The 288,358-nt window shown below is 41.7% G+C and overlaps 1 protein-coding gene across 3 annotated transcripts; it reads left to right on the top strand.

Moving 5' to 3' along the window:
• Positions 1-50,762: 50,762 nt before the first annotated feature.
• On the top strand, positions 50,763-265,089 carry LOC145343086 (casein kinase I). 3 transcript variants are annotated; one of them, XM_080188947.1, is made up of 14 exons: positions 50,763-50,944; positions 56,580-56,989; positions 116,180-116,220; positions 119,229-119,298; positions 186,956-187,104; positions 200,943-201,177; positions 216,314-216,403; positions 216,505-216,585; positions 221,512-221,660; positions 224,585-224,680; positions 238,079-238,174; positions 243,162-243,268; positions 247,999-248,022; positions 262,892-265,089. In XM_080188947.1, exons 2-14 carry the CDS (start codon positions 56,833-56,835, stop codon positions 262,944-262,946), a joined length of 1,350 nt encoding a protein of 449 aa, XP_080045073.1. In that variant the 5' UTR covers positions 50,763-50,944; positions 56,580-56,832; the 3' UTR covers positions 262,947-265,089. The 3 variants fall into 3 exon arrangements, with proteins under 3 accessions (XP_080045073.1, XP_080045075.1, XP_080045074.1); XM_080188949.1 differs by lacking the exon at positions 238,079-238,174; XM_080188948.1 differs by lacking the exon at positions 247,999-248,022.
• The last annotated feature ends 23,269 nt before the right edge of the window (positions 265,090-288,358 follow it).

The raw sequence follows: 288,358 nt of genomic DNA, 5'->3' as shown, positions 1-288,358 counted from the left end.
TTATTGTCACATATATTAGCATACAGTGAAAAATATTGTTTCTTGTGTCCTATACAAAGCATACTGTTCATAGAGAAGGAAACGAGAGAGTGCAGAATGCAGTGTTACAGTCATAGCTAGGGCGTCGAGAATGATCAACTCAGTGCAAGGTCGGTCCATTCAAAAGTCTGACGGCAGCAGGAAAGAAGCTGTTCTTGAGTCGGTTGGTATGTGACCTTGGACTTTTGTATCTTTCTCCCAATGGAAGACAGTGGAAGAGACAACGCCCAGGGTGCGCCGAGCCCTAAATTACTTTGGCTCCTTTTCCGAGGCAGTGGGAAGTGTAGACAGAGTCAATGGATGGGAGGCTGGTTTATGTGATGGATTGGGCTACATTCACAACGTTTTATAGTTTTTTGCAGTCTTGGGCAGAGCAGGAGCCATATCAACCTGTGATACAACCAGAAAGAATGCTTTCTATGGTGCATCTGTAAAAGTTGGTGAGAGTTGTAACTGTCATGCCAAATTTCCTTAGTCTTTGAGAAAGTGGAGGCATTGGTGGGCTTTCTTAACTATAGTGTCAGCATGGAGGGACCAGGACAGGTTGTTGATTTCATTTCACCCAAAATATGACTCAAAAAAGGCACCCATGCTAAAAAAAACTTAAATAGATTGCTTTGGCAATCCACAAACCACGAAACACATGGATCCAAAATGTCCAGAAGCCTGTATGTGTGTGCCCCTTTAAATCGTTCTCCCATTCAGGGCAGTCAGTTTCTGAGGAATATCTCATAAGCATGCTTGTCACTGACGTCAAGTTTCTAACCACATCATGGGATCCCTATCTGTCATCAGTATGTGTCTGGTGGGTGTTTTTCACACATGAATCAGTTTCAGTTAAAATTGTGATAATTGATTTTGTGGTGGGAATGGGAAGTAAGTAAATTATTACAAGAGCAGCCATTCATCTGACAGTTAACAGTGAACAATCCTGAAGAGATTCCAACTGCAGCCAAGTCTAAATTACAAACTGAGCTATCAAGGACTGGGTCTGCACATTTCAATCCTGTGTCAGCTTTTAATATCAAGGATTAAAGCAAAGTACTGCAGATGCTGGAATCTTAATCACAAATAGAAAATGCTGGAAAATCTCAGCAGGTCTGACAACATCTGTGGATAGAAATAGAACCAATGTTTCAAGTCTGGCGTTGAATGTATTCTCTTTTCACAGATGCTGTCAAACATAGAAACATAGAAAAACTACAGCACAATACAAAGTTGTGCCGAACATGTCCCTACCTTCGAGATTACCAGGCTTACCTATAACACTGTATCTTATGAAGTTCCATGTACTTATCTAAAATTCTCTTAAAAGATCCTATCGAATCCGCCTCCACCACCATTTCCGGCAACATTTCACACACCCACCGCCCTCTGAGTGAAAAATCTACCCCTGACATCTCCTCTGTGCCTACTCCCCAGCACCTTAAACCTGTGTGCTCTTGTGGCAACCATTTCAGCTCTGGGAAAAAGCCTCTGAGAATCCACTCGATCAATACCACTCAACATCTTATACACCTCTATCAGGTCACCCCTCATCCTTCATCTCTCCAAGGAGAAAAGGCCGAGCTCCCTCAACGTATCCTCATAAGGCATGCTCCCCAATCCAGGCAACATCCTTACAAATCTCCTCTGCACCCTTTCTATGGCTTCCACACCCTTCCTGTAATGAGGCGACCAGAACTGAGCACAGTACTCCGACTGGGGTCTGACCAGGGTCCTATATAGCTACAACATTATCTCTCAACTCCTAAACTCAATTTCTCGATTGGTGAAGGCCAGTACACCATATGCCTTCTTAACCACAGCTTCAACCTGCGCAGCTGCTTTGAGCATCCTATGAACTCCGACCCCAAGATCATTCTGATCTTCCGCACTGCCAAGAGTCCTACCATCAATATTCTATTCTACCATCCTATTTGACCTGCCAAAATGAACCACTTCACACTTATCTGGGTTGAACTCTGTCTGCCACTTCTCTGCCCAGTCTTGCATCCTATCAATGTCTCACTGCAACTTCTGACGTCCTTCCACACTACCCATAACACCTTCAACCTTTGTGTCATCAGCAAACTTACCAACCCATCCTTTCACTTCCTCATCCACGTCATTTATAAAAATCACAAAGTGTAAGTGTCCTAGAACAGATCCCAGGGGCACTCCACTGCTGACCAACCTCCATGCAGAATATGACCCATTTCTTCCCATTTTTTGCCTTCTGTGGGCAAGCCAGTTCTGGATCCACAAAGCAATGTCCCCTTGGATCTCATGTCCCCTCACTTTCTCAATAAGCCTTGCATGGGGCACCTTATCAAATGCCTTGCTGAAGTCCATAAAAATTACATCAACTGCCCTTCCTTCATCAATGTGTTTAGTCACATCTTCAAAAAACCTGCTGAGATTTTCCAGCCTTTTCTAGTATTGATTAAAATCAAGGATATGCTCTGTAGTCATGGTGTATGGTATTATGAGTAAACCAAAGATAATGTCGGAAATGAGTTACGATGTAGTATTATTTCTATCACAGCCATCCATTGCAACCCCAAATAGTGATTCAGATCTGAAAAAAAAATTGTCAATGTTCAACCCAGTCAATGTTTTAAGATTATTGCAGCTTACTTTGTCATCTACTGTTGCCCCAGTAGATGTTGTAGCAAGATGCAGAAGAAAGCCGGCAACCAAAGAAAGAAGAGTTGCGTGATTACTAGGTGGAAAATTTTGCTTAGCAACAAATATCTGTTAACAAGGTTCATCAAGCATGCTCTTGTTTATTCAAACTACTTACCTGATTAAGTAAAAACATGGAGAACAATAGCTCCCTGATGCATTCGCCTTGTCAATGTCTCAGCCAATCAGAGCTGACTTGCCAACCAATCTCTACCCCTTTCCTCATGCAATATAAATTGTTCTTACCTTTGAAATTTTTGAATTGATTTGATTTATTACTGTCATATGTGTTAGCATACAGTAAAAGTTTTTTCTTGCACACTGTACAGACAAAGCATACCGTTCATTGAGAAGGAAATGAAAGAGTACAGAGGGTAGTGTTACAGTCATAGCTATGATGTAGAGAAAGATCAACTTAATGCGAGAAGGTCCATTCAAAAATCTGATTGCAGCAGGGTAGAAGCTGTTCTTGAGTCGTTTGATACTTTTCCTCAGACTTTTGTCTCCTTTTCCCGATGGAAGAAAGTAGAAGAGCATATGTCCAAGGTGCGTGGGGTCCTTGATCATGCTGGCTGCTTTTCTGAGGCAGCGGAAGTGTAGACAGTGTCAATGGGTGGGAGCCTGGTTTGGGTGATGGACTGGGCTTCGTTTATGACTCTTTGTAGTTTTTGCAGCCTTTGGCACTCTTGCATTTGTCCTGATGAGGACAATATGAAAAGCTTTAACACTCTCTTTTTTTTCAACAATATTCATGCTTTGTACCTATAAACAATATTTGTCTTCCCATAGAACATAGGAAATGGGGTCTGGAATAGGAAATTTAACCCATTCTGCCATTCAATAAATTGTGGTTGAATTCTACTTGAACTCCACTTTCCTGCACTCTCCCCACATCTCTTAATTCTTTAAGTACCCAAAAATCTATTGACTTCTGTCTTGAATGTACGCTGCACAACAACTAAGCACCTACAGGTCTCTGACGTATGGAATTCCAAAGATAGACAATCCCTGAAGTGGAGAAATTTCTTCTCATTTCAGCCATAAATGGCTGGACACTTATTCTGAGACTATGACCCCATGATATAAATTCCCATCTTATTTTCATTGTCATTACCTTGATTGTGTCCATTTTTAGCTCAGGACCTATGAGTTCCACTATTTCTTCTCGACAACCATAATATGCTTCAAATCAAAAGAGCACCAGGGCACATTTCAGTGTCCATCAATCCAACTTTTATTAATTTCTGTCCTACAAGGTTTGAGTGCTTTTTAATGCTTTTCACCCAATTGTTTCCTCCCAGGAAATATCCAGAACATGAGTTTTCTACTCCTTAAATGTTTGCTCAAGAAAATAAGGGGATTGTTGCTTTGTGTCAATGCTAATCTCGAGGGATGGATGCGACCCACTACCATCTTGATAATTATCATAAAACTACAGACAACACAGATATTTGTGTGATGTGTTGGACAGATTAGTCATCATATGAGAGGGCTGAGATGAGAACTTATTTTCCCTAATTGCATCACGAGTCTTTGGAACTTTCTTCCACAGGGAGTAGTGTAGAGGTGGGGTCATTGAATATTTTTAAGGCAGAGGTAGATAGATTCTTTATTAACAGGGAATTAAATATTATTGGAGGTAGGTCGGAATGTGGAGTTGAGGCCATAATCAGACCAGCCATGATCTTATTTAACAGTGGATGGATCAGGCTCGAGTAGTCTACACCTACTCCGAATTTCTTTGGTTGTATGTACCTGAAAGTTACTGTGTCATTTGCTTCAGTGCTTATTCCACCACCTGCATCAGCTCTTGCTGTTTCTCCTGGTGAACTCTCAGCATGACCAGAGATCTGTGTGCAAACAAAGTACTTGATATTGAAGTTCAGCATAATGGTTGTCTCAATCTGATTCCCCAGCATCAAGAATTCAGGCGCAGTAGATTATGGCTTGGAACGCATGGTTTTGAGGGGGCCCTTGCATAACATTTATGTTGACAGCTATCCTGAGCTTATGACTTAAGCTAATGAGACAGATGAAGATGGGGGCTAATTTTCAGCAGTAGATGCCAGGATCAGAGGGCATAATCTCAGAGTAAGGGGTCACCCAATTAAAACAGAGAGGAGGAGAAATTCCTTCTTTCAGAAGAAATTAATCTGTGGAATTTTTTAGCACAGAGGGTTGTATAGGTTGAGTTGTTGGGTATGCTCAAGATGGAGATAGATTTTTAACTAGGAAGAATCAAGCGATAAGGTGGGAAAGTGGGATTAAGGATTATCCCATCGGATCAGTCATGATCTCATTATTGAATGGCAGACTTGATGGGCTGAATGGCCTCCTTCTGGTCCTACATATTATGGTCTAAGACAGGAAATAGGAACCAGATCTGTTTTTGTATCAGAAATCCACCTCTAGTGGAAACTGCCAACAGTTTAGATTTTCATGGGGGTGAATCCTTAATTTGATACGGAGACTAGTTTCCTCTTCTGTTAAAGCTAGTAGGAGCAGGAATGGATATGAGCCAGAGGAAGTGGAAATTCAGTCAAAGACACCCATGGCAGCAATCACTGACAGTATATTTGCCAATAATTTTAAGAAGACAATTAATCTACATATATCATGCATATATTTAAATGCAAATATATTATGCTCCACTTGTCTGCTTGCACAGCTGATGACTTTGTTTAAAAATCAGCTGACACTTTGTGAATGAAGTGAAAGGCATATGTTCAAAATATAATCACTTCTAACATATCCACTGTGAACTGATCATGGGATGGTTATTGAGATACGCCAGCTCTCTGCAAAAACAATTTAGTTTGTTCCACTCCCATGCCTTTTCCCCATAGCTCTGCAAGCTTTTTTCCCTTCAGGTGCTTATCCATCTCTCTTTTGAAAGCCACGATGCAATTTGCCTTCACCACACTCTCAGGCATTTCATTCCAGATCTGAAGCACTTCCTGTGTAGAAAAGGTTTTTCCTCATCTCACATTTAATTCTTTTGCAGACCAGCTCAAATATGTGGCCTCTGGTTCATGGCCCTTCCAGCAATACTCTCTGTCTACACTGTCTAGGCCTGTTGTGATTTTGAAGCTTTATCAAGTTACCTTGAAACCTTTTCTTTGCTAAGTAGAAGACCCCATCATCTCTCATCTATCCACCTAACTGAAGTCCCTCAGCAATGGTACTGTTGTCATAACATAAATTTTATGAGATGAGGGTGAGGTGGACATGTTGATCACCGCTACCACTACTGCAAACACTGGCCACCCCTATCCCCCTACCTCCCTCCCCACAAAACACAATACGAACTAACCTTTTGAAAAACCTGCTCCACAGCAATAACATGTTGGGGCAGCAGTGGAAATTGCTGGGGTTACAAACCTTTACGAAGAAGAGCAATGTTGACCAGAATGTGGTAAGTCCAAGGTTTTAGGATGGGAAAGGATCGAGCATCCAAGACAGCCACGGGAAGAGGGAGGGGCGTAGCGGTGTGGTGTTTGATAGGTTTTGGAAGTCAGGTAGTGTGGTGACATCTTTGCTGTGTGCCCAATGGACACATGGCACCCACCAAGTGATGTGCCACTCCCCCTCTGCGTATTTTCAAAGAACTGTTTTAAAACCTTTTATTACCTTTGCACTTAAGCCTGCCTGCATCATTTTATAGCAGTGGAGGTGGATTGAGGCACACAATTGCCATTTAATTGGTTAGGTAAGGGTCTCAATAGGTCTCAGGGCAGGTTGTCCAGTAGAGGCTTTTAACAACCCCCTGTATTCTGGGGAATGAATTGGAGGTGGGCGGGAATGGTGGGAGGTGGGCTGACCAACCAACGTATTTTGTGTGCCCTATTCCCAGTGAAAACACATTCGATGGGGAGCTGTAAAATTCAGTCCAGAAATCTTTTCTGCACCCTCTCTAATTCCTTCCAATCTGCAGTGTCCAAAAGTGGGCCAAATTCTCTAGCTCCACCAAGCTGCCATTTTCTAAAGATTCATGTCGCATTCTTGCTCTTGTATTTCACAAGCAGAATTTTAAGGCTGTGTTCACCCCAAGACCGGAAGATCCAACATGAGCGAGAAATCAGTGTCATGCCCCAATTTCTCAGCTCTCATGATCTTACTGGCACCAGATTTCCAGTCATTTCTGGCGAGAGGCTAAACAATTTATTCAAATTTATGTTTAACATGATTAACATCTATTTAGCAAGCCCAACGCTCAATTGTCTGGGCTTACTTGCCTGTATGGCCTTGCTGGGAAAGGTTCTCTCCAGCAGGGAAAATACCTGCTCTCCATGAATGAGGAACAGTTGTGTTCCCCTCACCAGTAGAACTAGAGGCCATTGAGGCCCTACAGGGAGGCTGAGGGTAAGGGGAGGGTCCACCTTGGGTACTGCCAGCCTGGTATCTTGGCAATGCCCACCAGGCAATGCCAGAGGGCAGAGCCTGAAGAGGGCACGGCCTACATGGATGGAGGCTGAAGGGGGCAGGAAGCAATGAAGCGCGGGTAAACGGCGGGAGTATCTATGACTAATTGTTTTGAGGTGAGATCTCTCACTGAGAGCGATTGGTGATATTTGCCATTGTGATCGTTTTGGCGTACTTTTGGCGATCAGAGCGTCGGGTCTGCCTCCTCGGGGCCCCGCCAGTAACCTCGGTACTGTAGGACCGAGGGCCAAATGACCACTTTGAGAAAAACTACGTGCGGTTGTGATCTGGCTAGATCAGTGAAAAGAATGAGTGTGTTGTCTAGAAGGCATGTGATCGGATGGGTTGCGAACTGGACAAACAACAACCCCGCAGACGAGTCCGTAACCGCTCTCTGTGAAAAGTTAAAAATGCTAGGTTACACAGTAACTAACTGAAAAGAGTTAGTAACAAGATCAGTCACTGTAGCACAGGCAGATGCTGAAGTACATCCGGATCCCGAGCAAGAACAGGAACCGGAAGAGGCAGATGTCGTGAATCAAGCCCCACACGTAAGTATCGCTGGTAAACCTCCGGCCCGAGTCCCTAGGCACAGGGACGTAGATGAAAACCTAATCCAGGTGGAGGAACTCCTGAGGGCGAGGAGCAATTCCGACAATCATGCCCTAGCAGTGGGTATAGTCGAGAGCATCACTGACCTTCTAATGGGCGGTCAGACTAACAGGCACAGTAAGAACGGTCCGACGGCTAAGGTACCGGAAAAAGACAGCCAGAAAGTAAGGCACCAGGTCAACTGCAGAGCCAGGAAGAGATGGGCTAAACAAAAATCCGTTTTTAGAGCAAGACAACTGCTCTATAAGAATAACAGGCGCCAGCTGGCCCGACAGATCATGGGCGCGCCTTCACAAATAACCTGTCCGTTATCCATTACCGAACTGGAGGCAAGCTTTCGGCAGAAGCTCTCCAGCCAGAACAACAAGGCAAACATAAGCAAATTCACAGCATACAGTGGGAGAACGGATAACGGTGAATTGATGAAGCCAATCACCACGGAGGAGGTTACCCAAGCCATCATGGGTATTAAGGAGGCAAGTGCACCTGGGCCGGATGGTCAGAGGCTGGAAGACATCCGGGATATACACGAGAAATATGAGACCCGCATACCTAACCTCTTCACTCTGTGGTTGGCCTCGAGAACAATCCCGAACTGTATGAAACAGAGCCGGACAGTCCTGATTCCTAAGTGCGAGGATAAGCTACGCCTGAAAAACATTGACAACTGGCGTCCAATTACGATCGGTCCTATGCAGCTTCGCCTCTTTACAAAGATCATGGCGAAAAGACTGAGCGAGACAGTCGAAATAAACCCACGGCAGAAAGGGTTTTTAGCAGCTACTCCCGGATGCAACGAGAACATCGCAGTGTTGCAAAACATCATGAAGGGAGCTAAGAGAAATCACAAGGACCTGGCCGTTGTTTTTGTGGACCTGGCGAAAACGTTCGACTCGGTGGGGCACAAGCTACTTATAAAGTCACTGCAAAGAACCAAACTGCCAAAGGCCTTTGTAGAGCTCATTCAGAACCTCTACACTGGCAACACAACGGTGGTCGAGGGCAACAAGTCCAAGACCGCACCAATAAACATTGAGAGTGGTGTCAAGCAGGGAGACCCGCTCTCTCCAATACTGTTTAACATCGCAATGGATCCCTTGATTTGTAGTCTCGAGGAGGCGAGATCTGGTGTCAGCATGACGCTAGATGGAGCAAGAGTCAACTGCTCAGCCCTCGCTTTTGCTGACGACATCGCCCTTCTGAGCGACTCATACGTCGGGATGACTCGTAACCTGAAGATTCTCCAGTCATTTTGCGACTCCGCAGATCTGGCTGTCAACACCAGCAAGACCAAAGGCTTCCACTTTACCAGTAAGAGGAAGACCTTCATATCCAATCAGTGCAAAAACTGGCAGATTCGGAAGGAAGACATTGCATACATCCCCCCAGGAGAGGCCGAAAAATACCTGGGAGCCCGAATCGATCCATGGGCTGGCGTAGAAGAAGGTGCATGGGAAGAGTGACTGAAGGCCTGGATTTCCAACTTACAGGTGGCAGCTCTTCGGCCGAGACAACGAGTAGAGCTGCTTACAGTCCACGTCGTTCCGAGGCTATACTTTCATTTGATCCTATCGGAAGCGTCACAAAACACGCTTATCAAACTTGACCAACTGATCCGTAATGCAGTCAAGCAGTTCCTACACCTTCCACCCCATACAACAGATGGAATTCTCTACTCACGGGTTCGGCATGGAGGTTTGGGGATTCCCAAGCTGGAGAACCAAATACCATCTGCGGTGATCCAGAAATGGGAGTCGCTGTCTACCTCCAAAGACCAAGTCATTCGCGCCTCTTTTCAGTTCTGCGAAAAGAACATTGGCGAAAACATCAAGGAACTGCGGTCTCTCAAGGCCCTGAGAGAGATCGAGGAGTTCATGCCAACAAATGAAGAGGGCAGCAATGACGAAACAGAGTTGAACATGGTCAGAGCCGCAGTACCCATGCTCGATGCGGAGGAGGCAGGCCCCAAGAAACCAGTGAACAAGTATGCCGGGTGGAGGGAGTGGGAGTTCTGCAAGTGGAGGCAGCTACCCTCCCGAGGTATCGGTGCACACTACTACAGTAATGATAAAATCTCAAACAGTTGGATTAAAGCTGCATATCAGCTTAAATCACATCGCCTCATAAATAACATACTACTCAGATGCAATCTATATCCGACAAGGGTGACCCTGTCAAGAGGGAATCCCTTCGCAACTAAATCCTGCCGAAGGTGTGAAACAGGTTCAGAAACTTTGAGCCACATTTCTGGTCAGTGCCCGTTTGTAAAGAACCGCCAAATTAAGCGCCATAATAAGATCCTAGAACAGCTGCGCAACTATGTCGGAAAATACGGCTGGACATCCTACCTGGAACCACAGCTTATCGCAAAAGACGGTACCCTCTGGAAACCTGACATCGTCTTTAAGAGGGAGAAAGACCAAAAGGTGGCAGTGGTAGATGTAACGGTTCGGTTTGAAGACAATTGCGGCAGTCTGGAGAAGGCGTGGCAGGAAAAGTGCCTAAAATACCAACACCTCGGACTGGAGGTTGAGAAACTAACTGGATGCCTGAATCCCCAATTCTTTGGATTTGTTGTTGGCGCCAGGGGGAAGTGGCTGGAAAAGAACAATAGCCTCATGTCCTTCCTGGGAATAAAGAGATTCCAATCATTCGCCCAACAAATTTCAAGGCTCACCTTGTCGCTAACGTTGGAGCTACTGGGGATCTTCAACGACAGGTGAGAGGCGACTGAGACCATTGGACAAGCTGGCCACTTGTCAGACCACTGGGCTTTTAGCCCGCACGGAGGCCATATGAACTTATATGGTGGACTCTGATTCAGTGTTTGTACTGTCTGTGTATTGTCTATTTGTATTTCATTGATGATACCTAATTCCATCTACAGGTGCTACAGTCCACCTTGTTGACCAACAAGGGGTGTGCACTCGGCAGGTCGTACTTGGATGGTTCTTGGGTGTTGATTCGAGAGGCGCCCGGTGCGTCACGACCGTTAGTGGATGCTAATTCTGGACTGGTCAATGTGCAACACGTCAGCTCAGTAGTTAGCACTGTGTGCTGGGCAGCAGTGTCTATGGGAGTTTGCACATTCTCCCCGTGTTTGCGTGGGTTTTCCCCGGGCATTCCGGTTTCCTCCCACATCCCAAAAACGTGCTTGTTAGGCTGATTGGCGACAAGAAATTGTCCTGTAGTTGGATCCCACTTAATTCGGCTTAATTATAACCCTCTAAATTTCCACCCTCGCCATTATGAGGGTTCCTGTGGACTCGGTACCAACAAACTGGCTCATCAGTAGGCCCCTATAAGATCTGGGATGTTCATAGATAGCTAGAAATACCAGCTCAAGCATAAATAGCTAGTTATACCATCTCTAGCTTAGACAACAGCTCACGTTCCTCAATTAAGATCAGTGGGCCCTTGACTAGGGTTCCGCTAGAGGTCGTCCAAACTGTCGACGAGCGACGTAAAGACTCGAACAAGGCACTCATTGAGTGTATTAAAATAGCCAAATGCCTCGTCATCTAATTAGTGATGCGCTTCCGGCCAGAAGCGGATAGGAACATATGGGACAGGGCCTGTGGTAATGGGCCCTGTGGGGCCAGGCCGAGGTGACCTGACTGGGGAGAAAGAGGCTGCTGTGTATTCTGCTGGAGATCATGGGTGGTGATGAAGAGAGAGCCTGCAGCCACTCTGCATGCAATTGTGGGGGTGGGAGGGGGGCCAACTGCCACTCTGCCTGAGATCGATGGTGGGTGGAGGTATGATTGAGCTGGAGGGCAGGGGGATTGGTGCAGGCTACATTTTTAGATGAGTGTCAGCCTCACGATCGACTGCGGGCCCCACAATTATGCGGGGTGGGGGAAGCAGAATTGAGACTGGCTGCTCTCTCTCTCTCTCTCTGTCAGCCCTCTGCTGTTGCAATTCAGCGTGTGCAGCCACAGAAGTCTGCATGTGCACAATAGTTCCCTTGCTGCCTGATCAGGCTGGGTGGTGAGTTTAACCCCACCCACTGCCTCTCGTAGTTTGAAACAGTCTAGCCCATTTTTTCATGCACTAAATGCATGAGATTGGGGTTAAAAACTTCCCCCAAAAAACGGATCAGCAATTCTCCCATTTTCATGCTAGCTGGACACTTAGAATTTTTCTTGTAAAATTATGCTCTGTTTATATCATTTCCCATATGCCCTTTTGATCACTTTCTTAACCTGCCTTGCCACCTTCAAAACTTTTGCTTACATACCTCCAGGTCTCTCTGTTCCTGCAACCCTTTTAAAATTGTACCCTTTATTTTGTATTGCTTTCTTTTGTTCTTCCTCCCAAAATGAGTCACTTCACACTTCTATGCATTAAGTTTTGTCTGCCATGTGTCCACTCATTACATCAACTTGTTTCTGTCCTCTTGAAGTCCATCACAATCCTCCTCACGATTATCAATACTTTCAGGTTTTGTGTTATCAAAAATTTTGAAATCCTGTCCTGTAGAGACAAGTCCTTTTCACTAAGAAATATGAAGAAAAGCAACGGTTCAAGTGTTGAGCCCTGGAGAACACAAGTAAATATACCTTCCTCCACAGCCTTATGCTGCTGTCTCTGTTTCCTGTCACTCGGTCAACTTCGCATCCAACTGCCACTGACTCTTTGAGTCCATGAACAGCAATTTTGGTGGCACTTTATCAACCATCTTTTGGAAGTTCAGATACACCGCATTCGCTACCTAATCAATTCTTTCTATTACTGCAAAAAACAGCTCAATCCAGTTCGTCACATATTATTTACTTTTAATCAGTCCATGCTGGCTTTGCTCAATTAATCTACATATATCAAAATGTTAATTTTTGTCCATGATTGTTGTTTCTCAAAGCTTTCCCATCACCAGGATTAAACAGACTTGCCTGTAGTTGCTGGTTTATCCTTACATTCTTACTTGAATGAGAGTGTAACATTTGCGATTGACGAGTCCTCTGCAGCACCCTGGTTCTAAAGAGGATTGGAAAATTATGGCCAGCGCTCATGCAATTTCCACCCTTACTTCTTTCAGTATTCTTGGATGTTTCCTATCTGAACCTGGTTACTTACCTCTTAAGTACAGCCAGCTTTTGTGATGTATCCTCTTTGTCAACCTTTAGCCCATGCAGTCTCGCAACTACCTCCTTATTTACTATGATTCAGGCAGCATCCACTTCCTTTGTAAAGGTAGATGTAAAATTTTCATTCAGCACCCTGCCTACATGTGTAGATCCACCGTTTTGTCTTTAATTGGCCTCAACTCCTCCTCTTATTAGCCTTTTATTATTTATATGCCTATCAAAGACTTTTGGATTCCCTCTTATGTTTGCAGCCAGTCCCTTCTCATATTCTCTCTATACCTCTCATTTTCTATTATACTTCCTCCCTGAATTTTCTAAATTTAGACGGGTTCTCACTTGTATAACCATTTGCCATACACACCCTTTTTCTGTCTTTTCCTACTGTTCCATCATCCAGGGAGCTCTGGGTTTGCTTGTCCTGTCTGTCCTCCTCATGGGAATGTACCTTGACTGTACCTGAACCATCTCCTCTTTAAAGGCAGCTTTTTGTTCCATTCCACTTGTGCCAGCCAATTTAATTCCAAGTTACTTAGCACAGCTCCATTCTCAACTCACTGAAATTGATCCTCCTTCTATTAACTATTTTCACTGAAGAGTGCACATTGTCCTTTTCCATAACTATTTTAAATCTTCAGATACTATGATTCCTGTTTGCTAAATGTTCCCCTACTTGATCCACTCAACTTGCCTCATTTCTTTGCACCAGGTCCAACAATGCCTCCTTGGTCTTTTGGTCAGAAATTATTTTCCTTCTTTCCCTTTAAATTATTATTATCCTGCGCTACAGTAGGATATTTGAAGACCCCCCCCCCCCCATTATCACTATTTTATATTTCCTGCAGCTCTGTAATTTCTTTGCAAATTTTCTCCAATATTTATTTTCCACTGGTTAGTAGTCTATGGAGTACACCTCGTATTGTAATGGCACCTCTGTAGTTCCCAAATTCTAATATAGATTCTGTCCTTGACACCTTCAGGCCATCCTTTCTCTCCAACACTGTAATATTCTCCTTAATTGATAGCACCGGTCTTCTTCCCTTCTTTCTTTCCCTTATGTGACAGCATCCACATTACCAGGATTTATTCCTGCTCTGAGAATATCAATAAAATGCTAGATCAGCAATAACAAATAGGATTAGCACATTTCTGCCAATTTCTAATTTAATTTTCTGATCTCAGAGTGTATAATAAATGCAATTCCCCCAATCATCTTTTTTACTTTTTATTCTTTCACGAGATAAAGGTGTTGCTGGCTTGGCCAGCATTTATTGCCCATCCCTACTTGCCCTTGAGAAAGTAGTGGAGAGTCACCATTGTGCACTGCCGCAGTCCTTCCGGTGCAGGTAGTAATGGAGTTCCATCATTTTGGCCTAGTGGCAGTGATGATTGCAGGCGGGATCTATTTTGCTTTAGTAATATGACATATGTGTAATTTCTGAAATTAATAAGTGCTGTAATTTGCTGTCATAACTGGGAATAATCTACTGTTGTGCACTTATTATATGCCTGTCTTTTCACAGCAAACTCCATAACAACCTCAGCCACAATGACCCACAACTACCTGGATCACACAGAAGGTGGTCACAAAGATATTAGCTCACTCTTTGTCTCCTCAAATAATATTTGGAACAATTCTTAAAATTTGCTATCACTGTTCAACTTAAAAAATATGTACTAACCCTACACTTGTTATCTGAAAAATGATAATATTCCTTATTTCAAGACACAAATGAGGCATGCGAGTCGGCTGAGTAAGAATCACACATACTAACCCCATTTTAATTCCCAGCCTTTATTTAAATGTTCAAACACTGACTCTCACCTGAAACTGGTTGGAATGATAAAGGTGTTATTTGAAACAGGTGGCTGCCTCCAGAGAATGAGGCAATGGTTTTCAACTCAAAGACAAATATTAAAAGAGGGTCCCAGGGCCATTGTGGTCAGGGAGCCATAACAGGATCGGCTCAAGGTTTCATTATGAGTCAAGGAGGAGCATCAGCTTAGCCATGCCCCTTCTGATCATGATCCTGCCTGGTGCTAAAATTCATTGATGGCACCGTGGTGCCACACCTGGGTTGCAGCAGCCATCCTTTCCAATATCTATTGTGCCACCAATGAGAACATCCTGTTGTTGGGATGCAACTCCTCATGTAATCCATGGATGTGAATGCTCATACTCAGAATGGGCTGTTCCAAACTACTGAGTAAGCCTCATTCCCATTACACGATTTCAGTTCCCTTACATCCACTGGGAGTAATGCTGCATGAGATTCCACGAGATTGGCAGTCTTCCATTGTTTAAGCTCATGCAGTTGAGCCCCCAAGACATGATGATGGACTCCTTCACTTGCAGTGCATGAGTTTGCATTGCCTCGGGAACCCCACCAAGTCTCCACACATCTGCTGCTGCTGACCCGAGCAGTGTGCCCCGTAAAGTAACTTATGGGAATCCACTACAATGTGAGCAGGAGTATCATCATCACTGCCCTCCCCATCTGATGGAGACTGTGCCACTTGATAGATCTGTTGATGATCCCTTTAATCACTTTGCTGATGATCAAGGGTAGACTGATGGGGCAGTCATTGACCAGGTTGGATTTATCCTGTTTTTGTGCATAGGACATACTTGGGCAATTTTCCACATTGTCAGATGGTTGCTGATGTTGTAATTGTACTGGGACAGCTTGGGTAGGTGTGCGGCAAGGTCTGGAATACAAGTCTTTAGTACTATTACTGGAATATTGTCAGGGCCCTTTGATGTACCCAGTGTCTGCAGCTGATTCTTGGTATCACATGGAGTGAGTCAAATTGGCTGAAGACTGACACCTGTGATGCTGAGGATGTCCGGAGAAAATCAAGATGGACTATTGACTCGGCACTTCTGGCTGACAATGGTTGTGCATGCTTATCTTTTGCACTGATTATGCTGGACTTCTCCATCACTGAGCTGGATATAGTTGTGGAGTCTCCTCCTCCAGTGAGTTGGTTAATTGCCCACCACCATTCACAACTGGCTGTGACAGGACTGCAGAGTTTAGATCCATCATTTATTACTCACCTCCGAACTGTATTCTATTTCAGAGGGTGTTTGAGAGTCAGCCACATTGTTGTGGATCCGGAGTCATATGTAAGCCAAACCAGGTAAGGACAGCAGATTTCCATCCCTGAAGGTCATTAGTGAAGCAGATGGGTTTTTATGACAATCAACAATGGTTTCATGGTGATCATAGACTTTTTTATCAGATTCAAATTTCACCATCTAACATGATGGGATTCGAACCCAGTCTTACCCTGGATCTCTGGGTTACTGACATTCAGCCTGCTGTGTCCATGCTGGCTCTCTGAAGGAGTAATTTAGCAAGTCCCACTTACTTGTCTTTTCTAAAGCCCTGAAATTATTTTCCCTTCAGATGATCATCCAATTCCCCCTTGAAACTCACAATTGAGTCTGCTTTAATTATGGCCTCAGGCAGCAGATCCACACCACTTGTAGCTTAAAACATATTTCCTCATATAACCTTTGGTTCTTTTGCCGATCATTTTAACCCTATGTCCTCTAGCTCTCAACGCTTCCTCCAATGGGAGCCATTTCTCTCTATCTACATTGTCGAGATTCCATATAATTGTGAGAACCTCTATCAAATCTCCCTTCAGCCTTCTCTAAGGAGAACAATTCCAGCTTCTCCAATCTATCCACATAACAGAAGCCCTCATTCTTGGAATCAGGTCATTAACAGAGATTAGTAAAAGCAGTGGTCTTCGTACTGACCTTACAGAACCCAACTGTATACCTTCCTTCAATCCATTACTGTTTCCTATCACTTAGCCAACTTCATATCCATGATACCACTGTCTATTTTATTCCAAGGGCTTTGACTTTACTGACAATCCTTTAGGTGGCACTTTATTAAACAACTTTTGGCTGTTCAAAGATACCATATGAACCACGATACCATTCTCAAACCTTATCAAAAAATTCAATCAAGTTAGTTAAACCTTTAACAAATCCCCCATTCTGACTTTCTCAAATTAAGCAACAACTTGTCTAAGTGACTCAATTATGTGCCAGATTATTGCTTCCCACCACCAAACTTAAAATGACTTGGCTGTAGTCATTGGGTTTTTCCTTTTATGAATAAGGAAGTAACATTTTCAATTCTCCTGATCTCTGGAATTTCCCCTACATCTAAAGAGACTTGGAAATTTGTGACCTCTGCAACTTCCACCATTACTCCCTTCAGCATGCTCAAACACATCCCACTCAACCTCGATGACATCAATTTTAAGTGCAGCCGATCTACTGCATACCTCTTTGTTATCAATTTGCAGCCCATTTAGTATCACAATCTCCACTTTAACAATGACTTTGGCGGCATCATGTCCTCAATAAAGACTGAAGCAAAGCAATCATATTGCAAAGCCTCAAGCGTGCCCTCCGCTTCCATTTGAAGGCTTTCATTTGGTCCCTAATTGTACCCTCCCCTGTACCCCTTCATCTCTCACTCCCACCCACCTCATTTTGTGCATTTTATTAATTGTACATATCTCGAGGTCCAATGGATTTCCTTTTATATCAGCTGCCAATGGCTTCTCAGACTCTTTCTTTGACCTAGTTGTTTCCTTTTTCACTTCCTCTTTGAATTTCCTGTGTTTAGTTTGGTTCTCATTCATATTAACAACCTGACATCAATCACATTACCCCCTTGTCCACTTCATTCACATTCTATCTCTTTCATCCAGGAAGCTCTGGCTTTGGTTTCCTTGTCTTTCCCCTTGATCCAGGAAATTTACCTCAACTGTACCTGTACCATATTTCCCTGAAATGCCCATTATTCAATTTATCATTTTACTTGTCAATCTTAGATTCCAATTTACCCAGAACTGAAGTATTTTCAACCCATTGAAATTGGTACCCCTCCAATTAAGTACGTTTACTCAAAGTTCTTTAAAATTTATTCATGGGTTGTGGGCATCACTGGCTAAGCCAGAATTTATTGCCCATCCCTGATCTGAATAGCTTGCGAGGCCATTTCAGAGATCAGTTCAGAGTCAACCATATTGCAGTGGAGTTACACATAGGCCAGAGCAGGTAAGGATGGCTGATTCCTTCCCTGAAGAACATGAGTGAAAAAGATGTTTTTTTGACAATGAACTTTGGTTTCATGGTCATTAGACTTGCAATTCCAGATTATTATTGAACTCAAATTTCAACATGCATGTACTGAAGACTGGAATTAATTACGTAATAATACGTATTGTATTACTTCGAAAACTGACCCCATGCAACACCTCATTATTTCTTACTCTTGTGCTATCTGTCTCTCCCAATCATTTATGCACCGTGGTTTCTTTTTCTAATGTTACACCTGGGTTCGAAAAAACACTGCCAAATTAGTTTAAATCCCCCCTCCATAACACCAGCAAACCACCCTGCAAGGAATTGGTCTCACTGAGTTGCAACCTGTGCAGCCTGTACAGATTCCCATCTCCCCAGAACTAGGCTAATCTCCCAAGAATCTAAGGCCCTGGCCCTCCCTTCTGCACCGCCTCTCCTACAAGATTTAAAAAAATTGATTCAAGGGAGCTGGACTTCACTAGCTAGGCCACAATTTATTGCCCATTCCTAATTGCCCCTGAGAAGGTGGCGATCAGCTGCTTTCTCGAATTGTTGCAATTCATAAGGCTGTAAGAAATAGGAACAAGAGTTGACCATTCAGCCTCTCAAGCCTGCTCCATCATTCATTTGGGTCGTGGCTTATCCAATATTCCTCTCATCCACTTTCCTTCCCTTTCCACGTGACCCATGATTCTCTTACTTATCAAGAATCCATCCATCTCAGCCTTAAATATACGCAAGAACTCTGCCCCCACGTGTCAGTGGCACAGTGGTTAACACTGCTGCCTCACAGGGACATGGGTTCGATTTCTGGCTTGGATCACTGTCTGTGCAGAGTCTGCACGTTCTCCCCATGTCTGCAGTGGTTTCATCCGGGTGCTCCGGTTTCCTCCCAGAGTCCGTGCTGGTCAGGTGCATTCGCCATATTGAATTCTCTGTCAGTGTACCTGAACAGGCGCCTGAGTGTGTTGACTCAGGGATTTTCACAGTAACTTCATTGCAGTGTTAATGTTAGCTTACTTACAATAATAAATAAACTTGAACTTAAAACTTAAACTTAAACCACACTCTCCATGGCAAGGAATTCCAAAGAATCACACCCCTCTGAAAAAATAAATTCTTCCTCTGGTCCTAGACTCTTCCATGAGGGGAAACAGCCTCTTAGCATTTACCCGCTCAAGCGCCTGAAGAATCCCATATGTTTCAACAAGATCATTTCTAATGAATAGACTCCCAACCTGTTTCACCTTCCCTCATAAGACAGTCCCTCCATACCAGAGATCACCCACATGAACCTCCTCTGAACTGCTTCCAATGAAATAATATATTTCCTTAAATATGGGTCTGTACCTGCTCACCAGTTAAAATAAGGACTAACATTCCATTAGCGATACTGATTACCTGCTGCACCTGTGTGCTAGCTTTCTATGTTTTGTGCACAAGTACCTCCAGGTGCCCTTGTATTGCAGCTTTCTGCAGTTTTTCTCCATTTAAATAATACTCTTGTTCTTTTGTTCTCCCTTCCAAAATGAACAACTCCACATTTTCCCACAGTATGCTCCCTTTGCCAATTTTTTGCTGACTTATTTAACCTATCAATATCAATGTGGTGTACGTACATCCACAGTGCTGCTAACGAGTCCCAGGATTTTGACTGAGCATCAGTGAATTGACAGCAATATATTTAAAAGTCAGGATGGTGAGTGGTTTGGAGGAGAACTTCCAAGTAATGGTAGTCACATGTATCTGCTGATAAACCTAATCAGTCCTCCCATTTCAATATTCACTGTTCATGTGGCATCCAGAGTAATCTGGTGATTATTGTCCTTTATGATTCCGTTTATTAATCTTATTAAAATGTATCCATCGCTCAGAATGATATGTCTGGATCCTTGTCATCCCCACAACCAATGCCTGCTCTGGTGCCATAAGTACAGCCAGCCCAACAATTGTTGAATTGCTCTTATTCCCAAGATGCAAAATGGTACTGACCACATTTGCTTCAAAAGCTGATGACCAATCCATGGCCTTGGACCTTCCTTCCATGCTGCAGCTACTGAGGGAGCATGCCACTTATGGCAGCTTTTAGGGTGATAATTACATGGTGACAATTAATGTTTATTATTTGAACAACAATGTAAAATTAGTAAGTCTTTTGAAATCCACAGTTTGCTACACCCGATACTTTGGTGTGCTCAACAAACTTTGATACTAATCCTTTTCTACTCTTCCAAATCAATCTTGATCTGCAGACTAAATATAGAAAATAGGAGTAGAAATAGGCCATTCGGTCTTTTGTGCCTGCTCCGCCATTCAATATGATCATGACTGATTGTCTGTCTCAACACTATACTCCTGTGCTCTTCCCATACCTTGTGACACTTTTAGAGTCCAGAAATCTATCTGTTTCCTTCTGAACTACATTCAGAGACTTGGCCTCAACAGCTTGGGTCAAGCCTTGCTCTTTGTAAATCCAGGTTCACTGTTTCAGTTTTGTCCATGCTTGTTCTACGCGTTCATCAATTTATTTATTGTCATGCTATCTGTTTCCTTATTATTAAGATAAGGTAAATCGGTCAATAATTACTTTCCTTAGTCCTCTAACCTCTTTTAAAATCAGAGCCAACATTTAGTACTCTTCAGTGCTTTTTCTTAATCTTTTCATGGGATGGCAGCAAGGCCAGTGTTTGTTACCCATCTCTAATTGCCCTTGAAAAAGTGATGGTGGGCTATCTTCTTGGACCAGTGTGGTCCATGTAGCATCAGTGTACAACACAGAAGGGAGTTCCAGGATGGTGACCCAGTGACAATGAAGGAACATTGATTTTTCAGAGTAATTTCTGAGTCAGAAAGGTGTGGTTTGGACGGGAACTTGTATGTGACAGTGTTCCCACGCACCTGCTGCCCTTGTCTTCTAGGTGGCAAAAGTCGTGGTTTTAGAAAGTACTGTCGAAAGAGCCTTGGTGAGTTGCTCCAGTGCATCTTGTAAATGGCACATAATGCTTCCACTGTGTAAATACTTAAGGTGGTGGTGGATTGAGTGCCAATCAAGTGGGGGTTTGTCCTGATTGTTAGGTTTCTTGACTGTTGTTGGAGCTGCATTATCCTGCATCCAGACTAAATCTTCTGCAAAAAAAACTTTGATTCAAACCAGAGAGTAAGATACTTTCCTGCTTCTCAATGTAGCCAGAGTGCTATTCAACAAAGTCAGGTAGCAGCATGTCTCCCCCTCACAATTTGTTAAAAGCACTGCTGTCTCACAACATCAAGGAATTGAATTCAATTCTGGCCTTGGGTGACTGACTGTGTGGACTTTGTACATCCTGCCTGTGCCTGCGTGAGTTTCCTTCAGGTGCTCCAGTTTCACAGAAACTAGAATCAGGAGTAGACCATTCTGCCCTTTGAGCCTGCTCCACCATTCATCTTGATCATGGCTGATCATCAAATTCAATATCCTGTTCCCCCCTTCCTCCCATATCCCTTGACCCTGTTAGCCCCAAGAGCTATATATAATTTCTTCTTGAAATCAGACAACATCTTGGCCTCAACTACATTCTGTGGTAGTGAATCCCACACGTTCCCCACCCTCTGGGTTAAGAAATTTTTCCTCACCTCAGTTCTAAAAGGATTACCCCTTATACTCAAACTATGACCCGTAATTCTGGATCCTCCACCATTGGGAACAGTCTTTTTGAATTTACCCTGTTTAACCCTTTTAGAATTTTATTAGTTTCTATGAGATCCCCTCTCACTTTTCTAAATGCCAGTGAATATAATCCTAGCTGACTTGATCTCTCCTCATATGACAGACCTGCCAGCCCAGGAATCAGACTGGTAAACCTTCGCTGTATTCCCTCTACAGCAAGGACATCCTTCCTCAGATAGGCCACCAAAACTGCACACAATGCTCCTCACCAACACCCTATACAATTATAGCAAAACATCCCTACCCTCCACTTAAATCCCCTCACTATGAATGCCAACATACCATTTGCCTCCTTTACTGCCTGCTGTACCTGCGCACTTACTTTCAGCAGCTAATACACAAGGACTCCAAAGTCTTGTTGAGTATCCGCCTCTCTCAATTTACACACATTCACATAATCTGTCTTCCTATTATTGCTACCAAAGTGAATAACCTCACATTTATCCACATTATACTGTATCTGCAATGCACATGCCCACACATTCAGCCTGTCCAAATCATGCTGAAGCATCTCTTCATCCTCTTCACAGCTTACCCTCCCACCCAACTTTGTATCATCTGCAAATTTGGAAATGATACATTCAGTTTCCTTTTCCAAATTATTAATATGTAATGTGAACAGTTGGGGTCCTAGCACAGATCCCTGTGGAATCCTACTAGTCACTGACACATTTATACCAACTCTTTGCTTGCTATCTGCTAACCAACTTTCTATCCACCTCAAGCCATTACCTGCAACCCCACGTGTTTTAACTTTCCATAGTCTGTTATGTGAGACTTTGTCGAAAGCTTTCTGAAAATCTAAATAAACCAAATTCACTAGTTCTCCTTGGTCAACTCAACTCGTTACATCATAATTCCAATAATTTCCCTTTTGTAAATCCATGCTGACTTTGTCTGATTATACCACTGGCTTCCAAATGTTGAGTTATGAAATCCTTGACAATAGACTAACGACTTCCCTGGTACCGATGTTAGGCTCACTGGTTATAATTCCTGTTTTCTCTCCACCTCCCTTTTTGACTAGCATGCTTACATTAGCTACCCTCCAATCTGCAGGAACTTTTCCAGAGTCCAAAGAATTTTGGAAAATATTCACCAGTAGATCTATTATTTCCAGGGCCACTTCCTTAAGTTCTCTGGGATGAAGATTATCAGGACCTTGAGATTTATCCTCCCACATGCGTGAGTTAGGTAGATTGGTCATGCTAAATTGCCCCTTAGTGTCAGGGTAAATACGTGGGGTTATATGGATAGGGCCTGGGTGGAATTGTTGTCAGTGCTTGATGGGCCAAATGGGCTCCTTCTACATTGTAGGGAATCTGTGATACAATGGTTTACTGTGAGGAAAAGGTTAATATTTTTATTGCATGAATATCATTTTCTAGTTTTGTAGTTTTCACTGAGCTTTTGTTGGAAGAATAAAAATATAAAAGAATAAAAATACAAAGCAAGCTTGTTTTATTTTCAGCTTTGAGAGAAAACCTAATTAGAAGCAGAGACAGGGAGCTTCAATCGACAAGTTGTACAGTGGTCAGAAATGCTCCCTTTCTGAGGATGTCCTGAAGAAGCTTTTGATAAGTTAGGGAGAGTGAATCAAATTTGTGTGTAGGATATATGCTTGTAAGGACAGAAAAATCAGTATCAATATATAAGTGTGATTTTCCAGCCTTGCCATGCCTAGTACAGATCGCACCGGTCCTGAAAAATTGAGTGCAGACCTGAAAATTGGCTTTGCACCAGGCGAGACAATGATTTGCAATTGCCCTGGTCTCTTTCTACTGACACAACCCAGAAAGTATGTGAGGCTGATTAGCATATTTAAAGCAGCATTTAAAATGCTTAGCCCGTTCAACTATGGATTCTCCCAGCAACTGGAATCTTTTGACCCTTGTGAATGGCCCAAGCCTCGTGAGAATCAGTACTGGTCTCCATTAGTGGAGATAAGCCATACTGGCCGTGCTGTGGGGCCTCAGTGGCCGTTGAAGCCCCCGCATGGTTGGGGACATGGCTGGGCAGAACCCATTTGGCGGTGCCCATCTTGGCAGTGCCAGTTGGGCCTTGTCAGTGACAGTGCCAAGGAAATGTGACCTGATTGATGGTGGGAATAATGACAGGGTGGACATGACAGTGGGGGTCAAGAAGGGGGGTCTTGAAGAGGTGAAGCATGAAGGAATGGAGCATTTTAGGGGGACATCAAGGAGGACCATGTTAGGGGTCATGAAGAGGCCCATTGGAAGGGCGCTGATGCCAGAGATCTGAGGAGGAGAGGGGTAGGGAAACATGCCACTGATGAGGGGGAGGGTGGGTGCCTCCCAGTGCACTGTGAAATCAGGATGCCCTTTCAAAATGGCAGCTGATTGCTTTGTAGCCGGGCTCCCCGGCATGTTAAGGCCCACCCCTTCCAGAATTGATGTAAAACAAACCATATTCCCAAAAAATGACTATGTGTGGGGCAATTGCGGTCCAGGCAGACTGGCATGGATTGCTCCAGTTTTCTCACAAGTACAACACTTTATCATTTTCTGGGAAAATTGTTGCCCTGAATTGTCATGCGCAATTTGTGAAAATGGGTAGAAAAGTCAAATACTTTGGAGTGTGAAGGTCTGGCTCATCAAGTACACCAAGCTAGGAACTGTGACATGCTTTCAATTTCTCACAAAACTTTCAAGTTCTGGTCATAAGTGTGACATGTTATATTTAACTATTGTCAATAAGAATTCTATCCTTAATATATTTTGAATAACTGACATAAATGCAAGAGACCTATTACTTTTTGGATTAACTTATCATAACCAAAACATTGTCTGATTTCAAGAAGAAATTAGATATAGCTCTTAGAGCTAAAGGGTTCGAGGGATGTGGGAGGAAGGCAGGATCAGGATATTGAATTTGATGTTCAGAAATGATCAAAATGAATAGCAGAGCAAGTTCAAAGGGCCGAACAGCCACCTCCTGCTTCTAGTTTCTATGTTTCTATGTCCATCTTCTGATACTTACCATCAATATCTATAAAGTAGCAAAGTACTTTAAGCACCCTGAAGCTCTTCACCTGCCTGTCTTCCTTCAGTCATACTCTCACAAGTTTTCAAACCACAGAAAGGCATCATTCAATGAGGTCATAATATAAAATAGATAACTTCCTGTTGCATACATATGTCACCACACCCATTATGGCCACATGCAAGGAATTGCATATTGATGCATGTCATGTCAATTAAAAGTAATTTGGCCCTTTCTGCTTTCTTTTTCAGGGGGGAAGACCAGAAAGAGGTGATGATGGTAAACTTCTGCCCTCTCACCCTCTGTAAGAAGGAAGCATGGAAGAAAGGTCAAAGAAGATGTCAGAAATGATGGAGTAGGAGGGTATGTGGCAGCTGTGGGATTGTGATGGCATTCTATTTCTTTTTATCCTTCTTTCTACTGTCCTCCCATGTTAACTGTCACTGAACAAAAGCTGCTCCTGAAGACTCTATCCTGCTCCCTCCTGTATCTCATCTACCTGCTGCCCTTTGATGATATTGCTTGAAATGCATAACAGTGAAAATACGCTGATGACACCCACTTCTACCCCTCAACACCACTTCTATCGATTAATCCTTTCACCATCTGATTTGTCATGTTATTTGTCAGAAACCCAATCTTGGATAAATAAACATTTTGTGTGATTAAACATTAGGGAGACAGATGCCATTATCTTTGCCCTTTGCCAAAGATACCATTCTTCAGTCATGACTTTCATCACTTTTCTTGGCTACTGTCTTAGGTTGAACTCTAGTGTAACACAGGTGCCTTATTTGACCCTGAGTTGCATTTGCACCTCATATCCTGCCCATCATCAAAACTCTTAACTTTCACATTTGTGATCCTTCTGCTGCTAAAAATATTGTCCATTCCATTGTTAGCTCTGGATTTGACTGTTCTAATGTTTTCTTGGCCAGCTTCTCACCTTCTATTTTTCCTGAACTTGAGTTCATCTAAAGCTTTTTTGCCCATATCCTAATGCATGCAATTATTCACCATCTCATGCTTGCCAACGTACCTTAGTTCACTAAAATTCTCATTCTTTCATTTAAATTATGATGTGGCCTAATTACTTTTTATCCCTGCAATTTCCTCTAGCCCTACAAGGTTCAGGGAACCCTGCATTCCCCAATTCTGGCCCCTTGTACATCCCTAATTTCCGTCACCTCGCCTTCTGGTCCAGATAAAACCAAACACCAATACATTGCACAGTCAAGTTTAGCCGAGGATTCATTTAACTGTTTATGCCCTGGTTCACAAACTTACTCCAATAAGCTCTCAGTCTCTCCTTTTTAAACAGGATATTTAGTCCTAAAATGATAGTTCAGTTCTAAAATGGCTTGATGTTGGATTTTGTCTGATAATTCTATTGTGTGAAGGTGCTGTATAAATGCAAGTTGTCATGGAAAGTGGTACGTGAGCTCTGCTCCACAGGAAAGAACTCTAGGTGGCATGGTGGCACAATGGTTAGCACTGTTGCCTCACAGGGACCCAGGCTTGATGCCTGGTTTGGCTCACTGTCTGTGCAGTAATTTCATTACACTGTTGATGTAAATCTACTTGTGACATTAATAAACTTAAATTAACTCTTCCATCTACAGATGTGCTGTAGAAAGAGGACACTGTTTTCTCTGTATCCAAACCTACCACCACCAACAACAACTTCCATCACTTAATCTCTAAATTCGAAACACTCATGGACATGAATTAGGGATTAAATTGGAAGGGAGTGTCTTGAGTGAAACACAGAGCATGAATGAGCAGAAACAACTGACGTGGCCTTTTAGGAGCTTTGATAGTTAAGGAATCAGGATAGGTCAACCCTCAGCAAAAGACTTGAGGATCTACAGCTTGTGGATCCTAATTTTAAAGGAATTATGCTGGAAGGACATCTTGTTGGGGCTGTATCTGGCAGTGCACTGCAGGTAGGACCGAGGAATCCACCAACATTATTATCAGTACATTAGAGAACGATCTCACAAAGCTGCAGAGTAAGAAGTCTCACAATACCAGATTAAAGTCCAACAGATTTATTTGGAATCACGAGCTTTCTGAGCATTGGTCCTTCATCAGGTGAGTGGAGAACTGGGTTCACAAACAGCGCATGTATAGACCTAAACTTAATTACACGATAATGGTTGGAATGCAAGTCTTAAAAGGTAATTAAGTCTTTATAGGTACAGACAATGTGAGTGTAGAGAGGTTAAACACAGGTTAAGGAAGTGTGAATTGTCTCAAGCCAGGACAGTTATTAAAACTTTGCAATCCAAGGCAAGTCATGGGGGTGAAAGGTAGTGTGATATGAATCCAAAATCCCAGTTGAGGCCATCCTTGCGTGTGCGGAACTTGGCTATCAGTTTCTGCTCCGCGATTCTGCATTGTCGTGTTTCTTGAAGACCGCCTTGGAGGATGCTTACCCGAAGATCGGAAGCTGAATGCCCTTGACTGCTGAAATGTTCCCCCACAGGAAGGAAACACTCCTGCCTGGCCATTGTCGAGCAGTGTCCATCCATCAACTTACATCAAAACTGCAGTGTAGGGGCCTTTAACATGTCATCAATGAAGACGAACATTTTGCCAAGGCCATCCCCACACACACACACACTACTTGCCTTCAAATAATCACGCAACCTCAAACAGATCATTGTCTGCAGCAAACTATCCAGCTTCAGGAGAACAACAGCCACATCACCACACAGCCCTGCCAGTGCAATCTCTGCAAGATGTGCAGGATCATCGACACGGATGCCATTGTCTCACACGAGAATACCATCCACCAGGTACACTGTGCATACTCATGCAACTCGGCCAATGTTGTCTACCTGATACGCTGCACGAAAGGATGTCCCGAGGCATGGTACATCGGTGAGACCATGCAGATGCTACGACAATGGATAAATGGACACCGCTCAACAATCATCAGGCAGGAGCGTTCCCTTCCTGTCGGGAAACGCTCCCTGTAACCCTCACGACTTGCCAGGGCTTGTAACTTCTTACTAACTGTTCTGGTTTGAGACAATTCACACCTCTTTAACCTGTTCTTAACCCTCTCTCCACTCGCATTGTCTGTACCTGTAAAGATTTGATTACCTCTAAAGACTCCCATTCCAACCATTATCTTGTAATTGAATCTGTATCTATGTATGCCCTGTTTGTGAACCCAATTCTCCACTCACCTGATGAAGGAGCTGTGCTACCAAATAAACCTGTTGGACTTTAACCTGGCATTATGAGACTTCTTACTGTGCCCATCCCAGTCCAACACTGGCATCTCCACATCAGAGCTGCAGAGCATAAGGGAATTTGTGGGAGCTCCAGGAATATTTGCAGAGAAGGCTCCTGTAACAAAGTCACTCAGGCTAGTCCATGCTTCCAGGAAAACTTAGAACTTTGCCATACGGGTTTCGTTTTTTGGATTGGAGAGGCTATCTCATTAATCTTGACAACCAGTTACAACTATGCAATAGGGCTTAATGAATCTCATCACTACCATGCTGCACCTCAATGATCACAATAAACCAGAGTCCAAACTTAGTATTGTGACATGAATCAGATTGGAGAAATATCACATATCTCTGGATCACAGTACATCCAGGCCCTCACACCTAGCTTCTCAGATGACTGCGATTGAAAAGATGTAAGCCCACATAGAATAATAAGATCTAGAATAGACCTAATTCAGAACTTGGCTGTTGAGAGGCAATGACCATCGTCATCTACAGAAACTTATATTGGATCCCTTCCTGCTATTTTGGCCAATCAAATAGAACCAAAGAGAAGCTCAAGATTAAAGAGTGCACACATCACATGGTTGAACGCATACACAATGAGATTCCAATAATATAAATGATTGCAATTCATGTTATTGCTGTATGCAGACAGATTTGAAAGTTTATTTCATTAAGTTTTAAGAATGAGTGCTTTGTAAGTTTCAGTGTCAGAGGAACTTTCCTTTGATGATGACACTCTTGAAGAGTGGAGGGGAAGATGTGAAGCGCATGGCAATTGCATTAGCATTATGAAATTTTCATGAATGCATCTTGTAGTCAGCTAAGGGAGTCCTCGACATCACATTCAGGGTACTGATCTCTTCTTGATCCTCACAGTGCTTGTTGGGTTTTTCTACTCAAGGACTTCATTCTGAGGTGTCAGTAATGCTTGAAGCCAGATTCAATTTCAACCACCCCTCCCCCCACATTATGCAGTTGCCTCCCCAGCGGGGTCTGCACGAGCCAGGCTTTGGTATGGGTCCTCACAAGTGTGGACCTGGCATGTTGGACTCCAATGGTCCAGGGACCACCACTAACCCTTCAGCAATGAGAGGCATCCTTCCCCCAAATCCCACCCCACAGATGCAGGCATGAGGTTGACATGACTTGACGTTCCTCTCATCCCCACCGCTCGACCCCCTCAGATACCCCATTCAGGCCACGTGCCTTGGCGGTGCCAATGGTGCACTGTCCCTGGAACTGACACTGTAGCCTGACAACTTGGGTCTATAGAGGTTCAAGGAGGTAGATCCAGTGGCCTGTCACTTCCAGGTTGTGCAGCAAGTGTCCTTCAAGGGTCCTGGGGGCTGGGTGGGTGATTGGAGAGGGTTTCTCACCAGCAGGGCAACAGAGGTCAGTACTTGGTTGGAAGAGATCCATTTGCCCTTACGTTGACCTACTTTCTTGTTTCACTGGATCCTGCCCTGTTTGCTCATGTTTCAGATTTCGTACTAAAACCTAGTTCCCATTGTCTATTGATTTCCTCCATTGCGTTTATTTTACCTTGTTTTATGACATGCATCTATGTCATATAATCTCAGTCATCTAATCATCTGTTTCTCTTTCGAGTTCATTATTCCATATTTTCACTCTCACACAAGTGGGCAGGGCCTCAACATACTGGCAAAACCAGGCTGCACAGAGATCAGAGTATGCCCCAGTTATAATCTGATAAACCTCCCCCCCAGCCCAATGGAGGTCTCAGGGACTCCCTTCCCCACCCCTGATCAAAGTCAGCACTTCTCTACAAACCCCTTAGCCCCCCACGGTCTGAGCTGGGTCCCAGTTACATCATAAACTTCCCCAGTGGCCATCACTGGCATCCCTAGCTCTTCCATCTGCTCCCAAATGGCCATAACCATATCTAAATGAGACCACCACCACCCTCCACCTTGAGTGTCCCGCTGGGGCTTTCCCCTTAACACATCCTAGTTGGCATGGTGCCAAGCTGGCAGTGCCAACCTGTGCCAAGGGGCAATACCAAGGCCATGTTCCTCTCCCCAGAGGCTGTACTTACTTTTGCGCCCCCGAGGGGACCCCCATGACAGGTTTACATTGAGTTGAATCTGGTTAAACCATGCCAATGTGTCGTCACGCCAGCGTGGTGTCAATATATGCCAAGGTTCGATATCAGGCGAGGGGACATGTTAATTGTAGTGAAATCTATTCAAAGGCATGTAAAGCAGGTTCACATGTATAATGAGTGTGACTTTGATTATGTCACTGGAGAGAGGTGAGGAAAACTCATGATCATGAACTAACTTGTAAGAACTGCAACTTCTGGATTGCGAGCTCCCACCAGCATTCGCACAGACAGCAAACATGGGCTTAAGATCAGCCCCCCAATGCTTTTCTTTTTCCTTCTTTGCTCTGATCCTCTTTAAATGTTGTTCATTGTTCAGTTTGTTGACTCTGATGAACAGTTACACTGAAACATTAACTTTTCTTAACTTCCCAGCTGCAGACTGACCTGCTGAATGTTACCAATATTTTCTGCTTTTGTTTAAGATTGATTTTGTACTCAAATTAGAACCTGCAATTTCAATTTAAAGCTGACACGATTATACTTTAGGTTTTAGCATGTTATGTATTAGCTCCTTGAGCAATCTGAGTGATTGAGTGGATTGCTTGAAAGTGTTCATTCAAAAGGGAGATCAGTAGTAACCGAATGTCATTGTAATTGTTGGTACAATTACCTGAGATAATATAATATGTTAATATTGGCAGAAAATAACAATAATAAGCGGTGACCTTCAGTGTGTTTTGAATGCTAGGATCCTGACATTATTTAAGATAACATCAATTATTACAATTAATGCAACTCAATTATATTTCTCTACATTGAATTCTTATATGTATGGTCCACGTAACTCCAGAGGCAGAGAACAGTTAATGAGAGTAAAATGTCAAAAGATACAAAGCGTTTCTTGTTTTATTTCTAATGCCAGAGGCACTTGTGATGATGTGTCAACACAACACCCGAGGTCAGTGGAGGAAGGCATTTGCAGGGGCATTTTGGATAGGTGCGGGAAGAATAGGGTGGTTGTAGTGGGTGATTTCAATCTTCCTGGAGTGAATTGGAGAGGGCCTAGAGCTGGGGGTACGGAGGGAGAGGAGTTTGTGAAATGTGTTTTGGAAGGGTCTCTAGAGCAGTATGTAACTAGCCCGACTATGGGAAGGGGCTACACTGGATTTAGTGTTGGGTAATGAGCCAGGGGAGGTGGTCGAGGTAGAGGTAGGTGAACATGTGGCTAACAGTGACCACAAGTCCGTCTACTTTAGGATAAAAATGGATAGGGATGAGTGTCGGCCGAATGGGAGTGTGCTGAACTGGGGAAAGGCCAGCTATAGCCGGATTAGGAGGGAGCTGCAGGACACTGACTGGGAGGGACTGTTAGCTGGCAAGTCCACGGTTGGCAAGTGGGAGGCTTTTAAGGGCAAAATGAAAATATTGCAGGAGAGGTATGTTCCGGTTAAGCGGAGGATGGGAAAGGTAGGATTAGGGAGCCGTGGATTACAGGGGGTATTGAAGACTTGTTCAGGAAGAAGAGGGAGGCGTATGTTAGGACGAAACAACTGGGTACGGAGAGTGCGCTGGAGGAATATAGAGAGAGTAGGAGGGAGCTAAAAAGGGGAATTAGAAGGGCGAAGAGAGGGCATGAAATGGCTTTGGCTGGTAGGATTAAGGAAAATCCAAAGGCAGTTTATTCCTATATTAGGAGCAAGAGAGTAGTTAGAGGGAAAATTGGTCCTCTTAGGGACAAAAGTGGGGAGTTATGTATTGAGTCGGAGGGAATGGGGGAGCTCCTGAATGAATACTTTGCGTCGGTATTCACGAAGGAGAGGGGGTCGGTAGCATGCGGTCTCTTGGAGGGAGTTAAGGATCAGTTGCAGGAAATATCTATTACGAGGGAGGAAGTGCTAGGGCTTTTAGGTAGCGTAAGGATGGATAAAGCTCCGGGGCCTGATGGTATTTATCCCAGGCTGCTTAGGGAGGTGAAAGATGAAATTGCTGGGCCTCTGGCGCAAATCTTTGTCTCTTCTTTGGACACAAGTGAGGTCCCAGAAGACTGGAGGGTAGCAAATGTGGTACCGCTGTTTAAAAAAGGTAGTAGGGATAACCCTGGAAATTATAGACTGGTGAGTTTGACATCGGTGGTAGGGAAATTAATGGAAAAAGTACTTAGGGGTAGGATGTATAAGCATTTGGAGTGTTGCGATCTGATTAGGGATACGCAACATGGCTTTGTTAGAGGGAGGTCTTGCCTTACGAATCTGGTAGAATTCTTTGAGGAGGTGACAAAAACGGTTGACGATGGGAGAGCCGTTGATGTCATCTATATGGATTTCAGTAAGGCGTTTGACAAAGTTCCTCATGGTATGCTGGTAGAAAAGGTTAAGGCGCATGGGATACGAGGTCAGGTAGCTAGGTGGATTGAGAACTGGCTGGGCAATAGGAGGCAGAGGGTAGTTGTGGAGGGGACCTTTTCGGGCTGGAGGCCAGTGACCAGTGGTGTGCCGCAGGGCTCAGTACTGGGACCTCTCCTCTTTGTAGTATACATAAACGACTTGGAAGAGAGCGTAAGTGGTGTGATCAGCAAGTTTGCGGATGACACCAAGATGGCGGGGTTGGTGGATACTGAAGTGGAATGTCAGGTGATACAACAGGATATAGATAGATTGGTGCATTGGGCAGATAGGTGGCAGATGGAATTTAATCCTGACAAATGCGAGGTGATGCATTTTGGAAGGAATAATGCAGAGAGGAGCTACGTGATAAAAGGTAGACCGATTAGAAGTATAGAAATACAGAGGGACCTGGGACTGCAGGTTCACAAGTCTATGAAGGTTGCGACACAAGTGGAGAAGGTTGTTAGGAAGGCTTATGGAATGCTAGCCTTTATAGGAAGGGGTATAGAGTATAAAAGCTGCAGTCTAATGCTTCAGTTGTACAGAACATTGGTTAGACCGCATTTGGAGTACTGCGTCCAGTCCTGGTCACCTTACTACCAGAAGGACGTGGAGTCTCTGGAGAGGGTGCAGAGGAGGTTTACCAGGATGTTGCCTGGCATGGAGGGACTGGGTTACGAGGAAAGGTTGGAGAAACTGGGACTTTTCTCCTTGGAAAGACAGAGATTGAGGGGGGACATGATAGAGGTATATAAGATACTGAAGGGAATAGATAGAGTCAACAGTGAGAGACTGCTCCCTAGACTGGGTACAAATACGAGAGGTCATGATTTAAGGGTGAGGGGGGAGAGGTATAATTTGGATGTGAGAGGAAGGTTCTTTACGCAGAGGGTCGTGGGGGTATGGAACGCGCTACCGAGTAGGGTGGTGGAGGCGGGAACGTTGGACTCGTTTAAGGTTCAGTTAGACAGACACATGAGCGAAACGAGGATGGAGGGTTATAGTAGGGGCTATTAAATAAGGTCAGATCCTCGGGAGACACCGGAAATGCAGACTTGTAAGTTAACGTTTTTTGTCTTTTTATTCCGCAGGTGGAGGTCCACCTCGTTGTCAAACAAGGGGCATGCACACGGCGGGTCATGCGTGGGCTGCTCTTGGAGGTTCCGGGAGTGGCCTAGTACTTCGTGTCGGTGTGTGTGCTTGATCCTGGACCGGCAGATGGGCGCCGCAACAGCTCGGTGACTAGCGCTGCTAGCTGTGCAGATACATGGATTTGGGCCTGTGTCTGTGGGAGTTTGCGCATTCTCCCTGTGGTTGCGTGGGTTTCCTCCGGGCGCTCCGGTTTCCTCCCACACCCCAAAGATGTGCTCTTAGGCTGATTGGTTTACCAAATTGACACTATTCTCCCCTGAATCTGGCTAAGTTAGGGGTTCCATTTGTAGACATGCAGGGTAGAATAGGTGTAGGGTGATGCGGTGGCGCGGGCTCGTTGGGCCGAAGGGCCTGTTTCCCGTGCTGGGTTGTTCTTTGTTCTTTGTTCTAACACAAGAAAATTCAGTTATATACAGTGCAAATCCTAAACACTGCAAAATCACATCCATTTATTTGTTTATTCCAATTATATTTCATGGGGGAAGTTTTTCCATCTCATCCGCCATGGGAATCATAGCAGGCAGGGGCAGACCGTGCAAAGGTCTGTTGACTTCGGGCGGGATTTTCCGATCTTATGGCCAGCGTGGCCGGGAATTCTCGCCTATCATATGTAGAAAACAAGAGCTGCTTGAACACTTTTACTGGATATTATGTGAGTCATTTTAGTTGACTTTCCTGCTCTTATTATTATTCTTCAGGGTAAGTGCAAATTTGATCAGAATACGTTGTTAATTCTTATTCAATTCTGATCAATAGCTAGAATCAGCAACTTTCTGCAAATGGTCAATTGCATTTGCAAATAGTTTATAACAATTAAAATTAGCATTATACTTTGCAACTCCTTACTCAGGGAAGTATTTATTTTTAAGTGGAGCAACACAAAGCATATATATAAGAATTTAATGTCGAGCAATATAATTGAGTTGCATTAATTCTAAATAATTTATATTATCTTAAATAATTTAGTAAAGTAAACAATGTCGCATGCTATAATGCTTCCATTATGCTGAAGTTAATTGTTCTCCATAATAGTTGTGTCTGTTGATGTCTATGTTTGTCTCTATATGTTGGTAGAACACAAGCAATTTTTAATTGGACAATATTTTCTTGTTTTATAATGAATCAGAGGCAGGAATTAAAACTATCCATACTTTCCTCATTCTTTAATTAATTCAAAGTTCTTAACAATATGCAATACTTCAGTAATTTGTGATGGAACTGTTTATAGTTTGTATGCTCTGGACTTATTAGCATTATACACCTTACAAAAGCAAACAAATATTTAACAGTAATCTAAATTCTTATAGCCAAGTATCAAGAGCAAGAAAATTGCATTCTATTCCTACTTACCATTTGAGATGTGGAGGGACAACTTAAATCAGTGATATATAATTTGCAGCCAGAATGATGTTATTATCTTTATGTACTGATGTAAATCTGACAAAAGATATCTACCCTAAACATCAGTCAGTGTTCTTTTTTTCAGATTCTGACAAACCTGCTGAACATTTCCAGCATTCCTGTTTGATTTCAGATTTTGAGCATTAACTTTTAAAAATTTACTTTTATTTTGCTTTGATTATAAATTATCTTTCAAATATTCTAACCTGCAAGTATTCTTGTTCATTCTTCAGTGTGATATGTTTTATTTGTCCCTTCCATACTTAATGGATTCTGGATCATCATTTGTAGAACACTGAGGGAATTTAAAAGACAAGTTTTTCACTCAGATGTGGTACATCTGTATGGTACCACAGGGAGTTTTTGAATGAGTACTGGGAAATGAAGAATATAAATGTTCCTGGAAAGTAGCAAGGAAATAAGAACTGGAACTATTCATGCCTCCCTTGTCCTTTAACTCAAAGTTGTCAACAACGTGCAATCCTTTTAATCATTTGTGATTGAGCAGTTTGCAGTTTAAGATTATGCCCAATAGTGGAGCTCTGTTTAGGTGCGATTAACTAAATAACAAGAAGAACTTGCATCCATATAGAGTTTTCCATAACATTAGAAAATTCCAAAGTGTTTTACAGCCATTGAGGTAACTTGGAAGTGCAGTCACTGTTGTAATGCAGAGAAACATGGCAACCAGCTTTCACAAAACAAGATTCCACGATTCACATTGAAATAAATAATGGAGTTGTCAGTTTTCGTCATCTTGGACGCAGGAAGGTAATGATCAGGATTTTAGGAGAACCCTATGTCTTCAAATAGTCTCCGGGGATCTTTTCCTATCACTTGAGATAGCTCTTGGGGCCTTGGTTTAATGTCATGATGCTACATCTGACAGTGCAGCATTCCCTCACTCATGGCTCCCTTCAATGCTGTACTTTCTACAATGGGTGTGCCCCAATAATCTATCAAATGTTCCTTCTAAGCTGGTCAAATGGATATCAATTGTGCAGGTATCATGCTGGCCACTCATCAGATACAATGTTGCTGTCCAAAATATGTAAAGATACCAAACATTGAACTATACAAGAAATGCATACAATCCATCTGAGCTCCCATTTTCTTCTTTGTCTTCAATTCATCCCTTGATGATCTTATTCATAGACACTGGTTTAAATTCCCTCATATTTTGAACATTAACAGTGACAACATTTCAAAAGTGCTCAGTTAACTGTAAAAGTGCTTTGGGACATCCTGAGGTCATGAAAGATGCAATATGAATCCAAGTCTTTTGTTTTTTTTTCTCTTCTTAACTTACACATATAGTTTGTTGACAATTCAGTACTGTTTCTTTGCCATCTCTTCTTGATCATCATTGAACTGTCCAAATGCAGTATCAAGCTGTGAACGAACAAGAACCTCACATCAGCAAGACCAAAGCCATCTAGTTCAGCTTCCACAAAAAACTCACAACTTGACACTCGTTCTCTGACAGGTCTCAGACTAAGCCTGATGGTGAGTAATATCAGCATCGTATTTGACAAACCTTGTTATGCTTAAAGAATAATGCCTCATCAGGGCAAAATCACATATTTTCACTTTACAATCTTGTTTGCATCCATCTTGCTCACTACAACAAGGCTGTAATGTTTATCCATACCTTTGTCACCTCCCAACTTGAGTAATATAACATTCTCTTTGGCAACCTCCCCAAGTGCTGTCCTTAACAAATTGCAACCCATCCAGAATTCTGCCTTGCATATCCTACTCCACCTTAATCTAGTTTCCCAATTACCCAAGTGCTAGTCAAATTGTTTTGGGTCCCTATATCTCTGAAGGCATTTTGAAATTCTTGTCTTCATCAACTGATCTGACCATTCCCTCACTCTCTCCTCCCTCTGCAGATTTAACCATTCTTTCACTCTTTATCTCGCCCTTAGTTTCAATTTATTCCCTCAGCTCTTCTCACTCACCTCCTTTGTTTTGCCTCTTCATTTCGCCTTCAACTGCAGAACGTTCAACTTTTTTTTAGATTTATTTATTAGTGTCACAAAGTAGGCTTATGTGGGCGGCACAGTGGCTAAGTGGTTAGCACTGCTGCCTCGCAGTGCTAGAGACCCGGGTTCAACTCTGGCCTCAGGTGACTGTCTGTAGAATTTGCATAGTTCCCCCATGTCTGCATGGGTTTCTTCCAGATGCTCCGGTTTCCTCCTACAGTCCAAAGATGTACAGGTTGGGTTAATTGGCCATGCTAAATTGCCCCTTAGTATCGGGGGATTAGGAGGCTAAATATATGGGGCTACAGGGATTGTTGCTGTGCAGCCTCGATGGGCCAAATGGCCTCCTTCTGCACTGTAGATTCTATGATAAACACTGCAATGAAGTTACTGTGGACATCCCCTGGTTACCACTTTCTAGCATCTGTTTGGGTACACTGAGGGAGAATTTAGCATGGCCAAGCACCTAACCAGCACATCTTCTGGACTGTGGGAGGAAACTGGAGCACCCAGAGGAAATGCACGCAGACATAGAGCGAATGTGCAGACTCTGCACAGACAGTGACCCAAGCGGGGAATTGAACCCAGGTCCCTGGAACTGAGACAGCAATGCTGACTACTGTGCCACCATGCCGCCCCACAGTGAAGGAATGGTTAAATCTACAGAGGGAGGAAAGAGTGAAGGAATGGTTAAATCTACAGAGGGAGGAAAGAGTGAAGGAATGGAATGTTTCCAACCAAGTTGGCAATTTTATTTTTGACACACGTTGATGGAATGCTCTCTTTAAGCCCTTCTACCTTCCTTTCTTGACACCCCCTTCATTATTATCCTTCGCAAAACTTACACCTCTGCTTTTCTCTTTAGTTATCTTAATCAATCCTTCTTCCATTGCTGTTTAATTTCTAGTTATTTTGTACTCTGAGATATTGTATTAATGTCAATGCACTGAGGAGCAAATTGTTTGAAGCTGTTGATTCTATGATTTTTATGCTCTTGAGCACTGTAGTATCCCTTACCCTTTTTGTATGTGACTGTATTTGCCAAAAAAAAATTTCCACCATTTGTTTCTACTCCTCTCAAGGACCAGTTAAAAGCAGGTCATTCTCTGTGTCTAATGTACTCTCCAGTCTCTGCAATGCCCGTCGGTTGCAAAAAGCCTCCAATAGCATCTGCTCCAAGGAAGCATTTGCATCCAGTTCAGATTCATGCCCTGTAAATTCCAAAATAATTTGCAAACTCCTCTCAGTGGAGCCATTACATTGCCACCATTTGGCAAGTGTGTGTCTGATTGCAGTGCATCAGTTTTACTCATAAAATCATGAGAAAATGAGTGGGCGTAGGCCTTCTTGATTGTCGAGCCTGCTCCACTATTCAGTAAGATCATGGCTAATCTGATTGTGGCTCCACTTTTCTGCCCATTCCCCATAACCCTTGACTCCATTGTCAATCAAAATATGTCTAATACAGGGTTGAATATTTCAATGACCCAGCCTCCATGGTTCATTGGGGAATAGAATTCCAAACACTAACAACCCTCTAAGGGAAGAAATTCCTCCTGATCTCCATGTTAAATGTCAGACCCTTTATTTTTAAATTGTGCCCCCAGGTTCTAGAGTCCCCCATAAGAGGAAACATCCTCGAACATCTTGTCAATGCCCTTGTAATCTTATGGGGATGATTTTCAGACCTTGCCACGCCTGGTGAAGATCATGACAATCCCAGAAAATAGTTTGTGGACCTAAAAGTCGATTTTGTGCCCAGTGTCAAATGGTTAGCAATCGTTCAGGTCCCTTTTTAATGTCACAAACTGGATCATGCCCAGAAAGGGCACAAGACTGATTACCATTTTTAAAGTAGCATTCAAACATGCATAGCCTAGTCAACACCAGATTCTTCCAACTCCCAGGATCTTTCTATCTTTAGACACATGTGACATCTGTGAGATATACTACTGGCCTTCATTAGCAGACACGAGGTGCGATGGCCATGTCAGAGGGCTTGGAGGCCATTGAAACCCTCAAGTGGTTCAATCAATCATAGAATCAATCATAGAACCCTACAGTGCAGAAAGAGGCCCTTCGGCCCATCAAGTCTGCACTGACCACAATCCCACCAGGCCCTACCCCATATCCCTATATATTTTACCCGCTAATACCTCTAATCTACACATCTCAGGACACTAAGGGGCAATTTTAGCATGGCCAATCAACCTAACTCGCACATCTTTGGACTGTGGGAGGAAACCGGAGCACCCGGAGGAAACCCACGCAGACACGAGGAGAATATGCAAACTCCACACAGACAGTGAGCCGAGCCAGGAAAGGAACCCAGGTCCCTGGAGCTGTGAAGCAGCAGTGCTAACCACCATGCTACCGTGCCGCCACATGGTTGGGGGACGTGGCTGGGCAGTGCCCACCTGACACCCCAGAGTGGTGGGGATAGGGGATGGGGCCTGTGGAGGTGAGGATGGGAGGGCTATGATGTTGGGGTCTATGGAGGGGGCTGTGCAAGGTTGGAGCATTTGGGGGAGGGGTATGTTGTTAGAGTGTAACCGGTGACAACTTTGTATTGGTTGTAATGTGACCTATGGGAACAAGATGTAAGGGTCAACTGGTGCAGTAAACCATGGAACCAATTACAGAGAGATGTAATAGTCAGCTGACCAGCTGATTCACCATAAATAAGAAATCACATAGAATTGTATAGAGCTTGGAGTGGCCCAGGGCGAGGCCCCAAGTTTGGAGTAATGATGATTCTTTATTAAACCCTTCCTTTGATTCATAAGTTGGAGTAAGTTTTGTTGTATTTTCATATCTGCATTTTTGAAAAGTTCCTTCTGAGGAAACATATGTCAGGGGTTATGAAGGTCCCACTGAGAGGGCTCTTATGCTCCTGATGTCAGTGATCTGTGTTGGGGAGTGGATGGGGAAATATGTTGCCAAATTGGCAGGGGGGGTGGGTCCCAATGTCCAGGTGCCAGATAGGCATTGCCTATCTATGTCCCTGATGATCCGATGTCTTCAAATGCCTCTGAGCCCCCTGGCAAGGCCATTATGCCTGGTCTATGCGAGTGGAGACCAGGAATGATTCTCACCAGTCTTGCATCGTGAGTTTAGTCATTCTTCTAAACTCCAGTGAGTGTAGGTCAAACTTGCTCAACCTTTTCTCATTAGACAAGCCCTTCATCCCAGGAATCAGCCAAGAAAACTTTCTTTGAACTGCTTTGAAGTAAGTATATCCTTCTTTAAATAAGGAGACCAAAAATGTACACTGTATTCAGTGTGGTCTCACACTGCCTTGTACAGCTGTTTCAAGGTTTCCCTACTTTTTTATTCCATCTACCTTGCATTTCCCTTCCTAATTACTTGTTGTATCTGCAAGCTGACACTTTGCGATTCATGTACAAGGACGCCCAATCCCCTCTGTATTGCAGTATTCTGCACTCTTACTCAATTTAAATAATAGTCTACTTTTCTATTTTTCCTGCCAAAGTGGACAACCTCATAATTTCCCAAATTATACTCCATCTGCCAATTTTTTGTCTATTCACTTAACTATCTATATTGCTTTGTATCCTCCTCACAACTTGCTGTCCAGTCCAACTTTTTATCATCAACAAACTTGGTTGCATTATAGTCAATCTTTTCATTGAAGTCAGGAATAGAAATAGTTGAGGCCCAATGATTCTATATGGGATTATGGTTTCATATGGGATTAGGTGAGAATTCAGGTGCTTCTAATGTGTCAGTGCAGACTCAATGGGCCAATGGGTCTCTTCTATGTTATATGTATGATTCTATGGTTCAAGCACCGATCCCTGAACTAATTCCTTAGTTATGGTTTGCCAACCTGAAAACAACACATTTATCCTCAGTTCTTTATTTTTTGTTAGTTAGAAAATCCTCCATCCTTTTAATGTATCACTCCCAACACCAGGGGCTCTTATCTTCTGCAGAACCCTTTATTTGGCACCTTATCGAATGCCTTTTTGGAAATCCAAATACACTACATCTACTGGTTCTCCTTATCCACCCTGTTCACTATTATCAAAGAACGCTAATAAATTCAACTCTGCCGCTTAAGTTATGATTTTCTAAAATATTCTGCTGTTATCTCTTAAATAATTGATTCTAGCTTTTTCCCAATGGCAGATGTTAGATTAACTGGCTCAAAGTTTCTTGCTCTCTGTCTCCCTCCTTTCTAGTGGTGGACTTTTCAGTTGGCTGGAACCTTTACAGAATCGAGGGAATTTTGGGAGATTACAACCAATGCAACTATTATCTTTGTAGCCACTTCCATTAAGATCCTAGGATGCAGGCCATCACGTCCATAGACTTGCCAGCCTTTAGTCCACATAGCTTTCCTGGTACTGAGTGATCATGATTAGTTTAAGTTTTCCCTCCATTTTGCCTCTTGATTGTCTACTATTCTTGAAATATTATCTACGGTCTTCTGTTATGAAGAAAGATACAAAATACTTGTTCAGTCTGTGCCATTTCCTCGTTTCCAATTATTAATACCCAAGCTCATCTTCTAAGAGACCAACACTCACTGTCACTATTCTCTTCCTTCTTCGATAACTGTTGAAGCTTTTCCCATCTGTTTTATATTTCTTGCTAGTTTTCTCTCATACTCCAATTTATTTCTTTTTTCAGTCATCCTTTGCTGATTTAGCACATTTTCCCAGTCTTCTGGGCTACCACTAACCTTTGCAGCATTGTACATCATTTCTTTCAATTTGATGCTAGCCTTAACTTCCTTAATTAGCCACAGGTGGTGCATCCTTTTCATCCTTTGTTCCTTGATGGAATATACCTTTGCTGAGAGTGGTGAAATATCTCAAATGTCTGCCACTGCTTTTCTACCAGTTTATTTTTTAACCTATTTTCTTATTCCATGTTCGTCAACTCTGTCTTCATACTCTTAAATTTTCTTTATTAAAATTAAAGATACTAATTTCAAACTCACATTTCTCACCCTCAGACTGAATGTGAAATTCTATCACATTATAATCATTGCTACAGCAATGATCCTTTACCATAAGGCATTGATTATTTGTCTCATAACACACCACCAGGTGTAAAATTGTCTGTTCCCTGGTTGGTTCCAGAACTTATTGTTTGAACAAATGCCCTGACTACACTCGAAGAATTCATCCTCCAGGCTACTTTTGCCAATTTGAATTGCCTAATCTCGCATGATTGTTGCAGTACATTCTTGCAAGCCCCCATTATTTCCTATGTATACTTTGTCCGATGGTGTAACTATTGTCAGGGAGCCCCATAAACCATTCCCCTTCGTGTCTTCTTTCCTTTGCTATTTTCTACATACATCCAAACTGATTCTACGTTTCAATCCTTCAAATAAACATAATTTCTTACCATTATGTTGATCTCATCCTTGATTAACAGAGCAACCCCATCTCCTTTTCCATTCTTCCATCTTTGCAAAATGTCACATACTCTTGATTATTCAGTTCCCAGGTGTAATAACTATCATACTTATTTATTCTTATTTGTGCTATCAATTCGTTCAACTTGTTACCAGTGCTGCAATTCCTTTTACCACTTCCTCCTGCCATGACCTCATTAGCTGCTGTACACTTAGCTCGGACTCTTCCTGTTACACCCTTGTTATCATTACCTGGACCATCACCCTGCAAGATCGCTTTGTCTTTTCTCTTTAACATTCCAAATCTGCCCTCACATGAAGCCTCTTCCCCACCCTAACTGTTTAGTTTAAAGCCCTCACTGCAGAGTCAGTTATACGATTCATCAGTACACTAGTCACAGCATATTTCAGGTAAAGGTTGTCTCAATGGTATAATCCCCACTTTCCCCAGTACAGGTATCCGTGTCCCACGAATCAAATCCCCTTTCTCCCCCACCAACCTTGAAGCCATGCACTCAACTTTCTAATTTTATTTACCCCGTGCCAATTTTTTTGTGGCTCAGGTAGTTTTTGATTTTAATTTCATGCCCAGCTGCTCATACTCCCTCAGCAGGACCGCTTTCTTAGTCCTAGCTATGTCATTAGTACCCATGAGTACTATGACAACATAATCCTTCCCCCCGACCTCAGGAGATGTCCTTAACTCTGGCGCAGACAGGTAACACAGCCTTTAGAACTCATGCTCTCGGATGTAGAGAACACCATCACCTTCTCAAGGACAACTAGGAATGGGCAATAAATGTTGGTCTAGTCAGTGACGCCTACGTCCCATAAATGAATTTTTTTTGAATGTCTGGCCCCTTGATTATACTGTTTCCTGAGTAACCTACGTTCCTTGTTACTATTTAGCTTGAATGGTTCCCAGCACTACAATGCATAGTTATTCCTGGTATCCTGGCCAATATTTATCCCTCAATCAACATGAGGAAAACAGAATATCTGGCCATTATTACATTGCTGTTTGTGGGACCTTGCTGTGTCTAAATTGGCTACACTTCAAAAGTAGTTCAATGGCTATGGAATGCTTTGGTGGCTGCAAAACGCTATATAAATGCAAGTCTTTTTTTTCTATGATATATGACTTGAAAATGGGCACTGAACTAGATCTGCACCTTGGCCTAAATATGCCTTGGCTTGTAACCTCACACTACTTGAACCCTACTCTTGGTTTTGACTCCTCAATTACAGTTTGTCAGGCATTTGACTAATACTAACAAAAAGAGCTTTTACAATGACATCTAGCAGCTTTCTTTGGAAGTTAGGACAGGAATTTTTGAATCATTATTGAATTGTACATTGCTTTAGGCAACTGATAAGTCGGGGCACCCTCAGGGCAACAACTATTCCTTAAGGAAGGTACCAGGAATAAAATAACTGATAGCGGGCCCAAACTGACCCAGAATCAGTGACTGGAACATTTCAAATCTGTATCTGTAATATATCCATGCCAGTGGACACATTTTGTCAACATTTATATCTATGTGCCACAGTCCAATTAACCATCTGCCTCTAACCCCATTTCAATAGAAGACTGCACTTGACATATGAAATTGGCTAGTTATTAAATAGGTTTTGTAGGAATGGTGGCAACATCAATGAATGATGATCCAGAATTACAGGACAGAGGACCACAGTGGAATTTCGTTTAAGAATTCTTAAGTTGTGATGTTTTCAATTTTTAAACCTAATTTCGTATATACATGCCATAATACAGGATTTTCTAGTATTGCGATTGAGAACGTTCATGACTTTGATAATTATTTAATGTACTTTTTTTCCCAAAGAAAAGTTTCTTGTGATTATTTTATACTCACTAAAGTGAAGGAAGTTAGTCCCATTAAATAAAGTTTTGGAGCCAACATCAAGCACTGCCACGTCAGTTACATCCATGGTTGGACCCAGAACAAAATCATACCACTTTGCCGCAGCTATGCATTTTACCTCTAACCTCAAATGGGCAGCAGCAGCAATGTCACAGTTTTCATTTCACATCCTATAAGTCTTCCGAGTTGCCAATGTATTATCAAGTGGGGCCAAATTAGATGTTGTTTTTAACCATATTTATGTATCAATTTTCTACTTATCAAGCTGTGGAATGTTTTTCACCTGTTGCCAATTGGAGCACAAGTTGATGCAGAATAAAGTTGCTACTTTTATGACAACAATATGCTGCAGCTTCAATTTCGAAAAGCATCCCCTTTTGACATTTGGTCTGACATTTCTTTAATTTGACACATGGACTATTCTGAGCGACATTAACAGTTTAGTGCCAGTTAGATATAGTTGTGTGGTGTAACCCCAATACTATGGGAACTTGATTGAGACAAATTAAATGTGTTTCATATTCGTCCTTTATACTGCTCATGAGGGCTTGATTTATGGTCAGAATCTTCGTTTTCTGTTGACTGGTGAGGAGTACATGGACAGGGAAGTGGTATTGAACATGTGTGCGATGTTGGTTGGAATGCACTTGCAGTTTTGTATGGGTGGGCTGTGAAGATAAGAAAGGGGGTGCATTCCCTGCAATATTAAGGACTTTTCAGGTGTTGGGAGAACTGTGAGAGGCTGTCTTTTTTTTTGTTGGAGCCTGGATGTTTAGAAATGAGAAAGTAATCAAGTGGAGGTCTTCAAAGCAGTGAAGGAGTGAATTGTTTCCATAGATTGGTGTGACAGTGGTAAGAGTGCACAGATTTAAGATAGTCATGATGGGAGTTCAGAGACAGACTGGATAAATAATTTCTCTGGACAATGTTTTTAATGGGAAGTTAATGGAGGCTGCCTCAGACGAGAGAATGTTGCAAGGTGCGGGGAGTAAACAGGGCAGGAATATTGGACTGAATGTAGAGAAAAATACCTGCACAAATTTGTTAGCCCAAATAGTTTGCTTTGGTATTGTAATGTTCTGTGGTTCCATGAGAAATATCTGTAATAAACTACCTACTACCTCGTAAGTAATATTTTGGTCTACATTGCACATTATACTAGATACGATAAAATTGCCGTAGTCCCAGATGACCATCGGCTGCTCTCCTCTTTGAAGGGGAAGAGATTACTGGTGGTGATTTAACCTGAGGATCACCACACCTCAGGTGACAGGTAACGTTGATATGGTGGAGCCTCCATGAATAACCTCAGCCGGTGCTTAAATTGAACCCATGCTGTTGGTGTCACTCTGCGTCACAAGCCAGCCATCTAGCCAACTGAGCTAACCAACCCCCCAACATTATACTATGTCCTTGAGCCAACAGTACATTATCAAAATTTTATTTCTTATATTCTGTATAATGTTGGCCGTCATTGAGATTGGCTAAAATGCACTTTTATACAAATAAAGTATCTTGCATATTCCCTTATGATGGTAAACGACCAGCATTAATACAGTCAACTCAATATGCAGGAAGACTTTTAGATCCAAAACTACTTCATGGCTTCCCTAGAGTCACTCAGAATTGAATTTTAAGGGTTCAATTTGTTGACTGTCACAATATGAATGTATCTATTTGTTCTAGTTGTGACTATGTAAAAGGATTAAAAGTTAATTTCACCAAGGAATACTGCAAGCCCTGTAATAGAACCATAGCAAAGTTGCAGCCACAGAAGGAGGCCATTCAGACCATCTTGTCTATACTAGTCCAAGGACACCCAGGTGCCCTCTTTAATCCCACCTTCTTGCGCCAGACCTATAGCCCGGTAGCTTACAGCACTGAAGGTACAGATCCAAGTGCTTTTATAAAGAGTTTAGGATCTCTGCCTTTACCACTGACTTGGGCAGAGAATTCCAGATACACACTATTGTCTGCATAAAAAAAGTTCTTCCTCATATGCCCTCTACACCTTCTGCTGCTTATCTCGAATCCGTGTCCCTGGTTCTAGTATTGTCTGCCAAGGTAAACAATTTTATTCTGTCCACTCTAACTCTTCCCCTTATAATTTTGTACACCTCAATCAAGTCACCCCTGAGCCTTCTTTGTTCCAAGGAAAATAACCCACAATCGATCCAATCCTCCCTTGTAATTGTACTTTTCTAGCCCTGGCAACATTCTTGTAAACTCCTTTGCACTCACTCCAGAGCAATTACATCTTTCCTGTAAGTTGGTAACCAGACCTGCACACAATACTTCAGTTTTCCACTATCTGCTTCTCAGCCAATCTTTGTGTCATCTGCAAATTTCTCAATCATGTCCCCCCATGTTCATGTCCAAATGGGCGGCACAGTGGCACAGTGGTTAGCACTGATACCTCACAACACCAGAGTCCTGGGTTTAATTCCAGACTTAGGTGACTGTCTGTGCAGAAACTGCATGATTTCCTGTGTCTGCAGGTTTCCTCCGGGTGCTCTGGTTTCCTCCCATAGTTGAAAGATGTGGGGTTAGGTTGACTGGCCATGCTAAATTACCCCTTACTGTCAGGGGGAGTAGCAGGGTAAATATGTGAAGTTACAGAGTAGGGCCTGAGTGGGATTGTTATTGGTGCAGGCTTGATGGGCCAAATGGCCTCCTTCTGTACTGTAGGGATTCTATGATTCTAAAGCAGTATAAGAAAACACAGACATTAAGGTTCCCAACACCAAGCTCTGTGGAACGCTACTTGAAACAACTTTCCATTTGCAAGGGCACCCATTGACCCTTTTGTTCCCTGTTACTAAGCTAATGTTTGATCCAGTTTGCCACTTTACCCTGTGTCCCATGGTCTTTTACCTTTTTGACCAATCTGTCATGTAGGATCTTGTCAAACACCTTGCTAAAATCCATGTACACAACATCCACTGCACAACTCCATCAACCTTTCTTATCAGTTCCTTAAAGAATTCAATCAAATTTGTGAGGTAAGACCTTCCTTTAACAAATTGATGCTGACCATCCCTGGCGAGTCCATGCCTTTGTACTTGATAGTTAATCTCAGGATTGATTCTACTAATTTGCCCATCACCAATGTAAAACTAACTGGCCTATAATTGTTTGGCACTTACTTTGATTTCTTTTTAAATAATGGAACTATATTGGCTCTTCTCTAGATCTAAGAATGTTCCCCTTTGGAAAATCTTCCTCATAATATTTGCTATCTCCTTCCTGACCTCCTTTTGCAGCCTCAGAAACAATCCATCTGGCCCTGGCGACTTACCAACTTTCAAGGATTTCAACTCTTCGAGTATTTCCTCTCTCTTTATGATTATCATGTCCAATATCTCACAATGCTCCTCCTGGACTATGAAATCTATATCATCCCTTTCCTGTTAAAACACAGTTACAAAATATTCATTTAAAACCTTCCCCACATTTATACACAAGTTCCCATCTTCATCTCTGACTGGTCCCACTTTTTCCTTAACTAACCTTTTACCATTAATGTATTGGTAAAACATCTTTGGGTTTCCTTTAACTGTACTTGCTAATCTTTTTTCATCCCTTTCATTTTCTTATTTTCTTTTTTATTTTGTCCCTGCACTTCCTATATTCATCTAGGCTATCTACAGTGCTTAATTCTTTGTGCCAATCGTGCACTTTGTTTTTTCTGTTTGATCTTCTCCTGCATTTCTCTAAACAAACAAGGTGCGTGGAGGGGGTCAAGATTTGGAAGTACCGCTCTTATTTTTGAAGAGGACATGTCTACTTCGTCTACGTTGGATTTTCGATTTTCAATGCTTCCCACTGGTTTTCCACTGCTTTATCCTCTAGTAGTGCTGTTCAGTCCACCTCAAGTCCCTGCTCATTTCTGCAAAATTTGCCTCCTTACAGTTTGAAACTTTACTCTTGCTTTATCTGTGTCCTTTTTCATGGTAATATTAAATTTAACTGAATTGTGATCACTTTCCCTGATGTAGATGCTTCACCCTTGTTCTTCATTCCCCAAGACTAGGTCGAGAAATGCATCTTCTCTCATTGGGTGTGTCACTAATTGGTTGAAAAATTTTTCTGGATAGACTGCATGAATTTTTTGCCTTCACTGCACCTTATATTGTTTGAGTGCCAGTTGATATTGGGATAAAGTCTCCTACTATTATTGTTCTTTTATTCCTGCAAGCAGAAATTGCCTACATGTTTGTTCTTTTAAGACTATAAGATCATAAGACTTGGGGCAGAATTAGGCCACTCAACCCATCGAGTCTGCTCCGCCATTCAATCATGGCTGATATTTTTCTCATTCTCATTTTCCTGGCTTTTCCCTATAACCCCTGATCCCCTTATTAATCAAGAATATATCTATCTCTGTCTTAAAGACACTCAATGACCTGGCCTCCACCGTCTTCTGCTGCAAAGCGTTCCACAGATTTACCTCTCTCTGGATGAAGAAATTCCTCCTCATCTCTGTTTGAAAGAATTGTCCCTTCAGTCTGAGGTTGCGGCCTCTGATTCTAGTTTTTCCTAGTAGTAGAAATATCCTCTCCACGTCCACTCTATCCAGGCCTTGCAGTATCCTATAAGTTTCAATAAGATCACCCCCTCATCCTTCTAAACTCCAACGAGTACAGACCCAGAGTCCTCAACCATTCATCATATGACAAGCTCTTCACTCAGGGATCATTCTTGTGAACAACCCCTGTACCCTTTCCAAGGCCAGTACATATGGGGCCCAAAACTGTTCACAATACTCCATATATGTCTGACCAGAGCCTTACACAGCCTCAGGAGTACATCCCTGTTCTTGTATTCTAGCCCTCTTGACATGAATGCCAACACTGCATTTGCCTTCCAACTGTCAACTGAGCCAACACATTAACCTTAAGAGAACAAGGACTTCCAAGTCCCTTTGTGTTTCTGATTTCCTAAGCATTTCCCTGTTTAGAAAATAGTCTATGCCTCCATTCCTCCTTCCAAAGTGCATAACTCACACTTTTCCACATTGTATTCCATCTGCCACTTCTTTGCCCACTCTCTTAAGCTGGCCAAGTCCTTCTGCACCTCCTCTGCTTCCTTAATACTACCTGCCCTCTACATATCTTTGTATCATCTGCAACCTTAGCAACAATGCTTTCAGTTCCTTCTTCCAAATCGTTAACGTATATTGTGAAAAATTGTGGTCCCAGCACTGACCCCTGAGGCACACCACTAGTCACCAGCTGCCATCTTGAAAAAGACCCCTTTGTCCCCACTCTCTGCTTTCTGCCAGTCAGTTCTGCCAGTTTTTATCTCTTTTTGGCTATTTGAGAGTCTGTAGTATACTCCCTGCAGTGCGACCGCCCCTTTTTTTATTTCGAAGGTCAACCCATTAAGCCTTCCTTTTTGATCCATTTAGTATACCGTCCCTTCTTGCAACTGGAATTGATTCTTTAACTGTTATGCTATCCCCTACCCTTTATTTTAATCTCCTGCTCTATCATGTCTGATGACTCTATAACCAGGGATATTGAGCTGCCAATTTTGGTCCTCCTTTAGCCAGGTTTCCATTATAGCAGAGGCATCCTGCTGCCACGTGTCCACCTGCGCCCTTAATTCACGTATCTTGTTTGTAATACTTCTTGCATTGAAGTATAGTTTAACTCTGTCAACTTCTCTTGCTGGACACTTTTTAAACCTTGCTTCTTCTGTAATTCCAAGCCTCATCATCAAGCCTCATACTGCATCATCTACGCCACTAACTGATGTTCCACCTCCATTTTTCTGATGTGAATCTGACTTTATGTGATTCTGCTCTTGGGATCCCATCCCCCTGCCACACTAGTTTAAATACTCCACAACAGAACTAGCAGAACCTGTTAAGTTCATCAGTATGTAAGAGGGAGAAGGTAATACTTTTTGCTTTCTTGACGGATAGAAAACAATGAAGCCAAATAGAAAGAGAAAAAACAGTCCAAGACGTTCAAATTGCAGTGAGGAAATCAGTAAGACTGAAACTAGCAGTTCCACATTAAGGGATAGAAGACCAATTCCAACAAGTTTTCCTGAAACTCTTCATTTCCAGGTTTTACTGGCTGTTAATCAGAGTAGTATTGGTTTATATGTTGGATTAACTCATTGGGAATATTTGGAGTTATCAGGGTAGCTCTGGGCTGCCTGCCTCAGGACCGAGCTGTGTGCTTCGCTTGCTGGACGCTGATTGGTCTGAACGCTGTCACTCGGAGGCTGTACCGAACGCTGATTGGCTATTCCGTTGTCACTCAGGGGCTGTCCCTGGCGTTGATTGGCTGTGTCACGGTCACTGAGGGGGCTGCTCCTGGCGCTGATTGGCTATTTCGCTGTCACTCAGGGGCTATTCCGGATGTTGATTGGCTATTCCTCTGTCACTCAGGGGCTATGCCTAGCGCTGATTGGCTGTGCTGCTGTCACTCAGGGGCTGTACCTGGCGCTGATTGGTTATGCCTTTGTCACTCAGGGGCCTGGACGGGCGCTGATTGGCTATCTTCCTGTCACTCAGGGGCTGTGCCGGGCATTTCCGCTGGCGCTCGGTGACTCGGAACATTTTGTAACAAAAAGCGGAGGAGCTGAGAGTGGAGGAGCCGGGGCTGCGGGGCCTCTGCTCAAAGCGTTGTGAAGACCTGCTGCTGCTGTGTCTGCCTCTGCCAGTCAAAAACTACCCTCCCCGGGCACCGATAGCAGGGCTATCGCTCCAAACCGACGCACTTTATATTCAGATAACCGCAAAGCAAACAATCCCCGGGCAGGTCTGTGTCGGTTTGTCTCCATTCTGTCTATCAACTTGGATGTGCGTCTGTGTAAAGCTGGCTGTGCGCAGACTACCTGGGGCTGCATTTCTCTGTGTGTGTGTGTGTGTGTGTGTTCCCTCTGCCTCCTGCAGCAGTGGGAAGCTGCTCCTTCCTTCCTCCTTCTCTGTCTGCCTCCCATTTGAATCCCAGCTTCTTTCCTGCTGGGTGGGGGAGCTGTTGTCAGGGTTGATTATGGAATTGGATCATGGTAAGGCACAGGCAAGAGTTGGAATCTGGATTGATCTGTAGTTGGTGATGCTGTGTGTAACTTTTAACAAGCCCTGAGGTTGCAGGTTAGTGTGGGAAGGAAGCCCCCCCCCCCCCCCCCCACCATCCCCTTCCCCTTACTCACTGGGAGATGCTGTATCAGTGTTGCTTTGTGTAGTTACCCCAGTTCCTTTTTTTCAATATATCTGGAAGTAAATAAAATTCAGACAGTACAGGAGTGGGTTGGGAAGGAGTTGTGCCTCTGATTCCTTTGTGCAGCCAGTCCCCCTCTCTTGTCGGGTGTCTGCAGGGTGTCACTGCTCTGTGGGTGCTGCTGTGCACATGTCCAGCACTGCCTCCCTCTGTTAGTGCAGGGAGGATGAGGGGGAAGCTCTGTGTGTGTGCAGCAGCACTCTTTTTGTTCCCACTGAGGGACAGCAGCCTTTGGTGATGATCGTCAGGGAAGCTGCAGTTTCCCCCAACACAACCTGTGATTTGGTAGTGTTTGTAAATACAGACCTAGGGAGGGAGAGAAAGCAGCAAGAGATTGTGTTTGGTGTGTGCACACAGGGTGTTAGCAGCTCAGCTTTTATCTGATGCTGGGGTTTAGAGGGTGGTTTGCAGCACTGAGGCCTGCAAGGTCTCACCAGCACTTTCCTAGCCTTTCTGGCTGCTTGCATACTCACGAATGGGGGGTTGGCACTAGGGCTGCTGGAATTTTTGTGTTACATATTGTATTTTCCGTGCGTCTGCCTTCCCCAGAGCTGGCTGGCCAATGCAAGCCCTTCCGAGTTGTAAAAGCGAAGAACGTTTAGAAGGATGTCTGGCCAACTGTGAAATGTAATTTATTCTGTTCAACAAGTGAGCTAGCTGCTGGTGACTTGAGGCCTGCTTCTCACATTGGATACAAAACCTGTTTTGTAACTAGCTATGGCCTGTTCTTTTCAGACCACACATGTTAAATGGTGAATAATAAGTAGTTTAGTTATGAGACTGTGTTATCTCACTGAAGGGCTTGTATTGTAGGCTGTGAGAAATAATTAATACCTTGTAATGACTCATGTAACAAGTTTTTTTTGTAACATATGCTCTGCAATTCATGAAGGCTGTTCTGCAGACCCAACTTGCTGATGGTTTATCTGACCTCCAAAAGAACTGTTAAGATATTCAATGAGTTTTTTGCAATGATTCCTTCTTCCTCTTTTCAAATCAATTGACTGTGATTCAGGGGCATTTGGTGAGGTCAGTGTCTTGGTGTTATTAAGTTGTGGAACAAAGAGCAACAAATTCAATGTTTCCACCCTGATGTTACAGTAAGAATATTTTTAAAGAAGCAAATATTGTATGAAGGATTGATTTGATTTTAAATTGGTCGAAGGAAGGATGGCTTGAAAGGCAGCCATCAGGAAGCACACACTGTGGTATGTTGTATGATGACCTGTCGATTGGTGGCCCAGGCAACTGATAATCCAGAATGAATAACTAATATAGAGTCAGCAAAATAATGAGCTGTGTAAGGTGATCAAAATGTAAGTGAATTCTGCATTTTTAAGTTGAGCTTTTATATTTTAATTTTTTGAATTTATGAAAATGTTACTCATGGCACATTGGCATAGTGGTTAGCACAGATGCCTCGCAGTGCCAGGTGCCTGGGTTCAATTCTGTCCTTGAGTGACTGTCTGCGTGGGTTTTCTCTTGGTGTTCGAGCTTCCTAGAATCCCTACGGTGCAGAAGGAAGCCATTTGGGCCATTGAATCTGCACTGACCACAATCCCACCCAAGCCCTATTCCCATCACCCCACATGCTTATCTTCCCACAATCTAAAGTTGTGCTGGTTAGATAGATTGGCCGTATTTTAAAAAAAAGCCCCTCTGTGTCAGGGGCATCAGCAGGGTAAATATGTGGGTTATGGGCATTGGACCGAGGTTGGATTGTTGTCAGTGCAGACGCCAAGGGCCAAATGAATTTGTGAAAGTTTCTGAAGTATTTATTGAAGTTGAAAATTTTGTTGAGGAACAAAGGTTTGAATTGTTTGTTATAAAAATCGTTGTTTTGACAGAATTGTTGATGTGTTCTTTTTCATTTTTGTTCGTGTTGTCCTGTGACTATTTATGAAGTAGAACATGATCAGGTGTTTGTTTATTGGATGAATGTTTGTTAACACAACAGTTAAGTGTTAACATAGAAGCAAATTACTGTGGATGCTGGAATCTGAAACAAAAACAGAAAATGCTGGAAAATCTCAGCATGTCTGACAGCATCTGTGGAGAGAATAGAGCCGACCTTTTAAGTCTGGATGAGACATGAGCACGATTCACTGTCCACAGATGCTATGAGATTTTCCAGCATCTTTTGTTTTAATTTAAGTGTTAACATTCATTGAAAATAGTGTGCAGAGGCGCATGAGCCTATTGGCATATTAAAATTGTTGCTTTATGTTACCATTTGAAAAGGGAATATTTTGTCCAAGATAATACAGACAGGAATTGTACCACATGCCACAGCATGCTGGACAATGCTTTATTTTGGTTAACCAAATAAATATGTAATTGAACTGACCACTGAATTAGCTTGTTACTGTCTTTAATAAGTATTATGGATTCTTAACCTTGTAGCAGAAGAAGATATTAGCTTTAAATCATTTCATATTCCAGCATTTCCCAGTGTATTTAGCACAAAATCAAATGTGGTGCTATTAATGTGAAAAGGAGTGAACACGCATTTTATATTCAGTTAAGTAAATCTGCTGTACGAAAATAATAGGTTGAGCTATATGCTAAATGGATACTTCAGAAGTTTTTCTTTGGGCGGTGTGTAGATTCCCAGCTTTCACTTTTTCTCCTTGCTTACTTGATTGCAGTTCGTGGACAAAGGCTGTTGGGCCCTTTTCAAGCAGCATTTGATATCCAGTTTTCTCTCCTCCTCCTCTTCAAGAAGTTGAATCATATGAAAAAATAATTCAGTGGATGCTGAGATGACCTCAATGGCAATTATGGATAGGCAGTAAATGCTGGCCCAGCCAGCAATGCCCACATCCTGTAAACGAACAAAACAATATTGAAGTGGTTATTCTTTATCAGGAGCTTGGGACAGTCACTGTTGGTAAAAGATGAAATCATGAGAGACATCACAGTTGAGCATGTCTTCTTTGTGTTGACGTGTACTTTTCCAGTCCCCAAGTAGTGTTGCTACTCCTGCCCCAGGTGCACTGAAGTAAGTTGGAACATTGCCAACCTGGCTCAATATCATAAGAAGGTGCATTGACGTTCTGAGCCACCAGGGGCTTTTCTTTGTAAACAGGCTATTGTGAATGAGAGAGTGACTTGATTCTTCTGTGTTTCTTCTACAACATTCATCAATGGTGTATAGTTTTATCGACCTAAATCTCTCAACCACATGTTGCTACTTCATAATGGGGCTCTTATTAATTAAACCTAATTTGATGAGCAATTAAAACCTTGGATGCTACACTTGCCTTTCATTATTCTATTTTCTCTGGTTACTTTCAAGGTGATGTTAAAACGTCACAGGGTAAGAAAATTGGACAGGTCAAATTGTAGGATACAAAAATATTTAAAAACTTCCGGCTGCAACAAAACTAAATAAATCTGATGTTTTTGTGGATTCCAAGCAGTTTCCTTCCAAATAGCTGTAACCGTGGCAGAGGAGAAGGTGTCACAGGAGCTTCTGCACTTGAGCTGATGCATTTGTTACTGTGCTGGTGGGTTGTGTGTGTGTGAGAGAGCACAGGAGTTTGTTTTTGGGGAGGTAACATATCACTAAAAACTCTTTTTGGCAGGTAACCTAACACTGACAACGAGGAAATAAGTATGGAGCCACGGTTACACATGCAATTCAAGATCAAATGAAGAAGTAAAGAGCATCTTCAGGAACTGGCCTTCATAGACTGGCAGCAGTCCCTGCTTCCTTTCTGCCCCCTCCCCCTGCATTTGTTCCCTTTTTTTAGTGTGGAAACTATTTGGTATTTCTACCAATTTTAACCACTGATGTATATGCCAAACTGAAAAAAAAATGGTGAATTCCAACAAGAATGTTGAGCTTCCAAACTCGTCACATGGTTATGATGTATGATTTTCAACTTTGTGCAGAACTTACAAATGCTATCCATTGAAGTTTGAAAATGACAAGTGACAAAATCCTTCTATAGAATTTGAGCTGCTCAACATGTTTGTTTTCCATATATAGAAATAGTTGAGTGAATTTGTTTCATATTGAATTCATTGGTGGCAATGACCTTGGGGCTAAGGTGCAAGAGGTAGAAAAGTTCCAATTTTAAACTGTAAAGATTTGGAATTGATTCATCCAAGTGGAGAACACTGGAAGATAGTGGAACAGGGAATCTTACAAATTCAACTTCATTTTTATCAAAAAGTTCTTGATCTGAATGACACCCAAATTGTTGATTCCTAACATACGCACCCTATTTGAAATAATTGGAATTTCAGCAAGAAATTTGACAGCCTGCAAAGTTGATTTTAATTCAGAATTCTTTCTTGCTCAATGGCTTGCACTCAAATATTATCCAACTATGAATTTTCAAGTTCCTTTTAATCCCAACCGAAATAATGCTTTTGAAATTGATGAGTTGTAGGAATTTACTCACGCTTGGAAGCACTAGTTAGTATATGCCACAACAGAAGTTGATTTGTCAACAAACTGCTGCAAGCTCTTAAGGAGTTAGAACTCTTCTGAAAGTGCCACTGCCTCCTCAATGAGCGAGGACACTCAGCAAGCTTGTTTAGTTGGCTTGTTTGGCTGACATGTTGACAGGTTTTAGATGTCTGTACACATTTCAAGTAGAGCAACATCCTGCAGCTCTGCTTAACACGTGCAGAGGATATTTAGAAAGGATTTCCAGTAAAAGATTCTTTTTTGAACATTTTAACTGCTGAACAAAATTGGGTGGCTGTTGGAGCTGTTAAAATTAAGTGCAGAGGTGCACTTGTTTCTGGAGTAGGAAATATTTAGTCAGTCGCTACAAGGGATTCATTATGTATTTATTTGCAGACTGCAAGCGCTAGTAAAATGCAGTGCATTAAAATGTCTTGTGTGCATGGACAATATTTTGCTTGTTTTAACAAGAACATTAGATACCCAAGTTAAATAACTTGGCGTTTCACTGAAGGCAAGGTATATTGAATGCTTTTGTTCTCAGAGGACATCTCTACTGTATTGATTTTCATCTTGGATGGTTTGTGGGTCTCTTTATATTCTTGAGAAAAGTATATGCTGCTCTGCTTATTAAGTCATTGACAATGTAGATGTTCATGGCTGGCGTGCACCATTAAGTCTGTTTGCTTTCCACCTTTTGATATCAAAGTCATGATGCTGATTTAATAACTCATTTTTATTTTATTTTTTCAGGTCGCTAGTGTGCCGCTAGTTGGAACGAATATCTTGTCCAAATGGTGGAATTTGTTGATGGTTGTTTTTGTTACCAAGGAAGCTTTTGCGAATGGGATGAAAATAATGATTTCTGAATACTCTGCCTGTGATTAAACGCCGGGGCTGCTACACACTGATTTTTATTCCAAATGATGCTTCCGCTGTGGAACTATACAGTCTGAAAGTGCATAACCGAGTACATACAGAAAATTGCCACAAGCAGGAACTCGTTATGGAGAAAACTAAGGATAAAGATAAAATGGAAGAAAGATCTAGAGTGGGCAGGAGTGGTGGACGAAGTGCCCACAGTTCTGGTGTCTTAATGGTTGGACCCAACTTCAGGGTTGGAAAAAAGATAGGATGTGGCAATTTTGGAGAACTTAGATTAGGTAAGAGTCTTAAAGTACACAATTATATTGATGTGCGTTTTTAAGACTTGAATTTCTAGAAATGACTGAAATGTTGCAATTACTTGGACTTCCAATTTCCAGATGACTTTTCGAACTTGAAAACTGGGATATTAACATTCTTCGCGGAGACAGTGGCCCTGCCACCCCTTCTTTTAAAAAGTCAGTAGTGAGTTTGCCTCTGTCCTGCTGGGAAACCACAACCAGGGTGTATGGTGGTTGGGCTATTAACTGTCTGTGTTTGTGGATTCTGCCCCCTAGGAACTGTGCAACCTCCCAGAGCTGCTGGCCAAGCAGTTGGCTGGCTGTTCTCCAGTCTCAGCAGCTCCAACAGGAATGTTGGCCATGACTGGGACTCCAGCAGTTCCCCACAGTGAATAACATTGGGAGGCTGGGCCCCCGAGTACTTGGGGGTGGCTTTACCAGACCCAGTCAGACCTGGCCTGTCATCAGCAGATGTGTGGGTTGACAAGTAGGGAGAGCAATTATCATTTTTTTTGGGGGAGAGGAGGAAGCATCTGTTTGGTGCAAGGTTTCCCTGGTGACCTTGTTGACAATCACCCACCCCTTAATTGGCCACTTAGGAACCTCAAGGACGTGGGCTGCCCAAGACATCTATTGTTGGATTGAAAATATACCAGTTCCTGTCTTTCTGGCAAAATTATATTTTCATTTTGTTTTTTTCTGATTTTGTTATAACTAAAGATTAAGTTTGTTAAAGGATACTTATAGGCCTTCAACTGCATCAGTGACAAAATATGTTTTCTGCATTGGCTCAAGATGAGCTCTTTCTTTGCAATTAAGAGATCCAATGGGGTAGATCGAAATCTGAAGCATGGAAAACAATTAGAGGAGAATTAGTCAATGAAAAATTGAATGCACATGAGTTAGTAAATTCATCCATGCAAACTGGATTAGTAAAATGTTGCTTTCTGGTTTAAGGGCTTGAAACAAGTCAAATCTGAGCAGTCTTCATCCAGCTCAGCAAACATGAAACTATCCCATATTGTCTATTGTTCGTGCTGAAATAAAGTGGGGGGAGTGTTTGAAAGGAAGTAAGATTTATCAAGCAGCTGCAGCCACTGTGTACACAGCAAAATCCTAGAAACAGCAGCTGTTGGCTCAGGGATATATCATGGCCCAGGATAAGGTGGGAAAACATCCCGTTTCTTCTTTGAAACGGGACCAATGAATCTTTTCTGTCTACTTGAAGCAACTGGCGCCTCGGTTGATGTCCTTCAAGGAAGAAAATCTGCTACCATTAAGGTCTGGTTGACTTATGACTTTGGAGTCAACTACATTACTGTGGATCCGAACTGCCCTTTGAAATGGCTGAGCAAACTGCTCATTTAAGGGAAGTTGGGGATTGGTAAAATAAGACTGGCCTATCCTGCGTCACCAACTTCACATGAAAAATAAATCAAAAAGAGCATCTTCAATAGTACAGCATTCACTCAGTATTGCATTGGCATGTCAGCCTAGCCTTTGTATTCAGGCCTCTTCTGTGGGTTTGAACCACAACTTGCATGTGTGTGCTACCACTGAGCCAAGACTGATCCCCTGCCCCACTATGCTGTACATGGCCTAGCAGCTTTGTCAATCAGGTCATCAAGTTCAAGCATGTCGTTCTTTTTCTATTTCTTCCTTTATTAGCTTAATTCATCGTGTTTAAATTCAGTGGCTTTGGAGTTGGGATGAAGCTGTTTCCAGTGCTGCTGCTTTATTGGTGGATAAATCCCAAATCAGAATATCAAGATCTGTTGATGTTCAATCTAAACAGACTAAGACCTATTTGAAGCATTGGCTGGCTGGCTCGCTGTCTTCAGTTTAAAATCAATCATGTTCCAGGTTATGCATTTAAGTGAACAGCTACAGGTTAAAGCCTTGTCCAGCTCCCATGTACCTTGCAATGACGTTTGAGAGGAAACTGACCTTCAGGGAACACCTAAAAACAATTGCAGCCAGGGTCAAATCTAGAAACAAGATAATTGTCAAACTAGCCAGTCCAACTAAGGTAATCCGAACCTCAGCAGTCACACCCATTCCCAGTAGCAGAATACTGCACCCCCCCCCTTGGTTAAGATCTACAAACATATGTAGGCACGTACACAAACTCCTGATTTAAGGAAATATTGACGTTAATGGACCTTTTGCCTGTTGCAGCAATGTGACTGCAAATTGAGGCCAGAGACATGTTTTTTGAAAGCAAAGGGGGAGATACGATCCTGGAAATAGATGTGATGCCATTGATGTCCTCCTTCCCTATTCTGAGAGGTGATTGTTTGGGGTGGGAGTTCAAGGGAGCTGACGTATATCGGGTAGTTCAGGGTTTTTTGACCTGCCAGAGCCAAAGTTGTTTTAAAATCTAGCCAACACTGTTCTATTAACAGCAGACTGATCAATATGCAGTTAATGTTGGTGGAGTCAACCTAGTTACTTGTGGTTCTGGGCTCATAGCCCTAATTAAGGGTCACAATGACAACTGGTGTAGAATTTTTTTTACATTTTGGGGTGGCACAGTAGTTTGCACTACTGCCTCACAGCACCAGGGATGTTGGTTTGATTCCTGGCTTGGGTCACTGTCTGTGTGGAGTTTGTATGTTCTCCCCGCGTCTGTGTGGGTTTTCTCCAAGTGCTCTGGTTTCCTTCCACAGTCTGAAAGGCATGCTGGTTAGGCACCTTGACCCGAATAGGGGCTGGAGTGTGGCAACTAGTGGAATTTCGCAGTAACTTCATTGCAGTGTTAATGTGAGCCTTACTTGTGACTAATAAACTTTAAAAAAACTTGAAGGAAAACTGAGAATATCGGTTCACAAGTTTAACATTTGCTTTTCTTTTTAAAGTGGAATTTATTGCTTAATGGTAGTTTAGATTCCATCCAGTTTCTTTCTTGTCTCTGCTGAGTCGGTTTCTGACTAAGTATGGCTGAGTATGTTGGATTTGTTTTTGGTTATTTCAACCATGGATTACATCTTTGCAAAGATGTAGCAGAGAGTTCTGATAATGGTCTCTGATTAGAAAATCTAATTTTAGTCAGTATAAATATGTTTATTTATGTAAAGATTTGAATAAATGCAATGATCTATTATCTACTTTTTGTGATTGTGAAATTCCTAGCCTTAAAATTAATGCCAAAATTTAAAACTTGCCTTGAGGTCAAATTAATTTAAAACATGTCCCTTTTTCTCCATACGTTATTTCATACTTTTTAATGTGTTATCATTTCCCAAATCCATGCCCAATTTCTCTACAACTCCTCAAGATTGAATCCCTACAACATTATCGTGTTGAAATGGCTCTATGTTAAAGGCATTCTTTGTGATGGTGACCACTATAAATTATCCCTCCTCATCCTCTTTGCAAGTGCAAGATGTTCACGCTCGTCAACAGTGGCAAATGTTGGCCATGGATAGATTGTTTAGTTTCAAGTCCAAGGAAGGAATCAGTGTTGAGTTTTATAAATGTCTATTTTAAACTGTTCATTTATTTTCAAGATTGCATGAAGTTGTGTCTAAAGGATAGTTAATCAGTGTTTCTGCTTGGATACAAAACCCATGTGATTCAGGTTGCCATGGAGATGGCCTTGAGGGGAAGAAGAGTGCAAAAAAGGCATTAGGAGTTGGATAGCAATGTTCCCTAAAAGATGTTCTTGGATTTCATAAGTCATTCTGCTGGGACAGTTAAAAAGAGAGCAGTTCATGGCAGTAGGTCTTAATGGCCCATCACTCAGGAATGTGGGTAGGAGCTTGCACTCTGATTGAAGAGGCCACATAAAATGAGGCTGTAGGATTTGCTTATCTTGAGCTGGAGGGTAAATCTTTGGAAAGCTGGGAAAGAAAAATAATGTAAGTAAACCCTCTGGTGCTGAGAGTTATTTGGGACTGGTTCTAGTAGAATGGAGTGTCTACAGTATGATCGATACGGGGAATGTTGTTTCCTGTAGTTGAGAATGCAAGGTGCATGTGAAATAACATTGTTTCTTGTTAAAATAAGGTTTGTTAAAATAAAAGTCTTAAAATGGGTAATCATGTAGGAAATTTGGATTTCTCCTTAGAAGTTAATGGTCTCTTTGGAGGAGAATTGTTACTATCCCCAAAGCCTCTCCAGCATTATTTGACTGGGTGTGACTGCAACAATTGAAACATAGCCAGCCAATTATCTGCAATGGCTTCTTTTCTCACTCGAACATAATTTCCTCTGGGTTTATCTTTACCTGGCTTTAACTTTTGCCCCCTCCTTTTTCTGTTACACATGTCACCACTCGGCGATAACAACTCAAAGCAGTGTTCGCTTTCACATGTATGCTGAAGAAACCCAACTCTACCTCACCACCATTTTAGGACTGTAGGCTTTAAATTATCAGACTGCTTATCTAGAATCTAGTGCTGCATCAGCAGAAATTTCCTTCATCTAAATGCTAGGAAGACTGAAGCTATTGACTTTGATCATTTGTCACAAGCTGTTTGGTAACCATCAACTCCATCCTCTTTCTTTCTCTGTCCTTCTCGCGCTCTCATACTGAATCAGGCTGTTTGCAAACTTGGTGCTGATTTGACCTTGAGATGGGCTTCCAACCACAAATCCGTGTTATCACTAAAATTGCCTGTTTCCTGCCATATTATTGTCTGACTCTGCCCCTACACCAATTCCTCTACTGCTGAAACTCTCATTGAAGCCTTTATTATTTTTGCATTTATTAACCTCAGCCAACTTGAAATTAGTCAAAACTGCATTTGTCATGCTCGCTGACTTACAAAGGTTAAGCAGCACCTTTGTTCTTTTCTTAAAGTCCCTGTTTTCAATCCTTTCCTACCCTTATTCCCCTCCTTATCACTAATTTTTTTTAGTCCTACAATTCTCATACCTGAGTTCCATCAGTTCTGGCTATTTGTGCTTCTTTGGTCTTAATTGCTCCACCAATGGTGGCTGTACCTTCCATTCCAAGGCCATAAGCCTAGGAATTTCCTTTCAGCCTTCTTTCCTCCTTTAAGACTATCCTGATGACCTATCACTTTGATCAAACTCTTGGTATCCTTGATACTGCCTTCTGTGGCTTAGTGACACATTTTGTTTTGATAATGTTCCTGTGAAGCAATTGAGGACACTTTATTACATAAAACTTCTAAATAAATATGTTAGTGTATATGTGCTGTATAGAATAGTGCTGCTCACATCAAGTTTCAGCAGGTATGTAAAATGGCACAGAGCTCTTTAGTGCTATATTAGGAAAGATGCTAGTTAGAGCAGAAGTGCTTGATGGTATCTGAAAGCTCTGCTATGAAGCAATATCCTTCAAGTGTTCTTGAAACCTCCAGAGAAGATTAAACATTTGACTTAGCTTCGTCAGTAAAACGGATCTTTGCTCAGGCATCTCCTGAAGTGGAGTGAAGTTTATTTTCCTGTTAAGCCTATTATAACACATCCTATTGCTGTTGTCACATGCAAAATTTGCATTTATTTTGCAAACTTAAAATACAAAAGTTGTTTTGAGGTGCTTCACATGTGTAGTGTGGAAGATCAAGAGGAAATAACAGAAGCTCATTCAGGGCGACAAGATGTCTGTGTTGCAAATAATCTGGTTTAGTCTGAGGAAGAGGATGGAATTGAGGCCAATGGCACAGAGTCTGTGGCTGATGTTCACAGTGGTGGCCAGTCTCTCCCCAATGTTTAACCAGAATAAACTGGGGAAAAAAAACTGCCGATTAACCAGCACTGGATGTTGGATGACTAGTCTGACAACAGGCAGGGTGTAATTGAAGGATGGAGAGAGATGGTGATGAATTTGCAAAATGTGGAAGCTGGCCTTAGAATTGAAGGTGATGTCAAGAGGCATTTATGTAGATGAAGATCGCTGGACTGAAAACAGATGATTGTGGGACACTGCATGTAAATGTTTGGTGATATGAGAAGCCACTGCTAAAAATGCTCTGCTTGCAATCAAATAGCTAACAATGAAACTAATTGAGGGCTGTCCTACTGGTTTCACACGAGAAGAGGCATGTCCAAGGCTGAAGTATGGTCAACTGTGTCAAAAGGCTGGAGAAGCCCAGAAACTGCGTTGTAATCATGTTTGGATTGTGTAATTTGAGATTTGATTTGGGTTTGGCCGATGTGAAAATGTTTTGATTGTGACAGAATATGTGAAGACATTGGAGAAGGAAGTGAGATTGCAGATGGAACAGTAGTTTGGAAGACAAGCCAACAAGTTTGGAGATTGAGATCCATCATCATCTCCATGTTTGAGGGACAGTATCAGAGCTTGCACGGAACAGGAGGAATAGTTGGATGATGACTGGCAATGGTATCAAAAGAGTAGACAGCAGTTTCATAGCTGAGACAAGCTCTTGAGGAGAGGTTGAGATCTGGATTTTGGGCTAAGGCAGGAGAGAGTTTAGCTTGGTCAGTGAGGCTAAAGCTGGGAGAAAGCAGTTGACTGGCTGCAACCTTAACAACAAAGTCATGAGTTTATTGTTTTTAAGGGTATGAGGAGAAAGATTTACTGATGCTTCGTAATGGAGGAAAGAAACCATGGGTTATGAGTGGAGAGGGGACTAAGTTTCAATGTAGTCTTAAAGGTCTGGTGATGGACGACTGAACCAGCTATGTGCCACAAACACTTGAGCATCAGGAACAATAAAAGATAAAAAGTTAGAAGCAGTGTGTTTGAAATTGTAGTTAATAGCTTGACAGAGTATTTCCAAGATGTTGAAGGGGAATGTGGGTGATGAGAGGTACAAGTATGTGATTAAAGATGACTTGTCTGTGGTAGGGTTGTCGTGAGAAGTGGCTATAAGGCTGTCAATATGGATCTGAGTGTGTGGAGATGGAGAGGGTGTACTGAGGGCCAGGAGGAGAAGTAAAATTGGAGAAGAGTATGAGTTGAGCTCAGAATTATAACTGAGCATCAAGAGTTGCTCAGCACAGTGAGGGAGGATATTTTCTAAGAAACATGGGATGGAGCTTTGTTTGAGGACAATGAAAATTTTAAAGCAAAAGTGAGAGTTGGGAAAAGAAGGGTAATGTGCGGGGAGAGGGTGAGCTGTGATCAATTAAGATGGATCATAACACCACTGTGCTGGTTGGGAGGGGGAATGTGAGGAAAGAAATCCAGTTGTGGTGACTTCAGTAAGGGGCTCAACCTTGCCATTCAGTAACCAAGATTCAGTCAGCAATCAGTACGAATGGCATTGAAACTTAATAGTGATTGATGCATCTCACTTGTATGATTTTTCTGCCTCTCGACATTTTATTTTCAGCCTTGAGGCTCCGGCCTCTGTCGGCACTCTGACTAACACTCAGCCTCCGTGTTTGGTCTCCCCGGTTGTAGCTTTGTGAGGAGCACTGGTTGTAAATGAGCAGCAGGCTTAAAATAGGGTTGGTGGTATTTTACATTTGGAAAGGTTTCATTGTGTGCTAGAAGGAAGAATTTCCTGCTCCTCTTCTCCATGGCAGTGCTTGTTTGGCCACCTACCAACCTCACAGCTTCGGGTTTGGGTGGGATTTGGGCCTTGTCTATTTAAATAAGACTCTGAAATTAAAATGGCCTCGGCCACACGTTGGCAACTTGATGCTTGCTGCCGCAGCCTTACACTTGCGCATCCAAGTTAAAATCCCTCCATGGCCTTTCTCTTTCATACTTCTGTTGGCACATCTTGTCATGTAAACCCACCCAGACATTTTTCCCTCACTTCAACATCATGTACATCTCCTATCCCTTTTTAATGTCATTTATAGTTGTGCTTTCAGCTAGCTGCTGTCATAAAATCCTTACAGAACAGAAACAGGTCGATCAACGCATCGAGGCCCTATCCCCAAATCTCTGCTAATCCCCCAGGCACTAGGGGGCAATTTTGGCATAGCCAGTCAACTGAACCTGCACATCTTTGCACTGTGGGAGAAAACTGGAGCAATCGGAGGAAAGCCACACAAACTGGGAGAACGTGCAAACTTCAGTGATTCGAGGCCAGAATTCAGTTGGGTTCCCTGGAGCATTGAGGCAGCAATGCTAACCATTGTCACTGTGCTGCCAAAGCCCCATAGCCCCCTCCTTCTCCGCTTGTCCTCCTTTAAGATTTGCCTCATTTGAGAACAGTAAAAGGCATGAACAATTTCATCCTCTTTGACTTGCTGTCTGTTTTTCCCTCTACACAAGGCTAGCCTTCGTTAACTTTTTTTTATAAACTGAAATCCTTGTTAAAAAAATTTGTCTGAAATAACATCTGTTGGGAGTTGCAAGATAGAAATTCATCATTTGTAAACCAAATTCACAAGTGTCTCTGGTAAACTGTGTTTTATTAATAAAAGAGCTGTATTGAATTTACATATCTGTAGAAAAAGAATCAAAATTGAAATAAACCTAACTCTGAATTAATGTTTCTTTTAACTTTAAGTGAAGTTAACTTTAACTTCAGTAAATCCGCCTTTAAAACAAGTTTAAGTTCCATAGATTTAACACAGTTTCATCAGCTATTGGTTTTGGTGAATTTTTTTGTTTAAAAAGAAAACTTTCTGATTGCACATTTAGAATAATTTCTCATGTGACTCATAGAAATGTAATACTATAAAATGTGTTCCTCAAACCAAGGAAATAATTTCCAATCATGGTGTAGCTATACCACTCGAATAGGTTTATGTTTAGCACAATGATATTTCTTGTTTTAAATAATTTAAATTGTCAAGTGCAGTGTCATGATTAGCCTGTTAGTCCTACATTAAACACATGTATCGATGTGTTCCAACCAGGAAAAAAAAGAGATGTTGGAGGTGCAGGTTGCAGAATCTTGGGCTAGGCAGCTGAAGACACAACCTCTGAGGTGCAAAATTGAGGCAGCACTGAGATCTGAGGTTTCTAGGAGTGAAGGAGGTTAGCACTATGGAGTAAATTGAAGAAGAGGATAAGAATTTAATATTTGTGTCACTGGACTGGGATCTTTTGTCTGTCAGCAAGCAGAGTGGTGGGTGAAAGCGCCTTAATCTGAGAGATATCAGCAGCTTAGTTTTGGATGTGTTACAGTTTATGAAGGATGAAAGGAGGAGCTCATCCAGGAGAGCATTGGAATAATTGACTCTGAAGGTGATTAAAATCCTGAATGAGGGCATGAGCGGCAGATAAGCAGGCAGGTGCAGAAACTGGAGGAGGAGATAACTGGCAATGAGCCTGCTTTGGCACATCTGGTTCTGTGCATTAGCGCATGTTATTTTTCATGCGGTGAGAGCTGATATTAGTCAAGATGTTCAAAAACCTTAACTTGAGCTGTAGCCACTCAATACTGTGTAGAAAAGGAATGGATATTCTAACTACAGAATGTCCCCATTTTCTATGAACCAATTTGAGTATTTGAGACATGAACAGTTTGGAATGTGTATTTGTTTGGACACACTCCCTTATTGTATCACCAGAGAGAAAGCTGACATTATAGCCAACCTTGAATCAATAAACCAGTCAGTGAATATTGGTGCACGTTTTCCAATTCGTTGTCTCATGGTAAAGAGTGAGAGTTAGGCGAGAGAGCTTGGTCCTCAATACTGTGTTTGCATTCATTGATTTTAATTGTGGATATCACCTGATGGGTTGGCCTGGTATTCAGAGGAGAATCATGTAGCCAAGTGGTGAAGTTGTTGCTTCCAAGATGTTTATTTAATTCAATTTTTGCTTAAGTCCCATGAATTTCACCCAATCCCCACTGCGTTTAATTGCATAGTTTATACCTGAACTTGTGCAATTAATTGTTTTCCGTATGTGTGCAGATGAGTGAGTGGCAGGTCGGTCAGCAGTGTATGGCATCAAGTTGAGCTTGATGTACCCTGTAGCTAGTCTACAAATAAATATTGGCAGGATTTTGATTTTTCTCTGACAAAGTTCTCTGCCCTAGATTGTGCAGATCAATTATAGCACTGTGAAGTTCAGTTAGCATTGATCAAGTATACATCAGTTCCACAGTGGCAGCACATTTATCAACAAAAGCATATAGGAACTTTGTATAAATGTATGTGGTTTTGCCTTGAGAATGCTTCTCATAAAAACACTTCATACTCCCTCATTTTGGCTCATTGTAGGTGGGGCCTGTGATATCAAGTTGTGTGTCATACACGTTGGTGTTAATCTGGTATTCCCACCATCCTAATTTGTGTAATTTCAATTTGAATAAATTATTTCTTTGAAACAAGAAGCAAATAGCATTGAAATACGAGGGTGGAATTTTATAACCCCAGTGGCACTGAAGCCTAGCTCACTGAATCCAGCATGGGAGAATTCCCCGTGGCAAGGCTGGAAATTCCTGGCCATAGGTCTGGATTTTCAAGACGATCCTTGGAAGAGTAAAAATGGTCGCTGGAACCTAATTCTGAGAAGTATTCTCAAGGGGGAAAAAAAACCACACACTTGTTGAAAATTCCTCTTTGGTTTTGTTGATTTAAATGTGCTATCACTGTGGAACTGAGTAATACATGATTCAATTCTTGGGATTTCTGATTTTCAGCAGTGCTGTTTAAAGGTATGAGTTGAGTTGTAAACCCACATTCGGAACTCCCTATTTGGTTCACTCCGTTGCGTGGATGTGCATTCCCTAATGGCTGACAGTTTTCATGCATTGGGCCAGTTTTTCAAACAGCCACGGTTCATGGTATTTGGGAACTGTAGTGTGGATGAGGAAATCTTTTTGAAAAGCAAGTTAGAAAGGTCTCAATGATGTCAAACTGTGCTCCTCGACCAACCCCCCCTCCCCCCGTGCTGAGCTAAGCTCTTTCATCCAGCTTTCCCCACCCCTTTTTCCTACAACCATGTCCTCCAATATGAGCTATGGCAATTCATGCCCGTTCATCCTCTGTAAAATCTGCCTAGTAAAAAGTCTGACAACACCAGGTTTTAGTCCAACCTATTTATTTGATAATATTCTCACAAGCTTTCGAGGGGACAGCCTCTTCGTCAGGTGAATGGAGAGTTCTGGCCTCAGACAGAGCATATAAAGCACAGACAGTTTAGAGATTACTGATTAGAATGCGAATCCTTACACCTAACCTGCTGTTCAAGACCTGAAGTGGCTGACAGTGTGAGTGGTAGGAGCACTGATCACAGTTTAAAGAGATGTGTATTGCCTCCAGACAGTACAGTAAGTGAGGTTTTGCAAACCCAGGCAGGACGGTCTCAACAGGGATCTTGGGTTCATGTCGCACTATCTGTAACCCCCGTGACTTGCCTGGGTTTGCAAAACCTCACTTACTGTACTGTCTGGAGACAATACACATCTCTTTAAACTGTGATCAGTGCTCCTACCACTCACATTATCAGCCACTTCAGGTCTTGAACAGCAGGTTAGGTGTAAGGATTCGCATTTTAATCAGTAATCTCTAAACTGTCTGTGCTTTATATGCTCTGTCTGAGGCCAGAACTCTCCATTCACCTGACGAAGAGGCTGTCCCCTCGAAAGCTTGTGAGAATATTATCAAATAAATAGGTTGGACTAAAACATAAGAAATAGGAGCAGGAGTAGGCCATCTGGCCCTTCGAGCCTGCCCCGCCATTCAATAAGATCATGGCTGATCTGTCGTGGCTCAGTTCCACTGGTGTTGTCAGACTTTTTACTGTGTTTACGCCAGTCCAACGCCGGCATACCCACATCATGAAATCTGCCTAGACCAGTGAAGCCTGTAGATGTGTGTAATGATGCTTAGCTGAGATTCTGGACATCCATTAGCATGCTAAAACAGCTGTGCCCCAGAGGAAATATTGCTTTAATGATTCTTGTGATCTCTTCTGTCAATTTCACAATGTTTATTTATCCCAGATAGAGATTTCACATACTTGCCACTTCTGCCATTGATAATTTAAAGAATGTAGGTGAGGGCTAAAGGGCATGTTTTTATTCTAACCTGACTGAAGCACCAGTGCTTTTTTTTTTGTGTGGGTGCTTTTTTCCTCAAGGCAGGTACACAGTTGACCAAGTAAGTTTTCCAACTTCCTATACCAGCCTCAAGGATGCAAATCCAGACCACAATATTTGTTTTGGAATGTTTGGATGAAAGTGGGGGCTACAAGGTGAATAAGTTGACTGACCATCGCACTGTGGTACAGGAAGTTGGTGAAGTTGGAGGAGTACGTGGTAAAAGAGAACAGTAGAGTGAGGAGGATTGACACTGTCCTGAAGGATCAGTCACAAGAGGACATAGGTTCAACTAAGGAGAACAGCTGCTCCTTATCCACTATGTCCATGTCCCTCAATCTTGTATATCTCGATCAAGTTGTCCCTCAGTCTCTGATACTCCAATGAAAACCCAAGCCTATCCAACCTCTTTATAACTTAAATGTTTAAGATGACTTAGATTCTTGACTGGCAAGGGGGTGAAAAGTTATGCTTGATGTTTGTCATATCAGCCATGATCTTACTGAATGGTGGTGCAGACTTGAGGTTGAGTGGCCTACTGCTAATTAGTATGTGTTTGTAGGACGTGGAATTTTGAAACATATACCAAAGTAGGATATTGCTGAAATGTCTCCTGAATTTACCTTCTGCTTTCTCAGTGTTTCAGCCATGTAACACGTTTATATTGCACTGTATCTTTGGAGCACATAGCTAGTCATGCATTACCTCAGTCTCTGAAAGGATGACAGAACTTGCAACCTATTACATCAGCTGCTTTCTGAGCAAACTCCTGACCATCCAGCTTCCTTGGATCTTCCTCCTTGTTGATGGTATTCACCTCTTGCTCAGCTTTAGAACACTGTTCCACTGATAAGTGACAAAATAAAGCCCTGTTTTTTCACTCTGTTTGAACTACTGCTCTGTCCATCCTCTGTTTTCCATATTACCTGAATACATCTTGTCACTCGGCATTTCTTGCAGCATTCCTTTTTTAAATCCTTCAAACAAGTTTCCAGTCTGTGCCACAGATTATTGTGGTTACCTCTGCTTTTGCGTCACATCAGTTGTTGGGAACATGCTTGAATCTGTTAATAAGGAATTTCTAATGATTCATTGCAAGGACAGTATGGTTAGAACATGTTAACGTGGCTTTATGAAAGGGAAATCCTGTTTGACAAACTCATGAGAGTCTTTTGAGATAGGGTAGATGAAGAGGCAGCAGGATATGTACTACACTAGATATCCAAAAGACATCCAGTAAGGTGGCACCCAAGCTTAATAGGCAAGTTAAGGCTGATAGAAATGGCATTATATAGTATCCATAGAGGATTGGTTAACAGAAGGCAGAGTGAGCAAAAATAGGACTGTTTCAAGTTGGCAGGCAGTAACTGGTGGTTTGCCGCAAGGATCAGCATTGGGGTTTCAGCAATTTGTAATTCTACTGATAACTTGGATGCACAGAGTAATGTATTAAAGTTATCTTATGATACCAAGCTTGGTGGGAAGGTAGGCTACGGGAAGGATATGGACCATAAGACGTAGGAGCAGAATTAGGCTGCTCAATCTATTGAGTCTGTTCCACCATTTCAATCATGCTGATATTTTTCTCATTCCCATTCTCCTGCCTTTTCTCCATAACCCCGATCCCCTTATTAATCAAGAACCTATGTCTCTGTCTTAAAGACACCCAATGACCTGGTTCCCATAACCTTCTGTGGCAAAGAGTTCCACAGATTCAGCACTCTTTGGCTGAAGAAATTCCTCCTCATCTCAGTTTGAAAGGAGCATCCCTTTATTCTGAACTTGTGCCTCTGGCTCTACTTTGTCCTACTAGTAGAAACGTCCTCTCCACAGCAACTCCACAGTCTCGCAGCATCCTGTAAGTTTCAATAATATCAATTCCCCCCCCCCCCCCCCACTTCATTGTTCTAAACTCCCATGAGTTTAGACCCAGAGTCCTCAAAGTGTTCCTCATGACAAGCTCTTCATTCCAGGGATCATTCTTGTGAACTTTCTCTGCACCCTTTCCAAGGCCAGCACATCCTTCTATATAGGGCCCAAAACTGCTCACGATACCCCAAATGGGGTCTGACCAGAGCCTTATACGGTCTCAGAAGTACATCCCTGCACTTGTATTCTAGCCTCTCGACATAAAAGCCAACATTACATTGGCCTTTCTGTTGACGGAACCTGCGTGTTAACCTTAGTCTTAAACAAGGACTCTCTTTTGTGCTTCTGATTTCCTAAGCATTTCCCCATTTAGCAAATAGTCTGTCTCCATTCCTCCTCCTAAAATGCGTAACCTCACACTTTGCCTCATTGTATTCCATCTGCCACTACTTTGCCCACTCTCCTAACCTGTCCAAGTCCTTCTGCAACCCCCCCCGCCCCCCCCCGCCCGCTTCCTCTATACTACCTGTCCCTCTACATGTCTTTGTATCATCTCCAATCTTAGAACAGTGCCTTCAGTTCTGTCTTCCAAATCATTAATGTACATTGTGAAAAGCTGTGGTCCCAGCACTGACCACCAGTCACTGGCTGCCATCCTGAGAAAGATGTCTTTATCCCCACTCTCTGCCTTCTGCCAGTCAGCCAATCCTCTATCCATTGCCAGGATCTTACCCTTAACACTATGGGATTTTAACTTATTTAACAGTCTCCTATGCGGCACCTTTTCAAAGGCCTTCTGGAAATCTAAATAAATGTCCACTGATCCTCCTTTATCTAACTTCCTTGTTACTTTCTCAAAGAACTCTTAATGGATTTGTCAGACATGAGCTCCCCTTGACAAAGCCATACTGACTCAATTCTACTTTATCATGCATTTCCAAGTACTCTGCGATCTCATCTTTAATAATGGACTCTCAGATCTTGCCAATGACTGAAGTCAGGCTAATCGGCCTATAATTTTCCATCTGCTGCCGCCGCCTCCTCCTCCTCTTAAACAGCAGTGTTACATTAGCCACTTTCCAGTTCTCTGGTACCCTCCCTGCCTTCAGTGATTCCTGAAAGATCACCACCAGTGCCTGCACCATTTCCTCAGCTATCTCTTTTTTAGAACCCTGGGGTGTAGTCCATTCAGTCCAGGTGATATAGCCACCTTCAGACCTTCCAGTTTCCCCAAAATCATCTCCTGAGCGATGGCCACTATGCTCACCTGTTCCCCCTGATTCTTCTGGAGCTCTGGCACCCCACTAGTGTCTTCCACCATGAAGACTAATGCAAAGTAACTGTTCAGTCCCTCCGCCATTTCTTTGTTTACTATAATTACTTCTCCAGCCTCATTTTCCAGTGGTTCAATGGCTATTTTTGCCTCTTTTATACATTGAAAAACTCTTCCTGTCTTTTATGTTTCCTGCTAGCTTATGCTCATAATTCATCTTCTACCCCTTTTTTAAATTGTCCTCTGCTCACTTTTAAGGGATTTGGACAAGTTAAGTGAGCGGGCAACAAGATGACATGGAGTATGATTTAGGGAGGAGTGAGGTTATTCACTTTGGTAACAAGAATAGAAAAGCAAAATATTTTTACAAGATGTGAAACCTCTAACTGTGCTTGAAGAAGGACCACAAGTTAGCATGCAGGGGAAGTGAATGGCATGTTGACCTTTATTGCAAGGGGATTGAGTCTAAGAACAAAACAGCTGTACAGAGTTTTTTGGTGAGACTACATTGAGAATACTGTGTGTGGTTTTAGTCTTCATATTTAGGAGAGACTAGACTGTTCCAAATATGATGCAAGTAAAGGTTCATGAGGTTGGTCCCTGGGATGAGAGGGTTGTCCTCTGATGAAGGGCAACGTAATTTGGAGCTATACTGAGAGGTGATCTCATGGAAACCTGTAAGATTTTGAGAGGTTTGTTGGGATAAACACTGAGGAGCTGTTTTCTGTTTTTGGGGAAATTTAAAATATGAGGGAGAGCAATCATCAAGGACTCAGAAGAACCGAAAGCGTTATGAATCTTTGGAATCCCTACACTAGAGGTTTGTGTATGCTCCATTCTGAATACATTTCAAGTTGAGATAGACTGACTTTCCAATTTTTGGAATTGAGGGATTTGGGAAGCAGGTGGGGAAATTGCATTGAAGTCCAAGGTCAGCTGTGATCCTATTGAATGGCAGAGCAGGCTTGATGGGCCATGTTCTTGATTCTGACTGTGGTTTGTTGTTGACCTTGCTTTCTATCCCTTTTTCCCCACTCTTGACAGTTGTTCTCCTTTTTATTGCCTTTTCTTCCATGCTCCACATGCATGAGGTGGCACTGTTCTACTTCTGGTTCTATCCGACCATATAACAGTCGCTATATTTCCTTAAATTGTTTCCTCTGGACTTCATCCTTGTCCTTTTGAGTAACTTATCATCCATGTGCTACCTCTCCAAAGCTTCATCCTGATTAAAATCAGGAGTATTTAATTGTTTATGAAGTGCTTGGAAGTCATACAATGTGCTGTATAAACTCTGTCTCAAAATCGGTTTTCCTGATTAAATTTCTTGCCTCAAATGCCTCACCACTGTGTATATTGGTCCACATTGCCAGTTATTTTAACATGCTTGTCAACATACTGCCCCTTGTTTCTAAATGCCTTCCTGGACTCATCATTCCATAATCTCTATAATTTTCTCCGATGCTGAGTTGTCTGCACTCCTCCAGTTCTATCCCCTTGTGCATCCCCAGTTTTAATTGCTCTTGCAGCTGTGCCTCAATGGCCATTATCCCCAGCTCTCATTAAATCTCATTGTTGCTACTTCCTTGTTTTAAGATGCTGTTTAAAACCTACCACAAGCTTAGCCGTCAACCCTAATAATGTTTTTTGTCCCTGTCAGAGTTTGTTGATAACCCACCTGTGAAGTGCCTTAGTGTGCCTCATATTAAAGGTGCAATATAAATACAATTTGAGCACTATAATGCATCTCTTTTATGTGAGCTTATGAGACAGCTTTGGAAATTTGTTTTCTGGCTGTGGGTATCCGTGGAAAGGCCGATGTTTTTTGCTCATCCCCAATTGCCTTCATGGTAATGAAAGTCCACCTTCAACCTCTGCAGTCTGTCATGAAGCTGTATGTGCTGTTGGGTGAAGACTTTCAGGTTTTTGATCCAGCAACAGTGAAGGGATGACAATGTTTCAAAGTCAGGATTGTCTATAGCTTGGGGACCTTGCAGGTTCAGGAATATAGGAGCAGGCGGAGACTTTTTAATGCGCCAAACTTGCTGCACCGTTCATATTGCCGGACATCCATGTCATTGCCTTTTCGTACACTATCTCCATGTCACCTCTGTCATTGGTATTTAAAAATCTGTCACTCTGTTTTAAGCAGACTAAATGACTGAGCTTGCACAGCCTTCTGGGGTAGAGAATTATGAAGATTTTCAACCCTATATTTTAAAAAACTATCCTAAGTGGTGTCTCCCTTAATTTGCAATGGTGTCCCCTGGTTTGAGACTTTCCACAGTGAGAAGTCTCTCAACACCAGGTTAAAGTCCAACAGGTTTATTTGTAGCAGATGCCACTAGCTTTTGGAACTCGAGTGGCATCTGCTACAAATAAACCTGTTGCACTTTAACCTGGTGTTGTGAGACTTCTTAGTGTTTATTCAAGTCCAACACTGGCATCTCCACCATTGAGACTTTCCAACTGGGGGAATATCTCATCTCCATCTGTACTGTCAATCCCTTTTAATTATTTTGTAGGTTTCAATGAGATCACCTCTCCTCCTTGGAAATTCTGTCCCAGTTTCCCCAGTCTCTCTCAATAGGGACAGTCCTGCCTTTCTGTTCTCAGGAAGGCAGGACTGAATGCTCCCTATATGGCAATAATATCCTGCTTAAGGGGACCAAAACTAGACACTATTCCAGGTGTGGCCTCCTCGAGGGTTCTATACAGTTGAAGCAACATCTCATTACTCCTCTACTTAAACCCTTGAAATGAAGGTTACTTTTAGCATTCCTAATCATTTGCTGCATCTGCATGTTCGGCTTCATTAATTTATTGATCAGGGCACCCAGGTCCTTTCTGTATATCTGCACTTTCTAATCTCTCTCCATTTAAGAAATACCCTAGCATCTCATCCTCCTTCCAAAGTGGATAACCTCTCATTTTTCCACTTTTATATTCCTTCTGCTCTGTTCTTGCCCACTCCAAGTCTGTCCTTATTCTCTCGATGCTACTTTGCATCTTCCTCCCAATGCATATTTCCACCTGGCTTTAAGTCATCCACAAACTTAGAAATGCTACATCAGTCCCCACATCCAATCATTTTGATAGATATTGTGAACAGCTGGGCCTCTGAGTGCTGAACACTGCAGTACTGCTCTGCCAATGGGGGAATAACCTATTTGTTCCGACTCTGTTTTCTACCAGTGTTCCATTTATTGCATCCTTTTATTATAGATTGTATTCTGGTGCATTTGTCCTTCTAGGTGATAAACGTTGGAGTTTGGAAGTCTTGAATAGTTCTTGTAGTTCATCTTGTGGAAGATACACACTGTAGCCGCTGTGCACTGATGGAAGTGAACATTCAAGGTGCTGAATGGGGTGTCAATCAAGTGGGTGTTTTTTACCTCCAAGTAAGTTGGGCTTTGTGTTTGGAGAGTATTCCAGCACACTACTGACTTGTGCTTTGGGGAATCATGTGAGTTATTCTCTGCAGAATTCTGCGTCTCAGACATGCAGTTGTACTATTGATATGGCTGGTCCAGATAAATGTCTGGTTTGTGGGAACCACCAGGATATAGATGAGGTGTTCAGCTGTGGTAGTCACTTTAAATGTCAGTAATCGTTGGGCTCTGGTTGGAGATTGTCACTGCTTGGTGCACGTGTGGCACAAATGTCATTTGCCATTTATTAGCCCAAGTCTGAACATTCTTCAGGCCCTGCTGCTTACAGAAATGGGATTGCTTCAGTATATGTAGAGCTGCAAGACTTGGCAGTCATGAGTGAATATCTTGTCTTTTGACCCAGTAATGGGAAGACGGTCATTTAAAGCAGCTGAAGTTGGCTGGATCGCAGGTCCTACCTTGAGGAATTCCTGCAGTCATGTCTCAGGACTCAGATGATTGACCTCCAATAACCAAAACCATCTTCGTTTGTGCGAGGTATGACTTCAACCAGTGGAGAGTTTTTTTCTCCTCGATTCCTGTTGACTCCAATTTTACTGGTCTCCTTGATATCACACTTGATCAAGCTCTGCCTTGTTGTCATGGGTAGTTATTCTAATCTCACCAAATGAAGTTGTAGAAAATTACTTGTGAATTAAAAGAAAAGACAATTGCGTTTATAGAGCACCTTTTTCATGAGCTCCAGATTTCCCCAGTGCTTTTAAGCCAATTGAGCATTTCAAAATTAGCACTGTGGGTAAATGTTGCGAATAAATCTCTTCCTTCTCCTGTTTCTTGTCTGAACTTGCTTTCTCCTGCTGCTGCCCCAGGCTGGCATTCCTCTTTGGTAAGTTCATAGCTTACAGTCTGTGCTGCTTTTGACATTGTCAAAGGTCCAATTGAGGAACCTCTGGTTGGGACCTCATGAGCAGAACCCCCAATTGCTCTAGTTTTACCTCTCGCCCTTTTTCTGCCAGCATGCCCACTGGAGAATAATTCACCAACCCATGTCCCATTCTGCTTCCTTGGACTGTGCCAGTAGATCAACAGTCACTGTCTATTTCGGTGTTCCATCCAAGACTGTTCACTTGTGAATAGAGTCCTTACAATCCAAATTTTAAATTGTAGATAAGTGTATTGATGTCTTCCCTTGACAGACACTTTGCTTTCTGGTGGCAGCACCTTGCTTCTTCATGCAACTTTACTACTCAAATCATAACGATTGGGTCTAATCACCAAATCATACGTCTTTGTTTCCTTTTCCTATTTTCTTGGTACCACTTTCCCTTTCGAGTACTTCATGTTGTTCGTAAAATCATAAAATGCTCTCAGCAAAGTAGAAGGTTTCTCATCTTGTCTGTGTGGTTCTCTGCTTCCTTTCTCCTGTAGCCCAGCAAATCTTTATTTTCTTCACATAATTGTCCAATTTTGAAAACTGCAATGAATCTGCCTTCACAGCACTATGTATTTCACATCCTAACCACTTGCTGCTGTTTTGAAAAAAAGCTTTTCCTTTAGGGGCCATTGCTACTTTGGCCAATCACCATATATTGGTGTCCATTAGTTCTCAATCCTTCAATAGTTTATCCTTATTGACTTTGTCCAAGCCTTTGAATTTGAATACCTCCATCAAATCAACTCTTAATCTTCGCTTCAAGGAGAACAGCCCCTGTGTCTACAATCTACCCATGTTACTTGAGTCCCTCTTCCCTGGGTTGATCCCCCTATTGCCTGTCCTTTCCTAAAATTCTCAGTTTCTACTGACTCCAGGTGCTACTCTGGGGTTCTCACCAATTGATATATCCTGTTCTTTTCCTTCCTGACCCTGCATTACAATGAAGTCAACCTCCTTTTGACTTCAGTCTCTCTCTCTCAATAGACCTGAGAATGAGTTAATTGCACACCTGTCCTCCCTGAATATCTCTCTCCACATAAACTATTGTCTATATTCACAACCACCCATCTATCTTGCCATCTTGTATAACCTTCATAACGTTTTCCTTAAGAAAACCAATATCTTCAACCATCTTTTATCCTTCCATTTCCTTCATCCATCCAGTCCCACTTCCTTAATCTCAAAGATTTTTCCTGTAAGCTCCTCGCAAATGCAGCTTTGCACTGCTTGGTCTTTGGCCTTGCATTTACCATTGTAGCTCTGCAGCTGTTAATCTGCTGACTTGATTCCATCTTTGCTGCTCCTGTCCTCCTGAAACTTTTTATCTCCACTCCTGGTGATTTTGTCCTGGTACAATCCTCATTTAACAGATTGATCCTTCGATGTATCTGCTCTCTCCGTGCATCACCAAATGTGGCAAGACCATCTAGTGCCACCAAGCCCTGCTCCTTCTGTCAAAATTGTTCAATATTCTCGGGTCTACCTGGAGAGCAAACGTGATTCCAAGCTTTTTCTTCTTACTTTGCTCAAACCAGCTGACTTTGTGGCATTGACCATCCCTTTTAATGTTGTGTAAAATGGAAGTTTGAATCTTCCCCAGAATTCTGAAACAGCCCTTGTTAAAATGATAAATGACTGGCATTGACTGATTATGGTATAGAATCCTGCCTTGACCCCTGCAGCTTTTGATATGATAGCCTACTCCAGTGCTTCTCATTGATTGTCCAGTGGGATTGGCTCCCAGTCTTTCTTTGTGGTTCCAGTTTAAAATTCTCATGTCTAGAACCTCCACCTGCGTTCTTCTGACTCTGGTGTCTTCTGCCTCTTTTTCTTTGCTTCCACCATTGGCAGGCATGCCTTCAACATCCATTTCTCTGCTCTGAATTTCCTGTTTTATGCTGCTCTATCATTCTCTCCTCCTTTTACAATTGCCTCTTTGACACATCCCTTTTTTTTGTCTCATTTATGTCTGCTTGGAACTTTGTCTTTAAAAGCCACTAGATGCATGTAATTGTTGATTTGCCTGGCATAGTGATGTGCTCTTGGGTGTCTGGACATCTATGTTGCATTAGTTAGCTTGTTTTCTGACTCCATTCTTCTCTCAGAATGCACTTCACTGGGTGTCAGAGTGACAGCTCTTTGTGGTTTCCCCAGAGGATATGTGAGAACAGATTGGTGGATATCATCTCATTGTGTATGGTTCCTTTCTCTTTTGGGGAGGTGCTTTGCATTAATCCAACACCGCCTGCAGCAGGGATTACATGGTCGGAGATGGCACTTGCATCCAAATATGATTTTTTTTCCATCAGAAAGATATAACGTGTATTAGAATATTATGGGAGCAGTTGGTGATCTGTTGCATGATAAAGTCAGCTCTGATTTCAGTTTTATTCTGTGATATAATTTCAGATGCCACCACTGTACCTTGTGTGATACACATTTATCCATTCCCATATTCCACGACACCTCTGGTACATTTGCTCTTGTTTTCATGGAGTAGCAGCCTCTGCTCTTTTGTTTTTGCTCCTTAGCCTCTGGTGATGGAAAAAGATGTGTTTGCATTCTCAAAGCTCATCTTCTAGGAAGAATTACAAAATGTTTACAATATTTTGAGTGTAGGTGTCAGAATTTTTTTAATTAACTGCAGAGGCATCAACAGAACTTCTGTTTTGGAGATTTGGGGGATAATGTGCAATAATTGGAGTTCTTTATCCTTGATCTGCAGTTATAGTATGCAAAACCGACAAGGTCCTTTTCTGTAACTGGAGCACCTTCAAGGTTTGCAGTTTCAGCACATGTTCAGCTTTGTTCCAGAGCTGTACACACAACACACTTGCAGGTCAAGGCATCTGTTCTGTTCCCATTAGTAAAAGGTTCCAAAATGCTCAGTGCTTCATTCAAGTTGTGGTCTAGTCAACATTTCTTAAGGAAGTGTGGTCACTTGGAGCATCAATCCCATCTGTAACCTGATTGAGAGGGTGCCAGGATGCAACACCTTCTGTTCCTTATAAAATGCTGATGGGACAACTGAAAATCTTGGATTATATTCTGAAGAATTGTTTAGATAGAAAGTTGAAATATATTTTATGGGGGCTCGAACATCAACAACTGTCATGGTTACTTCACAGGGAACCAGAATACAGATTTTATCCTGACATAGTTGGCTTAATTCATGCTATAATATGTAATCTGTTTAATTGCAAACCTTAATGAATTGTTGATTAAACTGTACTAAATAGGTGAGAAATGTTTGATAACTTGTATTGCGCAAATAGCATGTGTGTATATCAGGTCTCAGCTGGTCAGCCAGAAGTGCATATTGAAAGGTGAGGATTGGTGGCTGGAGCACCTCTGGCTGGACTTGCTTTCAGGATATGGACTTGGAGAAGGGAAAAGCTAGAAAATAGGTCTGAAAGAAAATATTTCTGAGCTGGATGGATAGCATGACTTTCTCTTCCTTGTCTGTGCCTTTTTAAATTATTTATTTAGATTCTCATTCAATGTAGTTTAGTTGAGTGCATTTAAAAAGAGAAATGGTGACTGCTGGAAATGCAAATCAAAACAGGAAGTGCTCCAAATGCAGAACACTGATAGCTGAGCATCTGAAAAGAATGACAAGTTGGTTCATGCTTCTCATTCCCCCCAGTTGGGTTGAAGGATTACCCCAAAATGGACAAAACATTCTCTTTTTAAATGTGTGTATGAGACAATGTGTGCCTCTTTAATGAATCAAGTGGTTGCTCTTTATTTGGAACATGCTTTATCTCTAGTACTCTACATTACTGGGCAGCATGGTGACAATGGTTAGCAATGCTGCCTCACAGCACCAGGGACCTGGGTTTAATTCCTGGCTTGGATCACTGTGCACAGTCTGCATTGGTTTCCTCTGGGTGTTCCGGTTTCATCCCACAATCTGAAAGATGAGCTGGTAAGGCACATTGGCCATGCTAAATTTTCCCTCAGTGTCTCTGAACAGGTGCTGGAGTGTGGTGATGAGGGGATTTTCACAAACTTCATTGCACTGTTAACGTAAGCCTATTTGTGACACTGATAAAGAAACTTTAACATTTGAGTGTGTGCTTAAGGGTTGGTTAACCAGATGGAATGCAAATTTTCATGCAGTAATCACTTCTCTGTCTCCAGTTCTAGCTTTCATTTTGATAGGAAAATGTGAGAAATATTTTGCTGCCTAAAAGTTATTAGCCCTTAACATGTTAACTATGACAGTAAAACAATACATTAAAACAGTGACAGCTTTTCACAAGTACTCCATTTGGATGTTCAGTGATCATGAAAAGCACTAATGTAAATAGAATTCTTATTTTAATACACCAAGATTGGAAGAATTCATGTTATCTAACAAACGATGATCTCAGGTGAAGCCATTAATGCTTCGTCAATTAATGCTGAGAAAAGCTAGCCCAGTAGTTGAGGAGATTGAGGATTATGAGGATAACTACTTGGGATGATTTTAATGTTCTGTGTAACTCTTATTGGCCAGTTGCTGCAACTATGAAAATATGTCGTAAAAGGCATCTTAGTAACTGTGGTTTGATTAAAGCTGTGAGTTGGTATATTTCTTGTGTTACTTTGAGAAATTTCACCGGATATTTCCTTTTGCAAATTGTATGGATTAGTTAGAATCTGTGATGGAACAAATTGATCATATTCTGATATAATGTGCCTCATTTCATTTGTGAACATTATTGTGATCTTTTAGCCACTTTTAGAACTTCATTATTGGGGTATATTATATTGTGACTTGGAAACCATTCCACAACCATGTTATTTCCCAATAGTGAGTTTCAGCTGCACTGAGTCTGAAGCTTAAGCCTTGCCCCAACTTCTATCACTGAACTGTAATGCACGTGCAACTTTGGAAAATTACATTCCTAACAACATCACATGCACTATCTTACACTGCACAGAAATAGTTTGAATTGCCATGGAGGTTAGCAGCTGATTTTAAAAACCAAGAATATGATAAATATCATTACTGCTTAAAGTAGTACGGTATGTTGAATCTGTTGAAGTAAAAGACGATTGCATTCCATTTGTCGCACGTTAAGATGTTGGAACTGTTGAATATGAAAGTAGAAAATGGAGCAGATGTTTTCTGCTGGAGCTGAATGCTTAAAAGCCACTGCCGAAGTGGAATGGTAAAGTTTCATACAGGATTAAGTCGAAGATAATTCACCTTTAGTAAATACAATACCCTCTGCTCCCCATTCAGAAAAACCCTAAAGCATTGAAAGTGCACTGGAACAGGAGCTGGCCATTCAGCTCCTTCTCCCTCTTCTGCCATTCACTTTTTGGTGATGTCTGATCTGTAACTTAATTCTATTTATTCTCTTAAGGTTTTTGACTGATACTGGGATTGGTGGGACTGTCCTATGAGGAGAGATTGGTTTGAGTGGGCCTGTGTTCATGAGTTTTTAGAAGGATGAGGGGAGATCTAATTGAAAAACACACAGCTCCAACAGTGCTTGATAGACTAGATGCAAGGTGACTCTAGAATTTGGGGACACAGTTTCTTGATTATAGGGTAAACCATTTAGGACTGAGATGAGGACAAATTTCTTCACTCCAAGGTCAGACTTCTGGAATTCTCTACCACAAAGCTGTGGGAGCCAAATCACTGCATATATTTGAGCGAGAGAGAGGTAAGTTTGTTAATGTTAATGGTATCAAGGCAGATGGAGAGAAAGCACGAGGTATGGCATTGAGATCAGATATCAGTCATGATCATACTGAATGGTGAAGCAGTCTTGAAAGGCCAAAAGGCCTACTCCTGCTCCTAATTTGTATGTAACTTTTATATCCTTGCCAAATATTTAAAAAAAAAGGCCAAAAGCAAAATGTTGTGTTGATTTGAAATCAAAACTAAAAATGCTCCAAATAGTGAGCAGGTGTGGCAGCATCCGCTGAGAGAAAAAAACCGACTTATCTTCAGCACCTTAGCTAAATGTCCCTTAAACTTCTACATGTAAGGGAATACAAACCTCAAGCAAATGCATCTTGCCTTCCTAATTTACTTCTCAACTCTGGGGAACTTAACTGTGCATGTGCAGGCTACTAGAATCTTTTTGAGCAGAAGTGCATGGAGTTATGTATGGTAATCACTAGCACTTGTTGGAGTCAATTGAGCTAACATATTTCACCATTGCTTTCTCAACCCATCGAGAGAATGGCCAACATTCCATTGCAATTTCCAAACTTGAGCCTTTAAATAGCTCTGCCCACTTGTTCATTATTTAGAAAATACGCCAATCTATCTTTCTTGCCTTCGTTGTTGATGAAGTAAAATTTCCCTCGCATTGAACTCCTCCTGCCAACTCATTTGGTCCATTGGTAACCATTTGCAACTTTCTGCTTGCCAGCTACAATATTTACTGTACCACTACTTTCCTCACATCCTGTGAAAGATTAACAATGCTGGCAAGGCCGTATTTGTTGCCTGTTCTTAACTGCCTTTGAAGGTTGTGTTGAGCTACCTTCTTCAACCACTGCAATTCATGTGGGGGTAGCTACATCCACAGCGTGATTAACTTTCAGGTTTTTCACCCAGCAACAGTGAAGAAATGGTGATATGGTTCCAAGTGCAGATGGTGTGTGGCTTGAGGGGAACTTGCAGGTTGTGGTATTTGAAGTACATGCTGCATTTATTCTTCTCGATGGTGGAGATCACAGGTTTGGAAAGAGCTGTTGAAGGAGGCTTCGTGAGTTAAAGTGCATCTTGTATGTGGTCACTACTGCTACAGTGTAGTGGTGGTGGAGCAAGATATGAATGTTTAAAGTGATGCATTGGGTACTGATATGCTTTGACCTTCAGTGTCAAGTTTCTTGGGTGTGATTCAAGTTTCATTTATCTAAAATGGAGAGTAATCCTTTACTCTTGATGTGCAGTGTAGATGGCGGACAGACTTTGGGAAGTCAGGAGGTGTTGCTGTCTGTAGAATTGCCAGCCTCTGACCCGCTCTTGGAGCCGCAGTACATGGCTGATCCAGTTTGGTCTCTGGTGAGTGGGATCATTCAGGATGCTGAGGTTTGCAAGGTTGTCTATATATACTTTAATCAAAGTAATTTGTAGATACTGTAAAAAGCTGAGTCTCACTCCAGATCCCAGAGAGACATGTTTGGTCATCTTCTGTGAAGTGGAGTGCATATCCCTAATCTGTCTCCTAACCAATTGCCCACCCGTGCCAATAGGTTGCCTCCAATTCCGTATCTTCTCATTTTTGTTAACTGTCCCTTGTGTGGAATTTTATTGAATGCCTTCTGCAAGTCAGTATGGAGTGTCCACAGATGTTAAAAGTAATTGACTATATTAGTTATTGCTTCAGAAATCCAACTAGCTTTGAAACTGTCCTCCCTTTTGATAAATTTTATGCTGGTTCTCTGATATGATTGATTACATGGTTCCAAGATGTTTATTCTTTTTGTGGCAGTCAGGTCACCCCAGCCAGTTTACTTACCACTTCCTCTAACTTGTATTCTACAGTTTAGGCTCAACACTCAATTGGCTTCAATTGCATACTGTTTTTTGTGACCCAGAGCCACATGCTTTCCTTAATGACCCTTCCTAACAGCTCATGGACGACAGTGGTTCAACCAGGTAGCTCACTGCCATCATCTGAATTTGGGATGGGCAACAAATGCTGGCCTAGCCAGTGGTAGACGCCCACATCCTGTGAAAGAGAGAAACAGCAACGAATGCCTAATTGACGTGAAATTTCTGCTTATACTTTGTGGCCTTAAAGGGACTGACTAGATTAAATCTATGTAGCTAAAATATATTTTTGTTTCGTTTTTTGGTTGGCAAGGAGCCAAATGGCTAATAGTCCCCAGTGGCTGGAAATTGGGGCAGATAAACTCGAAGCATTGTTAACCCATCTGAGCGTTATGAGCCATGTAGATGCCTGGCCACTCGCCTATCATTTGTCCGAAGCTGATATTCTTCTTGCGTCACTGTCCGAGGCTGTCAGTTTCTCAAATAAATAGTTTGTATGAGTGCTTCCCACAACGGCAGTGTGATTTTTTTTTTGTTTGCAATTATATTTCCGCATCAGCTATGTTTCCAGAAGTTGGAGTCTGTTATAGTGTCTCATACTTGTTGACAATCAGATGGATGTAACATTGTGTGAAAGGTAAAATTCATTCAAGATTTCCAGTTGAAAGTGGCATTTTGTTTTGTTTCCTTAACAGGAGGGTTAAGCAGCAATGTCATGCAGTTGGTTCCTGATCCACCCCCAAAAGGAATCCAGCCACAGAGAATTTGTCAGTGTAGCTGTTGAGGAATTTTAAATGCTGTGCAGCAGAGTGATCATTGGTCTTTGTGGATTTTAAATAACTGCTTTTGAAAGAAGAGGGAGGAGGTGGAAATTCTCTCCAAATGCATTGAGCAATTTCAAGTCAATTTTCATGTTGTTATTGAGTGGGTCGACCCATTCCATTATAAAAATGTTTGAAAAGTCACCGTGCCACATGATCCCAGAGGGGAAAACATATTCAAATATCAACATTTTATTTGCAGTACCTGTTTCACCTGGTTCTGTGATGCATTGATTGTAAAGCACCTGCCACGTAACATGGTGACTATCTGAATTTCATGGCTCAAATTTGCCAGCCTGATGTAGATGTAGCTTGAAGTCCTTCCATCTTACCTATGGTTTTTGTCCCCTCCAAACTTCTCTGTTCAATGCTCTGTAAACTTCAGCTCAACCAAAACTCCGCTAACATTATCTTATCCTGCGTGAAGCCCCTTCATCCATTCCCTCCTCTCCTTGGCACACAGTCCCCCTCATTGTTCCCAATTTAAATTTTTCATCCTTGTGTTTTGAATGCTTTCATAGCCTTGACCTTTTCCGATTATCACCTTTGTCAACTCCAGCTTGACAACTGTCAGACTGCAAGAATTCTCACCATTGGTGACTGTCTCAGGCTGTCCACATTGGCAATTCCCTCCTTAAACTCCATTACAGCTTTAAGATTAGAGTGGCTCGAAAGGACGTGTGCAGAGTTTGGTTAACTGTGACAACTTCTTTCTGCTTGGGCAGAGTGTATAATGCTGATGTCAACTTTTTGCGCTGCATAGTTTATAACAGATTGCAAATTTTCTCTATCTCCATGAAGTCTTGCTAATTCCACAGTATTAATAAAGGAAAGAATTTGCATTAACACGGGGGTTTTTGTGATCTCGAGATGCCTTACAATGCTTTATGACTAATGCAGATGAGGCAGCTGGTCTTGTATATGGGCGCAGGGAGGTAAGGAGTTATCAAGAAGCCTGACAACAGAACGAGAATAGACTCTTCATCCAGCTGGCTGATTCATGACAGTCCGTGGAACAGTTTTTTTTTGTTCACGTCTCAATGTTTTAAAGTGATTGAACAGAAATTTTCAAGAAAAGGTCAGAAAACATTTTAATGCCCAATAATATTTCTTCACATTTGCTTGTGATTGTATCCTGGAGATTAACTTCCTGGAGACTCCAGTCCAATCCTGAAGAGTTGACAATTTGATTTTTTTCCCTCCTCCTCTCTCGCTCAATCATGCTTTTTTCCCCTCTCCCTTCTCTCACTGGCTATCTTTCCTGCTTTGTTTCTTTCTCTTGCCACCTCTTGGCTGCGGTCTCATCCTACTTATCATCAACACCACACTTGATTCCCCTTTTGCAGTTTTATGGGAGGTCGATTCACACCTCAAATTACTGTTGTCTGAAACAATTTGTTTCAATTTGACAGAAATTAATTCCAAGTAGGCTTCTTGGTGAAATGCATCTTTCCCCGAAGAACTTGTTAACCTTTAAGGAATACTGGGCTGTTGTAAAGAAAGCTGCAATTGTGGGCATGTACAGGCTTGCATCTTGTACTCGTCAGTACATGCACTGGTGATTCTGAATTGTTTGAGCTATCCGAGCATCTAATATCTCGCTGTTACAAGTTAAAACCAGCTGCTGATGTGAAGGACTGAGGTCACCCCAGGAGGTGTAAAGTGTTTGATTTGCAGAGAGTAATGAAAAGATGGAAAAAGGGGCTCAATAAATTAGTCTTACAGATCTACGAGTCAAATGTCTTCTCAGCTGTGCCAAACTTAGTCTTGGTTGGTATAGACATGATGTTTTTCTTATTATGCATCATTATTGATTATAGATGTTGGTTTTGAGCTGACTGTTACTCCATTTTGATTCACTATCTTAATTAGGAGTTGGGAGCCAACACAGTGTAGAATACTTTGAGTTTGGTTACTGTGCCACGATTTGTGTGTCCCATTTTTCATCAATATAGGTGCAAATGTGGAATGTAAATTCTTGAGCAATTAAGTCATTCAAGGATGGGTATTGGATCTGGGACAGTTCACAGGAACATCTCAAATTGTTTTCAGGATCATGATGTTTGGCAAGTCTGTTGGAACTTGGTAACCATTTTGAAATTTTTTGAAACTTAGCAAGACAAATTTCAAATTGCATGTGTCAAATTGCCACAAAATTGGGTTAACTCCAGATGATATAACAGAAATGAGGCCATTTGGCTGGTTGTGGTTGTCCTTTTTTTTTGTGCCAGTGAAATCCAGAACAATGATCTTGTTTCCTTATCCTCTTCATAGACCTGCATCTTTTGCTTCAAGTAGTTGATTATCTTATGTTTTAAAAGATGCAGTCTGTTTTTTGCCTCAGCCGTGCCTTGTGGCAAATGATTCTGTGCTCCAAAACCTTTGACATAAAGAAATTTATCCTAACTTCAAGATATTAAATTGACGCCCCTTGTCATTTGCTCAACAGATGCAATTTTTGTTCCCTACACTGCCTGTCAAACTCCTCATTATTTTAAAATTCTCCATTGTCTCCCTGAAGACTTGCTGCTCAGCTGCAGTGAATATAATCTCAGTATCTCAAGTTAAGATGGAGAGCCATTTGACTTATCCTCTAATAATTGTTCTATTATTGTTTATTCATGAGCTTCTAGTTGTCTTAGAAATACAGGAGTTTCAACCATCCATTCCCAGCAACTTTACCTTCCTAGTTTTTCTTAAGGAGTTTCGAACTCGTGAACCAATCTTCAGTTTGTCTGCGGTCCTTACCCTCCACATTTCCTGTTATTTTTCTCTCTCTTTAATCTGTGAATGCGAAGTGGGGCATTGCGAACACTCCTTTCAAGGATTTTGAATGTGTAAAATGAACTCAACTTTTTGAATTAATCTGAAGTCACATTTGTTGTGGTTAATAAAATTGGATCACTCAAAGAAAATGAGGGGTTGGCGAAAAAAAATGCCACCGCTTATACCTGTAAAACAAGCTTAAATTGTTTTGTTTATGGACAGTGCTGTTTGACTTGTTCCCTTACTGTCCATAATAATTAACTGTTGAGCTTAGTGCCATGTGCTACAAAATCATCATCTTCTCGTATTTACATACAACCTAGAATACAAAGATTGGGGAGGAGATAAACTGATGTGTAATGCAGCACGACGAAGTTCAATATGAAAAACATGCAAGACGTGTTGTTGGATGACTTGGAGTCCGACAGATAATTTTAGATGCCTCATCCATAGTGATGTTTAAAATATTGAGGGAAACGCCATTTTAAGAACAATTGAATGGTAAACACAAAACAATGCTTTTAAACACACCATAACAGCTAAACAAATAGTCAGAGGTACCAATATGTTGCAAGGGAAAATTTAGGAAAGAAAGTAAGGATAATCCAACGTTGAAATTGCTGGGAATAGATGATAAACTCCTGTACTTATCTAGCACAGCTAGAACCTCGTGAATAAACAAGAAGATTATTATTCTTCGAAAATAAATGGCTCTCTGCCTTAACATGAGATGCTGAGATTATTTTCACTGCAGCTGAGCAGATAATTCTTAAGGGAATCGGCTGAGGATTTTAAAATAATTGATGGGCCAATTATCCTCCCTGGACAGAGCTAGCTTCTTTGTGTCTTGCCAGTTGGATGTTAATAAGCAAACTGCATGTGCATTTCAGAAAGGAAATAGTGTTCAGAAGGCCATCGTTTTGGGTCATGATCTTCCTTTCCACAAAGGCTTCAACATGGATGTGTTCAGCATTTGGAGTACCTGGATTTTCAGGACTGATGTCTTGGCTGTTGTGGATTGAAGGGGGTGCCATTTATGTTGAGGTTTTGATGTTTGGGAAGCCATTGTCTTAGTCGATTCACTGACTCTGCCAACGAGATTGACTTAACAAATGCAAGTGGTCTTCCAGTAGCTCCCTTGGCAGTGAGTCTGAAGGGTTATCCAGTGTTGGCTCTATTCTCTCCCTGTGGATGTTGTCAGACCTGCTGAGATTGTCCACTATTTTCTGTTTTTGTTCCAGGTAGTCTGATAGTAACTCCTTGGGCATAATGAGGGTGACATCTTTGAAACTGAGAGAAGAATTGCCTTATTCAGGAGACTGCTGGGGATAACTCTGTTATAGGTTCAACCATCTTAATTGTCTTCGTTTAGACCAAAATAAGAAACAGCAATTCGAATCCAGATTTTGGATATTTAGTGTTGGGTTTGTGTTCTGTGTGGGTAGAACTCCACGTAATCGTCTTATCAAATTCTTTCTGCTTTTATTTTCTTTTCATGTATGAATTCCGCTTTGGCCTTTGGACTTCACTGGTAAAGGAACATGCTGCATCCCTCCCCCGCCATGCTTTATTGGAGTGTCAGTGCAAGCTCAATGAGGCCTCCTTCTGCACTGTTAGCATCCTATGATAGTGCTTACCTTTGGCTGTTTAACTCATTATTCTAGTAGAACTTTTATGCCACGATTAACACCTAACCTGGCCTTTAACACAATCCTTTCCATTCCCTTTGTATTGTGTCCTTGACATCTTTGTCAAATCTCTCCTGAGCTACTCCTTCCTGACCCTATTTTGATTTACCTGCTCCACCCCTTCTCTTCAATCGTATAAGGCTTCACATTTCTCCCTCAACTCTGACGCTTGAAGCATTAAATCCTGTTCTTCTCTCTCCATAGTTGTTGTTACACCTGCTGAGCTTTTCCAGCTTTTTCTGTTTTTTGATTTCCAGCATTTGCAGGATTTTGTTTCTATTCACGTGCAATATTTTGCTTTCATTACACGCTGCATATAGTTATTTTTATCCAAGGCTGTTTGGAAGTTGAGTTAGGCTGGGGCTGATTTTTGTGTCTTAATTTCCATCAATTCTTAAACACAAGTTAGAATGCTATGCGTTTGCATTAAACTGTTAAGAGTTTATCTGTTTGCACTATTATTTGTAGATCTCAGTGCCAGTTCATACAGGTGAATATGTAGAGGAATACTTCAGTTTTAATGCAGAGAGGAATACTTTTTAAGTCAGTTCATTCCTGGAAACGACAACTTAAATCAAATGACTTGTATTGAAGTAGTTTTTCCCCATTTGAATTCGTGTAATATTGGGAGATGCGTCCCCAAACCCTAATACAGGGTGGCACGGTAGCACAATGGTTAGCACTGCTGCCTCCAAATACCAGGGATTTGGGATTGATTCCTAGTTTGGGTCACTGTCTATGCAGAGTCTACACGTACTTCGAGTCTGTGTGGGTTTCCTCCCACAGTCCGAAAGAGGTGCTGGTTAGCTGCATTGGCCATGCTAAATTTTCCCTCAGGATACCTGAACAAGCTCCATAGTGTGAAAATAGGGGATTTTCACAAACTTCATTGCAATGCAAATGTAAGCCCACTTGTGGCATTAATAAACTAAAAAGAAATGCATGTTGTTTGCTAAAAATGAACAGAACACAATTCACACAATGCTTTGTTTACAACATGAACCAAGTGGCATTTCTGCTGCTCGTTTTTCGATCCCTGTTTGTCTTGAGCAGTTTGGTGAATTGCAGATTTGAAGAATACTTGAATAGATTTATGCTTTTTGCTTTTATGGCACAACTCCCTGTAATAACTAACCGTAAAAATTCCTCTGACCATCAAACGTCATTCCAAAGAAGGGTCACTGTCATTGAAAATTTTCAGTGCTTCCTCAATGAGCTTGAAAGGCTCTAATGTGTTTGTCTTTGTTGCTTGCTTTGTGCTGTTTCGGGGTTTAAAAAAAGGTAGCTGACGGTGACAAACAAAAGAATCTAGAGATTGTCTAAGAATAAAAGACAAGGCCTATAAAGTTGGTAGAAATAGGAGTGAACTTGGAGATTTTGGAATACAGCAAAGGAAGACCAATAAACTGATAAAGGACAATGCGATATGAATGTGAGCTAGCAAAAAACATACAAAATAGACTGAAAATCTCTGTAGGTACATAAAAATGTGGGTCCATTGCAGGCAGATTGCAGAGAATTTATAATGTGGAACAGAGAAATGACAGAAGCTAAATGATCACTGTGTCCATCTTCACTGAGGAAGATGTAAGAGAGATCCTAGAATTACAGATCCAAAAGATTAGGGAAAATAGGAATTAATGGAAATTAATGTGACTGAAGGTTGGTAAGTCTCCTTGACCTGATATTCTACATCCCAGAGTGTTGAAAGAGGTTGTTACGGAGATAATGGATGTATTGATCTTCCAAAATTCTATGCATTCTGGAATGGTTCCTGCAAATACAAAGGTACCAAATGTCACTCCAAATTTTGAGAGAGAGGGGAAAAAACAAGGAACTTCACATCTGTTAACATGATGTCAGGGTAGGAAAATACTGGAATCTGTCATGAAGATGAGACAAATTGACCACTCAGATCATTATTATCCAAGTGTCCAAGTCTACATGGATTAATGAATATGAAACTATGTTTGACAAACCTGTTGGAGTTTGAGGGTGTTGTGAACAAAATTGGTAAGATGAGTTGATGAACGTAGTATACTTGGATTTGCAAAAGGCTTTTGATAAAGTCGGACATGGGAAATTGGTTAACGAAAGAAAAGCATGTGGCATAGCTGGTAATATACTGGCGTGGATTCAAAACTGGTTAATGGTCAGAAATCCAGGAGGCGCAGTAAATGGGTCTCCAGATGACAAATCCAGTGACAATACCGTTAACCCACTGCATCCCCTGTGGAATTATGGCTGATCATCCTCTGTAATGTGTTTTATCCACACTATCACATTCCTTCCTTCTGACAGGAAGTTTGCGGATGAAAAAGCTTGGTGGGTATTTGAGTTGTAAGGAACATGCAGAATGACTTCCAAGAGTTTTGGATAGACTTAATGAGTGGACAAAGACATTGCAGATGGGATATGATGTGGATAAATGTGAGGTTATCCACTTTGGAAGGAAGGACAGCTGTGCAGAGTGTTTCTTAAATGGTGCAGGATTAAAAAGGATCTGGCTGTTCTTATCCATAATTCACAAAACTGAAGTGCAGTGCTGGTTTACCAGACCTGTTTCTGTGCTCTGAAGTGAGACTGGACAAACTGGATCTGTATTCTCAGGAGTTTGAAAAAATGAGTGATCTCATTGAAGCCTCCAAAATACTTGGAGATATTCTGGATCGATGCAGGTAATATGTATCCCCTTGTTGTGGCATCTAGAAGCAGGGGGCACCATTTCAAAATAAGGGGAAAGCCACTTACAGCTGAAGTGAGGTGACATATTTGTCCTCGAGTTGTGAATCTTTCGAATTCTCTACACCAGAGCCATGGAAGCTCGGTCATTGTGCGTAAACCAAAGATTAATAGATTTATACATCGCAAAGGAATATGATAGTGTGGATAAAATACTTTGTAGAGGATGATCAGCCAGGGGATGCATGTAGGGGATGCAGTGGGTTAGTGGTATTGTCACTGAATTTGTCATCTAGACACCAGAGCTAAGGCTGTGGAAACAAGGATTCAAACGCCATCATGGAGCTGGAGGAATTTGCATTCAATTAATCTGGAATTTCAAGCTAGTTTTGATAATGGTGATCATGAAACTATCATTAGTTGTCCAGTGCCTCATCAAAGGTTATTGTGGAAAATAAAAGGTTATGGTTTAGGGCATAATGTATTGTTATGGACAGAAGATTGGCTGGCTGGAAACAGAAGGGCAGCCATAAATGGGTCATTTTCTGGTTGGTGTGCCACAAGGATCAGTTCTGAATTCTCAGCGTTTTACAGTTAATTTTGTTAGGAAATATTGTTTCATTTAAGTTGTGTTTTTGTCAGTTTAAGTTTTAGTTTCACTTTTAAAAGTTGCCTGAAAGCATGTGGCTTTGTTTAGATGCCTGCATTTAATGAGGTTTTTTACAACCTGAAGGCAAATATGGTATTTTTTCAAAAATTGGCTGTTGAACATAGAACACTACAGCACAAACAGGCCCTTCGGCCCACGAGTTGCGCCGATCACATCAACACCTACCAATCTATAGACCTATCTATAACCCCCAATCCCATAAAACCCCATATACTCATCCAGAAGTCTTTTAAAAGACCCCAGCGAGTTCGCCTCCATCACCACTGACGGCAGCCGATTCCATTCACTCACCACCCTCTGAGTGAAAAACTTACCCCTAACATCACTTCTGTACTTGCCTCCCCGCACCTTAAATCTGTGTCTTCTCGTAGCGACCAATTCAACCCGGGGAAATAGCCTCTGAGAATCCACCCTATCTATTCCTCTCAACATTTTATAAACTTCTATCAGGTCGCCTCTCAACCTTCATCTCTCCAGGAAAAAGAGACCCAGCTCCCTCAATCTAACTTCATAAGGCATGCCTCCCAGTCCAGGCAACATCCTTGTAAATCTCCTCTGTACCCTTTCAATAGCTTCTACGTCTTTCCTATAGTGAGGCGACCAGAACTGCGCACAGTACTCCAAATGAGGCCTGACAAGGGTCTTATAAAGGCCTAGCAACCAGGGCCCCCACAAAAAACAGAAGCAGTGAGTCAGTTGGAACAATGTAGCTTCAACCCAAGAAGCATTCCACAGCAAGGACTGGAACAAAGACAAAGATATAAACTGCAGAGATCAGAACGAAACAACAAAGTCCCAGGAATTCAAACAAAAAAATGTTCCAGTAAAGCATGAAAGTCGAGAAACAAAGAACAGCAATCTGGAAATAAAGTTGTGTTCAGGAAAGGATTGTGGAACACAGGGACTCCCACTTAGGGCTGCAAAGTGTGGATCTGGGGATGTTGGCTTGCAAGAAGCCAGAAATCCAAAGTGATACAAAGGTTGCTGAACCCTTAATACAGCCTGTGAAGTTCTGTTGATGGCTGGGTATCTGAGTGTGTGGAAGACAAAACATGAATACACGTGGCGCTCCAGTGCAGAGGAATTCTGAAAGGAAAGGTTGAAACTGCTGGTGTATCTTTGAAGACATCAGAGAGGCAACATCATTTGGGAGAAAATTCCAAGTATGCACTTCAAGAGTGGAGATTGGAACCATTGTGTGGAAGACAGTTAGTTAGACCAGTTGGCTCAGTGTGATGAGCGTCTAGGGGGAATGATAAGAAATCTGCAGAAGTTTTTGGCATCTACCCACTTGGTTTCAGTGTCTGACCACAATTTGCATATGAGTGATAGAGGATGGATTTTGCAACTGGCATTATCCTTATGAATCTGTATATATCTGTAAAGGTATAGTTGGGGTGAAGGAGTAGTGTACAATAGTTAGTCTTGTTCAAGAAATGTTTTATTGTTTTAAGTTCATCAGCTGACTCTTGTGACTGTTTAGTAGCTGTCTTCCAAATATCTAAACAAAATTATCAAGCTGGGGTCCCCCTGGGATCTGACCTTGCCCAGTAGTAACATAGCTAGGATTGTATTAATATAAATGACTCCGATATGGGGAAAGGTAGTATAGTTACTCAATTTCCTGACAAGACAAAGATGGATAGGAAAGTGAGTTGTGAAGGGAGAGTGGGGAAAGATCTGGAAAATAGTGTAATGCGGGCAAATGTGAAATAGTCTTATTTTGTTCAGAAGAACAAACTGTTCCATCAAAATGATTGCAGATTTCTGAAATTCGGAGGAATCTGGATGTCCAAGCTGATTCCAGGGATGGCAGAAGTGATGAATGAGGAGAGATGGACAAGGTTTGGATTGTTTTCACTGCAGCTCGGATGAATGAGGGGGGATCTCACAGAGACTAACAGGAATAGACAATGTAAATGCAGGGAAGGTATTCCTTGATAGTGGGGGAAGTACAGAACCAGGGTTTACAGTCTGAGGATTCAGGGTAGACCATTTAGCACAGGTGAAGAGACATTTCCTCACCTCAAGAGTGGTGAGCCTGTGGGATTCATTAGCACAGGAAATTGATGCCAAACTATTGAATGTAGTCAAGAGGCGGCTAGATATAGCACTTGGAACGAATGGGATCAAGGTTATGGGGAAAAAGCAGGATTAGGCTATGGAGTTGGGCGATCAGCCATGATCAGGCTTAAAGGGCCAAACGACTGTCTCCTACTCCTATCTTGTATGTTTGCTAAAGGATGAATCACAAGCTGGTATGTAGGTACAGCAAGTAATTAAGAAAGCTAATACAATGTTACTGTTTATTGAGGGGAATTTCATAGAAAGGTAGGGAGGTTAAACTTCAGCTATGCACAGGTGAAATCACATCTGGAATACTGTGAATTGGTCTCCTGAGGAAGGATGCAAATACATGAGAGGCATTTCAGAGAAAGTTAACAATGCTTGGAATGAGTGTTATTTTATGAGGAAAGTAATAAATGGTTGTGGAGAGGATTTTGCTTCTTGGAGAATCTAGAATGAATTATCAATGTTTAACACCAGCTTGCAGGTGCAGCAGGTGGTCAGGAAGGCGAATGGGATGCTGGCCTTCATAGCGAGGGGGATTGAATATAAAAGTAGGGAGGTCTTGCTGCAGCTGTATAGGGCATTGGTGAGGCCGCAGCTGGAGTACTGTGTGCAGTTTTGGGCGCCGCACCTGCGCAAGGATATTTTGGCCCTGGAGGGAGTGCAGAGGAGGTTTACTAGGCTGATACCGGAGTTGAGGGGATTGAGCTATGAGGAGAGGCTGAATAAACTAGGCTTGTACTCGTTAGAGTTTAGAAGAATGAGGGGAGATCTCATTGAGACGTATAAGATGATGAATGGGATGGATAGGATAGAGGTGGAGAGACTCTTCCCGCTCAAAAAAGACAGTAGGACTAGGGGGCACAGCCTCAAGATAAAGGGGAGGCGGTTTAGAATGGAGTTGAGGAGGAACTTCTTCACTCAAAGGGTGGTGAATCTCTGGAATTCTCTGCCCGTTGAAGTGGTGGAGGCTGCCTCGCTAAATATTTTTAAGAAGCGGGTTGATGGGTTCTTGATAAGAGAGGGGATTAAGGGTTATGGGGAGAGGGCGGGAAAGTGGAACTGAGCCACAACAGATCAGCCATGATCTTATTGAATGGCGGGGCAGGCTCGAAGGGCTAGATGGCCTACTCCTGCTCCTATTTCTTATGTTCTTATGTTATGTTCTAACATAAGGGATTGCCTATTTCAGACATGAGAATTTTTTTCTGTTTGAGGGATACAAGTCTTTGGAACTCTTCTTCAGAAGGCAGTAGAAGCAGAGCTTTGGAAGATGTTGAAAGCAGAGCAAGATAGGTTCTTGATTAACAATAGGGTGTCAAGTATCTGGGGTAGGCAGTAATATGGAGTGGTGGTTCCAATCTGATCAGCCATGATCTCACTGAATGCGGACCAGCTTTGAGGGGCTGTGTGACTTGCCCCTTGCTCCTAATTTTTATGTTCATATGTATGTAAAAATCCATCTGGTTCAGTCCTTCAGGGAAGAGAATCTGCTGTCTGTGATCTGGCCTAGATTTCATAGAATCATTGAATCCTTACAGTGCAGAAAGAGGCCATTTGGCCCATTTTGAACCTGCACCAACAACCATCCCACCCAGGCTCTATTCCCCCCAACTCCACATACATTTACCCTATGAATCCCCCAATAGTAGGGGGCAATTGAGCATGGCCAATCACCCTAGCCTGAATATCTTTTGGATTTTGATTCCAGATCCACAACAGTGTGGTTGAATCTTAACTGTCCTCTTGATGGCTTCGCAAACCACTCAATTCAGGAGCAATTGGGGATGGGCAACAAATGCTGCCTGAGCAGCGATGTCCACATCCCATGAAAGAAATGTTAAAACAGGCTCGATGGGCTGAATGGCCAACTATTGCTCCTACGTTCCTCTCTGCAAAACTGGCCAGCTAAATAATCCAAGTTTTTCTGTTTTATCTTCAGAATTCTGGCATTGACCAGCTTTTTGCTTTTACATAAGTATTTATTATTTTAGTGCTTTTTCATTCTTTGTCTTGCTGAAAGTGCACAGGTCTGGTGTTTGCAGCCTTTATTCCTGCTCCACTCAAACATGAGCTTTGTCAACAGGGAAAAATATCATGTCCAGTCAGTGTGTGACACCAATCATCTGATCAAAAATCAATACTTAGCCAGGCAGTTATCATTTTCTTCCCATTTTCAATCCAGTAACTAATTAGCCGGAAACCAACTGCTCCCATTGGTGAAAGGATCAAGAACCAGAGATCATAAGATTTCAGATAATTAGCAAAAGAAGCACTGGCAACAAGAATTCTTCTGATGTTGCGTGGTCAGGATCTCGAATGCACTGCTTGTGTGTTGAAGACAGGGTTAATACATGATTTCAAAGGGGAATGGGAATCTGAAAAGGGAAAGTTCTATTTTTACTTCAAAAAGGCAGGGGAGTGGCACTCGGTGAACTGTTTGAGTGCCAGCATACACACAGATGGCCACCTCTTGTGCTGTCACCTCACTTCTCTCATCATCTCCTGACAGAACTAGTTCCTGCTGAAACTGCATTAGCTCCTCGGTCAGTGCTTCACCAATGGAATTCCTAGCATTGTCTTATTGTCATCTTGGTCCACTTCAGAAAATCAATAGTTAATCTGTCTTGGTGATTAGGTTCAATTAATTAAGTTGTGAACAGCTTCAGGGAAGATCTTGTTGCACACATGTCATGGTTGACTGTTTTACCTCTATTCCAAGCATTTGCATTGTTGCTAATTGCCTGAAGAATGTTGTCTCTTTGCCAGAGCTTGCATTTCATCAGTTTTCCTTCACTGTCAGTATCTTTTGATTTGTGCGAAGCCCCAAGTGGGTAGTGAGCTTTAAACCTTGATCCATGGGCTGGATGAACAAAGTGGTGCTTTTACGGAAGGATCCCACACAGATTTTGATTTTGGTGAAAAAGATTCGATGGATGTGCTGGGGCTTTGTCCAAAAGTGACAAAGCCTGATGAGAGATGTTTTCCTGAGCATGATATTCCTTGACATCTGGGCAAAAATGCACTGAAGGCCACCTGGAGAAAAAAAACAAGATGTTAATTGTCGTTGAAGTTGTAGTATTTGACCCCCCCCCCCCCCCCCCCCCCCCCACCTCTGCAATTACAGGAAGATGTTGCTTGCTTCATTGCTGATATATTTATTTTCATGATGCACAAGCGAAGGCTTAATCTTAGTTACTGTCTGCATTTGTATCCAGCAACAAAGCCAACGCATAATTTTTCTTTATTCCGTTCATAGGAATGGGTAGAAAATTCTGGCTTAGTCAGTGACACCCACATCTTAATTGTCCATGGAAGGATGATGAGCTGCTTTCTTGAACTGCTGCCCATGTTGTGTTGCTATGCCCACAGTGCTGTCAGGAAGGGAGTTCTTGGATTTTGACCCAGCAACGTGAAGGAACAATGATGTAGTTCCAACTAGTTAGTATGGTGCTTGGAAGGGAACCTCTGGGTATTCCCCTGTATCTGCTGCCCTTGTCCTAGAAGTCGCAAGTTTTGAAGATGCTACTGATTTGAAGCTTGGAGAGTTGGTGGAGTGGATCTTATAGATGGTACGCTCTGCTTTGACTGTATCAGTGATGGAGGGAATGAATGTTTATGGTGGTAGCTTAGTTTAAGCTCAAGTAAACCAGCTTGAATCCTGGTGAAATTTTCTCTTTAGTTGAAATAAATGTCCTGCTAGGTATTCTGGTTCAAAAAGACCAACCTCATTCACATTGAAGATTTGGGGCAGTGTGCAGCCTCCCTCATGAATGATAGTCTTCAACTTGTCAGATAATTACTGGCTGCTACTTTTGTTTGCAGCTCTTCATTCATCTTGATGTTATACAGGTTATGGCATCTCTTGAATATATCAAACTAACTACAACTTGCAATAAAATTTCAATGATAGACCTCTCACGTTTTTGCTTTTCCAAATCATCATTAAATAAGCCCTTAACCTTTTCTTGGGTCATCACTGTGTTACTGGGTATTTCCCTTTTTGGACCTTGTTCCTGATCTGCACACTACGTAATTGCTCCATGTTTTCTAAAGCACTTTATCTTCGATGGGTGATTTTTTTTTTTCCTTTCTTTGGCATTGAGAGGAGTAGCACTTTGCCCAACAAACTCTGTTTGCTTTGTTCTTTTGATCGTGTGCATGGTCTTTAGTAGGACTAACTCTGGCTGCTGCCATCTTACAAACATCATTACATTTCTAATTTCTGTCCAAAGTAATGGTTGGATCTCCTCTTGGCTGCAGTGGAATCCTTGTCATTTAATGCACAGTTGCTAGCCATCTTGCAGATTTTATTGGCATATCATAAGGTAATGTTGAGAAGCAAAGTAAAACAATGCCAGTTAATGTACCTAGGACAATTTTGCTAGTTGCACCCTGTGCATGTGTTCTGGCTGCTACAGTGTTGAACAGTGTATCAAGGGCTCTTTGAATTATCCATACACGTGCAGAAATGTGATAATTCTGTGCCTCCTGGAGAAGGCATCACAACCTATTAATAGCCTTTAGAAAACTTGAATGGGAAAGAGTGAAAAAATAAAAAAATTAAGCGGACAGAAACCTGAGATTTCTCAGATAATAGTCCTATCTGACCCTTTTGGCTTCTGCTGAAGGGAGTTAGCCATTCTGCTGATCCACCTCAATGTTAATACTGTTGAATGTCCAGAAGAAGAACTGGCTATATCAGCTTTGTGGTATATGTCAACAGCACAATATGGTCAATGAGGCTAATAATTATCCAGATTTGCCACCTCCCATGCAGCACCATGTAAAGAACGATGTTCCACTGATGGAGATGTCTCTGAAAATCACTTGCGTCAGGTAGGGCTTTCACATACATGTGCCATCCACATATCAATGGGGGAAAAAAAAAGATGGTGCCAGAGCGAGGTGACTTCTAGCGTGTTGACCCAGCATGCTCTCTAATTCCGTCTTTTACTCTTGTGCAATGCTCTTTTAAAATTTAACTTGAACTCCTTTCAAGTTTCTCATTTTCAGACTTTTGAAAAGATCTACCCTGTACTAAGCTGATCTTTCTCCTTGTAACTACAACACAAGCTTCTGCACCCTCTCCTTTCCTTCTCCCCAATGTACTGTATGAACAGTGTGTTTTGTCAATAGAGCGTACAAGAAGCAATACTTTTCCACTGTATGTGACAAACCAAATCCAAGTTTTCCTGTTCCAATTGATTTTGGGAATTAGCAGTCCAAAACGTGCTAACTTTTTGTTCATTTGTGGGACATGGGCATAGCTGGCGATGGGCAATAATTGCTCTTGAGAAGGTGATGGTGGACTGCCTTCTTGAATCGCTACGGTCCATGTTTTGTGGGTTGATCCACAAGGCTGTTAGAGAGGAAATTCCACGATTTTGACCCAGTGACGATGAAGGAACAGCGATTTATATTACCACGTCAGGATGGTGAACGGCTTGGAGAGGAACTTACAGGTGGTGGTGTTTCCATGTATTTGCTGCCCTTGTCCTTCCAGGTGGAAGGTGCTGTCTAAGGGTCTTTGGTGAATTGCTGCAGTGCATTTTAGAACATAGAACAATACAGCACAGTACAAGCCCTTTGGCCCTCAATGTTGTGCTGTGCTATCACAAGATCAAGCTATTCTCTCCATGCGCCTATCCAATAACCACTTGAAAGTTCCTAAAGTGTCCTACTCCACTATCACAGCAGGCAGTCTATTCCATACCCCAACCACTGAGTAAAGAATTTCCTACATCCTGCCAACATTCTGTGATGCTCTTATTCGTCCATGAACAGAACTCCTATAAACTTGCATTTCCTACTGGAAAGTTGTGGACCTACAACAACTTGTATTTGTAATAGCACCTTTTAGTGCAGTGAAGTGCTCAGTGCTTCACAGGAGTGTCAGTAAACCAGATTTGACATGGATCCCCAAAAGGAGATGTCTGGGTGACTAAATGTTTGGCTGGGGTTGTTGGTTTTAAAAAGCATCCGAACGGGCTGAAGAGTTGTAAAGGAATAAGGAGGAAATCTTAAAGCTTGAGAGCCTTGGCAGCTGAAGCACAGGTGCCAATAGAGGAGCAATTGAAATTGGGCATGTTGGCAAAGTGCAAATGCCTCAGATTATATAACTGGAGGCGATTACAGAAATAGACGGAGGGGGGTAAGACCATGGAAGGATTTGAACACCCAGGATGAGTATTTTAAAACTGGGAACCAGCATAGGTCAATGAGCATAGGGCTGATGTGTGAGTGGGACTTGGGCTGACATAGTTCACATAGGGCTGATGGAGGATAGAAGGTGGTGGCTGGCTAGAAGTGTTTGGGACAGTCAAGTCTAGAGTTAATACAAGCAGAAATGAGGATCTCAGTGGAAGATGAGCTCAGGCAAGGATGGAGGTGGGATCATTGCTGTGGCTTTATGAGCAGAAGGCTATTTCTGGATCAAATTTCACACTTCAGTTGTGAACAGTCTGGTTCAGCTTCAAGCAGTTGCTGACGGAGGATTGGAGTCGAAGACCAAAAATAATTGCTTTTGGCTTCCCAATATTTTTAATTAAAGGAAATTCTGTCACGGCCATGATGTCAGTACAATCATTCTCAATGAATTCATGGATGATGAGTGCCTTGTTCACAGGCAAATGGATATTTTAGAGCAAGGTGTGGAGAGCAACAGTAAAAACTGATCAACTGGCGAGTCTGCAGGGAAGAATGCATTGAAGAGGAAATTGTTAAAATGAGCACTCAACAGATATGCAACGTAATGGTCAGTGTGAAAGAAGGATGATGGAAGTTAGGATTGCTGTTGGTGAAAAAGGGGCAATAAGTGCCTCATTGGGCCTTGAGATGTGATGAAAGGGGCAGAGGGAAGCTGAGGGGTTGAGCCTGATAGGGTGGCAAGAGAGCAGGAAAGTCATGCAGCACTGAAGGGCTAGTGTAGGGATTTAAAGTTTATTTATTAGTCGCACATAGGCTTACATTAACACTGCAATGAAATTAGTATAAACACCCCATAGTCGCCACACTCTAGCACCTGTTTGGGTACACTGAGGGAGAATTTAGCATGGCCACTTCACCTAATCAGCAGGTCTTTCAGACTGTGGGAGGAAACCAGAGCACCTGGAGGAAACTCACATGGACGCAGGGAGAACGTGCAAGCCCCACACCAGAGAGTGACCCAAGCCAGGAATTGAACCCAGGTCCCTCGTGCTGTGAGGCAGCAATGCTGACCACTGTCACTTAGGAGGACAGAGCAGTCGAGACAAGAGAAATGAAAGGAGGTGAAATGACAGAAAAGAGAAAATGAAAAGACAATTATGGGGTGGAGGAGAGTCAGAATAGAAGTGTCAGGTGGGGTTTCAAACTACTTGGACCTGGTTTGTGGGGATATGTTGCAGACCACTGAGTCAGTTACTATGGCAGTGTGCATTTTTACATGCATGTTTTAGCTGTGTCTATGAATAGTGATGGGGACTGGCTCTAACCTTTCAATGATGTGGGTATGCCGGCGTTGGACTGGCGTAAACACAGTAAAAAGTCTGACAACACCAGGTTTTAGTCCAACCTATTTATTTGATAATATTCTCACAAGCTTTCGAGGGGACAGCCTCTTCGTCAGGTGAATGGAGAGTTCTGGCCTCAGACAGAGCATATAAAGCACAGACAGTTTAGAGATTACTGATTAAAATGCGAATCCTTACACCTAACCTGCTGTTCAAGACCTGAAGTGGCTGATAATGTGAGTGGTAGGAGCACTGATCACAGTTTAAAGAGATGTGTATTGTCTCCAGACAGTACAGTAAGTGAGGTTTTGCAAACCCAGGCAAGTCACGGGGGTTACAGATAGTGCGACATGAACCCAAGATCCCTGTTGAGACCGTCCTCATGTGTGCGGAACTTGGCTATCAGTCTCTGCTCAGCGACTCTGCGCTGTCGTGTGTCGTGAAGGCCGCCTTGGAGAATGCTTACCCGAAGGTCAGAGGCTGAATGCCCGTGACCACTGAAGTGTTCGCCAACAGGAAGGGAACAGTCTTGCCTGGTGACTGTCGAGCGATGTTCATTCATCCGTTGTCGTAGCGTCTGCATGGTCTCCCCAATGTACCATGCTTCGGGACATCCTTTCTTGCAACGTATCAGGTAGACAATGTTGGCCGAGTTGCAAGAGTATTTACCATGTACCTGGTGGAAGTGACCAGGAATCATCTCTGTTCTTGCCGTCTGCCTTTGGTTTGTGTTGGAAAGATTCATTGGTTGATAACCACCCTGTTTAGCCATGCTAGGAACACGTTATCCATGGTCATCAAGCCCTGGAATGGGACTTGAACCAAGAGCTTCTGACTTGGATGTAGGGACACTGTCTGCTGTGCCACAAGTGCTCCTATTGACCTGATCATGTAGAAATTGTTAGGATGCATGTATTCCTGGTGATCAACTGGGATAAATAGGAAGGAGTCCAGAATAAAAGTCAGAAGTCCTGTGATACTATAAAATTATGTCGAAGGAGTGGAACCAGCACGCAGCATTGGCCAACTGTTCTCCAAGTTTGGAAACAAGCAGGGAGAGTACAGCAGAAGCTGTTCGAAGTGTAGAATATTCTACACTGACCAGAGGCATTTCTGTGGGAATCAAGATCCATGAGGTGTACAAGATGAACATAAAATAACAGCTGGGGGTCACCATAAGATCCAGAAGTGACAGGGAAATGCACTTGGAATCCAGCAAAGAAGCCTGATCAGACAAAGCAGCAGGATAGTTACGAGAACAAATATCAAGCAATTCATTGTTGACAATTGATTCAAATTCTGCTGATAAATCCTTTGGTTTCCTCTTTGCTTAGACTAAGGCTGGAAACCAAGGCCTGCGTAGCTAAGTTATTGAGACCAGGTTGGAGCAGAGGAGGTGCTACAGTGTCTTAATGGAAAGTAAGAAAGAAGGCTTTCCCATTCTGTGGCGTCGGTGTTCTCAAGGAGATCCTCAGCTGGCATCAAAGTCTGCATCAGGCAAATTGACTCTGGATTTAGACCACCAGAGGCCAATTAAAAATGAAAGCAGCAAAATGTTGATTCATGCCAAGGAGTAATTCTGTAAGAAGTACACAGCTGTAATGGTACTTATCTTGTAAATGTACTGACAAACTGATTATTATCAGAGTGTTTCAAATTATTTAATTGAAATACTGATAGTGACTCGGGATTTAAAGATCTTTAAAATCATGTAAAAGCTACTAGTGATGTCAAGATTTTTTATGCTCTTAATGTAGCAAAGAATAGATCACAACAATAACAAAATGCTGGAACATCTCAGCAGGCCTGACAGTATCTGTGGGGAGAGAATAGAGCCAGCGTTTCGAGTCTAGGTGACCCTTAAGAGCATCATATGATGCTTTTACTAACATGTAGGAGTGGGCATGTGGAGTTTTTACACAACACTGCATATCTGAACAGAGCGGAAGTGGGAGACACACAACATTCCAGGTACAGATTGAGAAATTGTGGCTTTCCAAATGTGGAGAGAGCATTTTGAACAACGCAACATGAGTAAAATGTCAGAAATGAAAAGATGGTTGACGGAGGTGGAAGTAGGTGGCAGTAATTTAAGATGATGAATTAAAAGCATTGCACGAGGAATATATTAAACAACATGGAAAAAGCATATTGGTTTCAGTATGAGTGATTTTGTTGTTTATGTTGTATATTTATACTGATGCTAAATTCTCATCTGTCAGCTCAATAGTGACAGTGGGACTGAATATAGATTAATACTTCTAGTAAAATAAGCAGAATGTCAACACGATATAAATGCTTTTTATTGGATGCATTCCACAGTTAGTGATCCCTTTACTTTCTAATTCATTTCAGTGGGATGAATTGTGACTGCTTAATACAGGAGGTGGTATGAAAGGAGCTGTTTTAAAACTCAAAATTGTTTCAAATTTGAGCTGATGATTTTTTTAAAATAGCTTAAATCTTGCATTTAATTTTCTGAAAAGGAACCTTCTCAATTCTCTAAAGAAGTTAGCTCTTGTTTTCTGGTCTTGCATTTAACCTTGATCCCTCAACTGTTGTGTATGATCTGCTTGGAAGCCAAAATCTTACAGCACTGAAGGAGGCCATTTGGCCCACCATGCCTGTGCTAGTAGTTTCAACCCTTCATAATATTAAACCTTTTGCTTGCATTGCCCCAAAATCTGTGTTCTTACATTACTTTCCACCCGCCCCCCGCAATGTGAGAGACCCTAATTTTTCACTTTTGTGCAAGTATTTCTTTGCACCTGACAGCATTTTGAAATCCTGAAATCTGCATGGTACCCTTTCTAAAACCTCTTTTTTTTCCCCGAATATATAGAGCGCAGTCTTATGCACAGAAGTCTAACTGGGGCCTTGTTAAGCCTTTTAAATTGTCTCATGTTTACGTCTTTTATATTAAATTTGTTACGATAAAATGTCAAGTTCAGAAACAAAACCTGAATTTTTACCTTCAATGTTGTATGAACCTGAATCTCAATCTGTTTGCTATTTCAGAGCAAGTGTGTTAGCATATAAAGTGTACTTTTTTAAACCAGAATGTATTACCTGATATCCTTTTTCAACTTAACCGGGGAAATGAGCGGCAAAGGCTGATCAGTCTTTCTTTGCAGTTTTATTTGATCTGAAGGTTTAGCAATACCTACAATTCAATTGTCTGTGAATATTGACATCATCCCCTCTAGTCAGTGATCAGTGATTTGAATATGTGCAATGAAGTATAATGCCTCCAGATGTGAATTTTATGGGACGCTACCACCAAATTTCAGCTACTCTCAAAGTCCTAATTGTTGTCGTCATCTCCCATAAAGCAAAAATTTAATGCACTTCTCCCCTTAATTCTGCACCACTTCCTGAACTTTCCATGTGTGACCTTGTCTAAGACTGTCCTAAAGTCTATGGATATTGCATCAACTGTATTTTCCTGATCGATGTTCGTGCCAAAATGTACGTTTGTCACAGAGGTTGGTGAATGCCTGGAACATGCTGCTAGAGGTGGTGGAGGAAGCAGATTGTATCATGTTCAAGAGGCATCTGGGTAGGTAGATGAATAGGTAGGGAATAGAGGGATATGGACCACATAGAGGCAAGAAAATATTAGATTAGAGAGGCATCTGTGTCAGCACAGACTTGGGGGTGGGGTGGTCATTGGGGTTTATAGCATGGAAACAGGCCCTTTGGCCCAACTTGTCCATGCCACCCTTTTTTTTAAAAACCCTAATCTAATTCCAATTGACCGCATTTGGCCCATATCCCTCTATACCCATTGTACTCATGTGACTATCTAAATGCCTTTTAAAAGAAAAAATTGTACCTGCCTCTACGACTACCTCTGGCAGCTTGTTCCAGACACTCACCACCCTCTGTATGAAAAAATTGCCCCTCTGGACACTTTTGTATCTCTCCCCTCTCACCTTAAACCTATGCCCTCTAGTTTTAGACTCCTCTACCTTTGGGAAAAGTTATTGACTATCCACCTTGTCTATGCTCCTCATTACCTTATAGACCTCTATAAGGTCACCCCCTCAGCCTCCTACGCTCCAGAGGAAAAGAGTCTGTCTATTCAGCCTCTCCTTATAACTCAATCCATCAAGTTCCGGTAGCATTCTAGTAAATATTTTCTGCACTCTTTCTAGTTTTATGATATCCTTTCTATAATAGGGTGACGTATTGCACACAGTATTCCAACTGTGGCCTTATCAATGTCTTCTACAACTTCAACAAGACGTCTTAGCTCCTGTTTTCAATAGGATACAAAGGGCCTGTTTCTGTGCTGCACTGTTCTTTGTTCGAAATGTGACTGTTGTTTTGAAATTTATGCTGTTTATGTCAACCTAATTGATATAAACATCTGTCCAGATGTTAATCTCATCCTGAATTAAAGATAGTAAAGTACCCCTTAAGACATATTCAGCTAATTGGCCTCTAATTACTCAGATTAGAGTGGTCTTCATTTGTAAAAGTGCTTGCAATGTGACCCTGTGGCACATAACCCATAGTAAGAAGTCTCAACACCAGGTTAAAATCCAACAGGTTTTCATGACCCATAATCCATAGTCATTAAAACGACAAAAACTTGCATAGCATTTTTAATGAGCTAAATATCCCAAGTCAGAATTTCTTGGGCCTCAGCAATTTCTTTCCTTATCAACCACCGGATCTGAAGACCTAATTGGGTACTTAGTCTTTGACCTAATGAAATGGTCGAATGTTTTCCTTCAGTTTGCCATTAACATTGTTCACCTCGATCTGAGCTACTTTTGGGTTCATCACCTCTTTGATAGTCTTCTCTTCAGTAAAGACTCACATGAAGTAGTTATTTAATTGCCATCACGATATGGCAAATTGAACCATTTTTCTCATAAGCCCCAGTTTACTTCAAACAATTTTCTTACTGACATTTCTGTAAAATATTTTGCTGTGTCTTTTAGTGTTTTTGAAGTTTCTTCCTTCATACGTGGCCAATCCAGCTTTCCATCCTTTATTTTCATACTTGTTCATTATTATTCAATTTTTACTTAAGTGCTTTCGTTATCAAAACATCTCACCCTGAAATTCAGCATTTTTGAAATATATTTATTCTGCATATTTGCAACCACTTCTACTTTAGAAAAAAGTGCCATTTGCTGTTTGACAGTACTTTTTTGAAAAAAAGGCTTTTAAAGGTTTGTTTATCAGTGTCATAAGTAGGTTTACGTTACGTTACATTGCATATTAGAGGCCAGGCTCCAAGCCATCACCAATATCTTCAGAGTGTATGGGCCTTACAATAAACATTCACATGACAAGGTTCTCCCCCTATACACCGCCACCACCACCACCACCGTCTTTCGAACAATGGGAGGACACCAGAGAATCCAAAGGGAACCCACGCAGACCCTGGGAGAACGTGCTGAAGTGTTGTGAGGCACCACTGTCACCGTGCATCCAGTTTACCAATTGCTCCTTTTACGTTGACTTGTCCAGTTCATTTCCTCATCATTCTTAGATCTCCCTGAATCCAGTCTAGTGTTCTTGTTTTTGTACTGACTGTTTTCCTTTCTCGTTGAACCTTAAAACTTCCATTGTGGCCACTACTGCCAAGATACTTCGCAACGTTGAATGTGTCTATCTATTCATAATCAAAGCCAACAATATCTTGATGATGTTGTATGATTTGCTGCTGCTGCTGAGGCAGTTCCATTGGGATGACTTTCTTCATGCTAAAAATGAATTTGGAGGTGACAGGAACCCAATGTGTGACCTACAAGTCGTCACAGGTGGGGCAGATAGTGGTTGGAGGAGTGAGTAGGTGGGGTGCCTGGCCTGTCTTGTGCTCCTTTTGCTGTTGACCCTTGGCTTCAGCTTGCTCCTGGTGGGGAAACCCAAGGTGATCTTGCACCAGGGTTCCCAGGTGTTGGTAGGGATGTTACTGTTTTTCGAGGAGACATTGAGGGTGGCCTTGAAGCTTTCTTCTGCCTGCCTGCTGCTCGCTTGCAATGTCAAAGCTTTGAATGGCGAAAGAGATTGTATCAGGTGTGAAGATGATGTGGCCTGCCCAGCAGAGCTGACGTGTGGTTAATTCTTTGATGTTGGCCTCAGCGAGAACACTGACGTTGGGTCACCTATCCTGCCAATGGAGTTGCAGGATCTGGCAGAGGCAGTATTTGCGACACTTGAGTTTAGAGGTGCCTCGTATACCATGTCTGAGCCACATTACAGAGCGGATATCACTATTATTCCAGACCATGAGCTTGGTACCTGCTCATAGGTCCTGATTCTCAAACAGACTCTTCCTTAGGCAAGCAAAAGCTGCACTGGCACACTGAAGGCAATGTTGAACTTTTTTTATCAATGTCTGTCTTTGATAGTCAACTCCCAAGATAATAGAAGTGCTCCACATTATCCAAAGTCTCATCATAGATTTTGATTGGGGGCATGGGCAGTAGTGTGCAGTGCTGTGTTGTGTTATGAGGGCACAGGGGGAGGAGGATCTTTGTCATATGAATGTAAGGCCCATACACTCTGAAGATATTGGTGATGGCTTGGAGCCTGCCCTCTAAGTGTGCAAGTATCATCTGCATGCTGTAGTTTATGACCTGAGGATGGGAAGACCTTGGATCTGGTTTGCAGTTGGCAGAGGTTGAACAGATTCTAGTTTTTTTTGCTGTTGGTTAGCTCCATTCTAAGAGGGGGCTCGCTGAGGGCGAGAAGGAGCATTGCAGCATGAAAGTTGAGAGTATTGTCAGTGTGATGACACAACCTTGCTTTGACACCAGTCTGAATGTGAATTAGGTCTGTGGTGGATTCATTGAGGGGTGGGGGGGAGGAAAGCTTGCATATGGAGCAGGCAGAGAGTGGTGACAAATTTTTGGGGGCAGCTATAACAGATGCTTCATAATCCCTCACTGTTGAAGGCCTTTTTGAGATCAAAGGTGACTTTATACTAAGGTTGATGCTGTTCCCTGCATTTCTGTTATACTTGCCACACAATGAAGATTGTCTGTTAGGACACTTAGTGGATGGAATTCATGTTGTGACTGAAGCAGTCCTTCAGCCACAGGGAGAAGGTGATTGAGGAGGACTCTTGCAATAACCTGTGGCCAATATCTGGGAAATTCCTCTGTTTTAACTGCAGTTAGACTTATCACATTCCTTGAAGATGGTCACAATTTGGGCATCCCTGAAATCTCCTGGCATGCTCTCCTCCCAAATAAGGGACATGTATTTGCACCAATAATGCTTCACTGCCGTATTTTAGTGCTGCAGTGTGGATTCCATGTGTTCCTGATGCTGCCTTGTTCTTGAGCTGTCGGATGACTTTTCTACTTTGTGCTGGTTTGGGGTTGTGCTGAGATGCTTTCAGGTGCCTGTGGACAGGGTCAAGGACACATGTGAAATACAGTCCCTTTTGTTAAGGAGATCTTCAAAACGTCCCTTCCAGTGAGTGCTCACTCCCTCTCTACTGTTGGCCAGCAGTGCGGTGGTCCTTTCAGTGCTTGGGTTGTAGGTGGTCTTGACTGTACTACAAGTGCATCATGGTTGTCAGCTAACTGCTGGACCTCCTTGCGCTTTCTCCACCCACCATCTGTTCATTGGGTTGTAGGTTTTTTACTGGATCTCTGTCTTCAGTCATCTGTCGAGTTGCTTGCTTATTCTTGAGTTGAGACAATCCTTGGCTTGTGGCTTATCAGCTCTGTACTTGGTTTTGAGGGGTGGAAGATGCCTATGCTTTTAATGTGGGTTTGCCTTCTTTCTTAGCTGCCATGTGGGCTTGAAGGACTAAAGCCTTGATCCAGTGGCATGGGGATCCAAGATGATTGGAGACCAGCCTCCATTGTATGGGCCTAAGACGTTAAAGTACACATGCTCCTGTTTTTCGTTCTCCTTCCCGCAGGACTACTGTCTCACTGCGAGGGGGCCCTGTTCCATCCCTCCCACTTAGATTGGCTTGTACCTTTACTTGTTAACGGAAGTGCTCTCTGCAGCAAAATTGACGCTACCTTTCACACCTTTTTATATTTCTTATTGGCATAGATTATATTTATTTTTCCACGGTTGTCCAGTTTAGTTTATTACTGTTAATTTCAGATTCTCCTGTAAAAAGAGTGCTTTCCCACAATTTATTTTGCACAAATAATGCATTGTAATAGGAACACTTTAGTTATTTTATTTCTCTCATCCTTATTATACTTTGTCGAGCCAATTTTATTCTGTTATACGGAGGAGGGTGGAATTTTACAAAGCCTGCGAGAGAGGTAAATGAGGCAAATGGGGTGACTTAAATGGATGGGATGTGACAGTTGTTTGAGATGCAAAGATAAGGTCAGTGGTGTGTCTGTAGTGTATCAAGCCTTATGCTGGCTTGTGGTGGTTTCATCCTTGTAACACATTGGCATGTCTCGAATACTCAATAGCTTAAAACGTTTTGTAATGGCATTCTACCTTCAGGGTAAAGCCAGGGTTACCTTGTCCACATTCGTTTGGTGACGTACAGTAGGCAGCTTTGTGCAATTGTGAGGTCAGTGGTCTTTCTCATTGAACACAAAGGAGAATGACAACTTGCATGGAGGCTGAGAACCTGCCAGGGAGTTGGGAATTGGGGGTGGTAAGTGGTTTGTGAGATGCAGCCAAGGGCATGGAGCAGTGAAGTGGGAAGGGTGTTCTGGGTGGGATGGGAGGAGGAGTAGTGGGGACGGTCAGTCCAGGTCAGAAAATGAACGGCATAAAGGGAAGGGTCAGTCATGTTTGAATGTGGGTGCATTTCAGGGTGTTGGCAGAATCCTTAGAGGGCTTTGAGTCAAACTACAAGATTTAAATTATCCCGACCAAAGGTGCTTTTGGAAAATATGCTTTAAAATGTGTGGAAGGGTTGAGCTAGCAAGTTCAGCATTGGCGACTGAGATGAACATTCAATGAAGACTGAGTGAGAAAAACAATGTTTCTCCCACAATAAAGGGAAATGTCTCCAACTTTCCTGTAACCATCAATGCATGTCAACTGCATAGCACATGTGAATAAAATGAAATCGATGTCTGTGAAATATTTACAAGTTAAAGTTAATTTTGAACAGTACCTGTACTTGGTTTGTGTTCCTAAGTCTTTGGTTAATGACAATGGAGTTGGACAGAAGTTTTGGCTGTGATGCTGAGTCTACATGTTTGATGTGGAGGCTCTTTATAGCTCGCCCATAGCTGCAGCATTGCCAGCTGAAAAGCACTCCATGTCAAGTGTAACCTCCTGCATGTTGTCAGGACTTCTAATTTTAATATTGTGGGAGATGAGGTCAAAAACAGAATGCTGGAAAATCTCAGCAGGTATGACAACATACCTAAAAAGAATTACATCTTCAAGGAAAGAGCAGCACAGTGACACCAGTGGTTAGCACTGCTGCCTCGCAACGTCAGGAACCCACTGATTCCTGGCTTGGGTCACTGTCTGTGTGGAGTTTGCACATTCTCCTTGTGTCTGTATGGGTTTCCTCAGGGTGCTCCAGTTTCGACCCACAGTTGGAACAAGGAATGTTCCACATACCCCATAAAAAGACAAGTGTAGCTATGATCCATGCGGATATCCATTGCTGTTCCTTTGATTTTGGAGAAAGTGGGATGAGTTAAAGGAGAAGGAGAGAGAGGGAGAGAATGAGTTCAGCCAGGTGGAAGTTGAGTGGTAGTGGATGGGAATTGTTTAGGCCTCTTTTTTTTTCAAGAAAGCAAAGGATCCTCAGGCTGTCCTGGTGTGGGATGGAAGTGTAGAGAGATTGCGCATTGATTGTGACTAGGAAGTTGTCAATATGACGCAGGGCATCAGAGGAATTCTGGATGTAGGTGGGGAGGGAATGGAGAACGGGAGTGAGAATGGAGTCAGATAAAAGAAAATAAGTTCTGTGGGGCAGAAGTACACTGACACAATGGGCCTATCAAGATAGTCCTTTTTGTGGATTTTGGGAAGTTGGTAGAAACAAGCTCTCTGGGGTTGGGAGACTGAGGTTGGAAGCTGTTGTGGCGTGTGGGGGACAGCGGGGGGGTGCGTGAGGAGGAAGGCATCTGAGAAAATTAGGCCAGTGATGTTAGAGATAAGGCTTGATGTTCAGTCATGGTCCGGGGGAGGTGGGAGGAAGTATCTGAATTGGCGCTCAGCCTCTGCAAGCTAGTGGTCAGTATGCCAGATGACAACAGCAATCCCTTTGTCAGCAGGTTTGATGAAAAATGTCAGGGTTGGACCTGAGGGAGCAAAGGATGGAAAGCTCAAGGAGGGTGGATTCCATGGGTCCTGGCTACAATTGTCTTTTTATGGAGTATGTGGAACATTCCTTGTTCCAGGGCTACCCAGGTTCCCTCCCACAACCTGGTTTACTGGTACATCAATGACTATTTTGGTGCCACTTCATGCTCTCGTCCAGACCTCCCAAAATTCATCAACTTGGCTTCTGGTTTCCACCCCTCCATTGTCTTCACATGGTTTATTTCAGATACTTCCCTTCCCTTCTTTTGACCTTTTTCTGTCTCCATTTCAAGTTGAAGTCTCACAACACCAGGTTAAAGTCCAATCAGTTTATTTGATAGTAAACCCACAAGCTTTCAGAAATGCTGTTCCTTCGTCAGGTGTGTGCAAAGTTCTCCTGACGAAGGAACAGTGTTTCTGAAAGTTTGTGGGTTTACGATCAAACTGTTTGGACTTTAACCTGGTATTGTGAGACTTCTTACTGTGTTTACCCAAGTCCAACACTAGCATCTCCACTCAGGCAACAAACTATCTACCAATATCCATGACAAGCCCACTGACACTCACAGCTATCTGGACAACAGCTCATGGCACCCTACATCTTGCATGGACCTTTCTCTCATCTCCTTCCCCTCTGCATTTGTTCTGATGATGCCATTTTCCAAAGTGGTGTTTCTAATAGGTGTTCCTTTTTCCTCAACCATGGATTCCCATTTACAGTTGTTGATGGGGCCCTCAATGGCGTGCAGTTGATCTCCTGTGCCATGACCCTTATCCCCTCTCCTCCCTCACAGTACAAGGATGGAGCCTCCCCCCGTCCCCCCACCGTGTTCTCACCCTCCTCACTCACTTCCCCCTCCTCGCTCACCTCACCCCCCCCGCCCCCTCCTCGCTCACCTCACCCCCCCGCCCCCTCCTCGCTCACCTCACCCCCCCGCCCCCTCCTCGCTCACCTCACCCCCCCGCCCCCTCCTCGCTCACCTCACCCCCCCCGCCCCCTCCTCGCTCACCTCACCCCCCCCGCCCCCTCCTCGCTCACCTCACCCCCCCCGCCCCCTCCTCGCTCACCTCACCCCCCCCGCCCCCTCCTCGCTCACCTCACCCCCCCCGCCCCCTCCTCGCTCACCTCACCCCCCCCGCCCCCTCCTCGCTCACCTCACCCCCCCCCCGCCCCCTCCTCGCTCACCTCACCCCCCCCCCGCCCCCTCCTCGCTCACCTCACCGAAGTTCCAAAGCATTCATTCCAGGTTAAGCAGTGTTTCACTTGCACCTCTTTCAATTTGATGTATTGCATTCGCTGCTCCCACTGTGGTCACCTCTCAGAGAATCCAAGCCTGGACTAGGTGATGGCTTTGCTGAGCGCCTTCGGTCTGTGCGCAGTCAGGACTCTGACTTTCCGATTGCTTGGCATTTTAACACACAATCCTGCTCCCATGCCCACATGTCTGTCCTTGGCTTGCTGCAATGTTCCAGTGAAGCTCAGTGCAAACCTGGAGGAACGGCATCTCATCTGGCTAGACAGCCTTCTGCTCTAAACATCAAATTCATCAAGTTCAGATGATTTGCTCCACGTCATCTCGACCCTTTGTTTTCATTCTAGTTTATTTAATTTTTTTACTATTCTCTACCTTTTTTATTTCTTGTCTCTCGATTTTTCTTTCCCCCTACTTTATACCCCTTCCCTTTTTCTGTTCCTTTGGCACACCGCTCTTTCTCCTTCTTCTCCTTCTTCTCCTTCTTCTCCTTCTTCTCCTCCTCCTCCTCCTCCTCCTCCTCCTCCTCCTCCTCCTCCTCCTCCTCCTCCTCCTCCTCCCCCCCCCCCCCCTCGCACACGCTCTCTCTCTCTCCACCATTGTTCCTTGTGGTTGCAGATGCCAGCATTCACAGTAATTTGCTTTTGTCCTAAATTGCCCCTTAGTGTCAGGGGGTTGATAGGGTTATGGGGATAGGGCCTGGGTGGGATTGTGGTCACTGCAGACTGGGTGGGCCACATAACCACCTTTTGCATTGTGGGGATTCCATGATAATAGACGTTTAGCGAAGAAGTTCCAGAACTTCGGACCTTGGCCACTGAAGTCATAGCCCCTTGCAGCATTACAAATAGATGACTCCTTGTCATATCCTGATTCAAACCTCAGTCAACCCCAACACTGTCCCCTTTGCATGCAAACACAGGAGAGCTAAGGCTGAAACACTCACTCTTGATGGAGCAGCTGATTTAGGTGATGTCCTAATCTTGGCTACTGCATTCCCCCCCCCCCCCCCCCCCCCAAAAGCTCCTGATGGCCTGTCATTTTAATTCTCCATCTTGTTGTCACACTGACCATCTCTGTCCTTGGCTGACTATTCTGTTCAAGGGAAGTTGAAGAAACAGCACTTCAGCCTTTGGTTAAGCACTTTAAAGAAAAGGCATCCAGAAGACTAATGTTTTACATCAGTACACCAGTTCTAGGCATGTCATTTTGTTGTTTCTTTTCTTGCCCCATTGCCATTCTGTTTGTCCATGTAAGACTAATTACTTCTGTCATTCACTCTCCTGTCTTTCACCATTCCTTATGTCCTTGTTCCACTCAACCCCTTGCTGAAAACCTATTATGTCTCCTCCTGTTCTGATTCCAGGTCATGGGACTGACATGTTAACTGTTTCTCTCTGCAGTTGCTGCCTGACCTGCTGAGTATTTGCAATGTATTCTGTTTTTGAGGTTTCCATTAACCATTTGATTAGGAAAAAAGTTTGAATATTGAGGCATTGCTTTACAAAGAGCTAATGTATGTCATTGAGCATGGGTCATAGGGAGATGGGACTTGGTGACTCACAGGTTGGTAGAAGAAATGACTGTCAGAGTCTCTGATGTGCCCTCTCCCTGGTGTGTCCGTTCTGTGTCCCACTCTTTTGCCCCCCACCCCACTCATTTGCATATCTCGCCTCCTTTTGCTCCACTATCAGTTGCCCTGAGTGCAGTTCTGTTGAGCCTGTGTCATCATGCATCCCTTCCACCCCCCAATGCCATCCCAACAAGACCTGCCCTCCATCTGTTTCTTTTAAGCAAGTTGTTGCAACTTTTTTCACCCAAGATTTTGGTCTCTTCCTTTGGCATATTTCCCCCTCCCTATCCATGAAATGCTTGGTTTTACATTAAGGATATCACTTAAATGAAAATTACTGTCTTTGGATGGGGGGGCGTGGGGTCTTGCTCTTCCTTGTGCACAATCTCTCTTGGATTTGCTCACTGACAGAGTGATGAGAGGTAATAGCATAGAAGGAAGCTATTTGTCTCGTCTCCGGGAGTAATTCAGCTAGTCCCACTTCCCTACCCTTTCTTCATAGCTTTGCAGGTTTTTCTTTCCAGACACTAAAATTTACTCATTTCAGAGAGCTGGTGCAGACACAATGGGCCTAATGGCTGCCCTTTGCTGTAACAATTGTTAGTATTTATTTCCCATCTGTCATTGTCTGTTTTCTTTGCCCCAGTTTTGCTCCTTGTTAACTGGGGAGCCTGTTTTCTTTTTGTTTTTTGATCACACTTAAAAGGGAAATTATGCTGGAAATGTTTATGATGCAGTATCTTTCTCTTGTGCTGATGGAAGGGAGGTTAAAGTTTCGTTTTACGTCTGGCTTTGCTCTGGAATCACCCCTCCATGTTTTCTGTGCAACTTTACTGACGAAATAATTGCAGAACCCGTTCCCACAACTTGTCGGATTTTATAACAAATTACACAATGTTTCATGCTCCAATTTGGAATTATCTTTTTGGTATCCTTTTAAAATGGTTGTTTTTTCATAGCGTCATTAATGTATGTAATTGTTTCGATTGGCAAAATAACTACTCAAATTACTGCACTGTCGACAAAGCAGCAAAATCTTAAAGGAGTCTAATTGTTTTCTTTTTTCTTCTTCAAGGTAAAAACTTGTACACAAATGAGTATGTGGCAATTAAACTGGTAAGTCAGTAACTATTATTACTGTCTATAACTGCTGTTGTGACTGGATCCTTAGTAATTCCGAATTGACGATTGGATTTCTTTTTAGTCATGTGCAAGTTGCACATGCAGTTGTGTTGGTTATGTTTAAAAGGCAAATAATTAACATTTTAGTTTACAGCATTCAAAAGATGTCTTGATAAGGATGCAGTGAAACCCTCAGGAATTTTGCTTTAAAAGTTTTTTTCCTGAATTATTTTAAGGGAAGCATTTATGTGGTGTGGCAGTCGCTTCAAGATTAAGTAGTTTCTTTTTGCCCCCATACTCAAAGCTTGATTTCCTGACAGTGTCCCTGTGCAAAATAGAATTGCATCTCTAAACTGTTGGCAGCCACTGTGGTGATATTTTATAAATGCGTCAAGGGCAGAGGGTATTTAAGGACAGAGTGGGATCCATTAGTGACCAAAAAGGTAATTTGAATGTGGTGAAGGAAGATGTGGCTTAAGAACATTGTAGCATTAATTTCAAGAAAAAAGGGCCATGGATGGCTGAAGTAATTTCAGGCCTGTCAGCCTAACCTCACTAGTCAGCAAATTATTGGGAAAATTCTGCAAGACAGTGTAAACTGACTTCTGGAGAGGTATGGATTATCAGGGACAGTCAGCATGGATTTGTTAAAGGAAATGTAGTGTCTGACTACTGTGATTTAGTTGTTGGAGGAGATAGTGAGGAAGGTTTGGCTAACATGTTGGTTGTGGTCTGCATGGATTTTAGGCTATTTGTCAAGGCCCCACATGGCAGATAGGTCAGAAAATTAAAAGCTCATGAGATCTAAGGAAGTGGCAAGTTGGATCCAAAATTGGCTCAGTGGCAGTAAGTAACAGGTAATGGTCCACAGGTATTTGTGATTTTGAGGGTTGATTTATTGTGCGGCTTCAAGAGAGCTTGAAACACAATTTTCATGGTATACATAAATGATTTAGACTTAAAACGCAGGGGTCTTTAAGTTTTTATATTTTATGAAAACTGGCAGTGATTGACAACGCGGAAGAACATTGTAGACTGCTGTAAGACCCAGTCAACAGGTCAGGTGGCAGCAAAATGATAACTGAATTCAATTCTGAGACATTTGAAGTAATGCAGTTTGGAAGGGTAAATACAGTAATGGGATTGTGAAAAATGTAGAGGAGAGGAGGGACCGAGAAACGTATGTCCGCAGATTCCCAAAAAGTATTAGGACGGGTACATCAGGTGGTCAGGTTTCTTTCCTTTACTGGCTGAGGCCTAGAGTATAAGAGCAGAGGTTATGCGTGTACTGTGTATGAGTTGTAACACAACCATTTTGCGTTTAGTCCTGATCACTGCATTATAGGAAGGATGTGATCATGTTAGAAAGGCCATAAAAGAAAGTTGAAGATGTTGCCAGGAATAGAGGATTTTGGTTTTGAGGACAGGTTTGATCGGCTTTGTATGTTTTCTTTGGAACAATGGAAGAAGCAAGATGTGTGGTCCTCACTTAAAACGAAGGTGCCTCGCTAGAGTGGATAAGAAAGTCAAGTGTCTGTTTGCAGGAGGCAGCATAGCTTTATGGTAAATTCGTAGAAGGACTAGAGAGGCTGAAAAGAGTAACATTTTAAACAAGGGTGGTGGGGGACTGGAAGTCACTGTCTGAAAGAGTGATAACTGCAGTTGTCCTTGTGCATTTAAAAAAACTAATATGTACATGGGATGCTGTGACCTGTGGAAGGTGGGATTGGATTGGACAACTGTTTTTCTTAGCCAGTGCAGACATGGTAGGTCGTAATTCCACTGGAGCCGTAAATCTTTTCAAGTATCGTTGTCAGTGATGAAGTCAAGGAGTTTCACTGGGATTAATGCATTTTGGCTTCGATTGAGATGCTTGATATCAATGTGGAAAGATCAGGCTCGTAGATTTAGTACAATGGCCAAACCATTTTCTGCCCAATTGGCCTGATTTGAGTAACTATGTAAGTCTCGGTATTAGTATGCTGCGTGGGCCAATAGTTGATGCATGGATGCGGTATCTTCATTGGAATTGGTATTTCCTGCAGCACAGAAGGTATAATTTTGATTTGCTTTTTGCAGAATCACTCACTGAAGTGTTAAATTACAAAATTTCCCTTAACTTGTATTAAAGTCCTTGTACATTGATAGTAATTTTTCTTGGACTGTTTATCGCCTGTTAGAATTAATGATTTACATTTAGCATTGGGTACAATAGATAGATACACAGAAATTGGTAAACTGACACTGCATGGTTGATTTACATCTCTCTTGACTAGTTGCAACAAATTTTAAAGGATTTGTTTCATTTAGTTAAAAGATCAAATGCATTTGATCACTTGTTTTGCTTGTTTGAGACTGAGGACTTGATTTTGAGTTGTTACAATTGGTTTAGTTGTTCACTGCCAGACCTGGCTGGAACACACACAGAACAGGTCCTGCTCACTCAGTACTCAGCATCAACCTGGAATGTAAAGATAACCCATGGCTTTTCTACTTGACTGCAAACTGTCTTCCGAAAGCCCTCTTCAATGTCTGCACGCTTTCTCTCTCTCTCTTTCTCTCCCCCCCCCACCCCCGTTTCCACGCACAAGTACAATAAATATTAGTTAACTGTTGTGCTTGAGATGCCTCATGCTTATCTGCATGTTTGCAACAGTATGTTAACTTGAATTTTGTAGTTTCTTTCCTGCTATCTGCAAATGGGAACTGTATATTTGGCGGTGGGGTGGTGGGGGAACTCCCCTGCTTTCCATGATGGTGAGGCTGGTTTTGAATTGAATAGCTGGCAAGCTTAAACAATGTTTATTTTGTTGAACAGCAGGTATTGAAACAACAACATCTTTCGTTTTTATAATGCCTTGACCTTAAGAGTGCACTGGGACGTTTTACTAAGTCACTACATTTCATTTTGAAATTATCTGAAATTAATTGAGGTAACAAAGTGCAAAGTAAATTAGGGATTACTTTCCTGGTTGTTGAAACAGTTTTTTTTTCATATTTAGGAACCTATGAAGTCCAGAGCACCACAACTTCACTTGGAATATAGGTTCTACAAACAGCTGGGATCTGGAGGTAAATGTCAACATCTAGTCATAACACAATACTTCTAAATTGTTGATGAATGGATATTAAGAGCTTCTGACATTTTATTTTTTGATGACAATGTGATTTGATGAGCAGCAATTAAGTTTGTTTGATTCTGAATTATGATTCAAGAGCAATAATTTAGTTGAGCTAGAGTTGCAATTCATTTTGTTTTTACAAAGACCAGTGATGAACATGTTAAGTTGTTTTGGAGAAGTGTAATATTTTGTTTGATTTTAGTGAATTGTTGCAGATATGATTAGTCATGTTGAGAAAATATAAACTAACAGTTTGGTCAAGGTAGGTGTGCAGGTACAAATTTAATTTGTCCACTGCACATGGAACAATTTACATGGTCAAAGTCTGACACAAATTAAACCTTGAATTGGGCTAAACAGACCCTCTATACTATTTGTCACTTGGAATGAAGAATATATAATCTGATTGTAATCGTTTGTTTTATTTGCAATGATTAACTTCGTTCCCAATGATTGTCTGTATAAGAACAATAGAGACAGGAGGAGTAGCAGCAGGGGAACTTGAACTCTACTGAAGCATAGTGTGAATAGCAGACAACAAACTTGTATCATAATTAAAGAACTGTATTATTAAAAAAAAGTTCATGCAACAGCTGCACAGCTTGTATATACAGCTTAACTAACTGCAAACTAGTTATTGGAGATCCCCTCGTTCTGAAATATTTGGTGCGCTTAAAATCTGTAAGGATTGATTTAGTCAATGACAGTGATGGTCATGGAAATTGGTTAGCACTACTTTCCTGATGTGAAATGTGGGTGGTTTAAATAGGAGGGCCTGTATGTGTAATATATAGTTTAGTATGCAGTGGTGTGGGCTCCTTTAGAATTTAACTCTTTTTTTTAAAACAAAGTTGCAACTTCAGTTTATCAGTAAGGGAAGTTCAGTTTGCAAGCAGCTGAAATGTCAGCTTTCACTTGTTCATTGCAAGTGGTAAGATTACAGGGATTCAGTCTCACTTCTGATTTCCCAAGAGCACCGTGAAATGTTGGGTGGGATTTTTCTGTTCGCAGGGAGCTGGGTCAGGACAAGGTTGCTGGTTGATTTGTTAATTGGTTTAAGTCTTGCCATGCAGCTGTTGGTGTGCACACGAGTTTATGTTCCTGTATCCGAGGATGGTTTTCAAAAACTATTTCAAAATTTTTCCACTTGCTCATGGTTCTTTTTGGAATGAATTGATGTGAGTGAACCTTTTCGGAAAGATCTTTAGAAATGGATCAAATTCGGATTGTGTTTTTGGGCTTAATGTCTTGCGTCAGCCAATGAAAGGGCGCTCTGTCTCCTTCTGAGTTTTCATTGGTTGGATAGGGTGAATTAAATATGAGCACCCTTAACGTAATTTATTGGAGTCGGAACCAGTTTCTGGTTGAGAACTGATACGATGCAAAGGTCTATACATTTCATAGAACATAGAACATAGAACATAGAACATTACAGCGCAGAACAGGCCCTTCGGCCCACGATGTTGCGCCGACCAGTTACAAAAACAATGACCCACTAGCCTATACCAATCCCTTTTCGTCCATAAACCTATCCAGAGATCTCTTAAACGCCCCCAAACTAGACGCATTTACAACTGCAGCAGGCAGGGCATTCCAATCCCTCACCACCCGCTGGGTAAAGAACCTACCCCTGACATCCGTCCTGTAGCTACCCCCCCTTAATTTAAAGCCATGCCCCCTCGTGCTAGCTTTCTCCAGTTTAATAATCACCTTAATTTAGAAATGCATTGCACCAGTACCTATAGTGGTTGGTTTGTGTGTGGCAACAGCCAGTAGCAAATGAAACCTGCTTTCCAGTACTAACAATCAGCCTTTCCAAACAGGTTGCAGAGAGTTGCCTGTGAGACCCCAAAGTTAGTATTAGCTTCTTGATATTATGCTCAGTCCTCAAATTGTTTCTTTGAAAAGGGTGGTATACTGAGAGGATGAGGCTGGTCATGGACAGCTGGAGCCAAGCTTTCTGTCTGTGCTCAAGCCCTAAAGAAACTTCAGGGAATTGACTTAATTTTTCCCACAAATTTGCACATTCCTCCATGCCCTTTTCTCAACATCAAACTGATTTCTACCTTTCACTTTGCTACAATGGCCCCTCATTTAGCCAGTACCATCCTGCCTGTCTATTCAGTTCTTGGCATCTCCCCTGCTTAGACAGAACTCCTTAAAGTATCTCTATTGTGTCTTTAATTTCCCAACTGCTGCTTGTTTTTAAACTTCTCCCTCCTGCTGAGCTGTCGCTGTTTTGCACTTGTCAATGTAAAGCAATTTGAAATGTGCCCCTGCATAAGGGGTGCTATAAATTGCAAGTAGTTGTCCAGTGATATTAAAAACTGCAACTGTTTTGTTGACCATTTATCCATGACCATGTCCATTTCTTAGATTATGTATTTCAAGATGCTGGAAATGAATAATGATTAAAAGCGCAAATGAAAATAACTTTTTTCTTGGACTATATATTGATTGAGAAGGCATTTTCATGTGTGGGGCAGGGTGGATGAGCCAGGAGCCCTTTTATGCCTTTGTTTTGTTCATGTATTTGTATTAGCTTAACAGCCAGTATCATGTTTTGAAGAAGTGCAACTTGGAGGTGATAATAGTTACTCAGCTGTATTTTTGATCTATTAATGCCTTAAGCTGGAACACATGGATCAGATTTAATCTGAGAAGGATATAGCTGTTTAGTCAGTGGTGACTGGTGAGAGCAGATCCTTCATTGCGTGGACATAGCCAGTCGGAATTTTCTGTGAAACCTTTTTGGATGCAGTTTTTGTGGAGAGCTGATAGTTTATAAATTTAACCAAATTGCCTGTAAATGCTGATTTATATTTGAAGAAATAGCATCTCATGTTTTTTTAATATCAAACCTTGATTTTTAAGAGTTTGTCTCATGACCTTTGAGCTGGGTTTGGCATTACTAATTTAGATACCAACACACAACAAAGAGGTGAAGTATCGAAACTTGCAGTAAGAATGGAGAAAAGTTGAGAACACAGATGACAGTGTGTGGAAACAAACCAAAGACAACAAAAGAGTCAAATGAAGATATGGAGAGTACAACATAATGAGGACTGGAAGAGAAGAGGGTAGAATTCCAGGAAGAGAGAAATGTTTTCTGTGCATTTCCAATGCCATGGTAATTAACACGATGATAGTGTTTTAAACATTGTTCTTGCCTGATCCATACGTAACTATCAATTACTGCAAATACAGTCTGAAAATAGGAAGTAACTAATAACAGTTTTAGAAACTTTGGGGGTCAGCACAGCCGCAATACACCTCTGCTTTGTAAAACTTCGAATTTTACCATTGTTTTTAGACCAGGCTCAACACGTTTATTATCCAGGCATAAAACTGTTCTGAACAAGAGTCTTATCAGACTCAAAGTTAACGCAGTTTCTACTCCATATATACTGCCAGGCCTGCTGAATTTTTTTGGAACTTTTGTTTGCACTTCAGATCTCCAGGTTTGGCAGTATTTTGCTATTATTTAAAACAGATTCAGTTTGGTTCAAAGATTTGGCAGATTTTTCATGGGCATGAACTGAAAGTGGAGGGGAGCAGCACTGCGAACTATGTGAATAGAAATGGAAGAATGTTTTTTAAAGTGAATTTCACCGATGAATCTTGGCTTAATTCTGATGGATTGGCTTCTGCTTCCTATTACTTTTTTTTCAGATGCTCGCAAAGTGCAAGCTGCTAATTTTGGAGAACCAGAGCTGTAATAGAAATTGGATTCCGAGCTCTTGAAGTCATGAGCCAATTAGGGTGGGAAAAAAACTGAAGGGGAACTGTAAACATAAGACTTGTACCTGATTCACTGAATAAAATTTTTGTGGGTCAGAGAAAGATTTTCAAAAAAATACTTCAGTAAAATTCCATAAGGACTGTTTTTATTGGAATTTTCAAGTTTCCCCAAACACTTCAGAATCAAATGACAAGCATTAAGCCTCCCCCTCGCAATTTTAGTCTGGCAGGCACAATTCTTGGGTGTCCAAACCCCACACAAGACACCCCCAGCCTCTGGTGCAACTAATTGGTCTCTTTGGAAACACTTTGGGCTACTGAGTGATTAACAGGTTCATCCAATTGCACGTGAGATGAGATGAAATGAATGAATGAATTTCAGATGATTTGACATTGCTGTTCTCCTGGTTAATTACGTACTTATTCAGTCAGTGTTAGGTTTTCTGTGCTTGATGCAAGTGCAAATTATTTGTTTAAAAATATGTGCATCAGAAAAGACTCTCTTCAAGATTATGCGAGTAGCTGAAGTGCTGAGGCATCCTTCTGTGAGACAAATGTTTTGAAAAATTGTATTTTGTTTTCCAGGTTTTAAATTATGATTTGACACTGAGGGTTAATTATTTCTAAAAGATTACTGTTCACAATGATGTATTGCAGTGTGATCATCATGTTAAATGGCAGATCTAGCAATCAAAACCGAGGAATTGTTAGGCTCTTGTTATGACTGGGATGGGAGGAGCGTGCAGCTTATCTAACCCCACTACACCACAGATTGCACCATTGGTTTAAAAGTTTAATTCATTCAAGAAAATGCCAATTATTTACCTTCAGTACCATTTGACCCAGAATAAAATAGACTTTAACCAGGTTTTTTTCAATGAACTCAATGATTTATTATAAAATGCAACTTTTTGAAACAAATTTTAAGAACTGGTGCACACACACTTATAGTCAGCGTATAATTATTTATCCATTTTTGTAAAAATTCCACAGCACTTCTGCAAGTAGGGATTCAATGTGTGTGCATGTGATAAGCAGAGATGGGTTTTGGAGAATAACTTTGACATAAACGGATAAAGTTGATAGGGTTTTGATGCTGTTGACCTGGAGCCCCCTCATGTGAAGACAGACTACTGAACCTGCTAGATAACTGGAGGCTCTCAGTGGAGCTTCGGCATGGAGGAGAATGTAGACTTGGATCAATTCTTATTTCAAGTTTTCAAATGCAGAGAAGTTATTCTTTCTCTGCAGGTTGATAATCTTGCATGTAATTTCAGACAAGATCGAGGTGAGTTAGGGGACGTCCTTCTCGACATAGTCCCCAAAACACGCTGATTTCAGAAGTCACACATCAAACATTCTGTCATATGATTTCCACTAAATCACTAGCCTTTGCCAGGTTTCTTCCCCCCGCCCCCAAAAATCAATTAAAATGATTGCAGTTCAAACTAAACTGCTCTATTTCCCCCTCAAGTACCATGTTGGTCTTGTGATTTCTTCGAAAAAGGCAGCATTGCTCCCAGTCCAATGGTTAAAAAAAGTCAGCATTCAAGTGTTTTGATATCCATATCTTTGAAAACCATATTTCCCTTTCAAAATATTATGCTAACACTCTGAAAGTCAGCAACACTACAATTAGTAATCTTTCAGTTCTCTCACTATGATCCTAAGCCACCTTGGAGACCAATCTGTTCTACAAGAGTGTGTAGAATGTTGTCTAGAGGAGTCTGAAGCATACCTTAGAAAAAACATTGATCTGTTGAAGCCCGTGTTTTACAAGCTGAATTTCCAGTGGCATAGGTTATCCACATCCCATCTACAACCATGGTGGAGCTGTTGAGTAAAGGAGCAGAGGTTCAAGCATTTGGAGGTATCTTCAACTTAAAAGTGCTGAATATGCAATCCTTCTCTCTCATTCTGATATTCACATTTATAAATGCCAACACATTTTTATTTATATACTGTCTTTAATATAATAAAACACTCCAAAGCATTTCCAAAGAGTTGAAACAGCTGCATCATGATAGGTTGAAAAGACGTGTGGGTTCGGTGGATTGGCGTGCTTAAAAAATTGCTCCTTAGTGTAAAGGGGTACTAGGTTGGATAAATACATGGGGTTATGGGGATACGACCTGAGTGGGATTGTGGTCAGTGCAGACTTGATCTGCCGAGTGGCCTCTTTCTGTACTGCAGCATTCATGATGACCAAAATCTTGGACAAAGAAGAAGATTTTGAGGTGCATCTTAAAGGTGGACAGTGAGATCCAAGAGATACGGAGGCTGTTCCAGAACTTGGGACCTCAGCAACTGAAAGCATGGCCAGCAATTGTGTAGCAATTAAAATTGTGGATGCCCAAGAGGCCTGAATTAGATGAGCGCCAGTATCTCTTGAGTGCTGTGTGACTGAGGGTAGAGCTCAGATATGGGGAGGAATGAGGCCATGTGAAAACAAGGATGAATTTTGAAATAGTGTTATTGTTTAACTAGATGCCATTATAGGTCAGCAAACGCAGGAGCGATAGGGGAATGGAAGTTGCTGCAAGTTGGAAAGCTGGTAATAGCACTCCAGACGAAGTTTATGGAGAGTGGAATGTAGGAGGGCAGTCTGGAGTACATTGGAATTATCACGTCCGAAGCTGAGGAAGGCAGGAATGAGAATTTATTCAGAATGAACCAAAACAAGGGTGAAGTTAGTTGAGTTATGGAGTTGGAGTTAAACAGTCGTAGTCATGGTTGGAAGCTCCTTGGTGGGTTCAGATGTGACATCAGGATTGCAAGCATAAGAAATAGGAGCAGGAGTAGGCCATCTAGCCCTTCGAGCCTGCCCTGCCATTCAATAAGATCTTGGCTGATCTGAAGTGGATCAGTTCCACTTTCCCGCTTTCCCCATAACCCTTAGTTCCCTTGTCTATCAGAAACCTATCTACCCGTGACTTAAATATATTTAGCGAGGTAGCCTCCACCACTGCAATGGGCAGAGAATTCCAGAGATTCACCACCCTTTGAGTGAAGAAGTTCCTCCGCAACTTCGATCTAAACTGCCCCCCCCCCCCCACTTTTTATCTTGAGGCTGTGCCCTCTAGTCCTGCTATCCTTTGAGTGGGAAGAATCTCTACCTCTACCCTATCCATCCCCTTCATTATCTTGTACGTCTCTATAAGATCCCCCCTCATCCTTCTAAACTCCAAGTGCAGACCCAGTCTATTTAGTCTCTCTCCATAGGCCAACCCCCTCATCTCTGGTATCAGCCTAGTGAACCTCCTCTGCACTCCCTCCAAGGCCAATATATCCTTCTGTAAGTGTGGCGACCAAAACTGCACACAGTACTCCAGCTGCAGCCTCACCGGTACCCTGTACAGTCGCAGCAAGACCTCCCTACTTTTGTATTCTAAGCAGACTGGCTTAATCTTCAGTTGCCAAGGAGATTGGCAGAGTTTGTAGCTTGGAGAACAGAGTTGGAACTAGGTATAACCCAATGTTGCTTCATGATGATTTCACCATTTAGTTCTGCAGTCTCTCCATTTAAATAATATGCAGCTTTTCTAGTCTTTCTGCATTTTTGCATTTGCACTTTTCCATATTTTAGCACCTCTGCCAATTTTCCATCCACTCAGTTAGCTTATCAAAATCCCTTTGCAGACTTACTGTCCTCTTGGCAACCTACTTTCCTACCTATCTTTGTGTCATTGGAAAATTGAGTTACCACATGTTCAGTACCTTCAAGCAAGTTGATGAGAGAGATTGTACATATTTTAGGTCCTAGCATTGAACCCTGTGGCATTCCACGAGTAACAGCTAGCCAACCCAAAAATGTCAACTGTTTCTGTTGACTAACCAATGCCTTTTACATCATGTTACCCCCTAAGCAATGTTTTGTAAGGTAATGTTTGATGGAACACCTTAGAAATATATTTTGGAATTCAATTGTACCATTGATTAAAGATTCCTCTAATTTGAGGTCAGTCATTAATCCTTTTCAATTGCACGTTGCCTGGTTGAAAATAGCCTGCTTCTTGGTTAATACATGTCTAAACTATTAGCCCAAAATGCACTCTAAGCTCCACTTTGAGGCTATCTTTACTATTCTGATTGGTCCCATTTATGTGAAGGTTAAAATCACTGATGGTTATTGTAGTATTTTTCTTACAAGCCTCCACTTCTTCTTTGTTATATGCTATCTGACAAGCTATTTTGACAAGGTTGAGAAATTACTCCCAGAAGTGACTTGTATTTGAGCTATTTATTACCTCTACCCAAACTTATTCAACATCCAAATCTCCTGGATGAAGCTTATCTCTTAATACTGTATTAATGTTATTCTTAATTGACAGTGGCCCACAACCTTTTCCTCGTTTCCTGTCATTGCAAAACGTCAGATATCTTCCATTCTTCCCTATTAATTAGAGGGACAGACATTACTAGCCTTAACAGTAAGGCAGCATTCAACTGAAGATTGAGAAGGATCTCTAACAGTTATCACTGGGGAAAAGGAAACCCCCCAATTCCTGATATAATCCTGATGCAATACAAGATCGTGGTTGTTCAAATGCACTTTACTGCAGCCTCATGACCTCATGGGAGGAGTTCCTTAGGGAAGCCTTCTCGGCCCAGCTATCTTTTACAGCTTATTAGTTTTGCCTTTCCAATGTCAGGAATGGGTCTTTTGGCTGATGTATACATTTCTAATTCACTTAGAGCTCTACTGGTAATTATGCAGCCAATGCAAGCCTATGGCAGGACTTGAATAACATTGTGGTTTGGATGACAAATAACAGTGTGCTAAGTGAAGACATTTCAAACAAGAAAAAACATTTGTTCCCCTGACCTTCGGAGGCCATTCCAAACACTCATATCTTGAAGATCAGCATTTACAAGGCTATTAACAGTAGCCATATCAATACCATGAATGCAAAGTCAGGCAAGGCACATGGACTCTGTGGTGCTTGGCTCATCTCTAGTCAGCTCATGGTTTCTCATTGAGCAAGTTAAATGAGGGAATGTAGGAGGGCATTCTTAATTGAGGTGCTAACCTGGTGAAGCTGCAATACAGAACAACTTGCATAGAAACAGCATGCAATCGAGCTATGTGATCCCACAGCTAGTGGATCAGATCTGAACTCTGCATTCTTGCCATATCCAGTCATGAATGGTGGTAGACAAACAATTAACAGGAGGAAGAGGCTCCACAAATAGCCCCATCCTCAATGATGGGGGAGCCCAGCACTTGAGTTCAAAACATAAGGCTGAAGCATTTGTATTGATGTACATTCAGAACGGTTAAGTGGTTGATCTATCTTGACTCCTCCTAAGGACCTGAGTATGAAATGTCAGCCTTCATCCAGTTTTCATTCCCACTTGATATCAAGAAATGGCTGAAGCCCCTAGATATTGCAGAGGCAATGGGCCATGGCAGCTTTGCAGCAATTACACTGAAGATCTGTGCTCCAGAGCTAACCTGCCCCATTGTCAAGCCAGTAAAGTTAAGACACCGGCATGCACCCGACCAGTGTGGAAGATTGCTCAGATATGTCCTGTCTACAAAAAGCCAGACAAATCCAATCTGGTCAATGCTTGCCTCACTCTACGTTTGTTGAACAAATTGATGGAAAGTGTCATGCGACAATGTTATCAAGTGGCACTTGCACAGTTAAACAACCTGCTCATTGATGCTCCGTTTGGATTTCACTCAGACTATCTGGATCAAACCTCAGTGTAGCCTTGACCTAAATATGGACAAAAGAACTGAACCTGATGAGTGACTTCCCTTGGCCCCAAGGGAAAGTTTGATTTAGATGTGGCATCAAAGAACACTAAAATTGATATCAGTGGGAATCAGGGAGAAGTCTCCACTGTTAAAGTCATGACTGGCACAAAGGAAGTTGGTTGCTGGAGGTCAGTCATCTCAGACCCAGTGCAAGGCCACAAGAGTTCCTTAGGGTATTATCCTAGGCCCAATCATCTTCAGCTGCTTCCTCAGGACAGAAATGGCAGTGATCACTGAGGAATGCACCAAGTTGAGTGCATCTCCAAGGCAATAGTCAGGAGTGTAATGGAATACTTTCCACTTTCCTGGAAGAGTGCAGTTTCAACAATACTCAAGAAGCTTGACACTAAGTAGCAGGCTTGATTAGCGTTCCATCTTAAAAATTCAACCCCTTCATCACTGATGCACAGTGGCAGTGGTCTACAAGACACTGCAGCAACTCCTCAAGGTGCCTTCAACAGCAACTTCCATGACCATACCACTACCTGAGGGCAAGGGCTGTAGCCACATGGGAATACCACCAGTAGCAAGTTCCCCTGCAGCCCCTCACCATCTGGACTGGGAAATGTGTTGCCAATCCGACACTCCAGAGTTAAACTCCTGGAACGCTCTCCCTAACAGCACTGGGTGCACCTACACACCTGGACTGCAGCGGATCAAGAAGGATGTGCACCACCATGAAGGGCAATTGGGGATGAGTAATAAATGCTGGCCTGGCCAGCAATGCCCACATGTCACGAAACAATAAAAAGCATTGCAAGTCAGGAGTATAAAGTCGTGCACTCCGCTTGTCTGGTTGGATACAGTTTGATGCCATACAAGATTGAAACTTTGACTTGTCCAACACTGGCGTTACTGGAGTCAATATTTGCTCTCCATTTCTAACAGCATTGTGGGTGTACCTACACCACATGGACTGCAGTGGTTAAAGAAGGCAGCTCACCACCACCACCTTGAGTATTTGGGGCTAAACGATGAATGCTGGCTATGTCAGCAACGTGAATCCGATGAACAAATGAAAAGATTATTCATTCTGGCCAGCATGAGCACCTCATGCTTGCAATATGTATGATACAGTTTCAACCAGTTTACCTTGACAGCATTTCATACTTGTGTGGTTGCTCCTCTGCACATTGGAGTCTCAAACTCTAAAAAAAAATTATACACCTGGGCAGGATCTTCCCATAATTTGTTAGTGTCAGACTCTGACCGAAAAACAGCGTCTGCCTGTCGAGATGCACAGCCAAGTTTTCAGATCAGAACTTCAGCCACTCTGACACCCAAAAAAATCTGGGAGTGTGGTTAACACTGTCAGTCCTGCAGGGTGGGACCTGGCAGAGCTGGTTCCACAGTTATCAGGGCACCATAATGAAAGCACTGAAGTTAAACTCTCTCTCTGCCCCCTCCCTTCCCAGATGAACTCTGTCAGTGCTGTTACTGGGCTACCACGAAATGAAGTAACATAGCTAACCTTGATTCCAGCACTTTGCCAACTATTCCACCAAAAGCAAAATAAAAACATCATTTACAAAGAGCAAGTTACCTATAGAAGTTGTATGCAGGTGACCCTGATTAGAAGTGTGTTCTGATGAGTCATTTTTTTTGTTTTAGCATGGTTGGTTGTTAAGGAAGTTATGTAGTGCTGCCATATTTGCTCGAGTGGTTACTGAGATTTTAAAGAAACAAACTGCTGCTCACCACCTCCTTTTAGTGCCCCCCCCCGACTCTGCCACTCCCAAACTGCCATCTTTCCCACTTGCTGTCTCCCTACCTGAACTTCCTGCTGCCCCCATTGATGACTGTCCTGCTGGGTCCCTCTTGCCAACACTTTCCCAAGTCCATGCTCACTGCCAGAATTTAAGGTAGCGACAATTGGCGAGCCAGAGCATGGTTGAAGGAACAAGTTTCTAGGAGAATTTTTTATCAGTTAAGCCGATAGGTCTTTTATGTGAGAATTACAGGTCAGTAATGTCAGTCACCCTTATTCGATGTTTTCTTATGGGAAAGTGATTTTTGTTTCGTAACACATTTTCTAGTAACACGTTAGGAGTGCTAAATGAGGGATGGTTGTACGTTTTGAAATAGTCTTCAATGTTTTATGAATTGTTTAAAATCATCCAAAACCTGTGGACATAACACACACTAGCTGAATTAAAAGCAAAAGACTATGGATTTCTTTTTCTGTCCACAGATGCTGTCAGACTTGCAGAATTTTTTTGTTTTTATAGCAGAGTAACTTGTTTGACTGGGTTCTAAATTCCAGTGTTGTTCGAAGGTAGTTGTCAAATATTTCTGCATTGCTGTACATATTGGCAATGTAACTAAAGCTTTATGAAAGACTTGTTAACCTCTTTGTGAAACATGCTTATGTGGTTTCTATTAGTGTGCTGTTGGCAAACAAGGTCCAACATGCACATCAAAAGAGCTGCTTTTAGCAGCAAACTCTTAAAATTTTGCAGGCTATCGATGGACTAAGGCCAAGGAATGAGTACTGAGTAGATGAAAGAGAGTTTCCTTTTGACTTGGGTCTGAACTTATTGCTTTACTCTTCAAACAAAATTGTTTGCATTGAAGTGAATTGCTGTCTTTAATATTTGTAGAGTTATGTTCTCAGCTTGTGCCCCTGCTGTTCATTGTTGAACTTTGCTCATGCATTTTTAATCACATCTAGAAACAGGAGTTAAGTATGTTGCCTGGGAAAAATGAATTGTAGCATTATCTGATTTGCCCAAGGTATGATGATCAGAAATGAAGTTCAAGTGCAGTTTACAAATAACTTGGATTTTGTACGTGGATCCATTTAGAACTAGGTTTAGCTATTTGTCATATCAGTTTTCATACCTGGTCATTGAACATCAACTGGGCAAAGAACAGGGAGGAAAATTGTATCAAAGGATTGGAGATGGAGCCTGCTCAATTTTTGTTCCAGTATTAGGCTTGCAATACATTTTCCTGTTTTATTTTGCTCTCCGCTCAGTTACAGCAATGTTCAATATCTAAACAGTAAGGATGAAAATCCTTCCTGTGTGTGCATGAAGTTGAGGAGGATTGTCCAAATTGATTTTTTTTTCTGTTTCACTGAGGAGTTTGGGCCAATGACTGCTGAAGAAATTTGGCGTCTCCTTAAGTGACTAGGTGTATCAAAGCCTTACCTGAATACGTTTGTGTGACTGCAATCGTATATGATGCCGATAACTTCAAGCCTTGTTTAATTTAAGAATTCTAAGACTTGTTTATTGCCTCTCCACGATGCTGAATGTGATTAAAAATATACAATGAACATTCTAGTTTGCTAGTGCGAATGTGGCACAATGTCAAGTACAAAACCAAAAAAGCTGCTATTAAGTTCCTGAATAATCATGATCATTTGTTCATTTAGTTTATGATGAGTTAAATTCTTAAATATTTGCATCTGATCATTTAGGGCAAGAGTTAGGACAGTGGGTCAGTTGTGCATATTATGTTTAAGTGCATGTTTTGTAGTAAGTGGTATATCCTTTAACGATGAAAATGCTAAATTTTGGTTCAGTTGCAGAGTTGCCTTAATTTTAGGCACTAAATTGCTCATAAATAATATGTTGCTAAATATGCTCGAGCTGTTTTGAATCTTTGGAAGAGAAAGCAAAGAAGATAATGAGACCAATTATTTTGAAACATGTTCAAATTAATGCTTGTAATTAGGGGTGCTGAGTACTTGAGATAGACACTGGGATCATGGAGCGTTTGTTTATTTTCAAGTTGACTCATGCATGGGTTTTCTGATTTTGTGGGGATTATTTTTTTCAGCATTTTAGATCAAAAAAAACTGAAGTGAAATGAGTTGTGAGCAATATGCACCAGATTAAGGATAAGAGATTGCGCATGCACACAGCATTTTTGGGCTTACTTAGCGAAAATGCATCGGGAAGGCCAGGTGAATGGTACTGGATGTCGCTTTTATATAAATGCTTCCTCCACTTTCAGTAACCTAAATCCCATTTTCGCAGTCAATTTTTTTTCCTCACAATCTGAGACTGGAAAATCCCCACTCCCCCCTGGTGAGGTTAACAACCCTTCCTGTTGTCCACACCTCACCTGCTCTGATTCCTGTCGTTGGTGGGATGGTAGAATTCCGGCCCGTGTATCTGTTAAATTTTTAAATCAGAAACTGGAAAGCGTACATGCTGAATTGTCTGCTTGCTACAAGGTGACAAACTAGCTACTAAATGCTCAAGCTCAATGCTGAAACAGCTGGTAGATATTGAGCAGTTTGACAGTTGTGTAGGACTTACTTCTGTATGCCTGTTGCTCCTTCTGACGTTCCTTAATGCCACTTCCCATATGCTGATTTTTCTTTTTTCTCTACATCCTGAAACATTATGCTATAACTCCATTCTACCTCACAACTGCCACCTCTTGCCCTCATTCCCTTCAACATTCCTTATTTTCAAACATCTACCTAATTTGTTTCACAAGGCATTGGAAACATTGTTTTATTCGTCTTTCATTCAGTGTTGAAACAAGGAAGGGGACAACATTGTGAGTAACAGAGCGTTGTAGAGCAGTAGAGAAGTATTGTACGTGAATGGCACTGCAGAAGGCCAGCTTGTCAAGAAGGAAGCGCATCCTCAGATCAAAAATGTCTTCTGGCAAAATGTATTTATATCTTTGCTCCGACATTACTCATAATGATTATGTTCAAGGTGTTGTAGAAATATCATAGATCGTGCACCAAGTAACCAGAGTACAATGGCATACTCGATGGGGTTGAGATTTATTCCACCCCTCACATGATGGACAGGAGGGAGTTTGGTGTTAAAAATGAAAACGTGAAATGCAATCCCAACCTCTACGTGCCTGTGCGATGATTGTGCCAGTAGGTTGCATGTTGTGCCTGTGTACTGCTCAGTGTGGGACAGTTCATGATGATGATTGAATTGGGCTCTTACAGTGCAGTTGGGAGCTGAATTTCAATTTTCTACTGGCTGGCATCAGCAACCAAGCAGAGACGGCTGTAGCAAGGTTGAGCAGGTATGTGCTTTTTGTTGCACTGCTCGTCAACCAGGAGTGCTGTGTCCTGGCCCTTCAAGCAAGCCGTTGTTAATTGTTGCTTCTGCTCATGGCCATGTTTCATAAAATTCCCGCCAGCACCAGTGCTTCCCTATTCCTCTTCGCCTCGCTAAATATCATAGCTAGTGTCGGGCATGCTTCCTGTTGTTGTAGACAGTATTTTATAATTGTTATAACCTAGGTCATCATCTCACTGACTGCTATATTGGAGAAAATAATGCCTCAAATGTCAAGCAGGCATAACAATTAGCCTGTATTCGTAAGAACACTCAGCAATTTGGATGCTCGTCTTTGATGTTTTATCCCTGAGGACATACCACAATCGTTTTTTTTCACAATTTTCCATTGTTATCTTTATTTTGTTTTAACTCTCATTTGTGTGTGGATATAAACTAATTTTAATGTGAACTTTGGTGTTCTCAAGCTTTTGAAAGAAGATCTTGCTATTTTGAATCCCAGGGTGAATTGCTACTTTTTTTTAATATAGATGCTTTAGGATTAATGCTTTGCATTGTGGTAACATGATGGTATTTTCATTGCGTAATCCATTGACCCAGGGTCGTGCTCTGGGGAGACAGATTCAAATCTGATGACAGCAGATGGTAAAATCTGAATACAGTGTAAAAAAACAAAACTAAAAACTAGAATGAAAAATGACTATGAAATCGTTGTCGATTGTCATAAAAACCCATCTGATTCACAAATGTCCTTCGCTGGTCTGGTCTGCGTGTAACGCCACATCCACAGCAATGTGGTTGACTTTTAAAATGCCTTCAGAAATGGCCGAGCAAACACTCATTTGAATCGGACAGCTCAAAAGTCTTCCAAGAATTCGATTAGATAGACCACCTGGCAATGACAACAATGAACCTAGCCCTGTCAACGCTACAAAGTCCTCCTCAGGAACATGTGGGGGCTCGTGCTGTCTCTCAATCAACAGCTTGACATTTGTCTTGTCTCTTGGGCAGGATAGATCCAGCAGAGGTGAGGAGGTGGCATAGTGGTATACAGTTGGGTGGGAGTTGTCCTGTGAGTCCTCAGTATGATTCTGGACCCCATGACATTCCCCCTGCCACCGCCACCATGACTACGACCACCACCATGAGTGGCTCGGTAGCACTACAGCTGGCTGAGGACTAAACAATCTAACTGCAAGACTGGTCCACTGTAAATGTGAGGGAATCAACAAAAGGGAAAAGCAAAGTTGATCTCATCCTCACCACCTTGCCTGCTGCAGATGCATCTGCCCATGACCATTATTGGTAGCAGTTGAAGAAGGCTGCTAATCACCATCTTCACGAGGGCAATTGGAGATGGGCCAGTATTGCTGGCCTAGCCAGTGATGCCCATGTCCCGTGAATGAACAGGTTTTTTCTAGTGCTGCACTTGCTGATTGCAGTTTCATGATTTTTTTTAAAAACATTTTCTTGTCTACATACATGCGCAGACTGTAAGTAAAGATCAAAACTATGACTTGCTTTTTAAATGGTATGTTTCAACTTCTAGTAATGTAATATTACGGGTGTGTAGGTGCATGCATATCAGTATTGTATCCATGCATGCTAAAAGATGTTTTGATAGATTATAACAACTGTAAAATAGTTCCGATCAGTTTAATTTTTTATGATTTTGTTCAGATTTTTAGAAATTTTATTCTGGTGCCATAAACAGCAAGGCACCTACACTCAGGCCTCTGCTGGCTTCTGGGAGTTGAGGTCTTTTTTTATTAGTCTCCCAGGATGCTGTCAGATCTCCACTGCTGGCCTATTGTACAGATTGACCCAATGTTGTGCATCAATATGCTGAGCTTGTGTTATAAAATTGCATTATGACGCTGAATGCATGACGTACTGGACCAGCTCAGAATCTATTCCTGGCTCTGCTTTTAAGTTTTAAATTGAGGATTAATTAAACAGGAATCAAATCTGTATTATCCCTTGCCTTCAATCCCTTAGATCAGCTGCATGCTGACTCCTAAAGAGGAAAGTAGGGTAAATAAATTGCTAGCTGTGTAAAATGATTTGCATTAGTGCTTTTTAAGTGCTTTTGTAGATCTCTGTAATGTTGTTTTTCTTTGTTCAACAATAACATTTCTGGAAACCTTAACATTAGAGATCAAGCAGAGTGTTATTTTGGTGGGATAGTTGTCTTCCTTGTGAAAAAGTTTGAATTCCTCTTTTGACTGATCTCTTTTGGATGAGGTTTGTCAGTGTTGAATGGGTTATCCCATTGTGGACCCAAGTCCTCAGCAGTTTAATTGTGATAGTGGTTGTAAATAGGAATTTCTTGTATTGTGATTGGGGTGCATAGTCAGCAGTAAGAGGAAGTACATTTATAAGCCCATGATATTTGTCAATTTCAGTTTTTGTATTGAAAAAAGTAGAGAACCCCGTATTGCTTAAAATTCCATAAAATTTTGTTACAATCTCAGTAGAGACCAGTTATCTGGCTGCCTGTTTTGGTTATTTTTGGAATATGAAAACCCAGGTCTTCAGTGAAGAATAAAGCCAAGAGATTTGGTGTTTAAATCAAAAGAATTTTACTACAGAACAAAGAAAAAAAATGCATCTGAGTAACTTGTCTTAAATAGTCAGGTTCAAGATACTGAACTGCAACAAACTTGGGTGCGCAGTTTCCCATTCCACCTGCCTTGGGAAACATCGTGAGTGAAGGACAGACTGTGGAAAGGTCCATTGTCCTCTGGTAGGACTTTCTAGTTTCGGCATGAGCGCCGCCAGAAAATCCTGCCCTTATCTATTAATCTAAAGGGAATTCCTTAAATCGCACTTCCTTCTAGATCCATAGACTGAATCCCGATAAACCGGAAGATTTATTGCCTGGTCTGAGTGCTGCTTTGAAGATTTTCTGGGGCCTTCAGCTTCTGGCAATGTTTTACCTTCAGCCCCTCTTGAGTAGATCATTGCCATTTCAGTTACAAGGGCTCTTGATTCTCATTTTAATTGTGGAGCTTTGCATGTGAAAGCATTCATCTTTGCTCTCTGGCATTCACTTATATATTTAATCAACGCACACAATTTCAAATAAACTGTTTTCCCTCTCCTCACTTGCTCAAAACCTAAAACTAAACCTCTTGAACACAGAACCCCACCCTGGAACTTGCTCACCTCTGCAGTTAACTTGTTGACCCCTTGTATTGTTTATCTCCTAGGCATCTTGGCCACTCAATAATTTTCTGGAACTGAACTGCTTTTAAAACAAAAAATCTTGTTCTTCAAAGGATTATCGTTCCATATAAAATACAGTTCTCTTCTTAACCCCCCAACCTCTCCAAAACAAGTCCCAACACAAATCGCAGCAGGAAAGTGGGCAATTTGGCCCAATGGGTCCACATGGGAATTAAAAATAAAGTCAGCCAATTTTGTAGCATCTGCAGATAGAGTTAACATTCAAATCAAATATGATTCAGCAGAACTCAAGTAGTAGAAATGTGATGTAGTTTACACTGTTGAACGGGAGGCGGCAAAGGACAGGGATACACTGGACAAGAGAGATTAAAGAGCAAAGGTGTCATAGAACAGAAGGATAAGGAGTGGTGATAGTTGTATTTAAAAAAAAAACTTTGGTTTAAAGTGAGTGTTAAGGTAGGTTTATGAAAAGCACTGCCTGAAAGCAAAATATGAAAAAACAAATCAGGCCTCGACGAAGAAAAATCGAAATGGAGGACCGGATTCATTGTCTGAAATCATTGTCTGAAATCATTACTCAGTGTTGAGTTCAGAGTGCTCTAAAAAGATGAGGGTTGCTGCTCCTTGAGCTTGCTTTGAGCTTCACTTGGATATTAGAGCAGGCTGAGGACAGATGTGTGAATGTAAGAGCAAGGCAGTAAATTAAAACAGCAGGCAGTGGAAGGTTTGGGTCATGCTTGTGGATGAAGTGGACATGTTCTGCAAAGTGTTCACCCAGCTTGTTGGTCTCCCTGGTATAGAGGAGACTACATTGTAAACAGTGGACATTGTGTAGTAAAGTGAAAGAGTGTTGTCAGGGGAATGCTGACCAGGGAGGGCACAGTATGATTGGTGGCATTGTGCTGGAGGTAACAGAAATGGCATACGATGATTCTTTGAGTGCAGAGGCTGGTGGGGTGGACAAAGGGAGACATATTGAAAGCCTCATTGTGGAAGATAGCATGAGAACAGATTTGACAGAAATGGAGAAACTGAAAATGAAATGAGTCCTTTTATAGGAAGCAGGGTGTGAAGTACTATCATCCAGGAAGCGGTGGGTGTCAGTAGACTTGTAATGAATATTAGCAGGCAGCCTGTAACCCAGAAAAGGAGACAGCAAAGTCTAGGAAGGGAAGGCAAATGTTGGTGATGTGAAGGTCAGATGAGTGGAAATTGGAAACAAAACTCGGGTGTTTTTTTTTCCCAGTTCTGGGCAAAAGCAGGAAGTGGTACGACACGGTCATCAATGTAACGTAAGTAGGAATGCTGAAGTTCTGAATAGGACTGGAACAAGAAATGTTCCACATGTTCCAAAAGAAGACAGGCATAACGAAGACTATGTGGGTGCCCTTCATTTGGAGGAAATGAGGCAAGTTAAAAGAAATTGCTCCATGAGAGAATGAGTTCAGGAGGGGTTTAGTGATGGATGGGGGACTGTCTGGGCCTCTGTTCAAGGAAGAAGCAAAGAGCCCTCAGACAGTCCTGGTGCAGGATGGAGATGCCGAGGCATTGGGTGTCCCTAATGATGAGGAAACGTTTCGAGCCATGGTTGGAGATTCATATTGAAGAGGAGGCAGTTAGGGCCAAAAAAAACTGGAAATTGAACTTTGCTGAAAAGAGACATATCAAAGCTTTTCATCTTAGACTCATCAGGACACTTCGAATGAATACCAGTACAAGAGGAAAACAACGATTTGTATTGTAAGTAAAGAGAATGCTGATTGGCTGGCAGGTAAGCTGGTGCATTGTCAATGGCAACACCTGTACCAATCTGAATCAACTTGCCATCTTTCCCTTCAAAAAAATTTAGGAATATCTCCTCAACATTGCTTTGTCAACGGATGGTGCTTCTGACTTGCTCAATGGCTGAGCAGGCTGAGTGGTCTGCAAACCATCAAGAATCAAATCAGACTTAATGTATGCTGAACTTACTGATCTCGGGCAATGTTGATCTTATTTCTGAGCAGATCAAGGCAACTGAATCAATCTGAATTCAGTATCCTGATCACTTATGAAACTTGCGAGAAATGTTGCCACCTGTAGGTACAGGGTTAGATTGTAACGGCTGAAGTTCACACGTGAAGCATTTCACATCTGAGGGCCGCAAAGTTCATGGTCTGTATGAATGTAGTTTTGTTTTTGTGAATCCTTACTCTACATCTACTGGAGTTGCTACCTTTAGCAAATAAGATCTGGAGATGCTGGCATTGGACTGGGGTGGGCGCAGTAAGAAATCTCTCAACACTAGTTTGAAGTTCAACAGGTTTATTTGGAATCACAAGCTTTTAGAGAGCTTGTCCTCCATCAGTTGAGTGGAGAGGTAGGTTTCACAAACACGGCATATATAGACGAATACACAGTTGCAAGATAATGGTTGGAAAGTGAGGCTTTACAGGTACAGACAGTGGGTGGGGGGGGTGGGGGAGAGAACTTCAGCATCTACAGATGTCTGTTGCATTCCTCTTTGTCTGAGGCGATACTGCCTACATGGAGCACTTGTCTGCAGAGGATGGCTTCTTTAATGTATTTAGGGTGGAAGCTGGAGAAGTGGAGCATTGTGAGGTTATTTGTTGGCTTGCAGTACAGTGAAGTGCTCAGGTGACTGTCCTTGATGAGATGAGTGCATCCAAGAATGCAACCAATTCTGGAGAGTCTGATGGTGTGGATGGACCTTGTTGATGTTATCATGTAGTGGTTCTTCGCTGTGAGTCCAAAGGAAGAAAATATCATTGATGTATCTGGTGTATAGTGTTGGTTAAAGGTCCTGTGTGGTGAAAAGGTTTTGTTTGAACTTGTGCGTGAAGCTGTTCGTGTATTGCGATGCAAATCTGGTCCCCATTGCTGTTTTGTTTTGTCAGGTTATCAAAGGTCAAGACTTTGTGGTCCAGGATGAAGTGGATGAGTTGTAGAATTGCATCTGGAGCTTGGCAGTTGTTGGCATTGAGTACTGAGGCTATTGCAACAATGCCACAGTCATGGGGGATGCTGATTGAGAGTGCTACTCTCCACTCGCACTGTCTGCACCTATAAAAACTTAATTACCTGTAAAGGCGTGCTTTCCAATGATTATTTTGCTATTGTGCCTTTGTTTATATGTGTGTTTGCGAAACCTACCTCTCCACGCACCTGATTAAGGACCAATGCTCCAAAAGCTCATGATTCCAAATAAACCTGTTGCACTTTAACCTGGTGTTGTGAGACTTCTTACTTATCAGATAAGAGGAAAGCATCAGGAGCATGAAATGCAGATCAGCATATGTGTAATTTGACCCTTGTGACAAGTTTATTGCTATAAACTGTAATAATTTAGTTATTTTGATAAAACTTTTCTTTCTGAATGGATTAATTTGGTGCATGAAGTTCTTGAGTAGAATGTTGCTATTATTTTGGGACCAGCAATGCATGATATTTGAGTCAGACAAAACAGTAAAAGTTATCTTATCAGCTCTGGGCTGTTGCCACCTAACAAGCAAAAGAAAATGGACAGGTTCTGCTGACAAGCAGCTTTGGTCACATGTCGTAAAATTCTTCCTCTTGCGCTGTGCTATGGGGCGATCCCAGCAAACGTGTTTGGTCTTTTTAAAAATCAAATTCCTGAGGGCCGTACAACATCTTCTGCAAATCGTACTTCCATTTTGCTTCTGAGGCGCCTAACTTGGAAGGATTGATTATTGCCCAGGAACACAGTGTTTGTTGCTGAGACTCCCAAGAGGGAGACAATAGAGCGACTCCAAATTACTTCACTCGATGCTGTGATGGTGCATTCGTATGGCTTGACACAGCAATCTTGATGCACATGTGCAACAAGTGCACATATTTAGATGGCCTAGTCAGTTGGCAAGCCTGAGGTGGAGTTGTTGCATCAAATGACATTTGATTTAGTTAGTAATGCATCGTTAGAATTGATTTGTGCATCCAGTCATCAATAGTGTAACTGGTGCTGAAATGGGTCCTTAAGGGAACATGTACTTGCATATTTGCTGTTCGTAACATGTTTAAGATGATTAGATGCTGATGCTATTTTATGTACATGGATCTGGTAAATCTCCAGAGATTGTCAGGACTGTATGGAAGCTCCTCTTGCCAGGTTGCATTTATTTCTGTTTCACCCTTCGTATCCTGGTTGGATGTAATCTTGTGAAACTGAGAAAGCAAGTCTAAATTTATAGTGGAAAGCAAACCTGAATAGCCGTTCTGTTAATTTGTCAGAAATAACAACAGTGGCATTAAAGATACAAAGTGCCTATTTTACAAATTAAGTATCATACAAGATGAATTATGTTGCAGCTGGATCATGTGGTTTCTTAAAGGGCCCCTTCTCACACAGCTGTTGTCTTTATCTTGGCATAAAGAGTACCCTTATCCCTTTGTCTGGTGCACTTGTATTCTACGTCTCTACTGATCATGGAGTCAGACTGACATTTGTTTTAAAAACGTTTTCCCTCTTGGACAATTTTGGATAAGTCTGCTTGTAGCTAAGTCAGATTGAAATCATTGCATGCCAGATTGTGAAATTAATTTCTTAAAGCAGAGGCAGCTGCAGGCTGTTGTTTACCAATGGCCCTTCATTGTATTTTGTCATCTTAATTGGCCAGCAGAAAACAATGGCGGAGGCAGGTGGTGCAATAGAGGGCTGCAATTTAGAGTGAAGTGTTCAAACCATTTGGCTGTTACAGTTCTGTTCCTTTCACTTTCTGTTGCAGGTGCACAGCATCTGTCTTCTGTGTCAATCTTTTGTTGCATTGTTTGTTAAAATGTTTTTAATTGTCATACAATGTGTGCCTAGTTAACCCAGTGCATGGATTCTTGTGCAAGATATTATTTTCTAAGGATGGGTTAGACAGAGGTTGAGAAGAATGCTCCATTTGATACTTATAACTAAAAACAATTGTCAAATCCTCAAGCTTGTCTTCTGCACTCACGTGCTGGGCTCTGCCACTAGTGGGAAAGGGGATGTGCATAGGAGTCTCCACCAATTAGTTGTTTAACCATTCATCATCTTTTGCAACAGGATGTGGCAGGGCTGCAGATCCATTGCTTATGTTTGCAAGTTGATTTTGCTGTTTGGTGTGTATGCGGTCATATGTTGCAACTCCAGCAGGTTGGGGACTCATTTTCAGAGATGTCTGGTGGCACTGCTCCTGACATGTTTTTGTTTCAAGTTTTCATTGAACTAGAATTGGCCATCTGGCATGAAACCAAGGGCTACCATCTCAGTGCAAAGGCGGGATTTAGTGTCCACAAGAATTTTGTGGTGGTCAGTTCCTGCAGTGCTGTTATTTGCAACAAGTAGATTGGTGATGACAAAGGTCAAGTAGATGATTCCCTTCCTGTCTCTAACATTTGCATGCCTTTTTATCGCTGAGATCGTCCAGTTCTGGCCTGTTGTGCATTTCTGATGTTAATCATGTGTTAGTCCAACCGATTTATTTGATAGTAAACTCCCAAGCTTTCGAGGTTTCCCTCTTCGTCAGGTGAAACCTCAAGCTTGTGAGTTTACTATCAAATAAATCGGTTGGACTAAAACTTGCTGTTGTCAGACTTTTTACTGTGTTTACCCCAGTCCAACGCCGGCACATCCACATCATCGTTAATCATGTGGCCATTGATTCTGTGCTTTCTGCTGCCTTGACCTTGAGCTGCAGCATTCCCTCCCTCGATCTCCCTGCCTCTTTACATCTTTTAAGATGCTTCTTGAAAGCTCCCTGTGACCCTAAGAAGTAGGGGTAGGCCATCTGGCCCCTCCTGTCTGCTCTGCCATTCAATAAGATCATGGCTAACCTTTTTTTCGTGGACCGGCTCCACTTACCCACCCGCTCATCATAATCCTTAATTCCTTTACTGTTGAAAAATGTATCTGTGTTTACCTTTTTAAAAGCATTCAACAAGGCGGTCTCTATTGCTTCACTGGGCAGGGAATTCCACAGATTCACAACCCTTTGGCTAAAGAAGTCCCTCCTCCTCCCACCCCCACCCCAAACTAGGTCCTAAATCTTCTCCCCCTTATTTTGAGGCCCCTTTATTATTGGAGTTCAGTGGAAACAACCACCCTGCTTCTATCTTATCTATTCCCTTCATAATCTTGTATGTTTCTCTAAGATCTCCCCTCATTCTTCTGATTTCAGTGAGTATAGTCCCAGTCTACTCAGTTTCTCCTCATAAGCCAACTCTCTCAACTCTGGAATCAACCTGGTGAATCTCCTTTGCACCCCCTCCAGTGTCAGTTTATCCATTCTCAAGTAAGGAGACCAAAACTGTACACAGTCCTCCAGGTGTGGGCTCATCAGCACCTAGTACAGCTGCAATATAATCTCCCTGCTTTTAAACTCAATCGCTTGAGCAATGAAGGACAAAATTCCATTTGCTGCCTTAATTACTTGCTGTACCTGCAAACGAACTCCTTGTGATTCATGTGCAAGGATACCTAGGTCCCTCTGCGCAGCAGCATGCTGCAATTTTTTACTATTTAAAGAATAGTCCATTTTGCTGTTATTCCTACCAAAAATGGATGACTTCACATTTGCCAAAATTGTACTCCATCTGCCAGATCCTTGCCCACTTGGTAAGACTATCTATTTCCCTTTGCAGACATTCAGTGTCCTCTGCACACTCTGCCCTACCACTCATCTTGGTGTCATTGGTGGATTTGTGACCACCCTATCTATCCTTTTTCACTAGAGCACTGGTCCCAGATCAGTTCAGGTGAAAACCGTCCCAGTGGTTCAAATCTCTCCTGTTCCAATACTGATAGTGATGCCCCGTGAAATGGAACCCCTCTTTTTTGCCATAAGTTAACTTCCCTAATTTTCACCACCCTGTTGCAATTGGCATGTGACATGGGTTGTAATCCAGAGATTATAACCCTTGAGGACCTGTTCTTTAACTTAGCTCCTCAGACTGCTCAGGGAGACGAGGTGAAATTGCTGGGCCTCAAACAGAAATCTTTGTTTCTTCACTGGACAGAGGTGAGGCCCCAGAGGATTGGAGGAAAGCAAATGTGGTCCTGTTATTTAAGAACGAGAGCAAGGATAACCTGGGTAATTATAGGCCAGTGAGCTTGATATTCATGGTAGGGAAATTGTTGGAGAAGATTAAGGATATATATGCTTAGAATGGGATTTAGAATGGGATAATCTCATTAGCGATAGACAGCATGGTTTTGTACGAGGGAGGTTGTGCCTCACAAACTTGGTTGAGTTTTTTGAGGAGGTGACAAAAAAATTGACGAGGGAAGGGCAGTGGATGTCGTCTATATGGATTTTAGTAAAGCGTTTGACAAGGTCCCTCCATAGCAGGCTGGTGCGAAAGGTCAAATCTCACAGAATAAAAGGGGAGCTAGCTCGATGGGCGGAGAACTGGCTTGGCCATAGAAGACAGGGTGGCAGTGGAGGGGACTTCCGGTTGGAGGTCTGTGACTAATGGTGTTCCGCAGGGCTCTGTACTGGGACCTCTGCTGTTTGTGATATGTATAAATGATTTGGTAGAAGATGTAGCTGGTGTGATCAGTAAGTTTGCAGACGACATGAAGATTGCTGGATTTGCGGATAGTGATGAGAATACAGCAGGATATAGGCTGGAAAGTTGAGCGGAGAAATGGCCGATGGAATTTAATCCAGATAAATAAGAAGTGATGCATTTCGATAGATCTCATGTAGGGGGGAGCTGTACAATAAATGCAGAGCCATCAGGGGTATAGACACAAGTCCACAGATGCCTAAAGGTGGCAGCACAGGTGAAGAGGGTGGTAAACAAAGCATATGGCATGCTTGCCTCTATTGGACAGGGCATAGAGTATAAAAGTTGGCATATGATATTGCAGCTATATAGAGCATTGGTTAGGCGTCTTGTTCTGGTCACCACACTATCAGAAGGACATGGAGGCTTTGGAGAGAGCACAGAAAAGGTTTAGCAGGATGTTGCCTGGTATGGAGGGTCTTAGCTATGAGGAGAGATTGGGCAAACTGGGGTTTTCCTCCTTGGAAAGATGGAGGACGAGGGGTGACCTAAAAGAGGTGTATAAAATTATGAAGGGCATAGGGTGAACAGTGGGAAGCTTCTTCCCAGGTCAGAGGTGATGAACACAAGGGGTCACAAGTTCAAGGTGAGGGGGACAAGGTTCAACACAGATGTCAGAAGGACGTATTTTACACAGATGGTGGTGGGGGCCTGGGATGCATTGCCAGGCAAGGTGGTTGAGGTGGATGTGCTGGGATCATTTAAGACTTAGCCACATGAACAGACTGGGAATAGGAGGATACAAATGAGCAGTCTAGTTGGGTGCATGAGCGGCACATGCTTGGAGGGCCAAAGGGCCTGATCCTATGCTGTACTGTTCTTTGTTCTTTATTAGAACACTACAGCACAAACAGGCCCTTCGGCCCACAAGTTGCACCGATCGTATGCATACCTACCAGGCCTATCTATAACTCCCAATCCCATGTACTCATGCAGAAGTCTCTTAAAAGACCCCAGTGAATTCACCTCTACCACCACCGATGGCAGCTGTTTCCACTCAATCACCGCCCTCTGAGTGGAAAAACTTAGCCCTGACATCTCCTCTGTACCTGCTCCCCAGGACCTTAAACCTGTGTCCTCTCGTAGCGACCATTTCAGCCCTGGGAAATAGCCTCCGAGAATCCACCCTATCTATACCTCTCAACATGTTATAAACCTCTATCAGGTTGCCTCTCCAGGGAGAAGAGACCTAGCTCCCTCAACCAATCTTCATAAGGCATGCCTCTCAATCCAGGCAACAGCCTTGTAAATCTCCTGCACCGTCTCAAAAGCTTCCACGTCCTTCCTGTCGTGAGGTGACCAGAACTGCGCACGGTACTCCAAGTGGGGGTCTGACAAGGGTATTATAAAGTTGTATTACCTCCTGACTCCTAAACTCAATCCCTCGATTGAAGGCTAGCACACCATACGCCACCTTGACACATCCTCCACCTGCAAGGCTGATTCTACGAGTCCTATGGACCCGGACCCCAAGGTCCTTCTGCTCCTCAACGCTGCTCAGAGTCCTACCCTTGATATTGTACTCTTTCATCCCATTGGACCTGCCAAAATGGACCACTACACATTTATCCATGTTGAAGTCCATCTGCCACTTCTCTGCCCAATCTTGCATCCTATCTATGTCTCGCTGCAACTTCCGATATCCCTCCAGACTATCCACAACACCACCAACCTTCGTGTTGTTGGCAAACTTACTAAACCCATTCCTCCATTTCCTGTTGTTTGTTCTAATCCCGAAACAAGTCCTCCTTTCCTAGCCTTGCCCATGTTTGTCCCAACGTGGACCACGACAGCTGGATCCTACCTTTCCCACTCCAATCTCCTTTTCAAGCTGGTCAGATACATCTCTCACCTGGCACCAGGCAGGCACCATACCATGCGGGACTCATGATGTGGCTTACAAAGGATGCTATCAATCGCCCTAATGATAGAATCCCTTCCAACTCCCACTTGTCTTTTTGCTCCCCCTCTTGCGTGGCCTCCTGTACCACAGCCCTTTTCCTTATCCACACCAGGAACAACTATCTCATACCTACTGGACAAGATCAAGAGCTGAGGCTCCGAGGTTCCTGAATTTCAGATTCCCTTATCTGCCTCACTTGTCGTCACACCCTGATGTCCCTGACCACTGAGCGAATTAGAAGTAACTAATCTACTGGGTGCTTATGGTCAGCTGTTCTAATGTTGCCTTCTGTGGCTCAGTGCCCAAAAGGTGTATATTGTTGATGCTTTTGTCAGATGGTTTGGATGTTGGCTATGTTAAAGGCACTGAAAATACAAGTTGTGGTTGGTTCCGTCACTCTCTGCTGCCAGTCTAGTCACTCATAGAACATAGGTTTAGATCTCAGCGTGGACAATTGGGAATTTGAATTTAGATCTATCCCTACCAATAAATCCGATAGATCCTGATTTGCATAGTCAGCACAAGATCTGCTTGTTGGGTCTGAGTGGTACTGTAGAAAAGCAAAAACAAAACCTCCTTTAGTCAACAGTCTGCCGTGTAAATATGTAATTTATGTTTGAAAGGTCACTTAATTGAACCACTAAATCTACCGGTAAGTGAACTGTTCATCAGTTTTAATTGAATTTCATTTCAGTGTGGCACCTGAAATTGACTGATATTCTAACATAGCAACTTTTTTCATATCGATTCGAAAGTAACTTATCGTCACTGTGCAGTGCTGGAGGGATCATTGTGCTATACTACAAGTTGTCCCAGCCTAGAGGCTATCTACATCTAGTAACTCAAACAGTAATACCATTTCTAACTGTGTAAGAAACTTTGGACATGAGAAGATTGCAATGTATGAAATCTATACCATTGAAACTCCTGGCATTCCCCCCTGTTTGGAGTATGCGTTGGAAGTGGTTGAACATCCTTCTGTGTTTCACCTGGCCTTGCAGCTTATGAGAGCTTTGTACTGGAGCTGTGGTTCCCAACCAGTATGCCAAGGCACACCGTGCCATGAAGACTCCCCTCCAAGTGTGCAGCAAAAATGATTCAAAATTCATGTAATCAGATTTAAAACTAACCTTTTGTCTTCAGATCTTAGGTCAGCATCTCTAAGACCTAATGCATCTCAGGCCGGGAAAGGGCTGCACATGCATGCTTTAGATTTTTTACATTGGTTACGTGCAGGGGCTTGATCAACGGGACTTGGAGCTGAAGACAAAGGCCCCATGTGCCGGCAAAAAAGATGAAAACTCAAAGGCTGCAAAATTCCTGTGAGCAGGCAGAGGTTGAAAGTGAAGTTCCCAGTAAGACAAGAAGATAGAAAAATTGGGAGGTTGCCTCAAAATGTTTTTCTAATAGAGGTGTGCCATGACATAGAAAAGATTGGGAACCACTGTCCTAAAGCACTTTACACCTGAGTGTTTTAACTAATGTGGTGTGTGGCATAATGCAAATAAATGTGGTTTGAGTCTCAATTGTGGTTATATATCTTCAGTGTATAACCATTAGGAGTAACCTCTTGAAGAACTAACTGTATTGACCTGACAAGCAAGGTATGTGTTGTTTGGCATCATTGGTCAAATTGAGTCATTGCCGATTTTTCTCGTCAAGTGGGGATTCGTTACAGGACTACGAAGTCATATAAAGAAGTATATGATTGCACAGGTGAGAAATGCACACATGTAGCAGAGTAATGGTTAGCTTTGTCAGATAATATACGTTGACTTGTTCTGCTGTGCTACATGGATCAGAGTAGGCCAGTTCTGATAAAATGTGCCATAATCTCTGTCAGCAGTATGTGGGGTCTGTTGTATCATGCTGTAAGTCAGAAACCATCATTGTTTTCATTGTATGGGTGTAATTGCGATTGAGGTATGTGCTGTAAGAACCAAACCTAAGATATAGTATTGGTGTTTCAAGTGCACCAGCTTTTGCTGTATGCTAATCAATAGTCTAAAACACAACAAAGTATCTGACTTCGACATGTTGAGCTGGAGTGTGAATGTGTTATGACCCTGTTTCTGTTGGCAGCAGTGCAGGTTACTAGTCAATTTGCACAAATTACATCAGATTTATTGGGATGAAGTGAAGGATTACTTAAAACCATCTATGATTTATTTTTAGCAAAACTAATTGGTAGTATATATTTTGTGGGGAGTGAGTTTTTTCCTTGTTTCTCATTTGAGATGAAATGTCTTGGATAAAATTGGCAATCTAAACTTTAAGTCCAAATGTTGATGGTATGGAATTTTTTTTGCATTGTATTGACAGTTATGTTCATGTGTTCCTCTTGCATATCTTTTGAAATTTAGCATTTGGAAATCAGTAGGTCTGGGTTCTCCTAAGGAGTGCAGACACCCTGGTATCAATAAAGGAAAATGCAGGAACTGTTCTCTCATCTTAAGTTCCATGAAACTGTCTCCCTTAATTCAGTGGCATGTTTACATGTTAAAAATTGCACCTTGAGTGCAGTTTGCTGTTGTTGGATCTGACAGCTATGAAGTGCAACCAATGAAGGGTGTCCCTAGTCTCACCATAGTTCTCTTTGATACGGAAAAAGTTTAAATTTGCCAGTTCAAAGACCTGGTCGAATCCTTAGCTGTGTTCAGTTTGATATAACTGCAATGCAAGTTCTTGCTGTGTTTAAATTTGGTGAAAGAGCAGTTAATTATCCCTTTAGGTCTAATGTTATACTTGGGAGTGTGTCAAGAAACTGCAGAACTACACACTTGCAATGTAGGAACACTACAGCATGATTAAACTTGTTCTGAATCTGTTACAAGACCACAAGGTTATATTTAAGATAACTGTCGTCTTTGTCAATCTTATTTGCATGATGCATATTTTTTCAGATCTCCTGTGATAGTATCACCACTTTAGCTACTCACTGTGGACTACAATAATGCAGTGAAGAGGAGTGTGTTATTGTAAATGTATGTGATTTTTCTTATGTGCACATAGATTTGTGTTCTCATGCTCTTGCCTCTGGTGTGCACTCATTCTTGAATGTTTCCTTGCGCTATTGCTCATACTGACAAAATTTCTTTAGTGTTTGCTGTCTCTCTTGCTGATGTTGGTGTATTGTTTTCCTCATTCTCCTTACACTTTGTCTTTTTTGCCCTTCTTTCTTGCTCAACTTCTTCACTCAAAGGGTGGTGAATCTCTGGAATTCTCTGCCTGTTGAAGTGGTGGAGGCTACCTCACTAAATATTTTTAAGAGGGTTGATGGGTTTTTGATAAGAGAGGGGATTAAGGGTTATGGGGAGAGGGTGGGAATGTGGAACTGAGCCACGACAGATCAGCCATGATCTTATTGAATGGCGGGGCAGGCTCGAAGGGCCAGATGGCCTACTCCTCCTATTTCTTATGTTCTTATTATGTTCTTACTCATACAATTACTTATCACAGAATGGTTACAGCACAGAAGATGACTATTTGGCCTGCCATGTCAGTCAGCTCACTGGTAGAGCAACTTTGCTAGCTCCACACCCTTGCCTTTGCCCAAAGCGCTACAAGTTTTGAAAGCCAGGATTGAAACTTTAAGGGTGTTCAAATGGTCAGTGGATAGGCATATGGATAACATTGGAATAGTTTAGGTTAGAATGTCATTAGATTGGTTCCACTGGTTGGCGCAACATCAAGGGCCGAAGGGCCTGTACTGGGCTGTAATGTTCTGTTCAATGTTATGTTATTCTATGAATCTGTCTCCTCTACGTTCTTAGCCAGTGCATTCCAGATTTGAACCACTTGCTCTGTGAAAACATGTTTCTCTTTATGGTTCTTTTACTATTCACTTTAAATCAGTGTTCTGTGGATCTTGGTTGTTTTGTCAGTGGACCAGCCATATAGACTTTCTGGTGACAAGAGTAGGTCCAAGGCTGGGAACTCTGTGGCAATAAGTTAGTTCCTGATTTCCCCAAAACCTGTTCATATCTGCAAGGCACAAGTCAGAAATATGGTGGAAAACTCTTCACTTAACCGGATGAGTGTAGCACCAACAGAACTCAAAGTTCAACACCATCCAGAATAAAGCATTATGTTTGACCCATAAGAACTTGGAGCGGGAGTAGGCCATCTGGCCCCTCAAATCTGTCCTGCTGTTCAACAAGATCATAGCTGACATTTTTGTGGACTCCATTCCACTTATCCGCTCGCTCACCATAACCCTTAATTCCTTTACTGTTCAAAAATGTATCTATCCTTGCCTTAAAAACAGTAAACGAGGTAGTCTCAACTGCTGCACTAGGTAGGGAATTCCACAGATTCAAAACCCTTTGGGTGACGAAGTTCTCCCTCAACTCGGTCCAAAATTCTCCCCCTCCCATATTTTGAGGCCATGCCCCTTGGTTGTAGTTTCACCTGCCAGTGGAAACAACTTCCCTGCTTTTATCTATTCCCTTCATCTGATCGGTTTCTATAAGATCTCCCCTCGTTCTTCTGAATTTAATGAGTACAGCCCCTGTCTACTCACTCTCTACTCGTAAACTAACCCTAAACCTTTTGCCCCACCCCCCCATCAGCTTATTTTCAGGTGTTGCTTAACCTGTTTTCTGATGACTTCTAGTTATCGGCCTTAATGTCTCCTTATTTGGCTTGATCGTAATTTTGTTGCATAACGCTTTTGAAAAGCACCTTGGAACATCTTAGTGCGTTGAAGGCACTCTGATCACAAGCCGCTGCTTTATCAGCGTGAAGGTGGGAAGCAGAGTAGGGCCTCACCGACAGAATGATTATGAAACAGAACATGGTTTCCTGTTGCTGCGATCGGCCGTGGTCACAGTTTCAAAGGCTTTAGTGGTTGGTAATCCTGTTTAGTCTGTTACTGTCCTATTTTTATAATTTGATTTCATGGATTGAGAGTGGTTGCTCATCATTTTGGTTATGTAATGTGATTACCAAATGGAACATTGGGGAAGTAGAAAATAATCAGCTAGTTAGTAAATAGATGAACAATCCAATGGACATGACTCAACAAAGAAAATGAACACCATGCAAAAAAACCCCAAAAACAATTAATTTTTTTGTTAAGACAAGTATGTTGAAGCTAAAGGAGGAACATCAACAAATGCAAACAACTTTACTTTCATAATAACATGCCAGTCCTTGTCAATACAACATTTTGTAGCAGTTCACATGCTGTATAATAAACTTAGATTCGTAACTGCGATTGCTGACTAAAACAGAAATGGTGGTTGTTATTATGCACATTTGTCTTTAGCTTACTGAAATATGCAATCTTTGATCTGCTGACCGTGGGGTAACTCCATCTGTGTTTGTGGCAAACCAAGGTAATTGTAACAGTCTCGTTATTCATTGGTGGTGACGTCCTAGTCGGAGAAATGCAGTTGTGGTAAAATAATTGCCATGTAACGAATTTCAGCTGGCTCTCAACAAAGCTCCATTTCAACCTGATGAGTAACCACAACATTTCTTCGGAAATGTCCCTTGTGGACCAAGGTCAAGTCATCTGAACTTTGTTCTTTTGATAGCTGATATTTATTTTCTGGGACGAAACATTCAGTCCTTTGAGCCTGCTCTGCCTGCGTTCAGTTACCTTGTGTTTGATTTTTACCTCAGCTCCATACTTAATGTGGCTCCTAATCACTTGATACTCTTGCTTAACAATCTATTTGCTCTGATACTTAAATTTTTCCAGCTCCAATTGGCCCAACATCTGAAACCTTTTGGCAGAGAGAATTCAACTTTTTAAAAGAAATTATTCTTCGTTTGAAAACCATGCTTTCTGATTTTCTCTGAAGTGGTTTAAAGGTTATACCACCTTCTCTCAACTCCTCTGTGAGAGGATGTCGTTTATTTTCATCTGTATCAAATTCTTTTAAACATCTCAACCTTCCATGTTCTCGGGAATCCAAGCCAAACTTATGCAATCTGCTCCTAATTTAGCCCTCCAAGCTTTAGTCCAGTGAACCTGTGTTGTGTCCAGTCCAAGGCTAGGTACAGTTCACTAAACTGAATGTAATACAGATAAGCTCTGACATCAACTCTGTACAATTGAAACTAAAATTCCTCTTTTGCATTCCAGCCCATTTAGATGAAGAGCAATGTTACATTGCCTTACTGGCATTGAATGATGTGAGAACTTGAACTTTAAATCTTTTTGCTCCTCTACTCGTCTTATAGTTTTCTACCATTTTAGAAAACATGCTGATGCACCTTCGGGTCCACAGTTCGGTGACTTCACACTTGATGACATTAGTTCTGTCCACCCACAGTCTGTTTTTTCAAAACTTGTTGCACCCCTCTGCAATACTTACTATCTCTCTCAATTTAGCACCATCTGCAAAATTTGACATGCAAATACCTATTCCTCCTTCTACACTGAGGCCCCAGAACAAAAGACTGGAGAAAATCAATAATAATACCCTGTCAGTCTGAATACATACTTTTTAGCCACTGTAAACTATTCTGGAACTCAGGACTGAAGGCTACTTAATTACAGTTCTCCGCAGCCTTGTTTGCCAATATTGTGTTTAACTTCTGGTTACCTACTGGAAATCTGTACTGATATCAAACATTCCATTGTCTATCTTATTGGTGATCTCTCATTTAACAACTCAACAAATGAGTTGGGTACAGCTTACAATCGATAATGCCATCAAAACGTTCTTCAGTTTATCTCCTCTGTATTTTTCTTGCATTTAGGCTTAACACCAAAAATAAATTTCCAGAAAATATTACCCTGATTCTGCTTTTAAAGACAAATACAAAAGAAAAGGTACACGTTTACAAATTGTTGTAATACTTCCATTGATGACAAACTGAGCTCCCTTGATGACCCGGACAATGAGAAGAAAAGTGGAGAAAAATACAACAAGCAATCAAGTTCAGTGGCTCAAAATTTAACGGCTGTGTCAGTGGCCTGCAGCAGCCCCACTACGGCCCGTTCCAGAAGTGTGAAAGGAGTAAATGCCAACCTCAGCCAGTTAACTGTTTGCCATCCCTTTCAAGGTCAAGAGCCCACCTCCAAGAACTGCTGGTGAATCTAAGGGCTGGCAGCTCTTCAGACCCAGCACCACCTCTGGATGTGGTGACCACAACCAGGATTGCAGAAGACTCAGCAGTATAATTGGAGGACACAGTAAAGTGGTGGGTGGGCTGGCTCACTGGAGCCAGTGAGGTGGGCACTGACGAGTGAGGGAGTGGCCCTCTGTAGGGTACCAGGTGTTCAACAGGAGGCCTGGCAAGGAGGCCACCAGGATATATCATCAATTCTTGAAGTCCTCAATTGGCTTCTGACGAGGGCATTCCTCCACTAACTTAACCACATTATATACACCCTAATCTCTGTTTTGCAGTTTTGGAGTTGGTGGCATACCTTAAGTTCTGCTCATTTGTCTGTATCAAAACATGTGAACTGGCTTTGTTACTGGGTCAGTCTGTGTTGCCAGAGGCTTCACATAATGTGTAAAATGTTTCCATTGACGTAATTGTTCTTTTCTAAATATGATGCCATAACTTAAAGTTTACTTTTGATTCACAAAGCAAGCCCACTGTGAATAGCTGCTGAAGACAGACAAAAAAGGTAGATTGTAGTGTGACCCAGCAGGTGTCACTGAAAATGGTTTGATGCTCAAAAAGAAAACAACTGTTGTACCTGAGGGTAGGACTTATTCATTAAGGAAGTGAGTGAGGGAGAGAATAACCTGTCTGCACAGAATGCCATAGCAAGAGCCAGCTAGCACAAACACCAGCAATCTCTTGGAATTCTTACAGTTTTGTCACATAAGAACGTAAGAAATAGGAGCAGGAGTAGGCCATCTAGCCCTTCGAGCCTGCCCCGCCATTCAGTAAGATCATGGCTGATCTGTCGTGGCTCAGTTCCACATTCCCGCCCTCTTCCCATAACCCTTAATCCCCTCTCTTATCAAAAACCCATCAACCTGCATCTTAAAAATATTTAGCGAGGTAGCCTCCACCACTTCAACGGGCAGAGAATTCCAGAGATTCACCACCCTTTGAGTGAAGAAGTTCCTCCTCAACTCCGTTATAAACCGCGCCCCCCCCCTTTATCTTGAGGCTGTGTCCCCTAGTCCTATTATCCTTTCTGAGCGGGAAGAGTCTCTCCACCTCTATCCTATCCATCCCATTCATCATCTTATATGTCTCAGAGATCTCCCCTCATTCTTCTAAACTCTAACGAGTACAAGCTTAGTTTATTCAGCCTCTCCTCATAGCTCAACCCCCTCAACTCTGGCATCAGCCTAGTAAACCTCCTCTGCACTCCCTCCAAGGCCAAAATATCTTTGCGTAAGTACAGCGCCCAAAACTGCACACAGTACTCCAGCTGCGGCCTCACCAATGCCCTAAACAACCGCAGCAAGACCTCCCTACTTTTATATTCGATCCCCGTCGCTATGAAGGTCAGCATCCCATTTGCCTTCCTGATCACCTGCTGCACCTGCAAGCTGGGTTTTTGCGACTCATGCACAAGGACCCTGAGGTCCCTCTGCACCGTCGCCTGCTGCAGTTTTTCGCCACGTAAGTGATAATCCTTCCTACCACTATTCCTACCAAAGTGGACCACCTCACACTTGCCAACATTAAATTCCATTTGCCATTTCCTGGCCCATTTGCCCAGCCTATCTAGATCCTTCTGCAGACTCTCCACACCCTCCGCGCAATTTGCCTTTCCTCCAATCTTGGTGTCATCAGCAAATTTCAACACCCTACACTCGGTTCCCTCCTCCAGATCATCTATATAAATGGTAAATAGCTGAGGCCCCAGCACCGACCCCTGAAGCACTCCACTAGTCACCATCCGCCAATCCGAATAGCACCCGTTGACCCCCACTCTCTGCCTCCTATTTGACAACCAATCCTCTATCCACGCTAACACCCTACCCCCAACTCCCTGTCCCCTGACCTTCTGCAATAACCTCCTGTGAGGTACCTTGTCAAACGCCTTCTGAAAATCCAGAAAGACCACATCCACCGGCTCTCCTCTATCCACCGCCCTAGACACATCCTCATAGAACTCCAGTAAATTTGTCAGACATGACTTCCCTGTAACGAAACCGTGCTGCGTCTGCTCTATCAAGCAATTCCTCTCAAGATGCCTCGCTATTTCCTCCTTGATGACGGATTCTAACATTTTACCTACAACAGACGTTAAATTAACCGGCCTATAATTCCCTGCCTTTTGCCTGGCACCCTTCTTAAACAACGGCGTAACATTAGCCGCTTTCCAATCTTCTGGCACTTCACCGGAATCCAGCGACGTCTGGAAAATAACCACCAAGGCATCCACTATCACCTCCGCCATTTCTTTCAGAACCCTTGGATGCATTCCATCCGGTCCTGGCGACTTGTCCACAATCAGTCCCTCCAGTCTGTCGAGCACCTCCTCTCTAGTAACAGTAATGTCATTAAGACCCTCCAGTCCTACCACCTTTCCATCTCTAACACCTGGCAAATTATTCACGTCCTCCTCCGTGAAGACAGAAACAAAAAAGTTATTCAGGACCTCAGCCATGTCCCCATCCCCTACCACTAAGTCCCCCTTCTCATCCTCTAAGGGACCAATGTTCACCCTAGACAGCCTCTTCCTTTTTATATATTTATAAAAACTCTTGCTATCCTTTTTTATATTAAGCGCAAGCCCAGCTTCATAGTTTCTCCTACCCTTTATCTTTGTCAATCTTTGTTGACATTTAAACCTCTCCCAATCCTCTTCTCGCCAACTACTCTTTACTACTCTAAACGCCTCCGCTTTTAATTTAACACTTTCCTTCACCTCCTTCGTTATCCACGGCTTATTACCTCTCCTCCTACTGTCCTTTTTGACCATCGGAATAAATTTCTGCTGAGCACCAAGAAAGATCTCCTTAAAGATCCTCCACTGCTCCTCAGCAGACCTACCTTCCAACGCGCTCCCCCAGTCCACATTCGCCAATTCCTCTCTCATCTTACCGTACTCCCCTCTGTTCAAACAAAGGACACGCGTCCGGGAACCCACTTTCTCCTCCTCCATCTGCACCAGAAACTCCTCCATACAATGATCACTCTCCCCCAAGAGGATCCTTCACTGCAAGGTCCCTAATTCTACCCGCCTCATTACATAGCACCAGATCCAAGATAGCTCGCTCGCTCCCTCGTCGGCTCCAACACACACTGTTTGAGGAAACTATCCCGGCAGCATTCCAAGAACTCCTCCTCGAGCCCACCGCGTCCAACATGGGTCGACCAATCTATATGTAGATTGAAATCCCCCATAACTACGGCCGTCCCATTCCTGCACGCCGCACTTATTTGCGCGTTAACAGCCCACCCCACCTCCAGATCATTATTCGGGGGCCTATAGACGACACCCACCAGCGTCTTTCTCCCTTTGCTGTTCCTAATCTCTACCCACAACGATTCCACGTTCTGCTCCTTGTCTCCAATATCATCCCTTGCTACCACCCTGATGCTATCCTTAATCAGCAGAGCTACGCCGCCGCCCACCCCCCCCCCCCCCTCCTGCCTATCCTTCCTAAACACTTGATATCCCTGGACATTCAGCTCCCAGTCCCTGTCACCTTGCAGCCACGTTTCTGTAATGGCCACCAGATCATATCCATTTGCGCTGATCTGCGCCACCAGCTCATCCACTTTATTCCAAATGCTTCGTGCATTCAGGTAAAGTGCCTTCATCCCAGCCTTCACCTGGACCCTATTTGCCGTAACGCCACGAACCATACTCATGCCCCCTACTGCCTCTTGGTGACCATGGAGGAAGAGGAGTTACAACGGTCAGTAAAGAATAAGTAATTTTTAAGTTAGTATTTTCTAACAAAAGCATTCTACCTGATTTTTTAAGTCAGACTGCCAATAAAGAAATAAATGAAAGATTAGAGTTAAAATTTATTTATTAGTCACAAGTAGGCTTACATTCACACTGTAATGAACTTGTTGTGAAAATCCCCAAGTTGTCACACTCTGGCGCCTATTCGGTACACAAAGAATTTACATGGTTAATGCACCTAAACAGCACATGTTTGTACTGTGGGAGGAAACCGGAGCACCCAGAGGAAACCCATGGGGATAATGTGCAAACTCCACGTACCTGACCCAAGCTGGGAATCAAACCTGGGTCCCTGGTGCTGTGAGGTAGCAGTGCTAACCATGGTGCCGCTCCCGAGAACTAGAGAAAGCATATTGGACTATGACTGAGACTTATGCTTTGGTGAGGCTCTCTTTCATGTTGAATGGTGAAAGTGCCGAAAAATCGCAAGTCCCAGCCCCAACAATTCACCACCCATTACCAAGGGGACAGTTTATAAAGGCAGTTGGCCACCTAAAACATCAGCTGCCTCGACTGAAATGGATTTTGGTAGCCCAGGAATGAAATCTGGAGTGTGCAGATGAGACTTGGCAAAAACACGTCTGACTTTTGTGTATAGCGTTTGGAGAATTGAGGAGGGAGGTGTGTGAGTGGGGGGCTGGGGTGGTGATGGAAGGTACTTTAAAACTGTTAAGAGCAGGCTTACTGGAACTGTCAGTAGACCTGTTTTAACATTTGTTGTCAAATCTGTCAGAAGTACCCTCTTGAGGACCTCTCAAAATTGTTGCTATGCTTCAGGTACTATATAAATGTAAGCTGCTTATCAAACCTTTTGTTCAAACAGAAAGGGAGTTTGAGCTTCATCTTGCAGCTAAAACGTCTCAACCCCCAGATCGTGTTAGTGACTCTCAAATTATCATGCGATCCTTTTCTATAGTAGAACGCTACCTGCTTGTATGTTAATGTACCTTAATGATGACTTTTATGGTTTAGCTTTACCATTTTGTCTTGAGTGCTTGTTTTTGTGAAACGTGGACACCCACTTATTTTTGCTCCATATCCTTATCAACTTGAGCTCCTCCCCCCCCCCCCCCCCCCCCCCCCCCCCAATGATGATTTGTCTCATTGTTTTTCATATGCCTCTGAAATGTCTTGTCAATTGCTGTTGCTGCAGCCTCCATAAAATATGGAAAGAAGTGAAGCATTCAACATGGATTCCCACTCGTGGAAGTATACATGCTGACGCAAATATACAAAACCACTCAGAAGGCAAATTGACTCTCGCTCTGGTGTCAAACAGGAAATGCTCAAAATACTCAGCAAGTCAGACACTGCGTGGAGGGCAAAACAGCTAACATTTTGAATCTGCTCCAAAGTTGCTGCTGGACTTGCTGAATATTTGCAGCAGTTGCTGTTTTTATTTCAGATTTACAGCATCTGTTTTGGTACGCATGTTGTTGTGATAATGTTGAACATGTATTTACACCATTCCTAAGGCATGAAGTGGAGCTTCTGGTAATGATTGCACGAATAAAATCATCAAAGCGTGAAAATTATACGGTCACATAAAAAAACGAAGGGAAAGTTAAAAATGTTAAATTCCCTGCTTGAAAAATGAGACTATTTGAATATGGAGAGCAGGCAATGAGTAGTTTAAATGTGGTGTAGTCTTGATGTGTCGCATATTTTTTGAATTCGATGTTGGTGCTTGGTCACAACAGGATTGTGGTCGGTATGACTAATGTAGGCATACTTGGTTGAAGAGTGGGCAACGTAGGTAACCTTCCTTCATCTCAGTGGGCCACAGGATTGAAATTGGGCTTGTTCACTAACCATGATCCCACGGATGAGACTGAATTCGTTTAATACATGCTGAATATTTCACAAGTTATGGAAAATGTTTAATCATGTATATATTATATATTATGTATCAACTTGATGGTAAAAACAAATCACATTTTGGACATGAAGGGAGCGCTCATCTGTTACATAAAATCAGCATGCACTCCCGTCACTTGTAGGGAAAAAAAACTGTGGATGGAAATCAGCAGAATGAGGCAATCCTGCATGTGCAAACGGTCAACAAAATGTCTCGTGGGCCGCACTCAACCTGGATGGGCCGCATATGGCTTCCAGGTCACAGGTTGCCCACTGCTGATTATAGACTGCCTGCACTCGTTTACTAAGTGTGTGTGTGTGTGTGTGTGTGTGTGTGTGTGTGTGTATATGTATGTATGTATATATTCACATTGTTGTGTCTGTAAGTCTCCACCATGTTCAACTTCACTCACACAGATTAAATGGTTTTTCAACACAGCAGTCAGAATTTTGATGACTGGATGTCCATCCCTTTTAAAGGATCACCATTAAGAGCTGATTAAGAACCATTAAGATGCCAATTGGAGGGTCAGCAGTGCCACTGGGAGTAGGCCACAGAGTGCTCAATTTAGGAGGCCACGTGGCCATCTGCCTCTCGCCTCCCTCAAGGCCAGCAGCATTAAACAATCAGGCTCACACATGACGAGTTTAACCATGCTGGTAGTGTGACAGCGGGAAGAGCGCTGTCTTCCATTCATCAAGTGCCTTGGTAGCAGGAAGATGATGGGCGTATCAGCAGCACCCCTGTCCCGCCTCTCGGCCCAGTCCCTAGACGACTGGTAAAATTCTGCACAGTGTGAGAGATGTATTTTGCTGTTGCCCAGACACATTTATTTCCTGGAGGCAACCAACGATTTAACTTCTGTTTAATGTATTTATTATATTTTGTCTGGTTGCCACCTTTTTAATACTTTTTTTCACTTCTAATGCTTACTTTTAAAATAATTACCTGATTAGGCAAAGTCCATATAGGCCAGCAATGTAAATACTGTAATGTTAATTTGCATGGGTAGTTGGACTGTCACTCAACTTGCATGAAATGGGTCAAAGAACAAAAACAGCCTGCAAAACAGGCCCTTCGGCCCAACAAGCCCGCGCCGCCACCTCAACACCACCAGTCCCCCTCTCCGCCCACGACCCTTGCCTAATGTTTTATGGCCATCCAGATTGAGGGAAACTGATTTAGGGACAATTATTCCTGCCAATCAGCCTAACAGCACATCTTTGGGGTGTGGGAGGAAACCGGAGCATCCGGAGAAAACCCACGCAAGCACGGGGAGAATGCACAAACTCCCACAGACACCAGCCCAAATCCATGTGTCTGCACAGCAATCAGCGATAGTCACTGAGCTGTCGTCTTGCGCAGTATCTGGTCCAGTTTAGGCACACGCTAACGACGTGAAGCACTCGGCCAATCTCGAACAACCAAGAGCAGCCCCAGTACGACCCATCGCGTGTATGCCCCTCGTTGGACACAAGGCAGACCGACTTAAAACCTGTGAATGAAAAGGGGGAAAAAAAAACTGGTCTGGTAGCAGCAATCATTTTTCTCTGACACCCTCCAGCCAAGCAGGGATGACTAACTTGCAAAGATGGCTCTTTTTCTAATTGGAAGTACTGGTGACTCCTTCAGTTGTAGTGGTGCTGCCGGCGGCCAGTTTAAAATACATTGCAAACATAGTAGCTGATAATAGATATGCAAAAAGCAAGCTGTTTGCTATTTGCACAAATAGTAGACTCCAACTGCATTTCTTCACGTCAACAGCAAGCTTAATGTCAAACTAACGTCCTCTCAATCTCAGTCCTAACCTGTGTTTATTTCCAGAATAATCATGGAGTTATTTTGTGGTGCCTATGTAATTTAGGTTTCCCTGTGGCCCTTGGCTTATTAATTTATTATATTCACAGGGCACTGTAGATCAGAGTGTACGTCGGAGTGATTTGTTTCTGTAACTGTATGTGAATAATATAGTAACTGTGCGGTTTCTGCTGCTGAAGTCAGGTCACAAGTATTTTTACATTGAGAATGAGACGGTGATCTGGATGACACTGGAACACATAACAACATGAAGGGGAGGAAGTGAAGCATGACTCCGGACTGCTACATGTGGCTGTCGAGTTAAATGGCAGTTTTGGAACATGTGGTGTTGAATTTATCATGCATCACCTGTTTTATTTGCTTGGAATGGGACATGATGTTGCAGGAAGTTGAGTCCTCAGCCTGGTTTATTTTAAACTGATAGCCATTATCCCATAAATAGCTCTAGTTCCATAATTTTGATATTTCCTGTCCACTTCCTTTTTTCTTCTCTGGATTGAATTTTATTGTTCACAGCTTCGGGAATAGTAGTACAATTCTGGATGCAGTATTGAAGAGAAACAGGACTTTGGAGTGATCTTTTTGTATGCATGTGATGGGAGCTTTTGAAATAGAGATTGAGCTTTATTTTTGTAAGTTTAGGTAATTTCCTCCAGGGTTATGTATTTAAGCAGTGACAGTCAGTTAAGGTATCACCTTTAACTTGATGAAAGATGCCAAGGTGCTTCATATCAATGATTTTATCAATGGCTTGGAAGAGGGGGCTGAAAGGTGGGTTAGTAAATTTGCTGATGACACCAAGATTGGTGGAGTAGTGGATGAGGTGGAGGGCTCTTGCAGGCTGCCAAGAGACATTGATAGGATGCAGAGCTGGGCAGAAAAGTGGCAGATGGAGTTTAACCCTGATAAGTGTGAGGTGATTCGTTTTGGCAGGACAAACTTGAATGCGGATTACAGGGTCAATGGCAGGGTTCTGAGGAACGTGGAGAGATCTTGGGGTTCATATCTGCAGATCTCAAGGTTGCCACTCAAGTGGACAGAGCCGTTTGTTAACGGGGTGTGAGTTTGAGCCATGGGGTTGTGCTGCAACTATACCGAATCTTTGAGACCACATTTGGAATATTGTGTTCAGTTCTGATCACCTCAGTATAAGAAGGATGTGGAAGCATTGGAGAGAGTGCGGAGGAGATTTACCAGGATGCTGCCTGGTTTGGAGGGTAGGCCTTGAGGAAAGGTTGAGGGAGCTGGGACTTTTCTCTTCAGAGGAGAGGAGACTTAATAGAGGTTTATAAGATGATGAGAGGGATTGATAGAGTGAATGTGCAGAGACTGTGCGCTTGGTGGATGTAGCTGTTACGAGGGGACATAACAATAACGTTCATGGTGGGAGATATAGAAGGGGCGTCTGAGGTAGATTTTTCACTCAGTGGTTGGGGTGTGGAATGCACTGCCTGCTATGATAGTGGAGTTGGATACGTTAGAAATTTTCAAGCGGTTATTGGATAGGCACATGGATCACACCAGAATGATAGGGAGTAAGGTAGCTTCATCTTGGGTTTGGACATAGCTCAGCACAACATTGAGGGCCGAAGGGCCTGTACAGCTCTATGTTCCATAAGAGCATTATAAAAGAATGACAGAGTTACGTAAGGAGATCTTGCATTAGATGACCAAAAGCTTAGTCAAAGATAGATTTAAAGAAGGAAAGCAAGTTGGAGAGGCATTGTAAGGGAATGCCAGAGCTTATGAATTGGGTAACTGAAAGCACAGCCACCAATGGTGGAGCAATACTGAAATGTAGATGAGGCCTAAATAAGCAATATGCAGATATGAGGGTTATGGAATTGGAGAAGATTTTAGAGATAGGGAACGGCAAAGCCATGGAGGAACTTTAAAACCAGGATGCGAATTTGTGAATTAAGACGCGGGTGTCTAGTCAAGCAATATGACCAGCAAGGTGGTGAGTGGGGAATGGGACTTGCTGTGAGTTGAGATGTACGCAGCAGGGTTTCAGCTGGTACCACTGGTGTATGGAGGGTTGAAGATAGTAAACCAGCTAGGAGTGTGTTGGAACAATTGAGTTTCAGAGGAACAAAGGCCTGTGTTAGGACTCCACCGGCTAATGAGCTGAGCCAGGGAGGAAGTTCGGTGATCTGAATGTTAAGAATTTTCACTTCTGTTGACAAGGACTGAACATTCCATCATGGATGAGGCTATTAATTGCCACTTTCACTTGAAATTAATGGCATCTTCCTGATAGTGTACCAACTTAAGTAGGTGTGTTAGACTTGTGGAATAATGCAAGGAAATCATTTTTTCTGGGAGAAGAAAGCAGGATATAAATGGATCCATGGCTAAGAAAACAATTATGTGCTTCAAGGGAATGCCCAGTCCCATTGGGAGGGGGAGCAGTTAATATTTCCTCTGTTTATCTTGTACTCAGTTATCCAACTTCATAGGAAACATCACGAGAGATATGGATGAATGAGGCTATTCGGCCCATCTTAATTCAACCCTCCAGGACAACCCTGTTCTCATTCCATTTGTTGCATATTATTTCTTAAATGATTCCAATGCTTTTTAGCTCCAACGGTTTGCTCAAAGTTCTATTGCAAGTGTTGATCCTCGTGTACAGAACTTGGCTATCAGTTTCTGCTCAGTGATTCTGCATCGTTGTGTATCCTGAAGGCTGCATGCATGAGGTCACCCTCAATCTGGATCTTGGGTTCATGTCACACTAGATATAACCCTACCATTTGGCCTGTGCTTGCAAAATCCTACTAACTGTCCTGGCTTGACACAAATTCACACCTCCTTTAACCTGTTATTATCCCCCTCTCCACTCCCATGGTCTGTACCTGTAAAAAAAAAAAAATTTGCATTATCGTTATCATAACCATTATCTTGCATCTTGTGTTTATCTATGTTAGTGAACCCACCTCTCCACTCACCTGATTAAAGGAGCAGTGCTCAAAGCTCATGATTCAAAATAAACTTGTTGGACTTGAACCTGGTATTTTTTATTCTTGAGAATTGGTTACAGTACACGACATGCAGTCTAACCAGAGCATTAGGCACTAAACCCATAGTCTCCCGATTTTAGCTAAATATTCCATCGATCCATTGTTTCTGCTGATTGCTGCTCGGTTTTGTTTGAACTTTGAGTTTACTAATAGTTATAGGCATTCTTGTAACCTCATTTGTAGATATTTTGACACCATAAATAGGGTACTTGTGTTGTGTATCATTTTTCCACTTTTGTGCAACTCGTAACACTTGCTGGCATGTATCTGTATCTCAGTATTGAACATGTTAACCATGAGAACATAATTGTGCTTTTTGTTGACACTCCATGTAGCACAGCTGATAAAATTGGAGCAGTTTAAAAACAGAGATCCAGACATCATGTCTTTGTTCAAACTCAAACCATTATAGAAAAAATCAATTGTTGAAGAAAGAACTCTTGGATTAAAAACCTTTCCCTTGCTGAGAATGTCCAGAAATGCTCCAGAAGCAATGAATTACTTTTCAAGTATGTTTCTGATTTGTAAGTAAACACAGCAGTTATGGTCATAGCATTGAAATTGAAAGGTCAGTTACTCTGTTTAATTGAGGAATGAATGGTGATTGGAACCATGGGACAACTTTCCAGCATCACTTCAGATCGGACTATGTGTATGTCCATGTGAACAGGTAAATGCCACCTTAGTTAAATACTTCATCTGAAAGCTGGCCCTGCATTGGATTAAATTTCAAATACTGGGGTGGCACAGTAGTTAGCACTGCTGCCTCACAATGCCAGGGACCTGAATTTGGTTCTTGTCTTGGGTCATTGTCTGTGTAGAGTTTCCACATACTCCTTCCGTCCGCACATGTTTTCTGCGGGTGCTGCAGTTTCCTCCCAAAAGCTGTGCTGGTGAAGTGCATTGGCCATGCTCAAGTCTCCTCCTGTACTCAAACAGGTGCTGGAGTGTGGTGACTGGGGGATGTTCACAGTAACTTTGTTACAGTGATAATGTAAGCCCACTTGTGACACTAATTAAGCCTTAAACATTAAACTAGCTTGAATGCTTGTTCTTTTGGCTCGGACGAGCATGCTACCACTAATTCCGACATTGTATCATATGATATGTGGATTCTGAGTAGGATAATTCCTCCTCCGTTCTTACCTTCCCCCCTTTTTGACCTTAGGATCCCTACAGTGCAGAAGGAGGCCATTCAGCCCATTGAGTCTGCACTGACAACTATCCCATCCAGGCCCTATACCCCAACCCCACATATTTCTTTGCGCTGTTAATCCCCTGACATTGAGGGTCAATTTAGCATGGCCAATCAATCTAACCACATCTTTTGCGTGTGGGAGGATACCAGAATGCCCAAAGGAAACCCATACAGACACAGGAAGAGCTTGCAAACTCCACACAGACAGTCATCCAAAATTGGAATTGAACTTGGCTCCCTGGTACTGTGCAGCAGCAATGCTAACTACTGTGCTGCCATGCAGCCAAAGACGTGTTGACCCTTGCTGTGCCCTAGCTTTGTCATTGTGATCCCACTGCTATTCTAGCTGAGAACAAAGTTGGTTCAATTCTATTCATTCTTTGCCTCTTGTTACTATTTCGATCTATTTTCCCATTTTATCATTTTTAAGACACTTGCTCAAAATCTAACAGCATGATAGGTTGTAACTTTTTAGGTTAATGCTGACCTCTTCAAATAGCCTACTCCAGGAACATCTATTACGTTCTGCGCCTCATCCGTGCCTTTTACTAGTATGTGAATGATAGTGGGAATATTTATTTGGAAAACTGAAGTAAATGGTGACACTTATCCTTCCTGAGCAGAATGTTTTCAATCGACTCTCGATGAGTGAAGAATCTCAGTTTAAGTAGGAATTGTTTGCCAGCTTTATTTGGAGTAAATAATTTGCAAAAGATTTACAGTTAATACCCTGACATTTGATGGGAATATGGAGTGCTGCAGCTGCCACACTATTGTAGGCTTGTTTATGCAGGTTGCAAAGAGCCCTTTGAATCACTGTCCTTGTTTAACCTTTCAAACTGTAATGTGCCATTACAAGTTACTAAGTGTCTGCTTTAATGCTAGTGACCATTGTCACAGTTGATCAATTGTATTTCTATTCTCATTTTATTAGTTTTTCCCTTCTATCCTCTGTGTGCTTCTGTCTCCTAATACTGTACGCCTTGCTGAGTTCTAGCATATGTCACTCTATCAATATAGCCTTACAGTAAATTGAAAGCCTGACTTACAGAATCTTTGTTTGTGTACAATGCCAGGAACTGACACCCACACTGCTTTTCTTCCGGTTTACATTGTACAGATGACTGAGTTTAGTTCCAAGCTACGTTATCTTCTTTTAATGGTTATTTTATGTGTTGAACATGTGCAGCACATTAATACCTGTTCAACAGATTCTGATCAGTATAAACTGAAGTTTTGTTACAGTGCAAGTGTTGTTTTCCTGCCCTTTCACTTTGGAAGAAGGCCAGAATGCCGTGAAATACTTTAAAGGAAAAGCTACTTGTGATTTCATATGTAGATATGACATTACGCCAGGTGCCTAGTTTTCTTCCCTTGTCATGGTGGGAAGGGGAACTGATTGTCATAAAAGGGGAGGATATGCAAATTTATTTGATGGTACTTTCTGGGCAGAAGCAGATGTTGAGTAATATTCACACTTCTAAGTTGATTTTTGTGAAATGAAAGGTTACTTTAAAAAGGGTGGCACAGTGGCTTGCACTGCTGCCTCACTGCACCAGGAAGCTGGGTTCGATTCCTGGCGTGAGTCACTGTCTGTGCGGAGTTTGCACGTTCTTCCCATTTCTGCCTGGGTCTCCTGGGTGCTCTGGTTTCCTCCCGCAGCCTGAAAGGTGCATTGGTCATGTTAAATTACTCCTTGGTGTACACGGACAGGTGCCGGAGTGTGGGGACAAAAGGATTTTCACGAACTTCGTTGCAGTGTTAATGTCAGCCTTCTTATGGTGACAGTAAATAAACTTTAAACTTTCCTTCAGCTGAAAGTTGGCCCTCAAGGGTTGGTGCAGTGAACTGGGGATAATTGCGGAGGATTTAAAGGGGGAGAAAAATGGAGGGCTAATAATTCTGAGTCGGCAGAGAAAAATCACCCAGTTGAGTTACTAAATACTTTATATCTCACTGCAGCGAAGGCAGTGGTGAGCTGACCTTGTTTGTTTGGAGCGTGAGCTTGATGTGTTGCAGCAAAATGATTTTATTTGCATGTTTTGTCAGCACATGTTTGGAGCAGCTGCAGTTGAACAACAGGGTCATTAGGCTGTAAATGGCAGAAGAAATGCATGTGCATTTATTATTATTTTCCTCTCTTCTCTCACCTGTGTGTAAACACAAACAACACACAGTACCAATCTCCCTGGGAAAGGTGAATAAGACCAACTGCAGTATTGAAACAGGAGTAGAGAGCAGGCCATCGGTGTAGGCACTAGTGGATAGTGTTTATGTTCGGCAGATAGTGGGGTGGTGGAAGAGTTCCCCAGGCTGCCTTCCATCCTCATTTTGAGAACCATTGCTCAGTTGATCATTGCTGTTTTCCACAGCTTGTTCCACAACTAAAGGAGTAACAGGGTCTGGACTAGTTAGGGCCTGGGCAGGTCGACAGTCCACAGAAGGCTAGGCGTGAATGCTGATGAAAATCAGAGTAATGCAGTACAGGAGGCCATTCAGTCCATTGGGTCTGTTAGCTTTTTCAAAGAGCAATCTAGTTTGTCCCATTTCCTGTTCTTTCTTTTCCTATATCTCAATGATTTTTCAAGTATTTCCCCAGTTCCCGTTCGAAGGATACGAATAACTTTGTATCCAGCACCCTGTCATGCACTGCATTCCAACGAATTAAATAAAAATACTTTTCCATCTCATTTTCTAGCTTTCTTGCCAAACACTTTAATTCTGAATGCTCTGATCAACCCTTCAGGCATTGAAAAAAATGTACTTACTGTATCTAGCCATTCATGATTTTTAACCATCTTAAGCAAACCTCTTGGCTTCCTTTGCTGCAAGGAGAACAGATTCTCACTCCGTGCACATAACTGTAATCCCTTAACCTTGGAATCATTCTAACCTCTCCTATAATCTCCAACATCTTCACATCTTTCCAGTGTGGTGCCCAGAATCGGATGCAATATTTCACCTGGGGCCAAACTAATGTTCTTTTCAGAGATGTAGCACACCTTCCCAATTTTTGTATTGCACCTCAGTTTATAAAGCTCAGGATTCCACGTGCATCATTAACTGTTTTGAAGGTGGCAGTGCAGATGAATGAAGACTTGACAGCAATAACTAGATTTTCAAAAGCAATTTATTGTAAGATGCTTTGTGATGTTCTGAGGCGATGAAAGGGGTTCATGAATGATAGTTCTATATTTCTTTTATATCAAGTCATTCATTAGCTGACATTATCTAATTTGGCTTGGGTTATATTGGAGTCTATAAGCTTATCCATTGTGTGTCATAAGATAAAACTTGTCATAAGACAAGTTTATCCGTGCATGACTTTGTCCATACTGACAAAGCTATTGGAGAGACCATGAGGGAGGTAACTGGGTTGTGTATCTGACTTTTGCTTGTTATGGATCACATTAGTAGATGTCAAAGCACAGACTATATACAAATTGAATTGCTGGTACATACAGCATGCATAATTAATGAATTTAATGGAGGAATGTGATCAGAAGGACTGTTACAAATGCTACCCCTTTGAAATGTGAGGCTTTGAAAAATGCTTTAAAATCTCATGAACCAGTTTTGTTTACTTTTTGTCTGTTTTGTCAAAGTAAGAAATCTGGAAAGTGTTAGAATCCAGGATTATTAATTGACATTCTTTCTAATATCACCATGTGTGTGATCTTGGTTTGTTCTAGAAATAAATAACTAAGTAGCTTTTACCATTGTTAGCCCAGGAAGTAGAATATGTTTATTTGGGCCATTGGCAGCATGCTGACCATTTGAGACTTGGGTTTAGTTGAAGACCCCCGAAGAAATTGATGCAAATTCTTCAGTCAAGTACCATACTGAGGGAGTGCTGCAGTGTTGGAAGCAGTGACCTTTGGGTGAACTGTTAAGAGTTTGGGTGGATACAAAAGGCCGTGTGAGAAAAGCAGGTGAGTTCTGGCCAACATTTACTCCTCAATCTGCACCACCAAAATAGGTTAGGTCGTCACTCCATTGTTATTGGTACTGTACGTCACAGTGAGTTGACCCGGTGTATAAGATTCCCCAAAAGTTGGGTTTTTTTTCACAAACTCGGCATATAAGTTGATCTGTTTTCAGCAACAGGATGCTATAATCTAACTGGTAGTCGGCCTCCATTTCTAAACTTATTTGCTTATAGCTCATTTCTGGGCACAGGGGTAGAGCAGATAATGAGGTCTATATTGCAAAGATGCATGGGAGTTTAAAATGTGTCCACACCTTGCATGGTGAATAATGAAGAGAAATGAGCCTTTTAGCCAATCAAATGAAGTATTGAACTGGTTTCCAGCCAAAAGTTATAATATTTGCTGACTTGTCAAATGTCAGTGCTACAGTTGGGGAATTTGGTGTTCGTGGAAATACTGATACCTCAACGGAAGGAGGAGGAATCCAGGCTGAAGACGATGCCCAAGACAAAATGTGCTGTCAGGACAGAGACCAACCACAGACATAATCTTAAAGTATTTATCAGAACATGTTCTTGGCCATCGTTAGAATGGTTACATCACCAGAAATGCAGTATCTATGTACACAATTAAATGGGGCCTGATCAAACCATGGATCCAGCAACAGTTTCATTGCATCATTCATTGGTAAGAGCTGCTTTGTGGAAATGAAATGTCTAGCCTGAAGGCCCAAGATCATTCAGTGAATGCTAAAGGTACCAGTTTCCAGAAACCCATCATTGGCAAGAACACAAGTGCCCATTATGCCACATCAGCAACGTGGATAAAACACCCATGACTTTCAATATGTACAATAACCAAAATGTGGAGTGCAAAGATTCAAAAACAATTCAAGTGAAATCCACAGGATGAGGAAACATGATTTCATGGTATTTGCCTACACGGTCTACGGAACCAAATTAAAAGTATGGTGATATTCTTTAAAAACGTAAAGCCAAGCCGAAATTTAAGTTCCTTGAAGGAGTTTTTGTGCATGTTCATGATGGGGAGTGAAGTTGTATATTAATGACGTGTGGACTCGGTATCAAAGCTGTTGTTGTGGGACATGTGCCGATTCCACATAACTGATGAAATCAACAAGTGCATGTGAAGAAATAATACCCAAATGGCAGATAGACCAGAGTGGAAGCATTGGCCTGTCTGTTCAGTTTTTGGGTATCTGCGTCAGCAGGCTATTAAATGATCATGGTAAAACTGATGGAGTTGGTGAATGGCTAATGAGGACATTGACATGAATTGCTGGTGTCTTTTATTCGCATTTCAAAATGGTAATCCACACACACACGTCAGCAGCTTACTGAGGTGTCGCTTGATGGAACTTCTCAAAGCCACTTCAGCCTTATGGTTAAAGTGAAGTGTTAGGTCAAGCCCAAGATGGGGTGTAATGCCTCCTCTTGTCAGCTTAGATTTTGTTCCCTTTTCTCATGGGGGGCATGAATTGAATTCCATTTGAATTTGGCTGTTTGGATGGAGAAAAACTAGGTGGTAAAATCTTAGTGGGAGACAGGAGGATCTGGAGATAAACAGGAACACCTAAAGGAGTGTGAGAGAGGAGGACCCAGAGATGGACAGCTAAAGGACCTATCTAGTCTGTTCTGCAGTTGCATTGTGGAGCCAACACATCCTGACAACCATCAGTGACACACTGGGAAACAAGTAGTAATTGGTGGATTTTTCCTCATTTATCATTCAAATCTGGTCACTTCAGCAGTTGTTGGGTTTTAGTAGCAATAAGGTTTACTGGGCAACGAAGCTGATTAGATGGGCTGGAGAGGTTTTTTCCCTAAATTTCAATCAAGCTAAGTAGAATGCCTGTTGAAATAATAAGAATGTAAGCATAGGCTGAGCTAGACACAATCTATAAAATTAATTCGTAAAATGCTATGAAGGTGGCAGAGCAGGTGATGGATGGCAAAGCAGGTGATGTGTGGGAGCTTATGGACACCCTGGCGGTCCAAGGCAAAGAGATCTGCCATGTCTGTCTGCAGCTGGGGCACTATTGTTCAGTCATTGAGCTGGAGGTAAAGCTGCAGACACTGCAATACCTCGGAGGGGTAAAGTTAGCTGAACACACTGTTCCAGGAGGCACCTTCTGAGATTGGGTCATCTGATTTGGCTCATGGTCAAGATTGAGAGTGAGGCAGGAATGGGGATCAAGATGGTAGAAGTACGGGAGCTTCAGCCTGTGCAGCTATTCGATAGGTTCAAAATTCTTGCAGCTTATATGGACAAAAACGGAAGCTGCAGTTGAATGAGCGTGGTCAGCTTGCAACATTGTACGTGAAGCCATTCAAGTAGGAGTTTAAAAAAACAGTCAACAGTATTTTCAGGGAGATTGATGCAGTTTTTCACATCCAAGAGCAACAGTACAGCCGACAGTGTTTAATGCCAGAGTTTGGGACATTTGCCATGGGCTGGAGAGTTAGTTGCAGCTAGAGGGCGACGATCCAGTTGTTGCGGCCCATCGCATGGTCAGACAAGAAAAAGCTTTTGCTTAGAAGGTATGAGCATCTAGGGGCTAAATTTTACTACTTAGATTATTATCTGAGCCACAGGCAGATTGGAGTAGGGTAAATAATATGTGGCTCAAAGATTGGTATATGAAATATGAGTTTTGATTCATGGAGCACTGGCACTAGGACAAGAAGTGGGGACTGTACCATTGGGAGCCATGCTGGGATCTAGTGAGTTGTAGAACTTGGGTAGTAGCAAAGGCTTTCAGCAAAATAATGGGGGTGAGGGATGTGTGGGAAGGGGTGATATGTTGGGGAGAGGACAAGGCAAGAGAGCAAGGTAGCAATTTGATAGTTCAAGGAAGACAAAGGGATAGAGCATACAAACTTCAAAATGTGCCAGCAAATAAGGCTGGAGATTGGGAAAAGTCTACACAGACAGGATTAAAGACGCTCTGCCTAGACATAGCATTTGTAACATGATGGATGACTTGGTGGCACAAATAGAGATACACACATGATCTAATTACTATTACGGAGACGGGACTGCAGGGTGACCAAGGCTGGGAACTGAATGTAACCTACAAAGAATAAGTGAAAAGAAAAATATCAGTGAAGGATGAGATTGAAGCATTAGTGAGAGGACCTTAGATCAAAAGATTAAGATATAGAATCAATTTAAATGAAGCTCAGAAACAGCAAGTGGCAACAGACCTCTGTAGGAGTTATTTATAGGTCATCAAGCAGTGGTGGTAATGTAGGGCATGGTATAAACCAGGAAATTAATGGTGCGTTTAACAAGTGTAATGCAGTAAGCTTCGGGGATAACAATCTACATAGAGATTGGATAAATCCCATTAGCATAAAGGTTGTGGAGGATGAATTCCTGGTATGTATACAAGATAATATGTTCAGGACTCAAATAGAGAAAAGGCTATTTTAGATCTGGTATGAGAACTGGTTAATATTGTAAAAAAAGTCTCTAGGGAAAAGGGATCATAATATGCTGGAATTGTACATGTTTAAAAGGGATCTGGTTCAATCTGAAATTAGAGGCAAATTGGCTGTTATAGATTGGGAAACTATACTAAGACATATAGGGTAGATAAGCAATAGCTAATATTTTTAAAAAAATACCCATTTTACAATACATTTTAATATTTCTTGTGGCACAAATCCCCACAGAAATCATAGAATCCTTATAATGCCGAAGGAGGCAATTTGGCCCATGTCTGCACCAACTCTCTGGCAGAGCATCTTACCCCACCCTTTTCCCTCGCCCTGTTCTGTATCAGCCCACATTTCCCGTGGTTAATCCATCTAACCTACACATCTTGGGACACTGAGGAGCAATTTACCTGGAGATGGGAGAATGTGCAAACTCCACACTGTCACCCAAAGCAGAAATTGAACCCGAGTCCCTGGCACTAAGACAGTCGTGTTAACCACTCTGCAAGATGAATCAACAATGGCAAATGAGAGAAGGCGAAGGTTATATTAGATCAAAGAATTTTTTAAAGGGCCCAAAAAGTAGAAATCCTGAGGATTGGTCGCATTTTAAAATTCAGCGAAGGAAGTTTTAAAAAGCTGATCAAGAGAAAATGGAATATGAAAGTAAACTAGTGAAAAACTAAGAATTTTAAAAATTTCTGTAGGTCCGTAAGACAAAAAAACAGGCAGAGATGGGAGAATTTATAATAGGCAATAATACTTTGTCTTCACAGAGGAAGATCCGAAAAACCTTCCAGAAATATGAGAGAACCAAGGCGCTAGTGAGAATGAGGAACTGAAATAAATAAGTATCAGTAAAAAAAAGTAGTACTGGACAAATTCAGGGGACTGAAAAATGACAAATCCCCTGGGCTTTTATTATCCGCATCCTAGGCTACTAAAGGTAGCTGTAGAGAAATTGGATGCTTTGATGGTCATTCTCCAAACTTCTGCACGTTTTGGAATGATTCATGCAGATTGAAAGTTATCAAATGTAACTTCATTATTTAGCAAAGGGGGAGAGAGAAGACAAACTATCAACCTGTTAACCCAATGTCATTAGTAGGGAAAATGCTTGGGTCTATTACAAAGGATCAGCTAACTGAGGATTTATTGAGTGATAAGGAAGAAGACTGGTCACCTCACTATCAGTGAGATGTGGAAGCTTTGGAGAGTGTGCAAAGAAGGTCCAGCAGGATGTTGCCTGGTCTCAAAGCTTTTGGCTATGAGGAGAAGTTGAATAAACTAGGATTGTTTTCACTAGAAAGGAGGAGGTTGAGGGGAGACCTGATAGAGGTATACAAGATTTAGAGGCATAGGGTGGATAGTGAGAGCTCTTTCCCAGGGTGAAAGTGTCAATTACAAGGGGGCACAGGTTCAAGGTGAGGGGGGAAAGTTTAAGGGAGATGTTGGAGGAAATTGTTCAGGCAGAGAGTGTGGTGGATGCCTGAAACATGCTGTCAGAGGAAGCAGTGGAAGTACACACATTAGACATGTTGAATGGTAACATGAACAGAAATTGAGGGATACAGACCGAGTATGGGCAGAAGAACTTTTAGTAAGGGCATCCTGATCAGCACAAACTGAGGGGGCTGAGGGGCCTGTTCCTGTGCTGTACTTTTCTTTGTTCTAAGATGGTAGATGGAATATATATGTGGAAAAATGGGAAGTTACTCACTTGGGGTTGCTGATGACACCAAGATTGGTGGAACGGCAAATTGTGCGGAAGGTGTGGAGAGTCTACAGAAGGATCTAGATAGGCTGGGCGAATGGGCCAGGAAATGGCAAATGGAATTTAATGTTGGCAAGTGCGAGGTGGTCTACTTTGGTAGGAATAATGGTAAGAAGGATTATCACTTACGTGGCGAAAAACTGCAGCAGGCGACGGTGCAGAGGGACCTCGGGGTCCTTGTGCATGAGTCGCAAAAACCCAGCTTGCAGGTGCAGCAGGTGGTCAGGAAGGCGAATGGGATGCTGGCCTTCATAGCGAGGGGGATTGAATATAAAAGTAGGGAGGTCTTGCTGCGGCTGTATAGGGCATTGGTGAGGCCGCAGCTGGAGTACTGTGTGCAGTTTTGGGCGCCGTACTTACGCAAGGATATTTTGGCCTTGGAGGGAGTGCAGAGGAGGTTTACTAGGCTGATGCCGGAGTTGAGCGGGTTGAGCTATGAGGAGAGGCTGAATAAACTAGGCTTGTACTCGTTAGAGTTTAGAAGAATGAGGGGAGATCTCATTGAGACGTATAAGATGATGAATGGGATGGATAGGATAGAGGTGGAGAGGCTCTTCCCACTCAAAGGATAGTAGGACTAGGGGGCACAGCCTCAAGATAAAGGGGTGGCGGTTTAGAACGGAGTTGAGGAGGAACTTCTTCACTCAAAGGGTGGTGAATCTCTGGAATTCTCTGCCCGTTGAAGTGGTGGAGGCTACCTCGCTAAATATTTTTAAGATGCGGGTTGATGGGTTTTTGATAAGAGAGGGGATTAAGGGTTATGGGGAGAGGGCGGGAATGTGGAACTGAGCCACGACAGATCAGCCATGATCTTATTGAATGGCGGGGCAGGCTCGACAGGCTCGGTGGCCTACTCCTGCTCCTATTTCTTATGTAAATACTGAAATTCAGTATATTGAATGATAGATTGAGAAGTGTTAATGTCCAAGAGGTGTTCTGAAAGTTGACATGCAGGTACAGCATGCAATTAAGCAGGCAAGTGCTGTATAGACATAGAACAGTACAGTACAGGCCCTTCACCCCTCAGTGTTATGCCAACCTATGTCTAAACCCAAGATCAAGCTATCCCACTCCCTATCATTCTGGTGTGCTGCATGTGCCTATCCAATTACCACTTAAAAGTTCCTAAAGTGTCCGACTCCACTATCATAGCAGGCAGTGTATTCCACACCCCAACCACTCAGTGAAGAATCTCCCTCCTATATTCCCACCATGAACCTTATTGTTATGCCCCCTAGTAACAGCTACATCCACCCAAGGAAATAGTCTCTGCATGTCCACTCTATCTATCCCCCTTGTCATGTTATAAACTTCTATTATGTCGCCTCTCATCGTCCTTCGCTCTAAAGAGAAAAGCCCCAGCTCCCTCAACCTTTCCTCATAAGACCTACTTTCCAAACCAGGCAGCATCCTGGTAAATCTCTGCACTCTCTCTCCAATGCTTCCACATCCTCCTTTATAGTGAGATGACCAGATCTGCGCACACTATTCCAAATGTGGTCTCACCAAGATCCGGTATAGTGGCAGCATAACCCCACGGCTCTTAAACTCACACCCCTTGCTAATAAACGCTCACATATTAGAAGCCTTCTTCATGGCTCTATCCACTTGAATGGCAACCTTCAGAGATCTGTGGATATGAATCCCAAGATCTTTCTGTCCCTCCACATTCCTCAGAACCCTGCCGTTGACCTTGTAATCTACATTCAAGTTTGTCCTACCAAAATGAATCACTTTGCACTTATCTGGGTGAAACTCCATCTGCCACTTTTCTGCCCAGCTCTGCATCCCATCAATGTCTCTTGGCAGCCTGCAAGAGCTCTCCATCTCATCCATTTACCTTTTAATGGCAAGAGGATTTGAATATATGTGTGAAGATGTTTGCTGTAGTTATGTAGAGCCTTGCTGAGACCACACCTGCAGTACTGTTGACTTTTCTCTTAACTAAGGAGGGATATATTACCACAGAGTCCAACAAAGGCTTATCAGCCCGATGCCTGGGATGGTGGGATTATTCTGTGAGGACGGATTGAGGAGAGTGGGCCTGTTTTCTCGATTTTTATGAATGAGAGGTGATCTCATTGAAGCATACAAGATTGTTACTGGTATTAACAGGGGAATTGCACAAAAGATGCTTCCCCTGGCTGGAGGTTCTAGAACCAAGGGACACAGTTTTAGAATACAAGGTAGGCCACAGACTGTGAAGAGGGAGATGGGGGCTCAGTTGTTGAGTATGTTTAAGACAGAGCTTGATAGATTTCTAGATATTATTGACATTGAATGATATGGGGATAGTGTGGGAAAACAGTGAGGCAGAACATCAGCCATGATTTGGTGCAGGCTTGGGGGGTCAAATGGCCTACTCCTGTTCTACTTATCTTAGTCTGCTGAGCTATCAGTACTCTTAGCCAATTGCGTTCCTGTGTTTGCTGGGGCAGCAAGATGGCACAACCAGGGATACCCAGTTTGGGTCATTGTCTGTGTGGAGTTTGCACATTCTCCCTGTGCCTGTGTGGGTTTCCTCCCATACTGCAAAGATGTGTGGGTTAGGCTGATTGGCCATGTCAAGTTACCCCTTAGTGCCAGGCGGTCAGTAGGATTAATAGGTAGGGCTATGAGAATAGGACCTGATTTGATGGGCCAAATGCCTCCTGCACTGTAGGGACTGTATACACTCTGAATCCCTTAACTTTAAGTGAGAATCTTGGAAATTTATTTCTTTCTTGTTGTGGTTGCCCTCCAGCAGTTGCTTGGCTACTGTCAACCTGGTTTGATCACCAGAAATGGGTGTTTTCTGAAGTAGACAGAATCTTGAAAATTGGCATCAGTACAGTGGGGATGTAAAGTAGTAAGAAAGTGAAATGAAGGTCTCTGCCTGGATCCGAGGATGGGCACAGTTCTAAACTGATTTTTTTTTTTGGATCACTTTTTTTTTTAAACCCTGAAAAAGGTCAACGAGTAGATGACATGTACACAAGGATCTTGATTCCTAACCCCCTCTGTCAGTCTCTCGAGCTTTTCTCTTACACAACATGTTTTTAGGACAATACCAAGTTCAGTCTCTGGTTTGTCCTTCATTAATGTGAGTTGGGCTGCTATCGTTGGCTGCAACTACGAGTCTTAGCCTTTTGGAATAATCAAATGTGTGGTCTAAACTGTCGATGCTGCTCAGTTCTCTTTGCTTATGATGTTTAAGTTAGGCAACGTATTTGGCTGAGGGGATGCAGAGTTGCTGGCACATATGGGACTGGATCCTGACAGTAGATAGGCTTTCAGAAGCCAAGGGAGGAAAAAAAGTGATGGGTTGTGGAGATTGAAACATCTTATTCTGCTATTCTGTTGGGGCTGCCATATGGTTAAGTACTTGTGCAATGATGTGCTGACTAATATGCGACTCAACACAATTTTCCACTGACGACCTGACCTACCCCATGGGCTCCCATCCTTCACGTGATCTCCCTGAACCTCGACTTAGTCTTTCCTCATATGACAGACCTGCCATCCCAGGAATCAGCCTGGAAAACCAGAGAGAGTGCATACAAGATTGTTACTGGTATTGACAGGGGAATTGCACAAAAGATGCTTCCCCTGGCTGGAGGTTCTAGAACCAAGGGACACAGTTTTAGAATACAAGGTAGGCCACAGACTGTGAAGAGGGAGATGGGGGCTCAGTTGTTAAGAGCCTTCTCTATAGCACTCTCTCTCTATAGCAAGGGTATCTTTCCTCAGATAAGACACCAAAACTGCACTCAATATCCCAGGTGTGGCCTCACTTGCGCTCTATACAATTGCAGTAAAACATCTCTACTCCTATACTTGAATTCCTTTGCTATGAAAGCCAGCGTACCATTTGCTGCCTTTACTATCTGCTGTACCAATGTGCTTACTTCAGCATGAAAACACCCACGGTCTCGGTGAGTATCTAGCTATCTCAATTTATGCCCATTCAAATAATCTACCTTCCTATTATTGCTACTGAAGTGGATAATCTTCCGTTGCCACACGTAAGCCCACTCACTTAGCTTGTCCAAATCACGCTGAAGCATCTCTCTCTGCAATCTCCTCACAGCTCGCCCTCCCACCCAATTTCGTATCATCTGCAAATTTGGAGATAATGCACTTAGTTCTCTCTTTCAAATCATTAACATATACTGTGAACAGTTGGGGGTCATAGGAAAGATTCCTGTAATACCCCACTCGTCATTGCCTGCAAATTGGAGAAAGACCCATTTATACCAAATCTTTGCTTCCTATCTGTTAAGCAACTTTAACACCATCTCAATACGCTACCTTCAATCCCATGCCCTTTAACGTAACCAAGTAGTCTGCTAAACCTTGTCAAAAGCCTTCCGAAAGTCTGAGTAAACCACAACCACTGGTTCTCCTTGGTCAACTCTTAGCTACGTCGGCAAGGAATTCTAATAGATTGCTCAAGCATCATTTCCCCTTTGTAAATCCGTGATGACTTTGCCTGATTATACCACTGCTTTCCAAATGTTGAGCTATGAAATCCTTGATAATGGGCTCACAGTTTCCCCAATACTGATAGGCTCACTGGTGTATAGTTCCCTGTTGTCTCTCTGGCTCCCTTTTGAAATAGTGGTCTTGTATTAGCTACCCATGCGTCTGTAGAAACCAGTCCAGAGTCTAAAGAATTTTGGAGAATGACCACCAATGGATCTACTATTTCGAGGGACACTTCCTTCTGTAGTCTGAAATGAAGACTATCATGTTTTGGATAATTATCTGCTTTCAATCCCATCAATTTCTCAACGTCTGAGGTCACATACAAACTGACTCTTCCGTGGCATTTTGAATGGACCTATCTCAGTGAGGTGATCTTTCCCGACGCCCTAGCTATGACTGTAACTCTATATTCTGCACTTTGTCCTTTCCTTCTTCATGAACGAATGCTTTATCTATATCGTGCGTAAGAAACAATACTTCTCACTGTATACTACTACATGTGACAAGAATAAATCAAATCCAAATCGCATCATCTAATACTGATTTCCTATGTCAAAAGAGAAAATGCTGGAAAATCTCAGCAGGTCTGGTAAACGCTGCCTGACCTCAAGTTTTCCAGCATTTTTCTTTTGGTTTCAGATTCCAGCATCTGCAGTAATTTTGGTTTTTATCCTGATTTCTTTCATTCCTCTCCTAAAACTTGTTTCTCTCAATGGGACATCCTCCCTGAAGTTTTCTGCCCAGAATTTACCACGATACTCCTCCTGGGACCTAACCAGTGTTTTAGCATTTCCTTGCTTTTGTACTCTGTCTTTATTTATAAAGCCAGTGCCTTTCTGCAGCCTCCTGAGGTTAACCTGCCACTTCCCCAGATTTGTACGTGTAAACCTACAAGACCCTTGTCTGCTGTTGCGTCCCCTTTAAACAAAAAAACTCGCTTTCTCGTGATGTTTGGTGTAGATTGATGACTGAAATCTCAGGTTGAGGACCTGCTTTCATAGCATTTTAAAAATTGTTGTGCCTCAACTTCAACAGCTTGAAGTTTGAGTGCATAATAACCGGTTATTACATGTGTTTACCTCAAAAGTGACATTTCTATCCAGGGAACGAGATGTTGTAAAAATAAAATGCTGAAAATACACAACAACCTTATCAACATCAGATGAGAGAAATGCTGGTTAATATGTTGGGCACAGATGTTTCCTTGGAAAGTCCTTGGCATTTCAGACATATTTTTTCGTTGGCTTTTTAAATTTTAGAGTTTTCTCTTGCCCTCCATTTAAAAATCAAGTACTCCTACTTGTTTGTGAGAAATGATAACTGAGAAATATTGTCAGAGTGGTGCGGGAGCAGGGATGTGAATGTATAAGTCAACAAATCTGCATGTCGTTGCAACGAGTTGAAAAGCTTGCACTGGGCTTCGTGCCATCACTTAAAGTAGCTGAGAAATGTCCCCGTGCAAATTCATTGTCTTGTTCAAAATAAAAATTTTATGATGCCTAAAAGCCACTCGACAGTTGGTTTGATTTACCATACTAGCTTGCAGTGTTACAGATCAAATTATATCTGTACCTGGGCCAATATTCTGAATAAGGTTCCATTTCTCTGACGAGATGCAAAAAGATTTGCTGATTCTGTGCTTAATAATTTTTGACTATAAACGTTGAGGTATCCCAGTTTACTAATGAGAGAAGTGAGTTAACAAATTAATGAGACTAAAAATGTGGTTTGTCAGGAAAAAATCACTTCCAAAGGAGTAGAAACTTAGGCCATTGGGCCATTCTAGCCTGCTTAGTCCTACCAAGATAAATTATTCAAGATAGAATTGCTAATCTTGTGTTTCTACCCTGTTAAACACAAGTTGTCCAGCCTTCCTTTCTCCCCTCTCTGATTATAGAGTGAAGCACTGCTTGTTTCAGTGCTTGTTTGTTATCGGAAGTGTAGCTGGCTCCTGCCTCCCAACTTCCACTGTCAGACTCAGATGCTGTCGTGCTGTGCGGGTGCTGAATTCTGAATTTTGCTGCAGGTATCTACTGTAGTTCACTGGTGCTGACTGCTCCCTGAAGTGGATTGTTTCTTTTGTGAGTTGAACCACTCAGCCCATTATCAATTAATGAGATGGTAGGATTCAGAGGTGAATCCTCTCTGTGCCACCTTCTCCCCGTTTATCAGGATCAGATTGCAGTGTTCCACACGTTCATATTCCTTCAATTGTGAAATTTGGACGTGTGAGCACAGTCAGCTGGACTGCTTTTTTTTCCACAAACTGGGCAAACACTGAGGAGAAAACTTGTTATAATCAGTATAACTTCTGTTCGTGTATTATTAAATGGAGAACCTGGATAGGTAGAGTCCATAGAACCCTACAGTGCAGAAAGAGGCCCATCGAGTCTGCACCGAACACAATCCCCCCCAGGCCCTACCCCCGTATCCCCAAGATATTATACCCACTAATCCCGCTAAGGGACAATTTCTTAGCATAGCTATTCAACCTAACCCGCACATCTTTGGACTAGGGTCCTTCACCTAATGTGAAAACATAATTTCATTCTGGGCAGAGCAGAGACTTTTGCAGCTTGTTGATGCCTGACTGATTTTTGAATATGCAAGTGTTGTTTTGAAAGCCCCACCTAGCCCTTTGGCCCAGAGATCAGAGGAATTTGTCACCACAAGGGTATTAGATACCGTGCTGAATGGTCAGATATTGCTAGCAAATGTATAATATCTCTGCTTTGCTTACAGATGGCCAACTCAACATGGAACTGTCTGAAATAGACATTGCAGTTATTCAAGTATCATTCATTCAAGAATGGTCAGCTCTATACTATGATACTATGCTTGTTCTGTGGTTGATGGGGACTGGCTGCTCATCACCTCCATCATAAGATAATGACCTAAGAATTCCTGTATCCTATTTAAGGAATAGCATTAGTTAGAAGTTGCCTTGTCTTGTTTAATTTGAAGTGGTGGAGGCTACCTCGCTAAATATATTTAAGACACGGGTAGATAGGTTTTTGATAGGCAAGGGGATTAAGGGTTATGGGGAGAGGGTGGGAAAGTGGGACTGAGCCACGACAGATCAGCCATGATCTTATTGAATGGCGGGGCAGGCTCGAAGGGCTAGATGGCCTACTCCTGCTCCTATTTCTTATGTTCTTATTATCTTGCACTGCATGTTCCTGGAAATGTGAGAGAAATGGCATGGCACCCTTGAGAGAGCATCTGGGACTTGTTTGAACAGGGCTAGCAATCTTGTATCTCCTGAACCAAACAGATTGAAGAATTGTGAAATGAACAGAGCTAGGTATGTTGCAAGTGAGAATAGTGAATTCACTTCAATCAGGTTCAAAAGAGAATTGGTGAGAGAAAGATTGGATTGTGTATCTCTGGGGTGGGGTAGTTAGTTCGAAAATAGAATTGTAAACGTGCCCGTTTTTGTTTTTATTCAGACCTTTTCAAGCTTGTTGGTAAGGTTCAATGTGAAATGCTTTAAATGGATTGTATTCTGTCGCACAATGATTGTTGTCATGCAAACTGTTAGAAACTTGCTAACCTGACCACCTCCGTGCTATAGATTGTGTCTTGTTAATCATGAGGCAGATATTGCAACTCACGTTTCTCCTTTCAAGAAAATCATTAATCACATTTTATAAATGAGATCTCATCAGATTGAGTAATATAAGTCCACAGGAATAACATACAAGATTAATATATTCATGCAGTTCTGTGCTTGGTAAGGCACAGTCAGCCAGTGTGGTAGCGTTTTCACATAGCTCATAAGAGTGGTATAGTAGCACTTGCGCATCTTCGACCAAGGACCCAGAAAGGCGGGTGTGGACAGTTCCAAACACCAAGGCTGAGAAGCTCAGTATTTGAGTTCTCATCAACCACGCTGAACAGCCTCGGCTTAGGACCTGACAGACCGGCTTAGAACTTTGAAGCCGGTCTGTCAGGTCAATTTCACTTGTTGCTGTGCTGCGGCTGGATTGGGTTAGGGAATGACTTGTTGCATTATCTGTTCTGAGATATTAAGCAGCATTTCTGTCTGATTTCATGGAGTGCTTTTTACAGAAGTTAAACTTGAGCACAGTACTCAAAGGTTTATGTAAAAAGCAGAGCGGAACCAAATAAAATTTAAAAAAAATCGAAAATGGAAAATGCTGGACAGACTGAGCAGATTCTGCAATGCAACCTTATAAGGAGGCAATGGCCGAGTGGTATTAACGCTGGAATATTAATTCAGAAACACAGTTCATGTTCTCGGGAGCCGGGTTTGAATCCCACCACGGCAGATGGTGGAATTTGAATTCAATAACAAAAGGTCTGGAATTAAGAATCTACCGATGACCTTAACTATTGTTGATGGCTGGAAAAGGACATCTGGTTCACTCATGTCCAATTCATTACTCGTGTCCTCCAGGGAAGGAAATCTGCTATTCTTACTTGGTGTGGCCTACATGTGACTTCACATGCTCAGCAACGTGGTTGACTCAAGTTCCCTCAAATGGCCCAGCAAGGCTCTCCGTTCAAAGGCAACGAGTGATGGGCAATAAATGCGTGCCATCCAACAAATGAATTAAAAAAAAAGCTGTGGAGAAAGCAAGCTCAGGTTAACGGTTCAGGGCTGATCCTCCTTCGGTACCAGAAGATTGATCTGTGCTCTGTTCCACTGACATGTGCTTTTTTTGCCTATCAGTTTGGTAAAGTCCACATTTGATTTTGGAGTTGCAGATTTTGTAATGAAAGCACAGGGTGCCTGCTGTAGTTCCTCGGGTCAGCAGCTCTCTTGCATGCTCTCCCTACATGATCTGCTGCAGTCATTCTTCCTGTACTGACATCTAACTACTGCTGGAATAATGCCATGCCTGTGCTGTGCCTTAGCAATGGGCAAGGTCCAGGTGATACTGCTGCCTTGTTTTCAGTGTCGAGTGATTCAGTGGCTCATTGCTGAATGTCTGCGTTTGCGGTGGAGAAGCAGTGGCTGATGAATTGAACTGATCGACATTTGTGAGCAAGTATCACGATCTGTGGCTGATTCCTGTGAACCTGGACATGTTAGTGACCCCAAAATAAAAATAACAGGCATAAAGATTACTGATATCAGACAAGGAATAAAGTGCCTGAAAAGTATATCAAAATAGCCATCCCCGGCTTCAGGACATAGCTGTGTAACCCTCCACCAGTGAAGCAAAATAAGCCTTGAGCTTTGCAGCAGAAACAGAGGAGCCATTCAGCTCCTCCTTTGCTGGCTCACCCTTGAAATCAGAACATGACTGATCTGGGAGCCCAAGCTCTATCCACCTGTGTTGGCTCCATAGCTACACTCTAGGGCAGAAATAATATCCCCATCTCAGAAAATTATTCACTCTGCTCGTATCTTCGGTTTTATATGGGAGTGAGAGTCCCACTTATCGCACCATTTGTGTGACTGGACTTCACTGCCAATCTGTATGTGTACTGAAGATCATTTGGCAAGAGAGGATGATGCAGCTACTTAACCTGGTGTTCAAATCAGTGCCCTTCTATTTTTTAGCATGCCCTTTTCCCTGCCAATTTTGCACTCTGGCCCAAAGTTATTTGTGCTCTGGATTTGGCTAGAAAAAGTTTTTGCAAGGTGAAGATGTTCCACAGGCGTGGAGCCATCTGTGCAGGGCAAACTGAGTGAACCTTATTCCCCGCCTATCAGTGTTTCAATTTCAGGAAGTTTCCAGGCAGAAGCTTAATCAGAAGCAGAAATAACTTTGAACTGTTTAATGACTTAAAAAAAACAGTGCAATGGAACTGTTTCACTTCCCCTTTTAACACCACCATCAAAGCGATGAGTGATTTATTTTGGGCAAAGCTTTGCAACAATGCTTTAACCTCTGCTTTATTGGTTCTGAGTCCTGTATTAAGGTGGGTATTCTGCACTGTGTGGGTGTGGGAATGGGGACCATCTTTAATTGCTGTGGCTTGCTTTGTATTTAAACTAATTTGCATTTGTCTGATCACTGAGTGTTACGTGACAGACTGACTATATGGCCAAGATCAGGCAGTTGTGGTTTATCTTGATCCTAGAAATATTTTTGAGATCTATTCAGGCATTGAAGTCTATTCCTGGAACATTTTTGGTCAGTTTAATTCTGTGATGTTTGCAAATGTAGAAGTTTTAATTTCGCCTAGCACTGATATCTGTGAACAGTTGTATATCAGCGCTGTACTTAGGACAGGTCATGGACCTCAAGCCATTCTGTTTCTCTCTACACAGATGTTCCAGACTTGCTGAGTACTTTCAGAATTTTCTTTTTTCCAAAAATATTCAAATTTTGCACTTGTATATTTATCTTGACGTTTGCTCCACTGATAGGCGGGGGTGGGGATGTTAGTTAATGTAATGTTATATTTACTAATTTATTAGTGTCACAATTGGGCTTACATTAGCATTGCAGTGAACTTACTGTGAAAATCCCTGAATCGCCACACTTTGATGCCTATTTGGGTACACTGAGGGAGAATTTAGCATGGCCAACGCACTTAACGAGCATGTCTTTGGGAGGAAACCAGAGCCACGGAGGAAACTCTGTCAGCAGTGGAGAGAATGCCTGTGCAGAGTTTGCACAAGGACCTAAGCCGGGAATCGAACCCAGGTCCCTGGCGCTGTGAGGCAGCAGTGCTAACTACTGTGCCACCATGTTGCCCTATGGCTTTGAGGGAAATAATATTTTAAACTGATTTGATTGTACTTTGTTAGTTCAGTAACTGAAGAAGCCTATTACCAGAGGATTTACTCGTACTTTTTGTTTGGTGACAATTCCTCAGCCCTGGCTCCTGGCTGCAGGATTCACGTCTTGTATTTAAATGCACCCTCCTAGAACTTGCTCCACACCCCTAACCTGGCGAAACACGTCAAGATCCACCCCCTTCCTCTCTCACCTCTGACGGTTTCTCCCTCCATTTCTCCACTTGCTTCCCACTCCCAAATCCTGCATATTTCACCTCCTGCCAAACCCGTCTCCCACCCCACTTTTTTTCCCACCATTTACATTAAACTAAATCTATCCCATTTCTGCCCATTCCACCAACTTGATTATATCCAATTGAAGTCTTATCACTATGATTTTCACCATTCACAGTACTTCCAAGTCTTGCATCATCATCAACCTTTAAAATTATGGCCTGTACACCTAAGTCTAGTTTTTAAATGTAAATCAAGAAAGCAGTGGACCCTCGTTATACCTTCCTCCAACCCAGTCAGAAGTAAGTCATCTGCAATTCATGTTTTAGTGAGCTTAAATTAAACTGTTAAATAACAAAAAATAAAATACCTACTGGGGCTAATATTTTTCACTTAAAATGCAAAGTTTTACCAACATTTTGGGAACTCCAATGATTAATATGTAGGTAAGCCAAGTAATAGGAGATTTGGGAATAATATAGCCAACACATTTTCTTAATGATTCTGCACCTCAAAGTTTGTCAGAACACCAATGTTCACTCACTTGTTGCTGTTGAATACTCCCTGATTAAGTGAGATTATGAATGAGTTGCAGAATGAAGGCCCCTCTTAGTTTAATCTCGCAAGGAAGGAACCTTTGCGAAATGTGCATTTTCTGAATTGAATTTTTGTTGCTTTTTACTGTGAATGAAGTGGTTGGATTATGTTGAATCACAGGCTTGTCGCCCTGAATGCAGTAGACTCGGTTGCTTCACCAATTTCACATTGAACCTTTAGACCTGACAAAGAGAATATTTCATTTTATTATTCTAGGCAGGCTTGCAATGCAGGTCTGAAAGGTTAAAAACGAGCCCATTGTGGCATCTAGTAACTTATTTTCAGAATTTTGCCCTCCCTTTGGCAAATGTTTGAAAACTCTGTTTAAAACAGTTCTGGCAAAACCACAGGACAGGCATGTTGATATCAAAATCCAGAGTTGAGGTACCTTTTCATGTTATATGTATTAAAATGGTTGTGCTTTTATAATCCTGAATAGTTTGATTTGGAGCCTAAATTACAAACTAGAGTAAGAATGCAATGCTACAGAATGTAGATGGAATACTGATTTATTTATTTTTGCCTTTTATCTACAGATGGAATTCCTCAGGTTTACTACTTTGGTCCATGTGGAAAATACAATGCTATGGTGCTTGAATTACTGGGACCTAGCTTGGAAGATTTATTTGACCTTTGTGACAGAACCTTTACCCTTAAGACAGTGCTTATGATAGCTATACAGCTAGTAAGTATTCCAATTCTCAATATTCACTCAAAAAGGTGGCATTAATCTGTTATCAATAGACTTAGCAATCTGCTTGTAAATTTCCTATTCTGTTTGGTTAAAGTGCGGACTAACTCTCGCTAGTATTGCTTCGAGTGATTTTCTATGACGTTGCGACACTACGTTGCTTTCTTAGATCAGCAACGTTTACTAGTCATGTTGTAGAGTATATTTGCAATCTTCCTGACTTCAAACTTGGGTTCTGGTATTAATTAAGAGATTTACAAGAAACAGGGTGAACATCTGATGACAGTACCCTGCTGGCAAGGATCCTATAATTTAATATTGTCATAGAATATTGATGGAACCTTGATTTCCTTAATAAACACTGAGGCGGCATTTTAAACCAGCCATCCTGCTACAGCAACATAAGATGTCTACAGAGTTTGTGAAATAAACTAGTCATTGGAGTTCGCTGAAACAAAATGCAGATCAAATAGTAAAACGTTACTGCAGCCAGGACTGGAAAATCCTGCACAAATCCCATGGATTTGTGGCTGTTTCTCTAAATTTTCCGTCCTACCTGCAATGGAAATTTCCAGCCCAAATCTTCGTGCAGTCTACGTAGATATTATCGGTGAAAGGGATTTTATATCAACTTGCACCCAATTCAAGTTTATATGTTGTAGAACAATGTCAAATTAATCTGCTGAACGTTTTCTGTTTAGTGTGCAAAGTTGTCATCAGAAAATTTGTTGCAAGTAATAATTGGCCGTTAAAGAATCAACTCAAGTTGTGAACTTTAATTCTCCGAATATTTTTAAAATTATTCATTCTTGAGATGTGCCGGTCATTGACGAGACCAGCATTTATTGCCCATTCCTGATTGTTCTCGAGAAGCTAGTGATGAGCTATCTTCTTGAACTGCTGCAGTCCACATGGTATAACTATGTCCACAGTGCTGTTGGGGAGGAAATTCCAGGATTTTGACCCAGCGACAAGTGAAGGACTGGTGAAATATTTCCAAGTCAGGATGGTGGGTGGCTTGGAGGGGAATTTTGAGATTCTGGTGTCCCTTTGAGTCTGCTGCCCTTGGCCTTCTAGATGGTTGTGGTGTTGGGTCTGGAAGATGCTGTCCAAGGAGTCTTGATGAGTTCCTGCTGTGCATCTTGGTGGTGGTATATACTGCTGCTACTGTGGATCGTGGTGGAGGGAGAGAATGTTTGTGGATGGGGTACCAATCGAACGGGCTGCTTTTTTTTTGGATGGTTGGTGTCAAGCTTTTTGACTGTTGGAGCTGCACTTATCGAGGCAAATATTCCACCTTGTGCCTTTTGGATGACGGACAGGTTTAAGAGTCAGGAGGTGAGTTACTCGTTCCAGGATTGCTAACCTCATCTATTGTTACAGTCACAGTATTTATATGGTTGGTCCAGTTAACTTTCTGATCAATGGTGAACGCCCAAGGTTGTTGTTCGGAGATTCAGTGATACCAGTGCCATTGAATATTAAGGTGACTTTGGAAACTTCAAATTTAAAGGCAGATTGAAGAAGTTGGGACTTTGTTCCTTGGAGAAAAAAAGTATTCAAAATCATGAGGGACCTTAATAGAATAGATAGGGGCAAAACTGTTCCTACTTGTGATAAAATTAAAACAAGAGAGCATAGATTTAAAATAATTGGCGGAAGCAAAAGTGACATGAAAAAAACATTTTTGTTTGGGTCTTGAATACAGAGGGAATTAAATCATATTTTTGAAAAAAAGTTAAAGAAAAAGGGGCTTGGTGAATTGCTCGGTTGTAGAGTTAGTGCACAGACAATGGGCCGAATAACAATCCCATGCATTGTAAAGAGATGTGATTCTGTGAATGTCTTGCTGGTATAGGAGTGAAAATGAGCTCTGAGAATGTCTTCAGTTGTTTGTGCGCTTGAAAGTGAAGATGAGTAATTTAAAACATTAGACTTTTGTAAACTGGGAAACAAACTTGTAAAAGCGAATGCAAGGTTGAAAAGAGTGAAAAAGGAAACTAGGTTAGTTGGTAATAACATGACTCTAAACTGGGCCTTTAAAAGCTTCATATTTTTGTAAGTAGAACCATAAAAGATGAACAGTTCACTGCACAGAAGAAACCCATTTGGCCCATTGTATTTACTTGAGCAATCTAAAATTAATTAATTTCCTACACTCTTTGCATTTCTCTGAACCTTTCCCTACTGCACAATAACTTTCCCTTTAAAGATACTGTAGACATTCAGACATTCCTTATGAAAAAAAAACTTTGATCTCCCTGTCTTCTGTATAAAGAAATAAAGTTTTAATGGTTTGAAGTTTATTTATTCATGTCACAAGTAGGTTTACATTAACACTGCAATGAAGTTACTGTGACAATCCCCTCATCGCCACATTTGGTACCTGTTCGGGTACATTGAGAGAGAATTCAGCATGACCAGTTGACCGAACCAGCACACCTTTGGACTGTGGGAGGAAACCCATGCAGACACAGGAATATCATGCAGACTCTGCACAGACAGTGACCCAAGCCACAAGTTGAACCCCGGTTCCTGGCACTGAGACAGTAGTGCTAACTACTGTGCCACCATACCACCTGAATTTAATTTCTCCCCTCACATCCCGGAATGATTTGAAATTTTTGACTCCCTGTAACTCGATCACCAACCAAAAGAAATGCAATGAATAAGGAAAGGTATGAAAATAAAATAAAAAAATGTCTTAAGACTCAGCTTCACCTTGTCTGTTTTGGTGTAATTAATCACAGTATCTCCAGACTCCTCTTATTTATGCTTTGGCTAGAATGATGCTGAAGCAAGAATCCATCTAGCACGCACATTGCTGGCTTTCCAGTACTTTTGTGGTCTAACCACTGCTTTGTACTAATGTATCATCTGTGACTTGCTGCTTATGCTTTGTGCCTTTACAATTCCAAAGTGCATCAATGGTCTTTATTAAAGCTCTATCTAACTTCAAACAGTTTTGTAATCGAGATCCAGGATCCTGCTGTCATTCCATCTTTCAATATTTTCTCATTGAGTAAAGATACCAATTTTCTGTTTTCTTAACAAAATAAGTTGCTTAACATAGCTTCACATCAAATTGTGTCTATGTCCTCTTGCAATATTCATGTGTATATATTACGTACCCATATCTACATACAAAACAAAAATAAACTCAACGCATTGCTTCGATCCCTACTTCAATCGAAACAAATCCATTAATCCTGTTTGCTTCCTGTCAATCAGCCAACTTTCCACCCACAGTACTACATTTCCTTCAATACAATATCCCTGAATTTTTGTGGTAAATCTTGACGAATGCGTTCTTGAAGCCCTAGTATGCTATCGGCATTTCCTTTCATCTGTCTCATCAGATTTGATTTAAGATTGAACGTTTTTGGCAAATCTACACTGTCCACAAGAATTCCAAAAATTTAATCTTGTGGGGATTCCAAGAATTTACCTACAACTGAGCTTTACAGTGATGCTTTGTTTCCAAATTCTTCTCCTTGAACAGCTTTTTACGTCTGACTGCCCTCCAGTACTACGTCATAATTTGTACTTAGCCCTTCTCAGTTTATCTGCTACTGAAACCCTCATCCATGCTTTCATTACCTCTGGACTTGACTGTTTCAACGCAGTCCTGGCTGGTGTCTCACATTCTATGCTTGGTTAACTTGCAGTCACCCAAAACTCCCTTGCCTGTGTCTTAACCTGCAGAGAGTTTTGTTCCCTTATCCTCACTGACCACATTGATTGTTAGTGGAGTAATATTTTGAGTTTAAAATTATTTTCCGTGTTTTCAAATCTCTTCATACCCCTGTAAGCTCTTCCAGCCCTGCAATCCATAGATATCTGCAGTCGTCTTATTCTGGCCTATTGTGCATTCCTGATTTTAATTACTCCTGTGTGCCATAACTTGAGTTTCTGGAGCTCCAAGCTCTGGAATACCCTCTCTACACCCCTCTAATGTGTTTCACTCCTTGAAGACATTCCTTAACCCTTCTCTTTGATCAATCTTTGGTCATGTTACCCAATATCACCTTTTTAGGTTTTGTGCCCAGCTTTGCTTTATAATGCTACTTTGAAGTGCCTTGGGATATCTCATTATGTTTAAGGTCCTATGCAAATGCAACCTGTTATTTCAAAGGAAAATAGAACAATTGTGGGCATGTCTTTTGTCTTTCTCCTACTTAATTCAAGCCATCAGGGCCCAGTGACTTTTTAAAAAGTTCTTCCATGGAAGTTGCATATCATTGGCTTGGCCAGTATTGTCATTGCCCATTTCCAGTTGTCTGTGAGGAGATGGTTGTGAGCCACCTTCTTGAACCACTTCAGTCTGTGGTGTAGGTGCAGCCACAACTCACTCTGAGGGACTTCAAGGATTTTGTTGTAGTGACACTGAAAGAACAGGGAAATAGTTTCAGGTCAGGAGGGTAAGTGACTTGGAGGGAAACTTGCAGGTGACAGTGTTCCCATGTGTCTGTTGCCCTTGCCTTTAAGTGGTAGAGGTCATGAGTTTGGTGAGTGCTTCAGTGCATCTTGTAGGTGTGCACATTGCTGCCACTGTGCATCAGTGGTAGAGGGAGTTGCTGTTGAAGGTGGTGAATGGAGTGCCAACCAAGGAGCTCTACATTGTCCCAGATGGTGTTGAGCTTTTTGAAAGTGCACTTATCCAGTTAACTACAAAATATTCCTTTACACAGTGCCTTGTGGATGCTGAACAGACTTTGGGGTATCAAGAGGTGAGTTGCGTGCCACAGAATTGCCAGCCTTTGTTCTGCTCCCACCCGTCCAGTAACTGCAAAGCCACCTCTGATCTGTTGAATAGTAATTGTTTACAAGCACTTACTACGCAATGCAAATATATATTACCTTGGAGGCTTACGTAATTAAAAATGTCATGTCGTTGTCTTTCTGGATGACGCACGTCCGTTGTCAATGGAATTGTAGAACAGCATTGATTCCTTAGAAACTGATAACTCCTCAATGCTTTTAAAAACTGTGATCTGTTTGTGCACACTGTGCTGTTTAAAATTAGTCCATTTTTTGAATTGCCAGCATGGCTACTATTAAATGAAGTTTGTTCCATTGAAGTTATCTGCTGTACGTGCATGTTTAAGTTTCTATTTAGCAGAGATATTTTTGGTAAGGAACAAATTGTCAAAGTGCCTACATGAAGCTTTGTTTAATAGCTCCCAAATTTTGTGTTCAAGTTATGGTAACTTTTGTTTTTCGATCTCAATATTGACCCTGGTACATGAATCACAACAAGTTGGTATTCAGGTGCAATCAGTGATTTGGAAGGAAAATGGAATGTTGACATTTATAGCAAAATGAATGGATTGTAAAAGTAGAGAGGTTTTACCACTGTTGTACAGTTGGTACGACTGTAGTGAGTACAATTGTGGATTCATTCAAGAGAGGATGTATATACATTAGAAGCAGTTCAGAGAAGGTTCACTTAACTGATACTTGGACTGGAGTATTGCTTTCTTATAAGAAAAGCACTTCATTTTTCACACACTGAAGTTCAGAACAAGAACGATAAGTGATCTTTTAGGTCATATAGTGAAGACACTGGACAGGGGGGATTCTGAAAGAATGTTTCCCCTTGTCGGAGAGATTAAAACGAGGGGACACAATTTAAAAATAATGGGCCTCCCATTTAAGATGCAGATGACGTGTCAATTTATTCTGAAGATTGACAGCCTTTGGAGCTCCCACAAAGTGGTGGATGCAAGGTCTCTTAATGTATTCACTGATGGATGTGAGCAACACTGTCATGGCCAGCGTTTGTTACCCATGGCAAATTGCCCTTGAAAAGTAATGGTGAGCTTTCTGCTTGAACTGCTGCAGTCCATGGTTTGTCATGTGTTCCTACAAACACTGAATGCTGTTCGGAAAAGAGTTCCAGGATTGTCACTCAGCAGCAGTGAAGGGAAAGTGATTTTGATCCAAGTCAGGGCACTGTGTAGTTTGGAAGAGAGCTTGCAGGTTGTGGTATTTCAGTGCTTTTTTCTAATGTTTTATTTTTTAATGTCACAAGTCGGCTTACATTAACGCTGCAATGAAGTTACTGTGAAAATCTCCTAGTTGTGTCTCTCTGGCACCTATTTGGGTGCACTGAGGGAGAATTTAGCATGGTCAATGCACCTAATCAACACGTCTTTCAGACTGGGAGGAAACTAGGCCACCTGAAGAAAAGCCACGCAGACATGGGGAGAACGTGCAAATTCCGCACAGACAGTAACCCAAGCCAGGAATCGAACCTGGCGCCATGAGGTAGCAGTGCTAACCACTGTGCCATCATGCTGCCGTGCATCTGCTGTCCTTGTCGTTCTAGGTGATAAAATTTAAGGGTTTAGAGAGTGCTGTTGTCCAAGTCCTGATAAATTACTGTCGTGCATCTTGAAGTTCATACACATTGCCACTGCATCAGTGGTGGAGGGAGTCAAGGGTAAGGTGGTGGATGGAGTCCTAGACAAGCAAGCTGCTTTGTCCTGGATCATGTTGAGCTTCGTGTTGTTGGAGCTAGACTTAACTATAGGTGGAGCATATTCCATCACATTCCTCACTTGCGCCTTGTAGTTGATGGAAAGGGCTTGGAGAGCTGGGAAGTGAAATACTCTGCAAAATTCCCAACCTCAGACCAACTCTTCCAACCACAGTATTTATATGGCTGGTCCCATTGAGCTGTTGGTCAAAGTTAATCCTAGGATGTTGACGAGGGAGGAATTGAGTGATATTAATATCCTTGAATGCCAAGGAAAGATGGTTAGGTTCTCTCCTGTTGGAGATGGTCATTGCTTGGCACTTGTGCAGCGATTGATGTAACTGAGTGGCTTCCTGGGCAGTTGACAGTCGGTCACGTTGCCATGGCTCTGGAGTCGCATGTAGGCCAGACCAGGTAAGGATGAACAAGGGCAGCAGCTATATGGGAACGTAACCACCTGCAACATAACTACACTCCAAGACAAACTCCACCTTGACCTGGAAATATATCGCCCTTGTTTCGCAGTCGCTGGGCTAAAATTCTAGAATTCCCTCCCTAACGTCATCGTGAGCCAATCCAGAGCATGAGAGTTGTAGCCTCAAAAGGGCAACTAGGGATGGGCAATAAATCTGGCCAGCCTGTGGGTGCCCATGTCCCACAAAGGAATAAAAAAAACTTGTGTGGTGCAAATGTTATTTGCCACTTGTCAGTCCAAGCTAGGATATTTGCCTAAATCTTATTGAATTTGGGCATGGACTATTTCAGTACCTGTGGAGTTATAAATGGTGCTGAACATTGAATGGATATCTCCACTTCTGATTTCTAATGGAAGGAAGACCATTGATGAAGCACCTGGAGATGGTTGAGCTAGGACACTACGCTGAAGAATTTCAGCTGTCATATCCCAGGACTGTGATCTCCAGCCGCCACAATCATTTTCCTTTGTGCAAGGCATGACTCCAGCTGCCAAAGAGTTTTCCCCTTTATTCCCGCTGACTCCAGTTTTTCTTTAGCTCCTTGCTTGGCCAAATATAGCCTTGATGTTAAGGGCAGCCACCTCTTCTCAAACATTGGCGTTCAGCACTTTTGCACATATTTGAGGTTAAGAGCTGCTAGTTTTAACGTAAGAGTAAATGGACTCCTGCACGAGGAGTTTCTTGGGCTCAGCAAGACTGAGATGTTCAGGCCATGATCGTACTGAATAGTGGACCAGGCTTGAGGGGCCCAGTGGCTGACTCTTAATTTGTCTGTTCATAACTGCAATTCGGTCAAAATAGTTTTGTTACCTTTTATCAAATTAGTTTATCAGAAATTGCTCGCTGATGGGCCATAAGGAAGATTCTTAATCACATTTCTCATCAATACTTTTTCATTCTTTGGAAATGTAAAGTGCACTGGAAATCTCAACTCCACTGGCAAAATCAGGATGTTCGTATGCTGTGTTCCTGTTCCATTGAATACTTTTCGATTTTTTTTTTTTGGAAAATAACTTGCTCCTAACGCAAATACTGCTTTGTCTTGCGATACTCTTGCTCACAAAATTGGTGTCTCAAAGCTATGAGTAAAGTAGGGGTGGGAAAACTAACATGAGGTAGTCATTTCTTTTTGTTGTCACCAGCTGTTTTATTATAATGTTCCCCACACACAGTCTGCAGTCAAGCCCAGAGTACATGATAAAAAGAAAGACTTGTATTTATGTAGTAGCACTTTCCACAATCTTGGCAAGCCTAAAGTGCTTCCCAGCCAATCAGACTATCTGTTTTACTGATGTTGATTGAGGGATAAAAATTGGCCAGGGCACCAACGGGAACTTTGATTTGGTGGCTTGGCATCTTTTTTAGCTGCCTAAGGTAGCATCTTTGTTGCAGTACTGGAATGTCAGTTTGGATTGTATGCTCAAGTCAGGATTGAAGCTAGAACCCACAATGTTTCAGCTGAAGAGGCAAAAATGCTACCACTGAACCACAGCAATGTGGTGTTCTCTCAAATGATGTAAGGTCGTTATTTGCTTGTCTGTGTTGTGTAATTGTCAACTGAGAACTCAAAATTTAACTCTTAGGTGCAAAATGCATTGTTTAACTGTTTATCTAACTCATTGTTCTGTGCTTGAAACATGATGGAAGCTGTAAACAGAAGTTTGAGAGAATCCAACATTGAATATTTCTCAATTTTTATCATATTTTCATGTCTAATGTCATCACCCTGTATACTTTCCCCTTAATTCGGAATATCATTTTGTTGAGTATTGGTTTGGAGCTCATTAGCAGAGAAATTGATAAATGCAAACCAGATTAAAAATAGTGAAATTTGTCTTGTGCAACATTCATCCCTGGCTGTTCTACCTTTTTAGAAGAATTAAATGAGAAAACAATGGATCAACATCATTACCAAAAAGAGAAAAGGTGACAGCTTAAAATATTTTTCACAATATAAAAATAAGAACTTCAAAAGTAGGAGCACCTGTAAGCCATTTGGCCCCTTGAGCCTCCTCCACTGTTCAATAAGATTGTGGCCTTAACTTGACCTTCCTGTGTATCACTCATAACCCTTGACTCCAAAATTATCCCTGTCTTTGATATATTCAATGACCCAACCTCCACTATTTATTGGGTAAATGAATGACCTTCTGAGAGAAATAAATACTCAACCTCAGTTTGCAATAGGCAACCCCTCATGTTTAAATTGTGCCTCCTGGTTCCAGATTTCCTTGAAAAAAGAAACATCCACTCAGCATTTAACTTGTCAAATCCCCTTAGAAGCTTCTATATTTCAATAAGATTATCTCCTCTTCTGAGTTCCAGTGGGTGTTGTGCCAGCGTGCTCAACTTTCCTTAACACAAACTCCTCATCCTAGCAATTGGCCCCCTTCTCTGAACTTTATCCAATAGAAGTGTTATGTTGTGTAAGGTGACCAAAATGTATGCCATATCTTTGGTTTGATCTCTTCAATTTGATGTTTAGTTGTAGAAGCAGGCAAGTCTTTCTATCAGGTGTTCTCTTTGCAATAAAAACCAATGTTCCATTTGCCACCTTAATTACTTCCCATTACTGCATGTTTATTTGTTGTGATTCATGCACAGTGTCTCCAGATTCCTCCATTCTTAAGCATTCTGAAGGCTCTCTTCATTGAAATTATAATGTTTTTCTGCCCATCAGCCAAAATGGGCAATCTCACATTTTCCCACGTTATACTCTGCCAAATTTTTGCCTGCTCACTTGACTTATCCATATCATTGCACAGACTTTGTATCCTTGTCGTAACTTCTTTCCGGATCACAGAATTCAGTAAATTCGTTCAGCAGAATTGTCATTCACAGCATCATGTTGATTGTGTTGGGAAAATCATATTTTCATGATGTATTTTTCCTTCAAAATTTGGAGGGACCTTACTTGGAGACTTGGATTTTCTTCTACAAAAAAAGTAATAAGTTCACCTTTGGACTGGAAGCAAGAATGCCTTTTAAAGAAATTACTTGACCAGCCCTGGTATTTGCGAGGTGAAGAGTTTTGTGCTTTAATATTTTAATTCATGGGACAAACTTGTTAAAAGGCAAAGGCTAATCATTTACTGGAAATTACACAATGGGTGTGCTTTAAGTTTTAACTTGTGTTTTGAATTCAGTTGGGACTGAAGTAAAATAGTGAGAAGCTTCCTAGCTTTCACTCTCTTTGCATTGCCTGAGATAGTGTGGTTATCAGGATCCAGTTATGAACTCATCTGTCTCTGGGGGAACTCAGGAGACAGAAACAATAATTTGATTTGATTTTGATTTGGTTTATTATTGTCACATGTATTTACATTGTGAAAAGTATTATTTCTTGCATGCTATGCAGATAAAGCATACCATTCATAGAGAAGGAAACGAGAGAGTGCAAAATGTAGTGTTACAGTCATAGCTAGGGTGTAGAGAATGATCAACTTAATGCAAGGTAAGTCCATTCAAAAATCTGACAGCAGCAGGGAAGAAGCTGTTCTTGAGGCGATTGGTACTTGACCTCAGACTTTTATCTTTTTCCTGAGGGGAAGGAGGTGGAAGAGAATGTCCATGGTGTGTGGGGTCATAGAATAGAATAATAGAAAAACTACAAGACAAACAGGCCCTTCGGCCCACAAGTTGCGCTGATCATAACTCTACCTACTAGGCTTACCTCTAACCCTCAATCCTATTAAGTCCCACATACGCATCCAGAAGTCTCTTAAGACCCTATCGAATTTGCCCCCACCACCACCGACGGCAGCCGATTCCAGTCACCCACCACCCTCTGAGTGAAAAACTTACCCCGACATCTCCTCTGTACCAACTCCCCAGCACCTTAAACCTGGGTCCTTAATTGTGCTGGCTGCTTTGGCAAGGCAGTGGGAAGTGTAGACTGTCAATGGATGGGAGGCTGGTTTGTGTTATGGGTTGGGCTACATTCATGACTTTTTGTAGTTCCTTGCAGTCTTGGGCAGAGTGGAAGCCATACCAAGTTGTGATATAGCAGGAAACAATGCTTTTCTGTGGTACATCTCTAAAAGTTGAGAGTCATAGCTGATGTGCCAGATTTCTAATAAAGATTTATTCAGACAATTTCTCCTCCATGCTGAAGCTCCTCCACTGATCTATCTGCGCACAAGGGTTCTCCAAATTGATAACATTGAAACTCTGAAAACTTCATCCTTTTTGTTCGAAGTCTACTCTTCAACTGCCCATCTCTGCAGAACCGCTGTTTCTTACGTTTCTGTGTATGTGTTGGGGAAGGAATTGATCATTATACTTTGTGTATGGGATTTAATGGGATTGGGAGTTGTAGATAGCTCTATAGCCTAGTTGGTATGGATATGATCGGTGCAACTTGTGGGCCGAAGGGCCTGTTTATGCTGTGGTGTTCTATGTTCTAGAGTGCAGTTGTGTGTATTAACCAGTTCTTTCATCTTGTTTGAAAAAACAAGTTCTGTTTTTTAATAAATCAATCATAAGAGTTTATTGAAAGAAGCTGGTTAATGTTTCTAATAATTGGCCATTTTGCTGAATCAATTAGATGTTTGCACTAGTGTTGCAACCCGTGGAATAGTGGAGCTACATCAGCTGTAGACTCTTCCCATCCCAGTTGTAACAGTTCTTTCTTTCTAATAGTATTCTGGTTTCCTAAATGTTCTGCATCCTCCCTCTTTAATGATGGATTCTAGCATTTTCCAAATGACAGACGTTAAACTAACTGGCCTACTGTTTGCTGCTTTAGGTCTCTTTTTGGTAACTTAAGTTTTTATAGTTTTCCAGTTTGCTGGGGTCTTCCAGAAACTTAAGAAATTTTGGAGAATTACAATCAGTGCATCCACCACCTTGGCAGCCACCTCTTTCACGAGCCAAGAATGCAGGTCCAGGCAATTCACCAAAGATCCTTAGAGAGCATCTTCCAAACTTCACAACCACTTCCATCTAGAAGGACATGGGCAACAGATACATAGGAATACCACCACCTACAAGTTCCCCTCGAAGTCACTCACCATCCTGAATTGGAAATATCACTGTTTCTTTGCAGATGTTGGGTCAAAATCCTGGAATTTCTTCCATAACTGTATTGTGGGTCAACCCACAGCACATGGACTGCAGCGTATCAAGAAAGCAGCTCATCACCATCTCCTCCGGGGCGGCTAGGGATGTGTAATAAATGCTGGCCTGCCAGTGATGCCAATGTCCCATGAATGAATTAATCAGCTTTAAATTCTACTGGTTTCCCAATTTTTTTTTTCTCTCTCATGGTAGTGATTGTTAAGCTTTTCTTTCCCTTTTATCTTTTAGATTTTCTACATTTCTTGGTGTCTTTGAGTTTCTTCTCATGTTTACAAGTGTGTTTTTGTTAGAGCAGTTTGTGGTTAAGAGCATGAAAACCACATGTAATCCATGGTGCTCATGTTCTACTTAAGTTTTATTTAAAACTTTAATTTCTCTCATTCTTCAGCAATTCATTGTTCAATAAAAGATTTTTAAAATTTGGATTTGGTATTCCATTTTGTTCTGGCTGTTGTTTGGCCCAGGTAAATTATCCGACTAGATATGGAGCGCTCTTTTTAAACCCTGTGTTGTATTTTAGTAAGGAAACTGGTCTCTCAACTGCCTGTGAATGCGCGACTAGCACTCCTTACTCTGCCACAAAGGTTAAAATTACATTTCACAAAAAGCATCTTATTTTTAAGTGTTAGACAAGTGACACCTATAATGTTTGGGGTTGGATTTCTGAGGGGTTTTGGAGGCAATTTATCTCAGTTGTAGCCCTCTCACTTGGGTCGAGGGTTCAAACCACATTCCAGCGAGTGCGTAATCCAGCTTACACTGCAGTGCAATATTGATGGAATGTGACATTGAGAGTTGCCAGCTTTTGGATAAGATATTCAGCTGAGGTACTGCCCCCCTCTCAAATGGAGTTACAGCTTCCGTGGTGCTATTGGGAATGCAGAGAGGTTCTCCTGGCCAATATGTATCATTCAACTTGTATCACTGAAATAAACTATCCAATCATTTTAACTCATTGTTTACACTGAGGCATTTCTTGACATTATGAACAATTACTGCACCAATTTTATTGGCTGCAATCTGCTGTGGGATGCCTTGGGGTCTTGTAAGGCACATATAAATGCAAGTAGTTTGCTTTCACGATAGTAACTCTGATGGGTATGCAGCAAAACAGTCGTCATTTTGGATGGGATCTGAATATGATCCTGGATCTTAATGGATAAAACAGCAGCATGTCAGATCACTGGTACTAATGTACCTGCTGCACTTGGCTGCCAGCTGATGTTTGTAGACCCCACTTTGCGATTTCAATCTCAATTGTGGGCAGGACCTGTTGGGTGGCAGAGGTTATAAAAGGAATTGCAATATTCATGTTTAAATAATTTCACAACTCCTTACCTCTTGGGATTGTGACAGATGGTTGATTTTCTGATTTCTGTGGGGAAGTTTCGTTGATGCGCTCTAATACTGACGTACTAAACTGGGTGTCCTCACTCTGGTCCCCTTGATCTTGTTGGGGTCAACATTGGATAGCGCTGAGCAGGCGTGTCCCAGCACTTAAAACGCCCTGCAGACATTTAGTCCCTGGTTATTGATTTGAGTCAGCCTTATTTAATACCTAAAATGCATTGATTCAGTACCAGTTAATCTGTTTTATTAAATGTCGTGTCATTTCTGATGTTATGAGCAATTGTCACATTTCAAGTCACTGTTGTATGAATCCCAAATGCTTTGGTATCAGCACTGTTTTCCTGTACTTTGATCCTGGTACTTTGTATAGTTTATATATGCTTTATTTATGATTTGGTCATTTTGTGTTTTACTTACTCCCTTCTTACTTCCTCCTCCTCTAACAGATTTCCCGAATGGAGTACGTTCACTCAAAAAACTTGATATACAGAGATGTAAAGCCAGAGAACTTCTTAGTGGGACGACCAGGAAGCAAAAACCAGAATGTAATTCACATAATAGATTTTGGCCTTGCTAAAGAATACATAGACCCAGAGACAAAAAAGCACATCCCTTACAGAGAACACAAGAGCCTTACTGGAACGGCCAGATACATGAGCATAAATACACATTTAGGAAAAGGTGAGTAATTTCCATTAAGCTGTCTGTCTTAAAAATTGTTTGACGTTTTGATTTTTTTAAAAAAAATTATAACAAGGATTTAATTAGAATTGTGTGTTGAATTGAAAGTATATATTTAAATTGAGATGAATTATCACTTGCCTTTCGGATTTCATATTTTGTGAAAAATCTATTGACACCAGTGCACATTCGGACCTTCGGTAACCATAAGGTGTTGGCATATAAATCGATTTTTTGAAACGTCCCGAAACCGCAGGTTGATTCAGATATTGAATCTAAGAGTGGGTGCTGCCATTTTGAAATGTCATCAGCACCTGACACAGAGTAGGCATATAAACTCAGCAAATGTTCACAACACATCCTAAATTGTTTGCTTTATCCCTTTTTGTACTGAGTTAAAAAGTACCACGAAGTAAGACATCTGTTTGTTCAGTGAAAAAATTGAGGCTGATCACTAATGTATAAGTTGTATGTTGTGATTGAAAAACAGGTTTGTCTTTTGCCACGTGTACGCAAAGATGAGATTTTTGGGGCTGGACAAATGGGGGCTTTCTAATGCATTGGGTTGACTTGTATGCTGTATTTTAATTAGAACACTACAGCCCAAACAGGCCCTTCGGCCCACAAGTTGTGCTGGTCATATCCATACCTACCAGGCCTATCTATAACTCCAAATCCCATTTAAATCCCATGTATTCATCCAGCAGTCTCTTTAAAAGACCCCAGCAAGTTCACCTCTATCACCACCGATGGCAGCCGATTCCACTCACTCACCGCCCTCTGAGTGAAAAACTTACCCCTGATATCTCCTCTGTACCTGCTCCCCAGCACCTTAAACCTGTGTCCTCTCGTAGCAACCATTTCAGCCCTGGGAAATAGCCTCTGAGAATCCACCCTATCTATCCCTCTTAACATTTTATAAACCTCTATCAGGTTGCCTCTCTGGGGAGAAGAGACCTAGCTCCCTCAACCTATCTTAAGGCATGCCACCCAATCCAGGCAACATCCTTGTAAATCTCCTCTGCACCCTCTCAATAGCTTCCATATCCTTCCTGTAGTGAGGCGACCAGAACTGTGCACAGTATTCCAAGTGGGGTCTGACAAGGGTCCTATAAAGTTGCAGCATTACCTCCCGACTCCTAAACTCAATCCCTCAATTGATGAAGGCTAGCACACCATACGCCTTCTTGACCACATCCTCCACCTGTGAGGCCGCTTGAAGAGTCCTATGGACCCGGACCCCAAGGTCCTTCTGCTCCTCAACACTGCTACAAGTCCTACCCTTGATATTGTACTCCTTCATCCCACTAGACCTGCCAAAATGGACCACTACACATTTATCCGCGTGGTACAGAAAAAGAGAATTTAGTCAATCGTGGAGAATGGAAGTCGTATTAAATATTTTCTCCCCACACTTGTGGTTGCTGGTTTCATCAGTAAAATTTCACTGATCCATTCCCACCACCTCAAATAAAATGACTTCACCTTTACAAATGTATGTGGCATGCTGTAGAATGTTCAGCAATCTGCTGTAAATTATCTTTGGAAATGCAGTCAGATTCCAAGTGTAAAGTTTTTAAGCACAGATAATTGACATGCCTTGGTAACGGTAGCTAAATTTAAATGATAATATCTTTGCTTAAAGCCAAACGTGTGCGCTTGTAATAAGTTCACATATGCAGTCTGATCTGCATCTTCAAATACTACTAGTTACATTTTTATGGTTTATAATGTGAGGGAACGTGTATCTTTTTACCACTATTTATTTAAGGGTATTTGGTGAATGCCCTACTTTACAGTTTCGGTGGTCTTTCTGAAAGCAGACCCCTCAACCCCAACAAAACAGAAGCTGAAGCCTTTTGCAATCCAGGACTTAGTAGAACCTGCTGCACACTATATGTTTCCAAGCCACTACAGAAGCACATGTTATCAATGCACCACACGCAAGCTGGGTATGCTGTCTGAATAAGTTAACTTCTGACTAGATTTGCAGTCTCGAACTCTGCAATGACTGTTCAAAGCTGACTAAAACTTGGGAATCTACCCTGCAAATTTTAATCAAACTTCAGTATATACATGCTAATGCATACTAATAGCTAAATCACATGATTGGGAATTGCGTCTGTATGATTGCAAGAGTAAAGATTTATTTCTGTTAACTACTGTTGAAATTGCAGCCAGAAAGCCATATGCAATTCACATATGTGTGTGTAATTAGATAAGAGTGTCCCTGAGAATTTGAAACTATTTGCAGCGGCATGAGACATAAAAAAGTTTGAAAGTTACTCAGCTGTTTTAATGTGTTCTTGATGTTTTGTGCAAGCAGTTTTGTGTAGTCCAGAGATGTGCAGGTTAGGTTGATTGTCTGTGATAAATTGCCCCTTAGTGGGATTAGCAGGGTCAATACGTGAGGTTATGCAGATAGGGCCTGGGTGGGATGGTTGTCAATGCCGATAGAACCAAATGGTCTCCTTTTGCATTGAATTTTGATTCAATAAATCTGACTTGCATCAGACACAGTTCATGAATAAAATTGATGCCTGCTTCCTTTCTCTATTACAGTTTTAATGCTATTTTTGAAATTTGGTGCGTTACTTTTCTCCTTTGTGCTGCAGAAAGTTTTTGTTTCAGGCATTGGTGAATATTTGAATGAGGAATGAGATAATTGGGTCACTGGAGAAATGTATCTGATTATTGATCTTGGTACAGGTGCTATAGTAAGCAACCAAGATGGTCACTTAATTTATGAAATTAATTTTGATAGTTGTGTGAGGAAATCTGTACTTTTTTCAAGATTAAAACTTCACTTGTGTCAGAGAATTCTGATGCAAGTGCGGAAAGCACCAAAATGGGAAAAGCAAGATCAAATTACTCTGAGACAAAGTGAAAGCTTCACCACAGGATTGGAGTTGAACTGTGCCAATGTGAGCCCAGGTGACAGATCTGTAAGGAGCTGAGAGAGGAGAGATGGTTCTGTGCTGCTGAGGGCAGGGGCACGGGGAAGTCCCTGGAGCCATTGGCAGCGCCATGCTGTTAAGATGTTTATTTCAGGAAGCCCAGAAGCAGTGTTTGCTTCATACAGCTGGGGTTCAAGGGAGCTCAGAAGCCATTGTTGATAGCATTGTGGCAGAGGAGCTGGGACCATGCCTGTGTTTAGACAGTGGAGTATAGTCCGGTAAACACAGTAAGCGATGCAGTTTTGGTGATTGGTCAGCTCGGCTGGAAAAGACCAAGCAGGCTGGACCCGGGAGCCAATTTGAGAGAAATTTGGAGTAGTTGGCCTTTTGGATGAAAATTCTACTTAACTTAGGTGGAGTGGAGCTGCTTTTGATTGTGGATCAGACTAGCTCTTCAAAGAGGAACTGAAATTCCTCACAAAAAAGGGTTTTAAAGAGTTTTTGTGACTTGTGATGACTGGGTGAGTTGATGAGAAAATCAGGGGACCTTCCTTGGTTGTGTCTGCCATTTAATGTGCAGTTTATAGTGTTGAACCATAGTTTGCTTGTTGACATTTACCTCAATTCTAGATGTTGAAGTATAAGATAGATAGTATTGACCATTTGTTTTGTTGACTCTCTTATTGTTAAATTCCTTTGTTTTGAAACCATGGAATCTTTTGGTTCTATTCTCTTAGTAAGTTTTTAAAAAAAAGTTATTTACTGGTCCCTAATTCGAGTGTATCAAAATTTAGAGTCTGCTCTGGGATCGTACCAATTGTGAATCTGTTCTTTTCTGTTAAATCTTGAAAACTTAGTTGAGGTTAGTAACAGTTTTAACATTGCTGACAAGAGATTTTTGGCTTTGTACTAACACTGCAATTGAGATGGATTCCCATTTGGTATTTTCTCCCTTGCTGTCCATAAAAAAAAATGGAACTCAGGAAAATCCATTATCTTTTTTCAATTTCACAACTGCCAATCAAATGTGGATTCAAACAAAACCCACAAAATATTTGAATTGGGCAAGTTGGCCCCTCGCTTTAGACATTGGGAGCGGGATGGCACCAGACTAATCAACAATCAAAATTTTTTGGCTCATTTTCAGAGCGTGAACATGGCTTTTAATTCATAGTTACCATGGCAGAAACAATCAAGGCCATGGCATATGATGGAAGTCACAGAATAGCTACAGCACAGAAAAAGGCCATTCGGTCCATCGTATCAGCACCAGCGCTCAAAATGAGCAGTGTACTCTGCCATTCTCCTGCCTTCTCCACGTGAGCCTGCATGATCTTTTTCGGTTAACAGTTAATGGAAAAGAGAACTGATAAGTGGTGTTTGAAAGGGAAGAAAAGAGCTTGAAGCTCTATGGAGTGCAGGAGAGTGGATGGAAATACAGGGGAGGAATAGCAGAACAGTGCCAGCATGAAATTGGATGGAAAAAGCAGTATATTTCTATGGCTCATAAAAGGGAGATTTAAGTATGAAAGTATGACTTCAATGGGCAGGAGCATGAGTAAGAAAAGTTTTCCAGCATGAACCGAGAAGAGAATGCTCTTTTGATGTTAGGACACTAAGATGCAGTGATGGGGGAAAAGACTCCAACGTATCAAAAAGACAGAAAAAGATCTAGAAACTAATATGTTTTCAAATGCTGGTGACATTTTACAAGTGGCAGATGAAATCCATGACATACAGGACAATAGCAAATGACAAGGAAAGTTTGAACGTCCTTTGTGATATGTAACATATATATGTATATGTGTGTGTATATTATTTCAGTAAAAGTGTTGCTGTGTATGTATAAATGTGCTTCATGCTTAATAGTACAACAGTTAGTGAATGTCATAGAGGACTGGCTCATTTTTGATTTAGGATTTATTTTTGCTTGAACCATTGGCAGTTTGACTGTATGTTGTTGCGAACGAATGCTGATGTGACTTTGGTTTGCTTATAGAATTATTTCAGTACTGGGGTATTTTGAGTGGAGGTTTAAAATGGTGACTGGCAGCATTAGCCATGAAATTTGTACATGCAGAGGAAAATTTATGTTGCTTAGCAGAAGGTATTGTCCTTTTGACAAGTGACTATATTGTCCTTTGTCTTTTATATTGTGGCTATGTCTCAACTGACCATGTGTAGTTCCATTCAGGATAATAACAAAGTTCAGTATATTGAAAAATAAACGTTTAATTTAAATAGTGCATAAAATAATTGTTCAAAATTGAATCAATAATGGTGTTTCATCTAAATAATAAATGTCGACTATTCATAGAGTCTCACTTGGATTGTCTTAAAGTAATTTTTCGGGTGCTAAGGATTATAGCTGTTGGGTTGTGGTACTGACTATGCATGATAAGTGCATGCTAATGCTTTACATAAGATTGCAGAAGAAGATCACTTAAAAAAAAATTTTACAAAATGTTCTTTGATGCATGTGATCTGTGCTAAATTATGCTTCTATTCTTCCCTTATCTGGCACATTGTAGAGGTTATTCTTGGGTTTTGTTGCAGTGTTGCGATCTTTACAGCTTTTAAATACAAATGAGATGAATGAAAAGCAAATATGCTTAGGAAAAATAAAACCTAAAGTGTAATTCTGTTGGGGGTATGGGGTCGAATGTATCGGTCTTCAAATTGCAGGAGGATGGATATATGGCTGAAGGTGCATGTCAGGATGCTCTGGAATTTCTGAACATGCAGAGTTACCTGGGAATTATTCAGGATGTTTCAACTTTGAACAATTTCCCTGCATCCTGGGATCCTTCGTGATTGTTTCAAGAGTTAGAGTCAGAGATTTCCAATAGTTTTGCACCCAGGAAATAGTCAACAGATCAAAACCTAATCTAACACCTGGTAATTTTGCTGTCGAACACTCCACACCAATCCCATAACCTGACCTGACTACCACTCACAACTGCCTCCTGACCCCTATACCTGCTCACCCACTTGATCATTCATCAACATTCAAAATGGACACTTAAACTTGCAATATGGCAGCTCGTGCAATAAAAATGGAGGCCTGTCCCCTCTTCCCTGCTCCTGATGTCTTCTGATGGAAGTTGTTCATTCCTGTGAAAGGGCTTGGAAGATCCGTGAAGAAATACACCAGAGTGTCACATTGAGGTAATTTGAGCGCAGCAGTGATTTGGATGATCATCGTGACTGCTTGGAAGAATGAGCCATAACTGATGCTGAAAGCATGGACCACTTGAACTTGCAGATTTCTTTGAGCCTGAGAAAGCTATGATTATAACTTATGTTCGTTGAAGTAAAATATATATGGCAGTGAAGCTGACAATTTCGTGCAGGCTATAAAAATGTTTCTACGTGATGTCTTGTAACATCATATCCATCAAGAAATGCAGTTCAAAAAATGTTTAAATTTGAACGCAACAGCAGTATGTACTAAACTAGATATCACCTGTTGAAAGAGGAGGAGGAACAGTGAAGAACAAAATGTTATTTTGTTTAGAAAGTTCTTTATTCTGATACACCACATCATCTATAACATCCAATGCAACATTACCATGTTATGGAAGAACACTCAATTTATTCTGGTGGATGAACAAATCCAGAAATCAATGTTCTGTTTCTTTTAATCCCTTTGGATTCTGCACATAGCTGGTGATTTGTACAGAATTTGATCTTGTGTTTCAGCCAGTATCTCTACTTGTATATGATTTAAGTGGCACGTGATTTCAGTGCAGTCCATCATATACTATATGCCCCCTTATTCTGAGCCAGAAAGCCAGGGAATTTGGTTGCATTTTGAATAGAAGGGAACAAGAAAGCAAGTTTTTGCTAATTCTGTACCAGCCTGTATCTTTCAAATCAAAATACATGTGTTTTGCAGCCATTTGACTGCATAATTTTTAGTTATATATTCAAAATCTTCCAAGTGGTTTGTCTATTTTACCTTAGTTACTGTATCTAGTGTCATTTATCGGGCACAGAATGCATTATTAACATCGTCAGTCTGCTGAACAATACGTCACTGAAAAAATATTTGCATATTAGTTTGATGTTTTTTGACAAGCTCAAGTTGATGCATCTTGAGAAAAGAAATTGATATTCAAAATCATACTTGCACAAGAAAAATATCAACCTGAGGCCTGTAGTTAACCCACAGAAACTTGGGCTGATTTATAATTTTGCTGTTGCAGGCCATGAAATATACTAAATATTTTATTGAACTTGTGTGGATGCTTTTATGCTAAATTCCTCAATGTTTTTTAAAGACGAAATTACTTTTTTTAAAAAAAGTCTCCCTTTTGAAGTGAACTGATGATCTGTGATCATTTGTACAAGCTGATATTTGCCAACAAAGTACTAATGTACCAACTTGATGATCAATCCTTGTGTTCCTGGTTGATTTCACAGCTTCAGGCATCTCTTCTGCCTTGCATTCCATTGGACAGAGCCAGGTGACACAGAAACAAAGCTAGAGGATTCTGCAATCTTTGAATGTGCCTGCAACATGCGCTACTTGAGCGTGAACTCCAGGGGGAGGGCAAATTTGAGGTCTGAGGCCACACTGTTACTCACCTTTTGCCTTGTGGCTTAAACTGCACTGTAGTTGCTGGAGTTCCATCCCTTACAATTTCAAGCTAGCTGTGAGGATAAGATTTCATGTTTAACATGTGGAAGCCCAACATTTAAGTTTCCAAATCATAGAATGGCTACAGCTCAAAAGGAGGTAATTCAGCCCATTGTTTTTGGCATTGCCCCTCTCTCCCCTCCCCTCGCTTTCCCTTGAGCTCTTCATTTTTTTTCTTTCAGCTAATGATCCAGTTCCCTTTTCAGAGACCCAATTGGATAGCTGTCAGTGGGGCTTGAGCATTTCCCCACAAGAGAGCAGGGAAAGATGCGATTGACCAACTGTTTTATTAAAATATAATGTTCGTTTGGTATGACTAATGAGAAAGACTTGTTTTGTCAGAACATCCCCATGGAAACAGCAGTGAATCAGAATCCTAGTGTCCCTCATTTGTGCAGCCTGTAAATGGAGGTCTTGCGACCTCTTGGTAGACTCCTTGCTCGTCACTTGCTATGAGTTGTCTCAAGACTGAAGAATCTGACAAAGGATCAGCACAGGACTTCCACAGACCTGGCTGTTCGTTGTGTCATTGTGGAATATATGGCCAAGATATGACCGATACTAACTTATAATAATGTCAAAGATTAGTTAAACACAGTCAATACTTCCCAATTGTCAAACAAAGGGAAAACAGAGGGAGGATAAGTAAAGCAAAACAGGAAATAAAATCAGTAATTCGAATCCTTAGCAATTCTTCATAACAAATTCTGCAGGCTAATAATTCCAGCTACGATGACCGGAACTTCAGGCAATTTTTCTTTCAAATGTTGCACAACCTGCTGTGTCTCCTTAACATTTGTTGTCTGAAGGGGCCACTTCAGCATTGGGTACGTTGGATATTTTGAGTTTGGTATGGATGGTCCTCAAATCATGCAGAACCAGATTTCAGTGTTGGCTTCGAGGTGGGGCAGTCAGCTGCAGTGTTTCCCCAGGAGAGGGATCTGCTGTGCAAAAGTTGAGCTGTTTCAGATGCTCTTGTACCTTTTTAGAGCCATGTATAGAACCGCAAAGGCCTCGGAGACAAATGCACTAGTAACACAAAGCATTATAATGAATGGTTAATTTTTATGTTGGATTATTGCTTGATGCTTTAATGCCCATGATGTTTAAAGCTGAATCATAAGCCGAATTGGTTGCTTTCCAAATAAGGGTGGAGATTAAATCGAGGATCAAAAATAATAAAAGAACAAATTATATCGACACCACTTATAACTTGGATGCTTAATCAACAATAAGAGTGAAGTGAATTAAGTTTATTTATTAGTCGCAAGTTGGCTTACATTAATGTAATTATTATATTACGTCACTTACATTGATGTGAATCTTCTCAAGTTAGCACTGAAATTGCTCTGCAAGGGAGGTAGGGAAAGTTGACACTTGCTACTTTTAATTTTAGTGCAATGCTATGGTGTTTACTAAAAAGACGACAAATGTTAGGAACACGTAGCAGGTTGTGCAGCATTTGAAAGAAAAATTTGCCTAAAGTTCTGGTCATCATAGCTGGCATTATTAACCTGCAGAATTTATTATAAAGAATTGCTCAGGATTTGAATTGCTGATTTTATTTCCTGTTTTGCTTTTCTTATCCTTCCTCTGTGTTTTCCCTTTGTTTGACAAATGGGAAATATTGACTGTGTTTGACTAATCTTTGACATTATTATAAGTTAGTACTGGTTATATCTCAGTCATATACTCCGTCATAATCTTACAGGCCTTGCAGTACAATGGTAACACATCCTTTCAGGGAGAGTAAGACCAGTGAGCTGAAACTCAGGTATACTGAAATGGAACATAATGGAGTAAACTTTCATGTCATTAAAAGATCATAAAGTACAATAATGTGTGCAGAGTAATTAGTTTTACAGATCTCAAAACCAACTTGTAAATGTACCTTAGATTTAGGATTGTTGGCTTAGTTAATAATTTGGTACTTTTTGTTTGGATACATCCTCTTTGAAACTTGAATACATACTGACTATGTTTTAATCAGTGATCACAATTGAGCAAAAATACAGTTGAAAGGATAGGTTTTCAATGGGAGTTTTCCTAGTCATTCATGTCACTACCTCAATATGGTGAGGTGGCACTACCTTCTCAACTGCCCTGCTGCCTGAGTCAATCAGTCCAGAATTCTATATGCCAGCATCTTAATTGGTTGCAGCATGATTCAACTCTAAATCACTGTGTATGGATCATTACTTGACTTCGAGGAAGGCCTGAATGCAGAAAATTGAAGTGTGGTTCCATCTTTTCAACACTTTGCATGTACTTTATGCACAGAATTCTTTTTACCAAACACGTTGCAAAATAGATTGAACTGCAGATGTGTTTTGGAAATGTGGAGCTTATAATGTGATAAAATAGCAGCATTCAACTTCCATAAAAATGTGAGCTATTTAAGGACTCTTGTGCTTTGTGACATTAATTTATGATGAGAGGCTGACAGGTAGTTTGTTTTCTAAGAACTGTCTTCAGATTTCATCTGGTTTGGCAGTGAGCCAGAGGTAGAAAGGGAAGCACTAAGGTCCACATTGTTTTTCTCTCTCTTAAATGATCCTGTCGTTTTCCATTTGCCCTCAAGCTTATTTCATTTCAGTAGTAAAATTGTTACATGTTCATCTACCTTGTCAATGAAGCATCTCATTATTCGAACATAAGAACATAAGAAATAGGAGCAGGAGTAGGCCATCCAGCCCTTCGAGCCTGCCCCGCCATTCAGTAAGATCATGGCTGATCTGTCGCTGCTCAGTTCCACTTTCCCGCCCTCCCCCCATAACCCTTAATCCCCTCTCCTATCAAAAACCCATCAACCCGCGTCTTAAAAATATTTAGCGAGGCAGCCTCCACCACTTCAACGGGCAGAGAATTCCAGAGATTCACCACCCTTTGAGTGAAGAAGTTCCTCCTCAACTCCGTTCTAAACCGCCCCCCTTTTATCTTGAGGCTGTGCCCCCTAGTCCTACTGTCCTTTCTGAGCGGGAAGAGTCTTTCTACCTCTATCCTATCCATCCCATTCATCATCATATACGTCTCAATGAGATCTCCCCTCATTCTTCTAAACTCTAACGAGTACAAGCCTAGTTTATTCAGCCTCTCCTCATAGCTCAACCCCCTCAACTCCGGTATCAGCCTAGTAAACCTCCTCTGCACTCCCTCCAAGGCCAAAATATCCTTGCGTAAGTACAGCGCCCAAAACTTAAGTAACTTAATTTGATGTATTCATATTTCTCATTTACATGCTTCCTCTTGGGGACATCATCCAAAAATATGTGGAGTTCTACATGTATGCTGATGACATCCAGCCCCACCTCCATTGCCTGTTGTCTTCTGTCTCTGATTTGCTACAATGTTTCCCCTTTATCTGGTCCTGGATGAGCAAGAATTTCATGCAAACTAAATGTTAAGAATACCAAAGTCATGATTTTTGGTTCCATCACTCCTGAAGGTCGCTGCCTGGCATAAACCAGACTATTCCTAACCTTTGGTGTTTGATTTGACTCTAAAGATAAGCTTTCAACCTCATCACTGCTCCATTGCTAAGACTGCTCAATTACACGTCCAAAACATCACACATCTGTGTCCCTATTATACCTAGTGCTGTAGTCCTTATCAACTTGTTGCTTAGATACTTGGATATTCCAGTGCTCCGCTGACTGCCCCCAACCATCTACCGACCCCCATTGCCCCCACATCTTCCACCCTCTAGACTTAAGCTCATCCAAAACTCTGACAATATTGCAGCTTGTACTAAGTCTTGTTCACCCATTACCCCTGTGCTTGTTAACCAACTTTGGCTCTCAATTCAATAATGCCTTGATTTTAAAAAATTGATTCCTTGTTTTCAAATCTCTCCACAATTTTCCTCCAACCCTCCAAGATCCCTGCACTCCAATTCTGGTCTCTTGGGCACTCCAATGATAACTCTATCTTTAGCACCTTGGGGTCCTAGATCTGCAATTCCAGCCCTAAGTCTCCCTATCTTCCTCATGTTGTTTGATGACATTCTCCAAAACCTACCTACTTAGTTGCCCTAATTTTTCTTCATGTGGCTTGCTGTCAAATTTTGTTTGAAGTTCCTATGAAGGACTTTGGGACATTTTACTGTGTTAAATAAATGCAGGTTGTGGTTGGTGTTGTTACCAACTAAGTTGATTTTTATTTGTTCAAAAAATGGCTGCATGAACAATAGTAAACTCTATGAACTCCTTGCAAATGCAGAGAAACAATAGTCTCCTGAAAGCCGTGGCTACCTTTGTGAAATGTGAGTGGTTTGCAGGTGTTTATCTTCAATTGTTTATCATAGGTTACAGAGCAGAGGGGCTGTTCAGCTCATCTGCACCAGCCAGAAAAGAGAAAAAAAGGTAGCTGCTCATTTTAATCCCATTTCTCAGTGCACACTCTGTAGCCTTGCAGGTTGCATATTCCAGATTAGGTGCAGATCTCAGTGCCTTTTTAATTGAGTGCTTTTGTGTTCACGATAACTTTGAATTTCAAATTGCAGATGTGGTTGGGGTTGTATTATGTTTCGCTTTGAATTTGTGTGTCACTGCAATGGTATGAAGTTGGTAAAAGTATTGTTGCAGATCCTACAATATCAGTGCACGAAGCCCATTTAGTTTCCACCAGCACTCATTTTGTATGAAACTTTGAAATGATAGCCGAATGCAGTGATCTGTGCTGACGTTCTCCCTTAATATGGGTGCTGAAACAGAGGCCAGTGGGCACAGAAAATTGCACTGCTGTCTGTCATGCTGGCTTGCCATCACGGTTGACAGTTTACAATTTTGCAGAGGAGGGATGGAAGGTAGGACACAGCATCCTGCCTGATTTGAATCAAAGATAAAGTTGAGCTTGCAAACAAGTAGGCTGAGGGCCAATTTCATATTTTTGTGAAGACACATGGGTTTCACAATGGATCTGGAACAGTCCTTGTGGAAGCAGATACTTGCACTTTCTCTAAGTATTTTCACCTCTCTGTCAGTAACTTTGTCACCAGCGCTACCTGGCAATGTTCCACTGCTGCCTCTTTGAAAATAGTGCGATTGGGGTGATGGTGCACTTGTCCTCCTATATGAGCGCACTCTGCTTTGCATTGTGTACCCTCTTCTCCTACAAGGACATAAGGGAGAGATGAGGCAAAATTGGCCCCTCACCATTGTCAGAGATTGCATTGAAGATGCCAGGCCCTCAGAACTCTAAACCTTGCATGTGGGTCAGTAATTACCCTAGGTATGTAACTTTGCCCTGTTCAGAAGCACCATGCATCCTTTGCCAGACAACACATGTCAAACAGTGCTCGCGGCATTAATGATACAGGTGGGTAGGAAGAGAGGCCCTCAAGGACAATCCTCTGAAGGGATTGGGTGAAAGTGCTGGCAATTCAACAGAGTCTGGTGCTGCCAACCTACCAGCAGCACCACAACACAGTCTAATGACCTCACAAGGTTGGGTAAAACCTGTGAATGCTCTTTCGTATTACTGTAAATTATACAATTCTAATGGAGCAGAGAGCCTGGGGTTGTATGTGCACAAATCATTCAAGGTGGAAGAGAAGGTTGAGAAAGCAATTAATAAAACTTGTAAGTGATTCTGGTCTCTATAAATAGTAACAGTTCAGAATAAAGAAAAGCGAGTGTCAGAGTCCACAGTTAGTATCTAATGGAAGTGGTATACAAATTGGTAAACAGCCTAAAGCCTGTTCCCTTCCAGATGAGCTAGATTAAAATTATCTTTGTTAGAAGCCATGAAGATTACAAACTCACGCACTCCTAATATTGGTCAAGTGTGTGATTTTGGACATTGTAAAAAGTCTGACAACACCAGGTTTTAGTCCAACCTATTTATTTGATAATATACTCACAAGCTTTCGGGGTTAGCTCCTTCGTCAGGTGAATGGAGAGTTCTGGCCTCTGAAAGAGCATATAAAGCACAGACAGTTTAGAGATTACTGATTAGAATGTGAATCCTTACAACTAACCTGCTGTTCAAGACCTGAAGTGGCTGATAATGTGAGTGGAAGGAGCACTGATCACAGTTTAAAGAGATGTGTATTGTCTCCAGACAGTACAGTAAGTGAGGTTTTGCAAACCCAGGCAAGTCACGGGGGTTACAGATAGTGCGACATGAACCCGAGATCCCTGTTGAGACTGTCTTCATGTGTGCGGAACTTGGCTATCAGTCTCTGTTCAGCGACTCTGCGCTGTCGTGTGTCGTGAAGGCCGCCTTGGAGAATGCTTACCCGAAGGTCAGAGGCTGAATGCCCGTGACCACTGAAGTGTTCGCCAACAGGAAGGGAACAGTCTTGCCTGGTGACTGTCGAGCGATGTTCATTCATACGTTGTCGTAGCGTCTGCATGGTCTCCCCAATGTACCATGCTTCGGGACAGCAACCTCTGCAAGACATGCCGGATCATCGACATGGATACCATCATCACACGTGAGAATACCATCCACCAGGTACATGGTAAATACTCTTGCAACTCGGCCAACATTGTCTACCTGATACGTTGCAAGAAAGGATGTCCCGAAGCATGGTACATTGGGGAGACCATGCAGACGCTACGACAACGGATGAATGAACATCGCTCGACAGTCACCAGGCAAGACTGTTCCCTTCCTGTTGGCGAACACTTCAGTGGTCACGGGCATTCAGCCTCTGACCTTCGGGTAAGCATTCTCCAAGGCGGCCTTCACGACACACGACAGCGCAGAGTCGCTGAACAGAGACTGATAGCCAAGTTCCGCACACATGAAGACGGTCTCAACAGGGATCTTGGGTTCATGTCGTGCTATCTGTAACCCCCGTGACTTACCTGGGTTTGCAAAACCTCACTTACTGTACTGTCTGGAGACAATACACATCTCTTTAAACCGTGATCAGTGCTCCTTCCACTCACATTATCAGCCACTTCAGGTCTTGAACAGCAGGTTAGGTGTAAGGATTCGCATTCTAATCAGTAATCTCTAAACTGTCTGTGCTTTATATGCTCTGTCTGAGGCCAGAACTCTCCATTCACCTGACGAAGGGGCTAACCCCGAAAGCTTGTGAGTATATTATCAAATAAATAGGTTGGACTAAAACCTGGTGTTGTCAGACTTTTTACTGTGTTTTACGCCAGTCCAACGCCGGCATACCCACATTTTGGACATTGACAGAAGAATATCTTCGCTTTAATGAATGGGTAGATTTCTCTCCAAAGAAGCAAGTTGATAACATGCTGTTTTGAGTTATGAATAGCATCAATTATTAATCCAGGATTTAAACCAATCTCAGCCCAAAAACTAACTTGAAACAAAAATCTTGTACTATCTGACTGTCCTTGCAAATGAAAATTACTTTGTACGTGCTTTTATTTATGCATGTGTGGTGTGATTGTTGCTAACTGAACTTCAAATTATTGAAAATTGCCTGTTATTTTTCAGATCTCTCAATTTGCAACAAAGTAATTGGTTTTTTTCCACATGCCTTGCATGAGAAAGAAAAAGGAAATGATAGCAGAAGAAAACTCACTTTACGTTAGGATGTCACGACTGCTTTTTAAGGTGCTGAATATTTTGAGGGAAAAGATTTTTAATATTTGTAAAAATTCCTTTACAGAACAAAGCAGAAGAGATGACTTAGAAGCATTAGGTCACATGTTCATGTATTTCCTCCGTGGCAGTCTTCCTTGGCAGGGCCTTAAGGCAGGTTTTTTTTCTCACTCTCCAATTTTCCAAACCAAACTACTCATTCCAGGTGAGCATTGCTGTGGTAACGACATTGCTGCGTTCACTTCCTTTTCCAGGCAGACACATTAAAAGAAAGATATCAGAAGATTGGGGACACCAAGCGAGCAACACCAGTCGAAGTGTTGTGTGAAAACTTTCCAGGTAACTTTAAATCTCTCAACAGTCCCAGTGATTCTCGGGTTTCCAGAAGTCTAGATACTATTTGCCACTTAAATTCAATGCAATGCACAAGGTTTATACAATTCTCTATTGATAGCTAATGCTGCTGATGTATCATCATTATCCTTTCATCGAGAAAGAAAAGTGAAGGCAGTAAAATCAAACTATTTGAATTTTAGTTTGTATATGTACATTCAGATCTGAGTTTTTTCAGTTGAGGTCAAGTTTAAAGGGTGAACGTTTTTTGCCAATCTGGTGGTGTTACTCACAGATGTGTGGACTTCATGCAGCTCATGGGATCCAAAGCTAAATTTTTTTATTGAAAGCTCCTAAGGTTTGTCCAAAATGCTGCCATTGCATTTGTGGTATAGCAAGACACACAGCTCAAACAAGGTTACAAGGAGATTGACTGACTGTGGAGTTGATGAGAAAATGAATGAAAACAGCACGTTGGTTATAATGTAGAAACAGTGAGTCTGAAGTTTCCCAAGTTTTAAAAGATTGGGACAAAAGAAGGAGAATTCTGTTGACATGTTGCGTTTTGCATCCTACATCTGGTTCTCTCAAGAGCACTGCAGAAATTGCTGGATTTGTAAACTCCAATGATGATGATTTCTCCTTGTCTACACACTGAAAAAACATTTTCAATACGTGTATATTTTGAACTTTCTCATTTGTCCGTGGGATGAGAATACAGCTGGCAAGGCCAGCATTTATTGCCGTTGCAGGTGCTGATGAGCCACTGCCTAGAATTACTGCAATTCATGTCGTATAAATATAATCCACACTGCCAGTAGAAAAGGAATTCCAGGATTTGACCCAGTGACACTGAATATTTTTATAGTTGTAGATATCGTTCCTAACCTGAATGGTGTGTGACTTTGAGGAGATCTTGTGTCGGTATTATGCATGGGTACTGTGCATCTTTGCCTTTGTCTAAGTGGTCAAGTTTGTGGGGGGTTTGCAAGGTGCTGTCACAGGAGCTTTGGTGAGTTGCTGCAGTGCACCTAGTAAATGGTACAAATCACTGCTATAGTCCCTGTTGGTAAACGGAGTGAATCTGTAAGGTGATGGATGAGGTGCAAATCAAATAGGCTGTCTTGTCCTGAGTGGCTCGAGTGTTGCTGGAGCTGTACTCGCCCAGGCAAGTGTAGAGTATTCCATCATGCTCCTGACTTGTGCTTGTAGATGGTGGACAGGCTTTGGGGAGTCAACAGGTGAATTCATGGCTGTAAATTCCTAGCCTCTGACCTGTGCTTGTAGCCACAGTATTTATAAGGCTAGTCCAGTTCAGTTTCTGGGTAATGGTGACCTCTGTGGATGTTGATGGTAGAAGATTCAGTGACAATTCTGTTGAATGCCAAGGGTAGGTGATTAGATTCTCCTTTATTGGAGATGGTAATTGCCTCACTATGGGTGCACATTACTGTGGCTGTACCTGCATCACATGGATTGCAGCGTTTCAAGAAGGCAGCTCACTCCCCTTCTTCAAGGACAGTTAAAGATGGGCAATAAGTGCTCACAGAGGCAGCAATGCCCACATCTCTTGAATGAACAAAATAGCACTTGTGTGGCACAAATGTTGTTTGCCACTGATCAGGCCTTCCTGAATATTGTCCAAGTCTTCCTGCATTTGGGCATGTACTGTTCCAGTAACTGAAAAATCATGAATGGGACTGACTACTGTATTTGTCAGAAAACACCCCCACTTCTGACCTAATGATGGGGTGAAGGCAATGAAGCAGTTGAAAATGGTAGGCCTAGGACACTATATCCTGAGGAATTCTTGTAGTGATGTCTTGGAACTGAGATGATTGGCCTCCAACAATTAGAACCATCTTCCTTTGTGCTAGGTATGACTCCAGCTGGAGTTTCTCCCGATTCCATTGACTTCATTTTTACTCGGCTCCTTGATGCCATATTTGGTTAAAATGCTCTCTTGACATTAAGGGCTTCCTCCCCACCACTAGAAGGCAGCTTGCTACCCCGTGTGAGCTGCTCCATCCATGTTTCTGGCAAGGATATGATGAAGTCTGGAGCCAAGTGCCCCGGACAGGGCCCAAGCTGAGCATCCGTGAGCATGTTATTGCAGAGTAAATGCCACTTGATAGCACTGTCAACAAAATCTTCTATCACACTGCTGCTGATTGAGAGGTACCTTCTGGGGCCGTAATTAGCTGAATTGGATTTGTCCTACTTTTTGTAGGTAGAATGTACTTGGCTATTTTCTGCATGGAAGATGTCAGTGTTGTAGCTGTCCTGGAGCAGCTTTGCTCAGGACACACTAGTTCTGGAATGCAAGTTTTCACCATTAAATGCATTTGCAGCATCCAGTGCATTCAAGATGATTTTTTAGTGTCGTGAATCAGAAGGTATTGGCTGAAGGCTAATTGTAATGCTGGGGCCTTGGGCTGAGACTTGGATGGATCCACTCACCACTTTCGCTGAATGCTGATTGGAGATGTTTAAGTCTCATCCTTTGCCCTGACCTGCTGGGCAGCCACACATTGTGCAAATTTCGGGAACCTCATCCTCTGCTAAGTTGTTTAATTATCCACTGCCATTCATGATCGCGTTTGACCGGACTGCAGAGCTTTGATTAGATCCGTTGGTTGTAGGATTACTTTGCTCTGAATTATTGCACACTGCTTTAGCTATTCAGCGTACAGTTGCCTGTGTTGTTGCTTCACTGGAATTGGCACCTCATTTTTTAGTTCTGCACATGCCATGCTCTCTGCCACTTCTCCTTGCACCAGAGTTGGTTCTCTTGGTATGGTAATGCGCAGAGTGTACGATATGCAAGATCATGGCATTACAGAATGCAGTTCCGTTGCTGCTAATGGTCCACAGAGCCACAGCCAAATTTTGAGCTGCTCAATCTGTTCTGAATCTATCCCTTTTAGCACAGTTGCACTGCAGCACATGATGGAATTCTTTTTCATTAGTGCCAGAAGTAGCCATATGTCAACACTGCAATGAAGTACTGTAAAAAATCCCCTAGTCGCCACATTCCGGCATTTGTTTGGGTATACTGGGGGAGAATTTAGCATGGCACCTAACCACATCTTTCAGACTATGGGAGGACCCGGAGGAACTCAACGCAGACATGGGAGAACCTGCAAAGTCCACACAGACACTGACCCAAGCTAGGAATCGAATATAGGTCCCTTGTGCTGTGGGGAAGCAGTGCTAACCAGAGGAATCTGTCCTCAATATGCTAGACCCTGGCCGTACATGGCCACTGATCAACAAGGTGGCTGGTGGCACAGTGGTTAGCACCAGATTCCATTCCTGTCACTGTCTTTGTGGAGCTTGCACATTCTCCCTGTGTCTGCTCCAGTTTCCTCCCACAGTCCAAAGATGTGCGGGTTAGTTTGATTGGCCATGCTAAATTGTCCGTTAGCATCAGGTGGATGAGCAGGTAAAATGTGTGGAGTTGTGGGAATAGGCCAGGGTGGTGTCGTGGTTGATGCAGACTCGGTGGGCCGAATGGCCTCCTTCTGTACTGTCGGGATTCCAAGGTGAGGTACAAGCTCATTGAAATTGTCCTTGAAAATATATTCATGACAAAAATGAGAGGTTCCGTTTTATTTTGGTTGCTTAAGGTTTATATATAATTGAACATCTGATCTCTGTCTAGTCCATGGTAAATTTCTCATCTTTTTATTCCTGTCTACTGGTGCAAAATGAGTCTGCACATTTTAATGTTATCAGAAATCTGTTGGACACCATATGACTGCAGTATCTCATACTTGCCTGACTTTAACCTGTGAACGATTTGGGATATAAAATCTCTATCAAAGATGTTTTTTTTGCAATTCTTCCACGTTTCTTTTGTATTACATTTGGGAACAGATAAACAATTAAATTTTTTTTGGGATTACTTGAAAATTTGTAAGAATACAAAAGGGAAATTCATGTTTTTAACTAACATGCTGCATTCTCAATCTTCTAAAAGCAATGTAAAATATGAGATGCTGACAGCAAAATATCTGGAGAGAATGCCTTTTCATATTTAGTTAATTTTGTCCTATTTGAAATCTGAGGAGAGGAAGGATGAAGATAATCTTTTTAAATTGGAGGAAGTGTTTGCTATAAACAGTTTATAACATAAGAATAACAAGCATGGAACATAATATCTTCTAACTAAATTATTTATAATTTGTGATGTGATTAAAAACAGTGCAATGCTGTGAAGGATTTGTACAGATGAGGTTTTATTAAACCCCTTTGTTTTAATAATGTTTAAAATGCATTTTTAATTCAGTTTTAAAATAGAGGGTATTTGCCGATGTCTTTTTAACACTTGCTAACTTTGAGCTGTAGTGTGTTTTGTTTGGACTACCTGAATTTTTATTTCATTCATTTGAGGGACATGGACAATGCTAGCTGGTCAGCCTTTATTGCCCTTCCCTAGTTGCCCTCGAGAAGGTGATGGTGAGCTGCTGCTTTAACACTGCAGTCAATGTGCTGTGGGTTGACCCACAATGCCTTTAGGGAGGGAATTTCTGTTCTTATAGGTACTACTCCCTTGCTTATCCTGAATAGGAACCTTTCAAAAGATTTATAACCTTGACTAAACTGCTGTTTTATTCATTAATGACGATTAATGAATCATTTTCTTAAGTACTATCATCTTTTAAAAGTAGTTTTGACACTACTCAGTATACTGAATTTAATTTTAAAGTTGTTTTGCAGGTAATATTTGGCAAAAAGAAATCAGCATGGGTAAAAACATTTGACAAGAGAATAGAGAAAATCAAAACTAATCTTCTAGCAGTTATTTGTGGAAATAAGCAGGAATTGTATTAAACCTACTTTTTCCCACTATGCCATAGAGAAACTTGAAAGTGGTGATATTTAATGACTCCAAGATAAAACATTTAAACTGTAATTTTGTGTTTACAGAAGAGATGGCGACATACTTGCGTTATGTAAGAAGATTGGACTTCTTTGAGAAACCAGACTATGATTACCTAAGGAAGCTCTTCACAGACTTATTTGATAAGAAGGGTTACATGTTCGATTATGAATATGACTGGATTGGCAAACAGCTTGTAAGACTAAAAATTGACTTATTTACAAATATTATTTTTGTCAGGTGAATATAGTTATTGCAAAACGCAACAGGCACTTCAGATATTTCTGGATGGGATTAGAAATCCAGATAAAATTGTTGGCCTCTGTCTGCAACTTTAAAATGTTTCGTCCTTTATCACAAATAATGTTTGGAATGTGAAGCTTGAGCAAAGCTGAAGCTGATATGAGATGTGCTCATGTGATGTTGAAACTCAGAACCCTCTGTATCATATTCTGAAAGTCAGACTGACTATGCTCTGTATCCACAGTGGCTTACTAAACATAACTGAGGCACGATTCTCAAGCGTACTGGGCTTAATTCTCAATCTGTTTCATGATAGCTAATCTCAGACAGCAGCAGTGGAGGAGCTGGGGCTGGAGGTTTCAGAACCCTGAGTTGGAAAGTATTAAGTTTGACTTTGTTGTGATGCCCTGTACAATTAAATTGTCTGCCAGCATTCACTACCATGTCTTATGTAAGCAAAATAATTCCTTGGATGAGTTGTTGAAGGGCTTCTGACATCCATGGATGTGTAACCAAACTAGTAAAAAGGGAAGAAAATCGAGAGGAAAAAATACAAGGAACTAGAACTATTATTGAACTCTGATTTAGTCTGCTGTTTGGCACAGCAGAAATCCATCACTCTGCTGACAAAGCTTCAAACCAAAGCACTGAGGAATCCCTGGTGGGTCACACCTCACTTACCTTAGTTCAATGAATTTAGCTGAAGATCAGCAAGTGCCAGTGATTCAGGATCTTTAATTGTCTGCAGAATTATTGCTGTAGCTTTTTTCATTCATTCATGGGACACGGACGTCGCTGGCTGGCCAGCATTTATTGGCCATCCCTCGTGGCCCTTGTTCGGAGGGCAGTTGAGAGCCAATCATATTGCTATGGCTCTGGAATCAGATGTAGGCCAGATCAGGTAAAGACAGCACATTTCCTTCCCTGAAGGGCATAAGTGAACCAGATGGGCTTCCTCGACAATCAACAATGACTTCGTTGTCATTAGTAGATTCTTAATTTAGATTTTTTTTATTGAATTCAAATTCCGTCATCTCCCATGGGGATTCGAACCCCGATTCCCAGACCATTAGCTGAGTTTCTAGATTAATAATCTAGCGATAATACCACTAGACCATCGCCTCCCCAACCTTGTGAACCTTGGCTTTAATAGCCTAAAACCAAGCAATGTTTTCCATTACAAGCATCGGTAAAGGCTCATTGCTTATCTGACAAGGAACACTTTTTACATAACATGGAATTGGTGTGCAGGGTTATCTGGAGCTGAATAGACCCATTTATCCATTATACTTTCAGTACCACTGTACTCAATGAGCAAGGCTATCTGGTTTACCAACACTACTTTGAGTGCTGCAGGATTGCATCAAATGATTCAGACATAGTGCATGGAAGTCAGTTTCAATCTTGCATCACTGGGTGTGCCCTTTTAGAAGCAGTTCAGCATGAAAGAGGCTGTACTTCCCATTGCATTGTATGAAGTTCATATAATGCTTCTGCATCATTGAGCATTTTAATTGCACATTGTAACTAATGTTTTATATGCTATTAAAGGAGGTTGGTTTCCTGGTTCATAATTGCAAGCCCATCTAATAATGAATGATGGTGCAATTCATTACTCTACCTTTTGTTAATGTTTATTTGAGTTTGCAATGAATGGAAATTGATGCCAAATACATTTGTTGTATTAAGAGTTGTCAGTGCTGCAGAATGAAACATTATTTCAAGCCTTTTGTGTGTGACACACTTCTGGATAAATAGACAGTTTAGGAGCATTGACATTTATGACAGCAGCAAATTATTTTTCAATAACTCAATTATTCAGGAAAGCAGTTCTCTTTAAGAGAAAGGCAGAGATGCCTGGATCAGTACAAATACATTTCTTTGTAGCTGCTTATAGTGCATTTTCCCAAATACCCATCCAAATGATTACATCTGTGTATCTCCAACAGTGTTTTTCCTTGATTCCCTTTCATCCATTTCCCAATTAAGGAATTCCTGTTATGTGGTTCTACTCCTACCTGAATGAACACAGTCAGCGCATCTCCATCAATAACTTATCTCCTATCCAAGGACCCATCATTTTCATCAAAATGTTTCCTCTAGTCAAAGCATCAACAGACATGACACAGTTGCCATAGTTACGCCAATGAAATCGTGATGCACCTTTCCACCACACGGCTCAGTAACCAGTATTGCAACAAACAAATTAACAGTTACCTAGAAATATATATAGCTGCAAGAATAACTTGTTCAGGCAAAAAGATCAATCTTTTCTGGTGAAAAGAAACTTTTTTTTGGACAAGGTCGCAAGATTGTTCACAAAACAATGTGAGAAATGGGTGTCGGGTTGCACTGGAGAGAAATGGACATTTTAACTTTTGCTGTGGACCCTTGATGAGAACTATTTAAAAAAAATACAGCTGAGTCGAACAAAAGGAAGGGGCAGGAAAAATACATGTATATTAACAGCCACTGTCACTTCTTTTGCGATTGCCCTTGCATCAGTTTGTCTTCAACATCAGAAATGTTTCCCAATTCGGCTAACTGCGGAGATAATGTGCTCAAGTCTCTGGAGTGGAGCATGAACCTACAACCTTTTGACTCCAAGAAAAATAGAGCTTGTGTAAGGAGAAATATAGGGATACCTGCTTAATTTGGCATTCTGGAAATATTAATTGAATGCTGACTGGGGACTTGTTGCATGTTGCAATTTCAACGCTCACTTTATTGTTAGCTGAGTGATGTAGATTAATGTTTGCAGGCAAAAGGCAGTATTGTGTACTTCCAATGAGTAACAAAGAGCAGCTGTTTCAAGTTCACGTTGACACTTCAGTTATCTTTATTTAAGATTGTAAAGACTGTTTTCTTTAATTGTAGCCTACTCCGGTTGGTTCAATTCATGCAGATAGTGCTCTAACAGCGAACAGAGATGGTCATCAGTACAGGGACAGAACACAGCAAACCAAAGCTCAGGTAGGTGTGGAAATATCATTGTGATTTGGATTGTTATTTGCAATAAGTTATTTGAGTACCTTCTAGGAAATGAAGGTGCTTTTTCACTGCTTTTGAGGTTTATTGGTGCACCAGGAGTGTTGGCTTCCAGACTGGAGTAACTGGTAACAACTTTGAAGTAAACTTGCTGGATGTATTATGGTCAAAAAAGTTTGCTTGCTGCTGGCCTAAAAGAATCTGACCAGGTTGCATTTGTGTTGCTGTTGATTGCACAAGATTTGACTGGCAATAGCTGAAGCCACAAGAACTGGAACAACTAGGAAACTGAAAGAGAAGCAGAGTCTGTGAGTGGAGTTCCAGCTGTAGATCAGTTGTGTGATGTGAACCTTGCATTGAATGATTATATTGTCATAAACTGAGCATGTTTCAGTCATATTAGAAATTGCATAAATTCTCATTTGCTACGTGTGGGGTTCAGATCTGCTGATAAGCGTGAGCCGAAGTCTGACATGTGTCCGTTGCTCTGACAATGAGCCGTGGGATGTAAACAAGTATTAGTGTTTCCCTTTGGAAAGAAAACCCAGTTTGGTTTTGTTGGCTGAAGCTGGACCATAAGTTTTTTGATAACTTTTCTTCCCTTGAGAGTATTTTATATTTTGAATCTATACACTTTTTAAATACTTGTATAACTTGATTTATCATATAAAATGTCTGTTAAATATTATACTTCCATGGAAACAACTGATCTTCCACGCCATACGTGTTATACAACATTGAGTATGGATATGTCTATATATTTTATAATTATAGTTGTAATATTCTGGACTAGAGGATGGAATGGGGCTGTGGGGAGTGGGGCTGTGAGGAATGGCTGGTGAAATGTAGAAATTGCTTGTTTATTAACTGTGGTAGTGGTTGTTATAAGTTTTTGGACGCAATTTCTACACATTGTTCAATGAGGGAGAAAAAAACTCAATGTCTAGCTGATTTTTATTTTTCATTGGCAAGCTCCCAAGTACATTTGATACCATGTCTTAAGGTGGCCTTAAGCTTAAATTTGGGAGAAATTGTCTATCCAAGTTTCATAATGGTTGCCACTGGAAGCAAAGTTAATTATCATAAGTGATATGCAAAAATGACTTGAGTGCATTACTTGTGTCTGGCATTTGGTTGAGTCTCCAAATTGGGGAATCTAGTCTTGGCTTGCAAGCCAGAACAAGCCTGTGTCGGAGAAACATTTTGCAGGTGTTTATTGAATACAGTAGTTTTTTAAAAGCTTTTTGAGACTTGTAATTTTTTAATGGCTTTTTTATATATGTTGTTATTTATGTATCTAATTATTCAGCTGATTCCAAAATAAATTTCATCCAAATTCAAGTAAATAAAGCAACCTGGATGAAACTTTGGGCTTCAAAATGGTTGAGTGTCTGGGACATGTTTGTTGATTTACATTTCAGTGGATTTCCTTGAGGTTTTTTTAAAAATGAAAAAAAAACTTGACACTTGATTTTATTTTTGCCATGAACAGATTTGGTGAGTCATTCACATATCTTATTCATGATACACTGCGCATGAGCTTTAATTATTTAGAAACAAATGCTTATGAAGTAACTGCAAAAGGGAGGAAAAAGTCTCTGGCCAATGTGAGCCTATCAGCATGACCATAAAGCTCAAATGAAGAAAATTCTCATGGAATGTTTAGAACAATGCAGCAATGATGTCTGTGAACCAAGTATTATCAGAAGTTCTTAACTTAAGTTCAGAATTGAATTTTGTACAAAACTCAAGTTAATTACTCAATTTTGCTACACCAAAAATTTATTGCATTATAGTCCCAATGTTTTGAATTTTTCACTTTAGTTGCTATTTTTGTGCAGATAAGAAACACAGTTCCACTTGTTAAATTGGACAATTTTATATTTAAGAGACAGAAATGAATACAATACTGCAGTGATTAGGAGAATAAAACATCATTCGAATTCTGGTTTGTTTATGGGAGAGTGCAGTCTTCATTCTCCCAATGTTGTTAAAGGCTGGGCTAATAAGTAATTGTCATCTTGCATGAATGAGATGCTACCAGTGCAACAGGCGTGAAACTCGTGTTCAGTCTTTGTAAGCACAGCCATGAGCTGCAACTTCCCAGCAAAAAAAATTGATTTATCCATTTGTCGCTGGGGTTCGGGAAGCCTGCTTAGGGAATACGCAAGAGCTGATTGGTGACTATGAATATTAATGAAATCTACAGTAATATGAAAGTACCTTGGTGATTTATTGATTACCTGATAAAATTCTTCTGCCCTTAGGGTAGGGGGGTGAGTCACTCACTTATTTTGATGTGGCAGTGAAGCAGGGGATGTTTGGTTGCTGAGGGGAAAAGCTCACTCTTTCTATATTCTGATAAGTTACAAAAACATTACCTTTGATCCTTTGCATCCATATTTTTGTAATGGTTATCAAACATTTTCAATCCAGCCAGATTTAAAAGATTTGAGAAATCTTGTTCCAAGACATTAAATTGTGGGGCTATGAAATTCACTTTCACTGTTCATTTGCATTTCTATGAATGAGATTAGTCCACACCGTGGCACACAACTAATGGCCTACTGTTGCTAAACTGCAGAGGATTCCCTCATTGTTTCCAGAACGGACCATGCAGGGAAGGCTTGATAAATTTTTTTTGCAAGGAAGTTTGGGTAGAAGCCATGTCAGCAAAGTTGTCAGTGGTTTGAATTGCTGATAAGCAAAGGCAAATGACTGTCAGCAACAAAGAAGTAGTGTAAAAATAATTTCCTACCTGCAGAAGTATAAATCAAAAGTTATTCAGCCTGTTGTGTTCAAAGTGCTCCTCAATTAACTCAATGATGCAGAAATCTGACTGCAATGACCTTGGAGTTGCTCCTCCATAGACAAGTTACGTCACTGAAAGAGGCCAATCAGCCCATTGTGTCTGCGCCAAAAAAGAGAGATGAGCATCAACTAGCGGCTCATTTAATCCGACTTTCCAGAATCTGGTCCGTAGCTTGCTGGCTACAGCCCTTCAGATGCAGATCCAAGCACCTTTTTTAAATGAGTTTCAACATCGACCACCAATTTGGGCAGTAACTTCAGATGCCCATCCCCTCTGGGTGAGCATTTTTCCTTGTTTCCCTTCTGATCCTTCTACCAATCACCTTAAACCTGTGCTTCCCTGGTAATTGAGCCCTGAGCTTGAAACAGGGCATCCCTGTTTAGGCCCCCTCTAATTTTATATACTTCAAGCAGGTCACCCCTCAGCCTCCTGTCTTCAAAGGAAAACAACTCTAGCCTCTCCAGTATTCCCTTAAAATTATAGTCTTCAAGCCTTGCCAAAATTCTGTCTCCAGAGCAATTATATCCTTCCTGCTATGTGGTGACCAAAGCTGTGTACACAATTTCAGCAGTGATCTAGTCTGTTTTACACAGTTGCAGCGCAACATTCTTGCTTTTGTATTCAATACCTTATCTAATGAAGAAAAGCATTCCAGATGCTCTCTTTTCCACCTCATCCATCTTCAGGGACCTGTGAATATGTGAAGGCCCCTCACTTCCTCTACTCTACTCAATATCCTTCTGTTTACTGAGTCTTTTTTGGTGTTTGCCCTCCCTGAGTGCATTACCACTCATTTCTTCCGATTAGAATCCATTTGCCACTAGGACTCATCATTGATATTCTGAAACCAACAGCTATAGTCTTCTATCAGCTACACGGCCAATTTCTGTGCCATCCAGTGGCAGTTCAGTCAACCTAGGTGTAGAAGCATGAAGCAGCTGATGGGAAGTCACTCAAGAATGGAAGTTTAGGCCATGATTTATAGTTTTGCTCTGACCTCCACTGTCTGATATAAACAGTTTGGATATTGTGTGCCACACTGAACCAACTGAGAGAAAGTAGGCAAGTTTTATCAGGTGAGAACATGAGACACTGGCCTGTAATTTTCAGTCAGCAGCAGAACATCAGCAATCGTTGACCTCAAAGCTGCTTCGGTATCTAGTGATCTTTGCACGAAGAATTTCAAATCAATGTGCATGTGATTGCAGTGCAAGTTAATGGGGATTTCCAGTGTTGAGCTGCAATGAAATCATCAAGTTGTCTAAGCAGTCAGTGATAATGATGAATGTTCACAGACAGCAAAATGAAAGCTGCAAATCATGAAATCACTTTTTTTAAAGATGTTTACACATTGTGGAACAAAGATTGGGGCATTGGTATAGGGTTATGGCAAAAGTTATAGTATCATAAATGTTTTGAAATTATTTACAAGAGTCCAGTCATTAATCATGATGGAGACATTTAACAACTTCTTAGTTCCACATCAGTTTGTTCAGCAGTCTCTATTGTTCAGATCATTGTTTGAAACTTCTGGCTGAGCATGACTGGGGTTCACAGCGCAGCCCATGTTGGAGCAGTTAATGATGGTGAAAGAGGTTCACAGTGGAGGCTGTGATGGGGCAGTTAAGGACAAGCTGCAGCTTCAGCATTTCTGTGTTAATAGGTGCTTATGCTAAATTCTGAAGTTATGATTAGATCTAGAGGGGATAATGGTTGGGACCATGACAGTTCACTATCCGCAGAATCTGGCCAATTAACCTTATAAATGAAACTCAACAGTTTTGCTCATACCATTAAAGGTTATACTTGCACTGTTTCTATGCGGCTGAAATATCTCTTGGTGCTTCACATGAAGTGGATTGGTCAGCAGCTGCTGTCATCTTAGCAGCGCCCAAAGATCCTTGTGGGTACTGCTGGAATTGAAATAGTCCGCATGAAGAAGTGAAGATGCCTCCTGGACTTGAAGCAAGCCTGAGAATTTTGGGTAGAAATGTCTGGGTTCCCCAGTGAAGGGAGTGAATGGGATGGGGGCTTGGGTTAGAGCAATTGGGAAGCAGAATAAGGCCTTTAGGTGGCAGTTAATTATCCACATAAGGGCCTCAGTAGGCCTGAGGTCAGACAGGCTGCTGAATGTCTTATCCAGCCCTGTCATGTGGGAAAGAGGTTGACAGTTAGCAGGAAAGTAATGGCAGGCTTGTCACTTGTTCTATTTTACGAGTGTATCCCCAATTGCCTGGCACTACCTCCCCCCCGCATTGAAATGCACCAGGTGACTGCAAAATTCACCCCAATTAATTACTACTTGGTAAACAATGACTATGTTTGTGTGTAGGCAAATGCAGCAACCATTCCAAGCTATTCCTGCCCAGCAAATTGTGTTGTATGAAATTGGCAGTATGTTTGCACTGATTTTGCTCTGCATTGGAGGAGTAATATCTTACTAAGCGTGTCCATTAGCATGCTATTGGAAGTCTTGACAGTAGACCTGGAACACTCCACAATCTGTGTGGCTTTGGATAGATTCAGAACCGATCTAGCAGTTCGAAGGCACTGTGGGTTATCAGTAGCTGCATCATTTCATCCCAGTAAAATCTGGCCTGGCATATTCCAACTTTACCAATACCAACAGATTTACTTGCTGCATTCAATTGTGAATGGCGGTGGAGAATTCAACAAAAAGAGGAGGAGAGCATATGAACATCTCATACCTGAACCCAGCATGAGTTTAGAAAACAAGGCTGAGGTTTTTGCAACCACTTTCACTCAAGTGCCAAGTGAATGATCTATCTTGGCCTCCTGCTCAGGTCTTTATGCTCACAGAAGCCTGTTTTTAGCTAATTTGATCACTTCCGATCACAGTCAAAGATGGCTAAGCAATCTGGATAGAGCAAAGACAATGGGCCCTACCAAGATCCCAGCTGCTGTACTGAACACTTGTGCTCCAGATCTTGTCATGCCTCCAGCCAAACTATTCCAGTGCAGCTGCAACACTGGCCTCTGCTGAATAAAGTGGACAATTACGCAGTTATGTCCTATTCACAGAAAGAAAGACAAAACTAATCTGGCAAATTATCATGCATCAGTCTGCTCTCAGGCATCAGCTAAGAGATGGAAGGTGATGTCATCAACAGTGCTGTTAAACTGCACTTGGACAACAATAATGTACAGAAGATAAAAGCAAGGTATTGTAGCTGCTGGAATCTGAAACAAAAACAGAAAATGCTGGAAAGTCTCAGCAGGCCTGACAGCATCTGTGTGGAGAGAATAGAATCCATGTTTAGGGTCTGGAGGACCCTTTGTCTCACCATTGCTTTGTTTGGGTTCTTCCAGGACCACTGGTTGCAGATCTCATTACAGCCTTCGCCCAGGTAAGTACAGGAAAGCTGAATTCCTAAAATGAGGAGAGAGTCAGTACTCGTGACACCAGTGCAGTTTCTCCAATGTTCATGGCTCTGGATTGGCCATTGGTATGGCAGTGATCACTGGATGCCTTGTCTATAAATTATTCAATTGACCTACTGGACAACATTCATTTTAAGCAGCACTGGTATGTGGCTGCACAGTAATCATGAAGGGCAAAACTGGCTGCAAATGAGCAGAAATTCCAGCTTGAGATGTGTGTATGCATGAGCACAAGAAATGGACTGCTCATAGCAAAGGGAAATTTGATGGAATATTGCTGACTAGCAGAATTAATTTGAGATCGAGGTTAATGTCACATTTTCTTGAAAGCCATAAAAATTTTGTATAGTACGTAATAATCATAGAATCTTACAGTGCAGGAGGAGGCCATTCAACTCATTGAGTCTGCAGCAACCACGTTCCCACCCAGGCCCTATCCCCATGACCCCACGCATTTACCCTAGCTAGTCACCCTGACACTAAGGGGCAATTTGACATGGCCAATCCATCTAACTTGCACATCTTTGAACTGTGGGAGGCTACTGGAGCACTCGGAGTAAACCCACGCAAACACTGGGAGAATGTGCAAACTCTACACAGACACAGACCCGGGAATTAAACCTCGGACACTGGCGCTGTGAAGCAGCAGTGCTAACCACTGTGCTGTCCATTTAATGATAAATGATGGAATACAATCTCTTCATTCAAGCCAAACCGTATCAATTGAATTTAATGGAATTCCTTTGGAAAACAGTGGAATACTTCAATAAAATGTACATGGATTTTAAAAAGACCCAAGTTGTTGTACAAGGGTTATTTACGAAATTGAGATAAAGGTTGAAAGGGAATATGATAATATGGATAGGAAATTAGATAAACAACTGGAAGCAAGGGTGAATGGAATTGTTTTTGGATTGAGGGATGAGAATACTGGTAATAACCAGGCGTCAGTATTCAGACTATTACTCTCGATTTTATATGCTGCAGAATCTGTTATGGGGCTGCAATATCTAAAATATGCATGTGACACAAAATTCAAGTTTTCGGTGAATGGTTTCAAGAGGACACATGAGATAGTAGACTATAAGTGTCAGCTGGCATTTGAGGCTGAAATATTTTGAATGAGGAGTGGATTAAATGTTACATGTTTAAAATTTTTAACAAAGATTCTTGAGCCAGTGCAGAGTAGCTGAAATGTTTTCCTATAGCCTTTCTCATGGTTTTGATTCTCGATAGTTGAGCGAACTGGGTTGTGCCCAAGGCTGAAGTGCCCTACCTTGCCTTTTCACTGGTTGTGAATGCTCGACCTGAAATGCTGGTGGACACCGGGTCCATAATCTTTTCAATGCTTGGAAAAGAAGAGATGCAAGTGGGATGCTGCTAAGTAGAAAAGCTTTTTCGGAGAGCCAGTGTGGGAGTGATGGAACAGATTAGATCTCCAGACATTGGAGTAGAAATGGGCCTTTTGGCCCATTGAGTCTGCTCCACCATTCAATGAGATTCTTTCTGTGCTGTGACATTGTATAAAAATGTGTCCTGCTGGAGTTGTGTTTTTTTTTCAAAATTTAATTGAATATGAGGTAGTGTTTTATAACGATATGGTTGAGAAAAAAATTTTTAAATTGAGCATCAGATTTTCTGAGGAATTGTTCAGTTTTTAATCCTCAACTTAGAAAAAGCTTGCAATAGCGTGGTAAGCCCTGTGGGTGACTTGTAGCAACGTGCCATAAATGAACACGTAAAAAGACCATTAGTAAAGCAATCATGTAAATATTCTTATTTTGCTGCTCCCAATTTCACAGGCAGTAAAATGTCCAAGTATATCTGGGAAATAAGTTAGAAATGTTACTACGATTCATTTAAAGATGCACTGAAGAATTGTTCACATAAGAACATGAGAAATAGGAGCAGGAGCAGGAGTAGGCCATCGAGCCCTTCGAGCCTGCCCCGCCATTCAATAAGACCATGGCTGATCTGAAGTGGATCAGTTCCACTTTCTCCCCATAACCCTTAATTTCCTTGTCTACCAAAAACCTATCTACCCATGACTTAAATATATTTAGCGAGGTAGCCTCCACCACTTCAAGGGCAGAGAATTCCAGAGATTCACCACCCTTTGAGTGAAGAAGTTCCTCCTCAACTCTGATCGAAACTGCCCCCCCACCTCTATCTTGAGGCTGTGCCCTCAAGTCCTGCTATCCTTTCTAAGCGGGAAGAATCTCTCTACCTTTACCCTATCCATCCCCTTCATTATCTTATACGTCTCTATAAGATCCCCCCCCATCCTTCTAAACTCCGAGTATAGACCCAGTCTATTTAGTCTCTCTTCATAGTCCAACCCCCTCATCTCCGGTATCAGCCAAGTGAACCTCCTCTGCGCTCCCTCCAAGGCCAAAATATCCTTGCGCAAGTGCGGTGACCAAGACTGCACACAGTACTCCAGCTGCGGCCCCACCAGTGCCCTGTACAGTCGCAGCAAGACCTCCCTGCTTTTATATTCTATGCCCCTCGCTATAAAGGCCAGCATTCTATTTGCCGCCTTGATCACCTGCTGCACCTGCAGACTGGGTTTTTGCGACTAATGCACAAGGACCCCCAGGTCCCTCTGCACCATAGCATGCTGCAGCTTTTCGCCCTTTAAATAGTAACCCCTCCTACTATTATTTCTGCCGAAGTGGATAACCTCACACTTGTTTAAGGAGCAATGTATCCATACGTGGTATTATTTTCTCTTCGCTGTTGTATCCAATTGTCTCCTTTGGGTTTTAGCCACCCAGCTCCTGTAGTTGTAAGTGTGCTGGAGCAGTGTTGATTGTTATCTAGCATTCTATATGGCTTACCTCCTGACTTTTTTCACTTGTGCCTTCTAATTCCATTTTGTTTGGAGATCAACATATCACTTATTCTCCATGGGGCCAAGATGAGTCCACTTTGTGTCCTGATTGTTAAAGTCAGTGAGAAGGATGTAAAGAGGTGACAGTGATTTATATAGGTTAAATGAGTGGGTAGAAGGTTGACAGGTGCAGTATAATGTAGAAAAATGGGATCTTGTCCAGCAGATAGGATGGAAAAGCAGTAAATGGAGAGGGATTGCAGAATTGAGGCACAGAGGAATGTGAATATCTTGGTGCATGAATCACAGGATAATATGTAGGTGCGGCAGGTGATTAGAAAGGCAAATTGTCTGTTCTTCAATGCAAGGGTTATGGAATATAGAAGTAGAGAGGTTTTGCTCCAATTGTACAGTGTTGGTGAGACTACATGTGGAGTTTTGTACACCATTTTGGTCTCCTTGCTTAAGTAAGGACGTAATTGCATTAGAAGCAGTTTAGAGAAAGTTCACGATTCATGAGATGAAGGGGTGACCTTATAAGAAAAGGTTGGACCTGTGTCCATTAGAGTTTGAAAGAATGAGAGGTGATGTCCCACTTCAGATTTTTAGGGGACTTGACAAGCTGGATGCAGAGAGGATGTTTCCCATTTGAGCAAGACCAGAACTTGAGGACACAGTTTAAAAATAAAGATCTCCATTTAAAATGGAGCTGAAGAGAATTTTTTTGAGTTGGTGGTCTATGGAATTCTCTTTCTTCTGTCCCAAGAACATTGAAGGCAGTCCATTGAATATTTCAAGGACTGAGTTAGGTAGATTCTTGATTAACTATAGTATCGATTCTTGATTAACTATAGTATCTAAAGATATGGGGAAAATGGAATTGAGGCCATAATCAGATCAGCAATAATCTTATCATGGCAGAACAGGCTTGAGGGGCCAAATAGCCAACTGCTCCTAATTCATACTTTATTATGTTTTTTGACTTAGGATTTTGAAATTTTGATGTGTAATCCAACTTTGAGTTGTGCATGACAGATTGTTTGCCTTATATTCTTGATGCTACAGGAATGGTTATTTATGACATAAATAACACTTTACAACAAGCATAGACAACAGGATGCAGCCTAGTCTGACATTAATTCTGCTTAAAACAGTCAGAAGGCAGCACTTGACTACTTGGGCTGTCACTTTGATTCAGTTATGACTTGCTTCCACTCTGGTTCATTGGGTTCAGAGATGACTGAGTCCAATACATTCTGTCACATTTTGGGCTTGAAAGTTTGGGCAAATGGGTTGTTTGGCAGTTTTTGCACTCCCTCCGACATCTTGACCTTAGGGTCTGTGTATTCCAGTTAAAATCTGTGTTCAGTGCCTTCCCGGATGAGCCTTGGTCAGTCACAAGCAAGGGTCCCCTGTGAGTTGACAAGCACATTTGATCCCTTCAAAGGTGCTTTGAGGATATCCCTGAAACGTTTCCGTTATTCTCTTGTAACTTTTCTGCCATGACCGAGTTCGAATAGAGCAAATGCTTTGAACTGCTGGTGTCAGGCATCAAAGCAACGTGTCCTGCCAATGCAACTAGTTTTGATTGATTACGCTTTAATGCTGGGCACATTGTATGTTGGACTGCCTGCCTTCCCATGGGTATTGGAGGATCTTGTGAAGGCACTACTAGTGATACTTTGCCAGTGTTTTGAGGTGCCTATTATCAGGCTTTCCAAGTCTTCAAAGTTTTCCAAAGATCACTGTTGCTCGGTCTGCAATCTTAATCTCTGGTTTGAGACCCAGACCCTCAAATACTCTTCCTCCTTCGTCAGCTAAAGGCTGAACTGGCACACTGGAGATGATCCCTTTGTTGAGAGGAGAGTTTCAAGATAGGATAGCATAATACTAGCGCTCGATGTACACCTATGTATCTTGACAGAGAATCTTGACGATAATGACTTTGAGGCTGCCATGTTGAAGTTCAATCAATGCTATTGAATGGTGAAGTGAAGTTCAGTGCCACCGGAAACTGCTGATCTTTGCTCAATCCATGAAGCGTAAAGATCTGATCAGCGCAAGACTTGTTCTTCCTTATTTCAGAGTTGACCATCAGTTGCCAGTTTAAGCCTATTAAGGGTAATGGTTCCAAACAACTTACCAGGGACAGAAAATAACATGACACCACACCAGTTCTGGCTGTTGTTTCTGTCTCTCTTTTTGCAAAGCATGATATTGATGTCTTTTTGCCCAAACTCCTAGTGCTCGTTGCCCCTTAGACCAAGTTAAATAAGAATTGGGTGGTAATCAAATGTCTGGCTCCACTTCATTCTGCACTAATCTGATCTGATTGAGATTAGTTTTTTAAAATTAGTCCTGGTGCATCTGATTCCATCACAGTTAGCATCCCATTCAATGGAGTTAGTTTTTTTGGGTCTGGAAGTGATCTGTTGAGGTTTTTGTATGAATAATTCCCTTTGTGTTTTTTTTTCTTTTTAGTGATGAGGCAACTATGTAGTATTTTCACAGTAACTTCATTGCAGTGTTAATGTAAGTCTACTTGTGACAATGACAAGCTTTTAACTTTAGTATTTGATAGGACCTTCACTGTGGTATTTAACATATATTGCAAATTTCTTACCATTCTGAAAAGTCTCTCCATTGTTCCCCTTACTATTTTTTCAGTTTGTTTGGCAATGGAATTTATTTTGTCTTTACACGTTGAGCTGGCTTGTTTTTTCTTTCCTCCACTTGATATCACTGGGATCAGATGTGCTACGTACATCTGGCTTGACCTTTCCCTTTCAGTATTTGCATGTCATGTGTTAGCATGAAGCCACTCCTTGTTCTTGCCTTTGATATATCACAATACCAACTCCGCCATCACGATGTAATGTTTTTTAATGGAAGTGAAACTGCTTTCTGCATGATCAAACATATTGACCATCCCTGCAGCAATTTAAATTCTACATTGCAAGTTGGTTCTTTGAACTTAACGTTCTGCCTTTTATCAGCGTGTATAAAACTTTTTCGCTCAGAGGGTGGTGGGAATCTAGAACTCACTACTGAAAAGGGTGGTAGAGTTAGGAATGCTCAACATTTCAGAAGCCTTTATCTGAGTCCATAAAATGCAACAGCAAACAAGGCTACGGACCAGGTGCTGGAAAATGAGGTGAGATAGGTGTTTGCTGATGCAGACATGATGGGCCGAAGGGCTTCTTTCCATGCTGTAAAACTCTGACTCTCTTGATCTCCACACTACCACCTTCACTTCTTTAAAATTCGATTTCCATAGTATCAACATACAGCTGGTGACCGCTGATTAACGTCAATGTCACAAAAAGCCTGAATGATACGTAGAGAGTTTTAAAAACTCTTTTTAACCTTGTTGCTTTGCTCATCTGTGGTGGTCAGTTTTAAGCGACATGTCTGAAATCTTGCAAGGAGCAGTCTGTTGTTGATGTGTTTCCAGCCCAAATTGGTAGAGGGAAGGTGCCTCACCAAAATGAGTGTACCCCTTTCTAGCCACCTTCTGAAGTTTGAGTGCAGGATGATGCTCCCTTCTGACAAAATCCGAAATGTCTGTTCTGTAATGGTTTCCAGTTCTTTTCTGCCCAGCTGTATAAAAGGTGTAAATAACCCACTTTTACACCCACGGAAACTGCTATGATTCAGCGCTGTGATGAGCAGTCCTTTGAAAATACCTGCTTCGTTTCCGTGAATGCTAATTATGCCATTTTAGACATGGCAGGTAATTTACCTGTCATTTTCTTTGTGCATTGATGCGACCATTATGTTAATTTTAGTTTCATAAAGTCAGGTGGTGTTCGTACTACAGAAACACGAAGATATGGATTAATTCCATTTATGAGCAACCACGAACAATGGTTAAACAGTGAAATTGCAGATGTTAGAAAGTTTCATAGTCATAAGGTTTGCAGCTGGAAAAGGGCCAAGAAGGTTTCTCAGTCAGACCAAAATTTTGGACCTGTTATCTTATATTTGCCATAACTTCATTAGGTTTTGAGGTATTCCCAGCTGTAAAAATTAATTTCAATGGTCAAATCTCAATTTTAATTTTCAATCAGTAAAGTGACCTGGATGTTAAGTTGCAGGTGTGGCAGCAAAAATGAGAAGTTATTAAATATTGTGATCATCAGTTCATAATGCATGAATGTTAATATTTTACTAAACTGTGCAATCATTCTGTTTTAGTTTCTGTTTTTGGTTTTTGTGTATTTTTTTTGTACAGTTTTGAGTTGTTTTAATCTTCCCACAGCATGAGGTTTTTAATGAGTTGTTGGGATTTTTTTTCTTCCTGTTCCATGCATGCTTTATAAAATAAAAATGGCAGTCAGCAGACCATAGGGGAGCTTGGGACACTCAGCAGACCAACCCCCAGCACTTGAGAGCTCACCTGGCAGCTGACCGACATGGTGGTTCTGTACAGGTATTTTCTGCTTCTTTGCCTCTCCGCCTTGCATGTTTATATGGCTAATTCAGGAGTCTTGAGTTGTTGCATCCTTCTGTATGTACAGCAAAAAAGACATTGTGTGTGGTGTGTGTAACATATCCTGCTGTCTTTGTCTATATCTTTCTCAAAATCTTAGTATACCTTTATTTGCTCCGACTGACATTAAATACCAAAACGTTAAGTTCTGAACTGTTAGAAAATATATCTTTGTTAAACCAGTTTGAGGCCCTTTAATCCTGTCTCTGTAAAGTGGATAGCATCAGCATTAACTTGCATGTTTGAACAATGTGCTGATATGACTTACTGAATTAATCTCACATCTGGGCACATGGAGGCCTTCGTAGTCATGTTCATGTATTGCTCCAGACAGCATTAATTTGGCTCTGATTTATTTTCTTCATATTTTACAAAGACAATTTAATTTTAAATGTTGTTAAGCTGGATGCTTTGGAGGATTCTAGTCTTGTAGTTATTTTGACGGTTGTGATTTTGAATATATGCAATGGGCAGAATTCAAGCTGTCAGAACTCAAGATGAGAGCTTGCATGGTGCAGTACATTTAAACTCTGTGCTCTACAATAAAATGGAAAAATGGCTGGTCAGGCCTGGTGATTTCTAGAAGTTGAGATGCCATTCCTGTTGCAATGAAGCATGGAGTGAAGTCCAGGAATTTGAACGAACTGTAGGAGTTGCTACCCTGAGCACAAATTATTGATGATATGGCAGCAATATCAGAGGCCTGGGGCCTTCAGCATATTGGTGTGCATAGAGAAGATACTGAAATAAAGAATATCTTTGAATTTTTTGTACATCTCTCTGTTCCATGCACTGATCTACTATTCAACTATAGTTCTCCATGTCCACTCTTGAATTGAAATGTGTGGACATATAAACTTGCCATGTCATTGTAATGTCCTGCCTGTGGAGGCAAAACATTAAGGCTGAATTATGTTGGGTGGCTAGGTCCCAAGTGTCTCTTGCTCTCTAACCCACATCATTTGGAACACTCAGTGGCAGGGCAATTAGTAATGTGACCTGGAAAAGCTGGGATTGTGGTGTTGAAAATCATATAGGGCTCTGGCAGACTAAATAAGGGAGAACTGTTCCCAGGATGGTTGATAACTATAGGGCGTGGATTTAAAATAAGTAGGAATAAATTCTGTTTATGAGGATTTTATTTTTATACAGAGGTTCTGGCCTACACTGTAATGCCACATATGCATGTATGTTTGTGAGCATATCTACATAGCAATGTTCTGGATATTTGTCACTCTATATGTGTATACACTATGATTTAAAATGTTTAGATGCTGAGATATTTAATAAGCTTTGTCACTATAGTTAAGGTGCAGTAATTGGATGTAGGGGTAGAAAATAATTATTATTGCTCCAGCACTCCCACTACTGGACCACTGAATCCAATATCAACTTTGAGGTGCATGAGAAGTTGCTGGGTACTATTGTCTGGGCTGGGATTGGATTCTGAGCATAGTTGTCACTGGAATGATCAGTAGGTGCATGCATGCCCTTCATATTGAATGTATGTATCTGTTATATGTGGAATGCAGAAACCACAGTGGCAGTATAAAGAGTTGCAGGTCTGTTGCTTTATCCATTATTGTTTTCATATTCTTGCATCAGATTCAGGAAGAATGAGTTTGGAATTGTTTTAAGACGTGGAACAGTTGGGTGTACTGTTTGTTCTGAAATGGAAAGCACATGCGCGATGAGTCAAGAGAAATTTGTCTTTTTACACTTCCAGTTGATTTTAAACAAGCATCAACAGCATATCACATCACTTAGCAATGTGAAACATTGAGTTCACACTTGACTATTCACAAGCTTAAGTGCCAGTGATTGCAAGTGTTAATGGTCAATGTCTGTTCCTTTGTCGAGATATTGGCTACTCCATTTGGATTAATTCACCAACAGTTACGATTTGCATTTATATTGTGCCTTTAACTTAGAAAGATGTCCCATGGAAATATCACAAAGATGCACACAAAATATGATATTAAACCAAAGAAAATAAAGTTTGAGCAAATATTTGGCCAAAGAGGTGGATTTTTTTTTTGAAGAGTGCCTTGTATGAGCAGAGGCAAGTAGGGTGGTGGAGGATCTTGTGTGGCACATTCCAGAATATGGAGTCTAGGTGGCTGATGGTCTTGGTCTTGTTTTCAGTGCTGGAGCAAAGAGAGGTGCGAATGCACAAGAGATGAGAGTTCTCCCAGGTCTTTGGTGTAGAGCTGGAGGAGGTTACATAGTTGGGAGTGGATGAGGCCATGAAGGAATTTAAATATGAGGATTAGAATCTTAAACCTGAGAGGTTGGGGAAATTGCAAGTGCCTTCAACTCTCTAGATCTTATCTCCTCTCTGTATCCATCTTCTCTTTTTAAGCCTCAAACCCATTCTTTCTTTAACCTTTTAGTCACTTCTCTTTAGTATCTCTCTCTTCAACTCGTCTTGAACTTTTCTATGACCTTTGCTTGTACCTAGCATCTTGGGGCTTTTTTGTACATTGAAGCATGGTTTAACACAAGTCGTAAATTTTCTGTCAAGCATGGTAACTTCACAATGTGTTCTGGTCGAGTAATGGTCTTAACTATTGCCATTACCTTCCTGTGGTATTTTGAGTGAGTGTACTATATATTTTAGTTGTTCAGAAAAGTAGTTTGTAAATAAAGTACAGATATTTTGAGCTGAATTTACCTGTGCAAGGAAGGTTTCAAGTTTAAATCCAATAGTTATCCATCATGACAACATTTATTTGAGCAATGGTTTTCTTTGTAAAGACTGCTCTAATTTTGTTATCCATCAACTTAAACCTGACTTGAATTGCTCGTGAGGAGGTGCTATCACCCTTTTTCTTTTTGCCTTCTTTCATTTTCATTTTATAATTTCCTTTTCCAGATCAGCTTTGCCAAGCTGACTAACTTGATGTATATGCCTTTGTTACAAACTCAATTTTTTGTTTAGCACTCTGTCCAATGATTTAACTGATGCTAAGGGGACTGTAAGCAGCATGCACCAGCTTTTTCTGATCCTTGCTGTTCCTAATTCCCACCCATACAGATTATACTTGCTGGTTTTCTGAGTCAAGGTTCTTTCTTACTGATATCCTTATCATCAGAACCATCTGTCCTCTTCTCCCATTCTGTTTCAAAATGTTATGCGTTCTGGAATATTTATTTCTTAAGCTTGGTCACCTTGTAACCATGTCTGTAAAATTATGATTAGATGAAATTTTAGAAGTAAAATGCAATCTTTTCCTAGTACAAAGTTGGCATGATGATTGCTCCTGGTGAGTGACCTTGTGTGAATTGCTTTGGATTTCTCACTATTTGTTGTTGTCTCTTCCTGGAATAGTGTGACTACCTTTTTAACAGTTAAAGCTGTGTAGAAAATGTCAGATGTCTCTTGGTGCCTGCTCCCATCAATGCAATTTTCTTACTTGAAAACTAATTTTTATGGTGATAACACTTAGTTTTTATTCAGAAGCAGCAAGTAGTGTTTTCTTTGCACAAATTTTGTTTTTCTGAATTCATTTGACTGAACTGCATTCTTTAACATTAAAGTAATTGCTTGCAGTTGACTGATTTATTGATTAATTTGCAGAAAAAAAACACTATTGTTCCCCTCCACTTTTTCCTTGCATGTTTGGAAAATTAAGCTGCACTAAAGAATTGTGTGTTTAGGGTGTTGAGAAGAAAGTGTGTAATGTAGAATGTTAGTTATGTTAACAGGATCTGTAAAAGCTTGGGAGAGTTGTATTTCTCACAGGATAACTACTGGTGAGGTTTTAATAAATTTCAATCTCCATATGGTTAATTTGGTATTAAAATTTTGGGCTAGTTGATATTTTCTTGGACAACTAGGTTTAAAACTTGAGACAGCTGAGTCTTGCACGGGAATGTTTTTGTATAAATTTTAAACCTCAAGGAGATATTATGTATAAATACAGTCACTGCTGGGGCAGCACGGTAGCACAGTGGTTAGTACTGCCGCTTCACAGCGCCAGGGACCTGGGTTTGATTCCTGGCTTGGGTCACTGTCTGTATGGAATTTGCACATTTGCCCTGTGTCTGTGTGGGTTTCCTTTGGGTGCTCGGGTTTCCTCCCACAATCTGAAAGACGTGCTGCTTCATTGACCCAAACAGGTGCAGGATTGTGGTGACTAGGGGAATTTCAGTAACTTTATTGCAGTGTTAATGTAAGCCTTACTTGTGACGAATAAATAAACTTTAATTTCTTATCTTGAGTTGTTTTAATTTCTTTAAAACGTAACTTTGTGTAACATATAACATGTAGATTCTGGGAGCTAAAATGGTATTTATTGGAAAGCTAAAATCCTAAAGGTTAACGTTCCTGTTTCTCTGGGTTTGTTAGTTTTCAGCTTTTGCAGCGTGGTACTGATGAGTTTAAAATACCTTGTCTTTTACGTTGCTCCTGTGATTTTTGGAACATCAAGCAACTTTGCTAAAATTGATTTCAGCCACTTGATTTCCAATCAATCAAATGGTAAGACCTTGAGTTTGATCAATCACTGGTGCAACACCAAAAAGGAAGTGACTTTGTTAAGCAAGTTAATCGGCAACCTCTTGAGAAAGAACGCACTATGTAGACAGAGTATTAATATTTAAATAATCACCTTGTCTTTTTTTATCAAGATGTGGTAGATCCTTTTTCTTTAGCCCATTGTGCCATTAAATGTCAGGATTTGAAAAGGGCTTCATGATCTTACTCTTTTTCACTTACCTGTGTAAGAGACAATTTTTTAAAAATGTGAAGAAAGCAACAGAAAATTGACAGTAAAGTTAGTTTGTTGTAATTTGACAGTAAAGTTAATTTGTATTTTAAGAGATCAATATTAACACTTGGGAAGGTGGCCTAAAATTGAATTCATTGTAGAAAAGTTGGTTAAGTAAATTTTGATCATTTCTGTTGGCTTTGCTTGCTTTTCAGGTGGTTAGTTCAACAAATGGGGAACTGAATACAGATGATCCAACAGCAGGACACTCCAATGCACCAATCACAGCTCCAGCTGAAGTGGAAGTTATGGATGAAACAAAGTATGTACATGTTTTGCTTCATGTAACTTCACAAACTACTGTTGCTTAAGAATTATTTCTGTAAATTGGTATATTCCGTGAGGAAAAAGCCTTAAAGGTCTTTGTATGACTTCTTCCCAGCTTCTCTTCTAATACAACTATAATATCTCCCACTCTTTGAAGTTATAGCTTATCAATATGCAACAAATCCATTACTGTGGAACTGAAAAACAAGGGTATTTTTCAATTGTCTTCTAGGCCAATTAACCTACAACAAAAGCAAAATTCTGCGGATGCTGGAAATCTGAAATAAAAACAGAAAATGCTGGAAATACTCAGCAGGTCAGGCAGGATCTGTGGAGAGAGAAACAAAGTTAACGTTTCCGGTCGATGACCTCTCTTCAGAACTGGAAGAAGTTAGCGATGTAACAGCTTTTAAGCAAGTACAGAGGTTGGGAGGAACAGGGGAGGAAAGAACAAAAGGCAAGATCTTTGGTAGGGTGGAGGGTAGGAGTGATTAAATGACAAAAGGGATAATGATGCAAGATAAAAGCAGATGAAATGGGACATAGAAATGAAAAATGGATATTGAGCTACAATTGGTTAAAAAGAAACCATCACCAACACCTACTAACTTTTCATAATTGAAATCAATGCTGGGGAAGATTATCAATTGCCTCAAAAAGATGTGGGGCTGTTTCTGAAGATTCTATTGAGCTTTATTAGAAAAATGTAGAACACAGAGTGTAAGAGGTCAGACTGGGAATGGGACAAAATCACAAATGACTTCAGAGATACTAAATGGGTTTTTTGCATCTGTATTTACTGAAACGGACATGGAGCCTACGAAAATGGGGCAAACAGGTAGGGAGGTCATGGAACCTTTACAGATGACAGGGGAGGAGGTGCTGGCGGTCTTGAGGCAAATCAGAGTGGATAAATCCCCAGGACTGGACAGGGTATTCCCACGGACCTTGAGGGAGGCTAGTAATGAACTTGCAGGGGCCCTGCCAGACATATTTAAAGTGTCAGTATTCACGGGGGAGGTGCCTGATGATTGGAGGGTGGCTCATGTTGTTCTGTTGCTTAAAGGTTCCAAAAGAAATCTGGGAAATTATAGGCCAGTAAGTTTGACATCAGTGGTGGGTAAGTTATTGGAAGGTGTGATAAAGCATAGGATCTACAAATGTTTGGAAAGACAGGGACTTATTAGGGAGAGTCAACATGGCTTTGTGCATGGTAGGTCATGTTTGCCAATGTATTAGAGTTTTTTGAGGAGGTTACTAGGGAAGTGGATGAAGGGAAGGCGGTGGATGTCGTCTACCTGGATTTCAGCAAGGCCTTTGACAAGGTCCCTCTTGGGACGTTAGTTAGGAAGGTTCAGTTGCTAGGTATACATGGGGAGGTAGTAAATTGGATTAGATACTGGCTCAATGGAAGAAGCCAGAGAGTGGCTGTGGAGGGTTGCCTCTGAGTGGAGGCCTGTGATTAATGGTGCGCTGCAGGGATTGGTGTTGGGTCCATTGTTGTTTATCATCCAGATCATTGATATAGATGACAATGTGGTAAATTGGATCGGCAAATTAGCTGATAATGCGAAGATTGGAGGTGTAGTGGACAGTGAGGAAGGTTTTCAAAGCTTGCAGAGGGATTTGGACCAACTAGAGAAATGGGCTGAAAAATGGCAAATGGAAGTTAATGCAGACAAGTGTGAGGTATTGCACTTTGGAAGGACAAACCAAAGTAGAACATACAGGGTAAATGGTAGGAGTCTGAAGAATGCAGTTGAACAGAGGGATCTGAGAATACAGGTGCAGAATTCCCTAAAAGCGGCATCACAGGTGGATTGGGTCGTAAAGAGTGCTTTTGGTACATTGGCCTTTATAAATCGGAGTATCGAGGACAAAAGTTGGCGTGTTATGCTAAGGTTGTATAAGGCATTGGTGAGGCCAAATTTAGAGTAATGTGTACAGTTTTGGTCACCTAGTTACAGGAAGGATGTAATTAAGGTTGAAAGAGTGCAGAGAAGGTTCACGAGGATGTTGCCAGGACTTGAGAAGCTGAGTTACAGAGAGAGATTGAATAGGTTAGGACTTTATTCCCTGGAGCGTAGAAGATTGAGGGGAGATTTGATAGAGGTGTGCAAGATTTTGATGGGTATGGATAGAATGAATGCAAGCAGGCTTTTTCCAGTGAGGTGAGAGGAGAAAAACACCAGAGGGCATGGGTTAAGGGTGAAAGGAGAAAAGTTTAAAGGGAATATTGGGGGATTCTTCACGCAGAGTGGTGGGAATGAGCTGTCAGATAAAGTGGTAAATGCAGGGTCACTTTTAACATTTAAGAAAAACTTGGATGGGTTCATGGATGAGAGGGGTGTGGAGGGATACGGCCCAAGTGCAGATCAGTGGGACTAGGCAAAAAATGGTTCAGCACAGACAAGGGCCAAAAGGCCTGTCTCTGAGCTGTAATTTTCTATGGTTCTATGGGTCAAAGTCATGTTTGTGGAATGAACAAAGATGCCCAGAAAATTGATTGCCCAATCGCCTTCAATTTCCCCAATGTGGAGGAGACATTGTATTTGATTCTCACAATGTATGAAATTGAAAGAAAGACATATAAATCTGTTTCAGTTGGATGGTGTGTTTGAGATGGTGGACACTGCAAAGGTGCGAATGGATGGGATTTGCATCTGTGCTTGCACCAAAAGCTACCAATTGAAAGGGAGTGGCTTTGGGGGCATTAAAGAGTGGAGCAGATTGCAAGAGGGAATCATTTGAGTGGCAAAGAAGGTGGCATCATGTCAGGGTGGCAGAAATGGCAGAGAGTGATCTTTTAAAACTGAAGATTGATGGGGTTGAAGGCGAGGAGAAGACTCGATTGTTAATCCTGGAAGGGAAGGGCTGACATGAGGGCTCATGTGTGGGAAGGGAGCAACAAGTTTGAAGGTCCTGCTGTCATGGTGAAGTGGAGTTCTTAGTGGAGGAAATACGAAAACATTGGAAGCACCAGTGAGGAAATGGCAAAGTTGGCACGGGGGGGAAAGCTTAAAAAAAAAATTGAGTCCTTAGAGAAAATGGATTGGAGGAAGTATACACAAGGTTGCTGTCGGAGTTGGCTTTTTAACAGTCTAGCCCCAGAAAAGGAAATGGAGAAGTCAGGGATGGATTATTTGAAGCAATGAAAAGGTAGCTAAGGAAAGGTAATCCAATTTTCCAGTTTGGGGTGAGAGCAGGATGTAGCATCAATGGAGTCATTAATATATTAGGGATAAGGGCAAGGGAGTGAACTGGAGCATGGAATGTACCTCTTAGTCCATGAAAGGATAGCTAACCTCGCACTATACAGGTTCCAAAGTAGCAGATTTTAATTATAGGGCGTGAGTAGCTGAAAAAGAAATTATACAATTGTAGAATGCTGCACATGTTTTGTTGGTTATGAGTTGTAACATCTTCTGCATAGATTATCATCTCTTGATTTGGATTTGATTTATTGTCACATATTAGTATACAGTGAAAACTGTTGTTTCTTGTGCACTATTCAGACAAAGCATACTGTTTATAGAGAAGGAAGCAAGAGTGCAGAATGTAGTGTTACAGTCCTAGCTAGGGTGTTTAGAAAGATCAACTTTAATGCAAGGTAGGTCCATTCAAAAGTCTGACAGCAGCAGGGAAGAAGCTGTTCTTCAGTTGGTTGGTACGTGACCTCAGACTTCTGTAACTTTTTCCCGATGGAAGAAGGTCGAAGAGAGAGTGTCCCGGGGTGCGTGGGGTCTTTGATTATGCAGGCTGCGCTGTTGAGGCAATGGGGAGTGTGGACAAAATCAATGGATGGGAGGCTGGTTTGCATGATGGATTGGGCTACATGCATGATCTTTTGTAGTTTCTTGCAGTCTTGGGCAGAACAGGAGCCATACCAAGCTGTGATACAACCAGAAAGAATGCTTTCCATGCTGCATCTGTAAAAATTGTTGAGTCGTAGCTGACATGCCAAATTTCCTTAGTCTTCTGAGAAAGTAGAGGAGTTAGTGGGGCTTTTGTAACTATAGTGTCAGCATGAGGAGATCAGGACAGATGGTTGATGATCTGGACACCAAAAAAACTTGAAGCTCTTGACTCTTTCTAGTTAGTCCAATTGGTTTCTTTTGAACCCATCAGCAAGCAGGGAAAATTAACAGAATGCCCCAAAACTTGTTTTTGACAGTAAACGATTGATATCAACATTTAAAATTAAAATTTACCTGTGCCTTGTAAAACAAAATTAGCTGTGTAACTCTGGTCAGCATGACTTGCAAAAATATACTTGTCACATTGCTTCAAGAAGTGCCCTGCAGGTTTTTTTTCAATGGGACCTTTCCCAGTTTATGGACCAAAGTACGAAACAAAGGTGCCTGGATGTCATATTTGTATCATTGCTCATTTCTCAAATTCAATTGCTTTGAATCTAAGCTCTGAGCACTAAGTGGAACTAAATTCCTCATTTGCAAACCAGAAGTACCTAAAGACGAGAAAGTTTCACAAGATTTTTTCCTTCTTGAAAGGTTCTGAATCCTGTTAAAAATGGGCTCCAAGAATCATTCTTGCTTAACTGTAATTTTGGTTCTTTTTTAAAAGCAAATTGCCTTAGTGTCCATTGTGTGTTGCTTGTGCAGATCTGAAGCTATTAGATTTACATTTTTGAGAGCAGTTTTTCTCACTATGGGCTCTGGTTTTGATTCCTTTTTGTTTCTGTTTGTTTCTTCCCTTTATGTATAGCTGCCAGAAAGTGTTGAACATGTGGTGAGTGGTTTCAGTCTGTAGGCAGACAGGAATAGGTTCAGCTAACAAGAGCTGCTGGTCTGTTCCCTAAAAACACCCAAGTTACAAGGCAATTAATTTACAATGATTGTACATAAATTTGCAGATTGCTTTCAGAAAAGCAATTTTGAGCATTCTGAACATTTTGATCATTAAGAACTTTTTATTCTTTGGATATGATTTTGACGAGTACAAATTGGGAGCGCAATGACCTGTGACACCTTGTTGTTGAACTATTCTGCTTGCTTTTTAACTTTTCCGCCTGAAATTTTGATTTAGGCTTTGATGTATTCTCTGGAGCTGTGTGATGTTGAAACTTGCTTTTCATGAATTTGTGCTTTTCCTGCACGACACCAGTTTAGAGCTCTCAACCCTTTCATGCACAGAGCAGATGCTAATTATATTGGTTTAAATGATGAAAAGATTTGGCCCCGAGATTGCAAAGAGTTGGGAGCTCTTGACCTTGTGGTGTTTTTGTGCATTGACAATTACTCTCTGTGCTTTCCTACTACCTGCTAGTTTTTGATGCTGTACCCTCCACTTTGTTGCCAGTTGTGAGCTTATTTTTAATGAGCACTGCTCAGTTACCTATTTCCTTTTCGACTAATAAAACTTTTTTGGAGATGGACCAAACATGGCATGTCCCTTTTGAATTTTTTAATTACTGTTTTGCTAAGGTTTAAGATTTGATCATCATCTTACTTTAAAATGCCAAGTTTTGATTGTAGTCCAGGCACAATTGTGCAACATTTATAATGAAGCCATTTAAGATGTTAAGAATAAATATTACATTTTATTTGCTGATTTGTCTTTTATCACATGTCAAAACCAAGTATTATTGTATTCATTTTCTTAACCTTCCACACCCTTGTAACCTCACCACCACCTCAGCATCTTCTACTGAGAACTTGCCATTCCTCTGACTGTGTTTTGTACAACCCCCTCTCTTTGCATTATCATTGGCAACCTTTAGCCACCGACCTATGCTTCAGACGTTGCAAGTCCCTTCATAAATCTATCTTGATTTCAACCTTTTCTCCTTAAAGGCTGTTCTCAAACCTACTTGTTTGACAAAGCTTTTGATCACAAATCCTAATATCTTTTTAGTTCTGTCCCTTGTTATTTGACTTCACCTCCTTGACACACCTGGATTGTTTGTGTACTAAGGATCTTATGTCAGTGCATGTACAGCGTGTGACTGCTTTTTTTAAATCAAGTACAGTAAATAAGATTCCATTGTTATTCTAGAAGAAATTTAGCTACAGTTAATTGCTGTAGTTTTTCTTTTTTTGAATATGGACGCGTGATATACAGAAGGGGAAAGAAGAATTCAATAATAAGCTTCAGGCATATTAATTGCTCATCAAAGTCAGTGGGGTCATCAGTTTAGCAAGCTAATTTTATATTTACTGTTGGCCTGTCCACCCCTTCAATAATTTTCTTTGAACAAGAAGCAAACATTTCAGAATCTTCCTTTGTGTGAATAACTCATTTTAATGCTTTATGGAAGGAACAGACAAAACAGACCTTTTTCTCAGTTGGTCTTGTGCGAGTGAAAATGAAATAATGATGTCTGGAAGTTTATTTTTAGGAATCCAATTCCGATTTAATATAATAAGCAGTTTCTATAGAATTCTAGAAACATTGAGAGCTGTAAATGAAGTAACACTTGAGTCTAAGCAGTCAGATGATATGTTTGCTAGTACAGTTTGATAGGTTTGTTTTTAATGCTCTGCTGTTAAAAAAGATTGTAAGCAATGAACTCTTAGAAGATACTTGAACTTTACACTAATACATATTGAGCTACATTCTTCCACACACAAAATACACGTGTATCTAAGAGGTGGTTGGCTTTAGACATACATCGATGATCGAGTTTTCTATATTTTAGTGTAAACTTGTGCAAAAATTTCAGTCGAAAGGAAAAATTTGAAGCAATTCATTATACTTTTTGAACGAAGTACAGATTCTTGAATTAATAAGTTGTATTGCAAATTCTTGTGTTTCTCAATGTGGTGTGATCCCAGTCTATTATTGCTGCCAAGTGGGCACCATGAAATTTTCATGGGGACGTTAATACTGGAGAACAGAACTACTTTCAATTTCTTTACATCAAGTGGTAACATAAATTATTGCCCAATGAAAGATGGTGCAGGTTAGATGCCTTATTCCAATCTTGACAGAAACCCCCTCAAAAAGTTTGATTTCCCACTACAGCTTTGGTCTCCATAAATGAGATTTCTTATTTTAAGATCATTGTGCCAAATTAGGATTAGGTTTGTGCAGTAGCATTGTCGACTAGGAGTTCAGTTCTATTGGTAAAGCAGTTTCGAAACATCCACCTGCTGAAGCAACTGACAGGTTTTTTTGGTCAACGTGAATTACATTGGCTGACTTGGAGTTATGAGAATAACGTACCTGGATTTACTGTTCTCTACTTTCTCACCTTATCTCAAATTTGTGCAAGCAATCAGTGGAATAAAAAAATGACCACCCACGTCACTTCACCAACGTATTGTTGTGCAAAGCAATATTTAAAATAGGATGTAATCATCGCAGTTCTCAAAATATGTGATTTATCGTTATTTTCACTTTTTTAATTCCCAGTATTTTGGTAAATTCTTCAACGTTACACTTGCCTAATGTTGGTATGTCAAAAACTTTCCCTATGTTTATAATGCATTTCCCATAGAAAAGTTACAGCACAGAATGAGGCCAATCAGTCCATCTTGTCCATGCCAGCCTAAGGACAACCAGGTGCCCTTTCTAATCTCACCTTCATGCACCTGGTCCATAGTCCTGTAGCTTATAGCACTTACGGCGCAAATCCAGGTACTTGTTAAGAGAGTCTCTGCCTCCACTGCCAACTGGGGCAGCAAATTCCAGACGTGCACTAGTCTCTGTAAATAAAAAAGAATGTTCTTCCTCATGTCCCCCCTACATCGTCTGCCACTGAATCTAAGTCCCCTGGATCTAGAATGAACTACCATAAGTGGCCATAATCTGCTGAAGTGGAGTTGCTGGAAATGCTCTTCCTGTATAAATGTTGATAAAAATGAACAAATTCAATGAAGTGTTCTGACATGTTATGACCCCAAAAATCCATGCTAGATTTGTGTTGTAAATCTGCTTGAATGATAGTAAGCTTGACTAGAACCTGATTGTTACGTTTGGATCGTTTGATTGGAATTTAACGTACCTCCTTTAGCCTCAATGTGGGAATCATTATGGGCTTTCTGCTAGGACAGGAGAAGGATGCCCTTTTCTTATTTGAAAGATTTAAAACTGCTCCCTTTGCACATTACTGTTGGGGGCATGGTGTATTTATTTCTGAAAGGGCAGGGAAAATGTGAGTTGTCATACCCCAGGTATTGGCATATTCCCTATGTGTGTGACTGATTTTCAACTTGTACCTCAGGGTCTAAAATTGAGTTTGCAAATTGGTCAGTCATTGTGGAAATAACTTTTATTTCTGTGTGCCTCAAAAGTGAATTAATTGGGAATATATTTCAAAATGTGGAGCTTCCATCGATATTGATATGCCTGCAATAGACGTGAAGATGCCGGCATTGGACTGGAATGGGCACAGTAAGAAGTCTCTCAACACCAGGTTAAAATCCACACCAGGTTTATTCTGTAGCACGAGCTTTTGGAGTGCTGCCCCTTCATCAGGTCAGTTGACTCATCTGATGAAGGGGCATCGCTCTGAAAGCTTGTGCTACCAAATAAACCTGTTGGCCTTTAACCTGGTGTTGTGAGACTTTTTATTGTAATAGATGTGTAAAGTAGTTTGGTTATTAACTTTTTGTGGTGATAAGCCTGAAATGGGGGGGAAAAGAACTATTGGCCCGTGGAGGCATGCATGTCATGAGCTGCCTCAAATGTCATCAGAGCTGAGGGTCACGATGATTCAGACAAACTCCTGCTGTTGGAACTAGTCTGCTGCTGTCGTTTTAGAAGTAAACACAACCCAATGAGCCAGTGACTAGGAAGATTCTAGTTTTTTTCCTCCCCCATTGGCATTGATGCAGAAAGCTTTATAAATTTAGATGATGAAATACAATTTCAGGAGTTTAGAGTAGGGATGGGAACCCTTTTTTGACCAAATGGACTGAAATTTTCAGCATGTAAAATGTCAACACCAAAAAATCAAGTCCATCAGCTGAATATCAGTGAAATTTTCATGGCCATACCAGATCAGACAAAAGTAAAATCAGTCAAGCTTTGCAATAGAAAATGGAGAGAGTGAATTGAACAGTTAATTTTTGCAGTGTTTCAGTTGCTTACCATTCCTCTTGAGGTAGCAGAGTTCTCTGTGTCACAGTTTTCTCCTCATGTTACTCCTCCACAAAGTGAAATGTGACCCCTGGCTCTTGGGAAACCATTTCTCTTCACTAGGTGTATCACAGAAAGCAAAAAAATTCAACCTCTAAGTCTTCCAGCATTCATCAATCACTTTATATTATTCAATCCACCAGATGACTATAATCTTTTCTTGCTGCCTCACCCAAATTCTTCCTCCAGGAATTTTGTATTCATTCAAAGCATGTGGATATTGCTGGCTAAGCCAGCATTTATTGCCCATCCCTAATTACCCTCGAAGGTGGTGGTGAGCTGTTGTCTTGAATCATTGCAGTCTATTTTGTATAGGTAAACCCACTGAGTTGTTATGGAGAGAATTCCAGGATTTTGACCCAGTGAAAATGAATGATGATATATTTCCAAGCCAGAATAGTGAGTTGCTTGGATGGGAGCTTCCAGGTGTTGGTGTTCCTATGTATTTGTTACTCTTGTTCTGCATGGTCATGGTCATGGGTGTGGGTTTGGAAGATGCTGTCTGAGAAGCCATGCTGTGTTCCTGCAGTGCATCTTAAAGATGCTATGCATTGCTGCTACTGTGCATTGGTGCTAGAGGAAATTAATATTTGTGATTGGGGTGCCAGTCAAGCAGTTTGCTTTGTCCTAGGTGGTCTCAAGTTTCTTGAATGTTGCTGGAACTGCCCTCTCCAGGCAAATGGAGAGTATTCTAGCACATTCCTGACTTGTGTTTTGTAGCTGGTGGACAGGCTCTGAGAAGTCAGGAGGCAATTTACTCACCACAGGGTTCCTCGCCTCTGACTTGTTTTTGTAGCCACAGCATCCATATGGCTAGTCCAGTTCAATTTCTGATCAATGGTAACCTTCCAGAATGTTTATTGTGAGAGAGAATTCAGCAATGGCAATGCCATTGAATGTCAAGGGGCTATGGTTAGATTCTCTCTTGTTGGAGATGGTCATCGTCTGGCACATGAGTGATGCAAATATTACATGCTTCTTGCCTGGGTACTGTTTTCACCTCAGTAACTTGAAAATATCTGTAGACTTTTAACAAGGTTTTGTTTTCTATTCTTCACTTACAATCTGCCTACTTTTATATCTGAATATGTAGGCTGTATTCTGTAATCCCATATCTTGTAATTCTGTGTATTACATGATGCACCTATCCTGATTCTACCCAAAAAGCTAGACACATTTTAATTTGTAGTTGTTCAACAAAAGTGTGAAGAATGAGCAATTTGCACATACTGTACAAAATAGCAAATCCCATAGAAGCAGGAACAGGAGTCTCTCTTGTTTGGGTTTGTTGTAGGTTAATGAGCGATCATGTTCCACTTCAGTCTTTATATCGATCCTTAATTTGTGAAATAACATCAAAGTTCAGCTTTTCACATGTATAGAAGCTGAAGATAAATGACAACCCTCACCGCTTGAGCTGTAATAAAACATTTGCAGAATGAAACCTCAGCAATTTTGAGGGAAAGATGGATTAAACTGAGTCACAAACCTCTTTCTCAGTCCCATCTTTTGTGTTTTCATTGACCTGAGGTTGTGGTGGAAATCGGTCCCATGTGGGCAAGATTTTGTGTTCCTGAAGGAGAGGTTGAAGAACGATGAATATTCGGTTGAATCTGGGGCAGTGAGAAGGGAAAATAAGGTCACTGGTGCTGCCTTAGTTGTTTTGTTTGAAGGAATTAATTGATCAGAACCAACCATACTGCATACAGGGCTGTTGCTGTGATGTAGGATCAAGGCAGTTCTGTCAATACATGGCAAAGAGACTGTGTGCTGAGATGAACTGAGGAGGTTCTGAAGAAGAGCCCATTTTTGTGAAGACCGCGCCAATGGAACTTGGTTAAAATCAAAATACTGTGGGTGTCAGAATCTGATACGAAAACAGAATGCTGGAAAATCTCAGCAGGTCTGACAGCATCTGTGGAGAGAGAATAGAGTCAACGTTTCTAGTCTGGATGACCCAGACTTAGGTTAGGTGGAAGCTACTATCAGGTTAGAATCAGTGGCTAGCCCTTTAAGAAAAAGAATGGTATTTCCATTGTTGTTCTAGATTTCTTCCAACATCTGCTGCCGAGACAGCACGTGAATGATCAGTCAAGCTTATCAGTGCTCCATAGGCTGTTCGACATCGTACAAATGTTACCTTCATTTCTGTAGCGAGATGTCACAGGTTGCGCTTGACACTGATTCTTGTGAAGATCAATAAACCAAAAGATTAAAATTTACTTGAACCACCCCAATGGACAAGATGTCACTTTGTGATGATTATTTTAATGACCAAATCTCAATCAACATAAATTAAGCATGAATTCACAGGCAAATTGTAGTCAATGTAAACTGTAAATGATACATTAAATAGATACAAATGAGGATATGTCAGATTGACTAGCCAGTCCACTCAGCCATAAAGTCCATCAAAACTCTAAATTTCCTCAACTCCATTGAATAAAATAACTAGTGCAACACCAATAACTTGATATTTTCTTCAGGCCATTCTCTGATCTAGCCTTCATGTCCACCTTTCTACAACTACACCCTAACCCCTCCTTCCTACTAACAAAGCTTTGGTCATATGGGCTCCATTTCTGCCACAACCTTGAATCACATGAGCCTGTTTCCTGCCCTTTCAGAGGCTGGGCGAGCATCCCAGCTATATCCACTCTTAACTGCACCAACTTTTCAAAGCAGCAGAAACTGGAATCCTCAGCTCTCTGCCCAGGGATGTCCCCATCCCATGCAGACAGCCCTGCCAGAGTTTAGGACAAATGCAATATCTTCACTGCCAGGTCCACACAGCCCAGTACCGAGGTTGGCCGCCCCCCGAGACACCAGTCCTGTGCACAGCCTTCCCCCACTCACCATCACAGGCTCCATCAGAGTTATCTTGTGGTGGAATGTAGCACAAATCCAGAACTTTACAGAATGGAGGATAAATCTGGTCACCCCTGGATATGTTGGAAACTGAACATAAATACTGCAGGGCCCAATTTTGAGTGGGCCAGTAGGGATGGCACTGAGATGCCTTCAGTGTCACTGCCAGAAGTGATGCAATCTAACAAGTGGTCCAAATAAAATGAAAGATGCTTCACATAAAGCAACAAAAATCATTTTCAATAAACTTAAAACGAAAAAGAACCTTGCAAAATTAAATCACTACATTACTACAAGCCCACAAGTGCTCATTCAAGCTTTCGAGCAGAGTTATTGGGTAGAGGATTCCAGGTTGATCCTCAGGCTAGAATTTGGTGCCCCTGTTTTCTGCAAGTGTGATGGGGCACAATATCTCCAAGAGCCAAAAGACAAGATTCTTACCCATGAGAACTCGTGGTGAAATTGTTTTTTTTCCCTCTCTCTTCCCCCACCCCCACCCCCAATTGATATAACATGGTTTACACTCAGGGAGGCTGGGAACCTTATTTAAATACATTTCAACAACATTAGCAGGCTTCCCCCACCCCCATTAGATCGTCCACCCACATTCACATTCCCTCCTCTCACCCATGTGACGTCATATTACAACAATTGTGGATCAACATGAACCAGCTAAAGAAATCCTGCCGGGGGTGCACAGCTAAGTACATCCCCTGGTGGGGAGAGGGACATGCCCAGCAGTGTCTGGGCTCTGGGCTCAGTGCTGCTCCTGACACTAAGGAGCAGGAGCAGTGCTGAAGGTGCTTCCTTTGGGAAGTTCCATGAGGGCATGGTCCTCCTGTGTGTGTCCCTTGGGGGAGGAGGATTCTGGGGGCGGGGGTGGTGCATATGGTATCCTTATTTGTTTGAAGACTGGGAACCCTTTCAAAAGATTGCTTCATTCTTCTGGGACTCGCCGCCAATATTTATTTCCTCCAAGTGTTTAAAAATCCAGCTAGAAAAGTTAGCACCATAGCTGGCAGGTTTCACAATGCTTTTTCCATCTGAGACTACAGTCTACCTGCCATTGTTCATAAACGTTGATGGAAGGATCAGCTCGGGAGAAAGACTTGCATTTAGTTGATGCCTTTCACAATCTCCAGGCGTTCCAAAGCCCTGTACAGCCAATCAAGTACTTTTGAAGTGTAGTCATCGTTGTAATGTAGGAAACAAAGCAGCTAATTTTGCTTTCACAAGCAGCAATATGACAATGACCAGAGCTTGTTTTAGCCTGTTGATTGAGGGATAAATATTGGCCAGGAACTGGGATTATACCCCTGTTTCTCTGAAGTAGTGCCATTGGATCTTTTATATCTATGTGATAAACAGAGAAGCCTCATTTTAAGCTTTTATTTGAATAATGTCATGTTTGACAGAGTTGCCCTCCTTCGGTACTGCACTGGAGTGTCTGACTAAATTTTCAAGTTTCTGAAGCTGGCCTGAACTCAACCTGTAGACTCAGGACAAGAGAATGGTGCTATCTGAGCCACAGCTGTCACGAAAGGTTCCAGTTTCAAAGCCTAGTTTCCTCTGAGCTAATACTCTTAGCAGTGTAGAGGATCAGAAGGACTTTGGAGTCCGGGTCCATAGGACTCTTATATTGGCCTCGCAGGTGGAGGATGTGGTCAAGAAGGCATATGGTGTACTAGCCTTCATTAATCGAGGGATTGAGTTTAGGAGTCGGGAGATAATGCTGCAGCTTTATAAGACCCTAGTCAGACCCCACTTGGAGTACTGTACGCAGATCTTGTCGTCTGATTACAAGAAAGATGTGGAAGCTATTGAAAGGGTGCAGAGGAGATTTACAAGGACGTTGCCTGGATTGGTTGGCATGCCTTATGAGGATAGGTTGAGGGAGCTAGGTCTCTTCTTCCTGGAGAGATGAAGGATGAGAGGTGATCTGATAGAGGTTTTTAAGACCTCGAGAGGCATAGATTGGGTGGATTCTCGGAGGCTATTTCCCAGGGCTGAAATGGTCGCTACGAGAGGACACAGGTTTAGGGTGCTGGGGAGTAGGTACAGAGGAGATGTCAGGGCTAAGTTTTTCACTGAGGGTGGTGGGTGAGTGGAATCGGCTGCCATCAGTGGTGGTGGAGGTGAACTCGTTGGCGTCTTTTAAGAGACTTCTGGCTGAGTACGTGGGATTTAATGGGATTGAGGGTTCTAGGTAGGCCTAGTAGGTAGGGATATGATCAGCGCAACTTGTGGGCCAAAGGGCCTGTGGTTTCCTATGTTCTGTATGTTCTAATACACCTTGAGCTGCCAAATAAACCTGTTGGACTTTAACTTAGTGTTGTGAGTCTTACTGTGCTTACCCCAGTCCAATGCCAGCATCTCCACATCACTAATACATCATAGCCAGGGTATCAGTTAAGAGCTTGACTTGCTCTGTGTACTAAACAAATGAGGTGGAGGGAGAGGAATTGTTTTGGGGTAGGAAGGTGGTGTCTTGCATCCACTTGTGTGAGGAGGCTCATGTAGAACATAAACACAAGCAGAGTGGAATTAATATTCTGATTGAATAAATTTGCCAATTTAACCTGTCAGAAAACATGACTGAGTATTCATTTAAACTGTAGTGAGATATGGGGACTCCCAAGTAATCTGCCCTGAGAAGCAGGTCTTTAATTATAAATTCTAAGTGTGATGCCTTTCTTATTTTTTTGGTAGTGATTTAAATTACTAGCAGGCAGCATTTCCCAGTGCTGAGGAAATGCAAGGAAAACTTGTGTCACAGTTGCCTCCTTCATCTCCCTCCCATGCCCCCACCTCCCACCTCTATCTGTTCCCCCCGCCACCTCTCCCGCCTGATTGCTGCTTTTGCGTTCCCACCCCATCTACTCACTAGCTTTCATGCTTTCATTCCCTCTCCCTCTCAACTGATGGTCTATCCTCAATGCCCCAAGCTGCCGTCTTCTGTTGGCATTCCACACTGGCAACCAGCCAACTTTGCGGTGCTTGCACAACATGGAGTAAGCTTTGACAGGGCCCATCTTCCCATGATTTCTGGCTCATCTTACCACCCCCACCCCCCCACACGTGGTAGTATTAATTACTGATTTTTTTTTTACTTCAGTGCACACAAGCTAACACTACACCAGAACCTAATTAGGCGTGACTGATGCACTCATGGTTGTGGTGCCATTTTCCACTCTGACTTAAACATTTTGTTTGTAAACATCTATGGAACCTCACCAGCATTTGTCCATGCCTTCAGAAATGAACAATACCTGGTGAAATAGCTCCCTTTGAATCTCTGATTCGGTAAAGCCAAGATCAGCTATGTCTATGATGCAGGGTAGTTGCATTGTATGTGAGGACTCACTGTTTGGAATAACCCATAAGAAATGAGCAATATTGAGATAAGCGAAACATAGTCAAAATAATGAAGAAAATTGAGAAAGCAATGCAAGTAACTTATTCGTTATGCTGAAAGGTTCAAGTATCCGGAGTGAGAAGATGGGATTAAGAAGGGTAGTCATATGAAACTTTTCTACAAGACCAATGTTGTCTGTGAAATGCAGACAGACACTTTGCCCAGTTTGTATATCTCAAACACTTGCCAGGCACCCTTACTTACAAGATGAACAAAAGGACCAAACTCGGTTCGCAGTTCAACTAATTTTGTTAACAAGTTCAATAATATTAACACAGTATTCCCAAATTATCTAAACTCTCTTTTTACCTAAGATTCTGATACTACCCATGCCGAAGAACTTGACCGAGCCACAGGTCCAGTTCTGAGTATTTTCCACTTCAAGGTCTTCATCTGTGAAGCTGATTCTCGTACATCCTTTTCTGTTGTCTCTGGGTTGTCAACAAGTCTTGCCTATAGTCGTCTTCACTGTGGGTCAAGCTGAGTCTTTGCTCCTAGTGGCCTCCAGAGATTTCCTCTTATCCTGTTCCTCTTATCCTGTTCCTCTTATCCTGTTCCTCTTATCCTGTTCCTCTTATCCTGTTCCTCTTATCCTGTTCCTCTTATCCTGTTCCTCTTATCCTGTTCCTCTTATCCTGTTCCTCTTATCCTGTTCCTCTTATCCTGTTCCTCTTATCCTGTTCCTCTTATCCTGTTCCTCTTATCCTGTTCCTCTTATCCTGTTCCTCTTATCCTGTTCCTCTTATCCTGTTCCTCTTATCCTGTTCCTCTTATCCTGTTCCTCTTATCCTGTTCCTCTTATCCTGTTCCTCTTATCCTGTTCCTCTTATCCTGTTCCTCTTATCCTGTTCCTCTTATCCTGTTCCTCTTATCCTGTTCCTCTTATCCTGTTCCTCTTATCCTGTTCCTCTTATCCTGTTCCTCTTATCCTGTTCCTCTTATCCTGTTCCTCTTATCCTGTTCCTCTTATCCTGTTCCTCTTATCCTGTTCCTCTTATCCTGTTCCTCTTATCCTGTTCCTCTTATCCTGTTCCTCTTATCCTGTTCCTCTTATCCTGTTCCTCTTATCCTGTTCCTCTTATCCTGTTCCTCTTATCCTGTTCCTCTTATCCTGTTCCTCTTATCCTGTTCCTCTTATCCTGTTCCTCTTATCCTGTTCCTCTTATCCTGTTCCTCTTATCCTGTTCCTCTTATCCTGTTCCTCTTATCCTGTTCCTCTTATCCTGTTCCTCTTATCCTGTTCCTCTTATCCTGTTCCTCTTATCCTGTTCCTCTTATCCTGTTCCTCTTATCCTGTTCCTCTTATCCTGTTCCTCTTATCCTGTTCCTCTGCATCCTTCGGGAATCTTCCCGGGTTACCAGTTGGAGGTCATAGCACACAATCAGGTTGCACATCCCTTATTTGGAGGATGCTAGATTCACCCCCAGATGACCATCGCCATGTATGCATTGTCCATGCCGTTCCTTTCCAAATAAGGTTATGGCAGGGACCTGAGGCAGCAGAGTCTGGCCAAAACTAGGGAACATAGAAACTATATGCCAAATATGGTCACGGTCAAGTTCTTCCGATCTCCGCTTCTGGAGCATGCCGTGATCTCTATGTTTTTCTCTTTGGCCTGTCCGAGTTCCCAATGATCCTTGCTGTAGGAGCTGTTTGCTCCAGCAGTTTGAATTCAGAGTATCTATTGGTCCATTGGGCTTATGAATCAGGCTTCCAAATAAGGGATGTACAATCTCATTGGGTGCTGTGACCTCCATCTGGCCACATGAGTAGCAAATATATTTGCAGGAAAGGTTAGGTCACTTGAAATAGGCTGTTATTCCCACTGCAGTCACCACCCAATGATAACTGTTTGAGTGCACCTTTCAACATTTTGAGAAGAATTCTGGCCCCGGCTATGATGTATTATGCGAAAGCAGTTGAGACTGTCACGTTCATTTGCAGTCTTTTGGATGAGTTACTTAAGGGAATCGTGAGCAGCTATCTGAGCAAGGGTTGGAAAGTTGAAAAGTCAGAAGGGGAGAATAATGTGAAGCACAGCAAAAGAATTTTTATATCGCAAGATGCTCAAGGCTTGGATCAAATATGCCCAAAGTGTCTGTATCTTCACCCCAACATCTGTAGGGGGCCTGAGTGTAGTAATCGTCAAAACTTGATGGAGATGGATTTTACTTAGTGTGCTCCTAGTATTTATGAGAAGTCCAGTTAAGTTTTGAGTCAAATGGTAAACTCAGGAAGATTTTAGCAGGGTTTCAGTAGTGGTAATGTCAAAGAGAGATGGTTAAATTCTGAGTGACCAACTCCTGTTCCTGTGTTGGCATAGTTTGATTCAAATTAATTTTCTTAATAGCAAAGGAAAGTACTCATTTACTTCCCTTTTTTAAATTATGTATTTTGAACCAAAAGCGGCATTCTTTTCTGTATAATTTACTTTTTCATATGATTGCATATTGTCTATAATAATAGTGCTTGGAGAACTACCTGGTGTATTGTGCTACATCTAATCCCATAGGAAGTATTATAACATCATCCTTGGAGCCCAAATATGATTTTAACGTTTTGCCTTTGAATAATTTCCCAAATCCAGATAAATGGATGCTTACTTTGAGTCATTTCTTTTTGTTTGGTTATTCTTTTGTTTTGTTTTTCTCTCATTTCCTCCAATACCCATAATTTCTCCCTTTCTTCCCTGGTTATCTCTCCCTCTTCTTCATCATCCTCCAATTTCCCCCCTCTTCCTTCCCTTTGCTTCCCATCTAAGTTTCCACCTTTCTTCACCATCCTCTCCCTTTCTTGCCTTTTGCTTTTCCACTATGAGTCCACTACTTTCCCCCACTTTCTTGCTTCCTTCCTCTGCTTATAACATTTCAGGTGTTATTGTTCTGCTCATTGATATATTCTGCTCAAATTCTGAAATTATCTGATTGGCTTCCTCTTGTTACCTCTGCCACCATTCATTTGGTGCTATTTGCAAATCTGTTTTGAACTCTAATCTAAAAAACTGTGCCAGTCCCTGCACTGATCTCCAACTCACTCTACCTAGTGCTTGTCTTTCACTGTACTTCTCCTTTACCCTCCATTACTGGTTAAAGAAACACTTTTTTCCCTGTTGTCTCACACTTCCCATTCTATCTCTCTTCTGTGCATACATTCTTTACTTTTTTGATTTGATTTATTATTGTCACATGTATTAGTGTACAGTGAAATGTATTATTTCTTGTGCACTATACAGACAAAGCATACCATACATAGAGAAGGAAAGGAGTGCAGAATGTAGTGTTACCGTTATAGCTAGGGTGTAGACAAAGATCAACTTAATGTGAGGTAAGTCCATTCAGAAGTCTGACAGCAGCAGAAAGAAGTTTGTTTTTGAGTTGGTTGGCACATTATTTCAGACTTTTGTATCTTTTTCTGGACAGATGGACAAGAGTATGTCTGGGGTGCATGGGGTCCTTGATTATGCTGGCTGCTTTTGAGGCAGCAGGAAATCTAGACAGTCTCAATGGATGGGAGGCTGGTTTGCATAATGAGATTTGACTACATTGACGACCTCTTATAGTGTTTTGCGGTCTTGGGCAGAGCAGGAGCCATACCAAGCTGAGATACAACGAAAAAGAATGCTTTCTATGGTGCATCTGTAAAAGATGGTGAGAGTCATAGCAGACATGCCAAATTTCCTTAGTCTTCTGAGTAAGTAGAGGCATTGGGGGCTTTTGTAACTATAGCATCCGCATGGAGGGACCAGGACAGGTTTCTCATTCAACCACTTGCTTGCTGTTGTCGCTGTGTCTCCTTTTCCAACCCTTTATCCTCACTCTCTGTCTCTCTCTCTCTCTCTCTTCTTTCCCCCCCCCCCACTTCCATTCTTTTACTATCATTCTCTTGTTGCTACCATCCCTTTCTCTCTCGTTACGTTCTACATTGTTCACAGACTTTGATCCCTTTCTCCCTATCCCTCTGTCAGTGGATTGTCAGATTCCATTCTCTTTCTCTAGCTCAGGTTTCTATGTTTGAGGAGCTGTTTCTAATTCTGTTTGTCTCCTGGTTGCTTTCTGTTCTCTGATTCTGTGTAGTCTGCGTATGTATGATCAGTTAGGTTTTATGAATCTGATTCAAAGCATATGCACCAATTTTGAGAGTTTTGACCAAATGATAATTACGGTTAAATGGTTAGATATTTTTTCGATTTAGTTTCCTTCATATGATTTTGTTTTTCTTTCAAACCACCATAGGTGCTGCTGTTTCTTCAAGCGGAGAAAAAGGAAAACTATTCAACGTCACAAATGACTCTGGAAACCGTCTGATCATGGAGAGTTACTTACTTGTTCATCTGCTGTCTCATCATAAACAAGAAACCAATCATCTCTGCAGTGACAACAGACTTTTATCAAAGGACTTTTTCCTTATGTTTTTTGCCCAGTGATTTGGGTGGTTGTCTTATGTGGGTATTTTTGTTTTTATTTCGTCAGTCTTCATCTTGAACCTATGCTTCATCAGAAATTTGTGTGTTCATATTTTGAAGTTGGAAGAGGGACCTCTTGTCAGGGTAATGTATGAAACAAAAACTGTTCACTTGACTTCAACCAAATCAAGCTGCAATTTTAACGAGAGGGTTGATTTTGAAGGCAGGAATATTGTATGGCGCTTGGTGATAACCTCAGAACAGTTACAAATCAAGAATGAATTTGTCTACACAGGAGCTGCTTTGAATAGATCTGTAGTAACTGCATAGCCAGGTATTTGGTCTGCCAACTGGAGGACCCAAGACATGATTGTCACTGTCCTAACAAATGAAGAAACTTGAGGAAAAAAAACATACAGCAAATTCTGAATTGTACATTCACCCTTCATTTGTCTCAGTTGAAGACATCTGCACAGAATTTTCAGTATTAAATTTTATGCTATCCTTATCTGTCTTTTGGAAGTCACTGTCCAGAGGTACTGTGGAAGGAATGGATTGATTCAGCAGCTGGTAATTCATGGCTGTTGCACTGTTGCAATATACACAACATGAGACAGCTGTAGACATTCATGTGTGCAAACAATACTTGCTTTTTTACCTCCTAATGGAGAAGCAGTGTAGTAGAAAGGGCAGCATGTGCTTATTATATGATATTATGACATGTTTGTAAAATGTAAACTGTGCTTCCTGATGTATTGTTTGGACAGATTAATGCTGAATGTTCTGAGAATGAAGGAAGTAAGAGGGGTGTCGTAATCATGCCTTTAAATGTACTACATGGTAAGACACCGTGTGAAGCTGTGATGGTGGATAAAGAGAAAAGTGCATCTTGAAGAAAGTAATTGGGCCTAAAAGGATTTTAGGCAAGTCCTGGCTAGCTTCAATGCATCCTGTACTGCCAGGATACTTGGATGCACTATGTCCAATCCATAAAGTAGCCCTTGATGAAAAGCTAACATAAGAATGTGAAATAAATAGGTCGGATAATATTGCCTTTTGCATTTAATGGCTGTGGTACCCAAACTGTGCAGTTGTATGTGAAACATTCCTTTCTTATCGTAATCACAGCTCTTCAAAGACTTCATGCTGGAGATGGGTCAGGTACTTTCCCAATAAACCCTTGAAGTGCCTGCATTTTGAACCAACCAGCTATTCTATAGAACATCTCATTCTGATTTCCATCCTCTGCTCAACAGTTTGTTTCCACAGACGTTTAAATACAATGTTGTGCAGTGTTTTATCAGCTGTTTTATACACTGTTTTTAGTTTCAATCTTGCGCTGGATATTCTTGACTTTTTTTGATCAGCAATGTTAAGTTCTGGATTATGTCTGATGCAATGTATTAAGTTCAAATAATATGTTGCATGCAAACTTCTTAGCTTTTGGGTTAGAAAGACTGGAAGACAAGGCAGAATATTTTAACATGAAACTGCAAATCATAATGGCAGGGAACCACTACTATGTCTGCAGTATTTGACCAAATCCTTTTTTTCTTTAATTACATAATGTGTGTAAATAAGTACAGTATTATTTCTGTACCTTAAATTTGAACATCACTTTCAATTTATTTTAATTGGTAGCATTTTTTTGCCTGTACAGTGTGCACAACGTGAAGTTGTCACAAATAGCAAAGAAAGTGTGTTGTATATTAATGTAATTATGGACTGTAATCTTTACAAATGAATCCATCACCTTTCGTTCGCTGCAACGAAGACCAGTGCATCCGCTGCTTATCGGCAACGTTTCTAGTGCTGCATTTTACACCTGGGAAGAAGTTTCTTTCTGGCAATACAAGCTGGTCGTGGTTGGAAAATGCAGCTGGGTTCAGTTTAGGCCAACAATTTTACGCAGTCACCGCTTTTCTGTCAATACTAATGAAGTGAAATCTGCCTGACTGTACAAGTGATGTAATACATCCCTGTTTCCCAATATGTAACTGAAAAAAATAAAAGTAGTTTTTTTTTAAATTAGACTGGCAATGTTGTTTGTCCCAACGTTTAACTGTTGTTCTATCTGACCATGCATGTCAGAAGCTCAAACTGTTCATTGTTTTTTGATTCTGTATGCAGGTAGGTGTTGAGCGTTGACTTGAATTTAATTGATTTGAATTTGTTCATGCCTTCCTTCCTGCTTTGCTGATTGACCAAAGCATTAGTGAAATGAATAACTGCATTCTTTTAAAGTTGTGTTCTGAAAGTGAACTGTCATATATATATATATAAATGTAGTAATACGTGCACTGTACATTGTATGGTTTGAAAGCCAAACTATGGAAATCACTGAGCAGATGCTTTTTTGCACTGGCAAAATATTTGATATAGTGTTTACTGTAATATATTGTAATGAAAGTGCTAAATTAAAAAAGATTTTTTTAAATGCCCCTTTAAATTATGTGAAAACGAAAAAGAAAACCACCAGAAAAAGAGCAAATCTGAGACCCAAGCGGCTACAAAATGTGGCCGTGTGAAATGTGGTTATTTTAGAAGGTGCAATGAAAAGTCACATGAACATGAGCAGGGTGCTAAAATGAAAATATGAGTTAAGGATTTCATAGAAAAACCATTTGCAAGTAGCAAGCTGAGGAATTCAAACAACATATTTGTAGAAGAAAGTTAGATATTTATTAGAGCCACTAAAATGTTTCTCGTATGTGCTGTTCGGAAGGGCACGCCGAGTCGCTGGAAAACAAGCCAGTAAGCTTCTAAGGCCAGAGGTCAGCAGAATCAAACTGAATGTTCCTGACTTATTGTTTGGTTAATGAATTAATGTGTTGTGCTTTGGTAAGCTATTTTGTATTGCATCACTTCCACCGTTGGCTTATTACCTTCCATAGAATAATTTGTAATCTCTTACAAAAGTTGATACGACAAGAGTTTTTGTTTGTCTTATATGTTATCAAAATCATTCTTTAGCTAATATACAAGGTAATTAAACATGTAAAGATGCACAAAAAGAGTTGACAGTATTCAGTTCATTGTAACTACAGTAAATTAAACTCTTCCTCGGCACCACTGATTGGAAAGTGTAGGGCTGTAACTTCCAGGTTCCCCAGTGTTGGATTTGGTAGTACACTGAACTGCGCTGGGAATCGCTCTCAAAACTTCCCAGGTAAGCATTTTTATGGTAATAAAGGCTGGCCTAGTCCAGGGATGCCCACATCCCATAAATTCATGTTTAATATTGTCCAGAAGCACTAACTTCCCCTGGGTAATTGTGCTGTGCTAGGAACCATCTGAAAGTGGAATTTAAATTATTAGCTTTGGATGGTTCCACCAGGGTTACAGTAATAGCTACTCTGAAAAAGTTAGAATTGAAACCACCTTTCTGGGGAAATGCCCAGGTCGATCCCTGCATGGCCCCTTCTCCCCCTCCCTCTCGCTCCACCACAGTGGACTCCCTCACCCAACTGAGGAATGATTCCACCCCCATTATATTCTCCACCCTGCAAACCCCCATGGGACCCTGTATTTCACCCCTTCCCTGCCTGATCAGACCCACCCACCAGTATCTGAACTCCTTAAACCTGATCTCCAAAAACCAGCCCCAACCTGTTCCTGTGTGTCCATCCAAACCACTCTCTCTTTCTCTGGCCTGTCAATTTCAATGGGATGTTTGAACTTTACAGCAACCAGATTGGTAAAAATAGGGAGGCGATGGCCTAAGTGTTATCGCTAGACTATTAATCCAGAAACTCAGCTAATGTTCTAGGCACCCGTGTTCAAATCCTGCCACAGCAGATGGTGGAATTTGAATGAAATAATAAGTATCTGGAGTTAAAAATCTCCAACTATCGTCAGTTATTGTAAAAACCCATCTGATGCAGTATTGTCCATTAGGGAAGGAAGTCTGCCATCCTTGTCTGGTCTGCGACACTAGAGCCACAGCAGTGTAGTTGATTCTCAACTGCAATCTGAAATGGCCTAGCAAGCTACTCTGTTGAAGGGCAGCTAGGAATGGGCAATAAATGCTGGCCCATGTCCCACAAATCAATTTTTAAAAATTCCTTCTCTCTGACTCTTACACTTCGACACTGATGACAGCTGCGCCACCTGGATCTCACCCAATCTGAGTCGCAAGGTCAGCAAGTCAGGTATGGAAGAAATTAGGCACAGCTATCTGGGCATGGAGTTGCAATTCAATGACGATGATTGCTATTATGAGGAAGTTACAGCATGTAGTTATCCAGATGAGTAGATTTCACATTTTGACTGTTATTTTACATTCAGTAGTTTACTGCCGTGTTGCTATCAGTCTGAGCAACAGTTGATGAAAGCAAATTACTGCGGCTGCTGGAATCTGAAACTAAAAGAAAATGCTGGAGAATCTCAGCAGGTCTGGCAGCATCTGTAAGGAGAGAAAAGAGCTGATGTTTTGAGTCCAGACGATCCTTTGTCAAAGCCATCTTACAGATGTTGCCAGACCTCCTGAGATTTTCCAGCATTTTCTCTTTTGGTTTGAGCAACAATTGACATTGCAACATAGTTAGAGTTCTTGGTGCATGTTGTGTGTTTTTAAATAAATCTTTAGTTGTTGATGTATTGAATAAGTTTCTACAGACAAAAAGTTATTTAATTATTTTCTTGCCAAAATTGGCTTTCTGATCAAATATTTTTCCCATTTCCATTATCAATTTATATCTGTGATATTTATTACAAGATGAATTTTTTATCCATATTCCGTTAAGCTGTACAACTTGTATTGTGCTTTCCTGGATTTATATCACGTTACCAAAATAGCTCAAAGAAACAACAAAGTGAGAGAGCAGAGTAGGTTATAAATAAGTGTTCATGAATTCATTAAAAAAAATAAGCACCACCAAAGGATGAGGTCTATGAATTTCTATGCTGGTGTGTGATATGAGAACAGCTAGATTGTAAAACAATATTTTCATTGATTAGTCTGAGATACTGCCCTACATTAATAGACAAACAAGAATATTCTGCATTCACATTGTGATATTCTGTTTTGAAGGGTTTCTTTTTATTTCCATTGAATGATGCTCAGAGAAATTTGGAGACACGCATAATAATGTGAATTAATATGGAATGCCCACCCTCAATGTAAGTACATAATAGCAAATAATAGGTGTTCTGATGTGTGAACTGTCTTCTGTTTCCTCCAGTGCAGATAAATTGCCTGAAAGAGCAATGTTTTTGAAAATTAAACATGGTAAATCAGATGATACTCCATTTAAAATGATAGGAGTGTATTGTCATGCAGTGTGCAATGTTATTCTAGTACTGAGGTGAAACTCTACCCTCAAAAGGGCACAAATTCAATACCGCCTCCTATCAATTAGAGTGTAATTGCTATTTTGGTGAGTCAGTCAGTGAAAATGGTAGCTCCAGAGATTAGAATTTTTTTTAGTGTTGCTTTGCATCATGCGCATTTAGTGTGCAGCATTGTTCTTTAATGTACTGTTGAATTTTCTCTGATATTCATGGAGATTTATCAGATATATTTATCCCAAGTCACATGCAACATGTTGATTTATGGTAATAAATAAATTGATACTTTTGTTATACATCATTGGATATTAGTGGTATTTAATTCAAAGATTATGTAAAATTTTGCAAATTGGTTGCATGCTTTTTTTCATTGATTTTCATTTATTTGTCTAAGTGGCTAGATTTATTTCCAAGTTTTAAAAGCAATGAACATAATGAAAGCTTGTAGGGAAGATGTTCATAACTGAAAGTAAATACTACAGTGAGCTTCACTGTAGCTTACTGGCATTGAGAAGTTGGCCCTGGCCTTTTGGAGCACTGCATAATGGGTGGCAGGACTAAGAGTAGATGGTCTGGATTAGAAATGGGGAGTCATCTCTCATGACTCTTGTTTCTTGTGAGCATTGCGGAATGGTAGTAAAATCGAGAGCAACACCTTGATTGAAACCTGTGACGGGAAGAGGGAAAAAAAACCCTTTGTACAACACAGGTGCAGGTCCTGGAACACCAGTTTTAAGGGGAGATTGCTTATTCTGGAGTAACCAGGGAGGGCTGGTTGTTGGGTCTGAGAAAACCGGAGAGGAGGACTGCCAGAGTGTGAGGTTATTGGAGTGATTTTGAAATGTCTCACCTCTCTGACAGGCACTCTCCAAAGAATGGGAGGCAAATTGCGACCGACATCTTCAAATTTGGAAGTGGCTAACAGGCAAATTCCTTATCCTCTGGATTCCTTGAGTATTTCCAGCACATGCCATGTCTTTCTCTTCTTCTGCCTTTTGAAGTGATGCTGAACTGTGTCCAGAAGAATGATATACCAGAAACCATGATGACACTGTGCCAGCCAAGAGTCTGATCCCTTACCTTTTATCCCCACTTTTCATTATTCCTGAATCCCTTTTTTGGAAAGAGTTCAAATTCACCTCTTCCGGTGGCTTAGGGTGCAAGTTATCTCTTGTCACTCCACCTCTGTGACTTGAGTCAGGAGAATAAAGAAAAATGCCCATCCCTTGTTTCCTGGGCCCCCAAAGTTTTCATTCCATTGTAAATGCTACATCCTTTAGATAAAGAGCGGTCACAAACAATGTGACCCAGGCCTCTGAGAACCAAAACCATTAAGAACAAACATTAATAACACTTCCTATCATAATGTCAGAAGAGAAAGATATGCCCAATAGACAGAGTTGTCCCTAGGGAATGGCATATCAAGGCCACTGCCTTTGGCCCCATGTTTTGGGGAACCCTGTGTTTTGACATCATGGTCTCAGATGTAACACTAATTGTGGGGAGGCAGTGGTGTAGTGCTATTGTTGCTGGACTTGTAATCTAGAGGTCTAGGAACCCAGGTTCAACTCCCACCTTGGCAGATGGTGGAATTTGAATTAAATGAAGATCTGCAGTTAAAAGTCCAATGATAATCATGAAACCATGGTTGGTTGTCCGAAAAACCATATGATTCACTAATGTCCTTCAGGGAAGGAAATTTGTCCTTTGGGGCAGCACAGTGGCACAACGATTGACACTGCTACCTTATAGTGCCATTGGACATGGGTTCCATTCCATCTTGGGTCAGTGTCTGTGCGGAGTCTACATGTTCTCCCCAGGTCTGCATGGATTGCCACCAGCTGCTCCAGTTTTCCTCCACAGTCCTCAGATGTGCAGGTTAGGGGGATTAGACATGGTAAGTGTGCAGAGTGAAGGGATGGGCATAGATAAAATGCTGTTACGGAGAGTCAGTGCAAACTCGATGGGCTGACTGGCTTCTTTTGGCATTGTAGGGATTCTCTGTGCCTCCAGATGTACAGAAATGTGGTTGACTCTTAAATGTCTTCCGAGTTGGCCCAACAGTTCATGGGCAATAAATGCTGTCCTAGCTAGTGATGCCCACATCCAATGAATAAAAAAAAACTTTGCACTCATCAGCATGTGCATTCCAAATGTGTATTTCTGTTAGAAAAAGATCACTGTGGATCATGAGATCATAGACACCTAGGATGTGAAGTCTTTAGCCTTAAGCAGAATTGTACTCAATGCGGGGACAGGATCAGAGCCAGTGTTGGGTTGAAATTTGAGTGGGTGTGACCATCCATTACCAGTTTAGATTGAAAGCATCGGTTTAATTACACAAAAGACTGACCCTCTTGTTATTTAAAATACAAGGGCTGGTACTGGCAGAGCCAAAGACAAATGGGGAAGTAGCAGCTCGGGTTGGAGAAAAGGCAGAGGTAAAAAAGAGAGAAGAAATGGGTAAGATCCTGAAAGTTTCACTGGAAAAGTTCATGTTTTTTAAATGCTGTGGCTCATGAGAAAAATGCTGAATTGATGGACTCCAGCGAATGTACCGCAGCTGAGGAAGAGGATATTAATGCAAAATGTACACAGATTGCTGGAATAGCCAAAATTTCCGATGCTGTTTCCACTGAGGAAGGAATATATGATCCAGCGAATTGGTTTTATTTATTTGACAACAAGGTGACGTTCATTTTTGTGGCCTGTGGGAATAACCAGTAGTGACTGTCTTTCAATTGGCCCTTTTCAGAAGACTCATACACATGGAGAATGCCGAATGGAGAGTGAGCTGAAAGAAACCAGAAGAGAAAATGCTGTAAAATCTCAGCAGGTCTGGCAGCATCTATAAAGAGAGAAAAGAGCTGACACCGAGACTCCCAACGTCAGCTCTTTTTCTGTCCTTACAGATGTTACCGGACCTGAGATTCTCCAGCATTTTCTCTTTTGGTTTCAGGTTCCAGCACCCGTAGTAATTTGCTTTTATAGAGTTGAAAGAAATTGGCTAGTGTACTTGAAAAGAGCTGATGCATCTTTTTGCTGCTGCTACAAATTGCATAGCTTAAAAACAGCACACAAATTAGTAAAGGGAAGCTATGGTGATACGAAGCATCTCCATGACCGATTTATGATCTCAACAATTATTTGATAAGCGTATTCAAATTGCAAAAAAAAGGATTCAAATGAAGTGAAGATCCTGTTCAATAAAGATAATAGATGAGTACTCACAAAGAGAAATGAACGCAAAGACTCATTGCAAACCATGTCGTCATGTATTATACCAAGCTGAACATAACACAACATTTCTTGGAATAAATGGAAGGCTTTGTGAACTTTACATTGGCAACTTTCTGGGATTAATAGGATTGATTTAGAAATCATCGCAATGATGCAAGAACATGTCCGACTCATCAAAAGCGCAGAACTCCATGACTGTTATCTCAGACCTTGGATTCAAAATGAGCTCATCTCTAATGGCATAGAAGGTGAAGAAAAAGATTAGTGAAAAGGTGGTTCTTTAGTGTACTCCTGGTCTGAGTCGCCAAGTGCTGTATGTTGATGTGACTTCTGAAACAAGTGAAGGTACAGGAGAATTTTATTGCCAGACTTCCAATTTAAAGCCGCTGAGGATTGTTGGATTCTCTTACAGCCGTACTGGATGTGCTTAGCCTCCATATTACTGTCTGTAGGGGACAAGGATGTGACAATAGGGCAAATATCGAGAATCAGTAATGAGGCAGACAGGCGAACATCCTTGATGTAATGTACAAAATGCAGCAGTCAGTTTACCCAGATCTGGCTCCCACAAACAGCAACATCCTGCCCTCAAGAACTGCTGGCCACTTAGAATCGGGCAGCACATGATACTGGCAGTACCTCGGGGAATGTTGGCCATTGCCAGTCCTGGAATGGGACTCACTCGAAGGATTGTCGGAGGAGACCCCAGACCAAGATGAGTATGGCAGGATTGCTAAGACCATTGAGAGAAACTCCACAAGGAGGGTGAAGGGAGCCAGATGTTAAGGGTGGGAGATGGCATCCCGAGGCCTCATTTATTTCCATTAGTGGGACCCCTTTGCTGGACTTGGGGTACTGGAGAAAGAAGGATGCAGAAGTGAAAGACAGTCCCATGATGGAGTAAGTGTTTATCCAGGGTGGCAGTGGTTATCGGTTTACTAATTTACGTTGTACACTACTGTGCTTGCTCTGAGATGTGCGAATTATATTTTCATTTTTAGATTTGATATGTTTGTGGCACTACATCGCCTCAGACGATGACCGCACCGTAAACAATACCTGCTTGCTCTACACTTTAAACTAACTTAGATGGATGCAGCTTAGCAGCACAATTAATAAAGCCATTAAGGACAAAATAAGTCTCTCCGACCATGTAATCTCTGAAAGCGAGGAGCCGCCTGCTGGGTCGAAACCCTGAAGCACATCCACCAGCCTTCCCAAAAGCACTCTGGACCCACATAGATCACTAACTCCAGTGGTTCAAGAAGTAGCTCACTATCACCTGGACAGCAATTGAGGATGGACAATAAATGCTGGCCGAGTCAGATATGCCCACGTCCCATGACTATATCTATCTTTAAATCTTGTTCACAGTAGCTACAGATATTCAAACTCTCAGGGCCTTGCAGGCAGGAGCATCTCCAAGCATTTTGCCGCCTTCATTGTCATTCCCGGTTAATTCCCCATGGCAATGCCATTGGGATTCCCAAACTGAGTTCCACAGGACTCAATCCAGGCTTTCTGGAGGAGGTCTGACCAAATTAACTTTTAAGAATGGGATCTCAAACACATTCTTTCGATTGGCTACCGATCGGCATACTTGTCAACCTATCCCCAGCCAATGCACTGAGAAGTCAGCCTTTGATTGGATGAGCCAGAAATACTGGAGAAGTCAGTTTAAGTTCACAGGCAAGACCAAGAATGAAGACAACCGGATGGCAGAGCAAGGTGAGTCACAACTACTGGGGAGGTGAGGGCTGAAGGGTACTAATGAGGTGGGGCTGGGGGGCGGGGGGAAGGAAGGGTGGTAAGCAGAGTGTGCTGTGTGGGTTGCTTTTGGCCCTGAGTCTGTGTGCGCATGTTTTGTATGTTTCTACTTGATGCATAATCATTTTGTGTGGTTTAACCCTTCAATGTAATAACGTTTCTTACAGTTTTTGGAAAGGCTTGGGAAACTTTGCCTTGGATAATCTTCGTTGATTTCCTTGAATTTAAGCTAAAGCATGGCAATCAACTGTTTCCTGGTGCATTCTGCATAGCAATGGCTCGACCAGTTTGTGTCCATCTGTCAACCAATCAGCACACTCTTCTCATGCAGTATAAATTGTTCGTTTTGCAGTTGGTATCTTGTAAATCTGTCCTGATGAGTGCAAGACAAAAAGCTTTGATAGCTTGTCTCTCTTTTTCAGCAATGCAACTTTTGTTATTTGCAACATTTACGACAATTGTTTTGAAGTCAGAATAAAGGTTCAATTAAAAACTCTGAAATATAAATTGTAAGCTTTAATAAACACTAGATTATAAATTGCCCCTTTGCCCTCGATAAAAAAGCGAGGTGTCTGTTCACGTTATGTTGATGTAAAATGCCATGAAATTAAAACTGAAGTTTAAGGAAGGCAATTTTTTTTTTAGGCAGCATTGTAATGAGTGTCTTTGACTTTTTATGACAGTGTTTTGTGAATTGCTGTGAAACATTCTGCAGTTACTACTTTACTTGAAGCACTCCTGTAGCTTACAGCTGGTCTTTGAACTCTTAGACCATTTGCCATCAGATTTTAATTTGCTTCTGTGGAGTTCAGCAAACAAGCACCATGGCCCCTGCTGGGCTGTTGAAAATCTTTAGGTATTCAATCAAAGCAGTAGATAAATTGTCATTTTGTGCATAAAATGTTATAATGGTGTAGACAATGTTGAATTGATGGTGTACATGTTGGAAATACGTTGAGTTCATAATGAGTTCAGTATAAATTTTATGGTCATTACAAATACACAATAGGTACTTCTGACTAGACATTCTACTGTACGATGATTAGAGGCTACAGCTTCTTAATAATAGCTTGACTTTAGAGCCTCTCCTGGGAGCTTGTAAAAGGTCAATTTGAATGTCAATTTAAAACAGCCATGTTATTGAAAATCTCAATTAATAATAGATGAGCCAATCGCGACAGTAGAATTAAGCTTCCAGCAATATTTTTCATATGTTTTTGTTGATAGGGTTAACATACTTCTCTAAAATTCTTATCAATTTGAGATTGTCTTAATGAGCATTTTTAAAAATTTCTAGACTGTTTAGTATCAGAAATGAGGAATCATTAATTATTCTAGCTTTGATTTGCACCCGATGATTTATTTAGTGGGAATGAAGGTTTCCTGTACAAAGCCTTTTAAAAGCTAAGCATTACAATGGAACCTGTTGATGCTAATACCACTTTCCAGGAATTTAAAAGCAAGAGACAACCTCTAAGGGAAATCAGCCCACAGGCTTTCTGCATGAAATCTGGCTGATATGTGGAATCTTTATACCTATTTTCAATTGTTTAATGTTTCACTTGAAAACAGCAGAAATTGAGGTACAGGAAAATAGTGCTAACTGTGTTACCGTAACATATTGTGAATTAAGCTAGGCATCATATTTGACATGAAGAAAAACAGCATTGTGGATGATTATATTAACTGAGACTCAATAAGTTGGGCTTTAAATACATAGCTGGAACTGAGCAATGGATGCAGCTCAAAGTGATCTTGGGTTTAACTCAGTGTCTGTGGGGAGTGGTTGGAGTCGTGTGGGAGTCGGGGGAGGTTTGATGGACGACTCAGTGCTTCATAGAACATGTACAAATAAATATCTGATGCAAATCAAATTGGGCTGTTGTCTCTTCGTAACAACCTGCCAGCCTCTCATGTCGAGGTTCTGGCATAAGGAATGATCATTTGAGTCACTACTGTGCAAAACACATGCTTCATTTCATTTTCCATTGCATGTTTTTCCTGGAACAGGTTGCCTGAAGACAGAGGGTTTGAGGGAGTGCCACTCCATTTCAAACATAGCTGATCAAGAATATCACCGCCACTGCCTGCCTTTAGGTGTGGTAAGGATTTGCAGATTAATAATTAACCTGAAAGTGCTTGTTGGGGGCCAATCATATCAGTCCAAGAAAATTGTTACAGGAATCCTTTGTGGTAGTCTTCTCGGACAACCACTTTCAGTTATTTCTGTCCATCGTAAGGTCAGAAGTTTTATTGCGTTGTGAAAACACCTTCCATGGCCATCAAGTCCTGAGATGGAGCTTGAACCCAAAGTTTCTGGCTCAGAGGCAGGGATGTTACCCACTGCACCACAAGATCTCGTTCCTCCTCTATACACAAACCATAAAATCATTCCCCTCCCTCAATTTTCATCACTTCCTCAGCTACATTGACCTTAGCTGGCTCACTTACTCATCTCTTTCAATTTTAAAGTGTCTGGGAAGGGGAAACAGGCATCTATTACTTTATTTCTTTAAAAATATTTTGTTTGTTGTATTTTGTACTTCAGGACCACTAGGGGGTCTCTCAAATTGTGCATGTGGCAATTGATCACATAGTGACTTCCCCTTAAATTCAAGGAGATTTGTGTTTATGTTAATTACATATAGAATAAAAACAATGTCCCTCGATATACTCCATATAGTGTTCAAGTAACTGGGAATCAAGGGGAAAACTTGGCAGTGGTTGATGTCATACCTGGCACAAAGGAAAATGGTTGTGATTCTTGGTGATCAATCATAATAGTTCCAAAAAATAATGGCAGGAATCCCTCAGGGTAGTGTTTTCAGCCCAACCATCTTCAGCTGCTTCTTCAATGGCCTCCTGTCTTTCATATGGTCAGAAGTAGGAATGTTTGCGGATGACTGCACGATGTTCACTACCATTTGTGACTTCTCTGGTACTGAAGCAGTCTATGTCCAGTCCATTGACTGGTGAAAAGCCAGGAGTTCAATAAGAATAGGGCTGGTGAAAAGCAGAGTTTGGAGAGTGACGGAGTTAGGACAGGATGAGATGCATCCAAAGATACTGAGAAAGTAGAAGTTGGGGTACTGGCCATAATGTTTCAGTATTCCTTAGACTTTAGAGCTAGTGCCAGAAGACTGGAGGATTGTACTCTTGTTAGAAAAAAGGGTTCAAAGATAATCTCTCCCTCTGTCTAGCAACTATGTTCTTTAAGATTCCGCCAACTAGCACTATGGTGGTACTACTGAGCCACTGCTGATGATTCAAGACCCCACTCAGAACATTCTGCATTCTGCAGCCTTGCTACCTTCACTGCTTCCATCAAGTGGTGTCCAACATGGAAGGATGCTGATTCATTACTCCCCTGGCACTGAAATGTTCATGTGATGCTAAACATTCATATCAGAATGGTCTGGATTTAATCAATAAATATTGAATTGATAATCTCAACTTGGTCAGCAGTTGGGGTGCTAACATGGGCTTCATTACACTCATAGCTATGGCAAGACATGTGCTCCAGATCTTGAATCAATTGCCCTTCTAGAAAGTGTAACATGGGTAAGGACAGAAAAAAGTGATGATTCTCATAGCCCCAACACCATATCTTCACTGCATATGTTATGTACTCTGGACGAGAAAGGATCATCAGGCTAATGCATGCTTCCCTCACTTCTTACTGGAGTCATTCCCATATTCCCAACATTTCTTCCACTGTCTCCTGGATGATGAAGAGACCTGGAGCCACTCTGGAAATAACTGAGAAAAATACCTCCATTTCACCACACTGCTGTGGGTCCTTTGGCTTGGCTATTACTCAATCTCAGTTTCCCAAATAAATTGTGTTTGTGTATAATATAGTCTTTCTGTCTAATTCCTGAACAGGAAGGCAATGAAAGATTTCAATTTAATGCTGAACTATTCTTTAGTAGAATTCTTTTGTGTATATGTAGTGTGTGCTGTACTTAATTCTTCTGGGAGCGTTTGCAAACTCAAAACTGCATATTAATATATAAATCCCAAGTTCTTTCAAAATAAGGAAGAGTGCATCCATACCCTACCACACTATTGAAGTTGCAAAGCATTCTACATTTCCGACATTCTCTATTTTTGCATCTTCTCAAGGACAGTTTCTAACTTGCCACTGACAGAAAAACATGTTGCGAAGCTTGGTATTTTGCAAGACACACCACTAACTAGATTGGGCTTGCAACGAAAAGGTGCAATACAAAACATCTGAATTGTCTTAACTTTTCCTTTTTAAGCACTGAAGCTTTATTAAAATTTTCACCAATTCCTTCAGATTTATAGTATCTGCCATTGCCAGAGCCAAGTCAATCCGTTTATTTAATTGCTGGTGGCTTTTCCTTCCTTGATTGTTCTGCCCCTGAGAATTTGGTGCATATTTTTTGAATAAACATAATAAGTTAATGGTGATCACTGTACTGCATCAGAACCATGTAAAATAAATTATAATCCTAACATTTTTATTTTTCAAGTGATCAAATACTGGTAGGGGTAGAGTCTCAAGAGTTCATCATTAATTCAAATGCTCAAAATGCTTGGTTCATTTTAAGTGCCATCATCTTTTTAAAGCTCATTTGAAAATAAATTTTCCAATAAGGAACTGAGTTGAAGTAAATAAATTCTGAAGGTGGTGTGATACTCCAGAAAGGATATTTTGTCATTCCTTGTTCTATCATTTGAAATTTTATATACATATATATGCCATCCACTTATTTGAATGGAAATCTGCTCCTGATCTGCAGCGATGTGGAATGGTTCACATTTCTCCCCTAATGAATGTATTAATCTGCTCACACTGATTCACTAACAAACTGGCAGAGTTTTCCTCTTGCGTTTCCTGAGTCTATGCTCCAGTCCCCAACCCTCATTGGAAAATATGGTATGATTCAGGGTGATTTTGAGATTTTCCTCTGCTATGTGGGTAAGTACAAGCCTCCACTCCTCCATTTTTCCCGATTCGCTGCGATTTAAAAACTCGGTTTCTGATGACTTGCAGTTCAACGTTGCACCACCTTCTGTCATGATGCATCAGCAAGTTTTGGTGGTTCTTTTATGAGTGGTTCTTTTGGTCCTGTCATTTTTCAGGGCATGGTGGCAGAGTGGTTAGCACTGCTGCTTCACAGCGCCATGGACCAAGGTTTGATTCCCACCTTGGGTTAGTGTTTGTGTGAAGTTTGCATATTCTCCCTGTGTCTGCGTGGTTTTCCTCCGGATGCCCCAGTTTCCTCCCACAGTCCAAAAATGTGCAAGTTAGGTGGATTGGCCATGCTAAATTGCCCCTTAGTGTCAGGGTGACTAGCTAGGGTAAAAGCATGGGGTTATGAGGATACAGCCTGGGTGGGATTGGGATTGGTACAGACTCAATGGGTCGAATGGCCTACTTTTGCATTGTAGGATTCCATGAAATTGATGATTCCTAATAGACAGAGCAAGATTATCCATGTCAATCTGTGAATAGTTAATGATGTTCATTGCAAATTACTAACCTGTGTCAACAAAGATGATTTTTATTCATTTACAGGATATGGGCTAGGCCAGCATTTATTGCCCATTTGGAAATCCCATCAGGATTTGGAAACCCAGCCACTTTTTGAGCAAGCATCGAGAGTTCTATCTGAAGTGGGAATAGACTTCTCAAAGGAAGGAAGACTGGATTCACTTAACCAGTATGTTGTCTCATTGCAGAGAAGTGTGATTTGAGTTATAAGCAAACCCCTTGGTGGTTCTTTTGAAGGGGTGAGGATGAATATAGGATAATCACCAGCTCCAGGAGCATCATTGCTCATACTTAATTTATTGAAACCTTTTCTGCACTGAATCTAACATCAACTGAACTTGTCCATCCTTCAAAACAATACAGAGCAAAAGATCCTCCCCTGCTTTTCCAGCACAGTGAACAATCACCCACAATTCTACCACCCCCCCCCCCCCCCCCCCCAAATTCATCGTTCACCACACACCACAGGGGCACTCTTCATCACTTCATTCTCAGTCCTAACACACATTGAACTCTACCAGGATTGTAATCTTGCTGGACATTCCTCATCTCCCTGGCCTCAAATTCATTTCATCTTTCCACTCAGCCTTTAATGCTCCTTATGTTTTCACACTTGAGCATCAATCTGGACTCTACCTTCCTCCTTTCCTGATAACCTCCTCTCTCGTGGTCTCCATCAATTCCCCCTCAGCCTTAAGAACATAAGAACTAGGAGCAGGATTAAGCCACTTGGCCCCTCGAGCCTGCTCTGCCATTAAATAAGATCACGGCTGATCGTCCCAGTCTAGTCAGTCTTTCCTCATAAGCTAACCCCCTCAACTCTGGAATCAACCTAGTGAATCTTCTCTGCACCCCTCCATTGCCAGCATATCCTTTCTCAAGTAAGGAGACCAAAACTCTACACAGTACTCCAGGTGCAGCCTCACCAACACTTTGTACAGTTGCAACACAATGTCACTGTTTTTAAACTGCGTCCCTCTAGCAAAGAAGGACAAAATTTCATTTGCTGCCTTAATTATCTGCTGCACCTGCAAACCAACTTTGTGATTCATGCACAAGGACATCCAGGTCCCTCTGCATAGCAGCATGCTGCAACTTTTTACCAAGAATAGTCCAATTTGCTATTATTTCTACCAAAATGGATGACTTCCCATTTACCAATGTTTGTACTCCATCTGCCAGACCCTTGCCCACTCACTTAAGCTATCTATATCCTTTTGCAGACCTTCAGTGTACCCTGCACACTTTGCTCTTGACCCTATTATTCCCTACTCTATAATGCTGCTTCATCTGAAGACTATACTTAATCTTATACTTTGTTGTCGATGCATGGGAGATTGACTAGTAATTTATTTCAAATCTGCACACTTTCTCTTTTTAAATGTACTCATAAGAGTTTGTAAACTACTTAAGCTGTAATTGCATCTTCCTCCAATGGTGGTGCTGCATTACCACATCTGACAGGGGCTGAATATTCAGGCTCTGATGTGGATAGCCATGGAGGTGTGTGGATAGACATGGAAGTTTGCTTTGCCGACCGGCATGGTGTTTTCCCTCTTCCTCCTCATCCTGCTAAAATATCGTGACCTGACTGCGCAGACCTGCTTTACTTAAGATTTCCATAAGTTGGAGAGATGGTGTGTGCATCTTTGGGCGCCCACACTCTCATTTACCAACCTGCTATTCATCCTCCAGTTTAGAGAACATGCCCACCTTTCTTAATTGAGCAGTGAACCTACCATCTGGCCAACTCGGGGAAAATTATAGGTGAGTGAATGCCCCACTTCCCCCATTTGAACCTGATACCGTGATCCTGAAGCCTGCAGAAAAGCCCTGCTAGAGTTTGTGTAGAGAGACAAGTTTAAACATATAATTTTGTATGTGCGTATATATAGGCATTTAAAGTGCAAGTTTAAAAATTGCTTTCAAAAATCTTAAAACTGGCACTGAATTCATCCATGTGCTTTGGTCCAAACCCTACTTCAGCTGAACAATGCCCCTCTGCGCTGTTGGTGTATCATTTGAACATAAACTGCCAGGTGGGAACATGCTTGCATCAGATTAAGTGGCTGGTGCAATTCTATCAATTTCCTATCAAGCCAATTAGATTGAAGTTGACATTTGGTCTTGAATCACTGTTTGCTGTCTCTAATCCATTGGAATTTAGCACCAAATCTCATTGCAAATGTGAATTTCTTAATTGTCTACTTTGTACATGAATGACATTTTACCAGGATTGAATGGGAACAGGGTTGGAGAGCAGGAGGTGAGCCTGCTGGACAGGAATGAGCCTGGAGAAGGCACAAGGGGAGATGGACAGAAACTGGAGAAAGACATAGATTGAGGACCGTGATAGGTAGGAACCTTGGAGGAAGCATTGAATGGTGGAGAAGGGGAATGAGTGATGCCAGTGGCGGATTACCTACCACGTGGACCCCTAGGCTGAGCTTTAGTAAGGCCCCCTGACCTTGCCCCTGCATCATGCTGAGGATTTTGATGTTGATATTGGTGAATTATCAGATGATGATCGTGAATTTGATGATACGTTGACAGCATTGGAGGCAGTGGTGACATTACCGTGCTGTAGTGTGGCACTAATAGTACGTAAGGTGAATGTTGAAAAAAGTGCTATATGTAACTAAGTATTAAGTATGTATAGATATTTAGAGCATGACAATAAACTCTTTGATGTGCTTATTTTGTATTTATTTTCAAGCAGTACAAGTCCGGGGGCGAAGCTCTTCTATTTATAGGTGTTATGTAAATTCACCCACATGATATAGTTATGAAAACGTCTTCATCCTTAAAAGGGTTAAACCAATTTTTTTTTGCTGTTGGGGCCCCCTCCCTTCTGGACCCTTAATCCGCCACTGAGTGATGCACAGAGGAAATTGAATGGACAGTCTCAACCTTAATGATGGTGAAATCCATGAGCCTCTTGTACTTGGTGGTGAAGGCAGAGGGGAAGGTTTTTAAGAAGATGGCTGATGGTGAGGAACAGAAGCCAAGATAGCCATGGAATGGTTGGCAGAGAGAGGAGGCTGCAAGGGCAGATTAAATTGTAAAAGGGGTGTCCTGCTGCTTGCCTTCAAAACAATGTAATTGACTCCAATGTTTCAAGGATGGACCAGGTGTGGGTGGTAAATCTGGTGAGTTGGTGAAATGGATGCCTTGTTTATTACAACTGGGGGGTTAAATTTGAAATTGACACCCTACTCAAAAATTGGCAGGAATGATGTCATGGCCAGCCAATGGGCAGGGGTGGGAAATGAGGCATGAGACAGCTGTCCCTGGGGACCTGAAGGATAACTTGAGGTACACTTGAATTTTTAACATCCATGGTTCTTATATTTTGACTATGGACCCAGCATAACCCAGTTAGGTTCTGGGGCAGTGGGGAGGGTAGGGGTGGGAGGATGTTCAGAGAGATACTGGCGTGGAGAGAGAGTGAAGGAGTATGAGTGGCCTGAGCAGTTTTTTCTGCTCCTCCTCACCCCCAAGGAAACCTACCAAAGAATAAAAAGATCTTAATTTACTGGAACCCAGCTGGCTGCGGGGACTGCCTTCCCGCCGGCCGGCTCTGTTGCGTTTGGCATGTGAGTTAACTTTGAATCCCAGTAAAAATCACTAATTGATCTCATTGGAGAGGAACTTCAACACTTAAGTTCTCTCCTTCTCCCCTTGACGAACCTCAAAGTGGAGGAAAATACAAACCATGAGATTTCACTTTGGGGTCAACCACCATCCAATTATAAATGATGCTCAAAACTTTATTTTGAGTTCATCATCTGTAAGTCAACTGAATTTAGACAACTGAAAGTGATTAAGAAATATATACATACTTAACCATTTATTATGTTGTACTATAGTGGTCAATTCCTTAAATTAGAAGTTAATATTGAAGAGTTTTCTAATCAATGCCTTTGTGCCTTCAATTTCAGAGCCCCTTGAATACCTGCAAATGGCTGCAATTAGCAGAAACTTGCTATGGTGATTAATTTGGTCGGTGTGGTCAGTTTTGAGTGTGGAGCCTGCTTCTAGCAATGTGTATTTTGAAGTTGTAAAGAAGCACGCAGCAGTTCGATTTGGGTTGATCATAACTTGCATTTGAAATACCAGCTATATGGTTATAGCTGTTTTGGGTTGATTTCGGAGTTAATACACTGGAGGAAAAACACCCACTGTCTCCGAGCAGGACCTCCTGTCCAAGAGCCACCAGGTGGGAATGGTGTGGCTTTAGGACAGTAAGTGGGATCATCCTCATGTTAACCTATCCCTTACATATTCTCACCAAGCGAGCTGAAATCTGTTCCATTGTCTATGAAGCACTTTCAGATGCTTCTACCAGGTCTGAGAAGGCACCAACTCATTTTGCTGTGGGCGATGGGGTCCTTGGAAGCTATGTATTGAGTCGGAGCACATTTTAAATGAATACCCCAATTTACTTTTGCAGTCTTTCTCTCCTTCTGACTCTGACCCCCATTCACTGTTGCTGCCAGTAGGTGGTGCTATTGTCACAGTTACAGCAGAGCTACCTACTTGTTCCAAATCTGGCTGATCTGAATGCAATTAGTGCTAAAGAGCACCAACCTTTCAGGAGCAACTCATTAAAGGAGAATGACACTGCAAGGTCTGTATCGTCCCATCTTAATCTGTGACACATCAGATTAAAAAAGGAGCAAAATATATAACCAGATGTGAAATGTCATAGTTAAACATTTTTCCTCTTCCTGCTCTAATTAGCTGCGTTAATTACGATGGTTCTAAGTGTAGTGAATTGGCAATGTGCTTGGTTTTAATCAGCATGGTGCTTGCTGACCGCAGCCTAACTGCGAGATCTTTTGTTTTTTATAAAGGAGACAGAATTTTTACATTAGGCAAGAGTCTTATTATCAGGTCAGTTGAATCTTGCATTTTTGGGGTGAAATGAGACACAATGTTTTTTTTGATTTCAATATATTTACTCTTTAAAATGTAGTTCAATGAAAATTGGATCTCTAATTTATCTAATATGTTATGCTCTTAAACAGTTTGATTTTGATGTTACAGCTGTAAGGCTAGCACATGAGATGGAAGATGTCTCCACTAATGAATGCATATTATCCCATATTGCCTGTGTTCCAATATGGCGGCTTTCCTGTGTCAAGACTGGTCACTAGTAAGGCAGCTTGTTTGATATGATGGGAAAGCTGTTCAAAAAATGCTCATCCAAGGCCCAAAATGTGCCAAAATCAGTCCATCACTTCTCATGTGCCACCTATCAAACTGAAAGTCATCCTTTTGTGTGATCAATTTTTTATTCTAGCACAGAGATATTTTGTCCACCTGCATGCTTGCAAAAAAGTGTTTAATTTTTCATCCAGAGTATCGTGCTAAACTTGATTTTTTTTCAAATAAATCTGCAATCTTTCTCATTCTGGGCAGAAACTCCAAACCATTTTGAAGGCCAATTTCAGGAATCTTGGTTTAGCTGAATGAAAATATCTGCTGAGCTGCTTCAGTGTTTAAGTCAATAATCTGTATCGGTGTGTTTCAGGTCTGTGCACATATGCAGCATGACAGTGTAGAAACTGCAAAGTGCATCAGCCTCCGTAGCAATGCCTGGTGGACATCAATCCACAAGCTTTGTATTTTTATATAGCTTTTTGCAACCATATCCCAAAGCACTTTACAACCAATTGGTGAACAAAGAACAGTGTGATAATGACAGAATAATGTTTCTGTGAAATAGATTGAGGGATAATAACTGGCATAGACGCAATGGATAACTATTTTCTTTGAAATGATGCCATGGTATCTTAAAGACAAGTAAGCAGATAGAGATTTAGTCGAATGGCTCGTCTGAAAGACAGCACATCCAACAGTGCAGTGCTTCACAGTATTGTACCAGAGTGTCAGCCTTGATAATTGTGCTCATGCTCTTGAGTTTATCTGGAAACATGTGACTGAGAGGTGAAAGTGCTACCAACTGAGCTACAATTGGCTCTCATTTCAAAGGAGGTCCATGCATGCCAAGTGGGCAAGGTTATTTTCACTTGTGCTACTGCAATTGCCAAGTTTGTTCCTTAGAGCTCTACATGGTAGGAATGGAGGGTCTTAATGACGTTACTGTTACTAGAGAGGTGGTGCTCGACAGACTGGAGGGGCTGATTGTGGACAAGTCCCCAGGACCGGATGGAATGCATCCGAGGGTTCTGAAAGAAATGGCGGAGGTGATAGTGGATGCCTTGGTGGTTATTTTCCAGACGTCGCTGGATTCCGGGGAAGTGCCGGAAGATTGGAAAACGGCTAATGTTACGCCGTTGTTTAAGAAGGGTGCCAGGCAAAAGGCGGGGAATTATAGGCCGGTTAGTTTAACGTCTGTGGTAGGTAAAATGTTAGAATCCGTCATTAAGCAGGAAATTGCGAGGCATCTTGAAGGGAATTGCTTGATAGGGCGGACGCAACACGGTTTCATTAAAGGGAAGTCGTGTCTGACAAATTTACTGGAGTTCTATGAGGATGTGTCTAGGGCAGTGGATAGAGGAGAGCCGGTGGATGTGGTCTTTCTGGATTTTCAGAAGGCGTTTGACAAGGTACCTCACAAGAGGTTATTGCAGAAGGTCAGGGGACATGGAGTTGGGGGTAGGGTGTTAGCGTGGATAGAGGATTGGTTGTCAAATAGGAGGCAGAGAGTGGGGGTCAATGGGTGCTATTCGGATTGGCGGTTGGTGACTAGTGGGGTGCCCCAGGGGTCGGTGCTGGGGCCTCAGCTATTTACCATTTACATAGATGATCTGGAGGAGGGAACCGAGTGCAGGGTGTCGAAATTTGCTGATGACACCAAGATTGGGGGAAAGGCAAATTGTGCGGAGGGTGTGGAGAGTCTGCAGAAGGATCTAGATAGGCTGGGCGAATGGGCCAGGAAATGGCAAATGGAATTTAATGTTGGCAAGTGTGAGGTGGTCCACTTTGGTAGGAAGAATGGTAGGAAGGACTATTACTTACGTGGCGAAAAACTACAGCAGGCGACGGTGCAGAGGGACCTCGGGGTCCTTGTGCATGAGTCGCAAAAACCCAGCTTGCAGGTGCAGCAGGTGGTCAGGAAGGCGAATGGGATGCTGGCCTTCATAGCGAGGGGGATTGAATATAAAAGTAGGGAGGTCTTGCTGCAGCTGTATAGGGCATTGGTGAGGCCGCAGCTGGAGTACTGTGTGCAGTTTTGGGCGCCGCACCTGCGCAAGGATATTTTGGCCCTGGAGGGAGTGCAGAGGAGGTTTACTAGGCTGATACCGGAGTTGAGGGGATTGAGCTATGAGGAGAGGCTGAATAAACTAGGCTTGTACTCGTTAGAGTTTAGAAGAATGAGGGGAGATCTCATTGAGACGTATAAGATGATGAATGGGATGGATAGGATAGAGGTGGAGAGACTCTTCCCGCTCAAAAAAGACAGTAGGACTAGGGGGCACAGCCTCAAGATAAAGGGGAGGCGGTTTAGAACGGAGTTGAGGAGGAACTTCTTCACTAAAAGGGTGGTGAATCTCTGGAATTCTCTGCCCGTTGAAGTGGTGGAGGCTGCCTCGCTAAATATTTTTAAGAAGCGGGTTGATGGGTTCTTGATAAGAGAGGGGATTAAGGGTTATGGGGAGAGGGCGGGAAAGTGGAACTGAGCCACAACAGATCAGCCATGATCTTATTGAATGGCGGGGCAGGCTCGAAGGGCTAGATGGCCTACTCCTGCTCCTATTTCTTATGTTCTTATGTTCTTATATTCTATCTCAACTATCATTGTATATTGCCACAATGATACGGTATGACGTGCATGTGTGATATTAATCGTTAATTTTGTTGGTAAAATATAGAACTCCTTGGAAGAACTTGAAAAAGCAAGCAAAGACACTAACTGAAGATGGCTGCCACCAGTCACCTGATGTCTGATATTACAAGTTGGCTAGTTTCTGTCGGTGGTCAGGGACAAAAGGGTTAGATGTGACTGCAAATGAGGTAAGTAAGGAAACTCAGAGGGCAGCCTCTACAGTTGTCCAATAGGTCTGAGATTATCAGGGCGATACAGTGGCAAGTGGTTAGTGCTGCTGTTTCTCACCGTCAGGGACCCTGGTTCAGTTCTGGCCTTAGGTCACTGTGTATCTGTGTGGAGATTATAACCAGTCTCCCATCCATTGACACTGCCTACACTTCCCACTGCCTTTGGAAAATCAACCAGCATAATCAAGGAACCCACGCACCCCAGACATAGTCGTTTCCACCATCTTCCATCGGGGAAAAGATACAAAAGTCAGAAATCGCGTACCAACCAATTGAAGAACAGCTTCTTCCCTGCCGCCAAGACTTGTGAATCAAGCTACCTCATGTTAATCTTTTCGTACATGCTAGCTATGACTGTAACACTTTCTCCTTCTCTGTGAATGGTATGCTTCATCTCTATCATGTGCAAGAAACAATACTTATAACTGTATCCTAATACATGTGACAATAAATGAAATCAAAACAAAATGCTTAGGAAAATGAATGTTGGTCCTCCAGAGAATAAGATTGTCGTGTTAATAGATAATAAGGAAATGTTGGATAAAATGAACAAATATTTAGCAAGAACCTTCCAGTAACAGCTGTAAATCAGGAAGTGGGAGGGAGAGAGGAATTTGGTGAAATTGCAGTCACTAGGGAAGTTGTACTGAGAAAATTGATGGAGCTGTGGCTAGCAAGTCCCCAGGTCCTGATGAACTTCCTCCTTAATGAGATGGCTAATGAGATAGCAGATGTGTTGCTGTTGATTTTTCAAAATTGTTGAGATTCTGAAAAGATTCCTTCAAACAGGACAGGAGCAAATACATTCAACAAAGGTGGAAGACTCATACATTCAAACTGGCCTATAGTTTCCTGTATGTCATGGGGAAGGTCTTAGAATGGAAGACTCTAAAGCTGGGCACTTAAAAAAGCAAAAGGAACATCATGTTTAACCAATTTGTTGGAGCTCTTTGTAAGAGTAATATTCCCTAAAACAAAAGGGAGTCTGTAGGCAGACTGTAGAAAGCATTTGATGAGTTGCTGCATCCAAGGTCATTACAGAAGATAAAGGCTCATGATGTCGGGGGGTAACATATTAGCGCACCAATCCAAGATTGGTTGGCTGGCAGAAAGCAGATATGCATAAATGGGTCTTTGTGAATTGGTAGGATGCGACGAGTGGAGTTGCACAGGTGACCATGCTGGGGCCTCAATGTTTTGCAATTGACATTGGGATTCGATTAGGAGAGTGAAGGCACAGTAGGTAAATTTGCAAAGATAGAAAGTATTCAGTAACAAAGTCAGATGGAGTTTGCATATTGATATGGCTGTGAATTGCCAAAAATCTGGCAGATGGAATATAATGTGGAAAAAATAAAGCTTTTCACTTTTGCTGGAAGAGTAATAAAGCAGAATATTACTTAAATGAAGACCGCAGGATTCTGAGGTGCAAAGGGATTAGGTGTTCTGTAC

The sequence above is a fragment of the Carcharhinus amblyrhynchos genome, chromosome 5, assembly GCF_965287045.1.
Source record: "Carcharhinus amblyrhynchos chromosome 5, sCarAmb.v2.hapA, whole genome shotgun sequence".
Taxonomy (NCBI): Eukaryota; Metazoa; Chordata; class Chondrichthyes; order Carcharhiniformes; family Carcharhinidae; genus Carcharhinus; species Carcharhinus amblyrhynchos.
Note: the sequence above shows the minus strand (reverse complement) of the source record. Positions and strands in the feature narration are given on the sequence as shown.

Bases quoted from the DNA above. Each gene is read 5' to 3' on its own strand.
- LOC145343086 (XM_080188947.1), top strand. From the start codon at position 56,833: ATGGAGAAAACTAAGGATAAAGATAAAATGGAAGAAAGATCTAGAGTG. The intron at 187,105-200,942 runs GTAAGTATTCCA...CTCCTCTAACAG, and splicing joins TTATGATAGCTATACAGCTA to ATTTCCCGAATGGAGTACGT. The intron at 221,661-224,584 runs GTAAGACTAAAA...CTTTAATTGTAG, and splicing joins ACTGGATTGGCAAACAGCTT to CCTACTCCGGTTGGTTCAAT.